Source organism: Pseudorca crassidens, chromosome 4 (genome assembly GCF_039906515.1).
Source record: "Pseudorca crassidens isolate mPseCra1 chromosome 4, mPseCra1.hap1, whole genome shotgun sequence".
In the NCBI taxonomy this organism is placed as follows: Eukaryota; Metazoa; Chordata; class Mammalia; order Artiodactyla; family Delphinidae; genus Pseudorca; species Pseudorca crassidens.
In genome coordinates, this window is record NC_090299.1 from 136,765,168 (window position 1) to 137,053,525 (window position 288,358).

A 288,358-nucleotide genomic window follows, 5' to 3' on the forward strand; every position below is an offset into this window, starting at 1 on the left:
GTAGAGAACAAATGTATGGACACCAAGTGGGGAAAGCCGCAGTGGGGGTTGGGGATGGGGGTGTGCTGAACTGGGCGATTGGGATTGACATGTATACACTGATATGTATAAAACTGATGACTAATAAGAACCTGCTGTATAAAAAAATTAAATTAAAAAAAAGAATTCTAAACTTTCTTTGGGTTATTTATATGGAAATATGTTAATATAAATGTTTCAGACATTACATGAAATTCCTAAATATCTTATATGTTCTTGTATAATGTTATAAGGCATAATTCTAGTTGTTACTTTAAAATATATATCTCAGAAATAACTAAATTTCCTTGTCAATTGCATTATTATGAACTTTTCATCAAATCTTTAACCGTGGTCATTTTTAAGTCTTTTGTCATTTACAGACAGTTCTGGGTGTACTCTGATGCTTTTGCAAAAATGCTCCTATAAAAGGGTTTCATCTTCAAGGAATTCATGGAAAAGGCTCTGACAAGTACAGGTTTCTGGTAACTGACTATACTGCTGAACTGAATGAATAAACATTTTCAGAACTCTAATGGAAAACTGATGAACTCGTAAAAGTGGTAAGAAAAGATCAAGATAAAAAAATTAATTACATGAGACTGAGTGAACTGATGAGGATGATTATAATTTTTATGACTTTCTGTTTGAATAAAAAAAAATGTTAAAAAAATGCATTCCAATATGCATCAGGTGCAGACAAATACTGGTTGAGTCCACTTATATGAGGTACCTAGAATAGTCAGTTATAGGTCAAAAAGTACAGTGGTAGATGCCAAGGGGGGGTGGGGTGGAATGGGGAGTTAGTGTTTAAAGGGGACAGAGTTTCACTCTGGGAAGGTGAAAAAGTCAGGTGATGAATGATGGTGAGAGTTGCACAACAATGTGAATGTACCTAATGCCGCTGAACTGTACAGTTAAATATGGTTAAATAGTATGTTTTATATTATGTGACTTTTACCATAATACAAAAATTTAAAAAGAAACCACGTTTTCCTTGTGATGAGAACTGATGATTTACTCTCAACAACTTTCATATATAACATACAGCAGTGTTAATTATATTTATCATGTTGCACATTACATCCCTAGTACTTACTTATAACTGGAAGTTTGTACCTTTTGACTACCTTCATCCAATCCCCCCTCCCCCAATCCTTCGCCTCTGGCAACCACAAATCTGGTCTCTTTTTCTATAAATTCGTTTGTTTGTTTTTGAAGTATAATTGACCTACAACACTATGTTAGTTTTTGGTACACAACATAGTGATTCAATATTTCTATACATTTCAAAAAGGTCACCACAATATGTCTAGTTATCATCTGTTACCATACAATATTACATTATTATTGACTATACCCCCCACACTCTACATTTCATACCTGTGACTCATTTATTTTGTAACTGAAAATTTATACCTCTTAATCTCCCTCACCTATTTCTTTCTTAGAAATATCTCTCATAGGAAATATCTGTTTACTTATTGAGAAATAGCCATTGGCTCTAAATTCCAATTTATAATGTTTACTTCTTTGAACATAATCTTAATTGAAACATTAAAACATATTTTGCTTTTCTCTTCATTTTTATTCTTGAAGAGAAAATGATGAAAACCTGTGGGCATCATCTTATAGTCAACTTTTAAAACACTTTTCAAAGGCCTGACTCTGTTGCTAATTGTTCTTTAGCATTTATGTCACATGTTGACTTTTGAAATCTTGGTTATGCTATCAAAAATTTGTTCAATAAATCATTTTAGTTATGTGAATACTAATTTTAAATAGGACCACTTTTTTACATTTAAATACTATAGCTTTAATATTATAATAATATTTATTTTACCTTGACATTCATTTGTCCAGGTTTCTGGAGTAAGTCCTCTGTGCTAATTAGATTTTTCCATTTTCTATAGTCCGAAATTGAAGAATTTAAAGAATTTGCATGTGGAGTCACAGGCACTATATTTTTATAATCTTAGTTAACATTTCATTATTCCTACTCACTATTAATAAAGAAGGAAAACAAGCCAGTGAAATTTACACAGTGATCTCCACCGTGAATTAAAGCAGAAGAGAGAATAAATGTGGAGTGAATGCTGAAATACACTTGGAATATCACCTTCCTACGCTGCCCATTAAAGGTGACATAGGCCCAGAAGAATGAGCTCCTCCTGATCAGAGGAAAAAGGAGACAAGATTAGTGTCTGGGTAGATAGTGATTGAATTTTTCAGTCTTCTGGAAAATTAAAGCCTGACCCAAACATACACTTCTGTTTTGTTTCCTTTGAGACAGCCAAGAGTATGAGATAATAATTCCAAGCATTTCAACTACCAAGAGATGCCAAGACTGATGCACTGTTTCCTATTTCATGAGCTCAGGACAGGATGCTCAGCTCATAAACACATTTAGGGAGCTTCATGGGACACAAAATCACTTACACAGCACTATGAGTCGCCATGTTTAATTCCCCTCCAAATTAATTTTTATGACTTCTCAGGGAGTCTTTTCAATTCCCTACACAGGTCATGAAATTTTGATTAAACATTTAATGAGATTCTTTGCATAGATCTTATTTCCCAAGCTTCTTCATTCTACCATGTCTATTCAATTCAGTGGCCCATCACTAAAATAAACTATTAAAAGAAACTCATTATCCCTTCATAGTTTTAGAGCATACAATTTTGCAGTCTCGGCCTCCATAGTTGTAAGTTTTTTAAAAATATGTTTTTATCTAACGTTCGTTGGGAGCCTACTATGTGCTAGTCACTGTGCTGGAGGGTAAAAAAGAGATAAATAAAAATGGTGCTTTTTTTTTTCTCTCAAATAATTCACAATATATTTGGAGATGTCAAGAAAGGTATTTGCAGTGTGAAGGTGAGATGAACACAAATTGCTATGAAATATCTGGTGCACTGGTACTTTCTGGCACATAATTTTTTTTCAGTATGGTGTGGATACAAATTCACTCAGAAGTTAATCTAGATTTAGCTGTTCAAGGCAAACAATAAAATTAGTCACTGCATCTTGACTCTTCTACCAATAAACATGCAGCATATCACATATACAAATATTAAAAAAAACCTTTATATTATTATTATGGTGATAGTTATTAATGTGTGTCTGGTGTCCAATATTTCAAGCGTATACTATAGATTTTGATGTTAAAATAAGGTAAAATAATGATAGAAGAAGAAATTAAAGCATTGTTGATGTAAGAATAGTAAGAACAGAGAACAGAGAATAATGAGGAAGAAGCTACTAACTCTGCCTGAGGCTGAGGAATTAGGCAAGGCTTGACGAGAGAATCACATTTATATTGAGATTCAAAGAGTAGACATATAGATAGACACATAGCTAGCTCGTTAGCTAGATGATTAGATGGATAGATAGATCGATTGATCGATAGATAAAGAGTTTGTGGTCAGGAAGAGATGGGAGAGAGAACACCTTAGTCAGTAAGAAAAGTAAATGTATGATTAAATTTGTTATTAAATATCTTACCATAAAGAAATTCAGATCCAGATGATTTAATTGGTATTTCATACCACACATTTAACGAAGAAATAAAGCAATGTTATCCAAACTCTTTTGGAAAATATAGAAGGGAACATATCCAAACTTGTTTAATGAGGCATGCTTAGCTCTATTACCAAAACTTGACAAATACACTAGAAAAACTAGAGTCCATTAAACCTCCATGAACATAGTGACAAAAATCCTTAACAGTAGCAAAAAAAAATTCAGCAATATACAAAATAAATAATTCACTATTGAGGGATGCAAGTCAAAAGCAGTCAATGTAATTCACCATATTAAAGAGAATAAAGGGGAAAATACCTAAAAAATGCAGAAAAAGCATTGGACACAATTTAAAACATACTCATCAAAGTTGGAATCAAAGAGAATCTCCTCAATCTGATATAGAGCATCTACAAAAAATACCTGTAACACATATTTAATAGTAAAAAAAAAGAACGTTTTCCCATGAAGATTGAAAAAAAAGAGAAAAGTGTCTGCTCTCATCGTTTCATTCAACTTTCTATCGGAGGTCCTAATCAATGCAATAAGTTAAGATAAAGAAACAATAGCCATAACGTTTAAAAGAAAGAGTTAAAACTCTCTTTAACAGGTGCCAAAATTGTTACATACAAAATGTTTAAAACTTTAAAAAAATAAGCTTATAGAACTCAGAAATAATTTTAACAAAGTCACAGGATATAAAGTCAATATACAAAATCAACTGTATTTTTTAAAGCTAGAGGCAATAAATTGGAAAGGAAATTTTAAAAACCCATTCACAGTAACGTAAAAAATATAAAATACTTAGGATTAAATTTAATGAAAGATGATAAACCACTGCACACTGAAAACTATCAAACGTTTATGAGGAAAAGTGGAGAGATGAACCATGGTCAGGAGTTGAAAAACGGTTGTTAAGATAGTAATTCTCTCCATTGATCTACAGATGCAACTCAATCCCAATCAACTCTTTTGTAGAAATTTAACAACTGATTTTAAATTTATGAAAACACAAAGGATCTGGGATAACCAAAATAATTTTTAATAAGAACCAAATCTGGCTTCAAGACTTTCTATCAGGCCACTTTAATCATGCTAGCATGAAAACAAAGTCACCAGTGGAACAGAGTCATTTGTTTTTTTAAAAAGGTGCCCAGGTAATTCAATTGGGATAGAAAAAATCTTTTTAGCAAATTTTGCTGAAACAGCTAGCTAATATATAGAAACACAAACTTAAACACTTGTCTCACACCACACACATACATGCAAATGCAATTCAGATGGATCTTAGACTTAAATGTAAAAGTTAAAACTACTAAGCTTCTTGAAAACAATAAAACGTTATGAACCTGGAGTACGCACAGTTTCTTTCAAGATGACAAAGAAAGCACTACTGGTAAAAGAAAAAAAATAAATCGTACTACGTTAAAATTAAAACCTTCTGCTTCACCAACCAGCATTAAGAGAAAGAAAAGGGAAGTCCTAGACGGGGAAAAGATATTTTTAGTACATATATCTGATAAAGTCTTGTATCCTGAGTATATAAAAACTTCTATAAACCAACTTGTAAAACAAGTAATTCAATTAAAAAATGAGCAAAATACTTTGTTCCAGTTTTCTATCACTGAGTAATGAGCCACCCCAAGATTAATGACTTGAAACAAAAACTATCATTTATTTTGCTCACAAATCTGCAATTGGAGCACGACTCAGAAGGGATAGCGTATGACTGCTTTATACGGTGAGAGCTCAAATGGCATGAAGACCGAGGGTAACTCAGTGCCTGGCGGTTGGAATGAATTATCTGAAGGCTTACTTATTTGCATATCTGGAAGTTGTTTTTGGATGAAGATTGGTACCTCATCAGGGACTGTTGTGCGTAACACACTGCACGTGTCCTGCCCATGTGGCTGCTTGGCTTCCTCGTAGTGGAGCAGTTGGGTTCCAAGAGTAAGCATCCCAAGAGAATGTGGAAGCTTCAGGTTATTAAGGTCTACTCAGAAACTGGCACTGTTGAGTAAGTGGCATCTGTTGCCTATTATCAGGAGTAGAAGTCTGAACACTTCTGCCCATCGCATCTTGGTATTGAAGTTGCCAAGGAAAATACAAGACAGTCAAACACGTGTATAGAGAAGAGACAGAGCTTGCTTCAGTAGTGGGTGTCTGTTTCCTATAGCCTGTGGGTTCCTCCTTGCATCCTATGCAGGGCAGTGAGCCTGCACACATCCTTCCTGTGCTGCAGCAGAAGGATCCTATACCCTTCTTACAGGTGACAGATATTGCAATGGGGCTGGTCAGGTGCTGTGTGACATGTTTAAGCAGAACAGAGGAGTACACATTGAGTGTCAAACAGGGAAAGATATTTTCACACAAGTTGAAAAGTCCAGCACTGGCTATGAGGAAGAAAGTGTTTGGTGAGGAAGTGTTTTGGTCGCAAGGCCCATTCTTATGTGACTAAGTAGGGGTTGGAAGACTGCAGGCACAAGACTCTTTCCCAAATGTCCCAATGCTTTTTCTGCCATATAAGATTAGTCAAACTGTCACAGAGCCTAGAACAATGAAAGGAGCTATAGAACCTAATGAAAGAAGTGTCAGTGAACCTTGGGACCATGTTTTAAAACTGCCACAGTCTACCTTCTAGCCACAAATTACTAGTATTCCTTTCACAATGGAAATACACTCACCCCCTTCAAAAAACCCTTAAGTACATATCTCATCCATTACTTCATCAGCCTCAATTTTAAAGTCCAGGATTTTGTCATCTAAATGAGATATTGGTGAAGACAAGGTGAATTTGTTTTAACTTCTAAATGTGGTTCATTTCAATATGAAGATCTGTGAACTAAAGAAACAAGTTATCCATCCTGTCCCCCCATTCCCCCGCCATCCAACATATACTGGTGAAAGAGGCAAAGAGTAACTGAGTAACTGCTACAGACACATTCAAAAGGAGGGAAAATTGGAGACACATATCAGTTACCAGTCAGTAGCAAGTTAGAGATCCAGCCGGGCATACGTCATCACTTTCTTGATTAGGGTCAAGTAATGCTCCCTGAAAATGATTTTCTGTAGCTCATGGCTTCATACTTTTTTTTCTACTTAGAAGATTTTATGAAGCATCGCCTTAGATCTTCCTGAGCTCTTAACAATGGATCTTAAGGTATCCCCCTAGATTGAATTTTTTTCTCTGAAATTTTTTCTTACTTTGAGAATTTTCTGCCATCTGGAAAGGCTGGGAATGAGGAACAGTTTTATTTTCAAATCCAGAAAGTACGGGCTTCTTTATATTTAACCAGTCATCCTTAAACTCATCTCTCTCCTCTTGCATTTTATCACAAACAAGAATACATAAGGTGGACCTTTCAGTATTCTACCTGGGTATCTCTTTAACTGTATGAGGGCAGACTATGTCCTGCGATATGATGTCTATTTCTGTAAACAAAGTTTTACTATAATACAGACGTGCACATTCATTTATGTATTTTCCATGCTTGTTTTCACACAACAATGGCATAGTTCAGTAGTTTTGACAGAGATTGTACAGCCAGATAGCCTGAAATATTTACTTTCTGGCCCTTTAAGAAAAAGTTTGCTGACCCCTGATAAACTTATCATGGAGTTCGTTTGATAAATTTGGCAAATTTCCTATTTTGCATGTAACCTCAGATGCCAGTATCACCACATATCTCACCAATAAATTACGAGGGTCCCCTTTCCTTCTGCTTCCAGTATTTTCTTCACATAACTTTAAACCTTCACTGCCAGCCTTCTCTTAAGCTTCTGCTTGATGTCTTTAGGATTTTACTAACATCCTTTGGTTTTCTCTCACCATTTAATCACAAAGCCATTGTCACATGCTTTAGTTGTTGTTATAAAGCAACCGAAGTATATTCTAACGTTGCATAGCAAACCATTCTACAGCTAAGTCTCAAAACAAAAACAATCATTTGTTTTGCTCATCAGTCTGCAATCTGAGTAAATCTCAGTGGAGACAGTTTGACTCTGTTCCACTTGGTATCAGCTAAGGCAATTCAAATGGGGCTAGAGGACCCACTTGCAAGATGGTGCACTCACATGATACAAGATGGTGCACTCACATGATACAAGTTGGTGCTGGCTGTCTCTTCTTATCCACGGGGATCTCTCCACAAGGCGGCATGGGTTTTCAAACTGTGTGATGGCTGGGTTTCAAGAGAGAGCATCCCCAGAAAACCAGGTAAGGTAGGCACTGTCTCACTTGTTTTTAAGATGCAGTGACATACACCCCTAGTGGCAGGAATGTCAAGAAAGCATTGTATGAGAAACATACGTTATGGGCAATATTATTGTGGCTATTTTTATTATCATTATTTTGGAAAATGTATCTGCAACAGATTTCAACAGATCCTTCACAAAAGAAGATAGATAGATGAGGGGTGAGCACACACAAAAAGAAGTGCTCAACGTCACTTGTCAACAGGGAAATGCATTTCCAGGGTTTCCAGGGAAACCCCAACAAGGCACTATTTCACAGCTACAACCATTTCATGTGACTAAAATTGAAAAGACTGGTAACACCACACTAAACACTTGCAAAGATGTGGAGCGATTGGAACTTTCATATGTTGCTGGTGAGGACATAATATGGTACAACCACTTTGGAAAACTGGCAGTTCCTTAGAAAGTTAATAGCAATTCCACACCTACGTATTCACTCAATAGAAAGAAAACATTGTCCGCAAAAGCCTTGTATAAGCATTTTTATAGCTGCCTTATTTATAAAAGCCAGAATACAAGATACAACCCAACTGTCCATCAGTAGGAGAATGGATGAGTGAGTGCGGTATGTTTGTACAGAGATGAATAAATAAAAAGTAGTTAATTATTGATATGTGCAACAAAGTGAGGTGACTCTCAAAAGCATTATGTTGAGGCAAAGTGTCTAGATACAAAAAAGTACATAATAATACTTAATATATACTATGTAATTAAGAACAAGTAAAACTATCTGTGGTGATAGAAATTAGAGCAGTAGTTGCCTTTGGGGATGAAAATTAATTTGGTATGATGAATATGATATATATCCTGGTCAGAGTGGTAATTGCCTGGGTATATACATTTGTCAAAAGTTATCATGGATTTTTTTGCATGTAAATACCTCATTAAAATAGTTTTAAAACTCCTTGAGTTGTACACATGATTTGTGCATTTTTTCTTTTATGTTCTATTATAGTAAAAAAAACATTTGAAGAAAAATTGAGATAAATCTGTGTTTTTAGGAAAAATGTGTGAAAGGTATGTGTCCTGCCTGTGACCCTCATCACCTCTGCCCCCTCTTTAAGAGCTATGTGGATGCCCCTGAGTTATTCTTGGCAGTTTTATATAATTTGAATTTGCTTTTGAATTCCCAGTCTCTGTGTGATTCCGAACTCTGAACTCTCACATTTTCAACATCAACTACATCTCTTGACATTGAAATCCCAGCTCTCACTAGTGTAGCACTTTTCAAACTTTACGGTGCCCAGGAATCTTGTCAAACTGCAGATTCTGACTCAGGAGGTCTGGAGTGGGATTTGAGGGTCTGTACTTCTAACAAGCTCCTAGGTGATGTTGCAGCTGCTGGTTCAGAGGCTGTCCTTAGAGTGACAAAGCTCTAGTGCACACTGGTGTGGCTTTCCTCCCTGACTCTCACTGCCCTGAGTGGTCTCAGGCAGGAATCCTCCCCAGTTTCTGGCACCATAAATACAAATTATGACACTACTCGCCAGACCACTTCCTAAGCCAGGCTAGCCCCAGGTCCAATACAAGGGAATTATTTAACCACTAACCACATGGAAAGTATGTTAAGTATCTCATTTATCTGGGGATGAATTTTTCCACTTCTGTTAATTTTCCAAATAACTGAAATTTACTCTAATCTACATTAATATTATTTTTGTGCATCTAACTCTTTGTAAAACTCATTACACTTCCCAGAAGTCATATTTGGAGAATACTAAAAATGATTGAATCTTTCATTAGTAACTCAGGGACATTACCAGTCTGAAATTCAGTGATACCGTCTGGAGCTATTGAGATCTGTTTATCCCTACTTAAAAAGGTCCTAGACTGCCATTCTTTCTGGGCTTTTATTTCCAAAAAACTTTTGGAAATAGTTTTTGTTTTCCTCATTCCCCAACCGACTCTCAGCTGTTAGTTCTTAGTATTAGACTTCAGCTTGCCTGCCTCTAGCAGGCATCTTTCTCTCTTCTAATTGCTGTTTTGATTCAATTATAAAAATTAAAATAAATGATCAAGCATTATTCATTTGTTTAAAACAAAATTTAAAAAAGCTCTTAATGAGGCCATAGAATTTCCTCCTGTTGGAAGACGCTGGAGCTTTAGTGTCTAACTTTCACCAATTTGGTAACTTAGAAGCTAATTTTGCCTTCTTTTTATTATGGACTATGTTCTACAACAGTGTTTGTTTGTATTTGGTTTATAGACAATGTACAATAGGATCAGCTGTGGGACTGACATAAAATTAAGACTCTAGGGCCCAGCGTTAGAGGTACTCACACTTAGATCCTGAGTTGGACCCAGGAGTCTGCGTTGAGCAAACACTTTGGAGGCTTCCTGTCTCAAGCAAATTTGAAACCCACCGTTCCTGTGCAAGTGTCACTACTCATCTGAGGATCATTGTGCCTTCTTTAAATTCTCTTTACAGTATCTCTTTTATCTCCCATCTTCTCGATTATAGCTGAGACACTCTTCATGCTGCATTAGAAGACTCGTTTGTCACAATTAGGAAGCTTCTTATCACTTAATGACTCAATCCTTTCCATTTCTTGGGGGCAGAAAATCAGAAGGGAATGTACTAACTTACATATCAGTCCTCCACACCTGATCTGTGACCCTTCAAACTTAAACACTGACTGGGTAGAGCATCTAAGCTGCAAATTCACAGATCTGCCAACAAATACACGTTTTTCCTAGATGAAAAAAACGGATGTAGAACTTAAGGTTTAAACTGAAGCTCCTCTTGTGGATGTGGAAACAATTTCCTCTATTTGAAATACGTATCATGTATCCAACAATTAATAACTCTTGTCTGAATTTTAAGAAGTCCTCCAAAAGTGACTCATCCTTCATTCTTTTCTGTCTAAAGTTGCATGAGACATAAAAGGAAATCCAAGATTTTGTCTAAGGTAGAAAACCAGAGAGAAAAGACATCTCTGAGACCCAATTCTGGTGGAAGAAAAGCCCTCTCCTTCTCTGTCTCTGGTGGAAGAAAAGCCCTCTCTTTCTCTGTCTCCCTGTGCCTGTCTCCCAGCAATTGACAGCTGTGGAAGGAAATCACATACTCATGGTCACCACTCTCAACTTTGTTCCTGTATTACCTTAGCACGTTTTAATAAGCACCTGACTCTCCACTCTCTATAACAATTCATTTATTCCACAAATATTTATTGAGCATCTATGAGGCAGGAACTGTGCTAGTTGCTAGGGATACAGGAGCAAAAAAGGAGATTAAAAAGCTCTGCTTTCCTTACTTTTACATCCTAGTGGGAAAGGTAGACAATAAACAAGACAAAAAATTAAGTGTATAGTATGATAGGTAATTATAAGTGCTAAGGAGAAAATAATAAAAAAGGGATGGAGATAAGAAATGTTGGTAGGACAGTTGACATCTTAGTGTGGCCAGGAAAGTCTTCTCTGAGAGGCAAGTTTGGGGTAAATCCTGAAAGATGTGAAGAAACTAGCCACTTGGACATCCAGAGAAAGGGAATCCCAGGCTGAGGAAGTGGTGAGTGCAAAGGTCTTGCACTGAGATCATGGCTGGTGTTTTCATGGAAGGCTGAAGCTGAGTGAACAAGGGAGAGAGGAGTAGGGGAAGATCTCAGACAGGAGACTAGGAGGGACAGAGGCGAATGATATGATGCACAACAGGTCTTAATTCTTGCCCGGTTCTTCATCTGAACCAGACAAGTCATTGGTGGGCTTGAACAGAATGATATGATGTGAATTGAGTTTTAACAGGATCATGCTGCTGCTACGTTGAGAACAGATTGGAGAGAGATGAAGATAGAAGCAGTATGAATGGACTAGACGTTATTGCAATAACCTAGGCTAGAGATGAAATGATTTCTACTTTTCTATACTGTTATCAAGTTCCCAACATACTTTTTCTGCTCACTCTTAGATGATGGTACCATCCACCGGGAAATGTGGAGCAATCCCACGAGAAGTCCCTCACCTTCCCACCATGAACTTATTCATATCTGCAACTGTGGCGAACCTCTCTTCCTTTCTTCTAACCACAGTGGAGGAAATCATCTTCTTCTAATAAAAGGTACGTAGTAAAATACACTGAGTGAATACTGGCTCTGGAACTAGATGCTTGAAATATAATTTTGTCTCCTCCACTTCAATTCTCTGTGACTTGGGAAAATTCCCTGTAGTTCTACGCCTCAGTTTCTTCATCTGCAATATGAGGACAATGGTGAAAATCACTTCAACACATCGCGTGAGAACTAGAAAAATAATAATAGTATATTCCTGTCATTGAGAAGGGAGCCTGGCACATAATTAGAGCTCAGTAAAACTTGGTTTCACTTTCCACGCATGCTCTGGAGCCCCTCTTGCCTCTGTCCTTGAAAACGACACCCCAGTGATGAGTCTCCCTTTCTCCTGCAGTTTCAACAGTTTCTTCCCGACAAGATCCTTTTCTTCAGTGATTAAATGTGCTCAGGTCTCCCCTATCTTTAAAAAAAAAAAGGGTCCCTGGACTCTTTTATTAGCTCAGGTTTACTATTAACTAGGAAGCCTGTTACAAAAACTGAAGCACGAATGCCATATTTGAAAGGAAAAGAAAAGTGAGGCAGGGAAGGCGTAAAGCAACATAAAATGAGGTGTTATCAAACAGCTACCCCTTCGTTATTAGCTCTCAAGTATGCAGAGGGTTATTCAACAGATAGGACTGCTTGACTCTTGCACTTTCTCCGGAAAGGCTGCAAGAAGAAAATGTGCCCCTAGGAATACCGGGAGGAAGAAAGGTGAGGGAATCGATTTGCCTAACTCTTGTGTAGCTCTTGTTTTCCAGAGGGCTATGCATGGCCTTTGAGGAGTGAATTTCTCTGCCCTTTGGAGTTTGTGGTCTGAGTCTCTGGGATGCCAGAATCCATACTGGAATACGTCAGTCTGGCTGTGGTTGCGATTCATCCAAGTTTAGAAGTGACAGGAGAAGCCAGAAGATCCTGTGGTGCAACTGGTCAGCTTGGCCACCTAAAGGAGCCGAGAGAGAGCCTATTGCGCTTAGGGGCAAGTGACGGGTCAGGCCCAGACAAGGAACCTGTGTTGGTCAGAGCTGTTTAGCTGCCACTGAGGCTGAGCATCTGAGAGGCGGGTGGTGCCAAAGGAATATGAGTCACAAAGTACGTATGGCTGATGCAGCCTCATAGCAGCTCACATTTACCCCTGTTTCTTCAACTCTTTACCAATTTCTTGAAATAGCAGTCTATACACTCTGTCTCTTCTTTACATCCTATTAGCTCTGAAGTTGTTTTCACACTAACCCTAACCGTGTATTCAAATGGCTCCCAGTACAGTCATCAGCGACCTCTATGAGCCAAAATCCAAGTAACGTTTTTCAATCCTTATCTTATTTGACTTGTCAGCATCATTTGCTGCAAATTGATAATCTTCTTCTCTATTCATTCTCTGCCCTTGCCTGCCAAGACAGGGACTTCTAGATTTCCTCCTATCTTTCGGCTTGCTGCTTTCCTTCTCCTCTACCACGATTCCTTTAGGTGGTAGAGTTCCTCAGGGTTGCATTCCAGATTGTCTTCTCTCCTTTCTCTACTTGCTCTCCCTTGATATCGCATTCATTGCATGGCTTTAATTACCACATATAATCCAGAGCTGCCTCCTATGAAACTATACCTTTGACCCAATCTTCTCTTCTGAGGCCCAACCTAACTTCTGTTTATTTTTATTTGGTGTTTTTATAGACACCTCAAACTTAATCCATACTCAAAATTTAATGCTCAACGTGGGAATCATCCTTGACTCCTATGTCTGTCTGTCTCTCTCTCTGTGTACATATAATCACCATGTCTTGCATATTTTACTTTCAAAATCTTTCTTGAATTCATCTAGCTCAAGCCATTTCTTTCCTAGGTCAAGCCATCTTTTGCCTGTATGAAAACAATGACCTTATCTTTAGTTTCTTCTCATGGGCCACTCCAATCTATTTGCCACACTGCAGTATAAGTGATCTTTCAAAACTATTTCCTAGGCCCTATACCCACCTCCCAGTAGTAACTTCCCTCTCCTCTCTTCTCAGCTGAGCAGAAAAATCTCTAATATGTACTTGCAATCAACATTTCCGGTTTCCCATCTCCTAATCATAATTGGCCCACTCCAAATGAGTTTCCACCTCCCAGTAATTCCCTCTCTTCTCCAATTCTTCCCAGTTAAACTAAAAAAAATTAAAATTGCTGATATAATTGCAGTCTACATTTTCTCAGGATAGTTCCCAATCTTCTAATCATGCATTAAACCATTCCAAGATGGCTTCCATCCACATTGCCTGCTGAGATATTGCTAAATCCACAGGGGCACTTTAAAGTCCTCATCTTATTTAACCTCATAGCAGCATTCCAGAGTGTGGGTCTCTCCACTTTTCTTGAGATACTCTTCTTTTTTCTCTGTCAAGAGGTTTTAATCTTATATTTTAGAAGTTCCTTTTGTCTTCATAGACTCCTCATCTTTCATCCAACAATCACGTGTTAGAATTACCATAGACCCTTTCTTCCTTTTCAATTTTATCCATTGCATTTATTTTAAAGGACAGTGTATGTATAACATACACTAAATTCACATCTCTAGCTCATGCTTTTTCTCTTATCTTCAGATAGATATATGCATGTGGCTACTTATATCTCATCTTGAATAGCTCAAGAGAACCTAAAACTCAACATCTTCAAAACCAAACTTAGGAGCTCACTCCTGAAACCTTGTGTATTTTTATTGTTCTTTGTCAGTGAATGGCACCACTAGTCTTTGAAGTTTACAAGTCAGAATCTTAGCAACATTTTACTGTCCTCAATTGTTAATTCAGTCCTGCATCAGGTCAGCTCAATATAACCTTCTGCATATCTCCTTAAATAATATTTTCTTTCGCAAGGCATCAGCAGCTCACTCCCCTGCCTAGAATAATTCCCTGAAAACTTTTGACCCTTATGATAAATTTCAATATCCTTATCACGGCAGGCTTTTGCATGACCTGGGTCCTGACGATCTTTCTGATCTCATATTGTATTACCCCCTTCTTGCTCATTTCTCTCTAACCACAATGACCTCTTTTCCTCTGCCTTGAATGCAATAAGGTTTTCAGTTTCTGGGCTTTCACAATTTCCCAACGAGGTCTCTCTTTGCATATCTAAGACTCACTCATCTTCTAGGTCTTGAGTTAATGTCTAGTCCTCAGAGAATTCTAAACGACTAGAATAGAGTTTCTTTGTTATATATTTTCACTGCATAATTTACATTTCTTTTGTAACTCTCATTACATCTTTAATTAAATGATTTTAATAGTTAAATATTTATAATTATGTTTTTATATTTTTTATTAAGTAAGTGCTATGGACTGAATCCCACCCCCACCCCACCCCCCCACCCCCCCCACCCCCGCTCCAATTCATTTGTTTAAGTCTTAAGCCCCAGTGTGATGGTATTTGGAGATAGGGCCTTTGGGAAATAATTAGGTTTAGATAAGGTCATGAGGTTGGGCCCTCATGATGAGATTCATGCCCTTAGAAAAGAGACACCAGAGAGCTGGCTCTTTCTCTCCCACCATGTGAGGACATAGTGAGAAGGAGACCCTCTGCAAGCCAGGAAGAGGGTTCTCACCAGAAACTGAATCAGCAGCATCTTGATTCAGTCTCAAGAACTTCCAGCCTCCACAACTGTGAGAAATAAATTTCTATTGTTTAAACCACCAGTCTGTGGTATTTTATTATGGCCGTTTGAGCAAACTAATACAATAAATCATTAAATATTATTAATTAAATGATTTAAAAATAAGATTTGCATTCACATCTTAGATATCATGAGAGCAGGGACTATATCTGTCTTATTGTTTTATACCTGTTCCCTACACCAGGGATGAGCTCATAATAGGTACTCAATAGATATTTGCTGAACAAATGATGATTTAATCTTTATAAACTGCTGTATCTTATTTGCTTGATTCCAGTTATTCTGAGAATTCCAAAATTGTCCACAAGTCTTGAACTCTAACTAGGTTTTAAGCCCTGGGTTTATTTTTTATTTTATTTTATTTTTTGCGGTACGCGGGCCTCTCACTGTTGTGGCCTCTCCCATCGCGGAGCACAGGCTCCAGACACACAGGCTCAGCAGCCATGGCTCACAGGCCCAGCCGCTCCGCGGCATGTGGGATCCTCCCGGACCAGGGCACGAACCCGTGTCCCCTGCATCGGCAGGCGGACTCTCAACCACTGCGCCACCAGGGAAGCCCCCTGGGTTTATTTTGTGATGCTGAACCTTAATCCATTGCTATTTTAGCCCTACCATCTCTTGCTGGAGTTCTGGACAGAGAATAGGAGTATAACCAGAAAAGCACTGGACCAAGAGCAGGGAGGCTTGTTCAGAGCCTGACACTGACCTAGTTAGCTTCTGAGACTTTACTATGAGTGTTATACCAAATGAGGACCTCGCAAGTTTATTAGCATAAACTCATCCAGCTAAATGTTTTTCCTTTACTTCAAAGACTTTGTACAAAAAAATAAATCCAGTCAGTAGTTTTGTAGATTTAGTTATATATGATCTATTCATCTGATCAAGGAATATCTTCCTTCTGGTTTTCTCAGAGAGAACAGAGCCTTTCTTCCACATGATTTTGAGTTGTGTTCTTAGTTAGCATCTGCAGCATAAGTAATCAAGGACAACTGCTCAGAAATATAAGAGGAGTTTAAAGATTTTCTCTCAGGAACCCAGAGCAGGTAAACATTGTTTAGAGACATAAAGGCTTGAGAAGAGTGATCTTTCCAAGTAGATTTGGAGTCAATAGAGGGGAAGTATTATTTGGTCTTTTGGGGAAACAAGAAAACAAAGTTACTGTAGAATTCCCTCACTGAGGCTTAGTGATTATCTATGCAAATTACAATGCTGAATGTAGAGAATGTCTGTTCTGTTCTCTAAAGTATGAAAAGCCAAGACAGCCTCTGTGTGTGTGTGTGTGTGTGTGTGTGTGTGTGTGTGTGTGTTAGAGAGAAAGAGAGAGAGAGAGAATGAAAATGAAAAACAGAGAACTGGTACAGTTTCATGCTACCTGTACAGATTTAGAGACATTTTTCCAGAACCATATTATTTTTTAGTTGAATATTTTAGACATTTTAACGTCCTCCATTTAGCTCCTCCAGGAAGGACAAGAAAAAGATTTTGTGGGAACTGAAGCTTATAAAAAGTGATAGTTATTTTTAAGGAAAAGATATAAGGTATGAAGGCAATTATTCATTTAGAATGAGAGGAAAAAAGCACAACTGATGATGTATTTTAAAAGCCAACAAGTATCACAAAAGTCACAAAAAACACAGTTCTGTAATACTTATTTTCTACATATTTTGGCTTTGTAATATTTGATCACTTCCTCATATGACAAAAATTTTGTAAAATCATTTTCTACAGGGAGAAGAGAAAGATAATCATTCTTTCTCTAGCTGGGTTGAACAAAATTTGTTCTAGGTTACTTATAGTTGAGATGTCTAAACCTGTGACTGCACACATATATACTTGCTACTTCTGCTACTAATCTAAGAAATACTGGCAACGTGATAAATTCTATTTCTCATGATTCTTATCAAAAAAGAAAAAAATTACATTGCGTTTTTATGTGACTATGTGGCATTTGTTGTTTTCCTGACAGAAGGTAACAAAAGGAACCACATGTTCAGCATGTACTTTGATGCATCTCATGAGTAGAATTATTCACAAACTACCATTTGACTCCATACATTTCAAATATTATTTTGCTTCCACAGTCCACAAAATTCCAGTTCCAAGAGCTATCACATGCATTCATATCATAATCAGACACATGCCTATCCACGTACAGCGCAAGGCCTGTCAGTGCAGTGACCAGTGAAGACATTCCTGAAAGGCAGTAGTGCGTTGAAGCAACTAGCAACTTAATAATACATAGAAGTGACTGTAAACCACAAAAAATACCTGTCACCAAATCCTAACTAAATTCCCAACTCAATTTCCCCTAAGCCATATCCTCATAATATCCATTCCAATGCTACCCAGCAGAAGAGGAAGGGAGACAAGGGAGAGAGAGACAATAATCCTAACTGATTTCAGCTAAAGCATCTTCCTTTTATAAAGTTTATAGCAAAGACATATAACTACATGAAAACTTTGCTAAGTCCCACCTAGATAACCTTGATATTAGTATATGCAAGTGAAAGTCTCTGAAACATAAGTTTCATTAGCTTTGTGATAAATCTGCTTTTGCCCCGAGGTCTGTCTCTGGTGGAAGTTTCATTCATCAGTGTATGGCGTTTCATGCAGAATGAAGCCTGTGGAAAGGACAGTAGGTGGAGAGGAAGCCTGGCCTCCTGCAGAGTAGAGGTTCCACATGGCCTCTTAAAGGGCCATTAGTCCTGAGCCTCATATTTTGTCTTCTACATCTTTGTCTCTTGGAACATCAAAGGGGAAAAATATGTTTAGTATAGCAGGAGCTTCCATCTTTCATTATTTTCATCATGAAGAAAATCAACCAAAGGAATAGGCACTGCTTTTCCAGTGATGCCCAGGGAGGGCTGTCATAGAGGGAATACATGGTTGGGCCACAATGGATCAGTATCTAGCGTTCAGTTTTGTAGCCCCAGAAACTCAAACTTGTTGAATCTGGAGAATTAAACCAAGCTAGTTACACTCAAAGAAGCTGGTTGGAGAAAAACACAAATGCTAATTTAGTAATTTAATAGAACATAATTACTGCTAAGGAGCTGAGACATTTGCCCTATCGGTCAATATGTTTTTTGGTTGTTTTTGTTTTCTGTTTTTTCCCAAGAGAATTCTACTTGGGTTGCGAAGGTGTTATTAGAAGATTATTTTGGCAGCACAAAACAAAACATGGTATTATAAACTGATTAGATAGAATGCCCTTCTAATAGAATCACACCTTGGTCACCATGTCTCAAATTTGAGTGTTCACAAAAACACCTCGGCCAAATAGAAAGGAAAAAATCAAAACCACTTTGAATATAACCATTATTTCACAAGTTGGCAGTATTTTACTCTTGTTCTATGAATCAGGATGCAAATATAATGAGATTTAAAAGGGGTTCATGAACAATTATTCAAGGCAGTTTGGAATGTTTGGGATTTAAGAGCTCAGAATCATAAAAACTAAATATGTCTTTCCACATGGCCACTTGAAAAGATCATGACAGGCTTAATTAGCTGTGAGGCTGACAATTAATGGAATTTATATTTTAATTTAAAGCAATAAAAATTCTGTAAAAGTGAGTTTCTGAGATATTGTTGCTGCTTTTTTATTTTTTATTTTTGCAGTATGCGGGCCTCTCACTGTTGTGGCTTCTCCCGTTGCAGAGCACAGGCTCCCGACGCGCAGGCTCAGCGGCCATGGCTCACGGGCCCAGCCGCTCCGCGGCATGTGGGATCTTCCCGGACCGGGGCACGAATCCGTGTCCCCTGCATCGACAGGGGGACTCTCAACCGCTGCACCACCAGGGAAGCCTGTCAGCCAGTTTTGACAAGAGTCAGGGTGGGGTGTATGGAACATCATAATCTGGGAAATCTCTCCACAGGTTAGTAAAATGTTGATCTGGGATACAGCATCCAAGGGGAAACCAAACTGAAACACCAGTAGGTAGAGGCCATTATGAAGGGCATCAACTGGATCCTGGGAGGGAATGACCAAAGAAGATTGGGAACAAAATAGACACAGAGAGCACACAGCAGTTTCTTGAATCCCCGGGGGAGTAGCCCAGGAGCCATTAGTAAGGTAACTCTTTCACTGAGTTATGTGTGAAGAGTGGTTTATTAAGAGGAATGAACCAGTACAGACACTCCGTTTCTAACTTTAAGTTTATATGTTTCTATGAATACCAGAAAGCTGTGCCTGCAGTTGGCTTTCTTTATTTGGAAAAAAAGAGAAAAAACAACCCAGTTTCTAGAGAATTAACTTCAACTTCCATTTGTCTGGAAGTTTGGAAGGGAGAAGTAAATAAATCCCTCATCATGCTTTTAAATTGTTTCAGATCTAGTCCTGTGAAAGATTCCTCTGAGTATTACGAAATGGCCACAGAGATGAACAATGCAAAAAGGGATTGGGGAAACAGAATGAGAACTAAAATGGGTAGAAAAAAGGAGGAAAATCCGAATAGGTAAATTAGTTAACCTGGATGGAGTATATATGAAGTGACAGCACTTAGATGCCATGCAGTTATGTCACACTTTTGTATGAACATACCTGTAAAAAATCCCTGGCATAGACTACTCACTCAATTTTTATTAGGTATCATTTGACATAAGAAAAGAATATTTCCCTAAGATACTATTTCTAGCACACCAAAACTAAGACATCGGAGCAGAAATCTTGGACATAGGGTATGTGGTAACAGCTGAGCTAAATGGAAAGTTGAGTAAATAATGAAGTACTTTATATTTGCTTATTTATCAATATTTCTGAGTTCATTTACATATTACAGAATGCCAAGGAAGTAATCATACCTGTGCTTCATTAGATATAATTAAATGAATTATATTCTATCTTATTCCCCAAAAGTGCTTGTAAAAATCTCATTTCCTTATTAATAGGATTAATGGAAAAAACCCTTAAGCTCAGTTTTGTACACAAAAAAACCAATTTATGACAATGATTTCCAAAGCTTCTTAAGGCAGATAAGGATGAGACATGGTGATTGAACTTTTTAACAAGAAGCATAGCCCAACAGGAGAACTGCGTCACAGAGTAATGAGCCCCAGTCATTTCTACGTTTGACATGCAAGCTCATTCACCATTTGTCAAGGGGATTCCTGACAAATGATGATGCTACTAAGAATTTTGTACTAAAGTAACTTTTTTGAATATCTTATCCATGAGCGACTGTGCTTTTACAATTTTCCCATATTTATGCCCTTATATATCGAGACTTAGAGACTGAACCCTATAAGGTTAGGGAGTTAGTGTGAGGTGAGAGCCTTGTCTTTATATGTTGAGGTGTAAAATTATAATGGACCATTGCAGAATGTAAAAGACAGGCTCTTCGGAAACTTCAAAAATCAGCTTACCGTGTCTTCTTTTAACTTGAGCAATAATGAAATAGCACTGGCCCTTGGCCACTGGGAGTTGATTATTAGTAAGTGAGGAAGATATTTTACTGACATAAGTTTGGCCAAATGACTGGGCCCGCCCACTATTGATCCTCGCATCCATTTTGGCTTTGCAGGAGGGGGACTTAATATCTCTAGGACCATGAGCCTGTTTGTCTTCAGCTCTGTTCCCAGTACCTTCAGGAGATTCCCCAATTGCCATTTCAGATAGACAAGTAACAAAAGGAATCTGTTAGGTTCTATCTCCACTGAAGAAAGGACCTGATATTTAAAGAAACTTAAATGTGGAACATGGAATAAATTCCTAAAAATAAGATTTGGGAGTCTGTTTAATCTGCTGTCAACAATATTTTGGGACTCTCATCATCGGAATACTTCTTAGGAAACTGGTCAATCACTTTGGAATAATATGGTTTATTTAAAATCTGAACAACCTGAAAGCATACCATGGAACGAAGACAATCTATTTTAGCCTAAACTACAAGGTTAAGGTTTGTCTGTTTTAATATACAATTTTAGAAGACTTTCTGGAATCTCACTTAATTCTCTACACACATTTGAAGTTTCCATGGTGATTATCCCCTTTTTTTCATGGGGAGACCAAGGCATAAAGAGGCCAAGTAATTCAGTTGAGCCATGAAGGACCAAAAGAAAGAGCCAGGATTGAACACAGAGCTCATGCTCTTTGCTAGTTCATGATCCCTTTTTTTTTTTTTGCGGTACACGGGCCTCTCACTGTTGTGGCCTCTCCCGTTGCGGAGCACAGGCTTCGGACGCGCAGGCCCAGCGGCCCGCGCGCGGCATGTGGAATCGTCCCGGACCGGGGCACGAACACGTGTCCCCCGCATCGGCAGGCGGACTCGCAACCACTGCGCCACCAGGGAAGCCCCATGATCACCTTTTGGCCTTCCTACCATTTTAGGTGATTTTATTCAGTGACGCGCTAGGAGAGAGGAAGGAGGCAAGGATGGAAAGGAAGTTTAATTTGGGGCTCAGTAATGGTGCCGGCTGAATAATCTTCTCAGCACCACACAAGTTAAAGTATGCCCATCAGTGTTGGAGTCTTCACTACACAATTTCTTCAGTGTCAAAGATGTCAATTGCAAACCTTGAGATGTGCTGGGAAAGAATTCTGAGATTGCTCTTGCATGACCTCACAACAGCTTATCTCTCAGATTCAACAAGAATACAGAGGACGAATTGTGAAAAAAACAAAAGCAAAAACCTCTTTTCATTTCTCAGATTAGAGTGGTTTAGTTCTCTTCACAGGTTTTCTTTTAATAAAGTGCTCTTAAATCACACACTTCCAAATAATGAAAACATTCAAGTAGGTTAGAATAAAAAATGTTTGTATAAATATTCCCTCAAAATATTAAATTAAACAAAAAGTATCAGGTCAAACAAAAGTTTTGTTTTGTTTTGTTTTATGATAGAGATAATACGTTTTACTCTGAAAATCTTTTTAAGAAAAATAAAAAAATACAAGATAAAAACCATCCACAATTCGCTGCCAGAATATAAGCACTGTTAACATTTTCTATTTTAAATACATGTGTATATTCACACATATGTATATATGCATATGTACATACAAATGCATAGATACATGCAATAAAATATCATGAAGGTGTTTCCACATCCATAAAAAATTTTTTAATACTATTTTGTGGCAGAATATTCCATCTTATTCCCCAATAATTAATGTCCTTGACAAGTGTTCATAATAACATAAACTTTAATGAGCATCTTCCTTTTTAGAATAAGTTCCTAAACATATCGTTGCAAGTTCAAAGAGTATGGTTCTTTAACATAGATGTATATTGTTTTAGTGTATCAATAACCTTGATGTATATTGTCAGGTCACATCCCCCTGAAAGGTCATACCCCAAGAATAAGACAGTAACTTTCCTTGAACATTAATTAAAACTGGGTATTGTCAGAAAATATACCTAATTATATTGGAAAGGCAAAAAAAAAAATCTGTTATCTCAGTTCTTGAATATCCATGTGTTTAATTTCTACTGAGATAAATATACTTTTCCATTTTGTTGGCCTTCTGTTTCTTCTATGATGTTGTTATTTTCAGGTGCAAAGTCATTGTTTTATTATTGATTAGCAAAAGGTCTTTTCATATGAAGGATATCAAATCTGTATTATGTATTATTTTTTCATGAACTTTTACATTTGCCTTTTCATCTTGTGTGTTGAGCCAAAAATCTTTTAATTCCTATGTAAGAAAAAAGATCAAGTCTTTCTTTTATGTATTCTGCTTTTGGAGTTATGCATAAAATGTCCTCTCTACCCCAGTTATATGCAAATAGTCACCCATGTTATCTTTTAGAATGTTATAATTTTGTTTTTTATGTTTAAATCTTTAACATATAAGAAATTTATTTTGGTATTTGAAGTAGATACCTAACTTTAATTTTTTTTAAGATGGTTAAAAACCTGTCAAAAATCACCTATTAAATAATACATTCTACTCATCACATTTGCTGTATATTAAATTCATCTATATCTAAGCTCGCCACACACACATATGGGCAAATATACCTATGTATATATGTAGATAGCTATATATATTTCTGTGTCTGTACTTTCTATTTTATACCATTGATCTGTCTCTTCTTGCAGTCGCCACTGTTTCAATGAATTCTTTTACCTTAAAGATACCCCTGATCTATTAAGATAAAGCTGACCTACTGTATTACTCCTATTTTTCCTTTTTTTTTTTTTTTGCCTAACCATTTAAAAATGCATTTCTCAGATTTTGTTTTTATTTTCTTCATCTACAGGTCTTATCTTTTAAATAGACATAATATTCTATTATCAAGCATTCTTGGAATAGGCATCTAATGTTTTTCACGGAAATGCCTAGCAGTCAGGCATCAGAATCAAAGAAATCAAAATGCTATTGAATTCCTGCAACAATGATTGTGACCAACATCAGGACTGACCATGTGTGCTGAAAACTCCCTAGTTAAAGCAGAGGAAGGAGCAGGAAGTGAGGTAATGTGAGTGGCTCCACTGTGAGTTCATGGCCACACCCCAATTTATTTCTGGAAAGTGCATGTGACATCTATTCACATACATTGCTATCTTTATACTCTCCAGGATATGACAAATAAAGTAACAGCTCCAAAGACAGTCTGTTTTAGAAAATTACTTAGAAGAAAGGGTAAAATTAGGTTTTATACACAAAATAGACACTTAGAGGCTCTTCTGAGACTTGGTATAACTTAGGATAAAACAACCTAGTTTTTGGGGTGTTTTGATCAATCAACTTGCTCTATCCACTCTCGGAATAAGTCCTTCCCTGCACCGCGCAGCAGTGAAATGTATGTCCTCCTTATAAACAGATAAAGGTGTACTTTTGGAATAGTTTTCTTGGCGGAACAGATGAATTAATATTGACCCACTGACACTCTTTTGTCCAGGGGCTTCATGCCTAAAGGTATATAAAGGACGATTGGCTGAGTTTAGACGTGTAGCCTGTGGCTGGGGAGAAGTGTAGAATTACTTGGCGCACACACACAGGGATTTTAGTCAGGGCTGAGCCTGCGTTAGCACCATGTTTTAATCAATTGCTATTAACATCAAAGAGATCCTTAATACACAGAGTATCTTGCCTGATTGACATTCTGGTCCAAGACTCCATCTCTCCCTACTTCATTGACTTGTTACAAGGGCATTCCATCCCAGTGCCATTCCCATCACATTTCCTAGAGAAGAGTATCCACAGGGTATTATAAGTATTTTTTCCTTTTCCTTCAACGAATTCCAACAATAAGACCAGGAATGAGCCGTGAGCACTCACGGGTCTTTACTTAATTCTATTAGAAATATCCTGAAAAACCTCCCTGGCCATCAGATAAGAAGTCTTTTCACTTACTCAAGTCAGAGCATGATCTACTTAATAAAGTTTTGCACTTATCTCCAGAAGGTGGTCTTTACTGATCTGGCTTTCAAGTTGGAAAGAGAGAAGAAAAGTTGATTCTTTGTGGATTCTGCTCTCAAATTTAACCCTCAGGCAATTAAAGCCTCTTTATCCAAACCAAGTCGTTGTTTAATAAGGCCCCTTTATAAACACTCCAAAACATGCTTTCAAAACAAAAGTTAGAAAGCCTGTAAGATCCATTCTCAAGAAAGATCTCTTTCTGTTCAAAACCCGTCCTGACCTTTTTGTTGAAGAAGAACAAAATAATGTAGTAACAAAAACACAAGTGGCTGCCAAAGGAAGAGAAAAAAAAAAGTTCCTGTAAGGGACTGAAACAATAAATCTCCTCTCTGCTGAACTCCCAAAGGGAGTGTGTGCATTTCCTCCTGTTCTTTATCAGAGCCCCCGAAATAAGTAGGCATGGGCAGTGGCTGTTCAAGTCCAGCACACCTTTTCCATTTGCTGAGAAGGCCCTGCCAGGCTGGGAGGGAGTTGTCCCTGCCTGACTCTGGAGAGAAGAGCCACTGTGACGAGCCACAGGCACCATGAAACTGCTTCAAGGGACCATACTTTGTCTTCTTCTGTCCAGTCTTTGTAGCGGTTTGGACGACGCAGGTACCCTTTTCCCTTATTGTTCTGACGGTGTGGATCAGAAATCACTAGTGGGCGGCTCTGAGCCTCAGTTTACCTTCAGGGAGCCTCCCCTGAGAAGTAGACGCAGCAGTGCGTTTGCTGAGTTGAGTGTGTGTGCGTGGACGGGGGGATGCGTGGAGAAGGCTCCGCAGAGAGGATGTTTGTTTTCACGGAAGGAAAGTGTTTGCTGCTGCAGCGGCCTTGAAGTGTGTTCCATGGCATCGTAAAGGTACCGGGAATATACAATAGCCTTTTCAGAGAGTAACAATCTGGGGATCAAATGCTGGCTAAAAATGGACTATTTCTCAAAAATGTGCTCTTTTCAGACGTAAGTCTAGAAATAACAAGATTGTCATGTACCGGTGAAAGGCTGTAATCAGAAACATTGCTCTGCAGACGCTGGCCTATATTTGTCCCAACTATCTTTTGGCTCTGATAAATTGAGAGGTTGGATAAAACTGCCTGGGCAAGTGAATCTTAATATCTTGAGGGTGAGGGTGAGAATGGAGGAGAGTCACTTGATTAAAGTTTATGGATGCTTGCTCTAGAAATTAACACAGATCTACACACATACGTACAATATTTTGCATAACATTTCAGGGAATTTATAGACATAAAAACCCTACCCATTGACTGCAGGTTCTGAAACTTAGATAAAGGATATATATGCACCTACATAAGCCCTGACTATATTAATGACCAGTTGCAAGAAATTATTACATTTGACTTTTAACCCTTCCGGAGGGATTTACTGTAAGCAATTAGATTTAATCAATATTTATTAGGCTCTCACCATGTATTCAGCAGTGCAAGGAATACAAAAATGAGTTAAGACATTGTCCTTGCCCACAGTGGCAAATGCACTATTGGGAGAAATAAGCATGTAAATCTAACATAAGACAGATTTAATAGGTGCGAAAACTAAAGTACAAACTATCATAACACGGTTGGGACACATTGATTCTGGCTCTGAGGAGCCCTGGAAAAACCTCAATTCTAATTTTATTGTGCATGTGCTCTTTTCAAACTTCACTGCTTACAAAATTCCATTTGCAGTGATTAGGTAGGAAAAAATAAACACACTCCTTCTTGAACAATATTTATCATTAATTTCTCAAAATATGTTATATAAATTTAGTACAAATGCCCAAACACTGCAAAATCACATACGATTGATTACAATCCATCTGGGACTTTCCAGGGTTAAGCTGAAGTGGGTATAAGACCAGAAAATTTCACTTAGATGAGTTACAAAGTTCTGATTTTTTTTTAATAAAGAATATTTATGAGATGACACAGAAATCAATGCACTAGCTTATAAGTAACTCTTCAGTTTGCATGGGAGAGATAGATAGGAATGGATTACATGTACCTCAGAAAGCAAAGTGGAATAGAATCAATAGAAGTAGCCTACAAAACCTGACCGTAAGGAAGCTGGAAAGGTGAAGGATAACCCAGAGATGACCTGGAAGATTTTTCTATTATGATCATTGTAGGAATAAAACCAGCGTCCTTTAGCTCATTGGTAATGAGCCCAACCTCTCTATTAATAGTGTCTTCTTTCTAATGAACTATTAACCAAAGTAAGATAATTTCTTTTTTTAATTTAATTTTGTTTATATTTTTATACAGCAGGTTCTTATTAGTTACCCATTTTATACATATTAGTGTATATATGTCAATAGTAAGATAATTTCTTATTTGAGCAGAGACAGCGGTTACATAACGACTATCTCTTTCAACCTCTGCCAGGGAGCCTTTGTTAATTTTAAGGCAAGTGTCTGTAAAATCTACCCCATTTATCCTAGAAAAAGAAGTGCTGGTTCAGGAGCATAAATTGACCATCGGAGTGAGGCCTACAAGGAACTGGAAGAGATTTTCCCATCCACGTGTATGATTTTTTTTGCACCTGGTTCTGCCTGTTTTATGTTTTCCTTCCCAGATACGGTTCAGGAAATGAAGCATTTCCTAAGCTGATTTATTAAGTTCTTTTCCTAACCCCCTGTACCGGAAACACATTGATTTCAAAGCTTTATATGTTCCCCAAGCTTAGAATGCTTAACATATTTCATCAGCAGAGTTGATTATAGGAGTACAGAAGGAGGCATTTCATCTGCCTTAAATTCACAAGTTGTCAAGAAGATCCATGCTTTTTTGCATAGTAATTTATTCCTAAATAATGATCTTTTAGAGAAATTGACTACTTTTCTTTTTCTTTCTGTCTTTTTTGTCAGTTTCAGATTTAAATAAATACAATATAGTTTTTTGTGCTCTTCGTGAAAACCAAGGAAATCTTTCTGCATGGCAGTGAGTGACTTTATTACTTGGTGAGCAGTACAATATTTTACAGTTTCCAATTTGGAAAGCTGTTCTATTGAAATATGTATGGGAGGTTCTTGAAAAGGAACTGTCATTCTTTCCCAAGGTTTTCTAAATTGTATTTAAAACTGAACAGACCCTTGCGTGGCTTTTAAGCTCCTTTGGCTTTTAAGTCTAGACTGATGAGCTTTAGACTGTCAGGACTGAGAAAAGTTAAATGAAGAAGGATTCCAAGAAAAAGGAGGCCCTGGAAGCAATTTACTTTTCAAGTGCCATTTGCTTTTTGAACTTTACATTAATTTAGGAAAGATTAAAATGTTTTAGCCATCTGCAAGCAGGAACACACGTCACTTTATTGGTGTCTGAAGAAGAATTTAATTGCTTGTTGAAATTCATTTGTTAGGGATTGAACATTCAGTGTCATGGAAAAAAAAAAATGGATTGAACACCCTCTAAGACAAACACTATGCTAGACGCTGTAGGTTTATAGCGATCACTGTGACTCAGCCCTTGTCCTAGAAGTGGTGGGGAGAGAGGAGCGCCAAATAATTACAAGTTTGATTCTATCGTAAGTCTTAAGTGGTAAATAAAGAATGCTGTGGAGAATTCACAACTAGCTTAGTTTTGGGTGTAGGAACATCAGAAAAGCCTTCATATAAAAGTGGAAATTATGATAAACTTTGAAACTTGAGAAACAGGTTGGATGGATGGAATTTCTTGAATAGGAACTTTAAAACATCAGTATGTTCCAGTCTAGAAATGTAAGGAGGTCACAGATTGGACAGAGTTTAAGTGTTGGAAATATAGCCTCAGGATATGTTGAATACCAGGATGAGTAATATTGACTCAGGTAGTTAATTACATTGGATTCTCTAAATGTGTTTGAGCATGGGAATTATCTGATTGGGACCATAAACTGAGAAGATTAATCTGTCAACAGGGTATACATTAGACTATTGCAGTCAGGAGAGAGAAAAGCTAAAGAAAATGGTTCAAGTGTTATTCCAAGTCTGAAAGTCTGTCAATAAAATGAAAAGAAGGGTCTAGGGAAGAGCTTTAAAGAAGTAGGAAGTTTGTGATGCCGTATTATTGACTGGCTATGAGAGAGATAGTGACTGAGGTGTAGCGTGTTATTTGAATAACAGAAGTAGGGAAATGGATTGGGACCAGACGTATGGAAAGATAGGAGGAGATGGTTTCGGGAGAAAGTGATGAACTTGATTTTGGACATGGTGAGTTCGAAGTCTTAATAAGATATTCAAATAGAGATGTCCAATGGTAGGTTAAAATCGTCTGGTTGGTAGGTGGAATGCCCCTGGAGGTGATGGTGGGGGATGAGTGTTCTTTACACTTGTCTGCCAAGAGATTTTAGTCCTGTCCTACTCACTGGAAGATTAGTAACATAGCGAGGCAATTTATTTCTCTGCTGGACGCCCATATTTGTAACTCTCTTATGGCCCTTATTTTCCAACTTTATCTTAGTTATTTGTGTGCATATCTTATCCCCTGTACCAGACTATAAGCACCATGAAAGTAAGGGTCATATTTATTATAGTCTGGATAGTAACAGTTCTAAACACATAATAAGGATATAATAAGCTGAATGAATGCATAAATGAATGATATAGTTGCCTATCCATTTTTAATTTCTTCCTCTGATAATCACTTTTTGTTTACTACCTTATCCTTGTGAAAGAGTTGTGGACAGGTATGAATCACAGAACATAACATGAAAACAAGTGGAGTATTTTGATCCCTGGCTATGAAAGCGCGAGCCAAATACATGGAAAGGGGCTTCTTATCAAAGTAAGTCAATTCCCAAACTCCAGCAGAGGAGAAGATGTTAGGGGTAGGTGGACAACCTAGTACCAGGTGACAGTAATTTACAGCAAACCTGGACGAATAAACTACTCTGACTATAATCATTGGGAGGAAGAATATCTAAATAAAATTGATTCTACTTCTCCTTTTTTGGGTATCAAATACTTTATGTAATATCTTCTATGGCTATAAATATTCAAGGAGAAACCTTATTACCAACCAATTTCTCAAAAATACAAAATGCCTTTTTTTCTAAAAGCAAAGTTCACATAAGAGAAGTTGGAAAAAAATTAAATAAATATCGTACATCATTAACTCATGTGTTATTTTAAGTAACATATGTGTTGCTTCAGAGCAGATTATCTTACTTGTTACTTCCTCTTAGCTTAGTCACTATCAATAGATCTTACCTGAAGTGGGTGATCTATTATAGAAAGAGTGAATGAGTGTGGAAACAAATTCAATGGGAAAAGTTTCCAAGCCTTTTATTTGGCATACTTTCCTTACTACTCTTTTTTTCTTCAATGATCTTTAAAAGTAGAAGTGATCATTCTAGAATTCTTATTTTTAAGAGACTCATAACAGTTGTCACTGGCAAATTGGCAATTTTATCTTGCTGATTGTAATTATTCAGATGTTGAGAAAAAAAGATGAACGTCTGAACGTTTCAAAAAGCTTCTAATTTACTGGATAGTTGCCCATCCTTTCCTTTTCATTGATGACATTATATTTCAAGCTTCAGGTAAATATTTTAACTTGTAAATAATTATCTAGTCCAAGTTCCTTATATTCTTTTTTTCTTAGTCATCACTTTCCAACTTCCTCTTTACCTCTGAGAACAATCTGAGATGTGTTTTTCTAAACCTTGAATGTCAAAGCAGGAATTGACTCTAAACGACATTCCATTCCATTCCCATGTAGTAAATGTCTCCATTCCTGTTAGTGAATTCCTGTGGGTCATTATAGCTCTGTCAGGTTAGGCTAATAATGCCTGTTGAGTGTTAAAAGAAGTTCTTTTAGTTAACAAGTAAGATCCTTTTTCCTTTTCTACTGTTGCACACAATATCAACAGTAGCATGGGAAAGATTAGTGGTGTCGATCACATCTAGAAGGGCCACTATATGATTCCCAAAGTTTGGCAACCATAAAAAAAATAGTTTTCTAAACTTGAATAGAGGTTTTGTGTCTTGTAGAATGACATATCAGTAGAGGTAATCATAACTAGTCTCTATATAGGAGCAGCCACCTACATCCTCTCTGGATGCCTTTAATCTAACCATTGCTATGGCAACCTCTCAGGTGTAGCTTGACAGTATCTTGTCTCACGTGAATGAGTATCTCTTGCTTTCCTGTCTCCTGTTGTTCTCATACTAAGGCATGCTTCACCTACAGAAACCCACCTGGCACTGTTGTGTATCTGAGCTAGAAGTGCAGGAGCCTTAGCACTCTATGAGACAGGCTTTGCCCAAAAGAAGAAAGGGGCCAGTGAATAAACGCTTTCCTCTTCTATTGCTGCTCCATTTTCACTATTTTAGTTCTCTACTCCTTTTCTTGACATCACTTTCCTTTACAAACTGCATACAAACCCTTGTCTCAGGCTCTGCTTTTTGGAGAAATTCAGGATTGATTATTTTCTGATGGGAACATTTTGGTTTGGATGATAATATATACATTATACCAGAGTTTCTCTGATATTCTAATTGATATTCACTACCTTTCTTCCTCTTCATTTCAAGAAAAAATTCGATAAAGCTTTTGTTGAATAAGTTAAACAATATTCTAAGCAGGTCCTTTCCTAAGGCAATCATTTGTCTGTATAGAGTCAATAAGGAACTATATTGTGAGGTTGGTAGTCAAAAATGTCAATGTCATTGATTCTATTCTTAGTGTGCTGCTCATCTGAAATGTAAACTGATTTTTATTCTGTTTAATCAGTCATATTCTGGCCTAAACCTAAATTAGTTGTGTCAAAAAACAGAGAATGGAGACTTCCCTGGTGGTCCAGTGGTTAAGACTTCCACTGCACTTCCACTGCAGGGAGTGTGTGTTCTATCCCCGGCTGGGGAACTAAGATCCTGCAAGCTGCAAGATGCGGCCAAAAAAAAAGAAAAAAAGAAAAATGGAGATCACAACTAGGTCTGGTCCAAGTTAACCAAGATATGTATTGTTACAACATCTACTGACATCTACCATTTGTTGTACCTGGCACTTTACACACATTACTTCCATCACAACATTTCAAGGCCAGCTTTGTCATTCCCATTTTACTGATTAGGATACCAAGGCTTGGAGATAGTGTAAAGTTATCCTAGAGTGATAGTGCTTAAAATCAAATCAGAGAATATTATTCTTCAAAATCTTCCCTTCTAGCTTGCTATCTTCCAATGCAGTACAACTGCAATAAGTTGAGTTTTTCTGATCAAAAGAATAAGGGTAGAGACGTTCCACTTGAGTCGTTTGGAAGCACTGCTGCCTCTCATAGCCCCTTCAGCACCTCTAAACTGCAAACTAAGACCACAGTGCTATAAATGAATTTCTACTTAGTGCTAATTAGCCACTTAATATCCTGGATTCAATTAATTATTAGGGGATGGGTTAAAGGAGTTGTAGGCATTTCCCTACCTACTCACTGTTATGTTGGTTGGAAAAAAATAATGTTCTTGGCTCTGATACAAATGTCAGTGCAGCTAATATGGGACTTAGAAGAGAAGGAAAGAAGCAAAGAGGAAATAACTATTAGTGAAATAATTACTTAGTGTCACATCTATAATTCTTCTGGAGCCAGACTGTCTGGGTTCAAATTCCAGCTCTGCCACTTACTATCTATGTGAACTCGGGCAAGTTACTTAACCTTCAGCTTTCTCAGCTATAAAATAGGGATAAGTACAGTCTCACCTCATAGGGATATTGGGAGGATCGTGTGAGGTAATACACAAAAACACTGAGAATAGTGTCCAGTATACAATGACTCTATGTTTTGCTGAGTTTGGGAACTCAGAATCCTACAGATTATAATATCCAATTCCTTAGACAAACTACTTTATTGCCAAGTTGATTCCAATCTGGAATCAGCAAATATTTAAATAATTACAATGTTCATTCTCACAAAGAGAAAAACCAGCACATAATTTTTCACAATAGAATTGAAGTAGGAATGAAATACGATTGCCAGTTATGTTCTTAATCATAATATATACAGGCACAATTTGACATATACAGACTGGTATATTATCTAAGATGCTTTTCAGATTTGTAAGTTATTTAACTCACCGTATAAACTACTCACTCAAATTAATAAGCAAAATTGTACTTGTGTTTAACGAAAATTCTAACTTTTTAGTCTGAGAATAGTCAACATCCTCAAATATTATTTCTTATCTTAAAGTATTGAGCATTGCTTACTCTTAGAGGTGGGATAGGTTAGTGGAAGGAACTTTGTTCTTAATGTGAGAACCAACCAACTGTGGATCCAGCTTCTTAGTATGCTGAAGCCAGCCAAGACACTAAATGCTTGTTACCCTCAGTTTCTTTATCTAAAAATGAGAAAAATGATAATTGTTGACACAATATTGGTATTAAATAATTGGAAAACCTATTTTAGATGCTCTGTAAGTCATAAATCACTATTAAAATTTAGTTATTAATATGCAACCTAACATTTAACTCACGGAATCAACAGATGAAGAGGAATGTACTTCATAATTTGAGAATTTTTCTTTACTGTCTGGGCCTTTAACTGCCAATCCATCATTGCTCTTTTAGCCATGTACCTTTACATATTTTTTTATGGCTGCTACACACTCAAATTGCTATGTGTTGAAATTATGCCCAAGTTAAAAAAAACACACACACAAAACACAGAATATCATTTGTATCACACATTGAACTTATTTTTTTTCCCCACATCTTTATTGGAGTATAAATGCTTTACAATGTTGTGTTAGTTTCTGCTGTACAAAAAAGTGAATCAGCTGTATGTATATATATATATCCCCATATCCCCTCCCTCTTGAGCCTCCCTCCCACCCTCCCTATCCCACCCCCCTAGGTCTTCACAAAGCATCGAGTTGATCTCCTTGTGTTACGCAGCAGCTTCCCACTAGCTATCTATTTCACGTTTGATAGTGTATATATGTCCATGCCACTCTCTCACTTCATCCCAGCTTCCCCTTCCCCCCAAACTTATTTTTAACTGAAGTGGGAAAAGGAACGATTTGTGTGTGTGTGTGTGTGTGTGTATGTGTGGTATGAACTGTGAAATTGTCCTCCTAGGGCATTCAGCAAGTATGAGGACATAAATGCTGAACTCTCACACACTTTCCCTAGGGAAGAGAGGCCACTCCTGCATTTGTCAGCTCAAGGCTATTCTGACAACTCCTCTGTCCAACAGTGAGACATCCCCCAGTTATCTCTCCCCTGCAAATCCAATTTTAAAAAGTGAGAATCACCTTTTTAAATGCACGTAATTAACTAATTTAAAGGTTTATTAATGGTAATTGCATTATTGGGATTAAGATATTTAAATTATGTGAATCTATAAACTTTTTTTTTTCTTTTTCATTTTCTGAAGGCCTCATTTGTTGGGTGCAAATTTTATATCAATTAATGTTTAAAACTCTATAGATTTGCAAAGTAGAAGAAAAATGACAATGTTGTCAATCATTTAAAAAACCCTTATTAGAGTCCATTACAACCTAACTAAACATAAATCTCTTGGAAGCAAGGACAATGTCTAATTGATCATTGTTTTCCCCATGACCTATCTTTGAACACATAGGTGATGCTTACCAACTGGCTCTTGCTTTAATTTGGAGAACTGTATTTCTTCAAAAGTCAGCAGAGTTGAAAATACCCAAGGCATTCCTGGCTTTGTTTTCAGTGACTTGAGGACCATATATATATATATATATAATTTATTTATTTATTTATTTATTTAGCTAGCAGTACATGGGCCTTTCACTGTTGTGGCCTCTCCCGCTGCGGAGCACAGGCTCCGGATGCGCAGGCTCAGCGGCCATGGCTTATGGGCCCAGCCGCTCCGCGGCACGTGGGATCTTCCCGGACCGGGGCACGAACCCGTGTCCCCTGCATCGGCAGGCGGACTCTCGACCACTGTGCCACCAGGGAAGCCCACAATAGTTATTTTTATCCTTGGCCTGGGTTGTGGAGAAGCTGTGAGTGTCATTTTAGGATACTCTCTTCATTGGCTGAACTTATTTGATTTCCTTTATGAAGTTGACCTACTGTCTTATATTTGTATGAATAACAGAAAATGCCTGCCTTTCGTTTACATCAACTGTCCAAATCACACCAGAATGGTGTGATTATCTGAAGGCAAGTATTGAATCATTCCTGTGTCTTGCTCACAAGAAAAAAATTGGTATCCTTTTATTCTAGGCACCATTCATCAGGTAATCCTGAATCATTTAGCTCAGAATAATCCTTACCGCCACTAGAACAAAATGTAAAATTATGGAAATTCAAGACACGCTGATTACAGAAGTCACCTCTCTGTTTCTGAAGTCTTGGTTCAGAAGGTCAAATAAATAACTTTATCCTATCTAATCCTGTTCAGAAGTAAAGGTATCCAATAATTCAATTATTCCCAGATTTTTAAATTGTCACTGATCAATAAATAATCAAAATGCCATCTGGGCAGTTGACATGGGACGAACAGCTTTTTCCTTTGTCAAATAAAAACACAAAAGTCCTACAACGCATATACCATTTTACGATCGTATTACATAAAAGAAAACCTGCTGTAGCTCCTTCCACATATTTGGAATATAAGATGTTCTCTTCCCTCCTTTTCTCATTGAGCTCTGGCTGGTGTCACAGACCAACGCTGTGCACCTGTGCGGGGCGCGCCGTCCTCTGAGCCAAGACCCTTTGGCTTTCGTCACCAGCAGCCGCAAGCTTGCTGTGTGACTGAGCTAAGCACTTTTTTTTTTAACCTCTCAAGACTTTCAGTTCTCCATCTATAACATGATGTGGTTTGACTAATCGATATTGACGTTTTCTCCTGGATCTACAATTGTACGATCTTCCTGTAGTGAGCAATTTATGTACATTTCGCCTCAAGTTATCTTGCTTCATTTTCATTCTGTGATTCCTAAATATGTTCATTCTGGAGCAAGATGTTCAATTCTGTTCCCTAATGTTTACCTCCTTTGGGAATTTTCAGATAGGGCTGTTAGAACGGATCTTCTTTGCATGTGAAAAACCCAATTCTCTGCCGTGAGCAACATTTCTCAGAGTACGTACCAATGAAAGATCTTTTTTCCATTTTTCTACATGGCATTATTTGTATTTGGCTTGGCTGAGGGAGGGGTAGAAAAAAGGACTGAGAGAGAGAGAAGGAAATTTTCTGACGTCAGAAAAAGATTGAGAGGAAAAATGAGGTTAAAAGAGATGGAGAAAGTGATGGAGGCTGATAGAGAGGCAGAGGCTCTCTGAAGGGGCTGGGATGGAGAAAGGTCAAGAATGAGAAGTGGAGGAAGGCTGATAGAGAGATGGGGAGACATTCTTTTTTTTAACATCTTTATTGGAGTATAATTGCTTTACAATGGTGTGTTATTTTCTGCTGTATAACAAAGTGAATGAGCTATACGTATACATATGTTCCTATATCTCTTCCCTCTTGCTCTCCCTCCCACCCTCCCTATCCCAGCTCTCTAGGTGGTCTCAAAGCACCAAGCTGATCTCCCTGTGCTATGCGGCTGCTTCCCACTAGCTATCTATTTTACATTTGGTAGTGTATATATGTCCATGCCACTCTCTCACTTCGTCCCAGCTTACCCTTCCCCCTCCTGTGTCCTCAAGTCCATTCTCTACTTCTGGGTCTTTATTACTGTCCTGCCCCTAGGTTCTTCAGAGCCAATTTTTTTTTTTTTTTTTAGATTCCATATATATGTGTTAGCATACGGTATTTGTCTTTCTCTTTCTGACTTACTGCAGTCTGTGTAACAGAATCTAGGTCCATCCACCTCACTACAAATAGATGGGGAGACATTCTAAATGCTCTAATGATTTGAGAGGAGCTTTCCCCATCGGCCCTCTAGCCACTTTTACAGATCCAATACCTTGTAGATTTCTTTCTTATCATTAAATCTCTTGCCAGTTCATTCCTCCATCCATTGCTTTGGCTGAATGCTGAATTTTTCAAAGCACTTTCACTGATCAAATATCTCATTTAATCCTTGACATTAGCCAGGGGATTGGCCAAGCTGGTGTTATCTGTGCTCATTATCAGAGGAGGAAAGCCCAAGGACTCGCACTTAGTGACTCAAAGCAGTAGCCCTCAGTGTTAAAATATCTATTAAAATATTTTTTCCCAGTGATCTCCAGGCCACTCCCTTTCAGTAAAACACAGAAAACTATTTTTCCAGCAGTTACTGCAGATAATTTTTATACACTTGTACATTGAAATACCCTCTGAGAAATCCTAGACTAGACTCAAGTTTGTGACTAGTCCTCTGAGCTCTTTTCACTGTCCCATACCTGCAAGATAACCAGAGGTGTCTGGAGATGTTTATCTTTCAGAAAAGTGCTAGAGTGTAGTGCCTTCAGGGAAAATTTTGGTATTAATTCAGTATAACCTAATTTCTTCTTTTCTTTTTTACTTACACTAGTTTAGGATAATAGGAAACTTGATTTGGTCAAGACAAATATTAGTGGAAACGTTGAAATCTTCCTAGTCACATAGGCTTAAATTCCAGCTTTTTTTGACCATCTCTTTATAAAGGAGAGTCTTTACTCCCTACTCATTGTAAGATCTTATGGACTGCTTTCCATTCTGCTATTAGCCTCCCTTCTGTTTTCATAAATACCAAAAGACCAGGAGCCTCTGCTGTGTAGGCTGCTCAAGAAAATTAGCCACCTTGAATAAAGGATTGATTAGGGAAACAGCTATAGTAGTCCTATCAAAGTTTCAAGTGGGGTCAGGATGTGTTTGATAATCCAAACACAAGTATTTCTGGTTCCCAGAGAACTGTTAAGAGCCAGAGGAATTTGAGAAGGTAGGGAGGATTAAATGATTAGCATTTGAGCATGAAGAGAAATGGAGAAGCGGTGAAGTTATGAATCTGGGCAATATATACAGGAAAACCTCCAGTATTAGAAAATGACAAACAAATCTGTAAACTGGTCATTACCCTGCTATTTCTTAATAAACCAGGATAAGATAAGTTTTAGAAAGAAGTCAACAGCCTCTCTTCCAGAGTTTTACAAACTAGAAACCTCTGATATCTAACTGGCAGAAGTGTGTTGTTTGGCCACACAATGTTTTATGACTACAAGCTACTATTTAAAAATCAGCAAGTTTCACAAAACAACAACGGCGACAGAGAAAGAAAGAGAAAATCTTATTTTCAGCTCTTTTGGCAACTCTGGGTTTCATATTTCCTCACAGCAGCACTCGGTTAAACCTGAGTAATAAGTGCCCCCTTTAAATTGGGGATGCTCTCATTCCTACAAAAGTATGTGCACTTCCACCCAATCTGACTCTCTCATTTGCTGCTTTGCAGATGTGGGCATAGGGTTAATCCCTTCACCTGTAGGATTTCATCTAAGCATTACGTGTGCAATTTGCAAAGCTATCACCATGTGCATGGTGGTTCAATAGATTTTTGAAAGGACAGGGTTCTGGGACAATTTTCTACAACTAACTAGGCTTGCCAGCTCAATCTCAGAATTTTAAAGACATTCCAGTCACCATTTTCTTTTTTATTTTTCTTAAAGATTAATGCTTTTATTACAATATGCTATAAATAATTAACTTAGCCCTGATTAGTACTCTTGTTTCACAGTCTTGAGAAAGCATAAAACTTAGAAAATAATTTAAAGAATTTAGAAACAACAAATCATAGCACACGATTAAAATGTTACTTTATTTTTCTTTCCCATCACCTCTTTACAATTTATTTGGTGAACATAAACTTCCTGCCCTTAATAAAAATATTGAAGCTCCATGACTTTTTTGCTTACTCTTAAGAAATGGACAGTTCTGTGGACAACAAAATTTGCAGAGGCTATCAATTTAAAATTAGAATATATGTAGTGGGAAGCAGCCGCATAGCACAGGGAGATCAGCTCGGTGCTTTGTGACCGCCTGGAGGGGTGGGATAGGGAGGGTGGGAGGGAGGGAGACGCAAGCGGGAAGAGATATGGGAACATATGTATATATATAACTGATTCATTTTGTTGTGAAGCTGAAACTAACATACCATTGTAAAGCAATTATACTCCAATAAAGATGTTAAAAAAATAAAATAAAATAAAATTAGAATATATGATACAAAAATCATAACTGAAAATTCTCTCCTGTAGCTCATGCCTGTGTCAGATGGAATTCTACAAGTGGCTTCTTTACAAGCTCTCTATTTTCTGGTTCCCTATTCCCTCTCCAGCCCCTTTCTGACCACTCCACATTGGAAGCAGGGTAAGAGAGGAATGAGACAGTTGAATGAAACTTATTACTTGACCTGGCACCATACGTAGTGCCCAGAGCCTGGAAGATGGTTAAAACCAATAACCAAATGGTGCATTTTCATGGGTTCCACAAAGGTGTGCTTTTGGACCTGTCTCCCCATGCAGCAACTTGGTTCATGAGGATGGATCCTAGTCTGGGAGTTCAGTGGTTACTCCTTCCAAAGCACCGGTAATCCTGTGTTATCTCAGAGCTTCTTGATGCTAAAGTGTCCAACTCTCCACACAGTCCCAAGGAACAGGACTCAAAACAGCCCACTCTTTCATTCTCACTCTTCATTTGGTCCACAGGAAACAGTCTTATATCCCTATCTCTAACACTCCTTGCTCAGGTAGGCTTATTCTCAACACAGTAATAACCTTCCTGGTCCTACACCAAAGCAGCTAGGCAGCAATCCTTCATTCTTTTGATTTCCCTGGGGTAAATCAGATCCAAGGCCTCTATGCCTTTCAGCTGTAGGGACCACATAGTAAGGTAGGTTTGAATTGCAGGGGGACAGACGAGCCTGGCTCCTTAGGGGTGAAGGAAGTTGGAATGGGATTCAAAAGAGGTATTTGGCAAAGACGACCTCTACTCAAATAATATCTATATATCTCTCCACACTTTTATTCTTTTTATGTTATACAGTGGGTAAAGAGATTCAAGGGTCCACAGACAGGTTTTGGATATTTTATCTGAAATTCTGCATACAATGATTTATCCCACCCCTTTGTAATTTTACCTATTTTGGTACCTGATTAAAACTTTAATGTTCACATATTGTGCCAGATGTCTTACACCAACATTTCCTTTGAAACAGCTAAAGACCTGGATGTGTATTTTCTCTGAATTTATTGTAATCATGCTATAAACCAATATTATAATTAGAACAGTGAAATTTCTGTATGCTTAGAAATGAAGATATTCATTTATAAAAAACCTATGGATATAGAAAAAAGAATCATGATAGAAATTAGAACAATATTTTGAAGATGAAGGGAAATAAAATATTTTATAAGAGCATATGTATGATACAGCTAAACCAGTAATTAGAAGAAACTTTATAGTCTTAAATGCACACATTAGAAAGAAAATAATTTTTAAAAGGCTAAAGTAAACCCACATAAAGTATAAGGGAGAAAATAATAATAAAAGCAAAGTTAATGAAATAGAAAAGAAATATATAATGCAAAGAATTCGTGTGTATATTAATAAGATTGCTAAACCTCTGCCAATACTAATCAAGCAAAAGGAGAAAAGAAGCAAATCAATAAAAATGAAAAATACAGGATCATCTGAACACATGCAGGGAACACACTTTTAAGAATTCAACATTTCTTCTTGATAAAAACATTTAGGAAACAAGACTATAGGGGATTTTCTTAATCTGATAGGGTACCTTCAAAAACTACAGCAATCATTATACATAATGGAGAAATGTTAGCTTTCGCTTGACAATGAGAATGAAACAATCTTGCCCAGCAATGCTACTTTTATAAAACACTGTACTAAATATGCTAGCTAGTTCAGTAAAACAAGAAAAATAGATAAAAAGTAATTAGAAAGGAAAAATAAAAGCTGCTTATATCTGAATCACTTTGCTGTATACCTGAAACTAATATAACGTTGTAAATCAACTGTATTTCAATACATAAATAAATAACTCTCTTTTGTAAATCATCCTTTCAAGTAAAAATGGTATTCTGCAGAAAAAAACAGAAAGTTCACTTTGTAACTCAAGCTGCATAGGTGCTTTTCCTCGAGACACCATTGTACTTGTTATGCTGCAGAAGTGTCTCATGAATACTTCTTGTTTTGTCACAGATAACAATAAAAAAAGTACATTCAAATAATATTTAATAACTTTTACTGTCATTAAAGAGATCCTAAGTGAAAAAAGAGAAAACCTTAAGAAATACCACGAAAAGTCATGGAGAGAAATGTCGACAGCCTTCAGAAGCATTTTGTGACAAGAACAATCTTGTTTTAGCAAATAAATCTCTATTGTCATTAATCATACACTATTTGCAAGTTCCCCATTTCCCTCACATCTCTGGAACAAATCCCTTATGAATAGGGAAGATACTGTGTACTTTTTAAAGTTTTAATTTAGCTATTATTGATTTCCTCCCAGTCTCATTCTGTTATTCTCTTACTGCAGGTTGTCATTCACCTTTACTTTCTTAGGGTCAGAAGCCTTTCATGTAAGACTTGCCTTTGCTCAGGTTTGTCCTCTTGCATTGAGGTAGCCTTTTGTAAGATGTTTCTACCTGGGATTATCTAGTAGTCAGAGGCATTCATCATATTTAATTTGAGTAGTTGATTTGTAAATCTGCCCCACTAGACTGAAGGCTGATCCTTATGTTAGTGTACCTCAAGATCTCTGGTCTCCACCAGGTCCTTACTGTGAGGCTAGGACCTGTCTTCTGAAGTCTAGATTGAAGCTTGCTTTGTATGCTTCTTGGTGTTTCAGATAGGCTGTCATGAGAAGGAGCCGTGTTTAATCCTCCTTAGGACTTTAATTTCATTCAGATTCGACTTTCTCCTATCTCCATCTAACTCAGGGTAAGAGAAGTACTTTAAAAAATTTTTACCATTTTTAAAAACTGTTAAAACATTTATTAAAAGTACTTATAAGCAAAGCCATGTGCTTTGTTTTCTATAAAATCGTTTCAACAAAGTGGCACATCTGACTTTATAATTTAACAATAATGCCATATTTGCTTATTAATTGAGATTTTACAAAGTACTTTTACATACATTATCTCTACAAAACCCTAAAATGCAGGCAAACTGGTATATGTTAACTATTTTCAATTTATAAATAGAGTTTTAAATACTTAAGGGAGTTTAATTAACCAAATATATAAATGGGATTAAATGTTAAAGAGACCCTAAGTGATTGCTAAACTTTCTACATTAATAAGTAGAATAATAACATTTGTAAATTGAACTTAAAAACTTGAGAGAAATAGACTTTTTATTACATGAATTTAAAAAAAACCTGAATATTAACTTCAAAACTAAATTAATCTCTATAAAACCTTTTCTGCACACAAAATATTTACTTGGGGACATTAAAAAAAAAGTAAAAACACATTTAACAACTTGAAGAATATACTTGCAAAACATATATTAAATATCAGTATCATAAATATAAGATATATAAGTGAATTATTTGGACTCGTAAGGGAAATAAATAATTAATTTTATGCCATCACCTAGCACAGTCCTAGAACATAGTAGGCATTCAGTTATCATCTGTGTTAGTTGAATGAAAAGGGACTCATTAAATGTTCAATTCTGTGATTTAAGAATTGCATATTTAGAAATTCTAAGGAGAGGATAGTCACTGTAGATGCAACTAATAAATAAGGATTCATGCAGATAGTACAGCTTCAGTTGAACTTTAAAGACAAAAATTATCCATGTTCTATAAAAGTTTTATTAAATAAAGAAGAGGGAGGAACAACACGAACAAAGCTACAGAGTAGGAAATAAAAACGCCATGTTTAAGGGATAGAAAACCAGATTATCTATTGGGGAGCAATGGGAAATTTGAGTGGGTAGATTCAGATTTTAAACAAAACTTTGAAGTTTCTTCCAGAATACAAAAATTTATTTTTTAAAATTGAATAATCTTTGTACTTGAAAGTAATCTAACAAATTGTAAGTAATGTGGTAGCCAGTCTCCAAGATGGCCTCCAATGATCCTTTCCTCTTGGTATTTAAGCACTTGGGTGGGCCATTCTCACACTTACTTAGGACTGAATTGTGTGAGTCCTGGAAGTCAGTGGAAGTGATGTGTGATTTCCAAACCTAGGTAGTAAGACACATGGCTTCTACTGAGGTCTCTCAGATTGCTCTCTCTGAGGGAAGCCAGCCATCGTGTTATGTTGTGAGAACAGTCAGGCAGAGAGACCCAGTGGAAAATAACTGAGACCTTCCACTGACAGCCAGCACCAACTTGCCAGCAAGGGGAGTGAGCCACCTTGTAAATGGATTTTCCAGACCCATCAAGCCCTGAGCTGACTGCAGAAACTGTGAGAGACAATAAATGATTATTGTTTTAAGACACATGCTTAGGAATAATTTGTTGTGCAGCAATAGATAGCTAATGCAAGTGTCATCACATAAAATTTGAAATACATTTGAGTTTTTGACACTCAGATGAACAGAACGAACATCCTGTATCAAGGGAATTTTTCTAGATTGCAAGGTAAATTCTTTTCTCTTAAACTATATCCACAGTAAATATTCGATTAATATTGGCAACATCCTTGCCTATTAAATTCATAAAGTTGAGAGCTTTAATTTACCATTGAAGAACTGGTGTAGATAGAACTAGAATGATGCTTTATTACCTTTTTTGTGATACTATATTACTACTACCAACACTAATAAATTTTATAAGCATATAGTTTTTTCTGTTCTTCCAACATAGATAATTAAAAAGTTACACATTCTAATTATGGAAGTTATCATGTTATTTTCATGGCAGATATATTTTACTAATTAATTTGGTTTATAGTTATCATTTGCATTTCATGATGTGCTTACATGAGAATTAATTTGTTAGTGAACTGTATTTGTCCATTTATTTTCTCTGCACATTAGTAAAATAATTACCGAATTTTTTCATCTAATGAAACAAAAAGGTGCAATTTTAGGGTGAAATTTTTAACTTTCATTCACGTATTGGGAAATTAAGTTAAGGAGACAAACAATATTAAAGAAACAAATTTGGAAAGGATTAAATTAGTTTCAGATATTATTTCCTCAGATTAAAGAGTAAGTCATTCCAACTCCTTTTTCTTCTCCTCCTGGAATTCAATTTACCTCTTTACTCATGTAAGTTTCTGTTCTTTGACAATTTTGCTCCTATTTGTTTAAACTGCAGAGATGTAAGTTGAATTCATGTTCTAATAAAAATCTAACCACTACTGAGCAAAATAACAATAGTTACTTCTTAGTTGTATAGCACGATCTCGTCACACAGTTCCATTTGCAAGTATAATTTTATAAAATATATTTCATAATATGATAAGTATCATATTAATTATTCATTTCTTGCTTGGGGTTTCCTTTGCCTTTACACCTTTTTCTGATGTATTTATTTTTACCCTGTTTTACTAAGTTTGCACATTTTTTGCATTTGCTCTTTTGTTGTTTATATTTATTCCTACTAAACTTCGTCCTGTAAATGAATAATAATTTAATTATTTTTATATTGCAAATTTCCTTACTATTATCCAAGACATTAAAAATGCAGCTCAACACACTCTCCTTTAAAAACCTGATTTAGATTCTAACTGGATTATTGTAGGTCATATGGCCCCTTTTTTTTATACAGTTGATCCTTGAACAACATGGGTTTGAACTGTGTGGGTCCACTTATATGTGGATTTTTTTAAATAGTAAATACTACAGTACTATGCAATTGGAGGTTGGTTGAATCCATGGATGCAAAACCTCAAATACAGAGGATAAGGAAGAATTGTGGAGAAGGAGGGCAGACTATAAATTATGTGTAGACTGCACAGAGGGTCAGCACCCCTAGCCCCCATGTTGTTCAAGGATCAACTGTATAACATTTTCTCCACATAGGTATTTGAGACATTAGATAATTATTGATCACCTATTCAGCCCTTAGTTTCTACCTGTATTATCAGTCCCTTAAACAATACTAAGCTTTGGGCTGCTTTGACCCTGATTGTTAAAGAAAGATGGGAATAACGCATAGTGGTATGAGATGAAAAGGGAAGGATAAAAATGGAGTTTGGGCTGACGTTCTGTCATATGGAGAAGCTAAAATTTAGGACATTACAAGGTACTTTAAAACTTACTGAGTGGGGACTTCCCTGGTGGTGTAGTGGTTAAGAAACCGCCAGCCAATGCAGGGGACATGGGTTCAAGCCCTGGTCCAGGAAGATCCCACATGCCACGGAGTAACTAAACCCATGTGCCACAACTACCTAGCCTGTGCCCTAGAGCCTGTGAGCCACAACTACTGAGCCCACAAGCCACAACAACTGAAGCCCACGCACCTAGAGCTCCATGAGAAGAGAAGCCACTGCAACAAGAGAAGCCACTGCAATGAGAAGCCCGCAGACTGCAATGAAGAGTAGCCCCTGCTCGCCACAACTAGAGAAAGCCCATGCGCAGCAACAAAGACCCAACACAGCCAAAAATAAATAAATATTTTTTTTTAAAAAAAGACTTACTGAGTGGCCTTAAAAGGCCCTCACCTAAAGCAGTATTTCCAGGGTGTGTAATGGGTACAACTGGTTGTACTTGAGATAATTTTAGGCATAAATGGAATTAAACAACATTGACTCAAATCTCTATGATTCTTACAGTTATACAAGTGTATGTTTGGTGTTATGTCTTACTGTGCTGTAACACTCATTAATTTCACTTTTCAACATAGGGAGAGCAGGACTCTAGCATGGAACCATCATAGTCAATGATATCTTTATAGAATATGAATTTTGTCGTAGTATTTATTTATTTGCAGTACGCGGGCCTCTCACTGTTGTGGCCTCTCCCGTTTCGGAGCACAGGCTCCGGACGCGCAGGCTCAGCGGCCATGGCTCACGGGCCCAGCCGCTCCGCGGCATGTGGGATCTTCCCAGACCAGGGCACGAACCCATGTCCCCTGCATCGGCAGGCGGACTCTCAACCACTGCGCCACCAGGGAAGCCCCCATAGTATTTATTTTTATAGTTAATTTTTTAAGTGAGTTGATTTTAAGAAAAAGAGTAAGGAACCAATGGCAGATAGAGAATATGAATAAGCTCATAAAACTTGTACAGGAGTGAATGAAATTTTGGACACACTTTACTAGAGATTAAACCTTAGGAGGCTGCTATAACCAAATATGGTGTTTCCTTTTGCCAGCTTTTCTTTTCTCACTAGGAAGTTGCTAAAATGCACAAGAGTTTTAAAGACACTTTTATAGTTGGTAAGTGACTCTTCTGAATTTTAACAAACATATTTCACTTCAACCTTTATCACCCAGGAGAATAGGAAGTGTAATGCTTTCAAATGTTACAGAAGTCTCACTAGAAATAAGAAAAATGCCCAAAACATAGAAAATTCCCCATAAATTCTTCCCAGATTTTAAAATGACCCATATATCAGAAAAAAATCATAAATCCAAGTTTATGCAGCATTCAACACTGTTGAGTTCACAAAAAAAGCAGAGAAATGTTTACAAGTAGTAGTAAAGCATAAAGGAATAATGATTCAGCAACAAATTTAAACTCAGAAATTTTATTTCAGTATGAAGTTTCAATAGTAGATCATACGTTCAATATAAATTCAACCCAAGTTTGTATTTTCTATTTTTAGTTTAAAGTGATAGATTAATTAAAATAGTTTGAAGATTCTGGCTATTCCGGTAAAACTTATATTTAGCATATAATAAACAGTTAATAAACACCTATTGTCAAGGACTAGTAATGGGAGATACACAGATACATGTTAATGCTATCAGAATTGCTTGAAAATTGATTATTCTGGTATATTTTACATAATGATTCTAAACTAATAAAAATGTTTAGTTATCACTAATCAGTAGAGAAATGCAAACCAAAACTACAATGAGGTATCACCTCACACCGGTCAGAATGGCCATCGTAAAAAATCTACAAACAATAAATGCTGGAGAGGGTGTGTGGAGAAAAGGGAACCCTCTTGCACTGTTGGTAGGAATGTAAATTGATACAGCCACTATGGAGAACAGTATGGAGGTTCCTTAAAAACCTAAAAATAGGGGCTTCCCTGGTGGCGCAGTGGTTGAGAGTCCGCCTGCCGATGCAGGGGACACAGGTTCATGCCCCGGTCTGGGAAGATCCCACATGACGCGGAGTGGCTGGACCCGTGAGCCATGGCCACTGAGCCTGCGCGTCCGGACCCTGTGTCCCGCAACGGGAGAGGCCACAACAGTGAGAGGCCCGCGTACCGCAAAAAACAACAACAACAAAAAACTAAAAATAGAACTACCACACGACTCAGCAATCCCACTATTGGGCATATACCCTGAGAAAACCATAATTCAAAAAGAGTCATGTACCACAATGATCATTGAAGCACTATTTACAATAGCCAGGACGTGGAAGCAGCCTAAGTGTCCATTGACAGATGAATGGATAAAGAAGATGTGGCACATATATACAATGGAATATTACTCAGCCATAAAAGGAAACGAAATTGAGTTATTTGTAGTGAGGTGGATGGACCTAGAGTCTGTCCTACAGAGTGAAGTAAGTCAGAAAGAGAAAAACAAATACCCTCTGCTAACACATATATATGGAATCTAAAAGAAAAAAAAAAAAGGTCCTCATGAACCTAGGGGCGGGAAGGGAATAAAGACCCAGACATAGAGAATGGACTTGAGGCCACGGAAGGGGGAAGGGTAAGCTGGGATGAAATGAGAGAGTAGCATTGACATATATACACTACCAAATGTAAAACAGATAGCTAGTGGGAAGCAGCCGCATAGCACAGGGAGATCAGCTAGGTGCTTTGTGACCACCTAGAGGGGTGGGATAGGGAGGGTGGGAGGATACGCAAGAGGGAGGGGTTATGAGGATATATGTATATGTATAGCTGATTCACTTTGTTATAAAGCAGAAACTAACACACCATTGTAAAGCAATTATACTCCAATAAAGACGTTAAAAAAAATGTTTAGTTATACAGAGCACCATGCTTCTTAGGCATACTGGATAAAAGAAACTAAGTATGTATCAATAATAATGTAAGATTACATCTATTGGTTTTCTCTCATTAATATTGCTGTTAGGAAAGTAAATTTAATTGTTCTGGCATGAATTCATCTTCAAAACCAGAAAAAACAGTTTACAAATAAATGTCAACTGCGATCTAATGGTAACCTTCACACTTAGAAAACAACTTTATTACTTAATAATGGTGGTATCTCAGATTTAAGTAATTATCGCTGCTGCATTGAAGTGCTTGTCCTATAGCTCCGTAGTCTATTTGTTCTGATTACCCATCCTGCCATATTTGTGAAGCAAACAATTTATAGCCAACTCTGGAATAATTTGCTATAGAGCAAATTTACAATTTCTTCTGCAGCAAGCACATAACTGTGACTCAGCCAATTTGATTCTGAGTCTGGTAAACAGCATTTAATAAAATAAAAATAATTTTATAGAATTCAGATAGCTCCTGGCTATCTCCAACTTTAATGTAAAAACATGTTCAGATTATAGACTTACTTGCTGCTCTGGGAAAAAGCCCAGTGCAGCCCATTTCTTCAAATCTTTCGTGGTGGAGGGAGGATTGAGTTCTCATGTTCACCTTTCTTTCCACCTTCTTGCATCCTTCAAATTTTGTACTCCACTTGGCTTCTTGTGACATTTTCTTTAACTTTGCACTGGCAACAACCAAAATGTAGTTCTCCTTTCTTTCCTGCATGCCCAGAAAGATCCACTTAACTGAAGTCTTGCTGGGTATTTGCGGACTGCATGTGGAATAGGTGACTTTACCGAAGGAAGGGAGGTTTTACAACAGAGTGGTGCAAAGTTAAGAATGTGTTTTAGATATCTCCGTTCTTGAAAGTCTTTTGGATGCTTTACCTTCTTTCTTGGTCTATTCTCTCTCCTCCTCCCCCATATCTTCTCCTCTCTTACCCTCAAGGGTAAAAAATAACAGATCATTTCCATTTTCTTGGGCAGAACAATTCAGTTCTCTCTAGCTCTTTCTTTTACATTTCTTATAGTTTTGGACATCCTTTTGAATTTCCAAAATCACTCTGACAAGTGTACACCTGACTGTTTGCTCTTAGATAAGAACAAATTTTCCATCCTAGTCATCATCTTGGCATTTGGGAAGGGATTTTGGAATGGTTCTTTCTTCTAGTTAAATTTGAATGATATTATGCGAGAGGGCACTACTTTTAAATGATGAGGCAAATTTGAGTTGATTGAGAAATAAAAGTATACAGTCATCCTTCTCTTTAAATATGGATTTCCTGATTTCTTCCATTGTCAGCAGAGCTGAATGTATCAGAAAGATACTTTCCAACCAGGCTTTGAAAACATATTCTGTAAACATGTCTGTTGCCTACTATTAAATAACAAAAATCTGTTGCAATGTTCAGTGTAAGCGCTTTCTTTTTCCAAAGGCTGCATCTGTCCCACAACACGCAGAGTTATTTTTAAATGTGTTAGATTTAATTAACCCATCACAAGTGACTCTTCAATGGCATCCTAAAGGTATGTTCAAAATATTTTTAATTTGGAAAATATACCATATAAAAAGCTAGTCTCCAGAATCAGAAAGTAGACACCATGACTTCTTCTCTGTTCTTATATAAATACATGATAGGCTTCTACTGGGCATGTGGTTCCATCTGAGCAAAACTGAGCAGTTTTTCCATCTCCAGTGTGGAGAAACCGATTCACAGAAAGAAAAAGTATGCTTTTATGCTAGCACTTAGAGCCAGCACATATTGGAAACAAAGAGCTATAAATCCCCTTCTCTGTAAGTCGCTGCTTGTTTGTTTCTAATTAAAAAGTATGAGTCATGGGTGTTTAAAGACTGACCCTAATTATTTGCAGGGAATGGATAAGACAAGATATCAAATTCCGGCTCAGTTTGTGATGCTATATAAAGTCATCAGCCAAATAAACAAAATTGTACTGTTATTGACATACTAAGATGCACAAAGGAGTGGTCCCCCAATGTTTTGAAGATAAGTACCTCATTTACATGGAAACTGTGAACCCCTTTCCAGTAAGATAATAATTGCACCCACTAATTGAGAAGACAGAATGCTGCTAAATATTTAGCAATTTTTAAACATTTGTATTTCATTAATCACAATAGAAACTATATAAATTTTAAAATGGTAGCGTATATGTGTGAATCATTTTTTTTCAATATGCAGACAATATTTACTTTGAATATAGATTCAGCGATCCCTGGTTGAAACTCTGTAGATCCCAATTGTACCATGCCCACCACATGGTAGCAACCATGGACCTATGGAACAGCAACATGGAAAACCTCTTTCTTCTACTACATGAAACTGACTTTCATGTTTTCTTTATTCTATCCTGGAATCTTTCTGTTCCATTATTATAATCACAGTTTCTTAAAAGAAATGGTATAAGGATATCAGAAAAAGATAATACTAAAAATAATTTATAAAATCTGGCAAAGTTGTTGTCAAATTTAGGATGTAATTGGAAGAATCAGGTTTTGATTTAGGGAGGAGCTTACGTTTTATTTAGAAAGACTTTACTAGCTTGAACTTACTGACTGTGTTGGACATGGCTCTGTAAATAGTTAATCAAGTATTTAGGGACAGTATAAGCAAGAAACATCAATTTGTCTGACCTATTGGTAGAGCTCTAAAATGTATCTCATGTCATCAGCTTTTTTTTTTTTTTTTTTTTTTGGTACGCGGGACTCTCACTGTTGTGGCCTCTCCCGTTGCGGAGCACAGGCTCCGGACGCGCAGGCTCAGCGGCCATGGCTCACGGGCCCAGCCGCTCCGCGGCATGTGGGATCTTCCCAGACTGGGGCCCAAACCCATGTCCCCTGCATCGGCAGGCGGACTCTCAACCACTGCGCCACCAAGGAAGCCCGTCATCGACTTTTTAATCAGGATAAATTCAAGTGTAACCTAGATGTTAGCTGCATCTCTCAAGCTTTTATATATATTAATGTTTTGCTCTGCACAGAAACCCTATGTTTCTATAATTTTAAAAACAGAGGCTAAAGAGATTAAGTAATTTGCATAAGGTCACATAGCTGGTAAATTGTGGAGACCTGCAGTCACCTACGTCCTACACTACACTGCCCCTTTTTTTATTCTGTGCTAAGATATTTTTTCATTTATTTAGTGTCTTTTCTTGCATTCACAGGAGACCCTGAATATATATGCTAAAAATAATTTGATGCAAATGAAATAAAGAAGGCAAAATAGTTCTTTGATGTGATCAATGTAAATTAATTGGTGATTTTGCTGTAAAAGTGAGACTGAACAATAATATATTCACTATATCACTGTTGCTTTACCCCAAAACAAGAAAGGAAAAAAAAAAATTTTTTATCATTTCCCTAAATCCAGAACTAACAAATAAAGGACACTGAGAAAAATCATGTCTTAGAAAGCCCTTCATAAATTTTCTGAGTCATATGATATTACAATAAAAGTTGACTTTCTTACTTTAAAATTTTTTAATAAAGTTGTTTCACACTAATATTCTATTGATGAACAAGATAAGATATAACTTTGAGTGAAGAGATTTTGCTCTGTTTTATTTAATAATCCCTGATGGATGATGTGACTGGTCAACAAAAACAAAAAAAACGGAGGTACTACTGATGACAAATGCTTTTTACTTTCACTAATTTACCTTAATTAGTTTCATTTGTTTTCATAATTATTAGCAACAATATGAGAAAACAATTGTGCTCTAAAGTACTCTAAATAATACCGAATAGTAGCACAGAAATACTGCAACCACAAACGTGACATTGCAGTTCTAAGACTAGCCAATGTAGAGGAAAATCACATGAAAGATGGGATTAGAACATCTGAGTGTAAACAAGGCTCTAACATCTTCCGCTGCTGCAGAAGATAATTGTAACTGTGACTCTTGGCAAGTCACAATCAGACCTCAGTTTCTTCATCTATGAAATGAAGATAACAGTATTGTCTGTTCTACTGTTCTATGAAATTGTTAAAATCAAATGATGTCAGTGAAAGCAATTATTGTTACACATGTTTGCATTCTTGGAATGTCTGTCATTTATAAAGTTTTTTGTCACTTCAAATAATTCTTTTTAGGGCAAGAAAAGATTGTCTTTGACTTTTCAGAAGATAGAAATAACATTTTGTCCTTTTATTTTACCCCTTAATAACTGAAATTACCATCTTTCAACAGATACAAATTAAAAAGCATTTAAAATCAGAGAGTTTTTCTTTACACTTAGAGAAGACAAAAATAGAGTAGATGAGGTGATAAATATGACATCTCAAAGTCAGCCAAATATCATTTTCTACCTTCAAATGCAATACTGTAGACTTTTGTACAAACTCAGCTGTCACTCATTAAGTGTAGACATGAACACACACACACACAGACCTACACATACACATTGCTGAGAAGGAGCTATCTAGCTTATTGTATATGAGCTCTATTCATTCAGGTAGCTGCTAGTTTACCTATAATAAAATATTTCATCATTTGTTCTGCTATGTAAAAGAAAAGTTTCGGGCTTCCCTGGTGGCGCAGTGGTTGAGAGTCCGCCTGCCGATGCAAGGGACACGGGTTCGTGCCCCGGTCCAGGAGGATCCCACATGCCACGGAGCGGCTGGGCCTGTGAGCCATGGCCACTGAGCCTGCGCGTCCGGAGCCTGTGCCCCGCAGCGGGAGAGGCCACAACAGTGAGAGGCCCGCGTACCGCAAAAAAAAAAAAAAAAAAAGTTTCAACACAAAGTATTCCAAATACCTATTCCAAACTTTGTCTTTCACATTTTCTCTATTTCTGGGTAGACTAACACCCTAAAGGGAAATACATTTTGTCCAAGTAACATTATCAGATTGCAAATAAACATAATCATTTTCTCCCTTGTAATACAGAATGCCTTTTGGGGCTTAGATTTCTCCCAGGTGATGAGTTTATAACTCTATAAAGCCTTTGTATATAACTGCTAAAGTACAAGCCTCCTTCTTGGTATGTAGAAATGCAACTTATGCTCAATTATTTGCCATAATGGATATTTACATTGTAATTTAATCTTACAGGTAATATAATTTTACAGTTGAAGAGATTTTGTTCAACAGACACTTTTCATAGAGAGGAAACTGAGGCCCAAAGTGGTGAAGTGGCTCACACAGTTACATAATTAGTTGATGTCACAATTGCCAAGGCTGTGTGTCCTTCCACCTCCCGTGGTGTCATTTCATGTGTGTCAATCACTCTTCTAATGTCACTGCTGGTGGAAAGTGTCTAGTGAGACCTTCCCTGTTCCTGAAGAAATGCCAGGAGAGCCTGTAGTGAAGACCCAGGATTTCAAGTGGCGACATTCTAAGCTCAGAGGAAAGCTGGGGGCGCCATTAGAGAGAGAAGAGGACCACCTCCTCCTCCGTTATCACTGCCCCTGTGTGGAGCCCAGACAAGGGACAGAGCAGTGCTGTTCCTCCCAGGACTGAGAGGGCCCTTGATTGATCCCCTTCCTGAGACAAGCCCAAGAGACTTGCTTGTAAGGTTTGCTGGTGCCGACAAGAACCTGCAAAGCCTAAGCATCTTGTTTCCTGGGAAGATGCTTTTTGAGCCACAGAATCACAGCTCCTCTCTGGGGTCAGAGCAGAGCATGGTAGGAGGGGTATGGGGATGGTTGATCTAAGAGCCCAGGAGTATGGCCAGGTCACTCCTCTCCCCTAATACTCTCACTCCTATAAATATTAAATATAACCTTTGCTTTTCTATACCTCAAAGAGCTGAAACTTTCCAAACCTGATACAGTATACAAAAAGTCCCCTTATAATAGAGTCCACAATCTCAAATATCTTATTATGCAACCTGAGTTTTAAAGAATCACAATTATTTTGTGAAGGAAAAATACCTGCATTGCCCCATAATTTCAAACCTGACACGTGGGTGAGTGGAGGAAACTTGCCTTGGGAGGCTCCACCTGTGTGTCAGCCAGAACACCTTGGATTCTCAGGTCCATTTTGCAGATATTGTTGTTTTCTGTTTAAGAAACTCGCCAATGTACTGCTGCCTTCCCATTCTCCCCAGAGGGGCCAGGTGGCTGAGACACCTGTCCATGCTTGAGCCTGCCAGGCCTGGCACTCCTTCCCCACCTCACAGATGGCTGGCAACCCGAGGAGATTCGTCTTTAAGGCATAGCTCTCTCCCACTTACCTGCAGATTTTCCTCTCTGTGAGAGATGAGATCTCCTTCTTTTTATTTTTTTAACATCTTTATTGGAGTATAATTGCTTTACAATGTTGCATTAGTTTCTGCTGTATAACGAAGTGAATCAGCTATACGTATACATATATCCCCATATCCCTTCCCTCTTGCATCTCCCTCCCACCCTCCCTATCCCACCCCTCTAGGTGGTCACAAAACACCAAGCTGATCTCCCTGTGCTATGCGGCTGCTTCCCACTAGCTATCTATTTTACATTTGGTAGTGTATATATGTCCATGCCACTCTCTCACTTCGTCCCAGCTTACCCTTCCCCCTCCCCGTGTCCTCAAGTCCATTCTCTACATCTTTGTCTTTATTCTAACTTATCCCCCAAATTCATTCCACCTAGGAAAGGTAAGCATTCTAAAACCGTTTGTGCTCACTACAGTATTTTGTTAGCCTTAATCGAAAAAGTAAACTTCAAATCCTTTTTTTTTTTTTTGAGTTGCCACTAGCTCTGATGTTTTCATTGAAAATTAAATTTTTCTGTTTTCCTCTCCCCAAAGATTCTATTTTTAAGTGTCTAATATCCCCAAGGCCCCATTTCAGGCCTTATGTTATATAGCCTCTGTTTTATTTGGCACTATTGTCTTTGCCCTTCTCTTTGAATATCCTTTCTTCTTTTTCTACCATGAAGCATGATTTTTCTTTCCTTCTTGTGCTCATTTATCTGATTCCTTTTGAAATCTGTTCCACGGAGAAAATGATTCTCATTATCCTAGACACATAGAGAGACATCACCTTACTTTGATTTCACTCGTATAGGATGAGCTATGCATAGCATTAATTATACAGCACCATTTTCATATGGCACCTTAGCATAACCTTATAGGTGTTTCATGCATGTAGAGCTTGAGTATCAAAATAAAGTCTAAGATCCTCTAGGAAAAACATATTTTTAATTTTTGCTTAGGTCTTATTGAAATAGATGCTTAGTAAACGTTTATTGAGGTAGGTTACTCATTGGCTAGTAGTTTACTTATACATTTCATATAAGGTATCATGAAATTTTTAGATCAATGCAAGTAGAAGTCATCAGGAATACATCATCACGTAATAATTGTTGTTTCCTTTGAATTGAGGAAAAAAATTAACTTCATTTAATTTGGTTGGCAATGAACCAAAGTGGCCTGTGCTGTATAAAAGAGCAAGGATCACCAATAATGGAAAAGCGTGTTGCTATGACACTGATAGTCAAAAGGAGTTGGTGCCTGGTCTTTCACAAAGGCTCTCTTTTGATGGGAATATAGAAAGGGTATCCTATTTCCTTTATTTATTTTTATTATATTACTATAGAAATATATTTTACTTATATATAAATTTTGTATATTATACTATGTAATTAACATTTTAATATATTTTTAATGGGTGAGGGAAAATTGAAATTTTCCACTTAAACTTTGCTAATTCTTTGCTACTTCTTTTCTGACAAAGAAGATATAGGGTATATGTTGAACAAAAATTATAATGCTAGCAACTACTGATAAAGTACTACGAAAAAGGACCTTCTCACTATTTATAATACCCCAATTTGTGCATTGCCATCACATACAAACGTTAAGAAGTGGATCTCTATTCACTATAAGCCATGATACATAGGGGAGAAGCAACCACAAATGACAACTGAAAATTGACAATTACTTTATTTCAAGATAAAATCTGTATAAAGTTCCTAAAAGCCTAAGGGGTGGCATATATGGGAGGTGGCACTGCATGAAGACAATATGAAATAGTAGAAATAGTATGTTGTAAGCTATTGAAATATAAAATTAGCTACTTTACCATCAATTCCATACAGCAGTTATCTAGGTGATGAGATTATTACCTAATAATGGTACTTTGAAGGTTTATAAGACCATTTAGTAGTTAGCATTTTGAATTTACTGTAATTATATATTTCTAAAGAAACCGTTCTTCTGTTTCCTTAAAGAACTTAAAACCTTCTTCTGAAATTGTGTTTATGGTTAAAACTAGCAAAGTAAATATTTTCAAAGGGAAACTTCAGCACTGTCTCTGCCACAATTGCATTCCACATACCCAAATGGTAGAATTAGAAAAAAAAAAATCAACTTTTTACTAATTGGTGCTATGATCTTTTGAAACTACCTTAAACTCATACATTTTCTGAGCTATAAAATGTAGGACTTCTATTACATTAAGATCTTTTTGAAAAGTTCTTTCCAGATCTCAAGTTCTAGAATTCTAAGTTACTGTCATTCGGTGTTTGTGTTGATCTAGAAGAAGCAAGATCAATCTTCTTTAGTAGTGGATTTTCAGTGGACTTTAGAAACAGAATTGGTAGGGAAAAAGAAAGCTAGAGAAGCAATTGCTCCTTATGAGGATGGATGAAATTCTAACTCTTAGAGACTATTCGTGAGTTACCTCTAAATGTAATTACAAAGCATGTCTGAGAAGATTGGAGTCGATGACTTGATCATTTGAAAACAGGAGAAAGTATGAATCTTGGTTTCTAGCCATAAACTGAATTCTCAAAGTTCTTATGATTTTTATAACTAAAATAGTTATTTTATTAAAATCCCAATAATGCTTCATCCTTTCATAGCGTAGGAAACTGGTGCTATGGCATCCCTTGTGCTCTCTCAGTTGGAGTGTATGGATATAGGGTAGAGTCAGGATGAAAGGCCATCTGTTTCTCCCCAAAGCAGCACTATCTGGTTTGGCACAAGCAAAGCTGTGAGGCACAGGTCTCCTTGTTAAATTATTCTTTAATCACTTTGGAGATAAAGAGAGGGGAAATGCTACCTCACAGTGTCCTATGAAAACACTTCAGAATTAACCATTTTCCTCAATGGTTTATTATGAGATCAAATCAGACCTATAAGAGATTTACAGAGAATACAGTAAAAGCATAATTGATGGTTACTTGAATCCTGGTCAATAAAACCTTCAACAGTGGTAGTTACAGGGAATAATTCTTTTCCACCGTATGAGGAGAGAAAGTTTCTATTTGCAGCATTTTTTTAAACTCAGTAAATCTCTATTTTTATTTTTCAATTATAAATAGTTTTAAAAGATTGGAAATATTTTAAAGCTTTCAGTCTACTATGGAAAAATTTTATATGTGTGTTTATGTATAGGTACACGACAGTATGAATGCTTGTTATTAAAAAAGAAAAAAACAGTGAGGTGTTTTGTCTGTTTCCTCATCCTAGGCACGTAGAGGTAAAACATCGGTGCATCTAGTCACTTCCACATTTTTGATATCACACTCCGTCAAAGGCAGAAAGCAGGTGGGGCAGGGGTATGTGGCTTGGCATGGAGCCACCTTCCCATGGCCAGATGTGTGACGCTTCAGGGTATCTTCTCCGGAGTCAAAGGTGTCTGGATTCAAATTCCAACTGTATTACTTCCTATAATATGGACAAGTTGCTTACCATTTTTGATCCTCTTCTGTAAAATGGTGATCTAAGCGTATAAACATTGTAGGGTCTTAGAATTAAATGATATAATCCATGGGAAGTATTCACATACTATCTGGAGCAGAGTGACGCTCAGTATTCTTAGGGGTTGTTTGTCAGTCCTTGCCAAAAGAGGGAATACTCTCTGCTGAACAATCTGAAGAACTAGTAATGGAGACATTGAGGAGTGCTAATGGATTAAGGTTTTACTCAGGGAAATCCGTGGCCAAATGTGTAGAAGGGCGGTAAGAAGGAGAAGCCTTACAGCACATTTCAACCTGACCACATAAGGAGCTAGAAATGTGTCTTGTTGTAGTTTGCCTCAAGTCATTGTATGGATGAGAACTCACTGATCTCACATGATGACTTCAAGAGGGCCGACCACATTGGTAAACATAAAAATGGCGGCTTTCAATTCTGTTCCACTGGTATCTTCTCATTCTCTGCCCCACTTATTTCCCCATTGTGTTTCCTACGGTTGAATTTCCATTTGGTCACTTCCTATGGCTCCCCACAGACTCGTAGATAAAGTCCTAAGTCTCTGGCTTGGTGTTCAAAGTCCTTTACAATCTGGTCTCCAGAATTTTACCAGACACATCCACCATGTCCTGTCGTAGTACACAGCAATCCAGCCAAACAGAGCTCTTTGCAGTGCCCTCAGATATGTCTCACTCTCCCACTTCAGACATTTACTCATGCTCTTTCCTCTTCCTGTGTCACCGTATTACTCACTCTTCAAGCTCCAGCTCCTATGTCAACTCTCTCATGAAGTATTCCTTGCTCATGCCAGCAGGGTGGTCATTTTTTTTTTTTTTTTTAATTTTGCTGTACGTGGGCCTCTCACTGTTGTGGCCTCTCCCGTTGCGGAGCACAGGCTCCGGACGCGCAGGCTCAGCGGCCACGGCTCACGGGCCCAGCCACTCGGCGACATGTGGGATCTTTCCGGACCGGGGCACGAACCCATGTCCCCTGCATCGGCAGGCGGACTCCCAACCACTGCGCCACCAGGGAAGCCCAGGGTGATCATTTTTTATCTTATAAATTCTTGCCCTAACTTTTTCTTGTCTCACAGTTTTCACATTTTTAGCTGGAATCACAGTAAGAGATACATTTTGCATTAACACACATTTCATTCTCAAACACACACACACACACACACAATGCTAAACAAAAGCTTCATGAAACAATACTTACCCTCATTATTTGCAGTATTAATCTAATATTGCCTCTTTTCTCTTTCATTTGGGAAAAAAAAAGCTCTGGCTGCAATGTATTAAATAGACTTAAATTACTCTTTAATTGTATCATAACCTGAAGTTTGAAAAACACTGGTCTACACAACTCATAAAGAATATTCTTTATTATTTACTGTGTATAGGCATTATGTTCCCTACCAGATTAAAAGCTACTCAAGGGTGATACGATGTGGTGCAGTATCTAATCATGCTTTTCATATTAGTTCCCCAATAAGTATGTGTGGAAGCAAAAAAGGAAAGAAAAAAGTAAGGGAGGGAGGAAAGAAATATGAAAAATATCTCTGGAGTTGTTGATTATACTCAGAAATTAAGGTTGTTGCTATTTAGCAAGTCAACAGAGAGAGATCATTCAAGTTATTTACTGGTGAAATTTCCAGTCCATGGGGTATATGCCTCTTCAAATAACTTCTTCAATCTCAGTTTAAACTTAGAAATTAATGTTACCTCATGGACTCTAGGACAGAAAGAAAAATAGTGAGAACAAAATGACTAATAGAGAAAAGGTAACCTCATACACGCTGTGCTCCTTTTCTCTGCTGAGTATTGAGGGGAAGGAGAGGATGGGAGTAAGACCAAGGGTGTGAAGTGTTTCTCCAGAGGTGAAAAAAGCTTTTGACTTGATTTCGGTAAAGCCCTTGAAAAAGCTGTTCTGTCATTCCTGTATGTGCGGAACACATCGGTATGTGCTGCATACATCAAGCAATTTCTGTGAGCTGTCTGTAAACAAAGTCAGCGCTAAGCATAAACACTCCCAAGGCCCTCAAGTCTATAAAATAAAACAGGAAGTACACTCTATCTCATGACATCTCAAATATTGCTTTTCAATGACTTGAAAGATTTTTGGGTTTTTTCTCAGATTCAAAGAGGAAAATTTTGGATGAAATTTAAATTTGAGAAGTCATACAAATGACATACAATTACTGTAATGACATACTCAGTTTGACTGGGATCTGAACATGAGTCTTTGTTATTCAAAGTCCATTCTCTCAACTACCTGTTGTACTGATTCTGTATACAACTGACCCTTAAATAGCATGAGTTTGTACTGCGTGGGTCCACTTATACACAGATTTTTTTCAATAGTAAATACTACAGTGCTAAAATCTGAAGTTGTTTGAATCTTTGGATGCAGAGAAACCTCGGATAGGAAGGGCCACATATAAGTTATACTTGGATTTTTCTATCGCATGGAAGGTAGACGCCCCTAACCCCCAAGTTGTTAAAGGGTCAACTGTTCTGTATACAAAGTAACAACATAAAAATAGTGCTTTCCATGAACAGGAATATTTTTTCCACATCCTTTGTAAACATTTGTTTGCTGTTTTTTGATCTGCAACATAACAGTAAGTATACAGAGACAAGTCCAACAAATGCAGGATTAAAAAAGTATATAAATGCCAATAAGTTACAATAATATTATATGAAACAAATCTTTCCATAGATCACTGAGAATTAAATCCTACATACTTCACTTTTAAAAAATAATATTGCAATGGAAGTTTTAAGAATTATTGTAAGATATTGGCTTTCTATTGCCAAAAAATAATTATTAAAAATAAACATAGGGCTTCCCTGGTGGCACAGTGGTTGAGAACCCGCCTGCCGATGCAGGGGACACGGGTTCGTACCCCGGTCCGGGAAGATCCCACATGCCGCGGAGCGGCTGGGCCCGTGAGCCATGGCCGCTGAGCCTGCGCGTCTGGAGCCTGTGCTCCGCAACGGGAGATGCCACAACAGTGACAGGCCCGCGTACTGAAAAAATATATATATACATATATATATGTATATATATATATATAAATATATACATAACAATGTATTGTCTTCACTTCTGTGCCTTTGAGAGAAATAAGTCATTTGAAAAGGCAGATTTATGGTGGCTCTATTCCCAAGAATGTAGGCTTGTTGCAATTGTTGAATTTCTTTAAAATTTATTTTCTCTTTAGAATATATATGTAGTATATGGAGAGAGAGAGAGAGAGAAATGCTATGTACCAAAAAGAGATGCACTAATACTGAGATTTTAGTATTTAGTAACTTTAACATGCTCTAAAACATTCAGTAAAATACCCACTGCCCAGAGAGTGCCTATTTAATTATTTCATCGGACAATGTTAGTTTAGTTGGATTAAAAATATTGTTAAGCTTCAAACTCATACATTTATTCCTCACTAGTTTTGTCAGATATTATTTTGTTTCAGAACCACAGACTGATTCTGCCAACCATCTTAAAAATTCACGCCATTGGTGAGAAGCAGATGGAGTTAGTGAATGAATACAGAAATCAAGGCTGAATTCATTACAATTAGAAAATTAATTCCAAAACCATACCCGATGCAGTAGTATACATACAGTTTACTTTGTTTAAATATACTAGGCTGTTGATTGGCAAAATAAATGTAAATTTTAATGCAACTGCTTTAACACAATTTACTTTTTTCCGAAGTCAAAGATACAGCCACTCCTGTATTATCATCAACTTCTGCAACAAAAACATCTGTACCAACATCAAACACAACGTCATCACCAAATGTTCCAGAGAAATCAACAGTTGAAATATCTGCTAAAGGTAGGATTAACTCTTCATGACACTTACTTTAACAAATTAAATTAGTAGCACCCATATAAATTAATCATAGGAAAATAATTTGGGAATCTCATATCTGTGTTATGAAGGTCTAGGTTATTTCACTATTTTGAAACTCATGTGTTATTTTGGGTTGAATACAGAACCGTGAGATCACAGTGGGCTTCTTCGATGATATCGCTTTGGGTCACTTCCTGTTTGGGAATGATCCTATTGTGATGGTTACATATACAAAGTTTATTTTTAGAGAAGAAAAAATTGTCATTTCTCAGTCATAAAAATATCTGTCTAAATATTCCAGTTCCCCACTTAAGCAGCACAGCTCACAAGGTGAAACTGTATTAATAACAGAGCTGCTTGTATATTTTGGAGATTAATCCTTTGTCAGTTGCTTCCTTTGTCAGTTGCTTTGTTTGCATAGCACAGGGAGATCAGCTGGATGCTTTGTGACAATTTAGAGGAGTGGGATAGCAAGGGTGGGAGGGAGGCTCACGAGGGAGAGGATATGGGGATGTATGTATACATATAGCTGATTCACTTTGTTGTACAGCAGAAACTAAACACAACATTGTAAATCAATTATACTCCAATAAAGATATAAAAAAAATAAAGTACTAGGTAAACTGTGCAGAGCCAAATATCTCCTCCCCCAAACACAGCATGTGTATATATAAGAACCAAGATTTTATGAATGTCACATAGTAAAAATAGAACCCTTGCCCTAATCACAAAAGGACATTCTAACATGTTTTAAGAGAAAAGGGAATGCTACCATGAGTAGCAAATCAGTAAGTTGTGTTCACTACTTAAAGCAGATCTTTATCCTTTTGTTGGTCCCCCTGTCCTGTATGAGTGCCATCTTATCTGAAACAACATTTACTACACGCTCACTCTATGCCAGGAATTATTCTTCATACGACGAAGATTAAAAAGATGACTAAGGGCCAGTCGGAGCATGCGGCAACTGCGGGGAGTGGGGGGAGGGGCATGGGAAAACAGGTGACTAAGGGTTAGGTACTGCCCTCAGAAGCCTAGGAGAGGGCTTTGTACAGAGTGGGAAATCAATGAATTGTATCATAAATGAAAAAAATTAATTAATTACAGGAGTTTGCAAGTTCCTTTAGTATTTATGTTTATTGGAAGTTTCAAAGCCACAACTAAATCAACAAAATGAAATCTTATTTTGGGGAAAAAAGGCACATTACTCCTAGGTCCTATTGACCAGGTAATTTTTCCCACTGGGAAAAATAAAATGATTTTAAATAATTCACTTTTAAAGAGACCTAAGTAACAATCTGCAGTAGAAATTTGCTTTTGGGACCTCTCATACAAAAGTGTGTGTGTGTGTGTGTGTGTGTGTGTGTGTGTGTGTGTGTGTGTGTATTTATCGGGCCACCCAAGCATTCAGTACTTACATTCCTCACCTTGGACAAAAGAAGCTGGAAAATGGAAAAATAAAGATAGACAAAGGTTTACCCAGTACCTATAGAAGGATTTTCATTCACCTTCAGATTTGACTTACTTTTCTTTACTCCATGACAGGTGAGATGAAATTGTAATTAATAATAATGTCATCTATCTAGGAGCTACCAGCAAGGAACCCTTAGAAACATCTCTGCTGTCAACACTGTCTTCAGTAACCACAGCAGTTAATGGTGAGTAATGTATCTGCTTTGCCACCATTTTTCTTTTATGTATGTCGTCACATACCATACCATAATAGTCACCCTTCTAAAGTATTCAATGAAGTGGGCTTTAGCATATTCACAAGCTTCTGCACACATCTGGGACATTTTCATCACCCCCAAAAGAAACCCTACATCTATTACCAATCACTCCCCCACCCTTCCTCTAACCCCTGGCAACCACTACTTTCTGTTTCTATAAATTTACCTATTCTAGAAATTTCATATAAATGGAATCATATGATATATGATCTTTTGTGTCTGGCTTCTTTCACTTAGCATAATGTTCTTAGATTCATCCATGCTATAACATGTATCTGTAGTTTATTTTTTTCTATTACTGAATGATATTTCATTGTGTAGACAGACCACATTTTGTTTATCTGTTTATTAGTTGATGGACATTTGGGTTGTTTCTACTTTTTTGCCTATTGTAAATAATGATGCTAAGAGCAATTATGTACATGTTTTTGTGTGGCCATGTGTTTTCATTTCTCTTGGGTATTCTCAAAAATTAATGAACAGAAACCTCAGTATTTTAAATAGAGTTGATGGGCCAGAAGAGGGAGCTCTCACACCCTGAGACAATAGCAGAGCCCAACAGGAAGCAGAGACTCTCCTTTCCTGGCAAGGACTCAATCAATGAAAAGTCAGGGACTCTTTGTTTACTATCGCCCTCCCCACTTCCTTTTCCCCTCTATAAAAATTTCTTCTTCCCTTGCCATGTGGGAACTTACACATGACTTGCCATGGTTGCAGACCCTGAATTGCAATTCTCTTCTGATCCCAAGTAAGTGCATCTTGGCTGGAGAAATATCTGTCAGTCCGTCGGCTTCAGGTCAACAGTGAATACCTTGAAGTGGAATTGTGGAGTCACATGGTAACTCTATGTTTAACTTTTTGAGGAACTGATTTCCAAAGCAGCTTCACTATATTACATTCCCACCAGAAAGGTATAAGGGTACCTTCTCTGCACTGATGAGTCTGTCTCCAGTAAAAGGAAAATTTATATCCTGCCTTTAGGCAGAAAAGGGAGGCATTTTTATGCATTTGCTACTTCTTAATTGCATTCAGTTTAAAATAATTTTATATCAAAGATGCATATTTTGGGGTGACATATTCTGGTTTCCTTTAGTAGTTTATGCTGTGGATCAAATCAGAGAAATACTTGCTCAACTCAAGATCACAAAGATTTAGACCAACGTTTTCTTCTAAGAAGTTGACACTTTCAGCTTTTAAAGTCTTTGATATAGTGTGAGTTAGATGTCCAGCTTCATTCTTTTGCATGTAGTCATCCAGTTGTCCTAACACCATTTGTTGAAAAGACTATTCTTTTCCCATTTGAATTATGGTAGAACCCTTGATAAAAGTCAGTTGGCCATAAAGGTATGTTTTTACTCCTGGACTTTCAATTCTAATCCATTTATCTATATATCTATTCTTATGCCAGAATCATACAGTCTTGGTTATCATAGCTTTGCATTAAGTTTTGAAATTGGGAAATGTGAATCCTCCAACTTTTTCTTCTTTTTCTAGATTGTTTTGACTATTCTGGGTCACTTGAATTTCCATGTGAATTTTAGGATAAACTTGTCCTAACTTTCTGCAAAAAGTCAGCTGGGATTGTGATAGGGATTGCATTGAATCTATAGATCAGTTTGGGAAGTACTGCCATCTTCACAGCTGTAAGTCTTCCAAATCATGAATACAGGATGCCTTTATTTAGGTCTTCTTTAATATCCTTTGATAATGTTTATAGTTTTCAGTGCAGAAGACATTCACTTCTTTTGTTCAATTTATTCCTAATATTTTATTCACTTTATTGCTACTGTAAATGGAATCATTTTCCTCAATTTTGTTTTTGGATTGTTCATTCCTACTGTATAGAAATACAATTTATTTTCATATACTGATATTATATCCTTCCACCTTGTTGAACTCATTTATTGGTTCAAGTTGTGTGTGTGTGTGGTGTGTGTATTCCTTAGTATTTTCTATATATAAGATTCATCTGCAAGTGGAGACAGTTTTACTTCCTCCTTTCCAATATGGATGTCTTTTATTTTCTTGCCTATTTGCCCTGACTAGAACTTCCAGTTCAATATTGAATAGAAGTGGTGAGAGAGGGCTCCTTTTCTTGTTCCCAATCTTAGGGGAATGCTTTCAGTATGTCACCATTAAGTATGATATTATTGTAGGTTTTTCAGAGATGCCCTTAATCAGGTTGAGGAAGTCCTCTTATATTACTAGTTTGCTGAGTGTTTTCATCATGCAAAAGTGTTAGATTTTGTTAAATACCGTTCTTAGTATATTAAGATTATTCTGTGGTTTTTAATCCCTTATTTTATTAATATGGTATATGACATTGATTTTCATATGTGGGACCCATCTTGCATTCCTGTGGTAAATCCCACCTGGTGATGGTATATCATGCCTTTTATATGTTGCTAGATTTGTTATCAATTATTTTGTTAAGAATTTTCATGTCTGTATTCGTAAGAGATATAAGTTTGTAGTTTTCTTCTGTTGTCTTCGTCTGATTTTGGTATCGGGTTAATAATAGCCCCATAGGATGCACTGTGAAGTGTTTTCGTCTCTACTAATTTTTGGAAAAATTTGTAAACAACTGATGGTAAATATTCTTTAAATGTTTGGTAGAAGGTACCAGTGAAAATCTGGGATTTTCTCTGTGGAAAGCTTTTGATTACTAATTCAATCTCTTTACTTGGTATAGGCCTTTTCAGATTTTCTAGTTCTTCTTGACTCAGTTTTGGTAGTTGATGCAACTGGGGTGTTAAAGTCTTCTATTATTATTGTGTTATTGTCAATTCTCCCTTTATTTTTGTTAATATTTGCCTTATATATGTAGGTGCTGCTATGTTGGATGCATGTATATTTACAATTATTTGATCTTGTGGGTTGATCCCTTGATCATTAGATAATGTCTTTCTTCATCTCTTGTTGCAGTCTTATTTTAAAGTCTATTTTGAGTAACTCAAAGTGGAGTAAATACTGCCAGAAGTTTACGTTCAAGAGTTCAGAATGCTACTCCCACTGGAAGGGCTGGGTCCTGGCAAGCTGCCCTCTGCCTGACTTCCTAGAATGCTCTGGATGGTGCATTTTTCTGACCAACAGTCAGAATTAATTACTTTTTCAATTGCTAAAATGTGGGGGCCAGAGCTGTGTAGACTTAGATGAAAGGGAGGAAAATATTTCGATTTTGCAACTCCAGCCTGAATGGGCAATATTGCACATTGCTCAGCTTGATTTGTTTGTTAATTCAGTTAAGCTCAACAGCCCACCTACAGGGGTTTGGTTAAATAAATTATAATACATGGATTTAAAAAGAAGTAAGTAGCTCTAAAATATACCATCATAAAAATGTGTCTAAGGTATGAAGTGTTTAATGCACTTTGAGCAATCATACCCCAATAAAGTGGTTTTTTAAAAATAAATTTAAAAAAAAGTCTAAATTGTCTGTTATGAGTACTGCTACCCCAGCTTTCTTTTCATTTTCATTTGCATGGAATACCTTTTTCCATCCTCTCACATTCAGTCTATGTGTGTCTTTAGATCTGAAGTGAGTCTCCTGTAGGCAGTGTATATATGGGTCTTGTTTCTCGTTTTGTTTTGTTTTTTTAATCCGTTCAGCCACTCTATGTCTTTTGACTGGAACAGTTAATTCACTTACATTTAAGGTAATTATTGATAGGTATATATTTATTTTCATTTTGTTAATTGTTTTCTGGTTGTTTTGTACTTCTTTTCTGTTCCTTTCTTCTTTTGCTCTATTCCCTTATGATTTGATGACAATCTTTAGTGTTATGTTTGGATTTCTTTCTCTTTTTTGTGTGTCTCTATTATAGATTTTTGGTTTGTGATTATCATGAGATTTATATATAATTCTCTCTCTCTTTCTCTCTCTCTATATATGTTTAATGTTTTTGACATCAACTTTTACATCTTTTTGTTTTCGGTATCCCTTAAAATACTTATTGTTGATCTAGATGATTTTACTGCCTTGTCTTTTAACTTTCCTACTAGTTTTACGTGGTTGATCTACTACATTTACTGTATGTTTGCTTTTACCAATGAGATTTCTACTTTCATATTTCTAGTTGTGGTCTTTTCTACTTCACTTAGGGAAATCCCTTTAACATTTCTTGTAGAGCTGGTTTAGTGGTGCTGAACTCTTTTAGCCTTTGCTTGACTGTAAAACTCTTTATCTCTTCTTCAAATCTGAATGATATGTTTTCCAGTTAGATTATTCTTGGTTGTAGGTTTTTTCCTTTCATTACCTTGAATATATCATGCCACTCCCTTCCGGCTTACAAAGATTCTGCTGAAAATGCAGCTCATAGTCTTATGGGAGTTCTCTTGTATGTAACTAGTTGCTTTTCTCTTGGTGCTTTTAAGATTCTCTTCTTATCTTTAATATTTGTCATTTTAATTATGTTTCTTGCTGTAAACAACTTTAGGTTCATCTTGTCTGGAACTCTCTGTACTTTCCAGAAATAGATGCATGTTTCCTTTCCCAGCTTCGGGGAGTTTTCAGCTATTATTTCTTCAAATATGTTCTCTGCTTCTTTCTCTCTTTCTTCTCCTTCTAGGACCCCTTATAATGTGAATGTTAGTATGCTTGATCTTATCCCAGAGGTCTCTTAAACTGTCCCCATCTTTCAAAATTCTTTTTTTCTTTTTTGTTCAGCTTGGGTGATTTTTCACTCCTCAGTCTCCAGTTCACTGATCGTTCCTCTGTATCATCTAATCTCCTGTTGATTCCTTCTACTGTATTTTTTATTTCAGTTATTGTATTCTTCAGCTCCATTTGATTCTTTTTATATTTTCTAACTCTTTATTAACTTCTCAACGTGATCATTCATTCTTCTCCCAAGTTCACTGAGCATTTTCATGATCATTACCTTGACCTCTTCATCATGTAGATTACTTATCTCCACCTCACTTAGTTCTTCTTCTTGGGTTTTGTCTTGTTCCTTCATTTGGAACATATTCTTTTGTCTCTTCATTTTGCCTATCTCTGTACATTTATTTCTATGTCTTAGGTAGGTTGGTTATGTTTTCCAATCTTTGAGAAGTGGCCTTATGTAGGAGACATCCCATGGGGCTCAGCAGCCCACATCTTTCTGGTCACCAGAGCTGTATGCTCTAGGGGTGCCCCCTGTGCTGACTGTGTGGGCCCTTCTGTTGTGGTGGAACCAACTACTGCGGGCACACTGGTAGGCAGGGCTGGCCCCAGGCCAGTTGGCTGCCAAGCTGTGACTCATACGGTGACTGCCAGCCCACGGGTAGGTAGGGCCAGGATCTGTAATGGCTGGCTGTGTGACCCAGTAGGTCCCGGAGCTGGTGCCTTCCTGCTGGTAGATAGGACCAGGTCCCAGTGTGGCTGCTGTGCAACCTGGGGAGTCCTAGGGCTGGTGACAGCCTGTTGGCAGGTGGGGTGGGGACCCGGAGCAGCTGGTTGCAGAGCCCCAGATCTCTAGGGAGTGGTGCCTGCCTGCTGGTGGGTGGGTAAGTCCCTGGCACTTCAAGGCTGGAGGGAGGTTTCCAAAATTGTGCTTGTCATCGCCAGCATCCTCACGGTAGAACAAGCTCCCCAGAATGTTTGCTGCCAGCATCTATGTTCCTAAGGGGAATCCGCGTGGCTTCCTCTCTCTCTGTGAGGCTCTCCAAGATCAGCAAATGAATCTGACGCAGGCTCCTTTCAAATTACTGCCTCTGGACTGGAACTCGGAGCATGTGAAACTTTGCGTGAGCCCTTTAAGAGTGGGGTCTCTGTTTCCTATAGCCCTCTGGCTCTCCCATTACACAAGCCCTGCAGGCCTTCAAAGCCAGGTGTTCTGGGCACTCATTTTCCTGGGAGTGTAGGACATGCAGGTAGCGGGTCCCAATGTAGAATTCAGACCCCTCGCTCCTTGGGGAGAGCCTCTGGAATTGTGATAATCCTCCCGTTTGTGTGTCACCTATCTGTGGGTGTGGGTCTTCACGATACTACATCTCTACCCCTCCTACCTGTCCTGTTGTGGTTCCTTCTTTGTATCTTTAGTTGTGGAAAATCTTTTCTGCTAGTCTTCAGGTGACTTTCATAGACAGTTTTCCTGTAAATAGTTGTAATTTTGCTGTACCTGTGGGCAGAGTTAGCTCAGCGTCTTCCTACCCCATCATCTTGCCCACACCTCAGGATATATTATCATTTTTTAAAGATTATTTTAAAATTGTTTAAAAACCGAAAAACTGAGTTTCAGAGAGCTTACATGACTTAACAAAAAAGCACAAAATTCATAATAACAATTTGGAATTTGAAAGTTGGCTCTTTAATTTTAAATTTTTCTCTCTATTGAACTAATTCATAATCAACTATTACTTAATGAGTATTACTATTTTAATCTCAACTATTTAGACTTCACTATTTAATAGTGAGCCCCTCAGGTTTTAACAGTGCTTATATAGCACTTTTCTTTCCTACACAAAATAGTCACAGAATTCTGTAACTTTTTGCCTTTCTTTTCCCTTTTCGGTGCATGTTCTGGTTCTTTCCCTGCTTTTAGGCTATATTTTGGGTGAGACTGCCAGCCTGCTATGAATGGTTATTTCTTTTAGGTTGCTCCTTTAAGTGGAAAACACATACACACATACATAAACACACACAACCAACTTGTTAGCATTGTGTTTTAAAAAGAGTAAATAAGTCCAAGTGAAAGGTGATATTCTTGAGCATAGTATAGAAACATTATTAGCACATGAATTTCACAATAACACAAGATCTTGTTATTTCTGCCTACTGTGTTGTTCATCTTACTTTCAGTGTGGTCAGACAATGTCTGATTTTAGGACCCTCATAATTAATGCAATTAGTTGTTGTCTAAAATTGTTTGTAATTAGCAGAAACGTTTCTCATAAAATCTTTTGCCACAGTCCAAAATGTGAATATATCAGACAAACAGAAGTTGAACCGCCCAGTTTGAAGCAGTGTGGTGGTATGTGCAGGGTGGACGGCCAGCCATTTCTCTCTCTTACCGCCAAGCCTGTGAGGCTTCTCTACTGGACCCTTAGGACTTTAATAGTACAGTTAAAATTTACTGAAATAAGTCATTATTCTGTTTAGTTAAATTCTATTCATAGTAAAATAAGTAATGAATGTGTTCTACAACTGGAAAACAAACAAAGCAATTCTTTTGCACCCTCCATCTAAGCTGGGAATAACCTCATCTGTAATGGTTAATTACAGTTTTTCCAAAGGGGCAGTTCAAATGTTTGAGAAGCTTTTAATGTCCCCATAAGCACTGTTGCTGATTTTTCCTATGTAAGAATTTATGGGTAAATAGGATCAACTGATATGAGAAAATAAAGAAGAAGCTCCTACCAATATTTGCTCTGGCTCCAAGAAACACTGTTAAAATAGATCTTAAGGAAATAGAAAGTCAACATCTATTTGTTAGTGAAGTCTCCAAGAAAGAACGAAGGGATTAAAACATTACTACATTGCTCCGAGGGCACCAAATACCTCAACCCACTTGATTTGGGGGGTATATAATGCAAAAAGCCACTCTAAGTACAGATGTAAGTTTATTCATGACCTAGGATCAGTCCCAAGTTCCTATATGAGCTTACCTTGGTAAATTGGGTTAGAGAATTGATAAATCTGGAGACACCTAAACACCTTATTAGGCCAGGCCTCAACAGCAGGGAGCTCTCAGCAGTCTGCTGGGGCCTACTTTCCTGGGGTCATACTACACGGTACTTGATGGTTTTGCAAGAGGTAGGATATTGCTAAACACCCAATTCCAAGGGACCCTTAATGCCTACCTTAATCTACCCTCTAAATAATATGGAAAAGAAAAAGGAAATTTAAATCTATATAGAAATAAAACTTTCCCCTCTTCTTGTCTCCCACTGAAAGCTATAGTCCTACTTTACGTACATTCCTTCACCAGCACCATTTTGTGCTTCTCCAGAATCTCTGGGGACACTGGGATGGTCTGGTTGCATGATCTGAGCTCCTCTTCCTCAGGAGTGAGTACTGGAGAGAACGACGTCTTATGTTCTCTTTGAATTGTTCAGGTATTTGGCCGACATTCCTTCACATCTTTTTCCCTTGGGTTTAGCATTTTAACTTATTTACATTCTGAGGTATTGCTTTTCACTCCAATGGAGGCGTTCAGAAGAATCTGAGCAAAACCTCAAGCAGCTTCTTTTCTGTTCTTTGCCCCTGCTTTGACACATCTTCCTAGGTTCGTTGGTATAAACATTTAGGCCCTTCACAGTGTTTCTGTGGGCTCTTTAATATTACCTCAGAAGTCACTTAGATGAATCAGGATATTAAATAATTTTACCCCAGACTACCCTCATTGCTATGGGTACATAATTTCTATGAAGCACTAGCCCATAGAATGATGCCTGAAAATGGAGCTACTTGGGCAATTGTTTTAGAAAATACTACCCTCAGAGGGTTTTACAATGCACAATAACATCTGTAACAATTTTCAGTAATCCTAACACAAAGACATTCATTTGATGTTTTTTCAGAAACTATGTGGCTCCAAATAATTTGACTATCAAAGTGTTTTTTAACATAAACAAAGTAACATACCAAAGTACTAGTATTCTATAGCATATGTTTTAGTAAATGTTGATTTCGTCAAAAAGTCACTTATCCCATATTCTATTTCTGAAGACAAAGTGACCACACAAGAAGCTTTTGTTACGCATATTGGACAAAACAATACTGTAAGTCAAATTATGTAATTTCAAAGGAATAAAGCTGCTTAATCCCCTTTGCTTCGCAATTTAACTCCATAAATCCTCCCTTCCAAGTCAGTCCATTGTAAACACACCTTAAATTCCTAATATAATTAAAGTTCACATTTGTTGCTTACTTCCAAAAATTTAACCTCCCAAAACATACAACATGAATCTCACATTGATAATACCAAGACAAATTATAAAACAGCCCATATTCCTCATTCTGCTTAGTTCTAGCCAATGGTTCTAACTTAGGGCTCTGGTTGGAGTCAAAGTCTCTTCTCTGCATTTACACTGTGGTATCGATGAGACTTTCTCAAGCATCTCTTGTGTTTGATTCTTTATTTCAAGTTCAATATGGTTTAAAAATTCCTCATATTTTGTCTTTCATACATTCCACCTGTATCAAATTCTAAGACTTAAAAGAACATAAATTTCAAAAACACAAGTCCTAAAGGTAAAGCCACTATTATCTTGATGCTGTGATTTAAATTAGTATTGCTCAAGCAAAATAATGTTTGTCAAATCTAATACATATATTATTACCTAGACTTAACAGTGTGAGTCACACCTGTAGACCACTGCTGATATATAGTGTTTTCTGGGGGAAAATGGCCAGACAGAAAAACTGAAAGAGAGCAAACCGTATAAGTTTAAAGAACAGCTTTGAGATTGGTTTCCTTTTGCTCTGAGGTGTCAATCACTTCTTGGCAGAAGTCCAGAATCTACTACCTGTGAACCTGAAGTGCAATTGGGAACATTTTCCCAAGAAGACGTTAATATAAGACTATGATTCTCATATTTTAATAAATGTAGGTTACTCATTGTCTTTTCTTCTGAGATTAGGATTTGAAATATTTAGTACACCAGTAAAGTTTGAAAGTTTATGCCTGTGGCAGCATTAGTCTCCACATTTTTCATTCTTTTCACTTTTCATTCAATACATCTTTCATTCTATTCTATTTTCATAGTCCACCATGAATATTTCTAAATATTTGGATCACTTTCAAAACATTCCTGTCTCCTTCCATGGCCTAATTGACATGTGTAATTGACAACCTGTCCTGAATTGAGTGTGGGCTCTAATTCTATTCTCATTTGTGAAGTATATTCCACATTAATAATAAGCAATTCTCTAAATAAAATTTTGGGGGTTGTACCCCCAGCTACTCCATTATTCTCCTTTTCTCTTTGTATTTTCGTAAACTGGCAGCTCCTCGCATCTTCCTTAGCTATACATTCTATTTTTTCCCATCACCGAGACTGTTGAGTCTGCTTTATACAAGGGAATTCTTTAGCCCATCAGGATAGCTTTTTCATGGTTTCCAATTTTAGCTCAGAAGAATTCTTCTCTGAAGATTTCTGAAGAAGAACTCCTGTTCTGATGTTTTCAAAGCATATGTTCTTGGAGTTCCAGTGAGAAGCAAGATCTTTATCCCCACGTTCCTTCATCCTCAAGTGTTGAGTTTCTGTAACTTTCCCACTTCCATACTATTAGAAAGATCAATTTCTGCTTTCCTTACATAATAAGACATTTCTTTTCTTCCTCAAGTATTTCCCTCTCAATTTAATCAAGATTCCTCTGAAGTTGGTGACCATTTTCATTCATTCTTTCTCATATGCAGTGTTAATCCTATAGCCTCTATTCAAATTTATTCACTTTCTTTAGCATATCAATTTCTAAAGCCTTTTTGCCTGAAGACATATTTACCCACTGTCTATGAGGTCTTCCTGCAAACTATAAACTTCTCCAGCATGAATCTCTCAAGTGCACTAAGAATTTGCATTGCACTATAGATGCTTATTGCCATAGAATGAAAGCTGATTGGCACTTCTGGAAGGCACCAGCAGTTCAGGCTTCCAGACCTCTTTGTGGGAGGAGTCTATTAAACTGTCTTCCCCCCATCTCCAGCCAACATCATATCTAGCTAACACTAAGCGTGCACTAACCAGCATGCCTATCTTTTCTTTACTAACTCAATGTTCCCCATGCTAGACTTCGAAAAGACTGAAGGTCATCAATCATTTTGTTTTATAATATTTGTGCAAATATAGACTATTTAAAGTAATCTTATTCCAATGCTATTTTTGAAAACTCAGCTTATTTTTTCTTTGTTGCTGAATTTCCTTTTTGCCCCCCCCCCAAATGAACTAAATATAATTAAAAGTTTATTCTGTTTACTTCTTGTTATCTCTCTCCTCCCTGCTATTCCACCTACCTGAAAATTCTCTCCTAGACAGCATGGGAATCATACTACCACTTTCAACTACTACTGCTGCCTTACCACCCCCTTTCTAGGGTAGCTGAGCAACAAAGTTTTACATCAGAAACGTTTGGCTCTCTGTGACTGTGGGGAAATTATATAACTTTTCAGAATCATACGTAAAATTATGATCATAATTACTACTTAATTCATAGAATTACTGTTATGATCAAGTGAAATAACCTATATCAGACATGTAGGAGAGTCTAATGTCCCTCCACTTTTAAAAATGTAGTTAACTGACTCACCAAAAGACAGACATCAAAACACTGGATTTCTAGATCTTGATCAGAAGACTTTAAGTAACTAATCTTCAAGTTGTAACTGGATGTTTATATTAATATTAATGATATGATCTAGTGATTGTTTACACCCCTGATGGCTACTCATTCTTTTTTACATAATTAGGATCTACAGCCAAAGGTGTCACGAAGACTGCGTTCATCACTACAAGAACAACAGTGATAAATCTTCCACTTCCAAATGCTACTTCAACATTACAAAGTCCCCAATCCAAGAGTAAGTACAAGAATTTGTGCTGAAATGTTAAACTAGTATATTGGATAGAACTAAACTCAGAATGTTTTCCAGCCCACAGCTACCAAAGAACAATGCCTTACTTATATTCTCTCCTAGTCTCTACCAAATGGGACAACCATTTAGCGACTTTGCTTTGTACAGTGATACTCTATCCCTCCATAGCCACAAATGAGTGGATGCCAAGGAGGATCAGTCCAAGCCTGAGCAATAATCTATGATATCACCTGGCACAAAAAGGTGAGCTTGGCCAAAAAATTAGACAACTTTGATGAAATAGAAACAAATTGCTAAAACTGCCTCAAGAAGATAGGAAGACTGAAAAGACCTAAAGCAATTTAAGATTCTGCATTAGAAAGTTAAAAATGGGCCCATGGAGAAAACTCCAAGCAGGATGGCATCAAGTGTGGATTCTATCAAAATATTCACAAAAGAAGTAATACTAATTCTTCTCAAACTCTTTCATGATGTAGAGGAAACATCGCACAGATAATTATCTGAGACCAGTATTACCCTAACACCAAAGATAGAAAAGAATGAAAAGAAAACACAAATAAAGAAAGCTACAGACCAATATCCATCATGAACACAGATACAAATATCCTTAATAAAATATTACAAAAAAATCTGTAACATATGAAAAGTGATATAAAGAATGAACAAATGGAATTTATCCAGGAATGCAAGGTTGGTTTAACATATGAAAATCAAGTAATGTAATACACCATATTAGTAGACTCAGTAAATGCAGAAAAAGTATTTGACAAAATATAACACCCACTCATAATTAAAACTCAATTAAATATAAATAAAATGGAACTTCCTCAAACTGGTAAAGGATATCTATGAAAAATATACAGCAAACATCATACTTAATAGTGAAAGACTTAATACTTTACTCTTAAGATCTGGAACAAAACAAAGATTCCACTCTCCCCAATTCTATTCAAAATTATAACTAGAGGTTCTAGACAGTGCAATAAGCTGATAGATAGGTAGATAGATAGATAGATAGATAGATAGAAAGGGACAGATAGAATCATTCATCCAGATTGGAAAGGAGGAAATAAATGTGTTTTTCTCAGTAGACTGCATCATTATCTATGTAGAAAACCCAAAGATTTCACAGTAAAGCTACTAGAACTAATAAAGAGTATTCTATACCAGAGGATCCAAGATATGCACAAATAAATCATATTTCTTTACGTTAGCAATGGCAATCCAAAAAATAAGGAAACAATTCCATTCATAATAGCATCAGAAAGAATAAAGTATTTAAGAGTAAATTTAACGATAGAAATGTAAGATTTGTACACTGAACTATAAAACACTTCTGTGAGAAATTAAATATATAAATGGAAATTTCTGATTTGGTGAACATGTGAAGATTTGAGGAGAGTGGTACACTAGGAGAGGACATGGAAGCTCCACATCCTTTCTCCATACCTTGTCCTGTGCATCTCTTCCATCTGGCTGTCCCTGAGTTATATCCTTTTATCATAAGCCAGTGATCTAATGAGGTAATGGAGTGAATTATCAAGAAAGATTTGTCCCCATCAGTAGGGCTAGTGAGTACCAGAATTAACAACTGGGCATATCTGATTCCTTGCCCTGTGTTCTCTTCTTTATTGCACACTGCCACCTCCCTGAGTTTTTTGTCTTAAGGCAGATAGTCATATGAGTATAACTGAACTAAGTAAGACTAGTCAGTGGTACCTGGCACATCAGCTGGAGGGGCTCTAGTGGGTGTCTGGGACCCTAAAAAGGACACATCGTGGGGTCAGTTTCCAGGCAAGAGGAGCAAAAGAACTAAGGGACCCCCAAAGCCAAAGCAGAGCTGAGCCTATTCTGATCACATGCTCTGGACATTCACATTGTGGAGCCTGGTATCAGAGCACATATGGGAGATGTGGCAGGTGTGAGCCAGCAGGCCAGACACAGCAGAGCAGGGAGCAAAAGGCAATATATGCATTTTTAATGTAATGCACACACAATTTAAATAATAGATTTATTTTAGTATTATGTGAAAAGACCACTTGTTAGTTTTAGTGATTCAGACAAGCCCACTAAGGATCAAAAAAGAAAATTTTTCATTAGTACAATTACATCTGGTACTTGAGCAAAGAAATCAGATTTTAAAACATTACTGCCAGTGGGAAAGTGCTAGTGAGATGCAAAAATGACATCATTTTGATTCTGACTTTAGCCACACAAAGCCATTTCAAGGGTTCACAAGAAAGATGGAATCGCGGGGGAAAGAAAAGTAGAATGTGAGTGTGTTGCTTCTGTATGTTTAAAATTTTTTTAAAGCCAATGATGAATGTTTTGAACATTTGCTTCCTTAGGTTTTATACTGTAATAACCTACCGTCAATTTTCGTAACAAATATATTTGTTTCTAAGTATATAACCATCAACAAAGACAGAAATAGAAAAAATTAAATGCAAACAGAAATACTTTACCTAACCATATATAAAATTGTTAAAAAAGCACACAAAAAGAATCCAAGTACTTTAAACAACATAGTCTTAACTGCATACCCTCCTCAGTAGAACAGATAAAGGGGGGGAGAGAAAAGGAAAACACTGCAGAGAAATCCTGAAATTCACTTGATGAGTTTGTTTTATTGAAATGAATATAGCGAATCTAAATACTTGGTACTACAAGATTGAAAAAACATATAGATGTGTTCTCAATGTGAAAAGGGGAGACACAAATACAGAATGGGGGAAGGAAAAAAACCACTGCATTATCATATTGAAACCAAAGGCATCAGCATAACCTCACGATTAAAATTCAAATACGTATTTAACATTGCAAAGAATAAATAAATAAATAAACAAACAAACATTACATGTTTATGGATTGGAAGACTTGATATTTTAAGACGGCGGTTGCTTCCAAGTTGATCAATAATTGATAAATTAGTCAGTGCAATTCCTATTAGAATACCAGCAGGTTTTTTGCATAGAAATTGATAAATCAATCCTAAAATATATATGGAAATGAAAAGGACCTTGAATAGTCAAAACACTTTTGAAAAAGAACAACAAGATTGGAAGACTCAAACACAGCCAATTTCAAAATTTACTCTAAAGCTATAGTAATCAAAACAGGGTGTGATTAATGTGTTAAGAATAGCATGATTCATAATGGTCAAACACTGAAAATAATCCAAATGTCCATTAAGTGGCGAAATAGAATATCTCATTTGATTTTCCATTTGGAATTCATCTGTAATATTCCAAAACATGGGATATCCATATAATAGAATACTATTCAGCAATTTAAAGGAACAAAATCCTGATACATTCTGTAATAGCATGAATCTGAAAAACATCATACAGTGAAAGAAGTCTTTCTCAAAATACAACGTATATGATTCCGTTTCTGTGAAATATCCAGAAAGGATATTTTTATAGGGACAGAAAGCAGATAAGTGGCTGTCTACACCTGGAGATGGGCCTGGGGATTGACTGCAGAAAGACCCAAGGAAGTTTTTTGTGTTGAAGAAAAGGTTCTAAAACTGTAGCATAGTGATGGTCACACAACCCTATACATTTACTAAATATTATTGGGTTGTGTACTTAAAATGAGTGCATTAAGTGGTGAGTTTCCAAATAAAGATTTGTTTAAAAAGAAAGAGAATGTTGATCTAGGCCAATAAAATTCCCTTCTGGGTAATCTGAACTAGAAAACCCAAAGAAACCAAAAAGTCAGAGGAACTGTAGTAGCAAGGTTTTAGTAGAGTGAGTCTGAGACAGCCACGGTGATTGGTGTGTATGCCTGCGGCATAAGGAAGCAGGTATTATGAGTAAGCAGAGTTGGTAGAAGAAGAATGGAGAGAGACTATGTGCGGAAATAGAGAGACCCCGTGAGCAAAATTAAGTTGTTCAGGCGAGACAGAGAGAGTAGCAGTTCTGAGAGATCCCCTGATTCCTGACAGTTTTCCAGTTCCAGTCCACATGTATCTTCACAACAAGGACTTCCCTTACTCTGGCCTCTGTGACTGGAAGTATTGAGTCAAACTATCCTGAGTAGAAAAGCTAGCAATCTTCTGTAAGAGCCTTATCAGATCCCGTTCATTATAAACACAGGATGCACTGTTGGCATACCCATAGTCCTTAAGAAAAAGCAGCTACAGGTGACTCACAGTCTCCAAGTCTCTTCTTGGGAGACCTCTAGGGTAGAATGACACAGCAAGTGGGGACTGTGGACGCCCAAGGCCCAATGTTGTCTACAAACACATCGAGAACCTCCATTTCCCCCCTTTTTTATTGTAATCATCTTAGGCACGACATAAAAAAGGTTATCTAGAAAAAGTTGAATTTCACACCATAATTGTAAACTAATCATTCTATTTAATTAGTCACCACATAAAGGAACTTAAAGAAGAGGGTAATTTTTCCTTCATAAGAAGAACATTTTTTTGTGGTAGTGTTTTGGGCTCTGATGAGTAGAACCTATTTTGTAGGCAATATATGTCTAAAAAGTACGTTTGGCAAACCAAAACCTCATCCATCTCATAATATGACTGCACCCAAGACAAACAAGAGTAAAAGTGAATACACATCTGCAAAATGTGTAGCAGTTGAGGATTAAACTCAAATAATTTGTACTTTGCCCTGACACCCACCCAGGCAGTGCCTGATGTGGAAAATGTCATTCAAGAACCATGGTTTATTAAAATTAGCACTTAGAAGTCTGTGGTCAATCCCATGGGTCACTTGAGGTTCCTAATTCTGCCTTGATTCATGCAATAAAATGCCCTCTGCATCTCAGTTCTGGAGACTCCTGTATTTACTTAGCTTCTAAACACAGTCTGAAGTGGCTTTCTTCCAAGTAGTTTAAAAAATACACCCACAAAATCATTTCTTGAAAAATGAAACACCCTGGAAAGCAAGGTAATGAAAGAAGGGTACTTACTGCTTCCCGTTGCATTTGCCATTTGATTAACCAGTTCTATGCTAAGTCCTTTAGAAATTTTGTTATAAAACTCATTCTTTGGGCAGCCATCCTCCCTAGATCTCTCTCATTCCTCAAGGTGCTCCCTGCTAAGCATGGACTCCACTTGATATAGTGAGTTTGCACACATTTCCATCGGCGCCTGACGAGACCAGGAGTCTGCCCAGATTCCTGGTTAGCAGGGCAATGCTCCCTTTCCATCTCCACCCCTCACACACACAAGCATTCAAAATTAGTGGAACCAAAACAGAGAAACAGAAGGAGAACAAAACAATCTATAGGCACGGGAAGGTTGAACACCTCTTAAACATATGGGCAATGGGTCCTCGCAGAGTGACTCTCAGATAAAGGCACTGTGGGTACATTATCTCAAATGCAGGCTTGTTTTAGAGTAGAGAAGAGCTATTGAGGTCTGTTGCTTTACCCCCTAGAAAGGTGGAATGTAGATCAAAAAAGCATGTTCTCCAAACATTTCTAATCGTTTCCCATTCTCTTAAAGTTGTGTGTATTTCTCCTGTTTTATTCTTTTATTCTGCCTGTAGAAGACAAATTTCTAGACTACTAGGATTTTTAAGATAGAAATCCTTATTAATTCAGTGATCTGACTTTATTAAGAAACGCGGGCCCTTTGGATTAATTAGTAAATTAATTTATTCACTAAAAATCTTTTGGAGAGCATCGGTGACCTGACATGCCCCCTAGCTTCTGGAAATTGCTAGTAATTCTCTGCATTCCTTGGCTTAGAGATACATCACTCTAATCTCTGCTTCTGTCTTCACATTGTCTTTTTTCCCTGTGTGCCTACATACGGCCTTCCCTTCTCTGTCTCCTCTTCTGTCTGTGTCTTCTTTTTTTTTTTTTTTGCAGTACGCGGGCCTCTCACTGTTGTGGCCTCTCCCGTTGCGGAGCGCAGGCTCCGGACGCGCAGGCTCAGCGGCCATGGCCCACGGGCCCAGCCGCTCCGCGGCATGTGGGATCCTCCCGGACCGGGGCGCGAACCCGTGTCCCCTGCATCGGCAGGCGGACTCCCAACCACTGCGCCACCAGGGAAGCCCTGTGTCTTCTTTTTTTATAGAGACAATTTCTTGGGATTTTGGGCCCACCCCAATCTGGAATGATTTCATCTCAAGATCCATAATTACACTGGCAAAGATCCTTTTTCTAATAAGGCTGTATTCACCGGTTCTAGGTACACATATCTTTCCAAGGAAGTCAGGGGGAGGGGGATGTCACCATTTAACCTACTCCAGACCATGTCCTGAATTTACCCTTGTTACGCCTAGATTTCAACATCCATGCATTTGTCACTGTCCATTGGTAGGGCTACCTCACTGGGCACTGAGGAGTGATTCAAAGAAATGTCAATCACAGGAGTCCCCATCCTCCAGTATCTAAACTGTGGGAAAATTGGACGTAAAACTCTGTTGTAAAATTACAAATCTTCTCTTCCTGAGTTCCCTGTTTCTGCCAGTGGCTTAAAAATGTGGCACCCTCTCTGACTCTTTTCATTTCCTTTGCATACCTGATGGTTTCTGAAGAGAGAAGAGAAAAGTAAAAGGAGGATGGAGGGGAGAAAGCAAAATAGATGCTTTTCTTGCTGGAAACTTAGTCATTCAGATATCTATAACCAGATTTGAAAGCAGGTATAGTTCACACTGTAAGAGATTGACAGGGAAGGAGAGACCATTGCTCTTTCTCCCTTTGGTGGATTTTATCTCAGCTGAGGAGAGAATGTGGAATAAGGTTATAGGTAGAAGACAAATTGAGATGGGCGAATGTCAGGACATAACTCTACTAAGGCAAGTGCGTGGATAAAAATACTTCTCAGGCTTTTGCCACTTAGAGCTTCTGCTACCACAGCATATACAATATTACAGACTGGAAATCTGAAGGGAAAAATCTGACTTTTGTTAAGTAAAAACGAGTAACATTTCTAAGTAATCAGTAGGTTATTTAGTCAGAGTTAATAACATTTATATGTAACAAATAGTTTATCGTATATGTTTCCTTTTTGCATAATTTATCCTAGTTTAGTATGGAGTTTGTTTAACACAAAAATCACATATAATTGTAGTAATCAAGTAGCCTCTTCAGATATACTACTGGTTGAACATGAGGATGGCCTCTGCCCCAGCCTGTGCTTTCCAAGGCACCACAACCTTCTTAAAATAAAAAAAAAAAGGGATCTACAATCATGCCAAGAGGAAGTTAGCTTATGGGTTACAAACAATGATTCTGAAATCAGATAGCTTAGGTTCCAATAAAAGCACAACCATTTATTTGGACTGTGGCCTTTGGTAAGCTCCTTAACTTCTCAGTTTCCTCATCTGTAAAGTGGTTGTAATAAGACTACACCCTTACAGGATTCATGTGAAGATTAAAAGAGGTAAAATTATATAAAGCTTAAAACAGTGTCTGGAAAGTAAATAATACATTTTAGCTATTCTTTTATTAATGATAATCCTTATAAAAGCCAGGCAAAGTTGGTGTTTATGATACCAGTTTCACAAATAAGGAAGCAGGTTCAGAAAGACTAAATGACTTGGCCAAGGTTAAATTAAAAGATGAAATTCAGACCCTGTTTTTCTCGCCTCAAATCCCATAAAAGTCACTATACCACACTTGTTCTCATTACAACTGTTTCACACAAGGTAGCTAAAGGAATGAGACAACAACTAGCTTTTAATTGGGTGCATCATATGCTTGACAAGTAGAAGTTCAATCAATATGAGAGACTGACGGACTGATAGGCTGGTTGAATATAAACCTGTGATTCTCACCAGGGTGGTTCTCTTGCTGTCACCAGATTTATTCCCGACTGTGGTATTTGTTCATGCTGCCCTCCTCATCTGTATGGTCCTTCTTTCATCCCCTTGTCCTGCCTTCACTTGCTTATTCAAATTCTACACAACTATCAAGAGCCTCTGCAAGATGCTACCTCAATACTTCCCACAACTTAATGAGTGTTGCCAGATATGCGTACCATCTGCACTATTATTTAGTACTTTCTTTCAATTGATGCACTTTTTATTCTTAAATTTGTTTGAAAAGTAAACCATCATAAATGAAAAACCAGTTTGACTTGGCATAAACAGAAGCTAGAAAGTCACTATGATGTAAGCAAAATAAAACAAAATTCTAGTTAGATTTTGTTGCTTGCCAAAGGCTCTGAGTTTGAGGCTTGCTTGTCCTTGTTTAAGAAAATAAATCAAATCCTTACCTGGAAGGGGAGATACCAGGATCATGAAGGTGGTTTTCCCCCGTCAAGGCTTATCCATAGCACTCTGGATGTGCTGTGCTGACCCCTGTGATTTTTCCAAATGTGGAAAACTCCACTGAATAATTTGTGATTGTTGGGGACTGCATTCTTCCCGCTGTGGGGTGAAAAAAAAATGATATAAGTACATGCTACATATTAATGACATATTTGCATCAAATTGAAATTTTGAAACTTCGTCATTGAAACAAACAAAAAAGCTGAAAAGAAAATAACTTTCTCATTTAGTGTTTCAATCTTATTTAATGTCACTTTCCAGTACTGCCTCATAGAATCTCTCTTACAATGCTATGCATCTCATGCTTTGGAAAACACTAATTTATCTGATCACCTATCCTCATTAGTTCTCTTGTGAATGTCACCATTTATCTATGACATTTATTTGGGAACTTAATTACAATGTTTCTTACATGATATTTAATAAGTTTGTATCATTTCATGTGGGCTGATAAAGGAGGAATACTCAGGATAACAAGGTCTTAGTCACAAGTCACAGATTAGCCAAACCAGAACTCATCTCATGTACAGTGGCTCAGTCAATACTTTGTTTGGAAGGGCGGCGTGGAAATAAGAAGGAAAATCTGAATTGGTCCTAGTAAATTATTTTTAAGCAAATCAGAAAAGAATTATGTATGGGAATGGCTGTATATATTTTTTCTCCTGGGCCTGTTAATGATAAATCATGTTCTGTGTGTAATTATATACAGCTATATATAGCTGTAAATATAATGGCCTTCATAAGATAAGAATATTTAGCAAAGTTACTTGTTGTAGTATTGCTTATTATTTCTGTTTTAAAAGCTGATAGTTTAAGCAAAGTTTAGCTTTGGATTAAATTGTGGATTAAAGTTTAGCATTTCAACGTTCATTTGCATTTCATAAGACTTCAGTTTCATATTAGAGACAAACTCAACCAAGAAATTTTAAGTTGCCAGCCACCCTGATTAAGGATTTGGTTTTTACTAAACATCTAAGTTTGAGACTAGGTTACACACTTATTTGCTATTTGACTTCACCTACTTCCTTTTCTTAAAAACACATTTGCATTATGAAATTTATAAATAAAAAAAAAACAAGAATAATACTTTAGCCATATTCCTCTCTATTAAGATTTTATATCCACAGAACTGAATCCAAATTTGAAAATAGTATGCCATATGAAAACACTTTATTATCTTCAGAATAATACATCCTTTATTTTAGGATAAAAAGCTATATATATTCCAGTATTGATTAAATATTTAAGATTTACAGAATTTTGTCCTCCGAATAATAACATATTCATTCATATATAAAATTCTGGACCTATTAAGATTCAGTAAAAGGATTTTGAATTTTTTTTAAATAAATTTATTTATTTTCTCTTTGGCCGCGTTTGGGTCTTTGTTGCTGCGTGCGGGCTTTTCTCTGTTTGCAGCGAGCAGGGTCTACTCTTCGTTGCTGGGAGTGGGCTTCTCTTGTTGCGGAGCACCGGCTCTAGGTGTGTGGGCTTCAGTAGTTGTGGCACACAGGCTCCGTAGTTGTGGCTCGCAGGCTCTAGAGAGCAGGCTCAGTGGTGCACCGGCTTAGTTACTCTGCAGCATGTGGGATCTTCCTGGACCAGGGTTTGAACCCATGTCCCCTGCATTGGCAGGCGGATTCTTAACCACTGCACCACCAGGGAAGCCCAGATTTTGAATTGTTATATGTTATTTTTTTAATATTCAGCTACATCTTTAAGGCATAGTTATTTTTCTTTTGTGTAATATGTCCCTCTAAAATCATTATGCATTTTTTAAAACATCTTTATTGGAGTATAATTGCTTTACAATGGCGAGTTAGTTTCTGCTGTATAACAAAGTGAATCAGCTATACGTATACATATATCCCCATATCCCCTCCCTCTTGCGTCTCCCTCCCAGCCTCCCTATCCCACCCCTCTAGGTGGTCACAAAGCACTGAACTGATCTCCCTGTGCTATGCAGCTGCTTCCCATTAGCTATCTATTTTACAACCAGTACTGTATATATGTCCATGCCACTCTCTCACTTGGTCCCAGCTTACCATTCCCCCTCCCTGTGTCCCCAAGTCCATTCTCTCATTATGCATTTTTGAAGGATGAAAAAAATGCAAAAAAGGATAGTCAGAAGGTTTTGTCTGATATGAGTTTAAAAATTTTTCATTCTCTGTAAAGTCTATCAGCAAGAAGGTTATGACCTGATATTAAAAGCAGGAGGAACAAAAGGTTTGGATTTCATTTGTATTCTAATCCTCTGGCAGCTGATAAATATTTTAACTGCAACTTTCAAGTACAACATTATGCCATGTTCAAAAGTATTTTAACTAGTTATCAAAAGTAGGAATTAATTACATAAGCTTTCCACTCAGAACAGTTTAGTGGAAGGAAAAGCTGTCTCTTTGAGTAAAAGAGAATGGACCTTAGAGCCAACAGACCTGAATTATAATCACGGTCCTCCCTTTGAGAAAGCAGTTTCACTGCTTTCAACAATATTTGCAGATCTGCAAAATGGAAATAATAACGTCTTTCTTGTAGACATCAGAAATTAATATATGGAACTGATCATAAGAGTTGCTTGAAAAATAGTAGCTATAATTATCCAAGCAGGAATATTAAGTAAGGCATTCATTTTCTCTTAAAAATTGAATTCAAAGAGGTAGAACTAGGTTTATTATTATTACTTTCTACTGTTATTCGTTCATTCCTTATATTTTTACCAGAGACCTGGTAGTAGGCTCTGCAATTACGGCTCTGAGTAAAACAAGAAATCTTTTTCCTCCTGGAGTTACATTCTAACTAACAACAAGCATATTTTTAAAGAATCAATGTCCCTGGAGTGATAAAAGTACTGTTGAGCAGATGAGGCAGAGTGGTGGACTAGAGTGGAGGGAAATGAGGCTTGTGCCCCTGGGAGACAATTGTACCATGCTTTGATCTAAGATGGTGAGGGCGGAGGTGGGTTTGAGGATGCTAGTCAAGAGTTATGAATGCATAAAGAAGATGTGGTATATAGATACGATGGAATATTACTCAGCCATAAAAAAGAATGAAATAATGCCATTTGCAGCAACATGGATGGACCTAGAGATTATCATGCTAAGTGAAGTAAGTGAGACAGGGAAAGTCTAATATTATACTATTGCTTATATGTGGAATCTAAAACAAAAAGATACAGATGAACTTATTTACAGGAATAGACCCACAGACGTAGAGAACAAACTTATGGCTACCAAAGGGGAAGTGAGGGAGATAAATTAGGAGTTTGGGATTAACATATACATATTACTGTATGTAAAATAGACAACCAACAGGGACTTACTATATAGCACAGGGAATTATACTCAATATTTTGTAATAACATATAAGGGGAAAAAATCTGAAAAAGAATAAAAAGAATATATATATATATAAAAAATATATATATATATAAACTGAATTACTATCACTGTGCTGTACATCTGATATTAACACAACATTATAAATCAACTATACTTCAGTAAAAAAGAGTTCTGTTTCAGGCATGTTAAATTTGAGATGATGATGAGACAGTCAAGTGAAAATACAAAGGAAGCAAGTGAATATTTTTAAACTATCATTATTGGGCTTCTATTTGTTTCAATTTTTTTCTATATTTTTTCATTTGGCAAATCTTGGTTCATGGTGCAAACACTCCAAGTTGTTGAAGTGATCTTTGATTATAATTCTCAGGTGATTTTATTTGTAGAAGCTCTTCTGAGCTATATTTACTTTAGAGGAATTCCCTAAGTTTCAGAGGAATCTGTCTGAACCATTCTGAATCTTCCTCAGGTCAGGAGATGCACAATAGCTTAGTAGGAATACGACACATGGCAGTGCCACTCATGAAGTACCTACCAAAGTTTTGTAGTTGTCTGGGTTATCTAGGCATATTCAAGATGTGGGGTTGTACTAGGTGCTCCAAAAGAGGATTCAGCAAAATACAGCTCACAGGCCAATCCAGACCCACACCTGTTTTTGTAAATAAGGTTTAATGGGAATACAGCCATACATATTCTTTAGGTATTATGTATAGCTGCATTCACACTACAATGGCAAAGCTGAATAGTCACTAGAGACTTATGACCCACAAAGCTTAAAATACTATTTGGCCCTTTAAGAAAAAGTTGGCTGACCCCTGCTCTGAAGTTTCTTCTAATCAGGAAGCCTCTTGATTTTATGATTTGATGAAAGTAAATCGGAAATGAGCTAAGATCTATATCTATTTACCACCTGAAATAATTGTGAGAGTACATTTGATATTCAACATTTAATTTTAGCAATTTTCTTTTCTTTCCTCTAAAGCTGAGATTCAGAGTTCAATCAAAGCCACAGAAACAACAGGTAAGTTAATTTTCTTTCTCTGAAAATATTCCCGGGTAAAATCCCAAGAAAGAGACAAAGTAGATCAATCAGTCTGAGGACAGAGTGAAATAGCACAAAGGAAAACATTACATGGCAACTAAAATATTTAGGAAATCTTGTGTTAAAAAAATGCAGTCCCGGAGAATATACAATGATGTGCCTCAGTGCTCTGGGGCTGGGATGAGTGGAACCAGTTCTGGTAAATGCATAAAGCCTGTGGAATTTTCCTCTGCTCAGAACCTACTGTTCCTGGTCTGTTTCTGTGGTCAGCTTGCCCTCTCTCAGAAGTATAGAGTGTGTGTTTGCTGTCTTCTCTACTTTCTAACAAAGCCTGGTCCTGGCATCCGAAGAGATGATGTTATAAACCACAGTTAACAGCCTAAAATGTTATCACTTAAAGAAGTGCTCATGCTTTGCCATCCTTAGTTTTAAACTGAATAAATTCTGGATGATGGAGCAACAGAAATTGAAAAAGATTATTGGGCAGAGGAAAATGATGATGTTGAATCTTCCTATTGTTTTGAAATTATAATTTTTTGGGGGATTTTTACCTTCCTACATCCTACCTGGTACTTATATACATGACAAATCTCTTAGGTTCTCAATAATAACCACCTTTGGTATATATAAAATGAGAAATACATGAAGTAAACTTGTAAGATCATGTAACTTTTTAAAAAATTGGAAAAATAAAGGCTTGAAAATTATGAGCGACTCTGATAACATTTTCACAGCAAATGTCCTAAATAATCATCATAGTTTACCTTCAAAGAATTAGAAATGAAAATTATTATGCTTTTAACTTTTCATCATTTATCTTCTACATAATACATCAAATGAATAAAGAAGTTATTTTTATATTGTTAACTCTATTTCACCTTATCGCCATATTTATTTATTCTTATTTCCATCTACATAGTCTAGAAATGCAACAGAAAAAACATTGGGAAAAGCAAAGCAAAACAAAGCATAAATATAGTACATCCAGGCAAAGAGGGTAGCTTTACATCGGCTGATGCTTTGCACTGTTCTGGAGAAGTCCTGTCCGCCCGCTTCATGGATTGGTTATCAAGGAGAAGTTACAGATGAAAGACAATTGGGAAGCTGACAAAGTGTCAGCTCGTTTTAAGGGGAGACTGAAGCATCTTTTATTTTGTTTAAAATAATGGTATCAACACAATGCCAACTTTAGCTATAATTGATTTTTAAATGTAATAAAAAGCCCATTTAGACTTTAATTTTGAATTATAGAAACTAATGCTCCTAAAACAATTAATAGACAAACCACTGATTTGAATAGCAGACTAGAAGGAAATGAGGCTGATTCTATCAGCTGTAGAAAAGTCAGTCTGAAACTTCAGATGTATGTTTGGGCTGAAGACTAAATCCAGATACACTCAAAAAATTCACAAATATTCACCCAAATGATCAAGGAGAGGCATCCTCCTTAAAATAATTAGCATTTCTCTTTTAGGTAAAGTTGAGGTAGACTTCTTGACCACAGAATTATTAGTACTGCTTCCTTCCATAAATATGAGTTAAATATACATTTAATGTTTGACTAGAACATACTGAGTTCTCATGTTTGATATTTTCTTTCAGATTATGCATCTGACTTTAATTTTCTTGAAAAATTATGTTTTTACCACTCTCTTCAAAAACTATTTTTAAGGATCTAGAAATTGTTGATTGTTTTATGTAGGATCTTTTTTTGGAATTCAGGATAAGTAAGGCAACTATATATAAAATGTGAATTATAAGCAACTATACATAGATATGACATTCAATTTTATGTAATAAAGATTAAAGAAAGATAGTCATAGTTAGATGGAAATGATCAGTCAAAGTCAGAAGACATGTCCATTCATTCCACTCAACAGAGCAAAGGTAGTATGAATGGACAACTGAGTTTAACAATGCTAAGCATGAGGAATTCATGCCCAATATCTAAAGCATGTGGGAAAGTCAAACTTCACCTGACCACTGAAACATACCTGGAGAGACTCCAAATTTTGTATAATCCCCTGTCAAATATACAGAATGGTATATTCAACCAATCACCACTAACTGAGGCATTCAATAAATATTTGTTCTGTTCCATCACACATAGCACTAGCTAAGAGTTTGAGTGTTACATGGAGCCTGCCATTAAGGGTTACTAAAGACTAGTCAATATTATAAATAACTATAATCACTCCAGCAGTCATGTAGGTATAAAGTGATGTGTCATAGATGAGCCTCAGATAACCTTATGCTAAGATCAGAGAAGGAAGAGAGTTTTTTCCCTTTAGCTGTTGTTGTGGTATACATTGGGTGGGAAAAAGCAGTCTAAGAAAGATGAGGAAGGGGTTCATGAAAAAAGCGACCTTCTAGCTGCCAGATTTTTCTACCTACTCATTTTTTTAGCTCTGAATTCAGAGCTAATGAGGAGATAGAAAGACCCACTAAAAAGTGATGAAAAACTGTTTATTCCCCAGAGAAAGATGCAGCCATCATGTGGCCATTACAACAATTTAAAGCAATGATAGAATTCACTTTTCTTTAGCCTTATCATTTTCTCACAGACAGGCAGAGCTAATAATTTGTCCTTGAAAATGAACCTCTTGATTTCTTTGATAAGAGACCTCAGCTCCAGAGAAAAATGGAACAATATGCCTCAGAGTATTGGGAAAGGAATAAACCATCTGCCCTTAACTTTCTGAAAATATAACTATATTTGTCAGGGTTTTCCAGAGAAACAGAACAAAAAGAATATATATATATATATATATATATATATATATGTATGTATTTGTATATATGCATGGAAATCTCTAAAGAGGTTGATTATGAAGAATTGGCTCATGCATTACAGAGTCTGAGAAGTCCTAAGATCTCAGTTGGCAAACTAGAGGCCTGGAAAGGTAGGAGAATGGATGGTATAGTTCTAGTCCGTCCAAAGGGCTGAGGGCCAGGAGAGCAAATGGTGTAAGTTCCAGTCTGAAAGCTGGCAAGCTCAAGACCCAAGAAGAGTCGATATCTCAGTTCAAAGGCAAAGGAAACACTGATATCCCAGCTCAAGGCAATCCGGCAGAAAGAGTTCTTCTTACTCCATGGAGCCTTTCTGTTCTATACAGACCTTCAACTGATTGGATCAGAGCCACCCTAATGGAGGGTAATCTATTTCACTCAGTCTACTGATCTGAATGTTAATCTCATCCAAAAACACATTCACAGGCACACCCAGAATAATGCTTGACCAAATATCTGAGAACCCCATGGCCAAGTCTAGTTGACACATAAAACTACTCACCACAACAACATTCTCATAGTCACCAGCACAGCTTGTGAAAGTTCTCATTGTACCCATCTTCTTGACTTTCTCAACTGTGTTTCAGGACCTCAATTGTATTGTAGACATTAATTTTGATGGAAAATCAGAAGCCAGTACAGGCAAAAGTCCCATCAAAACTGACTACTGGCCTTTGGAAAGGAGGATGCTCTGTCTTGGTTCATTCATTATGCTTGACATCTTATGTAATGCCTGGGATTGGTTACTCATCTCTCAGAATTCATATAATGTGAAGCATGAATTATTTTTATACAGAGGATTACTTACCTGAATGTTTGAACTTTGAATGACAGAATCTTTGTTCAGGTAGAACTTTGTTCGGGTAGAACTATTGACAGATACTATTGTTCAGGTAGAACGCACTCAAACTAGAAATATACCCATAGCGAAGTGATATCCAGAGTTGTTTTTGTTAACTTGGAAATTTTATGCTGTTTGAAAATTAGTTGAGAATAAAATAACTCGGTTATGGAATGAAAAATATACCAATATTTATGTGATAGGGTCTGGCATAAACTTCCACTTAGGAAATTGTATGAATCTATAAATCTAGGTATGGCTATGTGGGTTCTTCTCTAGTTCAGGGATCTGATAACGCTCTAAGAAGTGCTCGGCCCTGTTCTTGTGGCTCTCTAGTCTACACTGAAAGGTCATAAAAACTCACAGTCTCAACTGATTAGCTAGCCAACACTCACTTTAAGAACCAACACATTTCAATGATATTGCTAAGGGTGTGAGCTCTTCCAATGAGCTCTACAATGTGTTTTATTTAATACACTAGGAATAATTCTGTCTGCTTGTATGTATATGCAGAGTCTGGTTTGGCCTATTGAAGGAAGGAGGTGTTTAGTTTACCTTGGTAGGAAGAATACCTTCTCAATTGGAGCCGAAATTGAAATAGATAACATTTCATGTAACAAAAATAAGAGGCATGCACTTATAACTCATTCCGACTGAGGAGCAGAAGCTTAGGCAGCACAGAATTGTGGTTGACAGAACAGAGTCTAGAGTTTGCATTCAAACCCCAGCTCTGTGTGACTTTGAGCAAATTATTTACACTCTCTGGGCTTCAGTTTCCACTTTATGAAATGAAAATATTATGAATACAATAGTGAGTGTAAAACTCTTAGAACAATGCCTGGCATGCAGTGTCCCATAACTTGAAAATAAAGTCCTTTTTAACATCTTCATGTCCGTGTTTTGGATTGCTTACGCTCACATTCTCAGAAAGCATATGGCACAGGAAGAGTTACACGTTGAAAAGCTTCTCAGTGTTTTCAGGTCGTACTATCCAAATTGTGAATTTCAGGTAAGATGATGTATATATTTTGGGAGAGAGATGAGAACATTCTAAAACTTTCAGAATGCTGAGAAAAAAATTTCACTGGTCTCATTGATAATGATACCATTAACAAGTAAGATGAACTCAACTCACTTGAAACCTGTTGGTTGCACGGCATAATGGAAAGGAAACAGATAGGGTTTTGAGTCATACTTGGCTTATGTCTTAGCCCTTCTGCTTATTGCAAGACATGTTACCTTATCTCTCTGAGCCACAGTATCTCTCATCTTTAAAGCACATAATAAAAATGTTTAAGAATAAGGTGAGTTAGCACATATGGAAGTAATTAGCAGTGCCCCATTCATTCTTTCTGCATTGTATATAATTTTCTGGAAATTAATAACTATTTATATTAAGTCACAAAAGAAAAATATGCCCCCCTTCTTCAACGTATATTTCTACAGAGTTACCTAAAGTAAACAAATCTCTAGTCACAGTTATTACTGGGTTAGAGGATGCTATTACTTCTGGTTAGTTATGCTGATGGCCCAAAGCAAAGTGAAAGCACTTTGAGATAAAAATTGTTTTTGCAGAGCTTGAAGTGTACAACTAGGTCAGAAAGTTCAGGTCTGATGAGAGCAGAAATTAATTTTTCTCATGTGAAGGCAGAAAAGTTTCCTTTTGTCATTTTGCTCATTAAGTAGATGAGGGGATCCCGTTAAAAGTGAAAATGCAGACTAGCTATGACAAAATCTGAATTGAAAGGAACCCTGACAAGAATCTAAATCTTAAAGCTAGAAGAGACCTCAGGGATCATACCAGCATATTCCCCTCCCAAAACAGAGAATGGGACCAACCATACTCATAGCATTTACTGACTGGGCCGCTGATGTGCCACTTACGTATATAATAGACCATTTTCCACTCTGATAATGAAAGCCTAGAGTAAACCATGCTCCCTTTCCCTGAGTGTCAGGATGCTCAGAACCAATTCTTATGGCCAACGCCAGCAACCGTATTGATGCTTGGTATTAACTCTTAGAAGGAGCTTATTTGTTTCTTCCAGTTTCCTTTGTTCTGATTTCTCATTTTTATTTTATTCATCTTATGGCCTATATCATTGCTTAAGCACCTCTAATTCTTTCTGTTGAGAATTAATTTATAAGTAAAATTCAATTAACAATAACATGGTATCTCTTATTTTAATCCTTGACGTACTGTTTGTTTTTTTCACATCAATCAACTTTGTGCTGTTCACCTTCCCTGTGGGAGCTCCTTAAATGAAATAACTCTCTCATGTACTCTGTTGTATTTCCTTCAGCATCTACTGTTGGACCCAGAGTAGGTGTCTATTTTTTTCTATTACTTCAGAATGAATGAAAAAAATTAATGAGAATGATTTTAAATAAGTACCCATCCTAATATTAAGGCAAAAAAGGAAAACACATGAATTCACTTCCTCCTCAACAATAGTTGCGTCTGCTGCCAAAAAATTTGTTTGTCCATTCAGCAAAACTTATGGTCGCTACTTGTACACACTGCTCTAGCGCTTGGGAAATATCAGTAAGCAAAATAAAGATTCTTGCCCTCGAGGATCTTATATTCTAGTATAAGTATAGACAAACTATAATCAATACACGTATTAATTAACCAAATTATAAAGCAAGGTGGGAGGTGGTAAGTGCTATGAGAAAGAGAAGATGTAGAACAGTGTAGAAGGGAGGGATTATGGGTGCCAGAGAGGTGGGGACCATTTTCAGTATTGAAAAAGTGGTCAAGATAAGTCATAAAAAAGGTTTGAGAAAATACAAGAAGGAAGTGAGCCACCTAATACGTGGGGGAAGAGCATCTAAACAGAGCTACAACTTGAGGAGAGGACTGGTGTGTTAAATAAACAGGGCAGGGAGAAAGGCAGGGGATATACCAGGCAGATTACCTAAGATTTGGTGGGTTATTTCAAGGACTGTGATTTTTTTCTGTAAGTGGAATGGAAAAACACTGAGGATTTTAAACAGAGGGGTGACATGATCTGACTCATGTTTTATAAGTATAACTCTGATTGCTGAGGAGAGACTGTCAAATGAAGCAAGATTATCTTTTGCAAATTTTCGAGGCGAGAAATGATGGTAGCTTGGACCAGTGTGGTCACAGGATCATAGGGTGGCATGCAATCTCCAAATTCCAAATATATTTTGGAGGTGGAGCCTATAGACATTCTTGACGATTGCATTTGGAATAGTATAGAAAGAGATGAATCAAAAATAACTCTGAGGCTTTTGGCCTGAGCAACTGGAAGGAATATCTGCCATCAGCTAAGATAGAAAGGCTGCAGATAGAGCAGAAATTCAAGTTTGGACATGTTGAGTTTCAGATTTTTATTATTTGCCATGATTATGAATCTGAAATTTAGGAAAGAGGTCTAGGCTGGAAGCATAAATTAGGAGATCATTTGCACTGATATTCTATTTAAACCTTGAAATTGACTGAAATCACCAATGAAACTAGTGTAGTTAGACGTGAGGACAAAGGACTGCATTCTGGGGCCCTCCAAGACTGAGTCAGAAAGAAGAGACAAAACCAGCCAAGGAGACTGAGAAGAATAAGACATAAGGTAGGAGAAAACCCAGCAGTGTGTGCTCTGCTGGAGCCACATGGAGAAAAGGTGTTAAGGAGGAGGGAATGAGTTATTGTGACAAGTGCTGGAAAGTTCTTTTTAAAAGTGAGACATGAATCCATCAAATTGCAGTTAGAGACCAGTTCCAATTATTTATAAATAATGAGAAAAATGAATAAGCATTCCGTTCAATTGAATTTAGTCCCTCAAACACATATCAAATGCGTACATATCAAAAAGAAGAATAGGAAACATGGTGAAATGAAAACAGAACACACAGTTTTATTTTCTTTCTCACACTAGAATATTTTATCCTCTACTGCCTCTCACACTTTTTCTCCTGTTAATATCTGTGTATGGTATGCCTTAAGGAAGGTTTGAGAAGGCCATCAGGGACTCCTCCAGCTCAAGTCCCTCCTCAGGGAAACCCATGGTTCCCAGGAGCAGACCTGCTTTCATATACTTGCCAGGCTCAATCACTGGCTGGGAGCAGCCCGCAGGAGGTATGGCATCAGCACAAACACAGTGATGGAATTCAGAGAGCAGATGGGGAACCTCGGTCAATTACACTGTAGTTCGCCTTCCATGAGGTGCATTCTCATAACCACCAGAGGTACCCTGGGACATCAATAAGGTCTTCTGTCTTTAAAACTTCCAATGATTTACCTAGTAATTGGTTTACAGCAAGAGCCAAATGTGTTCCACTGTCAGATGGCAATAGGGTAAATTTGGTTTTTTTTTTAACATTTTACTTTATATTGGAGTATAGCCAATTAACAATGTTGTGATAGTTTCAGGTGCACAGCAAAGGGACTCAGCCATACATATACATGTATCCATTCTCTCCCAAACTCCCCTCCCATCCAGGCTGCCACATAACATTGAGCAGAGTTCCCTGTGCCATACAGTAGGCCCTTGCTGGTTATCCATCTTAAATATAGCGGTGTGTACATGTCAATCCCAAACTCACTGACTATCCCTTTCCCCCATTTTCCCCCCGGTAACCATAAGTTCGTTCTCTAAGTCTGTGAATCTGTTTCTGTTTTGTAAATAAGTTCATTTGTATCATTTCTTTTTAGATTCCGCATATAAGGGATATCACAATATTTCTCTTTCTCTGTCTGACTTACCTCACTCAGTATGAGAATCTCTAGGTCCCTCCATGTTGCTGTGAATGGCGTTGTTTTCATTCTTTTTAATGGCTGAGTAATATTCTTTTGTGTGTGTGTGTGTGTGTGTGTGTGTGTGTGTGTGTGTGTGTGTATATATATATATATATATATATATATACACCCCACATCTTCTTTATGTATTCCTCTATCGAGGGGGATTTAGGTTTCTTCCATGTCTTGGCTATTGTAAACAGTGCTGCAATGAACACTGGGGTGCATGTATCCTTTTGGACCATGTTTTTCTCCAGATATATGCCCAAGAGTGGGATTGCATGGTCACATAGTAGCTCTATTTTTAGTTTTTTAAGAAACCTCCATACTGTTCTCCATAGTGGCTGCACCAATTTACACTCCCACCATCAGTGTAGGAGGGTTCCCTTCTCTCCACACCCTCTCCAGCATTTATTGTTTGTGGATTTTTTGATGATAGTCATTCTAACTGGTGTGAAGTGATACTTCATTGTAGTTTTGATTTGCATTTCTCTAATAATTAGTGGTGTTGACCATCTTTTCATGTGCCTTTTGGCCATCTGTATGTCTTCTTTGGAGAACTGTCTGTTTAGGTCTGCCCACTTTTTGATTGGGTTGTTTGTTTTGAGGATATTAAGCCTCATGAGCTGTTTGTAAATTTTGGAGACTAATCCATCGGGTAAATTTGGGTACACATTATTACAATAGACTTGGTTCTTCAAGTCTCTTTATTACAACAGACTTTATTCTGAGGTCTCTGCCTCAAACAGCCTGCTCCAATTTCTGGCCTGAAGTTTGCAAACTAAATTTAAGTCATAACATACCATATTTGCAATTCAATAATCATTACAATCACCAAAAGTCAAGGTCTAAGAGCAAACTGATGTCATCTAAGAACACCATATACTCCAGTTTCTCCAGTTCCTGACTAGAGCAAGGAAGCTTCTGAAAACATGTAAGTGTCTGAAGAGTCATATAGCTTTACACTTAGAATACCTGAGAAAATTAGATAAATTGACTTTGGTGAAAGACACAACTCTGTAGGTGCCTATCACAATATAACAATAGGATATTATTATAAAATAATATATTAATATAATATAAATTAACATAATTTTATAGTAATTATATATATTATAAACATATCAGTATCAACACTTCTAAGCAATTTAAATTTATTTTTACTCATTTAATTTTCACAACACTATGATGTAGAAAAATTATAATCACCATTTGTAGATGTGGAAACTCAGACACAAAGAGTTTAAGTGCCTTGCCTAAGATTCCACAGCAAATAAGTGCTAGAGTCAGATTTGAGCCCGCGTACTCAGCCTTCAGAATCATGCTCTCAACCATCCACTGTACCTCTCCTGTACCTCCTCTGCGGATGCCGCTTTAGTAGAACGTGGCATAATACAGTCTCAGTGAAATCCACAGAAATCATAAGCTCTGAACGTACCATGGCTCCATCTTAATTGCAGGAAGAATTACATTAAACTCACAATTTATGAATTCAGCCAAGACCTGTAATTTCATCAATATGATCATGCTAATGGACAGGGTTTCTCAAACTGTAAGTTAATTCCCATTAGCGGGTCATGACTACTATTTTTTAAAATGAAGTAAAACACCAGAAATCATTCAATGTAATAGAGGTGAAGTGTGTGTATGTGTGTGCATGTGTGTGTGTGTGTGTGTGCTGGTTTCAGAAATGATTTATTAACTAAAGTTTGTGGTTAAAAGAAAAAAAAATAAGTCTTTGTTCAAGGAGCCAACAAATCCTCTTTTAAGAAGGGTTAATTCTATTGCCTCCCTGTGGATCACTAGCAATAATGGCACTGGACAGTCAACACGTTTTAACCTTTTAAGGAGGAAAGCTTGGAGTTTCATCTGAACCAGATAGATTATACTCAGAACTGTAGCCGCCACTTAGCCTGTCTATGAGAAGGTAATAAGGTAGAACGTGGAGTCTTGAAAATTAACCCTTGGGAAATCCCAGGGGAATTAATGCCATTGGTTATTTAATCAGCCATCTCATTCTCTACCAACACAACCAAAAGACCATTCATCCTCACTAGAACACTTGACACTGGAAAAAGCAACTAAGTACCGAGGTTTGAGCTAGTTCCCACTCTTGTATTTAAGATTCCTTTTTCTGCCTGCTCAGTGCACGAGCCTGACATTTTTCTTTGTTCTTACGGGCATATATCTAGCTTCCTCCCACAGATCTCTTGCCTGGCAAGAACAGAGTCTTAACATTATTCTCCCCCCACAAATGTCAAAAATGCATAAGCATGCAGCGCGTGCTGGGCTGTGGGTGACAAAGAGAGAAAGATACAAGGCAGTCATAGGCAATATCAATTTCTTTCATGCAATTATGCATGGGCTTCACACTCCTAAGGGGGCCATAATTGTAAGAGGTGCCTCTTAGTTTATCCAAGCAGTCAGCTACATCTTACTGCATACCCACTGTGGTGAGAGCTTCGTGTGGTGGATGGTGGGAATTACAGCCCTCACACTCCAGGAGCTTGCAATTCAGTGTAGAGACAAGGCAAACAGGTGTGATTAAAAGATATTACTTCATATTTCAAGAAAAAGAGAATTATTTTTCAAAAAATGTTCAAAATACAAATTACATTTTATTACAGATTCACAAGAATAAACGTTGTACACTTATAAAACATATAATTATCTATGTTTCCTTGAAATTTATTGAGATTTATGAGTTTTGAATAATAAATTTTTATTTATTATTTTTTTGTTTTAGTCCTTCTGACTAAAGATGGCAAATGTTGACTTATGCAAACAAATAATAATAATCAATTTAAAATTAACATTTGCCGTGGTAAAAAGAGCATGGACAGTGGTCGAAATGCATCCAAGCAGCAGTTACTCTAGAAAAGGCCTACAACTGTAAACCACTGCTGAGATAAAAATGAAGGGATCTTCTATTATTTTTTTCCCCAGTTCTTCCAACCAAAGTCTCAACTGCAATCTTTCCCTTTGACCACTAAGAAACATTATAAAATCTGAAGTCCTGTGTATTTATGTCCATTTTAAGTATTTATAGTGAAAAGAATCACTATCACTCAAAGTTGTAATATCTAGACTGTGATTAATGCTTCTGCATTGATTTGCATTCTTATGGGATGCAGAACTTCATGCAGTAGGTGATACAGTCTGTAGCCTAAGATGAGAAACTTGCTCACGTTTTTTTGGCCAGTTCTTGAAGGTATACTACTAACACCCAAGTTTTCTCATTCCAAATTTAATCATCTCTACAGGAGGAGATAGAATGAACTCATGATTTAATGTATAACTGTATGCATCCCATTATTCAACAATAAGCAGTTTTTTACAGATCATCAGAAATGCAAATTGTTTGAATCTGCAAAGAAATCCAGTAAGAAGAGCAAATACTATCATCTGACGCTACATTTATCATTTTCCTACAGTTAACACTCTACAACCAGATGCGTCACCTACCAGAATCCCTACATTATCCTCAATATCAGTAACAATTCTGGAAAACATCTCCCAGTCTCAAGGTATGACTTGTGTGTGTATGAGTGGAAGCTTGCTTCGCCTGACCCCTCCTCACCAAGAAAACCTCACCCATTTAAAAAACAGCTTATTGAGGTATAAGTTATACACAACAAAACTACACATCCTCAAACAAGGGAGGGGACACGAGGAAACTTTTGGAGGTGATGACTCTGTCTAGTACCTTGATTGTGGGGATGGTTTCATGGGTATATGCATGTGTCCAAACTCATCAGATTATATACATTAACTCCCTACCAATCTTGAGTCATGAAACAGAACTCTTTCAGAATGAGATAAAATGTTTTCACTCCAAGACTCATACCTATAAATCACAGAGGCTTACCTAAACGGGGAGTGGGGGAGGTGGGGGGAGGATTGTGAGAATTGGCACACATTAACCAAAGGTGACCTTTTTTCTTTCTTAAAATAATAGGCACTGAGAACGCAAAAAATGCAAGCTCTTCTTCAACCAGCCCCTCTTATTCCAGTGAGTAATACGTGCATCTTCATTCAAGGCAGTAGAACTGCAGAAAGTTTGAATGTTACCCATAAGGGAAGGGATTCAACTATAGACAGCCTTTTCTCAACTTTACTGAACCTGCAATCCCATTATAATCCTATATAATTGCTACCTGCTTTGAAAGTTTCCTCCCATTGAGTCTGGTTTTAATAAATACACTTTGGGGATTTTTTTTTTTTCTTACCTTAGTGCTAAGCAGCTACCACCAGGGGTCAAGGTGAATTGATGGGACTAATCTCTGATAAGCCAAAGTGCATGGGCAGAGATTCCATAAAAGTGAATTTTCACCTTTACAAAACTTTATCTTAATGTTAAAAATGGCCTTTTCAGAAAAGTTCCATTTTAGCAAAAACATATATATGTCAGCCACTGTTTATGCTAGGACTGAATAGAGAATATTCATTAATTTCCCTGAAAATTAAGAATAAGATGAATATATATGAAGCTGTAATAATAAAAGATTATCTTAGGTTTAGGTAAAGTCATTCCATTCAATAAGTCAGTATTGCATTTATTGAGCTGCTGATTCATGCCATCTTCATTTTGGGAGGCACTAATGATCTCATGTAAGGTCTAATATGAACCCAGCAGAACTTACTTAAAACAAATATTTAACCATAACAGTGAAGTGTAACCCACCCTACAAATGAATCTCCTAGCTATTCTCAATCCCCCGGTAAATATAAGGAGTACATATGCCAGCAGATGAGAACACCTAACTAAATAGTAACTATAACATCTATATCTCTACTTATATCCCTATGACAGCTTTTTCCTTTCTTCACTCTTGTTTTAACCTGGGAAATGACTGTCAGAAAAGAAGGCAGATGCTAAAACAAACAAACAAACAGCAAAGACCTTCTTTTAATGAGAACAGCAAAAACTCACCCTAGTTTACTGTAGCAACACCACTCCCCCAAGCAGACATTCACAAATACACACATGCTTATCTTTCTTGGACCATATTGTTCCACCATGATATCCATCTATATCCACTTATGTTATTGTATGCCTTTTTAGTCCTAAGGTATTTTTACAGAAAGATATTAGTGATTTTTTTTTTAAGAAGCCAGCTTTATGACTAGAGCATTTCCACTAGAACCAGTAGAGGATATATATTTCTTTTTCTTCCAGTTTTATTGAGATATAATTGACATACAGCACTGCATAAGTTTTAGGTGTACAGCATAATGATTTGACTTACATACATCATGAAACTTATCACAATAAGTTAGTGAACATCCATCACCTCATATGGATACAAAATTAAAGAAATAGAAAAATGTTTTTTCTTGTGATGAGAACTCTGGGGACTTGCTCTCTTAACAACTTTCATATGTAACATACAACAGAGTTAATTCTATTTATCATGTTATACATTAAAACCCTAGTGCTTATTTATCTTATAATTGTAAGTTTGTGCCTTCTGAATGCCTTCATCCAAGCTATGTATTAGTAACTTCACTATAAACTAGTAAAGAATATAAAGTGTGAATATGGTTCTGACCATAGGGGACAGCTTCTTCCTGGCCAGTCTCCCACCTCCTCATTCCTTCAGTCACCAGGAAAGTGGGAACTGTCTTCCTTAGGTTTGGAGTTTTATTTCAGAAAGGCTACAAGACTGACATCAAGTGGATACATCAGAAATGACAACTAGGGCAAAACCCAGGAATCAGATAATTATCTTCTTTGCTTAAAAAAAAAATCTTCTTTTAAATAAAATGATGTTTAAAGAAGAAAGGAAGCATACATGCTTTTCCTCAGTTCATGAATGATTTGTTGTGAAATTCAATAGCCACTCTAACTGACAATGTCTCCAATACTTTTTAGGTATCATTTTGCCTGTGGTTATTGCTTTGATTGCAATAACACTTTCAGTCTTTGCTTTGGTGGGTTTGTATCGAATGTGCTGGAAGACAGACCCAGGTAGGTAACAGTGTTTTGTTTCATTTTGTTTTCCTAAAAGGAGAATAAACATGCTTAGTCTAAACTTGAACTTAAACTCTTAAGAGGAGAGAGGCATTATACACAGAAACGAACTGCTGTATTGCTTGATCACAGAGGTAGAGGGAAAGGGGCAGAGAAATCCACTGAATGCCGGTGAAGGTAAGGAGTAGAAATTAGCTACTGATGGCAGATAATATCGAATATGGACACATTTTTTTTAAATGAAAAAGCCCTGGTTTTGTGGGTGGTCAGGGGAATACGGTAGTAAAGAAGGCATAAAGTGACATGCGTTAACTATAGCGAAGATTTGTTCCATTTCCGTATAACAGAGAATAAAGGGAAGTATCGCTAAGAATTTCACTTTGGGACCCATAATTTCAAGAAGAGTGTCTTGTGACTTACTTCCCTCCTGGGAGGCACAGCTGCCTTCCTATGAAGGTGTCTTCCACAACTGTGTGTTCTGCTAACTGAATCAGTTCCTCAGGATTGGACACTATTGCAATTTTTCGAGGGATTCTAGTCCAACAATTCTTTATTATCCTCCTTAATCTCTCCATTAGCTTTGGAAAGTCTTTCTTCTTTCATTGAAAATGACGCTGCCTTCTTTTACATCCTCACTCTTTTTCTTCTTTTTGCTGCTTCATCTTCTTCTCCCTGCCTCTTGAATATTTATGATTCCCATAATGGCATTACATTTTAAAGTCTTTTTTTAAATAAACTTTTAAACCTTAGGATAGATTTAGATTTACAGAAAAGTTGTGAAGATAGGTAGAGAGTTCCCATCTACCCTTATGATTAATATCTTACGTTAGTATGGTATATTTGTCACAATTAATTGACCAAAATTGATACATTATTAACTAAAGTCCCGATTTTGTTGAGATTTCTTTTGGTCTTTATTCAGTCTTTTTTCTGTTCCAGGAACTTGAGGTCTCTTTTTATTTCATGCTTCCTCTGAATCCCCCTCCAGTTCCTGGGAACTCACCTATGTTATCTTAAACTTCAATCTATCTTTCCATTTCAGACACCTTCCTGGTTGTATAATGCAGTGCCATGTATTCTGCTTCATCCATGTTATTCCTTCTCTTGGAATGTTCAGCCCACTGCTTAACTTTTATAACACACCTAATCTCCATCTTATCCATTAGAATCGAGCTTAAAAACAAACTTAATCCATATTTTTTCGACACCCCATCTCTTTAAGCAGAGTGGAGTGTTCTATTACTTCTAATTCCACAGAATTTAATGATAGTATTCATCACACTATAATATAGTTACTTCTCTATAAGCCTGCTTCCTCTGAAAGTCAAACATCTTATTCTGTCTAGGCTGCTGTAACAAAAATGCCATAGATTGGGTGGCTTAAACAACAAACATCTATTTCTCACAGCTCCCGAGGCTGACAAGTTCAACCAACACACCATCAGATTTGACGTCTGATGAGCGCACTCTTCCTGGTTTTCAGATCTGCCTGTGTCTTCTTGTGGCAGAGGGAACAAGAGAATTCTCTGGGGTCTCTTTTATAAGGGCACTAAGCCATTCCTAAGGACTCTGCCCTCATGACCTAATCACTTTCCAAAGGCCCAGCATCCTAATACCATCACATTGGGCATTAAGATTTAACATATGAATTTTGAGGGGACACAAACATTCAGTCCATAACTTCAGGCAACCCCTCCAAGTCACAAACTACGTATGACTCACATGGCATTGTGCATAATAAATAGCAGAGAGAGCCTTATGATACGCTTGTTGAGTTAAATTTTGTAATTTTCAGTAAAATAGAACCTTCCCTTTCCTCACTTTAATTCTAAACAGTTCACTAACAGAACTCTACCTAAGTCTCATATACTGTTAAAAAGTAAAAATGAATCATTTTTATAAGCCACACTCTTCTTTGTTTACCCCATGGACAATGTGCCCCCAGGACACTAATGAATGCTGTTCCTGAGGCCAATCGCTGACTGTGCAGGGCGCGGACAGTTTGGCGCCTGAGCAAGACAGTGCAAGGGAAAGTAATGATATGAAAACAGCAGTGTTCATTTTAGCTCTTGCTGTAAAATAAGAAGAAAACAAATCAACGTCTTTCCCTCTGGGAGTTAGTGAATAAACTTCTTAATAAAGTCTGAAATATGTTTCTTCACTCAGTTTCCAGAGGGGAAATAGCATTTTTATAAATCAGTTTAATTTCTCTAAGTTTCTAAACCACCAATCCTATCTTTTATGGGAACTCAACCAATCTAGTTGAAGCCAGTGGGTGTTGAGTATACAGGATAGGGGAAAAAAACTGTGGGCTAAATCCATCAGTAAAAAGACCCTGTAGTGAAAAACTGCTTTGCATAGGAAGATTTGCAAATAAGTTATTTGAAAAGTTGACACTTTCTATTAAAGGGGACTTTATAGGTGAACTGGATTGTTGTTAAAACCCTACTGATGGTAGGGAAGATGAAGTTAGAGCTAGTTGGTGAGCAGCATACCGTGCCATGAATTAAATTCTAGGGATTAAGATTCATGTTGGAGTAACTTAGCCAAGGTGACAGAAATAGCAGTAGCCAAAATTTTCGTGGAGATCAACGTCTTTATAAAACAATGATGGTCAAAGTCAAGAGAATGATATTCAAAAGGCATATCCTGATATGAGCTACCTTAGAGATGAAAAGAAATCCAAGAGATGGGAGCCGAGCCATGGAATAAAATCACAGCAAAATCCGGAATAAAGCAAGGCCCTTAAGTGATTACATTAAATATTCTGCCTAATAGGCCACAGACCAATGCAAGGTTTGACCAGCATGATCTGCTCCCGAGAGGCCATGCTCTTGTGCAGAATGAATCACTCTGCGTTCTCACGAGCCCGGCTTGCTTTCTACCGACCCTCGTGGAACAGCCCGGCAAAGCGGACAGAAGATGAGTTACAGTTAGTAGGCTCAGTGACGTTTTGTAGGGCACTTCTGAGAAGCTGAATCCGTGGGCTTCAGATGCAATTAGAAGCAATAGCAGCATCGTGGCTCACCACAAATACAGAGATTTAGGTCCCCAGAGAGAGTAACATACAAAGAAAAGCCAAAAATTCAATTCTTTGTTTTAAGAAGGTAATTCAATACTCTGAGAAGCATTTGTTTCCAGAGATACTGAAACCTTTTTTGGTGTCTGTGGGATGTACAATAATGGATAATAGTTCCACACAGTGATACGAAACTATAAGATTAAAATTAGTCCAGAGCTAAGTTCAGTGGAGTTGACCTAGTTGAGACTATACCATGAATGGATTAGCTGTGACTGAGGAATGAGTAGTCACCACGTCTGAGGAAATGGTCAGTGGGGCAGGGAATGGGGCGAGAGACTGAAAAGTTAAAAATTGGCTTTAGAGACATCTTTGAGCAGAAAGTGGCAGGGGTCTCAGGTTTTTTGCAGCTAAGCTCCTCACAGCTCTAATAACAATTCCCTCCTCTCCTAGGCACACCTGAAAATGGAAATGACCAGTAAGTAATGCTGCATCATTGTTTTCTTCTAGAAGCTCTGACCCTGTCATTTATATAGAGGAAAGTATTGATCCTCTACTCATACTTCTTCGGGTTTTTCAAGCATTTTGCAGAAGGCATAGTATATGGGGTTTGGCTACCTATTTGTCAGAGAGCTCTCAAGTATGAGAAATTCCAACAACTGGCTCTTAAGCTTGGGTAAAGTGGTAAAATCAGAAATCAAAAGTTGCCAAAAAAATCATAGAAAAACATAGCTAGAGTTTTAAAATAGTTTTCCCATTGAAATTTTCAATATGCTTCTCACAATTAGGGAAAAATCATGCCTGCACCTTAAGACAGCTCTGAGTGGCTTTACTTTAACAACAGATGGTTATTTTGCTTCGACTTTACTAAAACAAACAAAGCAGTTGTTAGCAATCCTACCAACTGTTACAATCAAGGTGCTGCAAAGAGACAAACTATTTTAATGTCAAAACCAAATTCTGTGGTTAAGTTTTCTGTGTTGACCTGACTTTGTAGCCCTTTTTGTGGGTGTTTTTGTATATTCATTGGGAATGTGAACTTTAAGAATAATGTCCCAGGCTTCCCTGGTGGCGCAGCGGTTGAGAGTCCACCTGCCAATGGGGACACGGGTTCGTGCCCTGGTCCGGGAAGATCCCACATGCCGCAGAGTGGCTGGGCCCGTGAGCCATGGCCGCTGAGCCTGTGCATCTGGAGCCTGTGCTCCGCAACGGCAGAGGCCACAACAGTGAGAGGCCCACGTACTGGAAAAAAAGAATAATGTCCCTACACCACCTACCATTCTTAATTAAAAGTAGAGGTTCTTGAGATATCCAAGGAGAGGAATTGGGGTTTGAAACTATTTTGAGTCTGAGAAGGGATAGGTGGGAACTCTTGTTGAAATAGACAGTTCAGACACTATACTGCAGTATCCACGACCTCATGAAAAGGAATTACCCAGAACTCAGATCAGTCCAAAAGGTTTGGAAACATTTCTATGTCTTCCCCTCACAATTAGGAAGTGTAAGCATGTGCAACATGGACCTCATGACAGGTGGGGTTTTTTTTTTTTTTTTTTCGGCTGTGCCGTTCGGCATGAGGGATGTTAGTTCTCCCACCAGGGATCGAACCTGTGCCCCCTGCATTGGGATCGCAGAGTCTTAACCACTGGACTGCCGGGGAAGTCCCTACGTGACCCATCTTGATGTTTAATTTAGCTGATGATCATCACCATAACAGAATAACAGAGATTTATTGGCTTGATTCCAGAAATGAAAGTGCTATAAAAGTATATGTGTCTGTACATGAAGAAACACAAGTTTTGCCGTAGAAACACACAAAAATATATATGCACGTGTATATTCTTCTTTCTGTTTGTATCATGTTTCCTTTCCTTCACAGATATGTAATGCTAATTACTGTGGCGCTAACTTAATGTTTTCTGTTTCCAAATAGACCTCAGTCCGATAAAGAGAGTGTGAAGCTTCTCACCGTTAAGACAATTTCTCATGAGTCTGGTAAGCTCCCAGATTGTCGATTAGATGAAAAATGGTTATTTCAAAATCTAACTTGGATTTTGTTCATGTGAACATAACCAAAAAGCATAACTTCTCTAGAAAAACTCAATCATTAACTCCCAAGAAATACAAAATTCTCCTATGAAGAAAAGATGAGCCCTAGAAATATCATTTTTGGTAAGATTATTAGACTCTCTGGCTTTTGGAGGTTGCATGCAGATGTGTTCTCAAGAATGGGTGGTGACTAGAGGCATTTTCTATTCTGCAGTACTGGCAGAAAAAACACTAAGTATGCCGCAGGGTTTTTTTAAAAGTATTGCTGTTGTTTTGTTTCATTTTTGGTAATGGCTGTGTACAGTCAACTGGAACTAGGATTCATCAGTTAAAATGTATATCATATTTTATATCACTTCAAATACTTTAATTGAGCTTCTCAGTAAGGACAAAACACAGTTTCCTACTGATAAAATTTACATTTCTTTTTTCTAGTCTCTTAGGTTTTGATTTTGTTTGGTTTGCAATCTAAAAAGATTTTCAAAATACAGATATGATTTGTATGAATTATATTTGTATCGAAAGCAATGAAAAATGAGATGCTAGATAGTTTTTAAAAATTAAAAAAACACAGATTACATTTTTGTTTTGAGTAAACAAAATATTTAAAACATCAATATGACCAAAAAAATAAAAAGTATATAAATAAAAAGTAATTATGAGTTTTATGAAACAACCTATGTGGCTCTAATTTAAATATCAAGTTACATCAAGACATTTACTATATTCAGTCCCCCCAATTTTACCTATACAAAATACTCCCACAATACATATGTTATGTGAAGTGAGAGCTATCAGATGATAAACATTATAAATATGTTGCAAAAACGATTTTGTAAAACAAAAGGCTATAAATATAGTCCCAATTGAAGAGCAAGATATCAAAGGCTGAATAAGGTCCCCATTTCAGGTAGGAGATTCTAACTAGAACAAATTACAACAGATAAACAAAAGAGGTTGAAAAGCAAGGGCACCCAAAATCTGCAGCGACATGGCCAAATCCCTCATGGGAGCCATTTTCTCTTAAGAGAGACTTTCATTCTTGTATCTCTTACACATTTCTTTATTCCCACACTGTTCTCTTGAAGGTAACCATATGAATGAATGAAAGAGTAAAATTCCTCCACAGGATAATTGGAAACCACTCACCAGTTTCTCCTGGCTGTTTACCAGCCTTGACTAAGTAGCTGAGCCTATTCTACTTGGTCAAGGAAAACCTCCAGGCAAGGAGACTAAACGTGGACCAGTCCTGAGTAAGGTTATGAAGGACCCGGAGTGCGACTACACCATTTATCAAGAAAAGCTCTCAGAATCTGCCTGTGACTTGTGAGCAGCATGACAACCTGTAATTTCATGCGCGCTCCTTTATCCCCTCGGGATTTAAACCGAACACTCGGCAGCTTCTGGGGGTCTCCAAGCTGTGGACCAGAAGCCTCCGTATAGGAGCCCTTGGCTCTCCTGGTGAGGAGGGGCCTGAGATCAGGACCACCTGCTCTGCTACCTGTGTCTACCAGGGAAATGACAAGTGACACCAGAATCGCGGCTTTCAGGAGGGGAAATCCACAGAGAAACCTTGTGTTTCTTGGTTGCTAATTTGCTTTCTGATTCTTCTTCAAGGCCCAAGCATAATTCTGTGTAGGCTACTATCTCCCACCGTCATACTAACTGCAATAATAAGTGGGTAGATCACGGTGGGATAGTTAAGAAGACCCTGAACTACCCAAAGTTCCTTTTCTTCATAAGTAGCTTTTCAGGTCATAGGTCTAAGGAGGAAATATTACTATGGAAATAATAAGATCTAGTCTCTGGTACTTTTATTTCTGCCAACCTCAAGTTAGGAAGCACACTTCTTTTAAGAAAATAATCTCTCAAAAGTCAACCTAGCTGATTATAGAAAATATTTGGTAATAGGGGAAAACTAAAACGGGTGACTCTGAGTTGATTTCAGTAGCCTAGAACTGATAATCTAAAACAATGCCCTCCAAATTCTCTTTGTACTACCACAGTTTTTATTAAAGTCTGTCCACCATTAACAGGATTTGATGGTTCCTGAAACACCTGCAAACAAATCTCTTTCTACCTTCTTTCAAAACTTATTCAAACATGCTTTCGTTATAAAATTATGCTCACCACACTCAATAGAAATTACATTATTATAATTATTTTCACTTAAATCTCTCTTCCCTAATAGTGACATCATTCTAAAATATAACTAGAATAGTCTGAAATGATTAGGTTTTATATAAGTTCACAGGTTTAGCCTAAATTTCCACTATCTCCTATATAAAAATTTTTAAATAGTTAAAAAATACAGAAAAAGAATTTGATAGAATATGTGACTATTCACCACTCAGAACTGATGATTGTTATATATTTCATATTATGTGCTACATGGCCTAAGGGACATAGTATTAATTAATGCACCAATGTGGGTAACAACATGAAATTTGAGATTCAATGGTCTTAAGAATTCATTGGATTGGTCAGTATGTCAATTTATAAACTCTGGTCTTATATCTCAAAATCAATTTTGCCATTTTAGAGGTCAATATATCATGTTTCCAAGGAAACAGAGCTCTGCAGCAACTCACCTTCAGGGGAATGCCAGTGGATGCTAAATTTTCTGGGTTTCTACAAGCCTCTATGTGTAATGGTTATTGTTCTGAGTATTTTCTCTGGATAAGACAGTTCCTTGCCTCAAGTCCTCCTCCTCTAATTGGCCATGGTGTTCATCCATCCACACTTCCTGCTTCTTCTAAATATGTTCTTTGTCAAGCAGGGTTCTTCCGTTGAAAATGTGGCCCATAATGTTTAAAATTTGATTATTTCAATTGGGAGCTTTCTTTAATGTAAAAGAGAAAGCCTACTAGGGTATACACAAGAACGTGCTTTCAGAAAAAAATGAGCACCAAACATAGCAGATCACGGAGTCCTTTATGAGAACATATAAGATGCCACTCAGGTTTAGTAAGAAGTCTTGCCAAGTTAAACATCCTCATGATTTACTACAAAATATACATGTGACATGATGCATTTTCAAGATGATTCCCACTTACACCACTCCTCAGAAAGTTAATGTACATTATCTCATTTTTAACATGTAAGGCTATACAAATATGAAGAAAATTGCCTAAATTAAGGAATACATGATTCCACAAAAGAAAGAAAATACTGTATCACTGAATTTAATTTCAAAGCATCACTTGGTTTTGAACTATTTGGAGGAAGAAAAAGCAGATCTGAATCCATTTATAATTTATAATTTATAATTTTCCTTTGCTTAGAAAACTCTGGTAAGTTTTAATTACTTAAGATTAAGTTCCAACACTTTAGCACGTCTACAAGGCCTTTCATGATGTGCCAGATTTCACTTGCTCAAATTTTGAACCACTTAATAACATGTACTTCCCAGATGTCACTCATCTCCTATCCTCTGTGTTCCTCACTGAGCTCAAGCTCTTTTGAAGGGGGAGACAGCACCTTGGTCTCCTTTGTCACTCCCACCTCCCCTCCTACGCATTGTTGTTACTTGAATCTACATGAAAGACACAGGTAATGTGAAATGCTTTGAACACAAATCCAAGAGCAAGTAAAAATGCTTGGGGGCTTCCCTGGTGACGCAGTGGTTAAGAATCCGCCTGCCAATGCAGGGGACACGGGTTCGAGCCCTGGGCCGGGAAGATCCCACATGCCGCGGAGCAACTAAGCCCATGTGCCACAACTACTGAGCCTGCGCACCTACAGCCCGTGCTCTGCAACAAGAGAAGCCACCGCAGTGAGAAGCCTGAGCACCACAATGAAGAGTAGCCCCTGCTCGCTGCAACTAGAGAAAGCCCCCGTGCAGCAACGAAGACCCAATGCAGCCAAAAATAAATTAAATAAATAAATTTAAAAAAAAATGCTTGGAGCCTCTCAGCTCCCCATCATCCTAAGTTAATATTTATCTTTATATTGATGATGGAATAACATGGTTATTTTGAGCAATGTTCCCTGTGCTGCTTTGTACGTCACCAAAGTATTCATGTTGGCCTATAAATTCATTTTCACAAAACTCTCACTGAATTATTTAAACAAAGGACCCTAGAATGTTTTCCTGATAAAATGGCATTTTAAATATATGATGTAGTTTTGCTCAGGCACAGCCAGCTTATGGAACAAGCAAAATTCAATAACTTATTCCCTAGGGCGCCTCTCTTGCTATCACCTCCCAACTCACACCCCCTATCTGCAGGGAGTGAGTTAGCATTGCTCTTCTAGGGTAAAAATAAACAATGGCCTAATAAAGCTCATAAATCTTGGTGAACAATTTCCAGGCAATACCAAGAGGTAAGTTGTGGCTCTAATGACGTTCTTGAAGGGAAATTGGACTTTCCTTGAAAAACAGAAAACAAGCCAAGAAACTTGTATTTTCATCGTTATTCACTCTCTGAACTTATAGATCAAAGCATATCTTCTGCTTTTAGGTGAGCACTCTGCACAAGGAAAAACCAAGAACTGACAGCTTGATGAATCCTCTCCACACCTGGGCAATAAATATGTAAGTTCCCTAATTCCACTCACTGAGATACTCATTAATATCTGTTTTGTTAGCCTGCTGCAGCTCAGATTATCTTTAAAGACTTTTATAACCTGAAAAGTTAATAGCTTGTGTCAGTTAAACCATCATTTTCTATTTGTCTAAAAACAAACTCTAAGAACATTTGCCAGAGAAATAAATGTCTTGGGGGCTGTAGAAGATTCTTCCAGTTGCCCTGCCTACCTCAGGAATGATACAATTCCTCCTTTCTGCCTGTTGGTAATGTTTCCTCGTAGATGCAGTTTGCCTCTGCCTGGGTCAGCATATATATACTTAACAGTGGCAGTTACACAGGGTTCTATTGCTAAGGAAGATTTGCAGGACCCAAAATGACAGTAAAAAAAAAAAAAATAGTATATGACATAGGAGCTGCATTAAGGTAAGAATGCGCATCACAGCCAAAGGTTGGCTCAGGGAGAGGGGTCCAGAGATGCCAGGTGGGAGGTCCAATTGTCCTCCCTCAGTAAGAACCATACCCAGGTGTACTTTCTCTCTGGAGCCAGGAACCATGGCACAAAGTACCTCGAACAAGGTGATCCAAAATGCACTCTCAGCTGGGGTTTCTCATACAGTAAGTCCCCTACATATGAACCTTCAAGTTGCGAACTTTCAAAGATGCGAACGTGCATTCCATCAACGTCAGGCATGAGTGCAATTGCACTCTGTCTCCTATTGCTAACGACCCTTCAGCTCTACCATCTCCCACCTCCTCTCCCTCCTCCAGTCAGTAACTCTTCTTGCCTGTTGACTCGATGCCAGCCCCTGGATGCCAGCTGTTGTACTACTGTACTTTTCAAAGTACCATACTGTAAGAGTAAAAAGGTTTCCTTCATTTTTTGTTTTTTTAATGTATTATTTGTGTGAAAAGTATTATAAACCTATGACAGTACAGTACTATACAGCTGATTGTGTTAGTTGGGTACCTAGGCTAACTTTGTTGGACTTACGAACAAATTGGACTTACGAGCACACTCTTGGAACAGAACTCGTTAGTATACAGGGAACTTACAGAACCCAGATGGTCATGTAGGCACATTCTTGCTGTATAACTAGATGAGCGACAGAGCCCTCCATGTGTCTCAATGAGACCAGATGCAAGGTGATCAATCTCATTACATTAATTGTTAATCAATGAATAGCTGAAGCCTCTCAAAACTATGATTACAAGCAACTGCTATTCTGTGCGTTCCATTCTTTGACCAGGAGTCAGTGCAATGCAGGTACATGTCTTATTTCAGTAAAACAACTCAGCCCGATTTCAGGCCTGCTGGAATTAACCTTTCCAGCTTAGCATGGGACCGTCTTTTGCTTTTCTAGAATTGGGTAAGAAAAGTTTCTTTTGACTTATTTTTCACAAGCAGCATTGATTAAGTGCCCTCACAATTAGGGTTTGATCATTTTTAGAACCTGCAGAGAAATTTACCCTTTAGCAACTAATAGTAAAAAAGCAAAAGAACAGATAAATAGGTGTATGCCCAGAATTGGCCTAAACACAATGGTAGTCACTCTGGGTAGCGTCCGGGGGGAATATCATTGTTATGCCCACTACCTATGTCTACTTCCCAGCACAAAGACAGTGCTGTTATGGATACTCAGCCAGTGTTTATTGAATAAATGATGCCAGCCATGCTTCTCTGGCCAGGAGCAGGAGATGTAAACAAAGGAGTGTCATCCAGACATGCATCAGTGTCAGAATTTCATCCTTCTCTAGCCAGCAAGGGGTGGGTTAGGATGAGAGGAATCTGGGCCTTTGCCTATCCTTTTGCAATGCACTCTTTCAGATGCAAGATTCAAGAACCTGAGAAGTGTGAGAAATTTGTGGAGACGTGGTCCAGCCCTCTCTAGTATATGGCAAGCTTCCTTCCGTACAAGCTATGGTTTCTTTGCAATCCTGTGGCTAGTAAAAGGATGCCTTCCAGATTGTTAAAATGCTCAAATCTTAGTGACTAATTGTCCAGTTTGGAGGAAGAAGAAGTCTTCTGTTCAGTTGGGAAGAGAAAGAAAGAAGAGTCTCTATGCAGGAGACAGTCTCTATACAGAAGAAAAGGAAGAGTACTGACCCAAACAAGCTCAACAAAATGAATTATTATCCAACTCCCATTCCTTTCAATTTTTGTACTTGAAAAAATGTTCCTAGCCTCTAATCTCATGTCTTTTGATTTGCAGAGGTAAATAGCTTCTGTTGCCTTTCTGAGTAATTGTGGAATTACATAACAATGTTCTGAAGAGTAAAGATGAAAGTAATGGGAAGAAACATATTTGAAATTGGTCAGTTCTATTGTCTATTTGTCTTACTCTTTTTCAATATATTTCTATTAGCAACCATTGTACTTTAAATGTAGTAACCGCTGAGTAATTGCTTCCTCCTAGAAATCAGATATCACCTAGAAATAAGATATCAACTCAGAAATTCAGGATAAATAAGAATGCATTTATCAGAACTAGAAGTTGAGAAAAGAAATTGAGAAGTCTTTGGATTGGTATGCAACCGCAAACACTGATACGGACACATTCACTCATGTTAAAATTTTTCACCTCAGGATAAATTTCTAGATGTATTTAATGCCTGCTGCTTCGTATAACGATCATCTATTTTGTGCTGAATGTTACATTTAATGGAATTCCAAAATACCTTTAATCTATGACCCTTGCCCTCTCTGCAAAGCTTTGTCTAGTGAGAAAATGAAATCGCACATAAGAAATAAGAAAATAGAGAAAAAAGTTAAAAAGCTATATGGGCATGATTGATACAACTGATCAATTCAATCTAGTTCTAAAATCTCTTAAGACTTTTATGTCAACAAGCGGAAGGTTGATAGGAGTTTCAAAAAATATCCTTCACTGCAGATTTACTGCTATATTTAGGGACCATAATTTATTTAGAATAAGAAAATGATTATTTTAGTTTAAGCTTTCCCTGTATAATTCATTTTCCTCCCAGCGACTAGCTGATACCTCCCTCAAAATGGCTGTTAGTGCAAAAGTAACTTGTGGTAAGTTTTGAAGGCCGCTGGAATCAATGATTAGAGATACATTAGCTGTATGTACTTCTACACATATTTGTGCTCACTTATAATGCAAATATGCTCTGTTATCTTCTTCTGAGATTAATTATTTTATGACAAAGTGACAAGGAATTGATCTGCTGTTACATAGGACTTCTGCTAAGGCCAGAATTTTTATGCCAAAATGTAGAGCAGGAAAGCACATCCTTTTCTTACTGATGCCAACAAATGGTCTGAACAAATTGGTTAATAACGAGTGTGAAGGGACATTAGCTAATAATATCTATATGGGGAAAATATATAAAAAGCTAAATGTAAAAAAAAGTAGAAGAAAAATTTGTTAGGTTGTATTATGTGTCTGATTAAGCATTTTCAGACCAGGAAACAATATAACACAATGGAAATAATAGGAATTCTGCTATATCATGACTTAAAATTTCCAAACATAAAAATTATGTTTGTCATAAATGTGAGACCAATTCATTAATATTTTAAATATACAAAGACAGTTATACAAATCATAAATTTTTTAAATGAGCAAAGGCCAGGAACAGGCAATTCACAGAGGAGGAAATAAAAATGGTAATATAAAATTATAGAAGAGTTCCTGTACTATTACTAATCAAAAATGGAATTAAGACCAAAAAAATTATAACCTTCAAGTACTTGAGTTTTTCTTTTCCTAATTTCTAAAAATCATACTGGTGAAGCAAATAGTATCATATGCTGCATTTGACAGTATAAATTGGATTAACTGGATTAATCTTTCCAAAGAGCAGTTTGGTAATATTCACTAAGAGACTTAAAATATTCACATTTGTCACCTAGTAACTTCACTTTTAGGAAATTTCCAAAAGGAAATTATTTGAAATGTGATTAATATACAAAGAATGGTAGCAAACATTTAGAAACAGCATGTCCAGTGGTATGGAAATTTCAGATAAATTAGGTATGATCCAATCAATGACATTATACAACTAGCAAAAGTGATTATCAAGACAATTTTTAAATTGCATGTAGACATGTCCAAGATATATCTTAAATGAGGGAAAAAACAATTTTAGAACTGAAAAGAAAGTCTTTTGATTGTTCTGAGAGCAATCCTGTGCTTTAGAAGGGAGGAGACCTACTGCCACCTGGCCGCTCCCTCTCCAGTAGGTCTCCTGTCCGTTCTGTTCCAAGCCACCTGCCAGTTTAAGAAGTGAGGGGAGTTTCAGATCAACGAAGAACCAAGGGGCAGCAAGACCAATAACTTGTATGAAAGTCTCATCCCACAGATCCTCAACAAAGTGGAATGTTACCCATTTCTATTTTTCTTGCAGATGCAATTCACTGTACTTCTGTAATTTTCTAAATGATATCCTTGATAATCTAAAAGCATCTTTGTGAACTTCCAGAAAAGCTTAACATGTTCTTCAATTATTTTTCTTACATTTTAAAATGAAGAATGAGGGCTAAAAAGAAAACATCACAAGTAAAGCAAGATTTATTTTCTGATCCTAGTCTATGGCCTTCAACAAATTTCTTTATAATGCTTTGCAGTAGGTTCCACATCTATAAAACCAGGATAGAATGACCTTTTCTCCTAGAACCATTGTGCTTCTTTGCTTATAAAGTGTTGTCAATATGATTAAAGAATCTATCATGGGGGCTTCCCTGGTGGCGCAGTGGTTGAGAGTCCGCCTGCCGATGCAGGGGACACGGGTTCGTGCCCCGGTCCGGGAAGATCCCACTTGCCGCGGAGCGGCTGGGCCCGTGAGACATGGCCGCTGAGCCTGCGCGTCCGGAGCCTGTGCTCCGCAACGGGAGAGACCACAGCAGTGAGAGGCCCGCGTACCAAAAAAAAAAAAAAAAAGAAAGAAAAGCCCTGCTTTACAGTCCTTTCCACAGACTAAGACTTGACCTGGATCCTGTGTCCACTCTCTGGTCTTCCAACTGTCCCGCAAGACACAGTAACCAGTGTCCGGCTCCCGCACTGCAAGGCAGCAATGCAACCATCCCTAGCAAAGGTCCTGCCTCACCGATCATGCCATTAGGGAGCAAGATGCAGGTCTCCACGCTGGTCCACTGCCCACCCTCACCCCCACCATATCATCCTCCTCCCAGACTCCAGCAAACCACCAGCACTGCCATCAGCAGCACGACAGCACCTACCCTGCCATGCCGGACATGTGCCCCTTTCCCAATTAAAGCACAGAAGCTTCCATCTCCTGCTGTTTTGGGGCGCCAATACAGAAAGTTCTTTCTGTACCGCAAACAAGAAAACCCAAAGTAATAAACCAAAGCCCTGACTCTCCTTTCTGTGAAGGAGAAGTGCAGAGTTGCCTGTTCACTCTTCTCCCTGATAAGTACACGGAAGCAAAGCATGAAAGTTGCCAATCAATTTCTTAATTACTCACATTGTTACCCCAAGCAACAGACCTCGAACGATGTCGCGTTAGTGATAGGGTGCGGTGAAGTGCTTTAATCAGAAGAGGAATACGATGAGATTTGTGCTTGAGACACATCACTGAGTGTTCAGTGTGGAAGATTAATTCAACAGGAGTAAGACTGGCAGCGGAGAGGTCAGAGGGCTATTTCAGTATTCCCTGGGAAAAGAACAAGGGCTTCACCAGGTCTGCAGATACAGTAGGGATACAGAGGAAGAGGCAGAATAGAAAAGAATTGTCTGGAAGGTGACATTCTCCAGAGGTAGGGATTGTGTGAATGTAGGCATTGGGGAAGGAGAACTATTAGGGGTATAGATTATGCCCACACATCAAGCATGAGTGCCTGGATGGATCATGAAGGTAAGAGCAAAGATTGGAATTACGGAGCGAGAGGGAATAGGTTTGGGAGGCAGTCTAGTGGGTTTCCTTTCAGACTTGTTGAGGTTGAAGTGCTTATGAGACATTCCAGTGACTCTACTGGGTGGAAAAATTCAGCTGGTCGCTAACATTTCTTACCAAGAGATGGTGTCCCCCAGCATCTCTACGTCTTCACTTTCTTAGAATCTGACCTTTTTTGTTTCCCCCTTTCCCACCCCACAGGCTTACTCTTCAGCTTCTGTGCTCCACGGTTAGAAAGGGAGAAAGCCCTGTGGATTCAATCCTGACCTCCAATCCTGCTCGCCAGTGTGCACCTGTCCCAATAAAGTGATGTCCAGATGACACGCAATAATCTAAGAGAATCGGAAACCATCCTGGGCCTTTCCTGTCCTTTAAGATGTGAAAAAACACATTACCACATTTTATAGGAACATTCCTAGGGGAGGGAATTTTAGGAGGGGCATCTGTGAGCAGGTAACCTGACAGCCCAGGCAGGTGCCTTCACTGATGAAATGACTGTCCCTTGAGTTTAAAGTTTTCAGAACTAACATTTCTTATCCACAGAGACTTTCCTACTTTCTCAGTGTTCTTTTATTACCTAACGTTTGTATTTATTGTTTTCTACTATGTTAATGCAGGGAAAATTTGCAAGTGTATTATTAAATATTGGGTCAAAATCCTGCCATGCCACTTTGTACATAAAGATATTTTATTCATACTTACATGTGTTACTTTTCATGAATAATTGCTGTACTCAACACACTAAAAATATGATAATATGACTGTGAAAATGGCAATGATATTGTCTTCCCATAATTATGAGTATTTTTGGATTGATTATTAGACTATGAGAACTCACTAATGAAAGGCATCTAATAAGTGAGAAAGGGACAAAGGATTCACGTATCAGACCCTGTTCAAGGGAAGTCAATTTACCATTTCTTTGGTCTTTCTCTTTGTAATTCACACTATGTGACAAGGATGTAAGGGCATTTATGACACTGTACTGCATTCATTATGAAGATAACAGTACTGTGATTTTTCATAATCGATTTGATGACACTATCTCTGTGCATTTTTATTTTCTTTTAGAAATGTACTGATTTGTTCTAGCAATCATTCTTAAATCTCCAGTTTGTAGAAACCAACATTTCATAAATACATAATTGTGACATTATTTTTCAGTGTATCACTTTCCTAAAAATACCATATGATTATAGCTGCTGCTCCATCAGGGTCAAATTCTTCTGTTGAAGGCTGAATGATAAACCTTGACCACTCCTTGGACACAAGGGATCAAGACATCATGATGGCTGAAGTTCTGTGGAAAGTTCTGGAACAAAAACGCTGCCAGGGGCAGCTCTTTAACTTTTATGATTGCCTAAGCTGATTTCGGTGCTAAATTATCCTAGTGATACAAGGACAATGTAGTAGAGACAGAGGGTACATTTAAAACTACCTTTTACAATTTATTTTGTTGCAGTGTATTTTAAAATGTTCAGCGTTGAGGATTATGTGAATAATCACTTTGGTTTTTGCTCCCTGATGTCTGCACGACTTCTAATCAAGGACACCAAACAAGAATACTTATATTTTTTTACTGGTGCCTCTTTATGTTTCTTTGAGAAGAAAAATGGGGAATAAAAAAGAAAAAGAACAACAGGGTATAGAAAAAGGCTAGGATCTCCAGTACCTACACTTTCCCTTGAGGGATGCTTTGCCCATGCTTAACTCTAACCTAGAAGTCTTTAAATGGGTGCAGCAGTGGCTAGAGCATGCCAACCATGGAGCATTTGTCTTCAAAAGAAAAATATTCCAACACCCCCAGAATGCTTTACAGAGCAAAAGCATTGTTACACAGAATGTAGTAAAGATACAAACTCTTCTGCAATTTAAATTACTACAAGTGATATGCTATTTTGACTCCTAGAAAAACCATTTTCTTGACCTTAATAAATACTGTTCGAAGGGAGTTTATAAGGATCAGGAAGAAGGAAAGCTTTTTAAACATAATGAAAGAATGAAATTCACTCTAGTTCAAGAATTATACATAAGGAATATGCTTTATACTTACAACTATAGCATTAAATCTTTAAAAAGTCAAAGTGATAAGAGGATTGAGATATTTGCAGAGATATTCATGGCATTTTGTAAAGTCAATCTCAAAGGTAATGTCTGCATTTTTATAAGTCAACTTGAATGTCTGTTGAAATAAGGCACTTGGTTTTCAAGCCAAAATTATCATTAATCAGATGTTTTTTTAATTATCTGATTTAGATGATTTACTTTTTTTTGAAGCCCCCCCACCCCACCCTCGCCCCTACTATTTTTATGCCTGATTTCTTATAAGTTTTTTATTCTGATATACAGTTCAAATGTCACTGCAGCCAAGGAAAAAATGTATTTAGATCAAAGGCAAACCTTTCTGTGTGTTTGTTCTGCATGACAATATGAATATAATTTAAGTCTATCAATAGTCAAAACATAAACAAGAGCTAATTAACTGTTGTCATCTAAGAATAATCGGATGTTGTTGTCTGACACACTGGCTGTGATCAGTCAGCAGAGAAAGACTTCTAAATTCCCCTTGCTGAGCTGAAATATTCCCTTACATATCTGACAAATCTGTATCTTATTTCTTGTCTACCTGCCAAACTTAAGTTCTTGAGGATCAACTTAGGACACCGACAAACCTTCAACAATGAGCAGGCTAGCTCTTCCGCCTGATTTTTCTCCATCGAGAATTTATGGGGTTTTAAAAAGAAAAGTCCTTTAAAAGCTGTTTTTTGAGTGGTAGTCTCAAGACTGTGAATTTGTTAATTATTGCCTAATATTGAAGATATCCGTCATTGTGATTAATTAACTAATAAGTACCTTGAACTGAGAATATGTCATGGATTATCTACAGAACTTCTGGTCAAAATTTCCCCACAAACACAAACAAGACTTCTCATGTTCCTTTAAATGAGTATACTTTGTCTTTTCTTCAAGGGGATTTATCCTATGGGCCTGAACACCTTTTTCTTGTTCTGGATACTTTTTAAAGGAAAAACAGTTTTGATAAATAATGAAAAAACCTCTATCTTGTTCATCAATATTACATTCCTGAACTTAAAGTCAGAATTCTACCAAAGTGATTACGGATAATATCATTGGTTAGTGACACTGTGTCTGAGGCACTGTTTCCAGGCACTGTGCTAAAACCTTCACATCTGTCATCTCAGTTAATAAGAAAACAATGATAAGATACAACTTCTAATATTACATTATATTTGTTTTATTATTTTTCTCAGCAGCAGCATATTCATTTTAGATATATGGAAACCAAGACAGAAAATTAAATAACTTACCCAAGGTGGTACAACTAGTAAGCAGTAAAAATTTGGATTCCAACCTAAACCCCAAATCCCTGCTCTTCATCACTATATTACTTAGTCTTTCTAATCTCAGTTTACCTATATATAAAAACGGGCTAACAATTATGCTCCTGGCTATAGTTAGTGGTAAAAGGACCACTTTACCATCCCATTATAAACAAAGGTGACAAAGTCATGCATTAATCCTATGAAATCTCCAAAAAACCTACCAAAATTAATAAATTAATTTGTAATAGTTGAAGAATATAAGATCAATATACAGAATCAACTGGTTTCTTTTATTTAGTAACCAAAAAATGAAAATTAAAAAAATATATATACCATTTACAATTATGCCAGTATATATAAAATTCTGAGGGATAAATTTTACAAGATATGTTCACTCCCTGTACACTTAAAAACTGTCAAACTTCTAAGAGAAATTAAAGAATACTAAATCATGCATTAAAAGACTCAGTATTATTAAGATGTCAGTTCTATTCGAATTGATCTACAGATTTATTACATTTTCAGGCCAAATTTAATTTTCTTCTCTGTAGAAATTGTTAAGATGATTCCAATGTTTATATGGAAATAGAATGAACTTAGAATAGCTAAAACATTTTCTTAAAAGCCTAAATTTGGAGGACTCACAATACTGGATTTAAAAACTTACTTTAAATCAAGACAGTTCAGAACTGACCTAAGAATAGAATTTAATCAATGAAATAAAATAGCGATTACAGAAAGAATCAAATGTATGCTTTTCTCCTATAGACACATGAATATATGGTCAACTGATTTTTGACAAGGGTGCCACAATAATTCAATGGGGAAAGGACAGTCCTCTCAACAAATTGTTCTGGAACTCACGTGATGAAAAAGCAAAGCTCAACGCTTACCTCATACCACACACAAAACTGACTCTAAAGTGTCATAACCTTAAACGTTAAATCCAGATCTATAACATTTGCCTTCTTTAATGTCAGTAAAGATTTCCTAGATAAGGCCCCAAAGGCCAAAATTAAAGACAACATCAGTCGAACTTTAAACTAAAAATTCTGCTCTCCAAATGAGCGTTAATAAACTGAAAATGCAAAGCCAAAGGATAGGAGAAAATATTTACATTATATATATCTGACATGGCTTAGATCTAGGACATGTAAGGAGCTCAAAAAGCTTAAAAATAAGAAGTCAGTCCACTGAAAAACAGAAAAAAATTAGAAAAGACAATTCACTAAAGGGGATATATGATTTTCTGATAAGCACATGAAAAGACACTCAATATCAGTTATTCATCAGGAAAATGCAAATTTAAAACTACAATGAGATACCACTACATATCCACAGGAGTGGCTAAAATTATAAAGGCCAACAATGCCAAGTGTTGATGGAAATATGGAGAAACTAGAACTCTCATACATTGCTAGTGGGAATGTAAAATCATCCAACAATTTGAAAAACAATTTAGCAGATTCTTCCTGGGATAAAATTTAAAAAGTTAAATATATACTTCTTATATGACACACCATCTCCACTCATATGTGTTTACCCAAGACAAATGAAAACACATGTCATGGCTATACAAAGACCTGTAACCAAAGGTTCATATTAGCTTTATTCATAATAGCCAAATGTTACTAAACAAATTGTGGTATAGTCACACAATGGAATACCACTCAGAAATAAAATAGAAAAAAACTACTAATACACCCAACAAAATGAATCTAAAAAACATTATGCATTATGCTGCAAAAAAGAAGCCACACATAGTGGAATGCATATTTTATGACTTCATTTATATGAAGCACTAGGAAAGAAATCAGCCCAGTGGCTGTCTTGAGCCAGGATATAAGGGGAATGCCAAGAGAGAGGGAATTTTTTGAGTTGATAGAAATTTCTGTAGTTTGATTATGGCATTGATTACAGAGGTGTACATATTTGCCAAAACTCATGCTGTAGACTTAAAATGGGTATATTTTTATATGTAAAATATACCTTAATAAAATTGACTTTAAAGGTATTTTTAATAATTAGTGATGTTGAGCATCTTTTCATGTGCTTTTTGGCCATCTGTATGTCTTCTTTGGAGAAATGTCTGTTTAGATCTTCTGCCCATTTATAGATTGGGTTGTTTTTGTTTTTTTTGATATTGAGCTGCATGACCTGTTTGTATATTTTGGAGATTAGCCCATTGTCAGTTGCATCGTTTGCAAATATTTTCTCCCATTCTGTGAGTTGTTTATGATTTCCTTTGCTGTGCAAAAGCTTTTACATTTGATTAGATTTTGAGCACCCTTCTCTAGTATCAGGTGTTTGTGATATCTGTGTATGCCCTTGCTCACAAACATAAACCAAGCCTGTGTGTGTGTGTGTGTGTGTGTGTGTGTGTGATAAACTCTGATAAAGGACAGAGTGTCTTTGGCATGCTGGCAACATATTATTAGAGAGCTTCTCCTGCTGCTGTTACAGTACAGTATAATAATGCTGTGTGCATTTAAATTATAAATGTAAGTACAGTACATTATTTATAGCATTTTGCTTGGAACTAAAACTAAAGCAAATGAAAGCATTTAAAACAAAAACTGTCAGCCACTACATTGCTGTTCCCATTGGATTGCCATTTAATGATCTCAAAGAGCTTACATGAGTTGATAGATTGGAGGAGGCACAGATGAGGTTTTCGCGGGATTTGCAGTGAAACCCACTTATTTGCTGAGTGCGGTACCACTGTTTGTGATATGTGTGCTACAAGAGGCAGGTTTTAACTAATTAGTTTTAATAATTAGTTCTATTAGTTAAGAACCATGATTCAGAAAAGTACTGAACTTCACTTTGACATCCGCGACAGATGAGCCCAGTCTCAACTCTGTCTTCTTGTTGGGATATGGCCACTCCCTGGGATTGCCATGAATTTTTATTTCAAAAGAAGACTAGTTCCTCTAAAATTCTGCTAGCTGAGCTTCCCACTCTGTGGAGGTTCAGAATGTGGAGTACAGAAATGAAGTTGAACTGTCTGGATAGAGAAATGTGGGAAGTTTTCAAAGGTTGAAGTTTTTAAAAATGTGTGTGGGAAGGGAATAGAAATTGAAATCATCTATTAATACCACATTCTAATAGTTATCAACATCATCATCATCATTCTCAATAAAGTTTTATTACCTCCTACTAGCCCAGGGTATTGTTTTAGACACAGCAGTAACCAAAAGACACCATAAGTGATAATTCCCTCTAGGAGCTTATTATATAGAAGATAATACATATAGTTTAAGAGGAGGGCTCTTTGTGACTTACTGCTAACATGGGCAAGTGAGGTGAAGTGATTAAATGGAAAACTAAATGTTATAGGGCATTGCTTGTTCTCCAAGCTGTGTGCACTGGGCACAGAGCACAGGCATGGAATAAACGATGAGCTCTGAGTTAGCGATGAGCTAGGTTCCATCAGTTTTCCTCTCAATTCTGAGATGGTGATATTAAGGTTTTGAGAAGATTAAGTAAAATAATGCATGCAAATCATTTAGCACAATGACTAGCATATAAACCAAGCATGAAAAACAATGACTTCAAAACAAAACCAAATTAAATGTAGCAGAGGGCTGATACAGACAGTTAAGTATACAAGTTTCGAGCATAAATAGAAGCCACATCCTGGAAAAGTTCTGCCTCTCTTTCTATAGGTGCTAAAGAAACTCTACATGTATTTCAGCCAAGTAGAAGCTTATGGAGGCAAGAAATAGTTAAAGGATGATGCCGCAGCAGATCTTTTTTGTTTTGCTTTTAAATTAATGTTAATGCAGAAAGGAAGGAAAAGGGCAGAGTCAAAAATATTTCCAAAAGAATATGTGTGATTTTGATGCTGAGAATAGCTCCTTTGAGTGGCACAATTTAATGCCACGGGATTATATTTCCTTCTCTCAGTCTATTTTAGGGGATAGTTTGGGCCAAAGATCAAGAAAGACTCCCTTCTCCTTGCTGAACCCAATTAATTAATAAGGTACTTTACTAAAGCAGTGAAAGGGTCACACTCTTAAGATACAAACATTCATCTAAAGATTTCCAGAAAAGATCCCTTTATTTGCTACTCAACTCAGTATTAATTAATAATCAACAATTACCCACACTGGATTTTCAGACTTCAGCCACAAGAGTCTCTCTCCTGAATTGTTTCAAAGGCCTGAGATTTTCTGTGACTCACCCCACTCTATCCCCATTTTAAAAGGCATGGATTTTTAAAAATTGATTCATCCAGGATCAAGGTCAACAGATCACTGGATCTGTCCTTTGAGGTAACCTGCCAGCTTCTTTTATCCCAAGATGATGAACAGCAATAATAACCAATTACAATTTATACTGTCCAATTATGGGCATTGGGAAGCAGGTTTCCATTATTCTGTAAAAGACATTGCAAAGTTTCATGTAGGCAAAAATCCTCATGAAAGTGCAAGCTATGACAACTTAAGCACATCTTGTACTGTGTCATCTTATACATAAACTTGCCATAATAACCTTGTGGGTGGGTTGGGTTGCTATTATCAATTTTCCCCTTTTTATATATACGGAAACATATGGTTGGCTCCCAGCAAAATAATTTATTACTAACGAATATGCAGACTGTTTATAAGTGGCCAAGAAAGCTTTGGCTTTAATCCAGGTCTTCTGACTTCTAGTTCAAAGCCATTTCCATCAGAGAAGCTGAAACTTATCTTTCCCTAGACTTGAAAGATCAGTTAGCCTACTGACCTTGCCCGGAATGTAATCGTGACTGCTAGATTACCAAAACTGTCATTATTGTCAACAAGAAGTTATTCAGCCAAAGACTTAAAAAGAAAATTCTCTTAACACCTTAGCTTCATGAAGAAAAAAAAGAATTTAATAGGTACTTATTTGGAGACACTTATTATCAGAATGTTTTGGGCTAACAGAATGATTAAAGCTTACATATTCACTGATATCTAAGCAAATTATATCACTAGACTCACAATCCTATGACAACTTTTCTATAGTCTAAAGCAATGCTATTCAACAGAAATGTAATGTGAGCCACATATGTAATTTAAAATTTTCTAGTAGTCACATCAAAAATAGAAACAGATGAAATTAATTATTTCAGTATATGTATACATTAACTATGAAAGAAATACGTTCTTTTTTCAAAACTAAGTCTTTGAAATCAGTTGTGCATTTTACACTTACAGCCCATCTCAATTCAGACTTGCCCACATTTCAAATGTTCAATAGCTACCATGTTTCAAGACTACCATATTGGACAGCATACGTCCACGGAGTCTAGGACCCCCAATCCTGATATCTAGTAACTCTAATACCCAAAACTAAAAAGAGGGAGCAGGAAGACAGAAAAATGCTTTAAAATATCAAATAGTTCAGAACCAGTGCTTAGTGATAGAATCAAATACTTGTCAAGCTATACAATTAATTCTTCAAAATAAAGTGTTGTCTATATGATTTTTATAAAGGAAAACTGTGTTAAATTATAAATCAGTTGTCCTACTAGATACTCCCATTCTCCAGTTTTCTTCTCAAAAAAGACTACAACTAGGTTTTTAAATCTAATATATTGCACGTGGACCCAGCAGATATTTCCGCTTGGTATCAATAGTGAGATAACTATTAGGAATATAGTTAGAGATAAGGTAAGATCATTTTCAATTTTATCAACCACTCAGCATGTTGCAAATTGGTAAAGAGGAACCACCTGTGAACCAACAGGGGCTTATCATTCTCTATCTCTTACACTATAATGTTTCCTTGAGGCATTCACTCATCTGCGTATTCTGTATTCGATTAGTTGTATCTACCTTGAATCTGTGACTCTTTTGTCAGGACATAAACACGATTAGGCAAAGCAAAAAATCTTCCCCAGTCATTATCACTTTGGTTTATGGTCCACCACCCTTCTGAATCTAGTACTGTCCATGAATTCTAGGTGAAAGTTATCCTCAGTGATCCATGGGTAACTGCATTTTCAAAACCCTTCCAGTTATTTTCCACCCTCTTATTTCGATCACAATTAACTACACGCAAATCCCTGACTATTCCAGACTCTAGGTATTACTACCTTCCCCAGAAATGCTCTTCCTCTTAGACCGCCATCCTCCATAACTCTTAGACTTTATAGCTTTCTCTAAAGACCCACAACAGAATTCACTGTCACTCCTTCTGTGTCTCATTGTACATTTTATATAACTCTATTATATCTCACAATTGATTGCAATGATTTTAATATAAAAATATATTTGTATATTTAACCTGTGTTCTTTGTATTTACATAGCCACTTCCAAATCCTCATTCCCATGGGGCTGGAAAGAATTCTACCACGGCATAGAGCCAACCTTAATAGGCACTCAGTGCATGCATGTGGAATGAACGAGTGATCTTAGTACAATTTCTGGCATATCAAAGTTTCCAAATCAAGTCATTAGCCTATGTTATAGCTATAGCCACATTACTAGGTGGGAAGGAAATAAAATTGGCCCCGAAATTTTAACAAAACCTACCTTAATAGGAAAGCCTAGTTTAAAATTTCTTCTGGCTAATTGTCCTTGATACATTTTTTCCTAATACCCTAGTAATATAACAATGGTGACATACATCAATTTATTAGATGAATTATTTATTGGGAACCTAGGTTGTTCCAAACACTGTCACTATGTCAGAAGTAAAATGGCAAGACAGACATAGCTATTGCCCACTTAGAGGTCAGAGAAAAAGATGAAAACTCATACATTTGCCTAAAACTAAAATTAAAATGATGAAATGCAACTGGAAAAGGCCCCACAAATACTTTGCTTCTGAAAAGAGAGCAAACCTGCTTTTCTGAAAAGCAAGATAATGGAAAGGAACATGTCTTTTTATTTCCTCACTGTTTGCCCACTCAAAAAGAGGATATGACCTAACTAAAACATTGAGCATGAATCCTGTGGCTGCGGGGATTCTATTTTTTGAGGAGAGCAAGATGATATTCTCATGCTTCTTCATCCCCAAGACACCCTACCTCTCTTTCTATAATACCTCTCTATTCTCCATGTAGAGACTGCAACACTCAGAAAACAACAGGCTAGAAAATAGGAACAGGTCTTAAGCGCATGCACAAAAAGAGTCCTAGGAATAGAATATTCGGAGTATTCTTCTTTTTCATCTAGCGTGCTGATTCGAATTGTTACAGAAGGAAGTCGGGGACGGGGAGCTGAAGGAGGGGTGTCACATGATTGAATCTCAACAGGGTTTATCAGGTGAAAGGCTGCCAAACTCCAGAAATGGAAATGGAAACTGTGTAGCAATTTGTTCTCTTGTCATGCATATGATATTGAACAAACACTCAAGTGGATGGTGAGTGAGATCAAGGCAATCTATATAGTGTGTGTTTATAAACACCAGGTCTAGATCCATTTCCTTCAAGGAAGAGTAAACAAGCTAGTAAAATACAGCCTATGAAGAAAAGCTGCAGTACAGGAGAACAGAACAAGATAAGGAAGACTCAGAAGGAGAGCATAGGTCTGAAACCAATTTATCATGAGAATCGTCGCATAAGCTTGGAAAAGAGCGTGACCCCATGACACAAAGAAACCAACATTAAGAGTACAGGTTAAGAGGCAATGGCAGCATGTGAGCACAAGTGTTTTGAAGATTCCAAGGGAACCAGATATAGTAGAATTAAAATTCTCTTTTGAAACTAAAAATAGAACTACCATATGACCCAGCAATCCCACTACTGGGCATATACCCTGAGAAAACCAGAATTCAAAAAGAGTCATGTACCACAATGTTCATTGCAGCTCTATTTACAATAGCCAGGACATGGAAGCAACCTAAGTGTCCGTCAACAGATGAATGGATAAAGAAGATGTGGCACATATATACAATGGAATATTACTCAGCCATAAAAAGAAACAAAATTGAGTTATTTGTAGTGAGATGGATGGACCTAGAGTCTGTCCTACAGAGTGAAGTAAGTCAGAAAGAGAAAAACAAATACCCTATGCTAACATATATATATGGAATCTAAAAAAAAAAGAAACGAAAATGTTCTGAAGAACCTAGGGGCAGGACAGGAGTAAAGATGCAGATGTACAGAATGGACTTGAAGACACGGGGAGGGGGAATGGTAAGCTGGGACAAAGTGAGAGAGTGGCATGGACATATATACACTACCAAATGTAAAATACATAGCTAGTGGGAAGAAGCTGCATAGCACAGGGAGATCAGCTCAGTGTTTTGTGACCACCTAGAGGGGTGGGATAGGGAGGGTGGGAGGGAGGGAGATGCAAGAGGGAAGAGATATGGGGATATATGTATATGTATAGCTGATTCACTTTGTTATAAAGCAGAAACTAACACACTGTTGTAAAGCAATTATACTCCAATAACGATGTTTAAAAAAAAATTCTCTTTTGAGGCAATAAAGAGTAGGGAAGAAAAAGGAGGGAAAAGACAAACAAAACAAGGAATGAGAAAAGGTATGTAATAAATACAGAAAAGGTATTTTTTATTAGAAAAGAAAAATCTGTACAATTTTGTACTAATACATTTAAAAATTTTAATGAAATTGATGACTTTATGGGGAAATATAAATAGCACAGATTTACTCAACAATAAATTTAAAAAGCTGAAACTGCCGAGAACGGCATTTTCTTCTCTTCTGTGTACATTCCTCCTGCATAACCAACTGGAGGCTAAAACTGGTGTGAAGTCAGGGTACAGAGAGAAGGCCACTTTCTGTTCCCCAGCCCAGCAAACCAGAGCTCTCTAATGGAATTCGACACCTACCCTTGCTCACCACAAAGTGCGGCAGTCCTGCCTTTGATCCACGTCCTCCATATTTTCCTTGAGTGCCTTGGGAAGAAGAGTGCTGTGATATGATGGAAGATTTAGTTTCTCCTGGGACTCCCTGGACAACACTCTCTAATAGCCCAATCTTGCTGTAAGTTATTAAAACATTTGCGTGCACTCCTCCCTCATTTGTAATAATCTTTCTGAATCCCCTCTTCTCTTCCCTCATTAAGATGTTGTATTAGTTTGCTAGGGCTGTCATAACAAAATACCACACACAGGAAGGTTTAAACAACAGGAGTTTCTTTTCTCACAGTTCTGGAGGCTAGACGTCTAAGATGAAGTTGTCAGCAGGGTTAGTTTCCTCTGAAGCTTCTCTACTTGGCTTGTAGATGGTTGCCTTCTTGCTGCATCCCTGGTGTCTCTTTCTGTATGTCTTAACTTCTGCCTTATAAAGACACCACACTGCTGTTTTTTAAATAGATAACCAACAAGGACCTACTGTAAAATAATAATAATAAATAAATTTAAAAAGGCACCCATCAGATTAAACTAGGGTCCACCTAACAGCCTCATTTTAACCATAATTACCTCTTTAAAGACCCTATCTCCAAATACAGTTACATTCTGACGTACTAGGTGTTAGGACTTCAACATATGAATTTTGAAGGAACACAACTTAGCCCATAACAGATGCTTTCAAACAATGTAAGTATTATGAGTTTAGGCTTCGCAGGCACTTAGCCTATGACCTTTCACTGGAGCATCTACTCAATTTTCTCTGATCTATATTTGTCCACACGTAAGTATGAACAATTTTCCTCTTACCCCTATGGATATCAGATTTCCTCTTCTATAAAATAAAGGGATTTCACCAGATACAATTTATGGTGTCCTCAAACCTTAACAAAATCAGGATCCTAAGTCACTGTGTATAAATTCAGTCAGAGAATGAGAAGGCAAGAGGCTGGTGGGAAAAGGACCAAAGCTCAAAAGAAAGATATAGCCAAGTTTCCTCCTTGTGAGTGAAAGCTCCAGCCCTCTCCTCCCTCCAGCCCTACAGAGGCAGGAAGCAGGAGAAAGATGAGGGAGCAACTCTCCTGCCTTGACCTCTAAACCTCTCAAGGAGGCCTGTCTATACCCAATCAGATGTGGCCTCCTCATTTTTTACAGACATACTGAGCACAAAATGTCATTGCTACCTACCAACCTACACATATACATGCATAGAACTTCTTACATACGTTTGTAGACTTTACAGTATTTATTTGGCAAATGCCATGTTTGTTGTTTCACTTTTTTTTCACTTTCAACAACTCCAGAAATAGGATGCATCTTAAAATCACTTTGGCCTAGCAGCAGTCATGACGGAGGTGTCATTGCCTGGACATGTGTATATGAATTCTTGAGGTATGGGTGTGAAATTTACAAGAAATTCTCAGAGACAATAGTTGGTCATCTTTTTAAGAAGTGTGATCGCCAACGTGCTTGATGACACAGAGGATATTTTGAGGGTGGGGGGATGGGGCAGAGGAGAAAAGAACACCTAAACGAGGTGTTAAAAAATAAATCTCACAACAATGGGGACGTACTTAATGCCACTGAACTGCGCATTTAAAATGGTTAAGATGTTAAATTTTATGTGATGTGTAGTTAACCGCAATAAAAAATAAAATGATCGGAAGAGTCAGGTTCCGAATATGAAGATGTTTAGGACACGCGCTTACAAATTTATTCTCCTCTTTCCTTTCATATAAGTACGAGTGATAAGTGATAAAAATCTATACCCACACAAGACTAAACAATGTCTTCTATTAAATACAGAATAAAAATGCTAAATGGTGGGACTTCCCTGGTGGTCCAGTGGTTAAGACTTCGCCTTCCAATACAGGCAGTGCAGGTTCGATCCCTGGTTGGGAAGCTAAGATCCCACATGCCTTGCGGCCAAAAAACAGAAGAAATATTGTAACAAATTCAATAAAGACTTTAAAAATGGTTCACATCAAAAACAAATCTTTAAAAAAATGCTAAATGGTAAAAAAAGTATGATGTCATAGTTCAATTGGAAGTTGTTTTCTTCCTATAGGTAGATGAAATACTGGTGTGTCTTACAATCAATGCATCTTAGATTCAACCAAAGATAGTATTTAATGAGGTCCTACTATGTGTCAGGCACTGTGGTAAGAATGGAGAATATGGAATGAACGCAGGCCCTGCCCTTCAGGAGTTTACATGGTCTCAGTACATATAGTCACTAAAATATGACGTAAGAAAAATAATTAAGGGAGATGGGTGCTATAACACTGGAAAATAGTGCTCTTGGAGCGTACATCAGAGAGGTTTAATCTTGCCTGGGGGATCGTGGAAACCCCCTTGGAAAAATGATAGCTAAACTAGGACAGAAAAATGAGAAGGAGTTAGGCAGGAGTGAGGACATAATATTCTTCACAGAAAGGAGTAGCAGGTGCAAAGTCCTGAAAGCGAGCACAAGCACAGCTAACTATGGAACTAAGAAAAGTCGAACGTAAGTGAAGGAGAGAAAGGGGGAGGAGACATAGATAGAGCTGGAGAGGTAGGCAGGGGCTGTATCACACACAGGCCCAGGTCTTCCCGGGTTACACAGGCTGAGGCTCTACGTGTTCATAGGGGCAGCTTGAGGGGAGTTATGTTCTGCACCTGCCGCTTTGCTCATAGGTTGTAAGAATTTCCTCTGGGTCTTTTTTAGTAAACCATCTGTGACATTTCACAAATTCCCCTCACAGGCAAAGGTGCCTTGTCTGGCAAGAACTCTGCCTTAATTTCGCAGTTTTAAAAGTCTGCTGTCCAATCGATGCCTTAAAATTCCAACACTTAAGGAAGGTCCTAATTATTTTTATACAGTGGTCAGTTTTGAGTCTACTGTCTTTAAAATCAGCCCATTATTCTTAAGTTGTCTGATGCCTGAACAAGATGTTTCTCTATAAGAAGAAATGTCCTTAAAATGTAGTTGAAATTATTTTGCCAGCCAAGCAGATTAATCTTTGAGTAACGTGTGTGTGCTCCTACGAAATTTAAAATATTATGCACATCACCCACATTAGCCATGTATACTTGTCTATATTTCAATGTCGACGTGGTTGATCATTCTGCATAGATTTCAGCCCCACAAAAGAAGCTAATACAATAACAATAAAAATAACCATATTAGCTTGGATGGTTAATTGTATGCAGCAACTTGACTGGGCCACTGGGTGCCCAGATATCTGGTTAAACATTGTCTTCGTCCATTTGGGCTGTTATAACAAAATAGCATAAACTGAGCGGCTTATGGACAACAGAAATGTACTTCTCACAGTTCTGGAGGCTGCAGTCCAAGATAAAAACACCAGGAGATTCAGTGTCTGTTGGGGGCCCACTTCCCAGACAGCTGTCTTTTCCCTGTTACCTCACATGGTCAAAGGAGGAAGGGATCTTTCTAGGGTCTCCCTTATAAAGGGCACTAAACTCTTCCATAAGGGCTTTACCCTCACGACCCTATCACATTTCAAAGACTCCCACCTCCTAATACTATTTCCTAGAGGTTTGGGATTTCAACGTATAAATTTTAGAGGGACACAAACATTCAGTCCATTACAAACATTATTTCTGAGTGTGTCTGGGAGGGTGTTTCTGAATGAGATTAACACTTGAACTGGTAGCCTGAATAAAACAGATCACCCTCCCCAATGTGGATGGGGTTCATTGAAGACCTGAATAGCATAAAAGGCTGATAAAGAACAAATGCTTTCTGCTTGACTGTCTTTGAGCTGGGACCTTGATCTTCTGCCTTTAGACTCAGATTCAGATTGAGATTCACACCACTGTCTCCCCTGGGTATCCAGGTGGCTGCCTGCAGATCATGGACTTACTTCTCAGCCTCCACAGCTGTATAAGGCAACTCCTTATAGTTTAAAATATATTATATTATATTATATTATATTATATTATATTATATTATATTATATATTTATATAATTTGTTCTGTTTCTCTAGAGAACTCAGACTAGTTCAATAGCTAACAAAAATAGAGCCCTTAATAGTCCCAGATACTGTAATGAGGTACTTACGTTAAGTCCAATTAGGCTTGTAAATAACTGTAAGGTAGAAACCATTATTATCTCCATTTTGCGGATAAATAGAAATTGAGGCTTAGAGAGGTCAGGTAGATCTCCTAATGTCAGCTAACTTATTCAAATTCTCAGAACGAGTGTGGTATCACTATTTATTTTACAAACACTAATAATAGTAAGTATGCTGAACGTGGTTCTAAGTATTATCCAAACACTACTCAGTTAATCCTCCTAACAGCCTTGCGGGGCAGACACAGAGGTTGAGTAACTTACTATGAACCAGCAGAACCAGAATTCGAACCCAGATCATCTGACTTCGAAGTTCTGAGCCTAACCATTTTCTCAGTCGTTAGAGGCCAGACTAGCCAAAAATGTCCACTTTATGAATTACCAGCTTTATGCCCTTGGTAGAATCGTTTAATCAGAATTAAACTCCCAGCCTAAATTTTCTAATCTTTAAAATGCCAACTACACGAGATGATGTATACATCAAATGAGATGACACACATTTCATTATGATTTTAGTAGTCATTGTGATCCTGCTTAGTCTATCACTTTACAACTATTATTATTGTCACTAATGATTTATATTAATTATATGTTATCATTAATTAAATGATTAATCCTCACAACTATGGGTGCTTCATTACAAGTATTGCAGACTGTTACCATTGTTTTTTTGTTTGTTTGTTCTTGTTTTTTTTTTTGCGGTACGCGGGCCTCTCACTGTTGTGGCCTCTCCCGTTGCGGAGCACAGGCTCCAGATGCGCAGGCTCAGCGGCCACGGCTCACGGGCCCAGCCGCTCCGCGGCACGTGGGATCTTCCCGGACCGGGGCACAAACCCGTGACCCCTGCATCGGCAGGGGGACTCTCAACCACTGCGCCACCAGGGAAGCCCCAGACTGTTACCATTTTTAAGAGGCTCTGTGTAAATGAAGTTTTATCGTCTATTACTTATTGCTGGCTGGGCTCTGTCTCAGTCCTCAACAAGAACAAAGAGGGAGGGAAAGACAAGGGATCAGGGTGAAGTGCCAAGAGACAAAAGGATATGGCTTGGAAACCCATTCTGAGTCACGGATCTCTCTCAAGAGGGAGAGTCAATGTTTATATTGCCACCATCCCAGTTCTTTTTCCAAGTATTGAGGCCATTTTCTGCCATTCTGTCTTGAAGTTTGGAACAACAAGTGCCAAAGACAATCCAAATGGTTCCAGTGCCCTTTGCTACATCCTTTCTTCGAGAATAGTAAATTCCAAGTATAATATCTGAGCAAGGATATGAATAAAGTGACTTCAAGCATACAAAATATGAATGACAAAATATCAAAATTCACCACCAATGAAGCATAATCAGGGAAGTAAAACCTTCCCATCTCACTTGCAGCTGCAGAATACCTGGCCACTTGATTGACTCACCTCCTACCTGGCTTTGTGCTCAGCCATGGGACCTTCCTCAGCTCTACTTCCTTTTTCCCAATCCCTACACATCTGGGGAGACTTCAAGGTATTTTTTCTAGCTAAAGTCAAAACCTCAGTTGGCTGCATGCAACATTTTCTTTTCCTCATCAGCTCCCACTCCAAAATGCCTTAATCCAAAAACATTTGTGTTGCCATGGTGACTCCTATTGTAGTTGCTAGAAGCTTTTGTAAGACGCAGTCAGTGTCTTGTTATATTTCAGTTTTAAAATTTCCAGCAACAAGAAAAATGAAGTTTCCTTTGTTAGAATAGGAAGTGGAGTGTTTAGCAAGTTTATAAGCAAATGACAGAGATCTGGGAGCACATAAGACACCGGATCCCCAGGAAAGAGGGCCTTGAATGCTGAGTACAGGGTGAGGTATCTCTAAGGGAGAAGATACCAATGCAAAACACAGAGCCTCCTGTTCTTTTTAGCTTTAAATGGTCTTCTCAGTTTCTAGGGGCCTAAATAAGTGATTGAATAATTCAGCCAAAGGAAATTTCCAATATGAACTTGAAAGACCAGGGGTCCACAAACTACGGCCCACAGGCCAAACATGCCCTACCACCTGTTTTTTTCTTAAATAAAGTTTTACTGGAACACAGCCATGTCCACTCTTTTATGTGTTGCCTCTGGGTACTTTTACTCTACAATAGCAGAGTTTTGTAGTTGCAGCAGACACCACGTCACCCATAAGCATAAAACATTTACTATCTTGCCCTTTACCGAAATGTTGACCAACGCCTGCTATGGGCTGGGAAGAAACAAAACAGTTAAAGGAGAGAGAGGGTGACCAAGTACAGTTTGGGATTTCATTAGAATATCTGCCTTTTGTCCCTTAGTTTTTCCCTAATACATTATTCACATCAAATTTAGAGCTCTAAAGTGTGGGAGAAAATCTCTTTCCCTTTTGTTTCAGCTCAAGTCCTTTGAGGAGCAGTTGCCTACACAGTATTAGACCTGCAAGGGATTCATTGGAACAAGTATGTGAGTCCTGCCCTCACAGGAGCAGTCCTGCCCAAAGCAAGCCCCGTACAAACACAAGGGAGGACTTGGAAGGCATCACTGGGACCACCCATCAATTACGTTCCCCACGTTAGATCCAAGTGGAGCATTTTCACGGCCCTCACTCTGCCCCATCCTATTATTTCAAATTTATCATATTTCCAACCTGCCCACAATTGTTGAGAGGCCGATGTGCATACAGAGCACTACATTAAGTATTGTGATGGGGAAGAAGAATACAAAGGATAAAAAAATTCACTAAGCTCTGAGCAGCGGAAAGATCACTTCAGAACTGCTGGACAAGGCAATGATCTCTGACTTTCCCTGGCAGTTGTTTGTTAGGTTCTCAGAGCATCTGAAAAACTCTCTTCCTGACTTTGTTCCGAGCCCTCTGACACTCTGGACCACAGAACAAAGGGTCTGTATTATGCTGATTCTCTGATGGCTGTGCTCTGGGCTTCTCTTCTCTGTTGTCTAGATAGAGTGCATGCTGGTGGAAGAGAGATATTAGACACATGAAGTGGAACAGATGTCAAACTGCTTTCAAGTTCCCGATTATTATTCCTGCTTTACAATGGAAACAAGCAGAGATGAGAAAGGGATTTCAAAAAGATGAATCCCTGTAATGTTATTTCACAAGGCAAATGCTTGGCAGTCTTCATGTCTTTTCTTGCTTTCTCTGCCCAACCTCCTTTTGTCAAAATCTGACTGAAGAGTCGCTATGACCACCAGTTGAACACTGAAAATGATGCAGTCCGGAATCACTCCAAGAGTGCCAAGCTATTGTTAAATAAATATATTAGTGGACTGGGATTGATAGTTACAGTGTATTATTGCTCTCTCTTCAAGCAACTTAAAAGGATGACCTGGAGTCTCAAGAACTTGTTAACTATTGTTTTAAAAAGCAGAATCCTTCTAGAATGCACTTTAGTTTCAGAATTAAATGACACCTTTCTTCCATGAAGGAAAGTCGGCAAGTCAGCCCTCTTTCATTGTTTTCTTACCGATACCTTGGAAATCAAGCCAACAGACACAGATATTTGTTCATCTCAAACCTCTGTCACCCTTCTCACTGCCATTTCACAGAGCCCTGTCACCTTTCATCCTTCTCCCTCCAATTCTAATTGGGATAAGGAAGAAAATAGAGAAAAGGACAGAGAGCTTTCTGTTCCCTGAAAGTTAAAAGCCTGGTAGCTTTCAAAGGCTCCTATCTCTGCTTTATGATTTTCTTGCCTTGACAACAACTTTCCTCATAATAAGTTGCTGGTAGAAATTCATGCTAATTCTGTAATAGAAAGGAAGAGACCTAAGTGTCCAGACTCTAGTTTATCAACCATTATACAAAAAGTAGTAAGAACTACTTTAATGAGATTCATATTAGCAGATATATTTTTAAGGTCAATCACTCATACCTTAAGACCCAGAACTTACTGATGAGAGTAATTTGGTAAAAATGCATTCTAAATTTGGGTCCCCACAGTCTTATCACCCACATCACCCATCCTGGGCAGAGTAAGGGTGTGGAATTCAAATTTACTGAAGGTAATAAAACATGAATAATTTTAGAAGATCATAATTAAAATTAATAATGGTTACAGCTGTCAATATATAGAGAACTCTCTCCTTAATTAATAGGTTTGATGTTCCTTCTTCTGTCCTATTTTAGAACAATATACATATCTGTGCCCATATATACATATAGATGCTGCTATTAATAAGTTACTGATTAAAGGGAAATCAACAGACACTTCTCCTGTGCTGAATTCTATCTCATTTGAGGTCAATGGTTGCCAAAACGTTGAGTTGCCACAGGCCCTTGGAATTATTTTTCTTCTATGTGTTCCATGTTTTGAAACAGTCTACCGATCAAATGACCAGACTTAAATAGAAATTAATTAATTTTTTCCATTTCTATTCACCAAGGAATATGTAAGTATTCATCAGAGCTTGCACAGAGCTTGGGATATTTCGCTTATCACCATGAGTTGATATAATTTTAGCCCATAGAGGAGAGACAAGGTTTTATCCAGCAGCTGAAGCAGCTTTATTGTCAGTACGTTTACAGTTTCCACAAGGTTGTTTTAAAAAATAATGAACACTGCCTGCAGGTCTCCGTTATTAACTTCGTAAATCCCCAAAGAGCTTGGGACACTGTCGTTAAGCATTGTCCCAAGACAGAAGAGCTTCTTCTCAACATTTGTCCCACTCCAATATCCAGAAGCCACAGCCCATTCTTACAAGTAACTATTGATCACAGTGACAGATTACAGCCATGCTGCCCAGGGGTAGGGATTCCCTAGAATCTTAGGGAGAAATGGAGTCTGTCGAGAGGAGAGAATATATGAGTTGAAAGAGTGTCACAAGTGACTCTGATACAACCTTCACGTCCCCTCCTTAGCTGAAAACGACTTCTAGAAGTGATGTAATTCCTCAATAGAAAGGGCATTTGTATATTCAGTTATGAAAATTAAACCCTTTTCTATGAATCCTGGATGTAGCTAGATTACTGGGGAAATTCTCATGATCTGAAATACTTTTATTAGTTTCTCTGTGTTTTCGAACCGGGAAGTAATATCTTTTGTCACTCCTGAAGACTGATCACTCTGAGAAGAAAACAGTGCGGCTCCAGAATCCCTAGAGGCCGAGTTTGGTGCGTAGAACATCTATCCCATTATAAGCACTCAAATATTACTCAACACTCTTTTAAAAACACAGGAAAGGGGGCTTTCGGGGACTGCAGCCAAATTTCACCACAAATTCCTCCACACGCTCCTCTCATTCCAGCTCCTGGGTGGCCTTCTGCTTTGGAGGAAGCTACTTTGAACTTCAGATGCTAAGAGACAACAGCATCAGGACACACACTGAAGGTGGGGGGCAAAGCTCTTGTCCCCTTCCCTGTGATTATGAAAAATGCCTCCCGTGCTCCCAAAGTTAACATTCCAAATGAAACGGTAAACCTGCAATCCAGCAATCTATTTTGGAAACGGTAGTCTCGGATGTGCATGAAGTTGATTCTGTTGAACTTTGATAATCTGCCAATGTCTTCATCATATTTTCCAGGGAGCTTATTATTAGCTGTACTCACAGTCCATGTACACCTTGAATACATTAGAGTAATCCCCATAGCTTTATCTTTCAAAAGATTTTGAACTAGAGCTTTGGCTACTTTTATTCTCCAGTGGAAGTCTAAACCTGCCAAGGACTCACAAGTGGAAGTATGCCCAAAACCGAGCCTATTTCTTTTCAATATATTATCTTTCTCAGCAGAGCTTTGACAAACATAAGAATTGTGCAAGGTTTTAAGCTTGTAGCTTATTAATTAAGTTTCAGGTAGTCAATACTTTGCATTCATGGGGATGGGGATAAGAGAGATATAGCACAGAAGAAGCTAAAGACATAAAGAGAAGGTAGCATAAACAAACTGACTTCCAAATTGAACAAGTAGGTAAGTTTACATCTAAATAACAAAAGGGCTATTATGGAAATATCCTATGTCCACTGGACATTTTTGTTTACATTGAAATTCCCTGCATAGACAACATAGTTATACAGAAATGTATTAGAATAATAGACTCAGCAAACAGGATACATAGGGCACTGAAGCTTCATTAATCTGAAACTCTGATTTCACACAGGAGGAAACTGCTAAGACACTGCATGTTTACATGCATATTTCGGGTCACGCAATGGCAGATCCAGACCGTTTGGGTTTGATTTTTTCCATTACAATATCTAATTACACATGAAGTTCCAAAATGCATTTGATTTTTGATCAAAAAGTATAAGAGTGGAATTAGGAGTAGTAAATCTGGGCTGTGGAGAACACTGAATAACATAGAAAGTAATGATATAGTCGAGATGAACTATTTATTGTATGCGCTGTGGTTGTGCTATTGTGTGACTTCTCAGACTCCTCAGTCTGGGAGAACTTGTTGAACTAAATCTCATTAAAACAAAATATCAATTATTAGTTGTCAATAAAAGACTGACTCCATGTGTTATGTTACGGAATGAAAAATGACATTGGCCACTCTGAGTCTGCCTGACGTTCTTCCTCCACTTTGGAAAGACAGAATTGAGAAGAATTTTCTTTAAAATCTCAGACATTTTTGATGCAATGCCAAGTTCTCGATATGGTTACATTTTAGAAATTTACTAAAATCTTATAAAGTTTATTTCATTTTTTGGCATGTGACATAAATCAACTTAATTCAAATGTCAGCACAATTGTGATAATTTGTGACAATTAATCCTCCAATGAATGATGCTTCATTAAAATATAAAAAAGGGTAAACCTCTGATACTCTTAAAGGAGGCTAGCACTTACTGCATTGTACTGAAATTGGGTTTTATTAGAACATCTTCTCTATGTATTCCCTGAAGAGCCTAACAATATCTTATTTACTATTAATATTCACAGACTCTACAGTTGCCCTGCAACAATCTTAGATCCCTATAGTATTTAGTACAAAAATTTGTGTTACATTGAACTGAATAGAATCCTTTTTATTTCTAAATGAAGGCAGAGAACTAGACTAGATCAGATGTGTGCATTCCAATGCAGAAATGATCAGAAAAAACACATCAAAAGGGGATCTGTTGCTATTTTCTGATGGCACACGTGGAGGAGAGTTAACTGCCCACTAAAATCTGCCAAAGTACAAAGGTGACATTGAGAAGTGGCTTCATAGGCACAGCTTACATTTCCCAGCCTCCGCTGCAGGTAGGTGGGAGCATATGATTAATCCTCACTGGATTTCTGTACGTGTGAGAAATAACTTCCCTTGTGTTGAGCGACTGAATTTTGGTGCTTTCAATTATTGCAGCAGCTACTCCGAACCTAACAGAAACCACAAAATATCCCTATGCCTACCAGTCCCTTTTATGAAACTTTATACACAAATATCGTTTTCTCCTGGATGCGCTGAGCTGGTGAGGTTAACAGTATGTTATTCAGGAGTTGCGACACTGCTTTTGAAGTACTGTATTATGCAACAGGATTTGCTACTTTCAGCTGAATTCATTATCAAAGCGACCCCGCTGACTTTTCTGCTGGTGGCAGATTTTTGAGGAGCTTATTCCAATCTTTAGCAAATCATCATTATTTTTCTCTTCAATCAAGCACAGGTAGATATTTCCTCACTTTCCTCTCTTCCTCCTCTTTCATTCTCCTTCTGTCACCCACGCCTACTTAGATTCACTAAATACTTACACAAATTTCTTTTTCTAACCAAAAGGCCTAATTTTAACTGCATTTTTTATAATCATAAAATCATTATTTTCCATATCTGATGAATAATTAACAATTGAAGAAGTAGGTATTTGCTTGGATTTTACTTACGACTATGTTGAATTCTCCACTGAATTTGAAATAAGGAAATGCAGACCTGTCAACGATATCGCCTATTGGAAAATATTACTGTGGTGCTAATCCTTTAATGAGACAGTAAGTAGGCCGCCTTTGGAAACTGGAGTCTTTTATGTTATAAAGATGTACAAATCAAATTTACTTTGCACATATTCAGCACACGTTCAGATTTATGCCTTTAATAAAGCACAGCAGTGATCTGGCTGCATAGATGAACACTGACATTGTGCAGTAGAATTTTCCCAGTGGGTGCTATTTGCCCGCAAGCCATACGAGGAGAAGGCTGCATGGTCCCCATAGGGTAAAAACATTTTCCAAAATCCTGCTGGGTAAGTCAACAGTGAAATGGACTTCTAATGAGAAATTGGGTAGTTAGAAATTCTGTAATCATTTAGTGATCATTTGATCTGCAAACATTTGTGGTTGGCTAAGTGCTCTCACACTTCAAGAAATGATACTATCTTTATTATCTGAAGGAAATCTGGCTCCCTTTATACTCTTGAATTCTATCCAGTAAAGAGTTCCCACCTCGCTCTTCTAATTAGTGAGCTGTGCCTAGCACCCACAGCTATAGTACTAGTAGTGGGATCTAAGGTCCCAAACATCTCAAGGTGGATTATAAGACCCTGTGTAATTTAGGTAAAGTTTGCCTTTCCAGTTCTATCTCTCATAACACATGCTTCCCCAGCATCCCTCTACTTTAGCACACGGACATGTGCAAACACCTACCCTCCAACCTTGTGAGCTGTTGGTACCCACTGTATATATTCTTAAACAGAATTACTTTAGTTCCAGGCTGAATGTCCTTTCCTCCAGAAAGCCTTATCTCATAGGTTTCATTCTCTGAGAAGAATAACACAGAGGTTACTCTGCCAGAAGATTTTTAAAGAGTTCTCTTAGGATCAATATCTGATGGAAGAAAGGGAAGAAAACAAGATTGGACAGAAGGGGAAGTATAGCTGTGATGAAATATCAGAAGAAACCTGAGCTGACTCCAGAGGGAGTTTTGAAGCTGACCCTTAAGTGCTGTCCTAAGTTGGGAGACAGGGTGGGGAGTTTGTAGCCCAGATCAACCAGGCACTGGGTGCAGAGTACCCGAGGCAGGAGGCATAACCTTGAGTGAGGCAGCTCTCATCAGTCAAGGCAGTACGTGAATGGTGCCTAGAGCAGAAGGCTTTCTGCCTGGAGGATTCTCAGTAATTGATGGGATCCGCTATTCCCTTATGAAGGGTGATAAGGAAGCACATCACAGCACTCAACACACACCTCCTCGCGCTCCACTCAGATCCACTTCTTTAAATGAAAATACTTCATACCAAAATTCATGGGATGCAACTAAACCACCAAGTAGAGAAAACTGTATAGTCTTAAATAAATGAGATAAGAATACAGGACAAGAATTTGGAAGACAAATAATATCAAAGAAAGAGGAGTGAAGAGAAGTTAATCAGAAAAATGGAAAACAAATACACAGTGGAGAGGTTCGACAAAGTCACAATTGGCTGAAAAGACCATTAGGACTTTGCTGGTGGTCCAGTGGTTAAGACTCTGCACTTCCACTGCAGGGGGCACAGGTTCGATCTCTGGATGGGGAACGAAGATCCCACATACTGCGTGGCACAGCTAAGAATTTTTAAAAAATAAAAAGTTCAAAAAAGATTATTAAAATGAATAGGCTGATGGAGAGAGAGAGAAATAACCAGTTTAGTCGTGAAAAAGCTGATATCATTACAGATTTTACAGACAAAAATGCTTTGATTTGTAAGAGAGAAATAAATTCTTAAAACATTTTAATATTGAATTACTCAGGTCAATAATTTAAAATTTTCTACCTCAAAAACTCCAGGTCCAGATTGTTTCACTGCTGAGTTCTACTAAACATTAAGGGTGAATAATTCTAATGTACACAGACTCTTCCAAAGGATTAAAAATAAGTTTCAATTCTCAACTGATTTTAAGAATTAGCATTGTCTGGATAGCAAATCCCAGTAATGTCAGTAAAAGAGAAGAAAGTGACAGGCAATCTCACTCATAAACAATGATACAAAAAATCCTAAAGTTTTCACAACTCAGAAACAGCAATATATGAAAAGAAAACTACATCATGACAAAAGTGGATTTATGTTAATCCTAAATTTGGTTTAACATTGGAAAATCAGTCAATGTAAGTTTGTTAAGATAAGTAACCAGCAAAGATACAATTCATAACTTCTAAACTAGCTGAAGCAAATAAGAGAATTTTTAAAATCTTGATAAATTGAAGATGACAGAAAAGGACGGAGTAAGGGATAAGCATTGGACTAAAAGAAACACAAAGTAAGATTGTGGAAATCATTTCAAATACACCAGTAATCATTCCATATACAAAAGCACTAACTTGCCAGGTAAAATAGAGAGTCTGTCAGATTAGAAACACTGATAAATAAAGAAATAGTAGTACCAGCACATTATTTAAGTATATAGAATAACAATAAGAACGGAAAATAAAAGCAATACTAGTTGTTGCTTCTGAGCAGCTGACTAAGGAGCAGTGGAGTAAGGAATTGCCTTCCAATTTAAATTTTCTTATAAAATGTTTAGAAATAGCTACATATCAATACTATTCTTTATCAATACTTAGGTATCATCTACTTCCAGGTATTCCAAATATTTTCTCATTTTAAAAGATGCTTAAACGTTTTTATTTGTCTTCTTTTTTTTTTTCATTATTATTATTATTTTTTTGCAGTATGCGAGCCTATCACCACTGTGGCCCCTCCCGTTGCGGAGCACAGGCTCCTGACGCACAGGCCCAGCGGCCACGGCTCACGGGCCCAACCACTCCGTGGCACGCGGGATCCTCCCGGACTAGGGCACAAACCCGTGTCCCCTGCATCAGCAGGCGGACTCTCAACCACTGTGCCACCAGGGAAGCCCTTATTTTGAGTTTTTTAAGGAACCTTCATATGGTTCTCCATAGTGGCTGTATCACTTTACATTCCCAACAACAGTGTAAGAGGGTTCCCTTTCCTCCACACCCTCTCCAGCATTTATTGTTTGTAGATTTTTTGATGATGGCCATTCTGACTGGTGTGAGGTGATACCTCATTGTAGTTTTGACTTGCATTTCTCTAATGATTAGTGATGCTGAGCATCCTTTCAAGTGTTTGTTGGCAATCTGTACATCTTCTTTGGAGAAATGTCTATTTAGGTCTTCTGCTCATTTTTGGATGGGGTGTTTTCTTTTTTGATATTGAGCTGCATGAGCTGCTTGTAAATTTTGGAGATTAATTCTTTGTCAGTTGCTTCATTTGAAAATATTTTATCCCATGCTGAGGGTTGTCTTTTCATCTTGTTTATGATTTCCTTTGCTGTGCAAAAGCTTTTAAGTTTCATTAGGTCCCATTTTTTAATTTCTGTTTTTACTTCCATTTCTCTAGGAGGTGGGTCAAAAAGGATCTTACTGTGATTTATGTCATAGAATGTTCTGCCTATATTTTCCTCTAAGTGTTTTACAGTGTCTGGCCTTACATTTAGGTCTTTAATCCATTTTGAGTTTATTTCTGTGTATGGTGTTAGGGAGTGTTCTAATATCATTCTTTTACATGTAGCTGTCTAGTTTTCCCAGCACCACTTATTGAAGAGGCTGTCTTTTCTCCATTGTATATTCTTGGCTCTTTTATCAAAAATAAGGTGACCATGTGTGCGTGGGTTTATCTCTGGGCTTCCTATCCTGTTCCATTGATCTGTATTTCTGTTTTTGTGCCAGTACCATACTGCCTTGATTACTGTAGCTTTGTAGTAGAGTCTGAAGTCTGGGATCCTGATTCCTCCAGCTCCGTTTTTCTTTCTCAAGATTGCTTTGGCTATTCGGGGTCTTTTGTGTTTCCATACAAATTGTGAAATTTTTTGTTCTAATTCTGTGAAAAATGCCATTGGTAGTTTGATAGGGATTGCATTGAATCTGTAGATTGCTTTGGGTAGTAGAGTCATTTCCACGATGTTAATTCTTCTAATCCAAGAACATGGTATATCTCTCCAGCTGTTTGGATCATCTTTAATTTCCTTCAACAGTGTCTTATAGTTTTCTGCATACAGGTCTTTTGTCTTCTTAGGTAGGTTTATTCCTAGGTATTTTATTCTTTTTGTTGCAATGGTAAATGGGAGTGTTTCCTTAATTTCTCTTTCAGATTTTTCATCATTAGTGTATAGGAATGCAAGAGATTTCTGTGCATTACCTGTGTATCCTGCTACTTTACCCAATTCATTGATTAGCTCTAGTACTTTTCTGGTAGCATCATTAGGATTCTCTAGGTATAGTATCATGTCATCTGCAAACAGTGACAGTTTTGTTTCTTCTTTTCCTATTTGAATTCTTTTCTTTTTCTTCTCTGATTGCTGTGGCTAAAACTTCCCAAACTATGTTGAATAATAGTGGTGAGAGTGGACAACCTTGTCTTATTCCTGATCTAGGAGGAAATCGTTTCAGTTTTTCCACCATTGAGAATAATGTTGACTGTGGGTTTGTCATATATGGCCTTTATTATGTTGAGGAAAGTTCCCTTTATATCTACTTTCTGGAGGGCTTTTATCATAAATGGGTGTTGAATTTTGTCAAAAGCTTTTCCTGCATCTATTGAGATGATCATATGGTTTTACACATTCAATTTGTTAATATGATTAATCACATTGATTGATTTGCATGTATTGAAGAGTCCCTGCATTCCTGGGATAAACCCCGCTTAATTATGGTGTAGGATCCTTTTAATGTGCTGTTGGATTCTGTTTGCTGGTATTTTGTTGAGGATTTTTGCATCTATGTTCATCAATGATATTGGCCTGTAGTTTTCTTTCTTTGTGACATCTTTGTCTGGTTTTGGTATCAGGGTGATGGTGACCTCATAGAATGAGTTTGGGAGTGTTCCTCCCTCTGCTATATTTTGGAAGAGTTTGAGAAGAATAGGTGTTAGCTCTTCTCTAAATGTTTGATAGAATTCACTTGTGAAGTCATCTGGTCCTCGGCTTTTGTTTGTTGGAAGATTTTAAATCACAGTTTCAATTTCAGTGCTTGTGATTGGTCCGTTTAAATTTTCTATTTCTTCCTGGTTCAGTCTCAGAAGGTTGTGCTTCTCTAAGAATTTGTCCTTTTCTTCCAGGTTGTCCATTTTATTGGCATACGGTTGCTTGTAGTAATCTTTCATGATCCTTTGTATTTCTGCAGTGTCAGTTGTTCCTTCTTTTTCATTTCTAAATCTATTGATTTGAGTCTTCTCCCTTTTTTTCTTGATGAGTCTGGCTAATGTTTTATCAATTCAGTTTATCTTCTCAAAGAAACAGGTTTGAGTTTTATTGATCTTTGCTATTGTTTCCTTCATTTCTTTTTCATTTATTTCTGATATGATCTTTATGATTTCTTGCCTTCTGCTAACTTTGGGGTTTTTTTGTTCTTTCTCTAATTGCTTTAGGTGTAAGGTTAGGTTGTTTATTTGAGATGTTTCTTGTTTCTTGAGATAGGATTGTATTGCTATAAACTTCCCCCTTAGAACTGCTTTTGCTTCATCCCATAGGCTTTAGGTCATCGTGTTTTCATGTCATTTGTTTCTAGGTATTTTTAGGTTTCCTCTTTGATTTCTTCAGTGATCTCTTGGTTACTAAGCAATGTATTGTTTAGCCTCCATGTGTTTGTATTTTTTACAGATATTTTTCCTGTAATTGATATCTAGTCTCATAGCGTTGTGGTCAGAAAAGTTACTTGATATGATTTCAATTTTATTAAATTTACCAAGGCTTGATTTGTGACCCAAGATATGATCTATCCTGGAGAATGTACCATGAGCGCTTGAGAAGAAAGTGTATTCTGTTGTTTTTGGATGGAATGTCTTATAAATATCAATTAAGTCAATCTTGCTTAATGTATAATTTAAATCTTGCGTTTCATTATTTATTTTCATTTTGGATGATCTCTCCATTGGTGAAAGTCGGGTGTTAAAGTCCCCTACTGTGATTCTATTACTGTCGATATCCCCTTTTGTGGTTGTTAGCATTTGCCTTATGTATCGAGGTGCTTCTATGTTGGGGGCATAAATATTTACAATTGTATCTTCTTCTTGGATTGATCCTTTGATCATTATGTAGGGTCCTTCTTTGTCTCCTGTAATAGCCTTTATTTTAAAGTCTATTTTGTCTGATATGAGAATTGCTACTCCAGCTTTCTTTTGATTTCCATTTGCATGCATTATCTTTTTCCATCCCCTCACTTTCAGTCTGTATGTGTCCCTAGGTCTGAAGTGGGTCTCTTGTAGACAGCGTATGTATGGGTCTTGTTTTTGCATCCATTCAGCCAGTCTATGTCTTTTGGTTGGAGCACTTAATTCATTTACATTTAAGGTAATTATCAATATGTATGTTCCTATTACCGTTTTATTAATTGTTTTGAGTTTGTTTTTGTAGGTCTTTTCCTTCTCTTGTGTTTCCGGCCTAGAGAAGTTCCTTTAGCACTTGTTGTAAAGCTGTACTGGTGGTGCAGAATTCTATTAACTTTTGCTTATCTGTAAAGTTTTTAATTTCTCTGTGGAATCTGAATGAGATTCTTGCTGGGTAGAGTAATCTTGTTTGTAGGTTTTTCCTTTTCATCACTTTAAATATGTCCTGCCACTCCCTTCTGGCTTGCAGAGTTTCTGCTGAAAGATCAGCTGTTAACCTTATGGGGATTCCCTTGTGTGTTATTTGTTGTTTTCCCTTGCTGCTTTTCATGTTTTTTCTTTGTATTAATTTTTGATAGTTTGATTAATATGTGTCTTGGCATGTTTCTTCTTGGGTTTATCCTGTATGGGACCCTCTGTGCTTCTTGGACTTGATTGACTATTTCCTTTCCCATATTAGGGAATTTTTCAACTATAATCTCTTCAAATATTTTCTCAGTCCCTTTCTTTTTCTCTTCTTCTTCTGGGACCCCTATAATTCAAATGTTGGTGCATGTAATGTTGTCCCAGAGGTCTCTGAGACTGTCCTCAATTCTTTTCATTCTTTTATCTTTATTCTGCTCTGTGGTAGTTATTTCCAATATTTTATCTTCCAGGTCACTTGTCCATTCTTCTGCCTCAGTTATTCTGCTATTGATTCCTTTTAGAGAATTCTTAATTTCATTTATTGTGTTGTTCATCATTGTTTGTTTGCTCTTTAGTTCTTCTAGGTCCTTGTTAAACGTTTCTTGTAGTTTCTCCATTCTATTTCCAAGATTTTGCGTCATCTCTACTATCATTACTCTGAATTCTTTTTCAGGTAGGCTGCCTATTTCCTCCTCATTTGTTTGGTTTGATGGGTTTTTATCTTGCTCCTCCATCTGCTGTGTGTTTCTCTTCTCATTTTGCTTAACTTACTGTGTTTGGGGTCTCCTTTTCACAGGCTGCAGGTTCATAATTCCCACTGTTTTTGGTGTCTGCCCGCAGTGGCTAAGGGTGGTTCAGTGAGTTGTGTAGGCTTCCTGGTGGAGGGGACTGGTTCCTGTGTTCTGGTGGTGAGGCTAGATCTTGTCTTTCTGGTATGCAGGACCACATCTGGTGGTGTGTTTTGGGGTGCCTGTGACCTTATTATGACTTCAGGCAGCCTCTCTGCTAATGGGTGGGGTTGTGTTCCTGTCTTGCTAGTTGCTTGGCATAGGGTGTCCAGCACTGTAGCTTGATGATCGTTGAGTGGAGCTGAGTCTTCGTGTTGAGATGGAGATCTCTAGGATAGCTTTCGCTGTTTGATATTACGTGGAGCCAGGAGGTCTCTGGTGAACCAATGTCCTGACCTCTGCTCTCCCACCTCAGGGCACAGGCCTGACTCCCGACTGGAGCACCAAGACCCTGTCAGCCACACAGCTCAGAAGGAAAGGGAGAAAGAAAGAAAAGAAGGAAAGGAAAGGAAAGGAAAGGAAAGGAAAGGAAAGGAAAGGAAGAAAGAGTTATTAAAATAAAAATTTTTTTAATTTATTAAAAAGAAAAAAAATTAAAAGTAATAAAAAAAAGAAAGAAGAGAGCAACCAAACCAAGAAAATCTACCAATGATAACAAGCTCTAAAAAGTATACAAAAACAAGAAACAAAAACAGACAGACAGAACCCTAGGACCAATGGTAAAAGCAAAGCTATACAGACAAAAATCACACAAAGAAGCATACACATACATACTCACTAAAAGAGAAAAAGGAAAAACATATATATATATATATATATATAAAGGAAGACAGCAACCAAATCAATAAGCAAATCTACCAATGATAATAAACTCTAAATACTAAAAACTAAGATAAACATAAAACCAGAGACAAATTAGATACTGAAAGCAAACCCCAAGTCTACAGTTGCTCCCAAAGTCCACCTCCTTAATTTGGGATGATTCATTGTCTATTCATGTATTCCACAGATGCAGGTACGTTAAGTTGATTGTGGAGCTTTAATCCACTGCTTCTGAGGCTGCTGGGAGAGACTTCCCTTTCTCTTCTTTGTTCTCACAGCTCCTAGGGGCTCAGCTTTGGATTTGGCCCCGCCTCTGAGTGTAGGTCGCCGGAGGGCGTCTGTTCTTCGCTCAGACAGGACGGGGTTAAAGGAGCCGCTGATTCGGGGGCTCTGGCTCTCTCAGGCCGGGGGTAGGGAGGGGCACGGAGTGCGGGGCGAGCCTGTGGCGGCAGAGACCGGCATGACGTTGCACAGGCCTGAGGCGCGCCATGCGTTCTCCCGGGTAAGTTGTCTCTGGATCCCGGGACCCTGGCCGTGGCGGGCTGCACAGGCTCCCCGGAAGGGGGGTGTGGATTGTGACCTGTGCTCGCACACAGGCTTCTTGGTGGTGGCAGCAGCAGCCTTAGCGTCTCATGCCCGTCTCTGGGGTCCGCGCTTTTAGCCACGGCTCGCGCCCGTCTCTGGAGCTCTTTTAAGCATCGCTCTTAATCCCCTCTCCTCGCGCACCAGGAAACAAAGAGGGAAGAAAAAGTCTCTTGTCTCTTCGTCAGGTCCAGACTTTTCCCCGGACTCCGTCCCGGCTGGCTGCGGTGCACCAACCCCTTCAGGCTGTGTTCACACCACCAACCCCAGTCCTCTCCCCTGGATCCGACCGAAGCCCGAGCCTCAGCTCCCAGCCCCGCCCACCCTGACGGGTGAGCAGACAAGCCTCTCGGGCTGGTGAGTGCCGGTCGGCACCAATCCTCTGGGCGGGAATCTCTCCGCTTTGCCCTCCGCACCCCTGTTGCTGTGCTCTCCTCCGCAGTTCCGAAGTTTCCCCCTCTGCCACCCGCAGTCTCCGCCGGCGAAGGGGCTTCCTAGTGTGTGGAAACCTTTCCTCCTTCACAGCTCCCTCCCACTGGCGATGGCCCGTCCCTATTCCTTTGTCTCTGTTTATTCTTTTTTCTTTTGCCCTACCCAGGTACGTGGGGAGTTTCTTGCCTTTTGGGAGGTCTGAGGTCTTCTGCCAGCGTTCAGTAGGTGTTCTGTAGGGGGTGTTCCACATATAGATGTATTTCTGATGTATTTGTGGGGAGGAAGATGATCGCCACGTCTTGCTCCCCTGACATCTTGAAGGTCTCCCCAAGAAATGAACTTTTATACTCATTAAATTTAGAAAGAAAATCTGGATATTTCTATCAATAGATATCAATATTATAGATGAAACAAGACACATTATTTTCAACAATGATAAATGGCAAACACTTACATAAAGCTTGCCAGATGCCATATCCTCTGATCTAAGAGATTTTATATGTAATTCATTAAATCTTGACAACCTATGAAGAAGTCGCTAAAATTATACCCATTTTATAAATGAGCAAACTGACAGGAGGGGTTAATAACTTTTTCAAATTCACCCAGGTGTTGAGAAGCGGAGCCAGGTTTGAACACAGGCATATGGCTGCAAAGTTTGTACTCTTAGCCCCTGTGATATAAAGGTAACACATAAACATTATGGAAAGTAAGAATAGTAAAGGGAAAAGGCACCCATAATCCTTATATAACTATTGTAAATTGTATAGTCTCTTTCTATTCTACGTCGTGATTTTGTATCATGATTATTATAGTACATATTGTGAACTTGGGTTTCATCAGTTAACATATTAAAACTATTTTTCAATGTTTTTGTATAATTATTATAATTTGGTTTACGTCTTCATATTATTCAATCCTATGGATGAAATAATTCACTTAACTGCTCTATTATTGGACATCAGGCTGCATCCAGTATTTTCCTATTGTATGTGTATATAAACCTACTTCAATGTCTTCATGAATGCAGTTTTTACCATGCTTCTAATGGTTTCTTTAGGAAATATATCCAGATGTGGAATTATTGAGTAATTAAGAGTGAGTTCTATAATCTACTTTTTAAAAAAAATCTAAAATGTTTCTAATTTTTCTCCAATCACTGTGTTACTAGGTTGTTAATCCTTAATATCAGTGATAAACTAAATCCCACCTTTTTAATTCTCCCTTGCCATAAGTTACTGTCAAATACCCAACAGCCATATGGAGCTAACAGATTAGAAGTTCCAGTTTGTACCCTTATTAAAAATCACTAATCTTATTTTTTTGAATCTGGCAATAATGTTATCAAGTTACTTTATTTGTCACATAGACTATTTTACAGAAGAACAAAATTTCTACCAGCACAACAGAGTCCTTTTGTTTTGCCAAGGAAGTCTGAAACTCATGATTTTTATCATTTCAAGTAGATTCTGTGGAGAGGTTTCCTAGCCACAGCTGGATCAAGCAAAGCCACTATGGAACTATACCCATTTTAATTGCATTTGTTCTGTCCTAAAAGCTGAAAAGCTAAAACTCCAGAAAGCTAGGCATTTTAACTACTTTTTCTTTAATGTACTGAATTATTGAACCAACATATAATCACAGAATAAATATCTTTTTGCTCTGGGTCTGGTATATCACAAAATTATAGAGAAGACAATTTTAGAACTGGAAAAGAACTTAGAAATATTCATTTTGTCCAACTCCTTATTTTATAGATGAAGAAAATGAGGCTCAATAAGTTTAAAATGAGATTTTTTAGATTTACACAGAGAATTAATGGCAAAGTGAGATTAGAACTAAGTCTCCTCACTCCTATTTCCCCTCTATGACTATTTTTGCAATTTGAGAAATGGTACAATGAAGTCCAGAAAGACTAAATCCAGAAAAACGAAGGACCTTTAATCATAGGAATCAGGCCCCATTTATATCAAGAATATATGATATTAAACAAAAATTTCAGTAAAGGAGAAAATGTAGGCTAATAAACTTGTTGATATGTCCTGGTCATCATATGGCCAAGATGATATGGCCATGATGCTAATTTAGGTCACAGAATATATGGTGAGGATGACCTAGTATACAGTTAGTGATAATTGGTCTTTCTCAAATATGTAAGATAGAGCCTATGATTAAACTGTTTTTAAGTAATATTTTCTTCTCAAAAGAACAATTCATTAATGTAGGCATAGGATGAATCTAAGTTTTTTTGGGTTTTTTTTTGCTGTACGTGGGCCTCTCACTGTTGTGGCCTCTCCCGTTGCGGAGCACAGGCTCCGGACGCGCAGGCTCAGCGGCCATGGCTCACAGGCCTAGCCGCTCCGCGGCATGTGGGATCTTCCCGGACTGGGGCACGAACCCATGTCCCCTGCATCGGCAGGCGGACTCTCAACCACTGCACCACCAGGGACGCCCTGAATCTAAGTTTTTAATTACTAAAATTAGGTGATATTATCAGAGGTGAAGACCTGTCTGAAAGTTTAGAGAGGCTGTACCATCACCATAATACAGTTTAACTGACCACGGACCAATGACATCAGCTTCACCTGGGAGCTTGTTAAAAACACAAAAATCAGCCCCACCTAGACGTATCTGCAAGTAGAGCCAAAGAATTCATACTTTAGCAAGCTCTCCAGGTGATTCCCATGCATCCTGAAGTTTAAGAAGCATTGCTCTAACAGCATCATCTTCAACCTTTTGCACATTGGGATGATGTAGGAACCTTTAAAAATACTTATGCCTGGGCTTCCCTGGTGGCGCAGTGGTTGAGAGTCCGCCTGCCGATGCAGGGGACACGAGTTTGTGCCCTGGTCCGTGGAAGATCCCACATGCCGCGGAGGGGCTAGGCCCGTGAGCCATGGCCGCTGAGCCTGTGCGTCTGGAGCCTGTGCTCCACAACGAGAGAGACCACAATAGTGAGAGACCCGCGTACTACAAAAAAAAAAAAAAAAAAACAAAAAACTTATGCCTGAGTCCCATCCTAGATTCATATTTAATTAGGCTGGGTATTATCATGGTTGAGAATCAACACTCCAATAATTTATTTGGAGCATTTGTGTTAGTTCTTTTATATAAAATTATTGAAAATAGACCTCAGCCAACCCAGCTCCCCCAAGGTTTAGAACAGGGGTCTGCAAAGTGAGTGGATACAAATGACCATTGGAAGATAGGTATAAAATATTAGAACCTCCATTTTAATTTATTTTAAATTTCAATGCTTTAACATCTATTTTGCCTATGTTTATCATCTCTGTAAGATTTTAATATAGTGACACACTTGTAAAATTTATAAATATCATTATAAATAAGAGGATGCATGCTAAATAGCTTTAGTTATCAAAGTTCATGATACAGAATGATGGTTTTCAAACTTAAGTGTGCACAAAAACTACCTAGAGAGCTTGTCAAAATACAGATAAATTCAATTATCCTGAATCTGGGTTCAGGAATCTACACTACAAGATATACCCCAGATGATTCTTATGGAAATGCTCCATAGACTACTCTTTAAGAAACATTCATTTAAAGCCAGACTTCGTTTTTCAGTTAGAGCAAAAATGGAGAGAGTTATCTGGAAAGGCAGAACACCCATTCAGGGCCTCGAAGGGTGGTAGGACCTCAGTGGGATCATCATGTTTAAAGGCATGAACCTCAGTTCTGAAAGGATATCAGCACACTCAAAAGGAATAGTTTCCTGGGGCCAACCCTGGTTACAAAGACAGCTGTGTAACCAGGAATATCAATGAATGGATTGACAATTAGAAATATAACTCTCAGGCAGACTACAGTGGTTCTTACTGGTTGCATTATTATAGTCCTGCAGAAAACCAATGGAATGAAAAATTCTAAGTATAAATTTGCCTCTGTAGCCTAGAATCAGAGTAAGGAGAAATAATCATAATGTGAAGTTTTAATAATTGCTGCCTTCAAAATATGATAGGTGATATACTGCCAAGAAGAGGGGAAGAATTAGACCAAATATAAATGATATAAAAGCAACAATTAAAAGATAGAGATTGTCAAATTATACATAAACAAAACCAACTATATGCTTCCTACAGGAAACACACTTACAAATAAGAAAAAGACATAATAAGATGTACATATTAATACTAATCAAAAGAAAGCTGGAGTTGGATGGTGTTGGAACACTAGATTGCTATAAGCAAAACGATGAACGTGTATCTTTATCATACATCATATACATATAACTCAAAATGGGTTACAGATGTAAACATAATGGATAAAATTTTTAAACTTCCAAAATAAAATATAGAAAACAAATCTTTGTGACCTGGAAGTAGGAAAAGATTTGATAGAATATAAAAAGTATGAAATGTTTTTTTAAATGATAACTTATATCATTAAATTAAATATTTTTCCTCTTCAAGAAGTATCATTAAGATGAAAAGACAAACCACAGACTTGGAGAAAATATGTGCAAAACCTCTATCTGATAAAGAGTTTGCATTCTGAATATAGAGAGAATACTTAAAAGTTAATAACTGAAAGACATATGACACAATCTTTAAAAGAAGAAAAGATTTAAAAGGAAATTTCACCAAATAAATACATTATAAGATGCTTAGCATCACTAGTCATTAGGGAAATGCGATGAGAACCACAGCTAGATATAGAACACACAGTACAATAGCTGAAATTTAAAAGACTGACAATACCAAGTACTATGGGCAAAGATGTGCAGCAACTGAAATTCTCATATATCACTGGTTAGAAGGAAAAAAATAGTACAACTCTGGAAAACAGTCCAGCAGTTTCACATAAAATTAAATACATATTACATGACCCAGAAGTCCCACTCCTAGAAAAGGGAACCCTCTTATACTGTTGGTGGGAATGTAAATTGATACAGCCACTGTGGAGAACAGTATGGAGGTTCCTTAAAAAACTACAAATAGAACTACCATATGACCCAGCAATCCCACCACTGGGCATATACCCTGAGAAAACCAAAATTCAAAAAGAGTCATGTACCAAAATGTTCATTGCAGCTCTATTTACAATAGCCCAGAGATGGAAACAACCTAAGTGTCCATCATCGGATGAATGGATAAAGAAGATGTGGCACATATATACAATGGAATATTACTCAGCCATAAAAAGAAACGAAATTGAGCTATTTGTAATGAGGTGGATAGACCTAGAGTCTGTCATACAGAGTGAAGTAAGTCAGAAAGAGAGAGACAAATACCGTATGCTAACACATATATATGGAATTTAAGAAAAAAAAATGTCATGAAAAACCTAGGGGTGAAACAGGAATAAAGACACAGACTTACTAGAGAATGGACTTGAGGCTATGGGGAGGGGGAAGGGTAAACTGTGACAAAGCGAGAGAGAGGCATGGACATATATACACTACCAAACGTAAGGTAGATAGCTAGTGGGAAGCAGCCGCATAGCACAGGGAGATCAGCTCGGTGCTTTATGACCACCTGGAGGGGTGGGATAGGGAGGGTGGGAGGGAGGGAGACACAAGCGGGAAGAGATATGGGAACATATATATATGTATAACTGATTCATTTTGTTGTGAAGCTGAAACTAACATACCATTGTAAAGCAATTATACTCCAATAAAGATGTTAAAATGAAAAAACAAAAAAAAAGTCGTCCCACTCCTAGGTTTTCCCCCCCTGCCAAAAAAAAAAAAACCATACATCTATATCAAGACTTGTCATAGACATTCATACCAGCTTTATTCATAGTAGCTAAACACTGGAAACAACCCAAATTGGTCAAATAGTGATGGAAAAGCAAATAGTGCCATATCCATAGAATGGATTACCACCCAGATGTGAAAAGAAAGAAATGACTTACATAGGCAGCAGTATGGATTAACCTGAAAAGCATTTAGAATGCTAAATGAAAGAAAGGAGACATAAAAAACTGTTTGATTCAATTCATCAGAAATCACGAAATAATCGAATTCATGAAATTATCTAATTCATGAAATTCTAGAAAATGATAAAACAATAGTGACAAAAAATACATCATTGATGGACAGGAGCTGGGGCTAGGGACTTGACTATAAGAGGCACAGAGGAACTTGTTGCGATGATGAAAATGTTTTATACCTTGATCTGGTGGTGGGCAGTTCCACAATAGTATACATTTATCAAAACTCATCAAATGGTATGATAGAATGGGTGAATTTTATCACATGTAGATTATACTTCAGTGCAGCTTAAAAGAAAAAAAAACTGAAAAAAAAATAGTTGGCCTGAGACTCACCATTTCATATATGCCTTTCTTCTGGCCATAGAGATTGGACTTTAACCTGTTATCTGAGACAATCAAATGAATATTGGTCCTTTGCCTTTTGTAGCCCTCTTTTTTATAGTTATTTAACCAGTCAGATGTAAGTCTGGAGCTGCTTCTAGCCATCTCGCCACTATGATGAGTAGCCAGCCTGAGAAGGAAGCCATATTCTATGATCTCACATTTAATCCTAATAACCACACTAAGAGATAGGTATTATTACCCTACTTTATAAATAGGAAAACTGAGGGTTAGAAAGACTCATTTCCCCAAATTCAAACAAATAGCAGATAGCAAAGCAAGTGGCCTGGGTCTATATGATGCCAAATTTCATGCTCATAACTATCATTCAAGAGAAAAAAAGAATACAACAAAAATCTATAATTTTAGATTTTTCCATATACCATTGAAAAACACGACATTGTGGTAGCCAGGACAATATCTGTATTCTCAATATATCTAATTAAAATGAAAATTTTGAAATCACATGACACTTATTCTAAAACCATTGTATACACTGACACAAATTGCTGTTGTTACTGGTCATATATGCATATTTACTAAGCTTTTAAAAATCATTTAAATGCATCAATAAGAATACAGATTGAGACAAAACTACAGTGAGGTGTCACCTCACACCAATGAGAATGGGCATCATCAGAAAATCTACAAACAACAAATGCTGGAGAGGGTGTGGAGAAAAGGGAACCCTCCTGCACTGTTGTTGGGAATGTAAATTGATACAGCCACTATGGAGAACTGTATGGAGGTTCCTTAAAAAACTCAAAACAGAATTACCATATGACCCAGCAATCCCACTACTGGGCATATACCCTGAGAAAAACCAGAATTCAAAAAGAGTCATGTACCACAATGTTCATTGCAGCTCTATTTACAATAGCCAGGTCATGGAAGCAACCTAAATGCCCATCAACAGATGAATGGGTAAAGAAGATGTGATACATATATACAATGCAATATTACTCAGCCATAAAAAGGAACGAAACTGGGTAATTTGTAGAGAGGTGGATGGACCTAGAGACTGTCATACAGAGTGAAGTAAGTCAGAAAGAAAAAAACAAATATCATATATTAACATATATATGTGGAACCTAGAAAAATGGTACAGATGAACCAGTTTGCAAGACAGAAATAGGGACACAGATGTAGAGAACAAACGTATGGACACCAAGGGGGGAAAGCATCGGGGGGAGGGGGTGGTGGTGGGATGAATTGGGAGATTGGGATTGACATGTATACACTAATATGTATAAAATAGATAACTAATAAGAACCTGCTGTATAAAAATAAATTAATTAAATTAAAATTTTCAAAAAGAATACAGATTGAGAAAATAATTGCAATAGAAATAAAAACAAATCAGGAAAACAAAGTATTCTGTTTCAAACAAGACTCTCCTATACACAAACTAGCACACACACACACATGATCATTTGAAATGCCCTATGTGGACTGTGACATGAAAAACTGGAAAAACAGAATACTCATTAGGTATGTTGAGGGAGAAAAGGACCACAGTGTGTTATATTAAACTAGGACACCTGACTGGGTTAGTTTACTGCTATTTTCTGAGCAGCATAATGATTTGAATGTCATTGTTATACAAAGGAAAATGCTTTAAGTTTAGCTGTACTGTGGCCATTATGCAAATATGATCCCTCTGTGTCTAGCCTAGTCTGGTTTGCAAAATTAGATATGCCCAGCCATGTTTCAGAAGCTCACTAAATCATTCTACAATAAATACAAACCCAGAAAAACTGAGAGAGAAAAGCTAGCAAAAATTCTATTGTCTGAAACTGAGAAAGCAAAATATCCAATGTAGAAATACATTTTCTTTAAGAGAATGGCAAGACTGAAAATAATTACAAGCAAAAGACAATGTTTACTTAGAATACAATATGTGGGTTTATTCGTGGACATCTCTGACCTAAAGAAACAAAACCATTATGTTCCCAAAACAAAGAGCTTTTGTTCTTTCACATTTAGGATATTAGTACCTTCTATTAGAAATTCCTTATTTCAGATTGTAAAAGAATTTGCGCTTGCCAAAGTCACCCATCTTTGATATACTCAATAAAGTATCGCATTTTATGCATACCCAAATAGTAAGAACAGCTATCATTTCCTGAGCACATGGCATGTTTCTGAGGTTATTCTAAATGCTGTATTAATTCAAGTAATCCTCATGATTTTCCTCATGAGTTAAATCGTGTTATCCTTGTTTCACAGATGAAGAAACTGAAGCCCAGAGAGGTTAAGTCGTCTAGGGACATACAGCTGTCAGATGCTAGAGGCAGTATTTGAGCCCAGGCAGCCTGATTATAGACTGGTCTGCCCACGTTACCACTACTCAGAGCTAACTCTTCCATAGGTGTGATAGTGTGTGTGTGTGTGTGTGTGTGTGTGGGTGGGTGGGTGCGCACACGCACACGTGCATGTGCACATGTGTGACTCCAGTGTCTTTTGGATGTGTGTGGGGTATTTTGCCATTTCAAAAATTTTTTACATAAAATTTATCATCTTAACTATTTTCAGGCGCATAGTTCAGTGGCATTAACTACATTCACATTGTTGTTCAACCATCACCACCATCCATCTCCAGAAATCTTTTCATCTTGTGAAGGTGAAATTCTGCATCTGTTAAATAATAGCTCTTCATTCTTCTCCCCTTCCACCAGACCCTGGAAGCCACCATCCTACTATCTCTGTCTATGAATCTGACTACTGTAGGTAGCTCACAGAAGTGCAATGGTACAGTACTGTCCTTTTGCGACTGGCTTATTTCACTTAGCATAATATCCTCAAGTTTCATCCATGTTGTAGCATGTGTCAGAACTTCCTTTAGTTTTGAGGCTGAATAATATTCTATTGCTTATCTACTCAGCCATTGATGAACACTTGGGTTTCTTCCACCTTTTAGTGGAAGTGCATAGTTTAATAGTGCTGCTATGAAAATGAGTGCACAGATATCTCTGAGCTTCTGTTTTCAGTTCTCTTGTATATATACCCAGAAGTGGAATTGCTGAATTGTATGGCAGTTCTAGTTTTAATTTTTTGAGGAACCACCACATTGTTTTCCACAGGAGCTGCACCATTTTACATTCCCAACAACAGTGCACAATGGTTCCAGTTTCTCCACATCCTTGCCAACACTTGTTATTTTCTGGTTTTTTAATAGCAGTCATCTAATGGGTGTGAAGAAGGGTATGTGTTTTAAGTTCTTGGAATTTCTAGATTCTGCATTTTGAGTTACGACATACACTGAAGAGGACTTTATCTTGCTTCGAACATTTGCCATGACCATGTCCTTTGCTAAGAAAGAGGTAATAGGCATAAGACACCATAAGTTGTACCAGATGGCCCTTCAGGCATGTGATCTCATGCCTTATGTACGTAATCCTGCTCTTCTGGCCACAGCTGATTGGACCAAAGAATGGTACCTGAGCCACAGGTGAACCAGGTTTTTTGATGCAGAAGAGGTGTTCACAAAGGGCATCAAACCATATCTCCTCTTGCAGTTTCCATCCCACAGTCTGTCTTCACAGGATTAAACTCACAAAGTTTGAGTTTCACAGGGTCAGTTGGTCCTTAATGGCAGGAGAAGGAGAAGTAATAGAAATAGAGGTGGAGTATCTGAGACACCATAGTGATGGAAGATTTACAGGCACCAGTTCCTGAAATCTGACCAAGAATCAGGTCACAAGAACTCTAGTGATTTTGCGTTCGCTTCGACATCTTTTCCCCATAAACACTGTGACCTTTGATACCCTGAGCATGCCTCTCTTCCCTGCAACCTGAAAATGTCCAGCATGGAGGTTTTAAACAAAGACATAAAAGTATTAATTAAAATCAAAAAATGTTCTGAGTTTTAAAAGGTCATTATTCATTTTTAAGTAACTTAAAAAACAACAATATAATTTTAATGAGGCCCTTCTGCTCTACATACCTGTGTCCCTGTTTGGTGTTGCTCTTATGCACATCTCAAGATTTCTCTTTTATGTACCTAGGAAAATCAGAAAGAAGTTGTAAGTACAAAGTAACTGAGAAGAAAATGAAAGCAGGATACATAGTTCTGAATTAGAAAGAGCAAAAAGCAAACAGATAATTTCCGAAATGGATAATCCATGAACAGCAGCCACCATATACTTTCTCTGATTAAAAAATGATCAAGAAAAGCATTTTCTTATATTCGATTCTAAGTTCCAACTTTCAAAATGTGATTTCAATAAGTCAAATTTTAAACTGAAAAACTATCTTGAGATACCAATAGCAAAGGGGGAAACAATTTGCTGTAACCATGTTTTAAAGAGTGTGCATGAAAGTTAAAAAAAGAGACACTTTCCCCTAACTCAGAAGTTTTCTCCTGCCGGCACACTTGTGTAACCAGTTGCTATAGCACCATCCTCCTAGCTAACTCACTCCATTAAAATAAGGGCACAAATATGCCATTTAAATGTGCCCCTCTCATCTGCTAATGTAACAACAGCAACAGCAATAAACAACAAGTTCTGCACCAGTGGCTTATCTGGTGGCAAAATGAGGGGAGATCCAAGAGGTTAAGCTACACTGACATTTAAATACACAATGAAAATATTGAGCTATTGGGATGAATAGGAACACACCCATGCTGGCAACCAGAAATTTCACACTACAGCTATTTTCCTTAGCAGAGGTAGTCTATGTCTCCTCTGGTGAAGGCTGTGAGCCAGATTGACAGACAAAGTATATACCACCTTTTGATCCCAATGGGGGATTAAGCTACACCACGGAGAAGCCACAAACTCCTTTCCCAAAAGGCTACGAAAGTAAAAAGTGTTGAACCTTAACAGGCTCAGTTTGTTCAAATAATTTATGGTTGTGGGGAAAGAGAAGTGGGAATAAACATTGATATACATGGCAACAAACTATGATGCCATTCTGGTTCTAACAGTTCCTTTTTCATTAAGGAATCAGTAATACTATCAACAACCATTTGTTGAGTGATTATTGTACCAACCACTTGGTATGCACTATCTAATTTAATATCCACAGCAATCCTATGAGGTAGCAATTGTGTTCTGCCTTTAACACAGGAAGTTCAGATATTTGGCCAAAAGCACAAAGCTAGTAAGTGACAGAATAGGTATTTAAAACCCATCCTACCAGACACCAAAACCCATATTTTTCTATTGTATTATTACACTACCTGTCCTAGTAGCTACTAAATACATAGTAGTCAATAAAGAATTTAACAAAAATCTGTTGAGTAAAGGATGCTAAAAGCTCCAGTCACAAAATGTTATATGTTCTACGAAAGATGCAATGTGTCTTTCTATAGGACTTTGATTCCTGGCTTGATGTGTGCAAACAAGAATTTAAGAGGCAAATGAGTTCTGTCTACTATTTCTTAGCACATATTATTTTGTTTGCAGCAGAGAGCAATTTCTTTACCTCTCTGTCTTACTTTCTCTCCAATAAACTGTTTATTCCCATGTCTAGACCCCCCAGCACTCCTTTCTTGGACAGTAATAACCTCTTTCCTGCCAGTCTCTTAACACCATGGCCAAAGCTATTTTCCATGCCTGCCACTCTCACGTTGTACTTTAATAAGAAACCCCCAAGGTTTTCCATGGCTCTACTAATTACGTTAATGGGGACTCTTCCCTTCAGGAGCTCACTCCATCCTACCTGTCTGTTCCCTTTGTTGCTATAATCCAGCTGTGTTATCTATTCTGTATTACAGAGGGTGGAGTACATGCTCCATCCTAGACAAGGTTTGCTCCCTTCCAGTTCCCTTCACCCCAAGAGCTCACACAAACTGCTCCAAGTCATATCTGCAGAAAGAAGAAACGCAACATTGCCAAAAGGTTTTTTTTGCCTTTTATAAAGTCCTTAGAACAAATCTACGTCACTGTTTACCCAAGGGAATCCCTCTTTACAATACTATTGAACTTGGCAATCAGATGGAGGCTGAGAGGCCATTCCAAATGGATTTGCTGAATCAGCTTTTCTTCTGAGGCAGACAAGTGATGCCACATTCTAGCAAGAAGAGCATTCCAGTCAAAACAGAAGCTGGCCGTTAGTTTGCCCTAGTCACTCTATTATCAGCATCCTTCCTTATTTTCAAGTCTATACTACTTCAAAGAGAATGAGCTCTAATTGAGGATTGAGAGATGGTACTCCTCTGAGTCAGGCAATGTTCTTTTCTATTTACAGCCACTCCTCGGTCAAACTGCAGTGGTTCTGTTCATTTATTCATATGTGACTGCCAATGAGACAGCCAGGGAAGCAACCTCAGCGACACCCAGCAGTTCACCATTGGAATCACATCATGACAGGCGTTAGGACACTTGCACTATCTCTCATGCTCTTTTTCCTGGGACCGCAACCTGTGAAGCCACTATAAACCAGAACTGCCAGTGTCCATATTTGTCACTTTGTGGAAAGGACTTGCTTAAAAAGGAACAAAAAGTAGAGCCAAGAGGAGAGAGCCCTGTCAACATCATGTGAGCTCTTGGATTCAACCGTGCCTGGAGACAGAACTGCTATCCCTTGGGCTTTCTAGTGATGCAAGCTAATAACTTCCTATGCTTTTTAGCTTAAGCAAGGTTAGCTGGAATATTTTTGTCACTTGCAAACGCATGAGCTCTAAATAGTAAACAGTGTGTAGCTGAGAGGAAAGATGACTGCATGAGGTGTATTTCCCAATAGGAAACAGATGGTACTCTCAAATTGGAAAATTTTAGAGGATTTTTTAAAACGAAGATTCTATTTACAAAGGTGTAGGTAGGATGGATCGGAACACGAGGGTGGTGTGTTAACTCAGAGTTGGATAGAACAGTACTGTAATCACCCATAGGCCTAAAAGGACAAGGGAGGGACTAGTTACCAGATCATGAAAGGGGAGAATCATGTAGAAATAGTTACCTTGAAATAAAGAGTGATGTTGAGTCAAGAGACACAGCTAGTTTAAAGTGAACTCATGAGAAAAGAGCCATGGGAATCAACACATTGACCTCCCCCTAGTTCTGATCTGCCTGTGGTCCCTACTGGCCTTACTCAGCTGAATGTTGGAGAAGCTTGTGACATAACCACACTAATCAGTCTCCCTGGGCAGAGATGGAAATTCAGAAGGGGAAAAGTTGATCTGCAGTTTCATATGAGAGATATTCAGCACAGCCTATGTGCTTTGTCCCTCACCACTCATTCTTGTCCTTCATTAGTTGAAAAATACATATTCTTATCTCAGGAGACATATGAAGTCCCATCAGCTGTTGTATTATCATGGAGTGGTAATAACTCCATCATACTGTCTTTCAGGGTCACCACTGAGTGTGATTGTTTTGCAAAGTCCATCCTTCTTCAGCTGATGCCAGCAGAGCACGCAGATCTATCCCTAAATCAGGTCCATGCTTTTGCTTCCACAATTAACTAGTCATTTTGAACTCTCCGTGAAGCCATAGATGTGAATGAGGGAAAGATGGCAAAGCAGTAGAAGCAGGTACAATACTGAGTCTGAGCTCCTGCAGTTGATTGAATATGCTTAGGACTGGACTTGTGTATGCTACTTCAATTATAGTATAAAATTGTTGTTTATGTCCAGTGTTAATTTCTGTGGCTGAAATAGTACTTCAGATATAATGGGAAGTTCAGATTGCATAGTCATTTTACTTTCCATGGTCAAGTATTTAGTGTCTGGTAACAAGCCAGGAGCTGCTTTTCAAATGGAAAATAGTTGTCAGTAAAGAAGGACGTGGCCTTATTCCAGAAACCTGGGTATCTATGCTGTTGATTTTCCTATTGAATTTGCCAGAGGCTCAAAGAGCATCTCTGTCTGCCACAAATACTTCCTTTATTCATGTGTCCTGTATCAAGAGGCCCAGATATCAGAACAGCCTGTATTTGCAATCTAGACTTGCTACAGAGCCCATTCTTGCTATAGTTTTCCCTCTCAAAACCTGTAACCTTATAAATTACCAATACATAGGTAGTAGGATCATACTCAAATATATGCATTGCCTGCAAAATCCTAACTGGTCCTAGGTATATACCTTTTTCTAAGTGATGAGTTTTGTGTAAGGTGTAGCAACTTGCCCCTTACTTCAGAAAGGAGGTCACATTATGCCTACTGGACCACTCGTGTTTCAGATCCTGAAATTTTATAGTTTTCATTCCTGCTTTCTACAATGCATATGTCTTATTAAGATATCTAGAGTGCTTGCTGCTTCCTACTTACCAGACACAGTTAGCAACGTCACCTTTATGTAGTAGGCGAGTAAGATGTTTAGTGAAATAAGGTGATCAAGGTCCATCTGGATTATATTATAACGTAGAGTAGGGGAGTTGTCATAGCACCTGGACCAAACAGTAACTGTATACTGTAATCCCTGCCATGTAAATGCGAACTGCTTCTGATTTTCCTCACTGATTGAAATGGAATGATAATACAGCTGCAAATATAATCACCACATGATTAAGTTTGCTATAGTTTACTGTTATTCTCCATGATACATCCGGCTTTTGTACCAACCAAATAGGCATGTTCAGTAATATGTGGTAAGCACAGCCATGATTTCATTTCTTAAAATTTTGATAGTGACACTAATCTTTAGAATATCCTCAGAAATGAGATATTGTTTTGGTTCATCATCTTATTGGTGGAGCAGGGGAGCCCATTTCAGGGGTTTCTATTGATCTTTTCTATCATAACGTCCCCCACTTCATAGGTCAGTGTACCAATATGGGAACTTTGTCTCTTCTTAAACAAATTAATTCTCCTAAACTTTCTAGATAAGGAATTAATTGTAGTATTTATCCCCAGTCTTCTGAGAACTACTATTAGATGTGAGCCAAGATTTCATCTCTTCTTGGTTTCTGTGAGCCCCTGCTTATTAGGACAAAAGGAATTTTTAGTCTTAGGGGATTCACTTCAGTTCATAGACAAAAATAACCCCCAGGAAGTGTGGGCATTCATCATTTTCTCAGTGCACAGTCACCATAATAAATTATTTCAGAGCTCCCAGGGAAGTCTTGGGACGAGATTTACAGGATTGATAAGTCCATATTACAATGTCTTTCCTCAAAGGGATGTGGACTACCCCTCAGTTAAGAGACTTCAGGTATATGAATCAATTTGGATTTAGAAAATGGATAGAAGGCATGAAGTTCACCTCAAAGATTCAAGTTAGGTTTCTGTACTGTGGGCCAATAATTTTTCCACTTACATATGTCAAACAGCCCATTAGTAGGCTGCCATCTATTTCATTACTAGGGACTTCCTCATCAAATCAGCATTGTCACAGACCCCTCAGATCCAAATTTATGATTATCATTCAAACCCTGTGGCTTATTATAGCACCCACCCTGTCTCTGACAGTTAATTGCTACTAAACATCCTCTACAAATCTAAGGTTTCCACTATTCTCATTGAGGTCAGTGAACCCATTACACTGCATCATCCCCTCCATCATCTCTTTCCTAAAAGGAGCCATCACAGAACTTTTCAAGCATGCAGCTGTCCCCACACCAATACATTTCTTAATCCTTTGGTGAATGGTGCGCCCTTTGGGTCCTCCCAAAGGTTTTGACTAAACAGGCATCTGCTGATAGAGATTGGTTGATTCTTCTTTCCTTTTCTACATGCTCTTTCCTCATGGAGTCAGGTCTTGAATTTCTTAAACTGTGCTAGGTTAGAAAATAACTATCATTATAGGTCTAGAAAGAATAAGAGTTGATGATGTTGGGTCCTAAGGGAAATCAGCACCAGGTTACGAGGTAACTGCCTTAGGTTCAGTCATTGAAAACCCTTTATGCAGAAGAAGACTATTCAGAGGGAGGGGATGGAGCAGAGACTACCTCCCCAGGCAAGAGGATTTCAAGAGAATTTGGAGGATCAAAGTTCTCATCCCAATGTCTGCTCAAATGTCCAAATCCCCTGCCTCAGAGTACAACTCATTTTCTACCAGCTTTTTTTTTTAATTGAGAAACAACATACTGGAGAATTTGAGCGATGCTGCAGTCTCCCACTTCTTACAATCACATCCTGGGCTTGTGCCTTGGACAAATAGGTCCTGCAACAGTAGAAGATGAATAACTCCTTCAAAGTTTCTTGTTCTCCATATGTGTTATATAAATTTGTATCTCCTAATTTCTTTTTCCCCTAAGTAAGCCCTTGAGTGAAAAACGAAGTCAGCTTATTCCACATGCTTTATAATCTCTATTGCTGCCATAGTGATCTCCCACTTCTATCCCCTCCAACTGCACATCATTCTCTACCACCATCAGTGATGATAAATTGGGTAATAGAAATACCTCTGTATCCACTTTCCCTTAGCAGGATGATTATCTCTGTGTTCCATGAATTTAGGAGAAACTCAATATCACAGTCCCATTTGGAAGGCCTATTTCCTGTGGCCACTTCCAGTATCAATAAATACAAAATGTAATACTAATTATTGCATCACTCAGGGTCACAACAGGAAAGAGCACATTCAAATTAGAATAATTCAAAGGAGGCGTATAACAAAAGGACAATTTACTAAAATGAGATTTAGGAAGAATCACAAGTGATAATGTATTATTCCAGACTCTTTGCTACCACCCCTAGTCCAAAGGTGGCAATGAAAGGAGGAAGCAGTTAGCAGAATCTGAAAGTTGAAAGACAAATATAGAAGGTCACCTTGTGACAATCTGGTGAAGGAGCATTTCAGGAAAAGGGAACAAAAAATACAGAGACCTTGAAACTACAGTGTGCCTGGCATTGTGGAGGAAGAGCAAGTAGCCCAGTACCTGGAACAGAGCAAGAGAAAGACTATTAGAAAATGAGGATAGAGAGGTAGGAAGGTTGTACGTATCATAGGGGTTTGTAGGTTATTTTAAGGGTTTTGTTTTAACCTCCATATGTTGGGAAGATTCCAGAAGGTTTGATTCTGATTTACATTTTTAAAGGATCACACAGGAAACTCCATGGTGACAACAGACATGGAGACCAGTTAGAATATTATTACAATAATTCAGATGAAGGACAATGTTGTCCTGGACCAGCTTGGTAGTGGTGTTGGCACAAAGGGATCAGATTTCGGAAACATTTTTTAAAGTAAATCTGATAGGAATTGCTGAGGAGTTGAATAAGGGTTGTGAAAGAAGGAAAAAAGAATAATCCCAAGTTTTTGGACTGAGTAACTTAAGAATGAAGTTGCCATTCATGGAGTTGGAGATGACTTCGAAAAAAACAGGTTTGGTGGGAAAAACAGGAATTTCTGTTTGGACATGTTAGGTGTGAGATGTTTTTAGACACCAAGTGGAGGTGTGAAGTAGGTGATTGGAAATCCAATCTGGAGTTCAGAGGAAAGGTCCAGGCCAGAGATATAAATATGGGAGTGTCAGCACATAGATGGTACTTAAAGTCTCGATACTAGATGAGATCGCCTTAGGAGTGAATATCAATAAAGAACAGCACCATAAATCTGAAATATGAATCAGTCCCTGAGCAAATTTTATTCTAAAATGATTGTTCTAAGGAACTTGAAAATTGTGGAAGGTCAAGAAGAGACTATTGGTGTCTGCACCAATTGACTGGAAAAGGACAGATTCTGATTTGGCTCAAGTCCAACAGGAAATTGCAGGGCAGATTCCTGGGGGGCAAAGGAGAGGCAGATGCCTGTGGACAGAGGGGCACCCAAGGACCCACTCCAGGCACTTAAGGCTCAGAGGAGCAGAATATTTTCTGTTTCAGAAGAAGAAATTTCCTTATACTCCTGCCAAACTTTGTGCTTATTGGTGCAGGGTGAGCCTACAGCTTTCAGTACTACCGGCCAATGTGCTGAACTGCGGCCACCAGAACTAACCATAAGTATACTTTAATTGGGTAAAGAAATATACCCAAGAGCAGAAAAATAAGATTGGAAATACAGGTGATATGCAGATTCTAAAAAGTCTTGTTGACGAGCCTTAGGAGCTTAGATCATCTTTTCCATAGGCAAATGGAAGTTCATTTGTCACCGACATTTCAACAAAATCCAGAACAAAGGGCCCTGGACTGAAGATTCTACTAACAATTCTAGTCCAAGAAATGTAGTTTAGGCACATCTTACTTCCTTCGGCCAAGCATACATAAAGCTGAATTTTTCATTAAAAAAAAACAGGAGAATTCGTATGTTTCACGAGCACTTTCACTATAGGATTTCTTTACCTTGCAAACTGTATCACCACTGTCACCTGCTTGATTTGCAAGCATCAGCTTAGGTGCCATTTTGTAGGAACAGAGCTGGAGCATGGAGGATGGGACCCTGTGCTCAGGCTTCTCCATTTTGTAGGCAAGAAAAATACCATTTTCACCTTAAATCTCAGGGTTATTTTAAATGAAAGGCAATAAAAAATCGAGTGCCTTGAATTCCTCAATAGAAATGTGCTACGCAAGTGTGAAGTCCATAAATTTTATGAGCGTCTCCTTTTCTGCAGCCTAACAGCTGGCCCATAAGGGAAAAGGATTGGTTTAGACCCAAGTTAGAGTTACGAAGGGCAGCAGTGTGATCATCTGACGGGAGGTGTCAGAAATCCTTGTTAAAAGGGTAAGAAGGCCGCACTGTCCCCGTTCATGTAGATACCAGGATAACAACAGAAAACGGCAGCCATGCAAGTTTTGCTGGACTCCTACTGGAATGCTGCTGGAGAATAAGATGATGCTGTAAAAGCCTTATGATCCTGTGGTGAAGGGGGGCGTCCTAAGTGATGGGCCATAACCAGTAACTAGCTCACAGGATTGTTATAACATATGCAAAAAAAACATAAGCACTTTAATTATTTATATACTTATATAAATAATCACGTGTTTAGAAGCTTAATCTCTACCTTTCTGCAAGAATGTAATCTACATGAGAGCAGGACTCAAGTTCAATATCGTAAGTATTATACCCTACTTTTCAGTATAATACCTGGTACATAATAGGCTGTCGGTGAATATTGGTTCAACCATATCCTGGTGTCCTGCAATATTATCACATCCTCCTTCAAGAATGAAAAAATGAACAAAATCACTGACTTTTGTAAACTTAAGTATTAAATTGTGTTAAGCACTAGATCCCATTCTGGGCCCAGGTAATACCTGAAACATAACAGGCACCGGGACTAACTTAACGGTTTGTCTTCTCCACTTGACTATAAACACCATGAGATCAGGGATCATCTTTTGCTTGCAACACTGAGCATGGCTCCCAGAATATGGTAAGTGCTTTCTACCTCTCCTGCCAACTCAGTCAAATTTGGTGGACCTCTGAAAGATTCAGGGGCAGTGGAGTTTGTAAGAAGTAACACCAAAGTAAGAATCACAAGCCCTGGTTTAAATTTCAACTCTGGCGCCGTCAACATAGGCATGTATTTAGACCTTCTGCACTTCATTTTTCCTCATCAGCCTAGAATATAATCTCTAAATTTCCCTTCTCTCTATGGCTTCCTGAAATGCCCCTACTCATCAGAATTTGTTTAGGTATCTAGTCAGAGAGACAGAGAGAGAGAAAAAGAGATTACATATGTGCGTTATGTATGTACTTTGCTTCATATTGCAAACTTTCTCTATGTTTCAGAAAAATGATGGACTTCCTCAGAAATGTATGTCATATTAAATGTTATATTATAAAGATTGCTCAGCCTAAATGCTACCCTCTCTGACCTTCTCATTTAAAGGAAGCCTCCTAGTTTGTTCACTGCTCTACCACAAGACCTAGAACAGTGTCTGGCCAGTAACTACACTCAATAAATACATGGTAAATGAGAGGAAAAAAGAAAAACATGGAGGAGAGAGTGAGAGAAAAAGAGAGAAGTGTTTTTTATTCAGATCAGAAAACCAGCAGAGAAGGAAATGAAGTATATAAGGGGAACTCAAATTATATACTGGTAGTATTGTTTGGGTTAAAAAAAAAAAAGAAAAAGAAAGCCTCTGATACACCGTTCACTTGCTTTGCTGACAGTTAATTTTTAAGAAGGCTGAGGCTGTGCTAAAAAGTATGAAGGAAACCATTGGTAGATATCATTTAAAGCCAAATTTATTAAGTGATCGTTAAATTGCACAGTTGTACCCAGTGAATTCTTACTTCAAGTCCAAAGGAAAAAAATAAATAGTACCCCAAGCCTAGGAGAACTAAAAACTCTCCCATCGCTTAATAGAAAATCATTCATCCCATTCATCCCATTTCTTAAGTGTGTCCTGTGGGCTAGATTGTATTTAGCTCTAATCTTAGGAAGTAATTATTACTGTCCTCAATTTACAGGTAAAAAACTGAGGCTCAAAGAGGCCAAATGACTTGTCTAAGGTCATTCAGCTAAGGGCGGGATGAGATTAAAGTCCAAAGCTACCAAATTTAAAGTCTAGACATCTTCCTTCATGAAATATGTAGAAGTATTCTGTCTCTAAGGAATACAGACTTTTCTCTCAAACCTATAAACCACCTCATGAGATAGAAAAAGCCTAAAAACCGTATCAAGATCTTAGACGTAGTATTATTGAAAAGTTGCTTTCAGAACGAAATGCTTTCATTTTAATCCTGTTTGCCAATAGACTTCCATTATAACATTTGAAAGCACATTTCCATAGAAAAACGAGGTCTCGGGCATAATAGAAACATCCTTACTCAAACAGAACTCTTTAAAAAATCATGCTCCAGATCAAGTTAATGTATAATAACAAAATATTCACATCAACCAAGTCCCCCAATTCAAACAAAACACAGAAATCACGTCTGACAATGGTTCAATGGTCTAAAAAGGAAAACAAAGGACAGAAGCTCACTGCCTTAACAGTTACTGTTTTATGAAATCCCCTTACTGAAATTCCACATGTAGCTCTCAGTAGCTGATAGAGCTTGGTTTCAAAACACATAGAGAAGCTTCTGGCTTCTAGAAATAAACAACTTGAGCTGGACTGCAGTGGAAAGGAGACAGAAGAAATACAGAGACTGAATTTCAAAACAACTTGAAAGAGGACTAATGAGGAAGTTGATTTCTAGAAATACACAGCCAAGAGCATCTGAAATGTAACTGCTATAGGAGTCCTCAGGCAACAGGCCAAGTTTACTTTTTTACCTTATAAATTCATAAAACTGTTGCATTTTAATGCCCAGGGGCAAGTGAAAGTCTCCACTCCTTATTTTTGATGCAGAATACATGTCTGGAAAGGTCTAGCAACTCATGCAGTGGAGCACAGCTAGTTAGAAAGAGAGTCTTTTGAGCCATTCCACGAAGGTAAGTATCTTTTGATAATTAAAAACTATTAAAACTATTAAAAACGATTTCAACTCGCCTAAGCACATTGGGCAACATTAACAAATTAGCAAACCACTATAGATTTTTAAAAATAATTACCTTTCAAATTGTTAAAATAAAATGTCATTCAATAAAAACAACTTTTTGCAAACATGTGAACTCTTTGGAGTCAGGGTGTTTGGTGAATCTCTCGATCAACAGGTTGAACAGAAAGCTAAGCGGTCGAGCGTGTATTAGCAAGGTTAAACAGTGGGATTTAGAACAATCAGCGTTATACGCAGATAGGATGAAAGAGGCTGCAGAGAATTCAGAACAGCTAGGATATTATTAGCAAAATATTTCTCTAATATTAGTGTGCCGGTTGACACAGGATACACAGGGATCAATTTGGAGTGGAAATGAGAAAGGATCAAAGTGCCATGGAAAATAGGAGCGAATGAGGAGGGACTGAGGGATGAATCCACTCAGCATGACATGTCTCCCCGCCTGGCAGCTCTGCCGGACCAGCAGAACACGGTTCTGTCAACAGACTTGTCCAGAAAGGGTTCAAGAAATAAAACACTTCTACAGCTCTGCCAAGCTACATTTAAAAAAAAATTTTTTTTAAACCACTCTGACAATACTCTTGGGAACGCGAGGCTCCAAGAGTCAAGAAAGCACAGAGCTGAGGTTTCTGCTTCATACCTTCTTGTCTTCGCTGTTTCCTGTACAGACCAGGCACAGAGATACAGCTGAGAGATCACAGAGTAAACCAATATGCTTTACACGTTGTTCCTTGCATTTTGAAAGGTTTTTTTCTAAATACCGTTGGCAGCATTTTTTATTATTATTTTAATCGTTTGCAATTTCATGTTGGACTTTAACATAAGGCTGTTTTCCACGTTTGTTGCCAGCAGCAGAACTTGGTCAGCTGCCACTCCGAACGAGTTCCACACTATCTCTCCCCACTATCTGTAATGTGACCCACTTTTGGTGAGAGAAAAGAGTTCCTGATCCTTAATTACTGCAGCTTGAGGGAAGCTGTTTGCCAGACATGGGAAGTTTCTGACCCTCACGGAGCCTCACAATGTGCAGGTCAAGTGTCTGGTCCTTAGAGTGAGTAGCAGGGTGTTGGACACAGGGGAAGGTCTCTTGGAAGGTCAAATTAAAAGAAGGCCAGCACTGCATCTGCTGATTAGCGCACCAGACTGGGACTCCACGCAGCCCAGATGGGGCTTCCTGTGCCATTGGGGGGTAATTAGGAGGTGGCAGTCAACACAATGGGACTGCACTGGGGCCCAGCAGCACCACTCACTTGCCTCGTGAATGTGAGGGAGTGAATCTCACTGAGCCTGAATTATAGCATCTAAATGTGGGGATAAACATTACTAAGTTAACTAGTAAACATTAACCATGTTTGATAGGAAAGTGTCTGCACAAAAGTCCTTTGTGAACCATACTATGACTTATGGAGATTAGTTATTAATGTTACCAAGCAAAATAATTTCCTTTCTGAGTACACGCACACACGCAAGATACAGAGGGAATCATTTCAGTTAATTCATTATTTCAATACATTTTGCTTTCCTTAACTTACATAACTTAAAACTATTCTTTATATGAGTGTGATATATTCTATCGGCCTGATAAGATGCAAAATGAACGTCTTTGACGAAGTGAATTGAGGTACGGCCTTACCGGGGCTAATGGGTAGTGGCTCTCCCGCCATACTCCATGGGCTGGTGACGGAACTGGAAACTGAAGGTAAGTGGAGAAGCAATCTAGGGAGTCCAAGTCATCTCCTTAAAGCTGTAAAATCCATTTTAAAAGGGAAAATTTACATCAAAGGACAAATACCTTATGATTCCACTTATATTATGTACCCAGAAGAGTCAAATTCATAGGGATAGAAAGTAAAATAATGGTTACCAGGGGCTGGGCAGATGGGGAATTATTGTTTAATGGGTACACAGTTTCAGTTTGGAGTGATAGGAAAGTTCTGGAGATGAATGGTAGTAATGATTGCACAACAATGGGAATGTACTAATTAATACCACGGAACTGTACGTTTAAAATGGTTAAAATGGTAACTTTTATGTTACATACATTGAGATTTTTGAGGCATTGTTAAATGCATGGAACCAAAAGATGTATATCACGTTCTATCACAAGTCAGTAAGGAAAGGAAAACAATTATTAGGAGATCTTCCATGTTCACTTTTGGATTGGCATGAAGCCAAAGCAAATTTTAAAAAAGAAAGCTAGAGTGTCACACTGATTGAATTGTCCATACTTTACTAAAACATGGCATTGCTACATCTAAGTACACTCTGTCCCCTGAAAAAGAATGGGGACAACTTTATCAGCTATAATTGAGTTCCAAATACTATAAAATTCAGAGAAAAAAAGTCATGAATAGGATGAATAAAACAATATGGGACCCAGAGCAAAAAGAATACTTATATTTCACGGCTTACAACCAAGATAAATATATACACAAGAAACACCAGACTGAATTCATTGCAAAAAAGTTTTATATTCACAGTAAAAAGGAAAGCAAAAGGAATTTTTAGGTAGATATAAGGACAGTAAATATGAAGGAAATTTCAAAACCATATGAAAGTGATTAACTTTGTATCATCTTTACGAGCAATCAGAAGACAGATAAAAACAGAGAAGACATCCTTTCTACTTTCAAAGAGCTATAGCAACTGAACTGAGTTAATACAATCTATTTCAAAACAGGATACTTGTGAAATCACAGTTGTGATGTTCTAACTAGAAGGGAAAAAAAAAGACAAAATTCATTTTAATTAAGTCAATTGCTTGAAAGGAAGTCACTCATTTACTATGTCCATAAAAGCAAGATCATTTCCAATTTGACAGTCATCCCAGTAGATTTTGTGAAATACTGGAAATTTCCAATGCCTTTGCTAATAAATGAAAGTGTCAGATCATTTCCTCTTGCAAAACAGAGACTCTGGCATAATTTTGATGTAAGCAGTATGTTTATTTTAATGTCCATTACTGCCTTGAAGTATTTTCTTTCTAATAGACAATACCTTCTCCAAATACCTGCATTTTTTTAATCTGCAAACTGGACAACAAGTTACAAGTGGTTTCATCTGAGCTAGCAAGCTCCTAAGGCCTCTTGATAAATTCGAAAGAGTGTGGCAAAACAGAAGAAAGAAATTGCATCTCTGAGCCCTTGGGGGCCTTAGAGAGACTTGGAGAACCAAGAATAACTAAGATGCCCCATGTCCACCAGACACACAGCCTCCTGGGGAGAAGGTGGATTTCCTCCAATTCTTTACAACATACACGACTCTGCCATCTAATTTTCATTTCACTTGTTTCTTTTTACTGTTGCTTTACAAACATGGCAGCTTGGTCTCAGAGGAGCAAAATTTCATTTCTTTCCTAATCTTTTTCCCCCTGTATCACACCTTTTTCTGCTTTGTTTTGAAAATAGTTATGCCAATTCTAGTGATTGGGTTGTTTTCTTGTTTGTTGCCTTACACTGGGAATTGGATTTATTGATCCAGTGACTACCCAAAAGCCCGACAAAAAACCTGAAAGTTTTATTGCTTTTCCATTTTCTTCTAATATAACTAGAGATTGCTTTATCTTTCATTAAGAATTTAAAATTCAAAAATTATTCCATTTATTTATTATCTTACCAGTATAACATTAAGTCTGAAATAATTTCTATGAATTTAATCATTTTACTTTTTACAATTGCTAATTATTTCACTTGGTCAAAACTAGATGTATGTTGTTATGTCCTGTCTAAGATACACACACCCTCATCCACACAATCACACACACGTTCCTGTGCACACACACTACATACCCATCTTGGCTTGAGTCCTCATCACGCTCTCAGGAAATTCTAGCAAGACTTTCCCATAAATAAAACTACGATAATTTATGCCTATCAAAAGACAATGTGTTGGGCTTTCCTGGTGGCACAGTGGTTGAGTCCGCCTGCCGATGCAGAGGACGCTGGTTCGTGCCCCGGTCCGCGAGGATCCTACATGCCGCGGAGCGGCTGGGCCCGTGAGCCACGGCCGGAGCCTAACCGTCCGGAGCCTGCGCGTCCGGAGTCTGTGCTCCGCGGAGCCTGCGCGTCCGGAGTCTGTGCTCCGCGGAGCCTGCGCGTCCGGAGTCTGTGCTCCGCAACGGGAGAGGCCACGGCAGTGCGAGACCCGCGTATCGCAAAAAAAAAAAAAAAAAAAAAAGACAATGTGTTGATGTAAATACACAACTACGAAGTGTTATGAACTCACTTACAGGGCATTCTTCATCATAAACAACCGTATTTTGTTTTAGCATTTGTTGCTGAAATATACAATGGTAGCAGACACAACACAAAAAGCCTAAAGGAATGAGAACATTTGGCCTGTGTAAAGAGTAAACAGGTTTTTCAAGTATATTATTTTTCAAAGAAACAGTCTGGAATATGAGAAATGAACGGAAAGAAGCATGGTATTAATGCATTTTCTTTTTCAAAATCCTGAAAACCAGCCATATGTTCTACATTATGAATATGCAGATGGTCTCAATGCAGTTATTTTTTCTCTAATTAAAGCCATCAGGGTAAAATAACGCAGTCGTTTAGGAAGCTGATTCAGCTGGGTCTCTTTCTTCCCTTCTCCAGAAGAGCACCAAAGCCTTTACATGTTTATATAATTTGGGAATCCTCGCTGGTAAATGAAAAAGAGAGCCGAGCGAAGCAGCAGGAAGGGTAGCTTTATTCTTTTGTGCTTTGCGGTAGATTGTGCACTTTATGAAGAAAATGCATTTCACAGATGGATTTCTCTTAGATATTTTTGTTGAGACCCTACCTTTGGCATTTTGTAAGCAATAACTTCACTGAATTCGGCACCCTTGCTGTGTCTGCCCTTGATCCAACAATGATGTTGAAATCAAGCGTATCAAGTTCACCTGTCAGCCTGCCTGCTTGTCCCCTTAATGACAGCTCTAAGCTGAGCATGTCAGCTGGGCCTGGCTGAACTGCTCAAGGCAGAGGTTTGATATTCTATTATAAGGTGCCTTGCACTCCTCTTTGATGAAGGCGGGAGTGGATGATGGATGACACGTATATGAACTATTACTATACTTGGTCTTCATTTGCAAACAGCTCTGACAAAATAATTCTGTCCCAGGCTTTGTCTCTCTCCCCTATACCTCTGGCCCTTTAGCAACCATAGACCTATCTGGCTTTCAAAGGTGTTGTTAAGAAGGCAGCACTAGAGGTGGAGAAACGAGCCTTGTGAAGGTAAGCTTAAGTTTCAATTCATATAGTTACCTTGCTTGACGTCATCATTATGATGAAACCCTTTTTCCTTAATACATACAGATGTTGCTTAAAAAAAAAAAGCTATAGGGAAAGGGATGTATGGTGAGGATGCCACTCTTATAAAGTGCTATCACAGAACCTAATTTTTTTCATGCCACCAGACCTCTAGAGCTGAACTCCTTATTGCTACAGCTTTGGTTGCCAGAGCAATTTGGGGGGCGTGGAACAGCTCAGTGAGATGGGGCAAGGAAAAATGAACACCCACTCATCTGGAGGGTGGCCATCTTTACAGGGAACTTGGAATCCTTCAATGTAAAAGTTTTTCATTTAAAATGAAATAATAATCTTTACCTTAACCGAGTAAAGAATTTTCTTAAAAAACTGTACTAGATGTAAACTTCATGTTTATCAAATTTTACCCAAGCACTGGCACAAATACAACTCCAAACTTGAGAAAAGACAAAGGGAGAAGTCTGACATCTGATGCTTACTTCAAATAAAACGTTTCCCTCCAGGAAGCACTCAGGGAAAGTCCATATTCTGCACAGTGAGGTATCCCCTCCCCTTTTCTAACGTGTGCGTTGGAACATTTCACCACCCGTCTGAACCAGAATTATGTATCACATGAAGTATCATAAGGTTCTCGGGGCAAAATGGAGCCACAAGTATTGTAAGGTCTACTCGGAAAGGTCATGTTAGCTGAGTCTTCTGAGGGTTCATGTGACGATCAGAAGGTCTGCCTAAACTGGTCCTGGCGGGGCTACTGCAAACGCTGCTGGGAGGACAGAGACTTGAGATATTTCGTCCTTCTCTCCTAGTGTCTTAGTGCTCATGAAAGCTACTAAGCTCTCTCTCCACATACACCTTTCTGGATGTCATGTGTGACTCTGGAACTAGGACTCTACAGGCCACAGTGGTGCTTTGCCAGCTGGCTGCTGGTTAAACGCTGCCCGTAGGACACAAGGGGAAGATGGGAAGGCTGGGAGAGGGAGAGGGGATTGGCTCCTTTTTTCTGCTTCCTGAATCTCTTGGACTTTGGCTTTATGAGCATCACTGAGCAATACTTCATCAAACCATCAATAGCAATCCCTTCCAGTAGTAGGAAGTCTGGAGTTCTAACATTCACAGAACCAGCCTCATGGTGCCACCTCAGAGATTCCAGAACCGGTCTTGGCGTGCTCCTTCCAAGATTCCAGCACCAGGCAGCCAGCACTCACTCTCAGAGGTCTATGCCCCAGACCCACAGGGTCCCTCCTCTGGACTCAGAGACACCAGCACCACATGGCACCCATATCTCAAAGATTTTCTGTTTGATAATCTCAACCTCTTCCCTTTGTTCCCCCATGCCTCTTCCTGCAGGTGGGACGAACCACATAATTTGCAGTTCCAGTGAAAAGTGAAAACATTATATCCCTGTTCAAAAATTACTAAGAATTTCAAGATGGCAACAGCAGAGCATTAAACCAAGCATGGGGCCCTTCCAAATGCAAGACCTTGTGGAAATGCAGGGGTCACAAACACATGAAGCCACTCTTGTGGACAGGGACCACGTCTCTGTGATACATTAATGTTCATTTGGGGCATTTTTAGTTCATTAATACCAAATTAGCAATTCTTCACTGCACTTTCTCTGTTAAAATGAGCAGTTTAGTTTTTTGTCTTGAAACTGGATCCTAGCTAAGATCCTATTCTTCTGCCCTTCGTGGTGAAAGAGTGATGAGAGTATGTCTCTGGAGTGACAGTAAGGCCTCTTTTTCTGCACTCCCTCCTAACAGGAAAGACATTCAGAATTCAAGTTCCAGCCCTCATCTTGGGGTTCTCGGGGACAGTGTTCAGAAGTCCATAGTTCAAACCATCCTGACACATTTCATTCATGTCTGCTTCCTAGCAATATATCCACCAATGTTCTGAACATTCAGAGTCCCTGAAACATGGTAGTACACACAGGCGCAAGTAACCTATCTACGTATGACACTTACTCCCCCAATCGTTAATTTAAATAGAAAAACAAATAATACATGGAAACTACTTAGAAGTTTAAATTCCTCAAAGTCCTTGGCAAGTTGAAAATCAAATCATGCAGTAGTAAGCATTACCTTCAATAATCATTTCCCAATCTGATAAAACATTGCATCTGTCTCTCTTACCTCTTCTAGGGGCAGAGACAGAAATTCCTTTGGGCAGCAGAGACTAACAGAAGGGCTATCAACTATTAACTTGAGCTCCCTCCAGGAGAGAGCCCTTTAGTCGAGCATTCTCAACTGAAGACTCTGCAAAATGGAGCATCCTCAAGTCCTAGGTACTAAAAATAAAACGTACTTTACTCAGTAATTGGAGAGAACAGCATTAAACACTCATGCCACAGCTATGGCAGGATTGGGTGCAGTTACCCTACACTACCGCAAAGCTTTGTCAATAGCCTAGGTATGTGATAGCACCCCCCGGCTACCATTATTGAACACTTATTATGTGTCAGATCCTGGACTAGGCATTTTAACACAGATTTTCTTATTTAACTTCAGAACAGCTCCAAAATTGGTATGGTTATACCTACATTACTTAGGAAGGGACCCAGGCTCAGACTGGTAAAGAAACATTCATGACCAAGCTTAAGAGTAATTCCAGGTAATACAACAAAGATTTTCCTTGATTTCTTCTAGAAACAAAACCAAATTTCTCCAGATGTTTTCATATCATTTCCAGAAGCACTGTTACCAATTATTCTCTGGGAACAACTGTTTATCTTTTGAGATGAAATTAACTTAGTAGATCACCAAGATCCATTCTTCAAGGTGGTATCATGCCAAAGTAAGTAGCTAAGTAGAGACCATCTGGTGCTAAATGCTATTAGGTCAGCCGCTAACCTTCCAATCGCTTCTTGGGTCTCACACAGAGGACAGCACTCGAGACTTCCAAGAGCTAATTTAATCATTTAGAGTCAGGTTTGCCTCTAAATAACATCACACATCAGATAAAATCTAGAAAATGCAGTCCATTATGCAGATATTTTCAAGCATCTGGCTATCTGATATTATGGAGACAGGATGCCTGAATGTTTACGTGAGGTCTTTGGTTTTTATTTAGGTATTTGGCATTAGCCTATACTTTTCCCTAGGACTACTTGCCAGGCTCCTTAGTCAAGCCATGATTTTATGGAGCAAAAAATAAATAAATAAATAAAATTACACATATACATTCCATTTCCTCTTCCTCTTCTCTTGCTTTGACAGCTCCTATGAATGAAGGATCCATCATTTTGTTTCTGTAAATATTAATATTAAAAATAAAAGTAAACATAGATTTGGACTTATATCTATGAATAAGCATGGAAAACATAACTGGAAAGTTTTGGTGGGTGCTGAATTATCTGGTTAAGGGCAGTAGATAGTCAATTCAGGAAGGCATAGAGCAGCTTCACCTCTGCAGATTCCTAAAGCTGCAAATCTATTTAAAACCCAAAGTGGAAAAACTACGTGTCCAATTAAGCACGGTGAGCACAACTTGGAGCCTTTCTCTACTAAACACATACACTTTAGAAATATGAAAAGGGTAAGGGAAAAAGAAAACCTGCAGTGTTTCAAAACTCAGGAAGAAAGTCCATGAAGTTTAGTCTTATTATACAGACCGATGGCAAGCAAAGGGATCATTAAAACCCTCTCAGGGCATGCAGGAGGCTTGTTGTTTCCCAAAGAGCTGCAAATAATATCAATCAGATGCAACTCAGTATTGGGCTGAGTCAACAAACCCTTCCCCCCATCATTCCGCCATTAATTGTATACATTTGCACTTCGTTAACATCAGCAAACCTCTCGGTCGAGAATGGCTTTTCGAGATATGCAGCTCTGCTCGTACCTTAATAATACACCAAACGTTACCTATGGTAAAGCCCATACTACGTTATCTGAACATGTCCTTAATGCGGTGACTGCATTTCTAATCACTTCTCCACATATTCTATTCTCAGTTATGAGCAGGGCCATTAACCCTTTTACAATACTCTTGGTACAAGAACTTTCTCATCTGCATTAACACCTGCCCTAGAGAAGTGTATAGGCAGAGTTCTTTGAGGTGCATAGGCCTATATTTACTCATGCTCATCTCAACCATATATCTAGTGCTCAAAACATCCCAAAGAGCATGTCAGGGGGAGGGAGGTGGGAGGGGGAAATCAAAAAGAGGGTTCTAGAATAGTAACGAGTAGCACTTATATAACTAGTGCCAGGTGCTGTTCTCAGCACTTAAAATTTTACCTCATTTAGTCTTTACAGCAACCCTAGGAGGTAAGTACTATTATTATCCCAATTTTACAGTCAAGGAAACAGAGAGTTAAAGTAACTTGCCCTCGTTCACACAATTGAGGAGTAGTGAAATTGTGATTCAAACCTAGGTAGCCTAACTCCAAAGTTCATGGTCTTAATTATAATGTCATTTGTTTTTTCTGTTACAACCGAACATATTTTGAAAGATGATTCAGGAAGGCCCAACAATGTGAGTGACTATCCTTCTACCAACGTCTATAATCAAGCAAGAACCAAAACGACGGCTTTTTAAACCTGCTCCTGACTGATAGAGATAGAAAGATAGATGATAGAATTTATAATGTATATAGTTAGATACATAAAATAAATTAACTGTCAATACCTTCATAATTCCTCGAAAAACAAAGTCAGAAAAACAGTAAATTTTGAGAAAATTTTTAAAATAAAAATGGAGAAAATTTTTTCTAAGCAAGAAATTATAGATCAACTGGAGGTGCAATGCTCCAAAAATAATTTTTTTAAAAAAAAACTGGGAGGAATTCAATAGAGAACTGAAGAAACAGGCTGACCAACTCAAGTCCTAAATACTCAAAACCTCAGGTAACATATTTTATAGGTTCCCAATTCCTTGAATATTGAATATCCCTATATTTATTTGTAAATATAAAATTCCAAAATCTCATTTTTTATAACAATCCCATAATTGGGTTGTCTCTATTCTCCATTTTGTAACTCCATTGTCACTTGTAATCAAAACAAGACAAAAAGACCATTTCTATATATTTTGTGCAATTCTATTTGATTAAGAGTTTGGGGACCTCTAGGATGGGCGGGCATTTTGCCTGATGTTATGAATATGACATGTTTCCAGAGCTCTCTTAGCAGTTCACAACTGAGAAGGCAGGAGATACATATGCACTAAATAACTCTAATAAGAGGCAATCTCTGATAAGTGCTAGTCTGGAGAACTAGCGGAAGGGATGTGAGAGCTGAGAAGGGCATCTGAAAAGCTTTGGGGAAGGGTTGAGATTTGAGATGTTAAGATATCAGTGACAAGAGACACAGGAGGAGGGCATCTGAAAAAGACAAGTCAGCCCCAGACAAGACACATGGGGTCCAGGGAGAGGGAAGAGGCCAGCACAGGATGCTGAGAAGTTGGCGTGTCAGATGGGCAAATTGTGGAGTCGTCAATAGGGCCGAATAGACAACCTAGGAACAGACTGGAAGAACTCGAGTTCTTAGCTAAGTAAGCTGGACTTTCCCCCAAAACCAGAAGAAAAGGCCAAGTTATAAAAGCATGTGGTTCCTTCTGGCCATTCAGCTGCTTCTCAAAAGTGAGAAAGATATAAACAAAAGCAATAGCAATAAGCATACAGTCCTTTCTTCACTGATTCCATGTAATTTGGGGGTGGGAAAAACTGACTCCTACTATGTGATTCAATGGACCTGGTGTCAGTAGAACCAAGTTCTAGCTGTGATTACTTATTTACAATGTGACCTGGGGCTAATCACCCCAGGGCTCCTGTGGGCCAGGAAGCTAGTTTTGGAGAATGATCCCATTGATGCTCTCCAGTTCTCTGGCAGTTAAGAAGGAAAAGCCCTTACCCCACCCTCGCACAGGAAAGCTTTACTCTATATATTGGGCTTCTGCATAAACTTTCAGTGAAAGAAAATGTCCTACAGTTTAAACACCATTTGAGGAACATCTGACTGTATCACCTGTGACGTTTCTTTAGCTTTTACGTGCACCAATCCTTAGTATCTCTCTGTCTGTATCATTTAAATAGCGTTTTTCTCATTCATATCCAAACATGCCCCATAAAATGGGTCCACATGCTTTCACGAATGTATTTGATAAGGCCTGACATGGGTTCCAGTTTTGTTCCTTTGTCACATGGGCTTTATGATATATTTTTTTATATTTGTTTACGGGCATAATGCAGAGCACAACTAGTGGTATAAAATAATGAAAACCACGTAGAACTCTATGGAAAATGAGCTTCTGGCTTAGTCATTATCCCAGCCGTTCTCCATATCCTGGGAAATGCAGAAGAATATCCAGCCCACTGGGTGCCAAATTTTTGCCAAATCCTCTGTTTTGCTCCATTTAGTTCTCCACGTCCTGAGGAGCAGGGTTCATAGCAAGTTGCCTCGTCATTAAAATGACCAGCATACAGTGAGTGAGCCGTAAACATTAACTGACAAGCATGAATAATTCTGGTTGACTTCCTGAGCATTTTAGTGACTTGGACAAGGCCTAAAGGGGGAAGAGTTGGGTTCTCCAATTAGAGCATAGATGGATTCGAGTCGAGCAGCAGAGGCGGAGGTCTCCTTTCCCAGAAGCTGAGACCACCCTCCTGGGCCCATTTTCCTTTACAAGTGCTCTATACCTTTGTACATCCCCTCTTCTCAGTGCAAAATCCACCTAGGCCAGGTCCGCTTGCTTAGGGCTGTTCTCTGCTAGCTTTCAGACAAGAAATACGGCCAATTTATCTGTGTTCATGTTTTAAGGTGTTAGTTGTAGCATATCCGGGAGGGAATTAACCTGGCTAAGACAGCATCATGTGAGAGCTTCCACCAACTGGTTCTGTCCACCTTGGAGTCAGCAGAATCTTAACTGTGACAGCCAGCAGGGCACTAATAAAATCTGGGGATTCTCTTTACCTTGTGATGTAAACTTGTAGTTACTCCTCACCACAATTTGGTGAAAATTCTTTGGTAGATATAGCTGAGAGAATGGTTTCTGTTCTGATTTGGTCTAAATTTATCTTCACCTTGTGTTGTCACATCCTGTAAATCCTCTGGCCAAGGCTGTCTGTTCCTGTTCTGCACCACTCTGCTATGGAATGGGGTGCATTTGGATATCAGTATTACCAGACATAGTCTCTATATTTGCTCAAAGTTCAGATTTCGTTTTGTTTTTTTTCATTTTTAAAAATTTTATTGACATATAGTTGATTTACAATGTTGTATTAATTCCTGCTGTACAGCAAAGTGACTCAGTTATACACATATAAATACATATTCTTTTTCATATTCTTTTCCATTATGGTTTATCAAAGTTCAGATTTTAATAGCAATATCTTAAGCAGTCTTCTTAAGCATCTTTGTTGACTTCCAATATACAATCCTTGCTGTTACCTACTTTTCCCAGGAGTGGTGTAAGTTTATTTATAGCGCATGCACACACATTTGCACATTTTATTTCCCAGCTGCACACAGCTTGCTTCCTCTGTGATCTTCCTGATTAACATTACTGCCACCCTGAGGTGGTGGTGGGAATTACAGCGTACTTGTTTTGATAAAAATTGAAACTTTCAAGTATGTCAAGGCATATTTTTGAAAAAGTGGATTCTCCTCTGGACCAGAAATGTTGAAACCATAAAACTTCTATTATGATGTTATCAAAACTCACTGTCTAGAAGCTTCTGTTTAACATCGGTGACCCCTGAGCTCCTGACTCCATATACAATTGCCTCCTTAAGACTTCAGATGGATATTTAAAAGAAACTCAAAATCACATTTCAAACAAAACTTCTTGAATTTCATCTCACTTATCAAGACTGATTCCTGCCTCAGTCCTTCCCCAACTCAGTAAAATGACACAAACGTTCAGTGACTAAGGTAAAAAATGTAGGAGTCATCCTGGTTTCCTTTCTTCCCATTTGCCACATCCAATCCAACAATAAGAGTTGTAGGCTCCACCTCCAAAATATTTCCCACCCTACTCCCTTCTCTCCATATGCCCAGCCACCATCTTGGTTCCAGCAGCTTTCACCTCTGACCAGCACTGTGCTATGGCCTCCTGACGGTTTTCCCTACTCCTATACCTACAACAACTACAAATCATCCTTATTAAAATACAGAGATGTTTATAAAGCTCCCCTGGGGAAAATTCTTCCCATGGCACTTAGAATAAATTCAAACTCTTACTGTTACATATAAAGAATGGCCTTGCCTCTTCTCTTTCCCTTGTTCAACTCTTTCCCAAGCTCCAGCCATAAGGAACAAGGTCTTCTCCATTTCCTGCCCATAGGACTTTTTTTTTTTTTTTTTTTACTTACAAGTTTATTATAAAAGTATCTAACTCAGAATCAGCCAGATGGAAGAGAAGCATAGGGCAAGGTATGGGAAAAGGGGGCAGAAATTCCATGTCCTCTATAGGGGTCTCCATAGAACTTTTGCTGGTGGTGCCTTCTCATTCTTTAAGTTTCAGACTTCCCAGCCATATTAACTAAAGTAGTCACACGCCTCCCTTGTCCTAGTCAGTCTTCGTTACATTACCATAGCTGTTTGCTTTATTGCTTTTATCATTGTCTGATTTATAATATTCATTTGTTGGCCTGTTATCCACTTCTAGAATAAAAGCTCCATGAAGACAGAAACTGTTCTGATTCATACATTGCTCTATCTCCTAGAACACAGCAGTAGAGATGGTAGACCCTGAATAAATGTCTGATGACATTGGGTGGCTACTGGTTTGGGAAAACAATGGTATCTCTCTCCTTAGGTTATTGCAAGGACTAATTAAAATAGATAAAGCACTAATCAGGTGTTTATTACTATTATGTTTATTATTATTATTAATTATTACTGGAAAAACAACTGACCCATGTCATGTAAGCTCTATTGTCAAGTAATTATTATCAGAAAACATGAAGTTTAAGAGTAATCTTCTGAAAAATCATGTTTTAACAAACAATGAAATTTAAAGAAGGGTGTTTCTGAATTCATGGCAAATGGTGGGTGAGATAAATGTTATAAGAGAGTTTTGTGAGTCCCATCAAAATCTTCTTCAGAACTTGTTCCTCTTTATAAGCATAGGTCTGAAACTAACTCTACAAGGTAGAGCACAATAAAAAAGTGAAATTCAAAGTCGAGAAATATGCAAAGTCCAGAAATATGCATTTATTAACTATGGAACCTTGGTCATTTAATCATAATCCATTCTTTCATCTGTCTGATAGTAATATAAGAATATCTAAGTTAGGGAAATGCAAATCAAAACCACAGTGAGGCTTCCCTGGTGGCGCAGTGCTTGAGAGGACTCCCCTGCCGATGCAGGGGACGCGGGTTCGTGCCCCGGTCCGGGAAGATCCCACATTCCGCGGAGCGGCTGGGCCCGTGAGCCATGGCCACTGAGCCTGTGCATCCGGAGCCTGTGCTCCGCAACGGGAGAGGCCACAGCAGTGAGAGGCCCACGTACTGCAAAAAAAACAAAAAACAAACAAACAAACAAAAACCACAATGAGATATCACCTCACACCTGTCAGAATCGTTGTCATCAAAATGTCTACAAATAACAAACATTGGCGAGGATGTGGAGAAAAGGGAATCCTTGTATACTGTTGGTGGGAATGTAAATTGGTGCAGACACTGTGAAAAACAGTATGGAGTTTTCTCAAAAAACTAAAAATAGAACTACCATATGACCCAGTAGTTCCACTCCTGGGTATATATCCAAACAAAAGAAGAACATTGATTCGAGAAGATACATGCACCACAATGTTCATAGCAGCATTATTTACAATTGCCAAGACGTGGAAACAACCTAAGTGTCCATCAACAGATGAATGAATGAAGAAGCCGTGGTATATATATATACAATGGAATACTACTCAGCCATAATAAAGAATGAAATTTTGCCATTTGCAGCAACATGGATGGACTTGGAGGGCATTATGCTAAGGGAAAGAAGTCAGACAGAGAATGATAAATAGTGCATAATATTGCTTATATGTAGAATCTAAAAAATACAACAAACTAGTGAATATAATGTAAAAGAAGCAGACTCACAGATACAGAGAACAAACTAGTGGTAACCAGTGGGGAGTGGGGGAGGGACAACAAAGGGATGGGGAAGTGGAAGGTACATACTATTGGATGTAAGATAGGCTCAAGGATGTATTGTACAACACGGGGAATACAGCCAATATTTTGTAATAACTGTAAATGGAAAGTAACCTGTAAAAAGTGTATACAAATAAAAGTTTTTAATTAAATAAATAAATGGGAAAAAGAGAGAATATCTAATTCAACCCACTTTCTACCACAAGAGCTAGATGAGATTCATAACAACCTATATAAAAATACAGAGCTCCGTAAAGACTAGCAGGGAGTTGAGTTGGCAGTGGTGTCTCTTCATTTCCACTCAATTAATTGAGTTCCTCCTAGGCTAGGTTCTAGGAAAGTACTAGATGCTGAAGGCACCAAGGGGCACTGAGAATAAAACAGAATCTTGTTCTCAAAGAGACCAGAGCATGGAGGAAAGATGACCCTGTAAACAAAGTGAGCAATGTGATGACTCCAATGAGGGAGATGAGCAAGGGCTGAAGAGGTGGCTGGGACAGGGGCAATTATAAACTCCATCTGGAGTGGGTGGGAGGTTTGGTGGGGAGGGCTTCCTGATCTCCTCATCTGCTCTGACCCAGAGACTGGTCTTGTGGTCAGGAGCATTTCCAGGAGATCAGGAGAGCTCTGAAACTAATCTAGAGTTTTGGCTCTGTTTGAGGTACACCTAAGCTGGCCTTGACACCCTCAAACCTCAAAGAAACTCAAACCCCATGTGTTATATTCCAACTTGTAAGTTGACCCTAAGTCTGCCTGTGCTTCTTGGAAGTCATCTAAATTGGAGATCTAGAGCCAGGATAAACCACTAGATTTTCTTGGAATGCCCATTATCCCTGCAATCCCCTTTTATCTGCCTGCAGAAATTTATACCTCATTCAAGGCCCAGACCAAGACTCCTCTCCCCCAAGAATCCTCCTAGTGTCCTCACACCCTGCCCCGATGCACTTTTTTAAAGTCACAAAATCCATCACATTTTTCTCATACTAATTATTTATACTGTCACATGTTTCTTACATTTGACAATATAAGCCACTATAATAGAAATATGTTCTTTTTTAAAGAAGTTTTATTCTGCTTAGTTGTTTGGTTTTTGGCTTTTGGGTTTTTTTGCATAGAGTAGGCGCTCTACTCATACTCAACCTGTACTCATATTTTGAAAAAGACCCTAAAAATGGAATGAATGCAGTGTTTAAATGCAGGTCTAGTATTTAGGAGAAAGAAGAAAGTGGGCAAAACACAGGTACGTCTCTATGGTATGATTAAATACCTGGGGGAGGATTTCTCGTGTGCCATGTCAAGTGGCCTGAGAGTCCTTGTGCTCCAGACTCTACATGAAAGGAGTAAACAGAGCTGCTGGAGCTAATAGGTTAGGCATAGGCACAAGAGGCATCAAGATGGCAAGACATACGAGCAAATGACCGCATCCTTACTGGATAATGGATACCACAAAACTGCCTATTTGAGGGATGTATACAGGTGACCTTGAGCAGCCATTTGGGCATTGAAGACCTTGAATAGACTGAGATCAAGTTACATGACCTTCATGGAGTGGAATCTAGAGATAAAAATTAGCTGCTGTATAAAAATGGAAAGTTTTACATTTGTACACCTTAGCTTGTGAACTGACATTCACATCTACTATACCTGTTTCACTACCAGTTCTTAGATGCCAGAATAGCTTTTCCATCATCTGAGTTCTTCCTGAACTCACTTATTCCAGTTTAAATTCCTGCACTTTTGTTAAGCTTCAGTATCACTGCAAAGATTTTTTTTTAAGGAAAATCAAATCACTACAAATTTTTCTCTTATTATTTTGAACCTATGTCCTGCTGTGAAGTGACCTCCATTTGATCAGCAGCAAAGAAGATTAAAAGGAAAGCAATTATGATCCTCCTCAGATGCAGAAACTGAGCTCGGGCCTCAGTGACTAGAAATCTGTATGTCCTGGTGCTGGTGGAGCTTTTAGCAGTCCTGCCTGGAGTCCCTCTTTGAAGTGCGTCCAAGTGGGACTTTGAATCACAAACACTATCCACTCCATACTCTTCAACTACAAGACTGAGAAACATACTTTCATTTGATGGCATCTCATCTAAGTTGGCTTTTAGCTTTTAAATAAGAGAGATTACTCAAGCTTCAAAGCTAGTTGTTTCTTGGCAAGGGGTAACACAATGCTTAGGGGAAGAGAAAGGATGAAAATTCAGAGTCTCTCTGGTTCCCTTCTGGCGTTCCCTTTTTAGGTTACTTTCACCAATTAGCTCCTAAAGTTCCTTGCTGACAGCAATTTATAGATGAATATCCAAACCAAATGAGCCCCAGCTGTGGGGCAAAAGCTTCCATGGTAAAGCAGGGAACAGATTAGAAGCTGGCTCAAAAAAAATTCACTAAGTGTGGGAATTTAGCTAAGGAACCCCAAGAAGATTTGGGCTCCAGAGAATAAGTTCTGAGTCACTCCAGCTGTTTCCCATCTCTATTTATTTATTTATTTATCTATCTATCTATCTATCATCTATTTATTTATTTATTTATAATACCACATGCCCCAATCCTGGACACTGGCTTCACTTTCTGCATGCTACATTGAGTCACCTTGGCCTTGAAGACTGAGTGTGGGTTTAAGAGTTAAGGCTCGTTCTAGGATCTGTTTCTACCACCCTCCCACCATCAGGAGGGGTACACTGTAATTCTGTCCTTATAAAAAGGAGATGGAGAATATTACAGGCAGAACCTGGAAGGAAAATTCAAGTAAATAGAATGATAAATGATAATAAATGAAAAGTGCTTTCAGAGTGTGTCCTAGGCAAGCTTATGCATTGTTTCGGAAGAACAGATTTTTAAGAGATAGAATGTTGTACTCTACATGTTTTTCAAAATGACTGGTTAATGCCATGATAGCCAGCTTTTTGGTTAACATAGGAGAATCACATTCTTCACATGGATTTGCCAGTACTTAATACTCATAGAAATAATACTGTGCTCAGGGTATCTGAGAGCAGACCAGAACAATTTCCCTAAATAGCAAAGGGACCAGAAGGTAACTGCAGTACCTGCAAAACGTTAGGAGAAGGGAGGGTTAGAAAAACAAAACAAATGCAATCCTTATATCCTGTCTGTATTAGTCCGCCTGGGCTGCCATAACACAATACCACAGCCTGCGTGGCTTAAATAACAGAAATTTATTTTCTCACAGTTGTGAAGACTAGAAGTCCAAGATCAAGGTGTCTACAGGCTTGGTTTCTCCTGTGGCCTCTCTCCTTGACTTAAAGAGGACCTCCTTCTCCCCGTGCCCTCACTCAGGCTTTTGTCTGTACACACATTGCTGATGTGTCTTTTTGTATCAGAATCTCCTCTTCCTATAAGGACACCAATCAGATTGGGTTAAGGCCCACTCCAATGACCGAACTTTAACTTAATCACATCTTTTTTTTTGTTTTTTTTTTTGCGGTACTCGGGCCTCTCACTGCTGTGGCCTCTCCCGTTGCGGAGCACAGGCTCTGGACGTGCAGGCTCAGCGGCCATGGCTCACGGGCCCAGCCGCTCTGCGGCATGTGGGATCTTCCCGGACTGGGGCACAAACCCGTGTCCCCTGCATCGGCAGGCGGACTCTCAACCACTGCACCACCAGGGAAGCCCTCTCAATCACATCTTTAAAGGTCTTATGTCCAAGTACAGTCACACTCCAAGGTGATGGGGGGTGATGGGGGAAAGGGAACACAACTTGGCTCATAATACACTAATATTTAATCCTGCTGAATATTGTAGCAGAAATCTGCATGTTTGAGTCTTGAAAGAAATTGGGACACATAGGTAACAGTATTCATCTAATGAATAACTATAATTTTATTGATGTTATTAAATGAAGATATTTTCCCTCGTATACCACAGAGTATACTTTTGTTCACCACCTCTCTCCCCTTCTCCCTCTCACAAAAATCTGGGGTATAAATCTGTGTTTCTTAGCCAGTAGGTTCTATCTCCCTCTGGGGAGAGCTCTCTGGTGTCTCTTCTTATGACACTAATCTTACCAGATCAGGGCCTCACCCTTATGACATCATTTAACTTTAATTACTTCCTTAGAGGCCATCTCTCCAAATATAGCCACGTTGGGGGTTAGGGCTTCAACAGATGAATTTGGAGAGGATACAAACAATCAGTTCAAAATGGAGGCCTACTAAGCAGGAGAGATTTTTTTTCCTCAGAGGCGAAAGAAAAGATACAGAGGTGGATTAAACACAATATCTTGGCAAGTCTCAGAATTGCTGCACAACCTAGCACAGTTCCTGGGACACAGCAGGAGCTCCATGAATCTTATTGAGTGAAAGGATAAATGAATTATTCTATTACTTTTAGATTGGGGTCTCAAAGTAAACAGATGCTTCTAGGACAGTTTTATGGGTAATATTATCTCTCAGGGAAGGATAATTAAACTGATTCTCTTTGAAATAGGCTACCTAAGAGTTCATCAAGGAAGTCATCTGTGATTATATGAGTGCAAAATGTATGGAAATATGTAATATGTACACTAGGCATCAATATGGAGTATTTACAGCAGGAGCAAATGGACAGTGTGAATGGAGGAAGAGGGATAAGGAGAGAAGAGAGCCAGGCAAAACAGGAAAAGAAAAATGACACTACGATCTGTATGATAAGCTTTCATATGTGCGTTTATAGAAAATAATATATTAAAATTTAAATGACAAGGACCTGTCATCCAGAAGGAGTATATGAATTGTTCCTACCAAATATGTCACAAAATAAACAAAGGTAAAATGTCACTGTGATGGAGAAGATCAAATCTTCAAATAGGAGATAGTAAGCCTGACTGTAAGACAGAATTAACAAAAGATGGTTTGTGAGTTCATATAAGGGGCTCCCCAAAAGGCTACACAGGCTTATCTAACAAAAGTATTCCAAACTGGCCTCATTTTATCTTTTGGTCAAAATGCTAGACTGGAAAATCAACAGAATCCTATAGGCATAGTACATTTAAATTTCAGCAAAGCATCTGAAAAATTATTCAGTAACAGTTTTGTGGGTAAGCTTAAGAAATAGCTGGCTTAAACCTATATATCCTGAGTATTAAATAGATCCTGTTGTTATGGAAATAAAGGTTTGTAATAGTTTGGTGTAGGTTTTCTCAAGGACTCTGTCCAGGCCAACATTTTATCAATACTTAACAATCTTTATTTTTTTTTAATTGTCAGATTTCCAAAAATGAAAAGTTGTGAGCATTTACTAAAAAACTGAACTGTGATCTTGACAGGTAAGAATAATGGATCTAAACTGAAAAGAGAAAATAAATAGAAAAAATATAAAAGTCATACACATAGGTTAAAAGAATAGAGTTAAGCAGATTTTGTTGAAGTGTGGTTTGTGTGAAAAAATAAACAAAAGTAACTTGTGGGTTTGGTTGAAAGCAGGCTCATTCTGAGTCATGTGTCATTTAACCCGGGGAAGTTAATGATCTCTTTGACTACATTACTGAACATGCAGGTTCAGACAAAGGGAGATGATGACCCATGATATAAATGGGATGCTGGTCTGAGTATATCTGGAATATTGTGTTTCATTGTGGCATCATATTTTTAAAAGGGATTCCAACAAACTAAAATGTATGCAAAGGGGAAAGTCAAAATAGTAGACATTCTGGAAGCCACAGCCTATGCAGAATTGTGAAGAAACTAGGTTTTCGGTGCTGCATGGTAACTTACATGTGTCACACCCAACTGCCACAATACAAGACAAAACCTGCCATCTTAGGTTTGTCCGTGGTCCTCATCCTGTTTCTCCAGTTTCCCTCCTCCATTTCCTAATTTTCCCAGCTTCTGACCTCATGATAGTTCTTGTCCCTGGCAACGTAAATTACTTATGCATTCATTTATTTAACATTTATTGATTATCTACTATATACCGAGCACCTTTTCTAAGCACTTTAAGCATCAGTGAACCAAACAGACAATAATCCGTGCCCTGTGTGGGGCTAACATGCTAGAAAGGGACAGACAATATCATAAATGAGTAAATTATAAGGTACGTTGAAAGGTGCTAAGTACTATGGGGAAAAAAAAGAATGGATAGAACGGTGTAAAGGGATTCAAGGGTACTGAGAATAAGGGGGAAGCAGCTACAGTTGTAAGTGGTGTTGTCAAGCGGGCCTCATTGGGAAGGTGGCATTTGAATAAATCTTGAAAGAGTGAAGGAGTAGTGAAGGAGTTAGCTACAGGGCTATATGGGAGAAAAGTGTTCTAGTGCAAAAGCCCTACGGACTGTTTGCCTAGAAGGGAGTAAGACAAGGAAGGGTAGCAGGAAATGAGCTCTGAGGGTAATGGTGCCTGGTAAGGACTTCAGTTTTTACTCCAGTTAAGATGGGAATCCATTGGAGGTTTCAAGCAGAGGAGCAACATTAGCTGATTTATGTTTCTAAAGCACTGTTCTAGCTGCCATGTGGAGGATAGATTCTAGAGGGAAAAGATGGGAGCTGAAATACCAGTTAGAAAGTTACCGCAGTCATCCAGACGAGCAATGATTCAGTCACACCAGCGTTGTGGCAGTGTAGGGGGTGAGAAGGTAGAGCAAACAAGACCTCTTGAATGTTTAGATGCGAGATATGAACAAAAGGGAGGAGTTGAGATTAACTATGGTTTTCAGCCTGAGCACCTTGAAGGATGAAGCTGCCATGGACTGAACTGGGGGAAGGTGCAGGTGGGACAAATTTTAGGAGAAAGATGAAAAGTTCAGTTTTTGGATGTATAAAGGTGGAGATGTCTATTAGACCTTCAAATGGAGATTTCCACTAGAGAATTTAATATAGGAGAGCTGGATGTCACAGAGAAATGCAGAAGTCTTTGGATGGTCGGTGACATTTTAAGCTATGAGACTGAATTATAGCATCTAGGAAGTGAACATAGACAGAGAAGAGGATCAAGGTTGAACCCTGGGGCTCTCTGACTGTGGGAGGTCAAGGACAAGAGAAAGAAGCAACAAAGCAGAAAAGGAGAGTCTAGCATGTTATAAAACCCACTAGGAGGGTGTGGTGCCTTAGAAGCCCAGTGAAGAAGGTGTTTCAGAGAGATGAGTGGCATCAACTGTATCAGCTGCTGCTGACAGGTTAAGATGAGAACTGAGAATCCATCCTGGGCTTTAGCATTAATGATCTTGGCAAGAGCAGTTTCAGTAGCGTGGTCTGGGACAAAGTCAAAGTGGAGTGGGTTGAAAAAGGAATAGGAAGAAAGGAAGTTAAAATGTTTGCTACAAAAGGGCAGTAGCTAAAAGAGGAAGTGGAGTCAAGGGAAGATTATTTTTAAAGATGGGAGCAATAACAGAAAGTGTGATTTTTGCTACGAATCAGGAGACAGTAAAAACTTGATCAGAGAGAGAAGAACGAATGGCTGGAGTGATGTCCTTTGGTAGATAGTTAATGGGATCTTGTGAAAAAGTGGAGAGATTGAGGGCACAGAAGTGTATCTATGGAAGAGGTGGGACGGCAGCCTATGGTACAGTTGCTATTCATGGTTAGATGGGGTGGTGGGAGTCTGAGAAAATTCTCTTCTGATTATTTCAATTTTCCTCAGACAGCTCTGCCTTACTCTTAGACCACGAAATAAATTCTCTCAACTTGAATGCTGTCAGCGTCATAAGAAAACACCTCACTCATCCAGCTTACCTGAGAACTTAAGGCCTCCATGTAGACCCTTTGGCCTCCATGTGGACCCTTTGGCCTCCATGTGGACCCATCCGTGCAACACCCTTGCCTAGTCCACTCCAGCCACCACAAGGGGGACCCAGAACATATGTACAGCCGAGAACAGAGAAGACACATAAGGAGAACCTCTAGCTATATTCTAGTATTTGCTGCATTGGTATTTTCTGCAATTATAACAAAACAGATTACATGTAGAAAGCCCCAGCTGTGAAGTTAAAAAATGCACTGCTCAAATACTAACTCTTCCTTCTTTCTGTGAGAATTTCAGTGAGTAAGTTAACCCATCCAATCCCCTTTTTTCGTCTGCAGATAGTAGAAGTAAACACTCCCATCTGTCCCTTCAGGCCTCCAAAATGTGGAGATTTGAGCCCCTCTCCTAGCCCATTAGATGTCCAAAGATGCACAGGGCCTGGGTATTGAAAAGATGTGTGCTCGTGGGGGAATCTCACGTGGTCTCAAAGCACAGGCAAAGGGCAGATCTCCTCCAGTAGTGAAGCAGCCAGCCACGGAGAGTCACTCCGGACTCCTGTCCAGCCCCTGCTCCTGGCATTTGTTGGATATTTTCACCGTTGCCCTTTCCCCAGTCCTTGGCTCCAGCTATTTCCTGGCCCAAGCCCCATTCTTGAACTGTTTCAGGAGGGGCATAGCCCTTTCATTTTTCTCTTCCTCATCTCCCCGAGTTTTCCCTAGTTTCATTCTAAGCGCAAGAGTGGTACATCACTCCGCCACCACCCACAGACCTGCCAAATCATCCCTACTGTTCTGCCAAGGCGGAGAAGTAGAAGCAGTGATGATCACTACGCAAATCACAAGATTAGAGACTCCACCCTCCTCACCAGGACCTGCCCTCGTGCTTCTCCTTGTCTGTCTTGATTGAGTCTTATGAATTATTCACTTTCTTCAGAAAGTGTTTATACTGTGAATGATCATGGACAAATTTGAATCTGGAAAACTGCTTAAAGCTAAATCATCTGATTACCCTTAATCAATAATTAAAATGCAACAACGTTGGGATGTCCCTGGTGGTCCAGTGGTTAAGAATCCATTTTGCCATGCAGGGGATGCTGGTTCAATCCCTGGTCGGGGAACTAAGATCCCACGTGCTGCGAGGCAACTAAGCCCACGCGCCGCAACTACTGAGCCCACATGCCACAACTACAGAGCCCACGTGCTTTGGAGCCTGCGTGCCACAACTAGAGAGGAGTCCGTGTGTTGCAACGAAAGATCCCACGTGCCGCAACTAAGACCTGACACAGCCAAAAATAAATAAATAAAATAAAATTTTAAAAATGCAACAATGTGAATCACGGGTTCTGGTTTTATCTCTGCTCAACCCACATTAAAATGGCATTCAGTTATTATTCTTTACACATACGGAGTGGAGAGGCAAAGCTGCTGATCACTAAAGTGGTATAATTAAAAGGAGTTATAAGGTTTCTCAAAAAATATCTCCCTCATTTTCCTGAACATTATTCTGCTAATGAAAGCTACTTGTGTTAACGTTCTATGTCTCCAGAAGGTCTGTATTAACAGGAAAATGCACATCCCTAGAATAAAGCACATTAAGATGGCATCTCCCAGTAATCTCTTCCAGGAATTAACTGACCGAATTAGCAGCCTGCTGCTAATGCCAAGGAACTGCCACGTACGTTACAATGTGTACAAAATTTTCAGAGGGATGTAAAGGAAAGGTCGGAAGCATGAAGCAAAATATGGGTTGCTGCAGCAGGCACGTGAGGATGCTGAACTCCTGATAAAGGTTGCATCTCGAGGACCTGGAAACATGAGGCTCCATAACTTAATTCCACAGTTCCAATTTACTGTGCCATGAGAGAGGATGTTTTACTGATGGCTATAAGATGGCTTAAGCATAGGAAATAAACGATTAAACAGCCTTCTCTAGTGTAAATTGCAAGCTCTCCAAAAGACTAGCCTGATTTAATACTTTGATAAATGCCTAAAGAGGACTATGTCCTAAACTCTCCATATCTGAGAAAGGCCCTAAACTTTTTCTTATAGTAAATACAAAATGACAGACTGCTTAGGCTGAGAAATGAAAGGAAATTATTACTCCAGATGAAATCACTCAGGTTAGTGCTGCTTTCAGAAGAAAGCAGTGCTATCTTCTCAGAGATGAGAGGTATTTAACACCAGCGTGCTTAATGCTTTCTCTCCCTAGGCAATCTCACGCATCCCGGTGACTTCTCTTAAGCAGTCTGTCTGTAATTCCTGCAGCCACCAGCAGGTTGATGATGGACCATTAAGTGAGCATTTCTCTGCCGTGATGTCCCAAGATCCTAACACACTGAAGTGTGAAGCCAGAGGAAGAGAAACAGATGGTGGTCTGACTTAGGAAACGTAGCATATCACCAACCTATTTAATCTATCGAGCTGCCTCGGCAAAACTTCAAAACTAAAGGATGCATTGCCTGTGAACCCTGGAGGGGGTGGAGAAGGGCATGGACAAGAAGTTCAGACCTTCGGTTATGGCTGTGAACATCTGCTAGTTAGGTTGCCCTGAGATGTGGAAACGGAGACGGAAGATAAATGTGTCATAATCGAATGGAGAACATTTTTACTTAAGAATACAACCGGTAAATAAACAAAAAAAAAATGCAGTAAACTCATTTCTAACTGGTAGGCATAGCAAAGACATAATAAAGCTCAAAACTTTATAAACTTCCAAGTATAAGTTAAGAATGTTTTTCAAGTAAGTGCTACTGTTATTCTGGTTTTCATTTTTACACAGAGGAAAACTTCAGACTTACATTTTTGTTATGAGTGTTTATAAATTCCTTACCTTATAACTCTGGACTACTTTTTTTTATCCAAAGCTTAACTGCTTCAGAATAATAGCAAAGGCCTTTAAGCACTTCACAGTTAACCAAGGAGTAGGCATTAAGGCATTAATTTGCCTCCTTACACCTCTGCCAGCTCCAAGCATAGCTCCTTACCAGCCAGCCACGGCAGCATTTTCTACTTACATGTCTGACATTCCTCCCAACAGGTTTATTTTTTCCCAACCCCCAACCCCCTTTTCCTTAAGTTCCACTTTCAGTTCCAGCCACTATCCCTAGATAATATTGTCCAACTTGCACCTTTACGCAAGGATGATGCCCAACTATGTAAATCTCACCACGATTCCCACTGTCCAGACCCTCACAGCCAACGCCTCTGAACAGCTCCCACTGGACAAGTCCATCTTTATCCCAAGCTCAATAAGCTCTGGATGAAATTTATCCTATCCATTCCAAAATGTGTTCTTGTGTGATACCTTTTTCCAAGATAACCACTCTCAAAATCTTGATATCATCTTTGAATCATCTTCTCATTGTCCATACTAAATAAATTTTCATGCCCACTAATTTTTTTTTCTTTCCCAATCACTCTTTCATAAGCCTCCAACTTTTCACGTACATGGACTCTGCCCATGTTCAGACTCTGGCTCCTCCCACTGGGACTACTATTATCATAGCCTAACTGATTTCCTGCCCCCCTGTATCTGAATCATCTTTCCCTCTGCTCTTGGAATTAATTTCCTTTCTCACCCCTACTAAACTTCCCACACATAAAATTAAAATCCACCCTTTTCTGTCTAGCATACCCTGGCTCCAGTCTTTTCTTCTAGGTTATTCGCCTACTATAATCCCACCTCATCCTGACCTGTTGAAATAATAACTACATCCACATTAGTCAGCAAGGACTAAGTTATGCTACAGTAACAAACGATCTCAAAACCTCACAGGCTTTCACCAAAGGTTTATGTCTTGCTTATGATTCCAGTCTTTGGAGTAGACTGCATCTTATTCCATGTTGCCTTCGTTTGAGGTCCCAGATGAAGGAGCCCCTGCCTGGAACCTGATGGTCTTATGACAGAGGGAAAAGAGAGAGGGCAAAACTACACAACGGCTCTTTACATTTCTACCCATATTTCATGGGTCAAAGCAAGTCAAATGGCCATGCCTGGTATTAATGGGGCAAGAGGTATCATTCTCCCGCACAGAAGGTCCCAATAGAGAGTGTCAGCAAATGTTTTGGACAAATAATACAATCTACCACACCATCATTAATGGTACAGCATAAATCTGACCATATTTTCAGTGATTTTCTTCTTCTAGACCGCTGTATCTCAATAGCGGTATCTCAAAAACAAATCTGGATTCATTGTAGGATTTTAGCAGCATGCCTGGCCTCAGCCTACTAGATACCAATAGTTCCAAACATGCTCACCCACCTTGCCAATCAAAAGCGGCTCCAGACCTTCAGAAATGTCCCTTGGAGGGGTAAGATCACTGCGAGTCGGCAGCCACTGCTCCAGTCTATGAGTCCTTAAAGAACAGGAACAGTACCTTAGCCGTTACTGCATCCTCATGGCACCAACTCCTATAAATAGTGTACGTTTAAACATTGTCATCAAATAGAATGGCAACTTCAGAACAAAATTTTCTTTATTGAAAAATCAAAGGCAGTATTTGCCTCTCAGGTTTCTTTGGGGAAAAAACATAAACTTTAAAAACAAAAAGACCGACGTTTGAATCCTGCCTTCAACACTCCGTAAGATTCTGGGAATGCTGCTTACCCTCAGTTTCGTCATCTTCAAAATGGGAACAGCAGCATTTCCCTTGCAATTCTGCGGTGATGAGTCAATGCAAATTGCTTGGGTTTTGGTGTCTGCTCAGTAAATGGCAGCTATCATCACCATCAGCAGCAATGTCCCTTCCTCTGTCACACCCTTGAACATGAGATGTCTAAAAAACTATTTGCCCTTTTGCAGAGAAACGCCAAATGTTACTCCCAGAAAGAGAACAGCATAGTCCCACAAAATACTGCCTATGTTTGTTTCTCCATAAATAAGACTTGTTGTCAAGAAACTTGAGCTCAGGGCTAGTGGCTCTGCCATGAAACACATAAGCTTGGATATGAGCAACAGGTTTTTTGCAGCACTTTCCTGGATGTCAGCAGACTCTCACAAATCAGGCAAGAAAAGTCCAAAACATATGCCCTCAGCAACCGGCCAAAAACCAATAAAAGGAGCTGTGAGTAGAGCCAAAATCAAGGAGGCAGGCAGGAGTATGTGGCTGCAAACCCCAATAAATTCACATGGAAATGCATTTCATCTTAGTAAGGGCCTGACTACACAGAACCATTTCAAATGCTGAAAAGAACCTTCATACAGCTGCACATCATACAGTCAGGAGCTTCAAAATGACAAATGTCTTCTGGATGTTTTAAAAATCCAACCTTTTGGAACAAGACATGTTGACAACTAGTGGTTTTGTGGATAGTAAGTGTAACTCAGCATAGAAGAACTGGCCTTTTGTAATAAAGTAGCATATTGTGATGTTATCAAAACTTGGCATTTTATGTCAAGGTGCAAAATATCTCTTTTGTTTTCTGGTTAAGAGATGAATGCATGGCACGGCAATCAGGGCGTGTTTAAAATACAGGAAAAAAAATAACAAAAGTCTCAGTTTATAAAAGATAAGCTGGGTGTTCTGTTTTCAAATGAGTATGATTCCATGGCCAGCGAAAGGAAATGTGAAGGGCTTGTGGCTTTGTGTGTTTGATTTTTCCTTTTCTTTTAACAACTGTGAGACTTTCAAGCTGGTAGAAGGATTTCAACCGAAGTCCCTGGAGACTTAAAACACTTGAATTCCCAGGTTTAGGAGCAAACACTGCAGCAGCATCAACAGTAAAAGCCCCTGTTCCATCGGAGCTAAGATTTCAATCCAGAGACTGTTGTGATTCAGCCTGTTTCTTCAGTGAAGCTGGGGTCAGCCAGCTCAAAAGATTAAGCCTGTTTTGACCCTGTACATCAACACGCCGAACCGCCCGCGCTGCTGCGGCCGCGGGGCGCGGCGTCCCAGCGAGCTGTAAGCGGATCCCGCCTGGCCGCCCGCCGCGCCGGCCCCGCACCTCCTGCTCGCCTGGGGTACCTGCCCGCCATCTGGCCCAAGGCCGCTCTCTCCTCGCGAGCAGCGTTGTAGTAAGCAAAGGACTTTTCGGCAGCAAGGGTCTCCGTTCGAAAATGTGTTTTCTTCAGTTGCAACACTCGTAACGCTGCTGGTTTAATGAGCCCCAAAGGGCAACCTCTACATCGCTTGTTGAATTCTAATTAGATAATTAAAGCAGATAGCAAAAATCTTTACTTTTGCAGCTATGAAACGTAGGCTGATGTTACATTATGTGCAACTAACACTCCACAAGCAAAGCGTTCCCAAACACTTTTCAAAATAAATCGACGTTTAGTTACAAACTCAGAAATTAAATATTTGCTTTGGTCAAGGTTCTGGGACTGTCATAACAAATTTTTTTAAAGGATTGAGAGAGAATAAATACCGAGATCTTCATTCATGCATGCATTTGGTCGGTAAATATTTATTCAGCACCCACTCTGTGCCGCCACTGTTCTGAGCACCCAAGAGTGATGAGCTTCTAAGGTCGCCTTTAAGTGGTGATTTAAATATTTGAGATAAACTAATCATAACCACAACAAACATTTATGTCTATAGCTTAAGCTAAAAAAAAAAAAAAATAGAAACCCTTCAGCCTTTATTTTCCATGTTCATTTAACTTGACCTCACCATTCCATTATGGGTCACCAGCCACACACATGCACTGCCTTGTGTGCATTTCATTTTATATATTTGATGACTCTTTCAACTGTGGACAGATTTGCAAAGTACATGAAAATTATTTTTCAGGAAGTAGTTTTGACATAAAAGTAAAAGCAAAGGCCTATCAATGTGGCTCTTTCTTCAGTGCTAATGATGCACTTGCATAAAGAAAAATGGTTTTAACTGAAAGTAAAAATCATTGACAGGAATTCATTGCAATGCTATTCTGGAAGATTCTGAAGGAGAATGGGATGATTTTCAGTTGTCAAAAAATTTTGGCAGGTGGATATTGAGACAAAAAGACTTAAAGAAAACATTTCTAAAGAGGGAAAGACTGGTTTATTCTTTTTTCTCCTTTCTTCATTCACCCTAAAAAATACATAGCTTTCTTATTTAGTTTTCCCATTTATTTTGTACGAATGTTTAAAAGATTGCTCAAATTACCCTTATTTTCTTTTTTAGTTTCCAAATCCATGTTGCTTGTTCTCTTTGGGAAAAGGACTAACAATATCTTAGGTGAGAAAGTAAGTCAGAATTAGATATTACCATTTCTTTTTCTCGTCTTAATTCTTAATTGATTTCATCAGGAAATTAGTGGACCCTATTGATATTCCCAACAGGAAACTTTGGCAAGTCAGTGCTAACCAAAAGCTAACCAAAAGTATCACAGAACAATGCTAGGCTGTTCCGCACAACGGCAGACACCAGATGGAAACGTGAAACACTCAAACATCTAGAAATTTCCCAAATAATTGTACCACCTGAAAAAATTCTATGAATTATTAGAAATGATTTTTTGCTTTTAACCAGAAAGTGTGTTTTTATAATAGTTGTAGGGCTAGAAATAAAATCTTGGTGATCCTAAAATGACTTCTTCAGTTTAGCTTTCTCCAAAAGGAAGACATAAATAAATCAAGGTTGACTGGGACAATGACATCATAACATTGACTATTTTGATGTCTTCCACTGCAGCAGGCTGGAAAGAGAAGTGGGATGCATAGACAAATGTGATCAATTCCCCTCTTTGGGCCATTCTTCCATGGTTCCTCTTCCCTAAATATCATTAGCCATTTTAGCCATTTTAGAACACACACCCGCACTTCTCAGAGATGTGCATAAGTCAATTGTCAAGAACAGAATATTACCTTATTACACTTAGTGACAATTTCTTTTTTTTAATTAATTAATTTTATTTATTTATTTTTGGCTGTGTTGGATCTTAGTTGCTGTGCGGGCTTTCTCTTGTAGCGAGCGGGGGCTACTCTTCGTTGCAGTGCACGGGCTTCTCATTGCAGTGGCTTCTCTTGTTGCAGAGCATGGGCTCTAAGAGCGTGGGCTTCAGTAGTTGTGGCTCGCGGGCTCTACAGCACAGGCTCAGTAGTTGTGGAGCACAGGGTTAGTTGCTCCGCAGCATGTGGGATCTTCCTGGACCAGGGTTCAAACCCATGTCCCCTGCATTGGCAGGAGGATCCTTAACCACTGTGCCACCAAGGAATCCTAACACTTTCCACTATAGAATTTACCAAACTATCTTTTGAACTGAATATCAGCTTAAATGGGGCAAATTTTACTTTAGAATATAAACAGTAACTATACTTCTAAAGCTTAATTTTATGGACATCAAAACTCACTCTAACGATGATGAGAATCCACAGTGGGAAGCTCTCCAAGGAAGACCCTGTATCCAACTCTTGAAATCTGAGTGGCAGAGAGAACACAACACAGCCCTGAGACAGGCAAGGGCTGAAATCTGAGCCCTGAGTCACAGATCTGCATGCTGAGTGGAGTCAATGTAAGTGATATAGGAAGCCAGGTGCAGTGCTAGGGAAAGGGACTGATAGAAACAAGACTAAGGAAAGCAGATTGCAAATTAGGGTTAGAATTTAGGCCCAGAAGGGAAGTGCGATGAGTGAGAAACCCAGGCAAAGGCAAGTAAGGCAGATGACTGTGAACACTGAATAATTAGGGTGCAACAGGAGACAAATGTCACATGGGCGGCGGGAGCTGCATTCAAACCGAACACCAGAAACGTCGGTTTCAAACTATCTCCAGACCCCACTCACTGATGAGAACGCAGCCCCTCAGGTCCTGCCAGCCTAGCTCCTCAGTGGTTCAAAGAGCAGACAAGGCTCTAATTGCAGCAGCAGACTCTCAGTGCAGCTCCACAGCCTCTTATCTAAAACCTTTGGGCTAAATGTGTTTTGGAGTTCAGAATTTTCAGATATTACAAAGCATGCAACAACTTGCGTGGATCTCCAAAGGAATTATGCTGAGTGAATAAAGCCAATCACAAAAGATCACACAATGTATAACTCTATTTAGCATTGTAGAAATGACAAAACTGTAGAGATGAAGAACGTAAAAGTGGTTGCAGGGTTTAGGGAGAGGGATGATGAGGGAGGTGGCTGCGGCTGTAATGTGGTAGCAGGAGAGATCCTTGTGATGAACAAGGATCTATTTTGCATCTGACTGTGGTAGTGGCCACACGAATCTCTATGTGACAAAATTGCAAGGAATGAAATTGAGTGCATGTAAAACTGGTGAAATCCAAAGAAAGTCCATGGATTGTATCAACGTCAATCTCCTCGTTGTGATGCTGTACTATAGTTATGCAAAATGTTACCATGGGGGTGAATTAGGTGCAGCGCCTACTACATGTATTATTTCTTACAACTGCACACAGATCTACAAGTCTCAAAATAAAAACAAATTAAGGAAACATTAAAAAGGCAATAAAGTGCATATTCAGGATATTAGGTAACACTGCAAACAATATCAAACACGTGAATATTTCTGCAGCAAAGCGTGTGACTCTTCGCACCAAGTGAAATGCAGATTATAAATAGACTTCCATCAGCTTGGGTCGGGTTTTATGACCACATGAGTTCAGGTTTAGTCAGGTATTGCTACCAAATTGGCCATGAAAACACTTTAGTTTTTCAGCTTTTTGGATTTGGAGCTACAGATAAAGAATTATAAATCCAAGTCCTACTCTGGTCACAAGGAGGAAGGCAAGGATGGATACCACTGACTAATCTGTTTAATATCTCCCGTTTCCCTTACTCATTTCATATTCTACAGAGAAGAATTGGGGCGACTGCAATTTTGAATATAATACTTCAATCACAGAAGGTTTGAGAAACACTATTTTGGTGCATGCTTTTGAGAAGGCAGCCAGCAATTCCCAGAATTGAATATGATGGCCGGAGGCTACGATGCAAAGCCAAGATCAGCATAGAAGAGTGGGGTGTTCCTGGGCCTGTCCCAGGGTTTCTCTTTAGCCCACTTTGCTGTTTGATTGGGAATAAATCTTTAAGACTTTAGAAGTTCCTAAATTCAAAAATAATAAAAAACATATATATAATCAATATGCATACATATAGAATTAACTAGTTGACATTATCTATCACTTTGTGTTATGCATTTCTCTGTTCCTTCTCCCTAGAGTGGAAAAGAGAGATTTGACCCTATCTGAAATATTTGACCACATGCAGATGTTTCATAGGTATGAAGCTTTTCAGCATTAAATAATGATAGGTGTTCAAAATTTGCAGTGGAGTTCATTCCAGTTAAATTGGAACTCCAACAGTATGGTAGGAACCTAATTCATTCACCTTTACCTGAGACTTCAGGTGTTACTCTTCTCTGTGCCAGCCTCCATACTTCGGTCAAAATTATTCTGTGGAAATATAAAGGTAACTACAGTGCTCTTTTTGGGGGCCCTTGCCACTTACAGAATAGTATCTGAGCTCGCTTAGGGTGAAAGCAGAAGCCCTTGATGACCTGGCCGCAGTGGATCACAGTCAAGAGCCCCATCTCTCTGTGCTGCTCATTCCAGACTCTGCCTCTACCACATTAAGGACTTCTCGTTTCCCAAATAAGCCACACTTCCTCACTCTTATGCTTTTGCACATGTTCCTCCCTTTTTTAAAATTATTTTTTTTATTTTTATTTTTTTTGCGGTACGCGGGCCTCTCACTGTTGTGGCCTCTCCCGTTGCGGAGCACAGGCTCTGGACGCGCAGGCTCAGCAGCCATAGCTCACGGACCCAGCCGCTCCGCGGCATGTGGGATCCTCCCGGACCGGGGCACGAACCCGCGTCCCCTGCATTGGCAGGCGGACTCTCAACCACTGCGCCACCAGGGAAGCCCTCCTCTCTTTTTTTAAAAAAACATTTTTTAATTGAAGTACAGTTAATTAACAATGTTGTGTTAGTTTCAAGTGTATAGCAAAGTGATTCAGTTATATATGTATATGTATATAAAATATATATATATATATATTCTTTTTCAGATTCTTTTCCATTACAGGTTATTACAAGATATTGAGTGTAGTTCCCTGTGCTATACAGTAGATCCTTGTTGGTTATTTAAATATTTTATATATAATAGTGTGTGTATGTTAATCCCAAGCTCCTAATTTATCCCTCCCTCCACCCTTCCCTTTGGTAACCATAAGACTGTTTTCTATGTCTGTGAGTCTGGTTCTGTTTTGTAAATAAGTTCACTTGTATCATTTTTTTAGATTCCACAAATAAGTGATATCATATGATATTTGTCTCTCTCTGGAGGTTCCTCTCTGGAACACCATTCTTCCCATTCTTTATCTGGCCAACTTTGATTGTCTTGTAAGGTGACATTTTCTCCTGGAAGCCTCTGGAATCTGCCCTTTCCTCTCTATCCAACCTCTGTATCAAGCACTCATCATGCTACATTGGACCATTATGCACCTTAATGTGGGGAACGGAATACTTTTACTTTCCCAGAGCTTAGCCAAGTGCCTGACACTGAGTAACTATTCAATTAATCAAGCAAGCAATCAACAAACAATAATTTTTGTTTGATGAATGGATAAACAAATTAGTAAAGGTACACATCACCAAAAAATATCAAATAAAGTATCATATAGCTTGTTTAGCTTTAAGACTAACAAGTTACTTAAGCTTTCTGTAACCCAGTCTCTTCAAGTATACGACGGGAATAACATGGCTCTCGACCATCAGTTAGATTAAATTTGTTAGTGCATATAAAACAATGATAACTCAGTTGATCATGTAGGAAGCACTCAGCAAATATTAAAGTTATAAAGTGCAGGAGCACCTTGTGGAAAACTTTAAATATACTTTCTATTCTCTAAGCCAGGGAGTGTGTGAAATGTTCTTAAACTATGACACATTAAAGAAACATTATTATTATAACTAAAGTATACAGATGCCAACACCAAATTTCTTACAAATTATCAAATGTCAAACTACACTGTGTTTTAACGTCAAGCATTATTTTTTTCTTATTCCACAAAACCTATAACCACATATAGTTTTGTTGGCCCTCAGGTAAGAAGAACATTCAGTTAATCACTGAGAGATTGGCTCTCTAGTAATTGTATGATTGCTAATTTTTTTTAATATTTTATGACTTGTATTTGAAGAAGGTATGTTATTATTCATTCATTCACACATCATATTTTTTGAGCCAACGTCTATGTGTCAGTCAATGTGCTAGACACTGAGGAAACCCTGGTGAGCAAAATAGTCACATTCCCTGTCCTCATGGAACTTCCAATCTGAGAGTAACATGAATGTAATAGTCCTTCCTGGGTGAAGAGTGAGGTCTCACCTGAATAAGCATACAATAAAAGAATCAGGGAGAAATCAGAGCTGAAGAACCCATATTGCTAGGAATTGCATTCAGTTGTAAATAATAGAAACCAGACTACAGTAGATTTGACATGTTAGGGTTTTATTCTTTCACGTAAAATGATGCCCGAAAGTAAGTAGTCCAGAGCTCGAAGAGTAGCCCCATCAGGTTCAGCAGGGACCCAGGCTCCAACTATCTTCCAGCTTTGCCATCATGACTTCCAGCCTCAGAGTCACAAGATGATTCCTGAAATACCAGCCATCACATCCACTTTCTAGCAAGAAAGACTGAAAGTGCAAAATGTGTGAAAATCCCCACCCAATGGCTACTTACTGGTCATCCCTGATAAGAAAGAAAGGGAAATGGATATTGAATAAACAGTTAGAAGTCTCTACCACAGCTCAAGAATTAAGGTCCAGATTATTCACTGGCCCTCAATAAGGGTCATGATTCTGTCAGTACAAATTAGATGGGAGCAAAGTCTGTCTCTCAAAAGAGAAAGCAGAAAAAAAAAAAAGGAAGAGGAATGATGGTTTACAGTTGTCTCAAGTCATGAAAATTAGGGGGTTTTAGTGAAGAAAGGGCTTTTGATTCCCTTTGTTTTTTTGCTAGACAAACAAATTTTGTTTGTCTAGCAACAAAACAAAATTCACTATTAGACCTGCTTCTGGGGTCAGGAAGTCACAGTGGTGATGGAAAGCCATGTAACAGAGGGATAAGCTTTGAGCTGACAGAGAATAATCAAGATGCTTACAGAATTGTATCTGCCCTCCATGTGTAGAGAAAGGCTAACAAGGTTGCCAACTCTCTGTACTCCCACGCCCCTAGCCAGCCCTGCTAATTACATAGCACGCACTCAGTAAGTATGTGTTCAATGAATTAATCATGGTACACTTTCCCACTGAGGCTGGCGGTGCCCTCAGAATCCCTCTTACACATGTCTCCAGGCAGCCACTACCAATGGATCAGAGATGTGATGAGAGGGGGAAAAAAATCTGCCCTCCTCAAGCTGGAGGGAACCTGGGCTCAGCAACCTAGCTGTTCCTTGGGAACTCCAGTAATTATTTCAGTTCTTCCTTATTCCTTAGACAATTCTTTTTAGGTGGAAAATATCAAAAGGCTAAGAGTAAATAAAGGAAGGGAATTTTTCCCTCTTGGCACAGAATACAAAGAAGGAGAGGGGGTAGTTAATGCCTCAGAACCAAGTATGGTAGAGGAAATAGGATTCCTTCAGTGAGAAAATCCCAAATTTAATGAAAACTGGAGGAACTATGAAAACATCTGCCTTCTCCCCATGCATTTTCCTCCTTGTAGAGTCTGTGTGTGTGTGTGTGTGTGTGTGTGTGTGTGTGTGTATTTTAAGAGAGATCAAAGTTTCTTTACAATCAGAAAACTCAGTTTGCCATTTATTCTACATGGTCTGTTGAAAATGATTCTCTAAGGAAAAAAGAATAAAGTCACCCAAAACATCAGGAATACTAGAGAGAATATTCATTCAATTAACATTTATTAAGTGCCTCATATATGCACAGTACAGCTGTGCAGTTGTTGTGATAAGCAAAACTGTCATGGCCTTTGCCCAACAAAGAAATAAGGAAGAAGCCACTAAACAAATTACCATATTTATGATTTAAACTGAATTAAGTACTCTGAAAGAGACACAGTTCTGTGAGATCCTAGAATTACAACAATAATAAAACTGATTTTATTTCAATCGGTCTTTCATTTGAATGCACATGTGTCCCAAGTAGGGAGGAAGAGATGTGAGATTCCAAATGTGGGAGTAGCATGTTCAAGGGCCCTGAGGCAGAAAGCAGTGTAGCAGCTCCCACAAACTGGAAGGCCCTTGTGGCTGGAGTGAGGACAAGAGGGCAAGTGGTTCAAAACGAGGCTGAGAAACAAGCAGAGGGCACCAGCAGGGGCTTGAAGGCCATGGAAAGATTTAAATTTTCATCTTAACTGCCATAGGAATCCATTAAATCATCTTAAGAAGTTAAGTGAAGTAATTATGGTTGTGCTGCCTGGGTACCTGTGTGGCTTGATTCTAACAGGGCGCTATAGCATCAATGTGGTAAACTGGGGTTACTAAACATACTATACAAACAAAAAAAGCAAATAAATGGCAAAGATTTTTGTCAGATAAATTACTCTGCCAACGGCATGACTGATAGGTTTGATAAGGGCAAAACTGGACACTACAGAGAGGAATTTGAACAATACAAACAGAAACGTAGAGGATAGAATGGACACAAGATGCATTTAGGCAGTGAAATGCAGAGATTGTTGGAGGAAAGGATCTTGAGTGACTCCAGGTTTCTGGTCTGGATAAGTGGATAGATGTTACTACTTGCTGTGATCAGAAACACACCATTTTTACTTTCACCTGACTAGCTCTGCCATTTTGGCCAGGTTAATAATCCTCACAAAGCCTCAGTTTTCTTCATATGTAAAATGGGACTAATAACAGAATCTACCTCATATGGGTGTTATGAGGTTTAGATAAGATAAATATACATTCTTATATATTTATAAATAAAATTATGTTATGCATAAAATTAAGTAACAGTAAAAAAGCATCTGAGTTTTGGTAATGGTAATAATGAAAACACAAAGATCAGATCATAGAAACAGAAAATTACTATATATATATGTGTGTGTGTGTTATATATATGTATACATATATATATAGCGAGACAGAGAGTTAAGTAATTTATCCTGAATCACACAATCAGAAAAAGAAAGGAAATTAGATGAATAGCAATTTGATGAATAATACTAATAATCACAGGCATTCTGCAAAATCAGATACTAGTACTGACATTGCTGTGAGAATTAACTGTGTATCTGGAGGAAAAAATCCTGGGACATAGTAAGTGCTAGTAAGGGCCTTGCTGTTGGTGGTGTTGATTCGAGTAGCAGAGCTACTGTTCAGAGTAAACTCTGGTGCCATGGTTAAGGCACTGTGGTCACATCTATTCACACACCTTAGAATATTACCTTCATGCTAGATAAATTCCAAATCTATGTTCGAGCCTCAACTTCTCTCCTAATTTATATTTCCACATGATAAGTACCTGACACTTCATTGCCATCTCAAACCCAAGTAATTTAAAATCAAAATCACATTTTTTATTCCATTTCTTTCCCCATAAACACAGATATCTATTTGGTTAATGACAGAAATCATGGGGACACACTTCTTAGCAGTTGGAAGAGAGGAAAAAAAAGTGAAAAGTAGATAAATGGAAAAAAGACTGAGAAAAGAAAAGGAGGAAAAGCAAATGTGAAGTAGAAGAGAGGAAAATGATGACGTCCTTGACAGTATCTAAAGATCATTGAATCAAACCAATGTTCTAACTTAGTAAGATTTAATGCGCTTTGCTATTTTTTACTGCGAATAGTCAAACTCTCTCAATGGACTGATTGATCCACTCATTCATCCATTCAGTAAATATTTATTGACCAACCATTATGAGAATAGCCCTTGTAGGTATCATCAGAAAGCAGGAATTGTATGAGCCACAATCCTTACCCTCAAGTTGCTATTAGCGTCTCTAAGAAAAAAAGGTAAGTCATCTAAGAAATCACCAAAGTTCAAACTACAGGGTGACACTCCCAGATTTCCTGATGGTACAAAGGTAAATAGATATACTATTCAGCAACTTACATTTGGAGTTTCTCCTTGGAGAACTCTAAACAGATTGGTACCCAATAAATGTTTACTGAATGTGGCAATGAATGAAATATGGTGGCTCAGTCCTTCCACAAATTCTACTTTGTCCACTTCCTTTTATTCAGTGTGTAGATTGCATTTACATCTTGGCCCTATGAGACCATTTTTGAGTTCTGCAAAATAAATTATATCTATTAGGAAACAAAAACTTAAAATGATATCTTTATTTTAACTTTTCTCTCCTCGCTCTAACATCAATGGAACCTGTTTGAAGTTTGAGGTTATCACAACATCTTACATTCTTTGATGCATCTAATTAGAGGCATTTCATACTTTTCCTGAGTTGGCAAAAAAATGTAACCTGAAGAGTAAGGCAAGAGCCTTCCTTTAAAATAAATCTTTAAAAAAATCTGCAGTAAAGCTAGGTTACAGAAATTGTTTATTTATTAGCCTTTGAAAGAATCTGACCACGAATAATTGAAGTAACTGAACTATCTTATTATATGTTTGGTGCAGGGTAGCATAACAGATTACATTACTTACAAGTGAAGGTTTAGGAACCAGACTGCCTACTTTCAAATTCCAGCTCTACCTCTTTCTTGCTGTATGACCTTGACAATACTCCACTTTCCATGCTTTGACTTTATCATCTTTAAAATGGGAATAGGGCTTCCCTGGTGGCGCAGTGGTTGAGAGTCCGCCTGCCGATGCAGGGGACACGGGTTCGTGCCCCGGTCCGGAGGATCCCACATGCCGCGGAGCGGCTGGGCCCGTGAGCCATGGCCACTGGGCCTGCGCGTCCGGAGCCTGCGCTCCGCAACGGGAGAGGCCACAACAGTGAGAGGCCTGCGTACCGCAAAAAAAAAAAAAAAAAAAAAAAAAGGGAATAAAAATATGCATCTTGTAGGACTGTTCAGAGGATTAAATACATGCAAAGTGCTTTGCGAAATGCCTGGTACATAGCAAGTTAGCAGTAAGTGTTAGTTATATGGATAGAGTTCTTCTCATAAAGTGCATAATCTACTGGAGAGAAAAATATGCAATGCACATTCACGATGCAATGCTCTAGGTAAGTGAGCAATGTACTCTGGGAGCAAACAAAAGAGAATGAGTCATTCTACACAGCAACTCAGAAAAACTTTCAGAGAAGAGGTGGCATTTGATTCTTCTTCTCAAGCCGTGTCCACACACGTAATTCCATATAAATAATATTTATCTAATGTTTCTATAAAGTATTATAATACTTAATTATGTTTAATTATAAACATATGGTCAGTTCAGTCAAAACGGTTAAAACCCTGGTTTAAGTACTGAAATCCGAAGTACCTTCTACATTTTCTCTTTCCTCTAATAGGTCTTACTCCTTCCTGTCCTCTTTCCCTCTTCTCACTATTCTCTCCCTTTTCCCCTCCCTACCCTCTTTCCTCCTGCATAGGACCATTTCCAACTTAGATTCTTCGGCATGGCTCTCTGATTTTATTTAAGATGTCTCCCACAAAGACAATCATAAGAAGCTGCTGCAGCAGAGAGCTGTAATTGCTTGTCTGGCTTCCGTGTTTCATTCTTGGAAGACAGAGAGGAGATAGAATGGGATTAAAATGAAGTATCTTTAATGGGTCAAATTTTATGGCGTTCTCTCCTACCACTGAGCCGATCAAATCTGGCTTTTCTCATCACTTGAGAATTGTAGGATGTGGTAAGCTAAACACATGCCCTCCCTCTCCTCAAAGAAATCCATGTCGTAATCTTTGAATTTCTAGAACCTGTGCATATTACCTTATATAGTTTTTTTTTCTTTTTTTTTAACATCTTTATTGGAGTATAATTGCATTACAATGGTGTGTTGGCTTCTGCTTTATAACAAAGTGAATCAGCTACACATAAACATATATCCCCATATCTCCTCCCTCTTGCGTCTCCCTCCCACCCTCCCTATCCTACCCCTCTAGGTGGTCACAGAGCACCGAGCCGATCTCCCTGTGCTATGCGGCTGCTTCCCACTAGCTATCTATTTTACATTTGGTAGCGTATATATGTCCATGCCACTCTCTCACTTCGTCCCAGCTTACCATTCCCCCTCCCCATGTCCTCAAGTCCATTATCTACATCTGCGTCTTTATTCCTGTCCTGCCCCTAGGTTCTTCAGAACCTTTTTTTAAAAATTCCATATATATGCATTAGCATACGGTATTTGTTTTTCTCTTTCTGACTTACTTCACTCTGTATAACAGACTCTAGGTCCATCCACCTCACTAAAATAACTCAGTTTCACTCCTTTTTACGGCTGAGTAATATTCCATTGTATATATGTGCCACACACAACTTCTTTATCCATTCATCTGTCAATAGGTTGCTTCCATGTCTTGGCTATTGTAAATAGAGCTGCAATGAACATTGTGGTACATGACTCTTTTTGAATTATGGTTTTCTCAGGGTATATGCCCAGGAGTGGGATTTATGGGTCATATGGTAGTTCTATTTTTAGTTTTTTAAGGAACCTCCATACTGTTCTCCATAGTGGTTGTATAAATTTACATTCCCACCAACAGTGCAAGAGTGTTCCCTTTTCTCCATACTCTCTCCAGAATTTATGTTTGTAGATATTTTGATGATTGCCATTCTGACTGGTGTGAGGTGATATCTCATTGTAGTTGTGATTTGCATTTCTCTAATGATAAGTGATGTTCAGCATCCTTTCATGTGTTTGTTGGCAATCTGTATATCTTCTTTGGAGAAATGTCTATTTAGGTCTTCTGCTCATTTTTAGATTGGGTTGCTTGTTTTTTTGATATTGAGCTGCATGAGCTGCTTGTAAATTTTGGAGATTAATCCTTTGTCAGTTGCTTTATTTCAAATATTTTCTCCCATTCTGAGGGTTGTCTTGTCTTCTTGTTTATGGTTTCCCTTGCTGTGCAAAAGCTTTTAAGTTTCATTAGGTCCCATTTGTTTATTTTTGGTTTTATTTCCATTTCTTTAGGAGGTGGGTCCAAAAGGATCTTGCTGTGATCTATGTCATAGAGTATTCTGCCTTTGTTTTCCTCTAAGAGTTTTATAGTGTCTGGCTTTACATTTAGGTCTTTAATCCATTTTGAGTTTATTTTTCTGTATGGTGTTAGGGAGTGTTCTAATTTCATTCTTTTACATGTAGCTGTCCAGTTTTCCCAGCACCACTTATTGAAAAGAGGCTGTCTTCTCTCCATTGTATATTCTTGCCTCCTTTATCAAAATAAAGTGAATGTGCGTGGGCTTATCTCTGGGCTTTCTATCCTGTTCCAATGATCTATATTTCTGTTTTTGTGCCAGTACCATACTGTCTTGATTACTGTAGGTTTGCAGTAGAGTCTGAAGTCTGGGAGCCTGATTCCTCCAGCTCCATTTTTCTTTCTCAAGATTGCTTTGGCTATTCGGGGTCTTTTGTGTTTCCATACAAATTGAGAAATTTTTTGTTCTACTTCTGTGAAAAATGCCATTGGTAGTTTGACAGGGATTGCATTGAATCTGTAGATTGCTTTGGGTAGTATAGTCATTTTCACAATGTTGATTATTCCAATCCAAGAACATGGTATATCTCCCCATCTGTTTGTATCATCTTTAATTTCTTTCATCAGTGTCTTACAGGTTTCTGCATACAGGTCTTTTGTCTCCTTAGGTAGGTTTATTCCTAGGTGTTTTATTCTTTTTGTTGCAATGGTAAATGGGAGTGTTTCCTTAATTTCTCTTTAAGATTTTTCATCATTAGTGTATAGGAATGCAAGAGATTTCTGTGCATTAATTTTGTATCCTGCTACTTTGCCAAATTCATTGATTAGCTCTAGTAGTTGTCTGGTAGCATCTTTAGGATTCTCTATGTATAGTATCATGTCATCTGCAAACAGTGACAGCTTAACTCCTTCTTTTCTGATTTGGATTCCTTTTATTTCTTTTTCTTATCTGACTACTGTGGCTAAAACTTCCAAAACCATGTTGAATAATAGTGGTGTGAGGGGGCATCCTTGTCTTGTTCCTGATTTTAGAGGAAACGGTTTCAGTTTTTCACCATTGAGAACGATGTTGGCTGTGAGTTTCCCACATATGGCCTTTATTATGTTGAGGTAAGTTCCCTCTATGCCTGCTTTCTGGAGGGTTTTTATCATAAATGGGTGTTGACTTTTGTAGAAAGCTCTTTCTGCATCTATTGAGATGGTCATATGGTTTTTCTCCTTCAATTTGTTAATATGGTATATCACATTGACTGATGGGCATATATTGAAGAATCCTTGCATTCCTGGGATAAACCCCACTTGATCATGGTGTATGATCCTTTTAATGTGCTGTTGGATTCTGTTTGCTAGTATTTTGTTGAGGATTTTTGCATCTATGTTCATCAGCGATACTGGCCTGTAGTTTTCTTTCTTTGAGACACCTTTGTCTGCTTTTGGTATCAGGGTGATGGTGGCCTCATAGAATGAGTTTGGGAGTGTTCCTCCCTCTGCTATATTTTGGAAGAGTTTGAGAAGGACACGTGTTAGCTCTTCTCTAAATGTTTGATAGAATTCGCCTGTGAAGCCATCTGGTCCTGGGGTTTTGTTTGTTGGAAGATTTTAAATCACAGTCTCAATTTCAGTGCTTGTGATTGGTCTGTTTATATCTTCTATTTCTTCCTGGTTCAGTCTTGGAAGGTGGTGCTTTTGTAAGAATTTGTCCATTTCTTCCAGGTTGTCCATTTTATTGGCATATAATTGCTTGTAGTAATCTCTCATGATCCTTTGTATTTCTGCAGTGTCAGTTGTTACTTCTCCTTTTTCATTTCTAATTCTATTGATTTGAGTCTTCTCCATTTTTTTCTTGATGAATCTGGCTAATCCCATAGGTTTGGGGTCATCATGTTTTCATTGTCATTTGTTTCTAGGTATTTTTTGATTTCCTCTTTGATTTCTTCAGTGATCTCTTGGTTATTTAGTAGTGTATTGTTTAGCCTCCATGTGTTTGTTTTTTTTACAGATTTTTTTCCTGTAGTTGATCTAGTCTCATAATGTTGTGGTCAGAAAAGATACTTGATATGATTTCAATTTTCTTAAATTTACCAAGGCTTGATTTGTGGCCCAAATATGATCTATCCTGGAGAATGTTCCATGAGCACTTGAGAAGAAAATATATTCTGTTGTTTTGGGATGGAATGTCCTATAAATATCAATTAAGTCCATCTTGTTTAATGTATCATTTAAAGTTTGTGTTTCCTTATTTATTTTCATTTTGGATGATCTGTCCATTGGTGTAAGTGGGGCGTTAAAGTCCCCTACTATGATTGTGTTACTGTCGATTTCCCCTTTTATGGCTGTTAGCATTTGCCTTATATATTGAGGTGCTACTATGTTGGGTGCATAAATATTTACAACTGTTATATCTTCTTCTTGGATTGATTCCTTGATCATTATGTAGTGTCCTTCTTTGTCTCTTGTGACAGTCTTTATTGTAAAGTCTATTTTGTCTGATATGAGAATTACTACTCCAGCTTTCTTTTCATTTCCTTTTGTGTGGAATATCTTTTTCCATCCCTCACTTTCAGTCTGTATGTGTCCCTAGGCCTGAAGTGGGTCTCTTGTAGACAGCATATATATGGGTCTTGTTTTTGTATCCATTCAGCCAGTCTGTCTTTTGGTTGGAGCATTTTATCCTTTTACATTTAAGGTAATTATCGATATGTATGTTCTTCTTACTATTTTCTTAATTGTTTTGGGTTTGTTATTGTAGGTCTTTTCCTTTACTTGTGTTTCCTACCTAGAGAAGTTCCTTTAGCATTTGTTGTAAAGCTGGTTTGGTGGTGCTGAATTCGCTTAGCTTTTGCTTGTCTGTAAAGGTTTTAATTTCTCTGTCGAATCTGAATGAGATCCTTGCTGGGTAGAGTAATCTTGGTTGTAGGTTTTTCCCTTTCATCACTTTAAATATGTCCTGCCACACCCTCCTGGCTTGCAGAGTTTCTGCTGAAAGATCAGCTGTTAACCTTATGGGGATTCCCTTGTATGTTATTTGTTGTTATTCCCTTGCTGCTTTGAATATTTTTTCTTTGTATTTAATTTTTGATAGATTGATTAATATGTGTCTTGGCGTGTTTCTCCTGGATTTATCCTGTATGGGACTCTCTGTGCTTCCTGGACTTGATTAAATATTTCCTTTCCTGTATTAGGAAAGTTTTCAACTATAAACTCTTCAATTATTTTCTCAGTCCCTTTTCTTTTCTCTTCTTCTGGGACCCCTATAATTCGAATGTTGGTGTGTTTAATGTTGTCTCAAAGGTCTCTGAGACTGTCCTCATTTTTTTCATTCTTTTTTCTTTATTCTGTTCTGCGGTAGTTATTTCTACTATTTTATCTTCCAGGTCACTTATTCGTTCTTCTGCCTCAGTTATTCTGCTATTGATTCCTTCTAGTGAATTTTTAATTTCTTTTATTGTGTTGTTCATCATTGTTTGCTCTTTAGTTCTCCTAGGTCCTTGTTAAATATTTCTTGTATTTTCTCCACTGTATTTCCAAGATTTTGGATCATCTTTACTATCATTACTCTGAATTCTTTTTCAGCTAGACTGCCTATTTTCTCTTCATTTGTTTGGTCTGGTGGGTTTTTACCTTGCTCCTTCATCTGCTGTGTGTTTTTATGTCTTCTCATTTTGCTTAACTTACTGTGTTTGGGGTCTCCTTTTCACAGGGTGCAGGTTTGTTGTTCCCATTGTTTTTGGTGTCCGCCCCCAGTGGCTAAGGTTGGTTCAGTGGGTTGTGTAGGCTTCCTGGTGGAGGGGACCGGTACCTGTGTTCTGGTGGATGAGGCTAGATCTTGTCTTTCTGGTAGGTAGCACCGCGTCCAGTGGTGTGTTTTGGGGTGTCTGTGGACGTTTTATGATTTTAGGCAGCCTCTCTGCTAATGTGTGGGGTTGTGTTCCTGTCTTGCTAGTTGTTTTGCATGGGATATCCAACACTGTACCTTGCTGGTCATTGAGTGGAGCTGAGTCTTAGCATTGAGATGGAGATCTCTGGGACATCTTTTGCCATTTGATATTACATGGAGCTGGGAGGTCTCTGGTGGACCAATGTCCTGAACTCGGCTCTCCCACCTCAGAGACACACGTCTGACACCTGGCCAGAGCACCAAGACCCTGTCAGTCACATGGCTAGAAGAAAAGGGGGAAGAAAAAAAGAAAGAAAGAAAGAGAAAGAAAGAACGAATGAAAGAAAGAAATTAAATTAAATTAAAAAGTTATTAAAATAAAAAAATTAAGATTAAAAAAATTTTTAAGTTATTAAAAAAAGGGGATAAAAAAAGAACGAAGAGAGCCTCCAAACCAGAAATCAAATCCAGCAATTATAACAAGCGCTAAAAACTGTACTAAATAAAACAACAACAACAGAAAACGGAGAGACAGAACCCTAGGACAAATGTGAAAGCAAAGCTATACAGAAAAAAATCACACAAAGAAGCATACACATACACACTCACAAAAAGAGAAAACTGAAATATATATATACATAGAAAAGAAGAAAAGGAAGAGAGCAACCAAATCAATAAACAAATCTCCCAACTCTAAATACCAAACTAAGATAAACATAAAACCATAAACAAATTAGATGCAGAAAGCAAACCCCAAGTCTACAGTTGCTCCCAAAGTCCACCGCCTCAATTTTGGGATGATTCTTTGTCTATTCAGGTATTCCACAGATGCAGGTACCTCAAGTTGATTGTGGACATTTAATCCGCTGCTCCTGAGGCTGCTGGGAGAGATTTCCCTTTCTCTTCTTTGTTCTCACAGCTTCTGTGGTTCAGCTTTGGATCTGGACCTGCCTCTGCCTGTAGTTCGCCTGAGGGCGTCTGTTCCCGCCCAGACAGGACGGGGTTAAAGGAGCCGCTGATTCGGGGGCTCTGGCTCACTCAGGCCGTGGGGAGGGAGGGTTATGGAGTGCCGGGCGAGCCTGCGGCGGCTGAGGCCGGCGTGATGTTGCACCAGCCTGAGGCGCGCCGTGCGTTCTCCTGGGGAAATTGTCATTGGACCACGGGACCCTGGCAGTGGCGGGCTGCACAGGCTTCCGGGAGGGGAGGTGTGGATAGTGACCTGTGCTCGCACACAGGCTTCTTGGTGGCGGCAGCAGCAGCCTTAGCGTCTCATGCCCGTCTCTGGTGTCTGCGCTGATAGCCGCGGCTCGCGCCCGTCTCTGGAGCTCCTTTAAGCAGCGCTCTGAATCCCCACTCCTCGCGCACCCCAAAACAATGGTCTCTTGACTCTTTGGCAGCTCCAGACTTTTCCCCGGACTCCCTCCCAGCTTGTGGTACACTAGCCCCTTCAGGTTGTGTTCACGCCGCCAACCCCAGTCCTCTCCCTGGGATCCGACCTCCGAAGCCCGAGCCTCAGCTCCCAGCCCCGCCCGCCCCGGCGGGTGAGCAGACAAGCCTCTCGGGCTGGTGAGTGCTGGTCGGCCCTGATCCTCTGTGCGGGAATCTCTCCGCTTTGCTCTCCGCACCCCTGTTGCTGCGCTCTCCTCCGCGGCTCCGAAGCTTCCCCCCTCCACCACCTGCAGTCTCCGCCTGCGAAGGGGCTTCCTAGTGTGTGGAAAACTTTCCTCCTTCCCCTCTCCCTCCCACTGGCGCAGGTCCCGTCCCTATCCTTTTGTCTCTGTTTTTTCTTTTTCCCTACCCAGGTACGTGGGGAGTTTCTTGCCTTTTGGGAGGTCTGAGGTCGTCTGCCAGCGTTCAATAGGTGTTCTGTAGGAGCTGTTCCACATGTAGATGTATTTGTGATGTATCTGTGGGGAGGAAGGTGATCTCCACGTCTTACTCTTCCGCCATCTTGAAGGTCTCCTCCCTTATGTAGTTTTAAAAGTGGGGAGGAGAGTGTCCTGCAGATGTGAATAAGCTAGCGTTCTTGAGGTAGGAAGATTATTCTGGACTATTTGGGTGGACCTTTAATGTAATCACACGTACCCTTATAAGAGGGAGGCAGAGGGAGATTTTACACACACAGAGAAGGCAGCAATGTGACCCAAAGGCAGAGTGGAATGATGTAGCCACAAGCCAAGGACTGCCGGCAACAACCAGAGGCCACTCTGAGCCTCCAAAGGGAGCACAGCCCTATTGACACCTTGATTTCAGCCCAGTGAAACTGACTTTGCACTTCTGGCCTTCAGTATTGTGAGAGAATAAATTTCTGTTGTTTTAAGTCTCCAAGTTTACGGTAATTTGTTATGGCAGCCACAGGAAACTAATACATAGGGTTTGCAAGGGACTTTTGCTTTGTCCTATAACATGTTTTTAAACCTCCAGGCTTTCACCTTTGAATACTAGTCTTGAATCGCTTGCCCTTACCTACTTTACACAGTGCAGATACTTCAGCTCCTAACATCATTATTCCTTTTCCCATTTGCAGCACCCCATTGTACAGCAGTATTTTCCCCATTACTGGGATTTGAATTCCCCCTTGGCTGCCTTGGCTTTGGCCTCAGGATATTCTAGTTAGCCAAACCCCTCAGGCACAACATATCAACATACCTGGAGTCCTCTCCGCCTTTGAGTGAAACCAGGCTTCTTTCAGATAATTTTGAATGATTTCCTGTTTAAAACAAAAACATGATATGATTTCAGTGTCTCTATATCTTAACTTCCGAATCATTTTCAACCTTCGGAAATTTTTCTGGGTTTAAATACCACCAAATCAAATCCTGGCTCATGCATTACCAAATCAATTAAGGCCTAGGGTGGGCTGAAAGTTCATGTACATCACATTTCCCTAACCTACCAACTTGAATCAAAGTAAATGAAAAATGAAGTCTTTTTAAAAACTGGTAAAGCACCCATGGTGGGCCATCCAGAATAATAATCGATGAACCCAGTTGTAAGAATTGTATGAAATTACTTGGTGCTTTAAGGACTGGGGGGCTCAGAGTTGATAGTATTTCATAACTTGTTGAATGAATGAAGAATCAATGAATAACTAAATTCTGACAAATAATTTACCTTACTGGATTAAGTATTTAAAAACCAGATTGTGTTTTTATTATAATTTACCTAGAAAAATAATACTTGAATTCCTACAAAGGAGAATGACTGTTCAAATAACTGGGTTTTTTGCTACTATAATAAATATCAAGAACAAAATATGTCTCTTTCGTTCCCACCAAGATTCTAAAGGCAGATCTTAAAACAGAGGAAAGAAAAAAAAAAAAATTTGTGCAAGAAAAGGCAACCTGCTTTTCTTTTCTTTTTTTTTTTTTAATATTTATTTATCTATATAGGCTGCTCTGGGTCTTCGTTGCGGCACACGGGATCTTCAGTGTGTCATGTGGGCTCTTAGTTGCGGCATGTGAACTCTTAACTTGCGGCATGCATATGCAATCTAGTTCCCCAACAAGTGATCGAACCCCGGGCCCCCTGAATAGGAAGCATGGAGTCCTACCCGCTGGACCCCCAGGGAAGTCCAAGGCAACCTGCTTTTAAAGGTTCAAATCATCTAATTCCTTTCCTATTCCCTCCTTTTCCCTACCACACATAGGCACAGTGTAAGAAATAGTTGTCATTTGCCTTTTTAATAGTCAGATTCTTAATAATGGACACACTGAAGAAATGACCACATGGTCTTCTCTATATTCAGTTAATTAAGAGAAAGTATTCTGCTGGTTTGCAATTTTGCAGAACAACCAACCAGCTGTTTGATTGCATTTTTCATTAGCAAACATTGAATCTGGAGTTGTAAAAACACACCTTGAGGCCACATTCAGTGAAGTAATTACCTAAGGCAAGATGGCTATTCAGAGGTGAAAAACAGTAATAAACCATGCTTTGAATTTGGATTTAACTCCTTAATTAATTTTTAATTAGAATTTAATAATTTCATACAGATGAAAAAAGACCTAAGGAAAAATGTTCTAGATATTAAAATTATTTGTGAAAATAAAGATGAGAAACTGAATAGGCAAAAAGGAAACTCCTTGCTTAGTGGAAAGTTACTCCAAGTTTCTCTGTAAATCAAGATTGAAAAGCAAGGTATGTTACCTATAGCAATAAATGCTAGCTAATTGCTCCTAAGGCCATATTTCCCCCAACAGAAAGGTCCTCTCAGTAAATACCAAATGTCCAAAGTTGTGGGTTTTATTTTTTTTTAACTAGCACTTATCTTTCTACAAACTAATTACAAAGAATCCAGAGTTCACTGGTTCAGTGCCGCCTCCTAAATGGAAGGCCTTATATGTTTCCTGGACCAGAATTAAGAAGCTCTACTGCCAAGATTGCTTGCTGCTTTTAAAAATGAAGAATTCCGTACTATCCATGATCCCAGCTCCTAAGAAGAAAGAGTCACCTACTTCTTATCTCCCTTGCGTTATAAGTACAAATTCTGACCTTCTGTAAACTGAATTTTCAGAAGTGACCTTCCCTAAACTGAATTTTCAAAAGTGGAATTGGAAAGACAGAAAGTCAAGCTGTGGACATTCTGTCAAAGGAGCTTCTAAACAAGCAGGACTTCAGAGTAAAGAGGAAGCCTTCTGTCTGGTGTTCTCCTTCACGTTCTGAATCTGAATATCTGAGGACTGTATATGCAAATTTTGCCTTTGACAGTTTTCCACTGAAGTTCCTAATTTTTCTTTCAAGTCACACCAGTTCTGTGTCATCCACTAATTAGAATAAATATTAACAACAACCAAAATGCCTGAGGTCTTCATTGATCATTACACTAAACTCCTTTTCAAGATAAATTACAAGTCCTGAGTCATCTAGTGAGTTTGTTGGTGACATACCCAAAACCAGACCTGGGGTTCACTAAGTGATTCTGATCACCCCTCCCAGCTCTTTCAAAAAGGATAATTTGTCCTTGCCAATGTGCTGAAAGCATAAGAGCCACCAAAGGATTTAGCACTCCGTCTCCAGAATCCTTCCAGACCAATTCAGCTGGCTGGCCCCCCGAGCCTCCTTAACCTAGCTTTTTTCCTTCCCTCACCTCCCAGTTTCCTAAGGATGCTCTCTCATCGGGGCCTTTGCATCTCTTCCAGGATGCGGTTGTTCTCTTTTTCTCCATCTGGCCCACCACCGCGCACACTGCAGCAGTGTGTCAGAGCCACACGCCCCCATCCCCCCACGGTCCCAACAGGCCTCTGTTCCAGAAGCAGGAGGACCCTTCCAACACAGGACCCTTCCTCTGTGGCCCCGACCTTGTCATGCTCCTCTTGGCTTCCTGTTAAAATACTTGTAACTGAACAAAGCCAAATATGAGGCTTTAGTTTTGCCACACGGTTTCAACAAAAATACTGGACACATTTGATACTTTCATGCCAGAAAATTCAAAGTATTAGCCATTGTGCTCACTGCCGGGCACCCTCGACTTTGCAGACATCTTGCCTATAAAATAGGAGTTCTCTCCTCGCTTCCTGGGTTTGAATTAAATGCCAATGAGATCATGATATAAGCCAGAAAGGACTTTTAGAAACTAATATCACTGCATCAATAACACCATTGCTGAAGTGAGTGGGGGAAATTTCATCAAAGCCAATAAAATAATAACTCAGATGGACCGTCATGCCTCTAAAGAGGAATGCCTAGGGGGAAAAATAATACACACAGATTCACACAAACAATCCAGGCTTAATTAAAGTTCATTGTTTGTCGGCATTGGGTCTGTAAAGTTTTCACTTCCAATAGAACAAAATGACCTGAAGTGTTTTTTCTCATTTTCATGTAATTTCTCTCAGCTATTCTGTCGATAAGCAAACTGGGTTTTCAATCTGTTTACCCTCCCACAGCCTGACCAACTAAAGTCTAAAAAAACCCAGCATGTTTTTACCACTCCCACCCCTACCATTTTCCTTCTCTGTGCAATGAACCTCACATTGGTTCTTGTCTTGCTAAATGTCCCTCTACATCCTACATATCAACCTTTAAAACAATTCAGTCATTCTGTCCTCTAGGCATCCTAAGTTATCCACACTCTGTTCATTTCTAAGTGATTCCCCAGCACATCTTCTCTCTCATCTTACCCCTTCCCCAAACTAATAACTCAAGGTTATTCCAAAAAATACACAGAATGGTATTACCATATGTGACAGCCACTCTGAATGGCCCTGGAAAGAATAGCCATGTTCATCTATGGATATAGAACACAAAATCATAATGTGTAAGTTAAATAACCTTTATTTAGTGACAGGGTAAATATTACTAATAACAATGCTTTAAGAACTATTGAAATGGCTCTAAAATTTTTATCTGTATGGACTGCTATAAGTTACAATATGCTTTTTGTTTTAGTCAACTAAAACATCATCTGTTATAGAGAATTCCCCAAACAAAATACTAAAATCTTACAAAACAATGTGGTAAATAAGCAGCTACCATTTATTTAGCTCCTGCTTTATATAAAAACCAAGCAACATAACGTTATGTTTTCCCCTTACATTCATCCTATAAAACAGGTGCTACTGTCTGTGTTTTATAAGATTCAGATAGATTAAGAGGTGTTCAAAGGCCACAAAGCTAGGAAATGACAGAAAGGAGATGTGAACCTGGTTCTTCCAGACGCTAAAGCTCAGGCTTTTCCAACTAAGCTCACTACTTCCAAAAGGTGTCTGGCATCTTCAAACAGAAGAAGAGGAAGTTTTAAAGGAGAAAGGACATTAGGTTATCTACCTCTTCCTTATAAACCACATGAAATCCTACAGCAAAGTCCTGAAACCTTAAAACTTTACAAATTCAAACATGATTTAACCTATGTGTTCACACTGCTTTAGTAATTTGCTGTGTAAAGATTTAGGGTGCATCTGTGCCACACCCAAAAATATGTGGTGCATGGTTTACAAAAAAGTTATCCTACTTCAGCTACAGTAGCGGTAAATGATCGATATAGAGCTCAAGCCATTTAGTCTAGTGGATGAACTCGGTGCATCTCAGTTAAAGCCCAAGATGTTTCAGTTCTACAGAGTCCATTTTCTTGACTGTATGTAGACATTTTTGGATAAGAAAGATGTATATGTTTATCAAACCCTGAAGAAATGCAATACTTGTTCTGGAAAATGTGTACAGGGGCATTTAGGGGGGATGGGCTGGATGGATGGAAGGAAAAGTCAGGCAACCAAAGTGCAAATTAGTGCAGTGGACTTGCCACTTTATGTATAACACTGATTTCTACGACTTAGACGAAAGAAAGTCCTCTCTGAGAGACAAGTATCGGGCCTAATAGACCATGAAGAGGAGCTGAATTGTACCTCTGGGGACTCTTTGCTTTTTGTTGACTTATCTTGCACTCACAGGAGCTAGACTACTGAATTTAAAAGACCAATTTTGCCTTCAGTCTCCAGGAGATCACTATAGGCACACTTTTTTTTTCTCCTTGAATTCTGACTTTGTATTTAGAAGTACAAATGTTACCACAGTCTTAAAGAAATGTCCCATCCAGGGAAAATAAAAACATGTTTATGCTACAGCTTCCTCTGGATCCTAAAAAATAAAAGATTATTTGATACAAAAGGGACACTGAATTCTAATCTTTAGTAAGATTAGAATTTCTCTCATGAAATCACTTACCATTTTCTTAACTGGCTGTATTCACCCTAGTATTTCAAGTCCTGTGTTTGAATGGTTTCCTGTTACCCTTCCGAGGGAATGCTCTAATAACAAGACCCTATGTGTGTCACTTTATATTTGGTGAGAGGATTGTTCTTGATCTAATTATATTATAAAGGGGACAGCTTCATTAACCAAAGTGGCAGAAATAACAAAAGTATCTAATACTTATTCCACCTGGACATTTCACAAAGCTGAATGATTCTTTCCTATTCAAAAATGCCTCTCTAGTGCATTTATTAAAATGAGCTTTCAACAAAACCATTGACTAGAGAGAGAAGAGAGCCTCAGCTGTGCTAAAACTTGATTTCCTCTGAGTACCAAATAGCTTCATAAATATTTCAGTACAGAGAGCAGGGGAAAGCATTTAGAAATTAGAAAGTATGGCAGTGTCTGCAGATTTAGGAATAGCCACAAAGGATTCATGTCAACTCAGACTTATAGAGCACCTACTGTATACTAGGCTATGGTCAATGCCAGTGATGCAAAAACAAATAAGAATAGTTTAAACCTTCAAAGAGTCCATGGGGCTTACGGGTGAAATAAACATTTAAATAAAACTTTAAAGATACGATGGCAGGTGTTCTGGTAGAAGCAGGGAAAGCAGATTTAGACGTAAAAGGAGCTTCACCATCCCTCTTTTGAGCCTCTGCCATCTGTCCCTGTGCTAAGTGCTGTCATCCATGTTATCTCATTTAATCCTCACAACTAATGATGTGATCGGGTTTTAGGAGGTGCTGTGACTTTATTCATTCAACAAGGATTTATTGAGTACTTACTTTGGGCTGAGCACTATTCTATGCACTGGATAAGCAGCGAACAAGACAAAAACCCCTACTTTCATGGAATTTCCATGGTCTTGGGAAGAAACAGAAAATAGGAAAATAACTGAATTTAAATAACATATTAAAAGGTGATAAGTTCTATGGAGAAAATTAAAATAAAATATGAAAAGGAGGGTGATGAGTACAATTATAAATGGAGCGGATATCAGGAGGCTTCACTGAGAAAAAGACATTTGAGCAAAACCCTGAAGGAAATGAGGCACCTCGCCACAGTGAGGAAGCAAAGAGGTGGCTATGCTGAGAAAGGGAGGGGGGTAGTGAGGATGTGATTCTTACTCACAGCTGAAGAAAGGGCACTGCAGACCAAGACAACCATAAGTGTAAACACTGTAAGGCAAAGCATGCCACCCAGCAGATTTAGAGAAAGCAAGGAATGGATGAAAAGATGCCATTTCTGCAAAATTGTGTGGTGTATATTCAAGGAGATATATGAAAAAATATTCACCGAGATAGCAATGGGGATTTATCTGAGTGGTAGAATGTCAGTTATTCACCTTCACATGTTTTGATTTGTGTGAATGGTTTCCAATGGAAGTATATTATTTTGTCAACAGAAAAAAAATGGTTTCTTTTTGGAAAAAAAGTGAATTGGCATACATTCACTCTTGAATTTAGTGACTCAGAAGAGATGGCTAAATCCCTCTCTACCCACTTTTCCTAAGTAATAAACATCCCAATTTCAGGGCTCATTAACAACTACTTCAGCAACAACCATTTTCCCCAGACTCTTTCCCGGCTAGCCGTGGCCACATGGGTAGGTTTACCCTATGGACTGTAAATAAAAGGAGTATGGGTGATTCTAAAGAAGTGGCCTTAAAGGAAGGGCCATGATGGGCTTCTTCAGCTCTTCCTCCTGCTGCCGGCCTGGAATCAGACATAACCTTTGGTATAGAAACACTTCCTTGGAACGTTAAGGACAAGGGTCTTGTCCTAGGGATGTCACAGACAACCTTGTAAACCACCCAACGAGCCCTTGACTCCCACCTTCAGACTTCTTTCATAGCAAGAAAAGAATCAGGAGTCTGGGATTAACATATACACACTACTATATATATAGTAGATAACCAAAAAGGACCTACTATATAGCACTGGGAACTATACTCATTATTTTATGATAATTTATAAGGGAAAAGAATCTGAAAAAGAATATATATATATATATATATATATATATATATGTAAAACTGAATCACTTTGCTGTACCTCTGAAACTAACACAATATTGTAAATCAACTATACTCCAATAAAAAAAAAAAATCTTGTGTTTAAACCGCTCTTCTTTTCATGTTTTCTGATATGTGGAGCTGAACCCAATCCTAGCTAATATGGTATATAAAGCAGTGTTCAGCTCCTGTGTTCTCAGTGTACCTTCCATGCTCATTCTATTATGCCACAGGTGTCCCTTGCACAAGGGAGGGAGATCTTGGAGGAGCAGACACTTGAGCCAAGTCTTTGGGTTGAATCAGAACTTGAGGCAGCCATATACTGTCATGTGCTAGAAGAAATCTTCAAAAGGATATGGATCAATGGGAAACAATTGGAACTAATAGAATTTAATAAGAAGCTAAATTAATATTTTTTAAAAACCCAAAGCTTTCCTTTATACCAAGAATATCCAGTAAAAAAAATCTCAATAATAAGAGGAACAAAATGTATAAAATAGCTACATAAAAGTAAATACGAGGACGTGTAAATTTATAAGAAAACTATAAAACTTTAACGAACGTAAAAGATGACCTAAACAGATGTTCTAAATAAATGCCCCTTGCTTGAAACGTAATCATGACCGAAAAGACTTGAATGTTATGAAAAATAATAATAAAAAGGCACTTCCCTACAATAACAAAAGATACATAAAGGTTACAGTACTTATTGATGCATAGTCCCGATGCAGAAATTAACAAGTAGATTCAAGGAAGAAAATACAGTACTGAAACTGATCCATAAATACATGGATATTTAGTATATGATAAAAGCAGAATTTCAAATTAGTGGAAAAAGAATGGACTATTCAATGATATTTAATGATAATAGGAAAAATATCCAAATGGAAGAAAATAAAATTAGATGCTCATCTCACTCCAAATATTCAGATAAATTTCATATCACTTAAAGTTCTAAATGTTAAAAAAAAAAAAAAAACTGAAATAACACTAGAAAAAAATACGGAAAAAATTACAACTAGAGGCCTTTCCAAGTAAAATGTCTTTCCAAACAAGACAAGAAACCATTAAGGAAGGCATTAAAGAAAAAAACTGCAAGCAAGACTATATAACTCCTAATTCTCTATGACAAAGTTGCCATAAATACAGTTAAAGGAAAAAAATCAAACTGAAGAAAATATTTTAAAACTGAAATAGACAAAAAGCTAATTTCCCTAATATATGCAGACTTTCTTTAAATCTATAAGGAAAAGACAAAGGTAAAGAATATAAATATGTAATTTTCTCAGAAAACAAAAATTCTCAAACTTACTAATAAATACACAAGACATGAAAATGAAAAATTTTGCTTATCAAATAAGCAAAACATTAAATTGTGGAGGCTCTGTTCATCCGGATTTCAGGTCCCTTTCCAAAGGAATTATTCCATGTGTAATTGTAGATTTATTGTGTCTGCGGAAAGGTGAGGTCAGGATCTGCCTCCATCTTCAACGCTCTGTTTGTTTGGTTTTTTTTACTTTGTAATCGCTAATGTTGGTGTCATATAAACTTAGTTTCAAACCAACCTAACTCTCAATGTCACTTCTAGGCATATAGCATTTATTGACTTGTTGTCCAACCACAAAGATCCCCAAAAATCGGCATTTCACTGACAGTACATAAAGATGTGGTCTGATAAAGCAATAGCAGTACAGATCCCTCTACTAGGCACTCTCAAATTCAGACTCCTCGTCATGTATGCTTGTTAAACCCTTCCCTAAAATCCATTTTCCCTTTATGTATAATAAGGATTTATTCAATCTTGACTTTTTATTTCTATAATGTTATTTTATTATTCACACTCTTGTTTTAAGCAACTTCAAATCCTTGTGGAATTATTGACAAATAAATATGTAAAGAGAGAGGCATAAAGATAGAAGTGATAAGTAAGATGTAGGGGGCAAAAAAGAAAATGGGTTTAATTCGAACTTTCTTGATTTCTTCTGAGACACTAACCGAAGGAATTAAATATTAAATGATAAATATAATCTTGTTACCAACTTATGACCTCTCCCAAAAGTGTGATTCATCTGAAGCAGGGACACACCCACAATTTAGGGCTTGCAAATAACTCCTTTCTGGGGACAAAAGGTGGAAAACCATCTAGGTCTTCTACATAAACTATGTTAATACTTCTGATTTTAAACATCTCCTATAAAAATGTTTTTGCAAAACGAATATATACATTTTCTTCCTGCTGATGCTAAGACCCTTGGCTATTTTAGGCATCAAAAACAAGAAAATATACACACATGTATAGACGCACCACATTTACCATCAATTATACTGTAGAATGTATGCATCAATAGTGAAACAGCCAAAGAACACCTCTTCTTTTTCTACTCTGAAAATACATAACCAAACTTTGGTTTTGGTTGAAATCATTTGTTCCTTGATTACGTGTTATCCGGGTTTCATCTGAGTCTATCTCAGAATCTTCTATCTTAACCTATCCAACACCTTTGGCAAAAAAAAAAAGCCTGTCCTACCATTCCTCATGCAAGTGATACGTATCTGCTTCTGTTGTGCACTGCTTGAAGTTTTACTTAAGGAAGAGAGCCCTTGTAGCTCCCCTTTTATGTAATTCATCCTGGGGATAATCCCCCAGGAAATGTCTGGATAGCTTCACTGGGTTATGGGAAATGAAAATCCTATGTTGCTTTAACTGAGTATGTCTTAGACCTTATTGTTGGAAGTGAGCCTTACTTGACATTTGATATTAATCATAGACACTGGAGAAACATCTCAGGGAGCTGGAATTGTCATCTGTGACCAATCAAGTCTCACTGGACAAAACTCACTGCTCAGTGTCGCCTTAACTTATTTTGCTGAGATGTCACACCTGTCAGCCAGCTTGCACATCTTTCCAAGAACTTGCTAGGTTTAGTTTTCTCCCTGTCTATAAATGCAACGTAAGTTAGCGACATTCATTGACAGATTTCAGCAGTATTTTTTCCCCTAGTCAAGCTGTTAGTTCAATTGTTAAGTACCGGAATTTCTTTTTAGTCTTCAAAGAATTCAGAACCACAATCAGAACTAGGGGAAGGTAGCAAAGCAGATTGACAGCATACCATCAAGGTAGTCCAGCAGTTGCTTAGCTGTTTACCGACACTGCCTGCCCTCCCCCCATCTCTCCAGCAAGTAGAATACTGAGGAAATATACCTGGACTTTTCAGATATAGACAACTGGAAGACACCAATATGAATGAAGCAGTGGTTGAATGGAAGTTAATTTTAAATTGTTCAATTAATTATTAAATTAGTAATTTTTTATGGTTTATACATAGCCTCTTCAGTGACCCCCGCATTATGCCTGGGCTCCTTCCAAGAGACCACAAAGATTGGTTGGTGAGCAGAGGCGGTATAAAACTAAGGACCAGATGGAGTTTGGAGGTGCTCCCCAAGGGGCCTTCTTCAAATTACTAAAGCAAAGGTGGAGAAAACTGTGCTTAAATGTAGATATAAAATAGAGAAGTTTGAGAGGCTGTTTTTGAAGAAAATTGTGAAAATGGAATGAGAGAAATTGGGGGTTGGGTAAAACTCAGTTGTTAAGTATCTAAAGAATGCAGGACATGAAGCTGAGTATTATTCTTAAGTGTTTCCTAAGACGTCTCCTTGAAAGAGTTTCTTCAATCTAGATGTATATAGTGTTCAAAACAATTACAGCCATGCAAAAGGAAAGGAGGTAAGTTATCCAGGGACTCCAGCAGAAATATTGTCCAAAAAGGATAATTTTTATTTCACATAAAAAATTATAAGCTCTTTGCTAAAGAGGCATTTCTCTATTTATGAGAAAATGAGACCATGTTTGGTGAAGCCAACGTCTCTAGTGTATGCAGAGCAGTGTTGGCTTCTGCAGTCCTGGCCATGACCATGACCAAATGGGAATGAGATTCAAACCCTTTGTCCATCAGGACACTTTAAAAAAAATACCACTAATCATGTTCAAGACCTTTTGAGGTCCCACCTGTGTTAAATCTAGAGCAGGGGAAGATTTAACACTTTCTTCCCCATCTCAAGCAAGCCAGAAATGCTCACTGCATTAGTAATATCACTTCAAGTCCTGCATGTGGCAGATTTATTCACAAAGTAAAATTTTGTGTATTTTTTCCTTTTTATAAAAAAAAATTAAAGTAAAAAAAGATGAGGTTAATGAAAAGCAATTGTTTACATGAGCAACATTTTTATGTGATTTACCTTTTAGGTTAAACCATGGGATGAAAACCTTGACTCAACATCATTTTAAATAGTATTGTTATTGATTCATACAATTGACAAAAAAATGGACATGAATTACATTATGCTGGGTGCTTCCAGGAGTGTGGTAACTTCATAAATCTTTGTTGGCACACTTGCCTCATGTCCTTTGTACTATTAACACCTACCTGAAATAGAAGAAGTAAAGTTGATCTCTTGGTGAATGACTGCATTGGCCCCAATTCCCTGGGATCCTATATCTGGCTGGTCCTTGAGGTCACATACCCTCAGCCTGGTCATACCTGGCAGGCTAACAGAGCATATTTCTTTTGCACAGGGCATAGCTGCAAACCCTCAAGGACAGCATGGCCAACTCCAGTTTCACCCTTACCTCTGTAATGTATCCATCGCTGGAGAATAAGAGCAGCATGACTAATGGTGATTAGGAGGCCACGTGGTGTGATGGAAAAAAACTGAACTTGGAATCAGAAGGCAAGTACTCTTGTTTCAGTGCTAACCCTTATTAGCTACACGACTTAAGGCAAATCTCTTCCGATCTCTGTCCTCAGTTTCTCCTTTGTAAATATGGGCAATGATAGTTTACTATACCAGGTTGTTTTTAAATAAAATAATATGTGAAAGCATTTTGTAAATAATATACATGTAAAAATTATATTTAATTAATCATCAAAATTTAATATTTTCTGATCACAGGATGTCAACTAATTAGCCTACTTCCACATAGTTACATTAACTGACTTCGTATAAGAGATCAATTAAACAAAGACCCTGACAGAGGAAGATGGCGGAAGAGTAAGACGCGGAGATCACCTTCCTCTCCACAGATACACCAGAAATACATCTACACGTGGAACAACTCCTACAGAACACCTACTGAAGGCTGGCAGAAGACCTCAGACCTCCCAAAAGGCAAGAAACTCCCCACGTACCTGGGTAGGGCAAAAGGAAAAAAGAATAAACAGAGACAAAAGAATAGGGACGGTACCTGCACCAGTGGGAGGGAGCTGTGAAGGAGGAAAAGTTTCCACACACTAGGAAGCCCCTTCGCGGGCGGAGACTGCGGGAGGCGGAGGGGGGAGCTTCGAAGCCGCGGAGGAGTGCACAGCAACGGGTGCGGAGGGCAAAGCGGGGAGATTCCCGCACAGAGGATCGGTGCCGACCGGCACTCACCGGCCCGAGAGGCTTGTCTGCTCACCCATCCGCTGCGAGCTGAGGCTCTGAGGCTCGGGTTTCGGTTTCGGACGGAGCGCAGGGAGAGGACTGGGCTTGGCGGCTTGAACATAGCCTGAAGGGGTTAGTGCACCACAGCTAGCCGGGAGGGAGTCCGGGGAAAAGCCTGCACCTGCCGAAGAGGCAAGAGACTTTTTCTTCCCTCTTTGTTTCCTGGTGCGTGAGGAGAGGGGTTTAAGAACGCTGCTTAAAGGAACTCCAGAGACGGGCGCGAGCCGCGGCTAAAAGCGCGAACCCCAGAGACGGGCGCGAGCCGCGGCTGAAAGCGCGGACCCCAGAGACGGGCGCGAGCCGCGGCTGGAGGCGCGGACCCCAGAGGCGGGCGGGAGACGTTGGGGCTGCTGCTGCCGCCACCAAGGGGCCTGTGTGCGAGCGCAGGTCGCTCTCCACGCCCCTCTTCCGCGGAGCCTGTGCAGCCCGCCACTGCCGGGTTCCCGGGATCCGGGGACGACTTCCCCGGGAGAGCGCACGGCGGGCCTCGGGCTGGTGCAGGGTCACGCCGGACTTTGCCGCCGCAGGCCCGCGCCGCATTCCGTGCCCCTCCCTCCCCGCCGGCCTCAGTACGCCAGAACCCCCGAATCAGCGGCTCCTTTAACCCCGTCCTGTCTGAGCAAAAAACAGACACCCTCCAGCGACCTACACGCAGAGGCAGGGCCAAATCCAAAGCTGAGCCCCTGTGAGCTGTGAGAACAAAGAAGAGAAAGGGAAATCTCTCCCAGCAGCCTCAGAAGCAGCGGATTAGAGCTCCACAATCAACTTGATGTACCCTGCATCTGTGGAATACATGAATAGACAGCCAATCATCCCAAATTAAGGAGGTGGACTTTGGGAGCAAGATCTATGATTTTTTTCCCTATTCCTCTTTTTGTGAATGTGTATGTGTATGCTTCTGTGTGAGATCTTGTCTGTATAGTCTTGCTTCCACCATTTGTCCTAGGGTTCTATCCGTCCATGGTTTTTTCTTAAAATTTTTTTCTTAATAATCAATTTTAATTTTAAGAACGTTATTATACTTTACCTTCGCCCTTTCTTTCTTTCTTTCTTTCTTTCCTTCCTTCCTTCCCTCCTTTAGACAACGAATCATCCCAAATTGAGGAGGTGGTCTCTGACAGCAAGATTTATGATTTTTCCCCCTTTACCTCTTTTTGTGAGGGTGTATGTGTACGCTTCTGTGTAAGACTTTGTCTGTATAGCTTTGCTTCCAACATTTGTCCTAAGGTTCTATCCGTCCCTTTTTTTTTTTTTCTAATTAAGAATTTTTTAATTCAATAACTTTATTATACTTTATTTTATTTTTACTGTATCTTCTTTCTTTCTGTTTCTCCTTCTTTCCCTCCTTCCTTCCTTCCTCCCTCCCTCCCTCCCTCCTTTCGTTCCTTCTTGCCTTCTTTCCCTCTTTGCTTCTTTCTTTCTTCCTTCCTTCCTTCCTTCCTTCCCTCCTTCCTTCCCTCCTTTCCTTCTTTCTTTCCTCATACTTCTACTAATTCCCTCTACTTTTTCTCCCTTTTATTCTGAGCCGTGTGGATGAAAGGCTCTCGGTGCTCCAGCCAGGAGTCAGGGCTCTGCCTCTGAGGTAGGAGAGCCAACTTCAGGACACTGGTCCACAAGAGACCTCCCAGCTCCACATAATATCAAACGGCGAAAATCTCCCAGAGACCTCCATCTTAACACCAGTACCCAGCTACACTCAACGACCAGCAAGCCACAGTGCTGGGCAACCTGTGCCAAACAACTAGAAAAACAGGAACACAACCCCACCCATTAGCAGAGAGGCTGCCTAAAATCATAATAAGGCCACAGACACCCCAAAACACACCACCAGACGTGAACCTGCCCACTAGAGAGACAAGATCCAGCCTCATCCACCACAACACAGGCACTAGTCCACTCCACCAGGAAGCCTACACAACCCACTGAACCAACCTTAGCCACTGGAGACAGACATCAAAAACAGGAGGAACTACGAACCTGCAGCCTGCAAAAAGGAGACCCCAAACACAGTAAGATAAGCAAAATGAGAAGACAGAAAAACACACAGCAGATAAAGGAGCAAGATAAAAATGCACCAGACCTAACAAATGAAGAGGAAATAGGCAGTCTACCTGAAAAAGAATTCAGAATAATGATAGTAAGGTTGATCCGAAATCTTGGAGATAGAATGGACAATAGAATGGACAAAATGCAAGAATCAGTTAACAAGGACCTAGAAGAACTAAAGATGAAACAAGCAACGATGAACAACACAATAAATGAAATTAAAAATACTCTAGATGGTATCAATAGCAGAATAACTGAGGCAGAAGAACGGATAAGTGACCTGGAAGATAAAATAGTGGAAATAACTACTGCAGAGCAGAATAAAGAAAAAAGAATGAAAAGAACTGAGGACAGTCTCAGAGACCTCTGGGACAACATTAAATGCACCAACATTCGAATTATAGGGGTTCCAGAAGAAGAAGAGAAAAAGAAAGGGACTGAGAAAATATTTGAAGAGATTATAGTTGAAAACTTCCCTAATATGGGAAAGGAAATAGTTAATCAAGTCCAGGAAGCACAGAGAGTCCCATACAGGATAAATCCAAGGAGAAATACACCAAGACACATATTAATCAAACTGTCAAAAATTAAATACAAGGAAAGCATATTAAAAGCAGCAAGGGAAAAACAACAAATAACACATAAGGGAATCCCCATAAGGTTAACAGCTGATCTCTCAGCAGAAACCCTACAAGCCAGAAGGGAGTGGCAGGACATACTGAAAGTGATGAAGGAGAAAAACCTGCAGCCAAGACTACTCTACCCAGCAAGGATCTCATTCAGATTTGATGGAGAAATTAAAACCTTTACAGACAAGCAAAAGCTGAGAGAGTTCAGCACCACCAAACCAGCTTTACAACAAATGCTAAAGGATCTTCTCTAGGCAAGAAACACAAGAGAAGGAAAAGACCTATAAAAACGAACCCAAAACAATATAGAAAATGGGAATAGGAACATACATATCGATAATTACCTTAAATGTAAATGGACTAAATGCTCCCACCAAAAGACACAGATTAGCTGAATGGATACAAAAACAAGACCCTTATATATGCTGTCTACAAGAGACCCACTTTAGACCTAGAGACACATACAGACTAAAAGTAAGGGGATGGAAAAAGATATTCCATGCAAATGGAAACCAAAAGAAAGCTGGAGTAGCAATTCTCATATCAGACAAAATAGACTTTAAAATAAGGACTATTAAAAGAGACAAAGAAGGACACTACATAATGATCAAGGGATCGATCCAAGAAGAAGATATAACAATTGTAAATATTTATGCACCCAACGAGCACCTCAATACATAAGGCAAATACTAACAGCCATAAAAGGGGAAATCGACAGTAACACATTCATAGTAGGGGACTTAAACACCCCACTTTCACCCAAGGACAGATCATCCAAAATGAAAATAAATAAGGAAACACAAGCTTTAAATGATACATTAAACAAGATGGACTTAATTGATATTTATAGGACACTCCATCCAAAAACAACAGAATACACATTTTTCTCAAGTGCTCATGGAACATTCTCCAGGATAGATCATATCTTGGGTCACAAATCAAGCCTTGGCAAATTTAAGAAAATTGAAATTGTATCAAGTATCTTTTCTGACCACAACGCCATGAGACTAGATATCAATTACAGGAAAAGATCTGTAAAAAATACAAACACATGGACTCTAAACAATACACTACTTAATAATGAAGTGATCACTGAAGAAATCAAAGAGGAAATCAAAAAATACCTAGAAACAAATGACAATGGAGACACAACGACCCAAAACCTGTGGGATGCAGCAAAAGCAGTTCTAAGGGGGAAGTTTATAGCAATACAAGCCCACCTTAAGAAGCAGGAAACATCTAGAATAAACAACCTAACCTTGCACCTCAAGCAATTAGAGAAAGAAGAACAAAAAAACCCCAAAGCTAGCAGAAGGAAAGAAATCATAAAAATCAGATCAGAAATAAATGAAAAAGAAATGAAGGAAACAATAGCAAAGATCAATAAAACTAAAAGCTGGTTCTTTGAGAAGATAAACAAAATAGATAAACCACTAGCCAGACTCATCAAGAAAAAAAGGGAGAAGACTCAAATCAATAGAATTAGAAATGAAAAAGGAGAGGTAACAACTGACACTGCAGAAATAAAAGAGATCATGAGAGATTACTACAAGCAACTCTATGCCAATAAAATGGACAACCTGGAAGAAATGGACAAATTCTTAGAAATGCACAACCTGCCAAGACTGAATCAGGAAGAAATAGAAAATATGAACAGACCAATCACAAGCACTGAAATTGAAACTGTGATTAAAAATCTTCCAACAAAGAAAAGCCCAGGACCAGATGGCTTCACAGGCGAATTCTATCAAACATTTAGAGAAGAGCTAACACCTATCCTTCTCAAAATCTTCCAACAAATAAAAGCCCAGGACCAGATGGCTTCACAGGCGAATTCTATCAAACATTTAGAGAAGAGCTAACACCTATCCTTCTCAAACTCTTCCAAAATATAGCAGAGGAAGGAACACTCCCAAACTCATTCTACGAGGCCACCATCACCTTGATACCAAAACCAGGCAAGGATGTCACAAAGAAAGAAAACTACAGACCAATATCGCTGATGAACATAGATGCAAAAATCCTCAACAAAATACTAGCAAACAGAATCCAACAGCATATTAAACGGATCATACACCATGATCAAGTGGGGTTTATTCCAGGAATGCAAGGATTCTTCAATATACGCAAATCTATCAATGTGATAAACCATATTAACAAATTGAAGGAGAAAAACCATATGATCATCTCAATAGATGCAGAGAAAGCTTTTGACAAAATTCAACACCCATTTATGATAAAAACCCTGCAGAAAGTAGGCATAGAGGGAACTTTCCTCAACATAATAAAGGCCATATACGACAAGCCCACAGCAAACATCATCCTCAATGGTGAAAAACTGAAAGCATTTCCACTAAGATCAGGAACAAGACAAGGGTGCCCACTCTCACCACTCTTATTCAACATAGTTTTGGAAGTTTTAGCCACAGCAATCAGAGAAGAGAAGGAAATAAAAGGAATCCAAATCGGAAAAGAAGAAGTAAAGCTGTCACTGTTTGCAGATGACATGATCCTATACATAGAGAATCCTAAATGTGCTACCAGAAAACTACTAGAGCTAATCAATGAATTTGGTAAAGTAGCAGGATACAAAATTAATGCACAGAAATCTCTGGCATTCCTATATACTAATGATGAAAAATCTGAAAGTGAAATCAAGAAAACACTCCCATTTACCATTGCAACAAAAAGAATAAAATATCTAGGAATAAACCTACCTAAGGAGACAAAAGACCTGTATGCAGAAAACTATAAGACACTGATGAAAGAAATTAAAGATGATACAAATAGATGGAGAGATATACCATGTTCTTGGATTGGAAGAATCAACATTGTGAAAATGACTCTACTACCCAAAGCAATCTACAGATTCAATACAATCCCTATCAAACTACCACTGGCATTTTTCACAGAACTAGAACAAAAAATTTCGCAATTTGTATGGAAACACAAAAGACCCCGAATAGCCAAAGCAATCTTGAGAACAAAAAAAGGAACTGGAGGAATCAGGCTCCCTGACTTCAGACTATACTACAAAGCTACAGTTATCAAGGCGGTATGGTACTGGCACAAAAACAGAAAGATAGATCAATGGAACAGGATAGAAAGCCCAGAGATAAACCCATGCACATATGGACACCTTATCTTTGATAAAGGTGGCAGGAATGTACAGTGGAAAAAGGACAGCCTCTTCAATAACTGGTGCTGGGAAAACTGGACAGGTACATGTAAAAGTATGAGATTAGAACACTCCCTAACACCATACACAAAAATAAGCTCAAAATGGATTAAAGACCTAAATATAAGGCCAGAAACTATCAAACTCTTAGAGGAAAACATAGGCAGAACACTGTATGACATAAATCACAGCAAGATCCTTTCTGACCCACCTCCTAGAGTAATGGAAATAAAAACAAAAATAAACAAATGGGACCTAATGAAACTTCAAAGCTTTTGCACAGCAAAGGAAACCATAAACAAGACCAAAAGACAACCCTCAGAATGGGAGAAAATATTTGCAAATGAAGCAACTGACAAAGGATTAATCTCCAAAATTTACAAGCAGCTCATGCAGCTCAATAACAAAAAAACAAACAACCCAATCCAAAACTGGGCAGAAGACCTAAATAGACATTTCTCCAAAGAAGATATACAGACTGCCAACAAACACATGAAAGAATGCTCAACATCATTAATCATTAGAGAAATGCAAATCAAAACTACAATGAGATATCATCTCACACCAGTCAGAATGGCCATCATCAAAAAATCTAGAAACAATAAATGCTGGAGAGGGTGTGGAGAAAAGGGAACCCTCTTGCACTGCTGGTGGGAATGTGAATTGGTTCAGCCACTATGGAGAACAGTATGGAGGTTCCTTAAAAAACTACAAATAGAACTACCATATGACCCAGCAATCCCACTACTGGGCATATACCCTGAGAAAACCATAATTCAAAAAGAGTCATGTACCAAAATGTTCATCGCAGCTCTATTTACAATAGCCCGGAGATGGAAACAACCTAAGTGCCCATCATCGGATGAATGGATAAAGAAGATGTGGCACATATATACAATGGAATATTACTCAGCCATAAAAAGAAACGAAATTGAGCTATTTGTAATGAGGTGGATAGACCTAGAGTCTGTCATACACAGTGAAGTAAGTCAGAAAGAAAAAGACAAATACAGTATGCTAACACATATATATGGAATTTAAGGGAAAAAAATGTCATGAAGAACCTAGGGGTAAGGCAGGAATAAAGACGCAGACCTCCTAGAGAACGGACCTGAGGTTATGGGGAGGGGGAAGGGTGAGCTGTGACGGGGCGAGAGAGAGTCATGGACATATACACACTAACAAACGTAGTAAGGTAGATAGCTAGTGGGAAGCAGCCGCATGGCACAGGGATATTGGCTCGGTGCTTTGTGACAGCCTGGAGGGGTGGGATAGGGAGGGTGGGAGGGAGGGAGACGCAAGAGGGAAGAGATATGGGAACATATGTATATGTATAACTGATTCACTTTGTTATAAAGCAGAAACTAACACACCAATGTAAAGTAATTATACCCCAATAAAGATGTTAAAAAAAAAATCAAAAAAAAAAACAATAAAAATAAACAAAGACCCTGATCTCCTTGGTCAAAAGCACTGTAGCAGAGTGTTTCTTGTTCTAACATGGTTGTAATTGCCTTAAGATTCCAGTGTACACTTCAGTCACGTAATACTGTCAAGATTTTGCCTCTACATAGATTTATCTTTATTTACATATTTCTCCTGGCCAGGTAAGAAGAATGAATAATGACAAAATTAAATGCTGCTTCCTTGACATTTTCTGGTTTCAGAGGCATCTTTCAGCCACATTTAATTGTAGGCAATGAATCTCAGAACAAAGAACTTTCACCTCACCTTCCCTTGAAAAATAAGTGAGTAATAATGATAGATAAGGCTCAAATATAAACCTGGCTGAACCTAACGTGGGAAGAATTTGGTCAAGGAGACAGAAAATTGGCGGGCTGTACTCAGCTGTGCTAAAAGCAAATGTCGTATCAACATGACACAAACCTCTATGTAATCTGTTTTTCCTTCAGTTAAGTGGAGGAAAGAGGGGGATTAGAGTTCAGTAGTTCCTCACCTTTTTGTGTGTCATGGGTCTCTTTAAGTATTTTTATATATTTTATATATTCTAATATCTAAATACTGAAAATCACAACCATCATATGAGGTGGTATTAATATTATCTTCACCTTATTATTAGGTCACTGAAGCTTAGAGTACATAATAACACAAGTAAAATTTGTATCTAAGTCTAAGGAATTCAAGGACCCACATAAACGATCTATAGAAGACTTCAGGTTAAGAGTCTCAGAATTAGAGCATACAATCTTTCTACCTATACATTCTTTTCTTAAAGGGAAGGCACATATTCTATTTGGATCACACATAAAACCAATGTGGTCTGATGTGACCCATTTCCTTCTAATAATAGATGGATAGTTACCTAAGATGGATCATTACCTACCAATGGATATGCGTCACTAGTACCCAGTGAGACAACAGCACACCAGCATCTTTTCAAATAATGCCAACGATTCTAAGTAATAAAAATGAATTGACTTTGTCCTGGTGACATCTAGAGAAGCTGCTGCCAGTAGACTCTGAATTTGTCCTCAGGCCACTTTCCTTCTAAATGCACACTAGATTGGACAGTTTTGTCAGAGACCACGGATTCTTACCATGATTCCTCCCCTGTAGAGAGCACAACTTTCTCAAATCCGAATCAATACTAATCACACATTAGAATGGAATAAACACATTTTCAGACATCCAAGCTCTCCAAAGATGTTGTTTCTATGCACCCTTTATTTTAGGAGATTGCTGGAGGTTATGCTCCATCAAAACAAAGAATTAAACCAAAAAGATCAAGACATGATATCCAAGAAGTAGAAACTGTAATGCAAGAGATCTCACTGAATGACAGCAAAGATAAGTCACAGGACTAGAGCTAAAGAGGGATGAAAATGCGTGGAAAGAGAATTGAAAGTTATTTTACAGAGCTGTTAAAGGATAAAGGAAATCTTAACCAGAAACTTGAAGAGAGCCGAGCAAAAGAAAAAAAAAGCAACAAATTCGTAGCAAAAATACAAGTTTGCGTAAGAAATACACTTAGCAGTGAATATTTACAAGTACAAAATAATGAAAACCCTGAATATGGACTTAACCATAAAGCTATTCTTCAAGTTTTCAGGAAGAACAAATATGTCTGCATGAAGAGGGGTATAAGAAAGCAAAATCTTCATCTTCTACAGTCAATGGGTAACAGCTAAGACATAAAATATGATAAAGTAGTAATAGAATCATGCCATTAGAAATATATAGGTGATTAATGGAAGCAATACCTGAAGGAGTTGAGAATGATTATACCTGGGGAGTGGAAAATGAGACGGTGAGAGGGACAGCACGCTTTAATATTATTTGAGTTTTAAAATTATGTACAAAAAATACCTCAATAAAAATTAAACATTAACAAGATAATAAAGGAGACTATAAAATAGACAACAGTCACATCTGCCTCGCTCTAGGAGGAGTTAAGTGCTGCCTCTGCTCTCCTCTTCCTATTCTGAGGAAGCTCCGCCTCCACCCAAGGTCATCTTGGCATAACATTTTTCTCAACCCCATGGTACATTCCAGAAAGTACTGAAACTAAAACTGCTTCAGGGTCTTCTTATTTGTCTTTAGTTGTGATTAAGAAGTAACATGGAAGCTTCTGGGGAAAAGATATTATCATTGTGTTTCAAGTATCATTTTGAGTAAATGATTCAATGCAATGTTACTGCAACGTTGTTGATCAAGATCAGTTGTGGGAAGCCCTGATTTTGTCTTCTCAAGTTCAAAGTGGTCAGTGCTTTCAAAAGCCATCACTCGTGGTTACACTGCTATGTTACCTGGTGAGTCACACAACTTCTGGATTTATGCACTCTAAATGAAAAGCACAATGGCATACCAGTCAGGAAATCCCGACTGGAGATACATAGAAAAGGCGGAGTATCCCCGAGGCAGTTGGTTGCTAAAAGGAAATGTCCTGAGTCACTACTGTCTACTCAAGGTTTGAATGCACCATAGATGTGCCAACACTTTCTCCTTCCACCTTCGCCAACCTGATGCATTATGTCCACCTCAGAGAGGATAAGTAAGAGCAAGCGTTCAGAGTGCGTCTCTTAGTATGAACACAGCTTTTGCCCACTCTGTCCATCCAAAAGCCACAATAGATACTGGTCTTGGGCAAGTAACAAATGAAATCAGAGTAACAGACTTTATTTTAGGAGGAATCGCTTAGGTTTCTCCAACAACAGACCCCCAACCACCATGGCAAACATCTCAAAAGTTCACACCTCTGAACACTCAGGAAACTGAGAAGACAATGCATGTGGTTTACTCTCATTGTTACTAGTAAAACAGCTCTTAGTGTAAATCCTGTTAAAATACATGAGTTTCCAGATCAATTTTCTCTAATCTACAAAGTGTGTTTATACACATATTTCACTGTTGAAAGGAATTTTTAAAAGATAGCCCATCATGCATATTTCCCACTCCATCTCTGCCAATTATGCGATACCTCTAGAGTTGGGATCTCGCTTCTTCCAAAAGCAGCTCTATTCTGTATACAACTGACAGCTAGGAAGATCTTTCTTCAATCTATGGTTCAGTGACTGCTACTCCACAATCCTTGTATTCCTTTGGAGTCATAAAAAAGAAGAAAAGAATCAAACTTCTTTTCCACATTATAACCCTTAAAATATTTGACATCAGTTTCCATTCCTCCCACCACAAGTTTTCTTCCCTCTACCCTTTCTGCCACAGCTCTCCCAACAGTTTCTAACAGCCTTTTCTCATAGACCGCAGCCCTAATTCCTTTTACCGGGCGGGTACTGTGTAGAGCAGTATCACGTGCGGCTTTGATCAGGGGCATCAGACTCAGAAAAACCAGGGTTTTAATCTTGCATCTATCCTGTGTGTATATGACTTTGACCAAGTAAAGTGTCTAAGCCTCAGTCTCCTAATCCACAAAAAATGTCAAGAACAATACTTATCTCTTAATGTCATAATATAGGTAAAGTCTGATCAAGGTGCCTAAAACATAGTAGGTCTCAAGAAAATGCTATATTTACCACTGTAGTGGTCCAGCATGCGTGTGTTGTGATTTGTCTATTCTCTGTAAAGGGACAGAGTCGCCTGAGTCTCAACAGACCATTACGAATAGGACCCAGCCAACACTGAGCAGTGTCATACTCTTGGACCACTGGGCACAGCTTTCATGATTGGCAGGTTTCTCTCATTTGTTTACTCACTCCTCCTGCCAACACAGGGGACACGGGCTCGAGTCCTGGCCCGGGAAGCTCCGACATGCCGCCAAGCAACTAAGCCCGTGCGCCACAACTACTGAGCCCACACGTGCCACAGCTACTGAAGCCCACATGCCTATAACCTGTGCTCCACAACAAGAGAAGCCACCGCAACAAGAAGCCCGCGCATCACAACGAAGAGTAGCCCCCACTCACCGCAACTAGAGAAAGCCCACACCCAGCAACAAAGATCCAATGTGGCCAAAAATAAATTAATTAATTAATTATATATTTTTAAAAGGTATCAAATTCAACTAAGACTACAGAGCCACATCATCCTCTGCAACTATCCAGGTCTAGCACTGAACAAAACTACAAGTAAACAAAATGCTGGAGTATGCTTTTCATTCCAAAGGATCTCTCCTTACAGCCCAAAGGGGAAAATGGCAGTGCATGAAGGTAGAAGGGAAAAGGAATGATAAAAACTGTCAGCATCTCTTTTGGGGGTCCAATTCTAGCAATTTAGGTTGCATCCAGATGCCAAAATAACCCTGAAAATAAGATTTTGGGTATCCAAGATGGAGCAGTTACAGACTAGACAGCAGTGCTGACGACAACTGGACTCTGCATTTATTTGGGTGTCAGAGGAAATCGGTTTAAAGGAGAATTCCTGTCTGTCTTTGGAAAAATAATCAGGTTGAATTGAGTTCAGTTCAATTTTAGGAAAAAAAAAAGTTTCAATAACAACAGGTGACCAAATAGCCAAATGAATGAATATGTCCATGGGTTCTTTTTGCATTCTACAGGTATAGCTCTCGGGGAAGAGAAATTCATGAGGTTCTTGAGTTTCGGCAATAAGAAACCACAGTAGAAAACAGCAAGGCTAAAAGCATGACAGTTTGATTAGGATAAACATTAGTGATACATAAGTTGAGTGAAATATATGCACTGGTTTTTTGTAGAACTGAGACTATTGAATTTTTAATTTTTTTTTTTTTTTTGCAGGAAAATTAGAAAACACAGGGAGGCAGAAGAACATGAAAAAGTTTCCTGTAATGCTACACCAGAGATAATCACTATTTGAAAACTGTGTATTTAAAGCATTTTTTACACCATTTTCAAAAGGAGTATTTTGAAAAACTGAATCTTATAAGTCTAGCCTCTTCTGACCATCAGTGAGGAAGTACAGACACAGCAGAAAAGTCACCTCTAGAATCTAGTAGCTGGAGCACTAAACATAGATTCCTGTACCTTTTTACTTAATTTCTCCTAATAATTGCATTTTGTCATTGACTTAGAAAAAAAAAAAAAAGAAATTTTGTCCAGATGTTTCCAGACACAACTATACTAAGTATAGCTATGTAGAAATCAGGCAAACCCATTTTAGTCTTCCCTTTGTGTTTAAATAGAAGAATCATAAGGTTAACCTGAGAGTAGAATTCTAGTTATTGAATAGTTGATGGGTTCTGAAGAAAGGAAAAAGGATGTGCCCAATGAAACCAGTTTGTTGCAAAAGAAGCTTTAGGGTAAATTCCAGTTTTTAAAATGACAAAAGGAGAGATGTGTACCCAGTGAAAAATACAATGTAAAAAATAATGGAAGTAAAATAATGTCAGAAAAGCTAAAATTCTAAAGTCAAAAGAACTAAATCAAACAAAAGGGACATTTTAAGTTAGATTTAAAGCAGGTAAAATCAGGAGGATAAAATATCCCTGATTGTAGAAGATGGTGCTATGTTAACAGATGTTTGTATGAAGACAGAAGTCTCTCTTTTACACTCTTTTTCCCCAAGGAGAGGAGAATGGTCTTTCCATTAGAAAGTGTAGATGGATCACTGAAGTCCCTTGCAACTCAAACAGAAGGGTTTTAGGGATGTTTCACTTTTCAGCAGACTGCTGGAGTTTTGGATAAATACCACCAGGCGTATGATTTCATATCCAAAAAGCTTCTTGTAAGTTTCATAACTAAGAGGCAACTTTTCATGGAATAGTGTTTTTGACGTCAAAAGATTGGAAACATTATATTAGGAATGCGGATATGTGTACCTATAATAGGACATGCATTTGTAAAGAATTACATTGCTACCTACAGCTGAAACAAAAACCTTAGACCCAGAGGGCCAATATTAAGTAATAAAACTTTTAAAAGCATTTCATCAACAGTCATTCTTGTTTCTCAAATTTCTAAAATCACAGATTGTTTAAATACATATCACTGATTTCATTTTTCAGAATATTTGCTTAGAAGTAAAGAAATTCAGATCATGTTCTGAGTTTCATCCAGAAGGGTAAGTCAAACTTCTTTTCCACTCAAAGAATTATCATGATTTTCCATATAAGTCAATGTATTATGATCACTCCTGTACTGTTTCCTTAGAATTAAATGACAAGCAAGAACTGAATTTTTGAAAGGTACCAAGATAAGTGTAAAGATAATTTAACTCATGTTATGGGGAAACACCTTATACTGTTTAAACAATATAAGTTAATACGTTATATTCATGGCTTCATGAAGTTGCTTTTAAATTGATTATTTCTTACACAGTTCTCAGAGCTGTAAATGGAATATGGTATCCACGTTCTTTTTTCATCAATCAAGTATAAAACAACTAAAAAAACTTTTAAAATAAATAATTAAAAAACTAAATATATGAGTGTGTGTCCATTTATATGTATATGTATATACACACATGCAGAGTTTATGTTCTTTTGTTTTGTGTTTTTGGCAGAGTATATTAGGCCACAGAATTTTTTCCCAAGAAATATACTTTTAACCTGAAATGCATGTCTGTCTCTAGGTAGGAACTATTACAGCTGCCTTGGTTGTACCTCAGTGCTGTTCTATTTTAACCTGAGGCACACACAGACTGAAATAAATTTATGGAAGTAACTTTACATTGGACCTGATGGGAGGGTCAGTGCCGTGCAATATATGTAATATTCTAAAAATCAATTTGCTTTCAACTTTGTCTTTCTAAGCATGTTTCCTAAAGCATCCGATTTTTTGTTGTTAAGCGGGAGGGAAGGTGTGGCTACTGATTGGAAATGCAGAGAGAAAGGTCAAATTCTGGTGTTCCAACTAGGATTCGGCAGCAAGATTCAGCTCTCGTCTTAAGAGGTGGTTTTCTTAATAATTCCAACCTCCTCTGACAAATCAGTCACCAAGCCAAGGGGAATCAGCACCCACAGTCTTTCTAAAGTATAGAGAAGAGACTTGTCCTCCAATAAGCCTTGGCTAGAATCAAGGAGGAAAATAAAATACAGAGGAAGTAAAGGAAAAATACACCCCTTCCAGGCCCAGGAATGCTGGAAAGAAGACAGCAAGGGAAAGTAAAGTAGCCTAATGCAGGTCCTGATATTCCCCATGGGGGATCTGTCCCAGATGGGGGAGAACAGCATCTTAACACTGAGGTAAACTGAGGTCAGAGACAGGCTATTGTCCCTGATCCCTGTTAGGATCCAGGTAAGAGATGACCTCTCCAACATCTATCTGGTGTGTGGCCACTTCAAACCGTGAGGAAAGTGTAGACAGTGGGAATGGAGAGACTTGAGAATTAGCCTTTCCCATATCACCCTTGGTGACCAGGGGGCACATGGAGTAGTTGAGAGTCTGGGGTGAGGGGAATGGGAGGTGCTCGGCAGTAGACTCCTCACAAAGGATTCTGTAGAAAGAGCTATAGAGCAGACCCCCAAAGTCAAGGCTGAATGTGATTTCCCACCAGATCTGAGAGGTACTGTAGCTCCAGTAAGGACCTTGGTGATATCAAGCCAGCGTCATCTCCAAGGCTGCAGGAGCCCAACCCGAAGTGAGAGTTACACTGGCCACAAACCCCGGTTGTGTATGACAGTGGGTAAACCAGGAACATCTAGTGTGAGCTTCCTGAATCTTCCCCAGCTCCACAAGACCATGGAAGTCACACTCCTTCTCCACAAACCTCAGGAAACAAAGCAGAGAGAGAGAGGAGAAGAGAATGCCTCTGTTATTAACTGGGCATTTTTAGCCAAGAAAGACTATTTTCTAAATGAACCACTCAAATTACCAGATCCAATTCAGCTTTAAACCACATAGAACATTTGAATGTTTTTCTTGGTAATTAGTAAATAGGGATTTTGGAGGAAGGTCAATTATTTATGAATATAATAAAGAAATTGCATTTTATCGTACATTCTAATTGTGAGATAAATTATATGTGTGCATCTGCCACCTCTGGTTCTGCCCACTCATGAAAATCTTAATTCAAATTGTCAGCAAGTTCCATCTCTACAATGATCCTTTATATTGGGATTTTGTGGTTACAACCTAAGAAATGCTGAAAAAGAGTAAATCCATACACTGCAAAAATAACCACAGAATTGCCTTAGGTATAAATGTATATAAACATCTACAAAGAATACAAATTCAAGTTCTCACACTTTATTTTTTCTCCTCCAAAGGAAGCAGGGAAAAACCTTTAGTTGCAGCTCCCGGGCTTGTCTCTCTTCTCTAGTCTTACTTCTTTACATGTTGTCTGAGCTTCTCCTCTGCACGATCCAGGTTTTCTTGTCTCATGTCCTAGGTATTGCTTTCTTTTATCAGGGCCCTTTGTTATTGTTTCTGCTAACATATTTGCTCTAAGTACCCCCGTGGGTGCACTGTAATGAAGTCTCTACAGAGGTTCAAATATGTACCACCACACCCTGCCTTCCTGCTTTATAATCCTGGGTTTGCCTTGTGTCACTTGCCAAGCCCTGAAGTTCTCTTTCTAGCAATAATGCTCTCTGCCCTACCCTCTGCATGAATGAATTAGGCATGAGGAACATCTTCAAGAGTTACTGAAAACAGCTCTCCCCAGAGCTCAGCCCAAGGATGCTATTAGAATTCCTCTGCAACATCATTAAACAGCCCATACCCAGTAGCATATAGATTTTACTGTTAAAAGGTATCTTAGACATCGCAACGTTACTGCACATTTTTCCTCTGGATTTACAATTACATTTTGACAGCAGTAGTTTTTGCATTTGTCACTTGCTGCTTTGAATGAATTGCTTGGATTTTTTAGTCTTATTTTACTACTCTTCTTCTGAATGTCTTAAACTTTTTGTTACATGAGTACATTGCCTTTGGTTAGTCAAATTGCAGTTTAGAACTTAAAGAAGTTATATTAATGAGATTGTAAGGAAATTTTGCTTGGGGACATTTCAGAGTCTAATAATTAAAATTTGTATTCCTCTGCGAAATCAAACTATAATTTCTCTCTAATGCAGTCAGATTGTCATAAAAAATAGAAGGAGCAGCTTCCTTTCTGTTCTGCTCATATATAATACATTTTTAAAATCCAAGTATTAAATGGAGAATAGGAAGCTAAATATTTCATTTCCATGAGATGGGCACTGAAACCAATAAACAGCACATTATGGCGATCAAAATGAACTGTCTGTGTTTTCTTGTCTCATGCCCTGCACGTGGCTTCCTTTCATCAGGGCCTTGTTGGCAAGCCTCTGGCCAGCCTAACCTAGACACAGGAGAGAGAGCTCAGAACTTGCACCTCTGTGCCACGCCTGCCACCTCTGGAACCTGGGGTGAAAGAAAGTGATGCAAACGGAAGGAATGCGATTGGCTAATGTGAGCGCAGATTCTCTAAGATACTCTCTGCACTTCAGAAATCATCCTATTTTATACCAGGTACTGAACTGTGTTCTCTAGAGTGAACAAGGATGCAGTCTCCACTTTCCAGGAGTGCACAGTCTAGTAGGGGAGATAAGATGTACACAAATTATCCTAGTAAGGAAGAGGGAATGACTGCAGTAGAAACAGTACCAACCATAATGATAGCGAAGTGCAGAGTGAGAAAGAGACTGAGGTGTCTGGGAAGTAGAAGATGGCTTTCTAGTTGAGCCTTGAAGTATGGGTATGATTTCCCAAGGTAGACATGAGAACTGTGGCTTTTAAGGGTAGATAGTAAGATTAAAATGTAGGGAGAGAGAACCCATAGGTCTATCCATGGCATAGAGGTGACCAAAATAGCAGAAATGGGGCCAGGATAGCAGTGGAAAGAACAGCCACCTAGAGAAGAAAGAGAAGATTCTGCATAAGAGGAGGAAAGGCAGGAGATTCTTAGCCTTCCCTCCAAGCCCCGCTCCAGACTCCCAAGGCGCTGTCAGGAAATCAGAACCATTTTCAAAGACAGCACAACTAAGGGAGATAGGTTTGTTCAACAAACAATAAAGTAGGCTATTTAAGAGCATAATCCCCTAGAACAGGAAAAGCTGACTGTGTTAGCAGCATCGCCTTTCTGCTGGATTATTAATTCCAGCTGGCTGATTTAAGAATCGGTGCCTCATTAGAAGTAAAAACGTAAACCAGATCAAACAAAATTTACATGAAATGTTTTATTCAGCTGAGTTTTCCCTGAAACTCAAATTGACTGGATAAAAACAAAAACAGTGGAAGACCGTTCACAAAGTCAAATTTTCGCAAGATCTCTATATATTTCAGCCATAATTTTGCAGTAAGGCCAGCAGTAGAATAAGGGACCAAACTATTCCATCTAGGACAGAGATATTCTTTGACTAATAAAACTTCTAACAGGATTATTCTAAGAAATTTGGAGAATTGCTTGTATAATCATCAGAAGTCAGTTTGTGATGAATGAGAAAGCAAAGGAAAATTTTCTGCCAAAAAAAGGGAACAATATAGAATTTTCATCTATCAAGACTGCACTCACAGTACTATCCTATTTTATGTCTGAAAAGGCAACTTCCAAAGAGACAATTGAAGGCATTAGACCTGCAGTTTCAAACTGCCCAATGAATAACGTGTGTGACTGTTGTTTATGTTCATTACTCACTAACCAGTTATTTGTTAATGTGTCCTTTAATTTGGGGAAGGAGCCAACTAACATGACGATTTTAGAATCATCACCATGTAACATGAATTAAGGGGTTTTCAATGAAAGACACTCCTATATGAAAAAAAGTGAATCACATACAGCCCTGGTCCAATAAGACCTTGGTATCCAAAGGAAAAGGGCAGAATCAAAGACACCAAAGGGGAGAAAGAGGCAGCATAGCATAAGCTGGACTTTGCAAATTTTCCTCATTGTTGTGTGCTATATGATTTAATGCAAGACTGAACCAACCACTTTCCTCAATAAATCTAGTTTAAACAGTTGCTTAGAAAGAAAAAGTAACTAGGTCAGTGCACGTTAAAAGGATGACCTAAATTTTCTTCCTAATGTTTTAATAAATGCTTGACTAGAAACAGGAAAAAAAAAGATTTTAAGGGAAAAGATGAAGTAGCGGCTTATCATACTTCAGCAAATTTACACTCTGAGGGAAAATGTCCTTCTTATTTTCTATGGAAGTGCTTAGTCAAGTACAAAATTACTGTATATACAATCTAAGTATAGATTGGGAAATGAATATTTTACAGTAATGATGCCACTTTTTTAAAAACCCTCATTTCCACCTACCTTTAGAAAAAAAATAACTTATTTAAAAGGGGCTCTCACCATTAATCCTTCATACTGACCTAAAATTACACAGGTCAGCATGGAGCAACAGAAGGAGAAGGAATCTCTGTCCATGACTTTAGGTGAGGCTACGACTGTAAAATGTAAAGTTCGCTAATAATTCAACTGCCAAAAAATTTGCAAATTTGGGAGGCCTGGGAAATCTGTTCTTTTTATTTTAAGATTTTATTTTTTTTTAAGTCTTTATTGAATTTGTTACAATATTGCTTCTGTTCTGTGTTTTGGTTTTTTGGCTACGAGATGTGGGATCTTAGCTCCCCGACCAGGGATCAAACCCACACCCCCTGCATTGGAAGGCGAAGTCTTAACCACTGGACCACCAGGGAAGTCCCCAAATCTGTTCTTTCTAAAAAACAAAGCACACAACCAATCAGGTCAACCATCAGTTCTTGGGGTGTTAATTGAACGCTTATGACTTCCCAGACATTGTCTGGACCACGTGGAGTCTGGTGACACAAAACTGAGGAAGACATAGTCCCTATCCTTAAGAAACTCACTGCCTAGAGGTAAGGGGAAGGAGTCCCACATAAACTGAAAACTTACAATACAACATGGCAAGTGCTATTAAAAAAACGTGTGGAGTAAGTGCTGGTAAGATCTAGATGTCCAGAAACCTAGTTCTGCTTCTTTTTTCTCGCCTCCTTACATCAAAACCTTTAAAATTCTTCTCTCATCCATCACCCCTCAAGGATGACCTAAATGTAATCCTGGGTATTCTGAAAAACACCAACCAACATGAAAAGCAAAGCTTTTCACTTAAAAGAAAGAAGCTACCTCTCTGCAGACCGGAGCATCCCACTTCTATGTAGGGATGCAAGAATACGATTCTTTGCTAACATTGTCTCAGCTTCCCACAGGGTAAGCAAGAAGGTCATATTCTTCCAAAGTATCTTTTCCAAGAAACAGGGCTTCAAAGAGCCTGCATCCATTCCTTCACTACGCCCATAGACAGGTTACTTAACCATTCTGAGCCTCAGTTTCTCCATCTGTAACATGGTCACAATTGTAATCCCTACCTCACATAGTTGCTGCCAGAATTAAAGAAGGTAGCAATGCTTTAAAAAGGGGGGGGGGGCAAGTAAAGTGCCTGAAATCTCAATAAATAGTCACTCTGATTAAATAACTCAATCCCTGAAGATGAGGTCTATTGTGATACGCATGACTTCCCAAAAGGCTTATTTACAGCTATGGGGCAGGCAGGGTAATGGATTCCATTTGGACAGGGGGGCATATATTTTGCTTCATGTATAGTGTCTTGAATACTACATTGCCAAAATTAGGTTACCAAACTTTCAAAATATTGCCTCATTGGACCTTAGTTCATGGTCTTTTAAGTTAATATATAATTTCCTCTTTAAACAGTTACTGTAAATCTTAACACTGAAAAGATAGACAAGATCAACACAGTTGTATGGTAAAATAGTGATGATATTGATAATGAACAATATCCAGGAGGAGAAATTTTGAGCAGAAAATTTTTAAATGGGGACGGTTCACTGAAATACAGCTTTACTGACTTCGTAATAAACACAAGTGCCTTGGAATGGGGGCTTCAGGCTGGTGAAGTCTTTCAATTGGACAAGGATTTTCAAGTGAAAATTTTAAATACAAATTAGAAAAATATTATGAAGAAAATCTAGCCCTTCCAAAGTAGTACCATCACCTTATCGATGTGCTGCCCCACATTTCAGAACTGAGACGAGGGTGAGAGAACTTAGTTGTTCGGGATCTATGGTCCGAATACATTTAGCTCTTAACAGCTTTAAGCAATCCTTTTTGCAAAGACCTGCTTGTGATCAAAGAATGCACACTTACTCTATAGCTTCCTAAACACTTTTTGTCAGCCTCCCAGCCCTGCTGCTTTGTTCTTACTCATCCTAGTTCTGGGGGTGTCCGTCCCCACCTTTCCACTTTCTGTCTATGTCAATCATACTCGACCAGTAAGACTTACTCACATGCTGTCTTCTGGGAGCCCCCTCTGCACCTTTGGTTGTGATTTCTTTTTCTTGGTCATCTGTGTATTTATGACATTTGATTTTTGTCTTGATCACACCTAACTACACACTAGAAAGAAGTGTGACCCAAGTCCACCTCTTCTAGATGTGAGATCTCTAAGTTTCAGGACTCCGCCTTCCACATCTTTGTACACAGCGCACTACCCTTTATAGGTATTTGAAAATCTCTCTGAACTGAGTGACTTAACGAAGGATACATGGCGTACAGTTACAAAGTGTGCTATTTATGACTGCATAGCAAGAGTGATAGCAGATACTGTGCTGGCGAATAACCGTCTTTTTTTGGAAAGCAGCCTTCATTCACTATCAGTAACATCGTGGAGGCCTCAAGAAATTATTGAACCATAACTCAACTCCTGGGCTTCCAGATGACCTACATTTTAAGCTTAAGGCCACTGAACCAGTTCATAAATTGGATTGGCAAAATTTCTAAAAACTTGCTGCTGGATTCAGTCTTCCTTGGAAGAACCTTTGCTGGTTGCACTCAGGATTATTGGACTTGTCACTGCGTTTGGAGCTCCTTTTACCAAAGGTGAGCATTTGGAAGGAAAACAAGAATGCCCGTGACCAGTCCCTCCCTGCCTACCCTCTGCACCCACTGGCACTTTGCCGATGAGGTCTTCCCTCCCTGTGCCGGCCAATACCACACACAGCTGGCCCTACCTTCACCGCCTTACCTTCTTCTTTTCTTTCTTTTAACAAAATGCTTAACAATTTTTAACATATTATCTCTTCTCTATTACTTACTGACTGTTTATTGTCTGTCTTCCTTGCTAGAAGGTAACCTCCACAAGCAGCCTTGGTTTGTTCACTGATGTACTGATGTATGCAAAGAATCTATAAGGATGCTTTGTACACAGCAGGCCCTCAATAAATTCGTTGGAGAAACGAACAAATAAGTGATTAAAGGAGAACCTCCTAACGAGTATTTCTCTGCTGATGAGATAGGCAAAGGGCCAGAGGTGGAAGTGCTGAAGGTACAATATAACAAAGGAAGATTGAAGAGATTTAACATGCCGAGGGGAGAAGGGAATATATGTATATGCTAACAGATAAGAGTCTCAGTTAGGTAAGGAATGGTGGGGGAGGAACCCTAATGTGAACCCTCAGCTATGCCCACAATATGTCATCAGGAAGAAGCAACCTGCTGTCAGACAGTCATGCACGGATGTGCAGGGGGTGCTGCAAAACGGCACTCTTCCCACTGAGTCCCTTCTCATGGTTTAGGGCAGGTTTCTCAGCCACAGCACCATTTTGGGCTGGATGAGTCTCTGCTGGGGGCCTGTCCCATATGTCATAGGGTGGTTAGCAGCATCTGGTTTTACTCACTAGACACCAGTATTACCTAGCCCCAAGCTGCAGTAGCCAAATGTGACTCCAGAAATGGCCGAATGTTTACCAAATGAAAGTAGGGTAAAACTGCCCGTTCTAAAGCACTGGGGTAAGTCCTACAGTGCTCTCCTCTCTGGTCTCCCTCCCTCTTCTTTTCTCCCTCCTTATTCCACATCAGCCTTTTCAACCCCTGATCTCTCCCCAAGGTCTCAGCTTCATCCTGGATGCTTCTCAATTTCACACTGGCCACCATTCCTGGATTTGTCCTGAAAACCTGGTGATCTTTACTGGTCATTGCAGAAGTTTAGATCGTCATTCTTCATAACAAATCATCTACAAAAAACAGATGTAAAGAAAGGAAACAAGTTCATCTTGCTAACATTGATCACCTTTCAGAACATAATTTCTGAGCACTGTTAGCAAAAGCACTATTATACCTCCACCGGAGGAAATAGAAGGAAAGAGGAGGAAAAAGAACAGAGAAGCTCCTTTGTTACACAACCATTCTCACGCCCTGTTTATCTCAGAAGTGAGGGTAAAGGGGCTCCCCAATGACGAGCACCCGAAAACTATACAATCCTTCAATAATAGATTTAAATTAGACCCACTTTCACTTCCGATCACTCTAAGAAAGAGGCTAAAATTTACACCCTGAGCTAGCGATATGGGAGTGAGATGCTGTATCCCATTCGTTCTGATGTTTTTTCAAATAGTTCATAGGCATCAAAATTCTCTGTCCGAGTCCAGCAGAAACAAGGAGGGGTAGAGAGAGGTATTAAGAAATGGTTTAGCCTTCAATCTTGATTCGTGCCTAAAAGAATGTTTTTTAAAAGGCTGCTGTAGCCTTTAAATAGTTTTTCAAGTCACATTTCATGACAACACTGTCTAGAAAAAATGCACTGTGAGCTCAAGGCACCAGCGCAAAATCAAAACATCCACTATAAATATCGTGGTGAATCAGATTCCACCAGGGAGAAATAAACTCCCAAGGAGCAAGTTTGAGATTTTCCAGGAAGGCTTCATTCTTTCAGGGCATTATAGGGATCATTTAAAGTGCAAAAATTTATGAGATCTCTAAACACTCAGCTCCACAGGCTCACACCCACAGCACAATTAAACCGGGAGCTCATTTTCCTGAATTCACATCAAGGATACAAAAAGCAGAGACAGGAGGTTGATCTAAATTGGATACTGTTTCCTCCATACTTTTAAAAATCTTGTGCTTTTTTTCCCCTTACAACCAGCTTTCCGTACCTCCAGACTATTTGCTTACAGATTTTTGGCTTTGAATATGCTATAAGTAAAAAGATACCAGTCTCCCTTAGGCCACATCCTCCAAAAGACCAGCTGAAGTTGCTTTCAATTGCAGTCAGCCCTGAGAATGTTTGGCTTAATCTCCACTACACCTTCTGCTTCCAGACTACAGTGGCTCAGAAGAAAGAAGGCAGAGGAAACAGGATGGGAAAAGGAGAGAAATCAAAAGTACTGGCATCAGCATTTCAGAGCATTCTTTGGGTGCTATGGAGTGAAAAAAGTAAATGCTTATTTATGGGGAAAATCAAACAAACAAACTAGACACAGTAGCTTTCTTTTTAAATAAATGAATGCATGCTAAAGTTAAACATACTGAAAATATTTTCCTAAAGGCTGATGAAATGTCAAGTACAATAAGTTTGGAGTAAGATAATCACATGCATTTTTTTTCCAGGAAGGTGAATTTGAGTTAGATTTAAAAGGAAATTAGAGATGTAGCTTAGGAGGAGGAATGGGAGGGAATGATATTGAAAAAAATTATCTTTATAATATAGGACATATAAAGTCCCAATGTTTATAATAAATATTTAAAGCTATTGATCTTTATTGAAATAAAATATATCACATCGATTATACTAAAACTTGGGTTCTGGGCTTTCCTGGTGGCGCAGTGGTTGAGAGTCCACCTGCCGATGCAGTGGACACGGGTTCGTGCCCCGGTCCGGGAGGATCCCACATGCCGCTGAGCCTGCGCGTCTGGAGCCTGTGCTCCACAGCGGGAGAGGCCGCAACAGTGAGAGGGCCGTGTACCGCAAAACAACAACAACAACAAAAAACTTGGGTTCTGGTTCCCATTCTGCCAGGAATCAATCTCTGTGACCTTATAAATACTTCCTTTCCCTTTATCTCTGTTCCCAGCTTTTTAAGTCAGACAATTAGACTAGATTATGTCTTAATGGCTACTAAGATGAATAGACAAAATGTATGTAGTTTCTGGGACTCTTCCAGTCCTGAAGACTTATTTGGAATACATGTAAAGGTAATACATTTTTTTCCTTTATTCTTTATTTTGAACACTTCCAGACTGCTTAAGTTATAGCTGCTGAAAACTGTCTTGAAGAAAAAAGAAACATAAACATATCCACAAAATGAATTCTAGGCATTTGTGGAGTAAGCAATTATTGAAAGAATGTGGAATAAATGGCCTGTAAAGGCCCTTCCCACTCGTCTGCTGAAATGTTCTAATTTTTTACCTTTTTAACTAGAATGAGACATCCTATTATCCAAGAGAGATAAAAATATAAGCAATCTAATGTATTAAAAGGAATTACAGAATATCCCATGGGTGGTGACCATCCATTATTGCCTAAAAATCAGAGCACTTAGTGATTAGAACTAATCCAGGTAGTTTTTGAAGGGGGATTAAAGGACATGGGAAAGGCCTGGAGCATGAGGCATCACAGAGGAGGGCAAATCTGACCTACAATGAAGAAGCCAGGGCTTTCGGCTAAGCATCTAGGAAAGCCCAACTGTGCTGTGGGAGCTGGGTGGAAATGAATAAAATGTGGTCAGGCTGCATGGAGAGGAAGGGTCACTGAAGATAAAATCCCCTACTTTACAGTCTTACCAAGGGCTCTCCTTGTCCAGATACAAGGTATTTGTTTGAGAATGTCGCCATATGCAAAGATATGATTGGCCAGGTCTCTTTATCCCACAATGAAGAAGTACCAGCCAATAGTATTGGCCAACTCTTCCGCTTCTCATGGACTTCAAGGTATGTGTGAGGAGACCAGTCGTGCTATGTCAGACCAAGGCTCCCCTGCTAGAAGAGGAACCAAAGTCCAAGGGGACTGACCTACTTTTACCAATTCAATTTCTAGAAAAACTCTAATTATCAAGCACTGGATTGCTTCCAGAAATGAGGCAAATTGGTGACCTAGTTGCTGAGTCAACTAGTCCTGTTAGACTGTCAATCATTGATTTTTTTTTTTGACTTTTTGCTTTTAATGTTTTTAAATGGCAACTGTAGTGCATAAGGGAATGCATGTGTCAGCTCAACTGGTATCATGCTGCCTTGACTTTCGCGGCCCCTTCACAAGCCCTGGAACTAAATGAAAGCCTAATGCATAAAAGGAGCTTCCTTCTTTTTCTCCTTGTCCAAAGTGAAGTCACTTTACAGGATTCCATAAAGTACATTTTCTTCTCCTTTTTTTCCAGATTTAAGGGGGTTGACAATTACAATGGGACTATAAGAGATTTTTTTTTTCTTACCCCTGAATCAGCAAACCAAAAATTAGAATTTACTGCATTCCCAGGACAAAGGTCAGGACTTCAGAGCAGGGACTCAAGCCAACACAAAGACAAGAATTCCATTTCCTTCCAGAGGGGCCTACTGCAATAATTCTTTGAAGTAGTCTAAAGAAGCTTTCATTCCATGAAAAATCTCCATCTGAAGTATGTTTATTTTTTAAAAGGTAGATATACAAAGTCATCTTTTAAGACACATTTTATAAGCAATGCATAATCTAAAATGTTATTAATGAGAGGCAGTAGAGTCATGCAAATCTAATAATCATGCAGGTCTATAAAATCTCTGATCTGCTGCTGAAAAAGCAAGAAAAGGATTGGAGTTTAGGTTATCCTGCTGGTCAGTAAACATTCCCAGTTCCACTCAGAAAAATGTTGAGCTATGAGCCCAATGTTCTGAAAATATGTTGATGTAGAAATAAATTCGGAGCAAGATCTTCCTAATAAGGAGCTCTAAGTCTTTATCTACATGCCTTTCTAATGTTTTTAAAGTGTTCACAATTGACCCACCATCGAAGACACGTGTGCTTACTCTGTTTTCCCTACAGCAGTCATATATTGATGTTGAGCAACTCCACTGTCTTTCCTGGCTCCTTTGGTGTAAGATGGTTGGCTAGGATTAAGAACACAGCATCCCGTGGCCACTAGATCGTGCCTGAGTTAAAGGAGAGACTCCGAAGACCGCCATGCTTCCTGCCAATTGATTATCCACATTGATATGCTCAACAGATGTCATTTACATACACAAAACCCCTCCTTACACAATGGATGCATGATAAAAATAACCCTCCTTCCTCTCCCACTCATAAAGAAGAATTGTAATGTATGGTTATATGTAAGAAAAATTTTGAATCGGAGTTAATTGATTATTTTTTAACATCTTTATTGGGGTGTAATTGCTTTACAATGGTGTGTTAGTTTCTGCTTTATAACAAAGTGAATCAGTTATACATATGTTCCCATATGTCTTCCCTCTTGCGTCTCCCTCCCTCCCACCCTCCCTATCCCACCCCTCCAGGCTGTCACAAAGCACCGAGCCAATATCCCTGTGCCATGCGGCTGCTTCCCACTAGCTATCTACCTTACTACGTTTGTTAGTGTGTATATGTCCATGACTCTCTCTCGCCCCGTCACAGCTCACCCTTCCCCCTCCCCATAACCTCAGGTCCGTTCTCTAGGAGGTCTGCGTCTTTATTCCTGCCTTACCCCTAGGTTCTTCATGACATTTTTTTCCCTTAAATTCCATATATGTGTGTTAGCATACGGTATTTGTCTTTTTCTTTCTGACTTACTTCACTGTGTATGACAGACTCTAGGTCTATCCACCTCATTACAAATAGCTCAATTTCGTTTCTTTTTATGGCTGAGTAATATTCCATTGTATATATGTGCCACATCTTCTTTATCCATTCATCCGATGATGGACACTTAGGTTGTTTCCATCTCTGGGCTATTGTAAATAGAGCTGCGATGAACATTTTGGTTTATGACTCTTTTTGAATTTTGGTTTTCTCAGGGTATATGCCCAGTAGTGGGATTGCTGGGTCATATGGTAGTTCTATTTGTAGTTTTTTAAGGAACCTCCATACTGTTCTCCATAGTGGCTGAACCAATTCACATTCCCACCAGCAGTGCAAGAGGGTTCCCTTTTCTCCACACCCTCTCCAGCATTTATTGTTTCTAGATTTTTTGAGGATGGCCATTCTGACTGGTGTGAGATGATATCTCATTGTAGTTTTGATTTGCTTTTCTCTAATGATTAATGATGTTGAGCATTCTTTCATGTGTTTGTTGGCAGTCTGTATATCTTCTTTGGAGAAATGTCTATTTAGATCTTCTGCCCAGTTTTGGATTGGGTTGTTTGTTTTTTTGTTATTGAGCTGCATGAGCTGCTTGTAAATTTTGGAGATTAATCCTTTGTCAGTTGCTTCATTTGCAAATATTTTCTCCCATTCTGAGGGTTGTCTTTTGGTCTTGTTTATGGTTTCCTTTGCTGTGCAAAAGCTTTGAAGTTTCATTAGGTCCCATTTGTTTATTTTTGTTTTTATTTCCATTACTCTAGGAGGTGGGTCAGAAAGGATCTTGCTGTGATTTATGTCATACAGTGTTCTGCCTATGTTTTCCTCTAAGAGTTTGATAGTTTCTGGCCTTACATTTAGGTCTTTAATCCATTTTGAGCTTATTTTTGTGTATGGTGTTAGGGAGTGATCTAATCTCATACTTTTACATGTAGCTGTCCAGTTTTCCCAGCACCACTTATTGAAAAGAGGCTGTCCTTTCTCCACTGTACATTCCTGCCACCTTTATCAAAGATAAGGTGTCCATATGTGCGTGGGTTTATCTCTGGGCTTTCTATCCTGTTCCACTGATCTTTCTTTTTTTGTGCCAGTACCATACTGTCTTGATTACTGTAGCTTTGTAGTATGGTCTGAAGTCAGGGAGCCTGAGTCCTCCAGCTCCTTTTTTCGTTCTCAAGATTGCTTTGGCTATTCGGGGTCTTTTGTGTTTCCATACAAATTGCGAAATGTTTTATTCTAGTTCTGTGAAAAATGCCAGTGGTAGTTTGATAGGGATTGCATTGAATCTATAGATTGCTTTGGGTAGTAGAGTCATTTTCACAATGTTGATTCTTCCAATCCAAGAACACGGTATATCTCTCCATCTATTTGTATCATCTTTAATTTCTTTCATCAGTGTCTTATAATTTTCTGCATACAGGTCTTTTGTCTCCTTAGGTATTATTTAATTAAAATGTTCATAAAATGTAATACTTGAGATTTCATAACAAATCATTTGTGATATACCCTTACAATAGAATAGGGCACTTCACTGTGTCATAGCAGCATATAAAGTAATAATTCTTAATAAATTATTCTGACCCAAAGACAAAAATAAATGTATTTCAGTAAAAAAAAAAAAAAAAACACACAAAAAAACTACAGACAATGAACAGTTTGTTAGGAAGCTGTAAATTCACGTAAGGAAGCTTTCCCTGATTATTTGGCTCAGGGGTGGAAAAATCCTCCTCAAGCAAAATGATTTTCCACTAGAATATAGTCTTTGTCATGTTTAAGTCATGTCACCTGAGTCAGGACCATATTCTTCACTACACCAAGTAAGGTGAAAGAGCTCAGGTAGGAATGTAAATTGTGGGAGAAAACGGCTAACACTGAAGTGATACTCAATTTGTTCCTTTACGTGGCTTGCAAGACCCTTCCTCAGAACCAGACCCTTACCTCCATCCTTCCCAGTCTCACTCCTGACACCACTTATTCTCCCACTTCCCCCACCTACAACCTCCCTCCATCAGTGTTACATACTCCAGTTATTCTTGCAACCAATCATACACAGAGTAACACTGTACAAATCCTAGCTCTATCACTTACTACCTGTGTAACTTAAGGCAAGTTTCTAGACTCTCTGTGTCCCTCATTCCTCATCCTTAGCCCTAAATTGGGAATAACACCATCCAATTCATAGGGTCATTGTAAAGATCACAAGAAATTGTTCATGTGGAACACTCAGGAAGTGCCCACTAAATACTGGTTGTTTTCAATAGTATTAATTCCTCTGCCTAGAACACTTATTCCACTCCTCATTCCCTTTCATATACTTAGTTCCTACATATCTTTCAAATATCAGTTCAAACAGGAAATCAAATAACTGCATCCCTAACTAGGTTAATATTCCTCCTGTTTGTACCATGTCCCTTATCAAAGGACTTCACATCACCTGCTGCTATTTCCTATGTACTGTCTGGATTCTCCCACTAAACTGTAAGCTCCATGAAAAGTTCTATATCTACGCTGCTCCCCATATTACCCCCATCCCCCATCAAGCAAAGAAAGAATTAATGAATGAAAGTGGACTGGCAAGGGAAACTCACAGCTGCTTGAATTTAAATTGTGTTTTTGGTTTTATTTTGAACATATTTATGGTTTCTTCTACATGTTTAATTGGCTGCTCAGAGGCATCACTTCTCTTCCACCCCCCAAAACTACTATTGCTGCTGGAAGAAATAGATTTATAGCAGTTGTTTAACTGGGAACAAATTGAAAAATTAGTTAAAATGGAAGTCACTAGAATTGTAAACGCTTCCTTGAACTTTTTCCTCTGTAAACCTCAGCAGATAAGGCTGCTTCTATACCCCAGTATCTGGACCATATGCTCTGCATGTAGCTTACTGCTCTAACTTCCTATTTGCTTACCAAAGTATATTTAGCTGATTTTACTTTAAAAAAAAGGAAAATATATAACATTGAATTCTTTATTTAAATTTATTATATTTAATCTGTAAAAGCTAAGTAAAATACCATTTTGTTTTTACTAAAATCTCTTTGTTTCATGCTAAGGCTAGGTAAGTTCTAACTTTTCTCAAAATTTTAGTTTGTTCATTCACATTATAAGGTTATTTATGGAAATATTAACTCCACATTGTAAGTCATTATGTTTGCAATTATCTAATTCTGTTAAATACTATGTTTTTTAATACCCATTAAGAGGTGTCTGAAGTGTTTTCCTGTTCATTGTAGGAAATTTGCACAAACACATAGTAAGTGATTATAGGTATAATGCTCACAACTGTATGATGAATAATGAATAATGACATTCATTAAATCCTAGGGATTCATGTGTTTATTCAGCCAATATTTATTAAATATCTATTAGGTGTCAGGCACCATGCTAAACAATGGGCATGTAACGGTGAACAGCACACAGACATGAGCCTGGCCTCTCAGAAGAGAATGCTGGCATTAAAGAAATAAACCTCCAATAAATGTATAATTATAAATTATGATAAAATCTATAAAGGAAAAAGACACCAACGGAGTTAATAACAGAGGGGGACCTAATTTAGATGCAAGTGTTAGGAAAGTCTTCTCCAAGGATGTGATATTTAAAATAAAACTAAAAAAGAACACCAGTTCTACACAAACTCTTCCAGAAAATACAAGAGGAGAAAGCACTACATGAATCATTTAATAAGGCCAATATTATCCTGATACTCAAACTGGACAAAGATAGTACAAAAAAGAAAAAAATAAAACTCCAGAAAACATCCCTCATGAAATTGAAGCAAAATCTTAGTAAAATACTAGCAAATTGAATCCAAGAACAGGAGAACGATAATACATCGTAAGGAAAGGTAAGACTGGCTCAACATTCTGAAATACATAGACATAATTCACCATATCAACAGATGAAAGCAGCAAATCATATAACCATCCCAAAAGACACAGAAAAGATATTTGACAAAATTTAACATCCATTCATGATCAAAGCTTTTAGCAAACAAGGAATAGTAGAGAATTTCCTCAGTCTGATAGAGAGCAGCTCTGAAATGTCTACAGCTAACCTCACAGTTAATAATGAAAGACTGAATGCTTCCCTCTGAGAGTGAGAGGACGGCAAGGATATCCTCTCTCACCACTCACATTCAACATCTTACCTGCGGTTCTTGTCAGTGCAATAAAGGAAAAATAAAGAAATAAAATAAAAGCATATAGATTGGAATGAATGCAATAAAACTGTCTTTATTTGCAGACAGCATGACTGCCTGTGGAGAAAATCCCAAAGAATTTATTTAAAAGTTAGTAGAACGAATAAGTAATTTCAGCAACAGTTAAAGAACAGATCAATTTTCTCGTATTTCTGTATTTTTTATAGCATTTCTGTATTTCTATATGCTAGCAAAGAACAACTGGAACTTGAAATTTTTAAATAGCATAAAAAATGTAATAGGTATAAATCTAACAAAATATATGCAGTTTCTATATGCTGAAAACTACAAACGTCTAAAAAAAGAAATCAAAAACCTAATTAAATGGAGAGTTTATATTATGTTTATTACTGGAAAACTCAATAAAGTTGAGATACAAATTTCTCCAAACTGAGCTGGATTCAATGTATTTCTAATCAAATCCCAGAAGACAGTTTCTTTTGAAATTAATAAGCTGATTCTAAATTCATATGAAGACAGAAAGAAACTAGAAAGCCAAAATAATTTTGAAAGAGAACAAATTTAGAACACTCACACTACCTGATTTCGAGACTTCTGATATTGGTGAAAGGACAGACATATAGATTAATAGAATACAATAAATACCAAAAATAAAGTGACATGTATATTGTCAATTGATTTTTCATAAAGATGCAAAGGCAAAGCGTTGAGAAACTGTAATTTTTCAACAAATGGCATTAGAACAATTGGACATCTAAATGCGAAAAAGTAAGAAAGAATTTCAACCCACACCTTATATCATATACAAAAAGTAGCTCGAAGTAGATCATATATGTAAATGTAAAACTATAAAATTTCTAGAAGAAAACATGAGAAAAATATTTGTAATCTTGAGTTATGCAGAAATTTTTAGATATGACACAAAAAAACATGACTCATAAAAATATTGACAAATTGGACATTATCATAATTTAAAACTTTTCTTCAAAACACACTGTTAAGAAAATAAAAACACAGACCTCAGACTGGTAGAAAATGTTTGCAAAACATCTGATAGTGGACTCATATCTGGAATTCAGAAAGAACTCTCAATTCTCAATAATAAGAACACTCAAGTTCTCAATAATAATAAAGAACTCTCAAGCCTGAAAAAATCCAATAAAAATACATGGGCAAAAGGTTTAAATATATATTTCACCAAATAAGATATACAGATGGCAAATAAGATTATGAAAAGATGTTGAACAAAATGAGTCATGGAGGAAATAAAAATTAACACCACAATGAGATACTATTACACTCCTATTAGAAGGACTAAAATTAAAAAAAAAAAAAGCAGAGGGATGACAGTATCACATTCTGGCAAAGATGTGGCACATATGGAATACTCATACACTGCTGGGGGCGAAATGCACAATGGAACCATTTGGGGAAACATTTTGGCAACTTCTTATAAAATTAAACAAACAGTTACCATATGGCTCAGCAACTCCATTCTCTTGGTACTTATCCATCTGTGTATGAATGTATGTTCATACACAAATCGGTAAAGCAAATATACTCACTGGGTTTATTCATAATCATCAAAAACTGGAAACAACCCAAATGTTCTTCACCTGGCAATTGGGTAGACAAAGTATGGTACATCTATGCTATAGGATAGTACTCAGAAATGGAAAGGAAAGAACTACCAATACAACAACTTGGATGAATCTCAAATGCATTATGCTAAGTGAAAGAAACAAGACTCAAAAGTCTACAGACTGTGTGACCCCTTTTGTATAACATGTTCGCCTAGGGCTGGGGCTAAGGGAAGAGGCTGATTACAAATACGCACAAGGTAATATTCTGTGGTGCTGTAACTGCTGTGTGTGTTGACTGTGGTGGTAATAGCAGTTACATGACTGTAAGAGCTGTTTAAAATTCAAAGAACTCTACACTAAAAAGTGTGGATCTTAATGTATTTAAAGTATACCTCAATAAACCTGACCCCCAAAATTAATAGTTACCATTTACTTAGTACACTTTTAAGAATTTTCAAACCCTCAAAAAAAAGAATAAAAACATAAACATATGTATAACCGAATCACTTTGCTGTACACCTGAAACTAACACAATATTGTAAATCAACTATACTTCAATTTAAAAAAGAATTTTCAAAGCCTCATTTATAGGCAAAGAAGCTACTAGGCTTCCTTTTTTAAGGTGAAGTGACAAAGATTTAGAACAGCATCATCCTATATTACTTAAGGTGAGCCAAGACGGCAAGCCACATACAACATTTTAAATTTTCTAGTAGCCATGTTAAAAAAATTCTAGGAAGAAGTAGGTGAAATTAATTTTAGTACTATATTTTCTTTAACCCAATATATCAAAATCTTACCATTTCAACATGTAACCAATATAATTATTAACGAGATGTTTTGCATTCTTTACATTCTATTAAGTCTTTGAAATCTGATGTGTATTTTATACGTCTCCCTTTGGACTAGTCACATTTTAAAGTGCTCGACAGCAACATATGTGCAGTGGCTATCAAATTAGACAAGCAGACCTAGAACCTTCTCAAAGCTGCACTTGAACCTGTGTTCTCTTCTGTACTTAATAGTAACATCCATAGACATCTGATGTACTGAATTGTATTTAACTGAATATTCTGCTATGAGCTGTAATAAAGTTATGACTTTGCAGTGGTTAAAAGGGAAATTTTATTGAATTATTTGAACATTAAAGTAAAGTTACAGGTGATTTGTAAGTTTTATGTTTAAAAAGACGTTTTTCTCTTCTCTGATGCAGATTCTCTCCTTAAGAGAAATAAAGGGCCTTTGGCCTCAATAAACACAGCAATGTCCTCACATAACCAAAAAACATCTGATTGACAATTTAATACAAATAGAGTTGTGGAAAAAAAAATAATACTTTTGTTGAGTGAACTGATCAATTAGTGAAGTTATAATAATCATTGTAGATATAGCCCCAATGCTTTTTCCAGAAGTGGGAATCAGGAAAACTATGATATACCTCTAGTTTTTCCTGAGAATTATGATTAATACTTTCCATTTACAGTTTCTCCCGTTTCAAAATTAGGATAATATCTTTCCTACCTTGAATGAGAGATATTACAACTCCTAGCCAATAGGTTTCCAGAGCGTGTTAAAACTGTATAAAAAGGCATACTAAATGCTTAAAATAGTTATGAAATGAATGAACAAATGTTGGAGAGACTATGAGGAAACAGGAACTCTCATACTTTATTGGTGGGTACCCAAACCTCTACGAGCCCTGACAAGGATGATCAAGATCTTTCAAAACTATACTTTGCACATTTGTCCTTGGCTTCAGAAGTCCCTCCTCTGAGAATTTAATCTTAATCTTTCCCACCTTCGTCTTGCTACCTCCTAGACACTGCCAAAAAACCAGACCTTAGTTTCTGTTGCTCTGAAATCCATAGATAAGTCTCTCCTCCTCCAGCCTGGGTGAATGTCTTTTTAGTTTCTCAATACTTCCAGGAGATTCTGCTGACTCATCCTGTCCCCAAGTCAGAGACCAAGGCAGTGTAAAAGCTGTATGTGGGGCAGGTCTCCTTATTCTCTAGCTAGTGTACTCTTTATTATCCACTACGTGCAAAGTAAAATCTACATCCTGAAAAACCCAACACAGCACGTGACAAATTATTTACTGCAATAGAATGTGCATTTAGATGAACAAACTTGTATAAACCATGTGTGTTTAAAATGGCCACCTTTGACTGAGCTCTTCATATATACAAGTTGTGTTGCCAGAAACTTAACATACGTTGTTTCATTGAATCTTCTATACTACAGGTGAGGAAGCTGAGATTCAAAGGATTTAAGTTAAATTCACGATGCCTACTTGGGGCAGAGCCAGAATTTGAAGGCTAGTCTGATTGAGTCACAGCCTTTAGTCAAATCATTTAGGTATTCTTCTCCACTCTGTATACGGAGGTAAGCACTGTTTTGCCTTTAGCATATGGACATCTAAACCTACTTCCAAGGTAATTATGTATTGCTATAAATAATTTGCTAAGTGCCATTTGTTGCTCAACTTGATACGATGCATCAGTAATGTCACACAACTGAATGCACTTCAGTGTGTATACAGCTATATTGACATCTCCTGAAAGGCTGCTTCAGCAATTTATGGTTTGGAGCCTCTATTACTATATATCACTTATTAAAATAGTTCTCAATCACAGCACGATATTCCAGAAAGCCAAGTCAATGTTTTAAAATATATTTTATGATATGATTATAGAACAAGAGATGACTTCTTGCATAATTGTATTTATCCTCTCCAGTACATTCGGAAGTAATAAGACATATATCTTTCTGTACTACTCCCTTCCTTCCAAATTTTTTGTTTCCAAATACAACATTCCACAGACCAATCATTTTAAATACGTTTTGCAATGTAAGCCCATTCTTTATGTTACATTAACTGGCTTCCATTTCATCAAGGTTAAAAACAACTTACAGTTTGATAGTGTCTCAAGTTTATTAAACACGATTTTATTTTTCTATAATAGTCTTCTCAGGAAGCCAGACTGTTTTCACATAGCTCTGCATGGTTTTATGAGCCAAGCCCAAGGCCATGATGGCTGATGGGAGCTATGGAGAATCCACAGACACTTGCCCAGCTGGGAACCAACTTTCATCAAGACTAGGCCCTATATATAGTAGGAACTCAATAAATATTTTTTATTAATTGGCCCAGAAAAGGTTTTACAAATGCCTAAATGGTCTTATTGCTTTGTTTATTCTCTTTAATTAAAAGCAGGGCTTCTCATACAATATGAATCACCTAGGGATCTTTTTTTTTTTTACTTTTTTAAATTAATTTTTATTGGGGTATAGTTGCTTTACAATGTTGTGTTAGTTTCTACTGTACAGCAAAATGAATCATCTATACATACACATATATCCCCTTTTTAAATTAATTTTTATTGGAGTATGGTTGCTTTACAATGTTGTGTTAGCCTTCACTGTACAACAAAATGAATCAGCCATATACACAGATATCCCCTCCCTTTTGGACTCCCTTCCCACCTAGGCTACCACAGTGCATTAGGTAGAGTTCCCTGTGCTATACAGCATGTTCCCATCAGTTTTCCATTTTATATGTAGTATCAATAATGTATATCTGTCAATCCCAGTCTCCTAATTCCTCCCACTTCACCCCTTTCCCCCTTGGTATCCATACATTTATTCTCTATATCTGTGTCTCTATTTCTGCTTTGCAAATAAGGTCATCTATACCATTTTTCTAGATTCCACATATATGTGTTACTCTACTATATTTGCTTTTCTCTTTCTGATTTACTTCACTCTGTATGACACCCTCTAGGACCATCCACATCTCTACAAATGACCCAATTTCGTTCCTTTTTATGGCTGAGTAATATTCCATTGTATATATGTACCACATCTTCTTTACCCATTCCTCTTTTGTTGGACATATAGGTTGCTTCCATGTCCTGGCTATTGTAAATAGTGCTGCAATGAACACTGGGGTGAATGTGTTTTTTGAATTATGGTTTTCTTATCTCCTCTTTTTTGGATTTCCTTCCTATTTAGGTCACCACAGTGCATTAAGTAGAGTTCTGTACTGTGATATACAGTATGTTGTCATTAGTCATCTATTTTATACATAGTATCAATAGTGTATATATGTCAATCCCAATCTCCCAATTCCTCCCACCCCCACTTTCCCCCTTGAATCACCTAGGAATCTTTTTAAAAAGCAGATTCTGTTTCAGTTGGATTGAGGACTGAAGTTCTGAATTTCTTACAATCTCCTAAATGATGTTCATGCTACTGGTCCTTGAAACACCGTGAGTAGCAAGGCTGTAAATCCTCCTTCAGAATGTATTAGTGCTTATATCATTGTGCCACCATAGCACCATGCAGCTCCCCTAACTTAGCTTACTAATTGTAACCTTGTATTTATTTGTCTACGTTTCTTTCTAAACTACAAACTCTCTGGGTACAGAGACTCTGATGCATTTCCCACGCCTAGCAGATAATTAATATTCAATAAATACTTCTGATGTCAACTAACCAATGAATGAATGTGTACCAAAGATACACTTTTATACACACCTTGAATGCACGTAACGCTCCCCAAGCTACTTTTTCATAACACTATCACCAGGGCGTTGGGATTTTTCAAAATCAGAGCAAAAATAAAATCCTTTATAATCATTCCAAAAAAAAAAAAAAATCAGAGCAAAATTCACCATTATAATCACGGCTGATATTTATTGAGTACATTGTGTATTAACTCATTTAATCCCCCAAAAAGATCTTCAAAAGGTAAAGTTATTACAATTCCCATTTTAAAGACAGAAATGGATTCACAGAGATATTAAGGACCTTATCAAAGTCTATACAGCTAGTTCGTGTCATCACTGGGGTATGCACCTAGGCTCCACAGTCCACAGATCTCACTACTACCCCATAAAGATTAAAAAATGGAATCTCTCTGTGACTTTGTCAAGCTTTTCAATCTTAATACGCTTGACATCTGCAGAATGGGGATCAGACCCATTCTAAAGACTACGCTGCAGAATCCCCCATCTAGTCCACAGTGGGCATGCTTGGATTTAATTCTCTTCTGGCACCACCCCACAAATTTATGTCGTGAAGCAAGCTGTAATTTTTCTGGGACACAAGTGTGAATGACAAAAGCTGTGCAAAGCTCCTCCACCAGAATAAGACACCAGGCTGCCACAGGAAGGGGGAACAATGAAGGAGCAGCACCTATATGAACACATAGCTTTATTTTCCTCTTATCTTCATGCACATAAGAATTCCAGAGAAATGGTGTGTCATTATGGTATTCTCAAATTTGGGGCTTGCAAAATGGATCCCTAGAAAAATGTTAAGGGCCTACTCCACGTTCTTGGCTGACACTCTCTTATGCAGGCACCTGAATTAGAAACCTTTGCGTAATTAAGGAAAAGCAGACTGTGTGCATTTACACTTATCAGCTTTCTTCATTTAAAAGGAGATAACACATAGTATTGTTTATAAAGAGAAAACATCATACAACTATTTTAAGAGATAAGTCACCATGGTAACCATTTCTCTGCTTGAATTTAGAGAGGCAATGCCTTCTGCTACTGGAAAATTCTCTCAGTTTTTAGCCAGCAGCAGATAGTACATATTATTTTATACTGGACTTTTTTTGGTCTTATACTAAATAAGTCTCCACGTTCTTTATGTAATGGAAAATCCCTTAACATTCCATAGAATAACTCGTATTGCATACTTAATGACTAAATGGAAATTGTATTGGGTGGAACATCTTCAAAGACAAATAAAAATAATGATGAAGTATCTCATCCAGAATGTCATACCTATCTTGACACAATTGGGTGGTTCTACAGTCAATGATTTTACATGTCTGTAAATTTTACTTTTTTCCAGAAAATCATTTTCTAGATTAACAAAGATTAACCAAGATAACTTTTTACCCACATTATTTTCTTACATATAATTGGGAGCTCTCCTTCCTGCTCCCAACACACTTATGCATATTCTAATAAAAACGTCTTTCCTAACCAGTGGCAAATAGTTTCCAGATTTCCTGCAAACAGGAAAGACCATAAATTGTGTTCTACTTTAGCAATACTTCTCTAACTCCATGTAGCCCCTCTAGCTTTCATTGAACCAGAAAACTACAATACCAGAACAATTATCACTCATTAAGTACTTGCTAGGTACCAGGCCCTGTTCTAAGACTCACATGAGTATTAGATTTACAAATTTTGCACAACCAAGGAAAGCCAAAGACAGTGTGCACTCAAAGATCTCAGATTTGTTTATTAAAAAAGAGGTAATATTTAGCATTGATTATAAGGGTTTCTCTTTTAATCCTCACAACAACCCTATAAGCTTGCTAAGGGACCTTGGATATTGTACAGATCAACTTCCATATCCTGTAAATCCTCCCTGAATCCACTGTACAGATTAAGAAACCCAGTCATTTTTTTCCTCTGGTGTCATAGTTTATGAAATGAAATAAGCAATGCACTGAATGTAAATGTATTAATAAGAGCTCAGGAACAATAGCACGTACTGGATAAAGAGAGAAAAATGCCTGGCAAAACATGTAATAAATATTCAACACTCTAAATCACAAATGCAGAAGACACAAGTATTTCTTATAACAGTATACCAAAGCATCATACTGTCTTTTGTTTTTTGCAAAATCCCTGGTATTCTGAATTTGTACTTATGTAAGCAATGATATTATAAACACTATATTTATACATGAGGGAGCATGGAACTTATTTGTGTGTACATCAGATGAACATACTGTTGCCATTTGTTACTGCTATTCCCCTTTTTTGTATGAAGGTGGATGAGTAAATCATAGTATAGAAAAGCAAGCATGCTTAAGTTAAAGTCCTTGCTCATGGTTTTGGTAGTTTGTTATAGTACATTGGTGTATGAAAGGCAATAAAATTATTTAATCAATTAGATTTTCCCTTCATATACAACTATTATTTCCAGTAAGCAGCCTTACAAACTATCTTTACAGTATTAATTAGAGAGGATACTTAGAGGGGTACAGCAATGAAACATACTTCATCCCTGCACCTGATAAACACCTGGGGTACACCAATGTGATGAACTTTCGGTTACAAGTAATTAACTGTATCCACAACATTAAAAACTCTAGGGGCTTCCCTGGTGGCGCAGTGGTTGAGAGTCCGCCTGCCAATGCAGGGGACACGGGTTCGTGCCCCGGTCTGGGAAGATCCCACATGCCGCGGAGCGGCTGGGCCCGTGAGCCATGGCTGCTGAGCCTGCGCGTCCGAAGCCTGTGCTCCGCAAAGGGAGAGGTCACAGCAGTGAGAGGCCCGCGTACCGCAAAACAAAACAAAACAAAACAAAAAAAACTCTAATAGACCAAGTGTGTCATCTTTTGACAAGTTTATTATGGCACTTAGTTTTTCCTAATTCTGTCCTATAGCTCCTTTTGAAAAATCAGCTCTGTTTATTTAACCCTGCAAAGATGCAAACCAATGACAGAAAGGATTTTGTAACCCTTTTAAGAAGATAAAAAAGGACAATCTCCACTAATTATCCCAGGTACATTTTCTATATTAGTCATTACTTATGCCCTGTAATTCCTCAGAGCAAGGCCCATTCAGTCAAAGAGAATGATATTATTCAAAGTCTTTCATAATAAGTAAATTATTTTCTGCAGTAAAATCCCCAAGGGCTTTGCAAAATTTCAGTTACTCAGGTGAGCCGAGAGAAACTGCTACTTTCTAGAAGTTACAATAATCTTTCTGGCCCTTTGGGAGTACTTAGTTTATGAGTTATGCCTAAATACCCTAAGGAAATTGAAATGGGTAATTCCCTCACTGGTATAGGTTCAGATCACTTACTATATTAATCCTAATAACTCTCCTTAGATGCAGGTAAGAGGCAGTCTCACAAGCACTGCCACCCAAATAAGGAGGCTCTGTGGCCTGTCCCCCGCCCCCAGCTGCCATACCCGACTGACCATCCACTGGTCCTGAACACATTTGCCACTGAAATTGCTTTTTAATTGGCTTAAAAGGGCTTATTTTACCCTTTTCTATTGTTGAAGTAGAGGTGGAAATCTGCTTTCAAAGACTAGCCTATCACATCTCCTTCTTTGGCTCCCCTGACCTTCAGGCAGCGCAGCTGCCTGAGTTGAGTTAAAAATGGACTGTCAAGCTGCTTTTAATTTCTGCTGCTCTGCCTCCCAGTGTCCTCCCACTGATCTGTTTATCACAGCTTCCTTACCCCTTCTGTTGTTGTTTTTCTTACTAAGAGTTTTTAGCCTGGACCGCTGAAACTGCTTCTCAAGGCCCTAACCGACAGATCCTTGTACACAGAATCCTAAAGGATTGGGAGCCAACACCAGAACCTCCTGCTTGTAGAAACTCTTCTCCCTCCAGGCATCCCCTTCCTCTCCTCTGCTGACCCACCACCGTCTTTGGGAAAGCTCACTCTGACCAGATCACCTCTACTGGCACACCAAAGCGGGAACAGGGTGGCTTAGGCACCGTGGATGAACACATAATGTTTGGCTTCTTGCCACACATGGGTTGGGCGAGCCTGTTGACCCTGAGCCGCTCCTCTGTCCCTCTGTGGGCTCAGGTTCAGGACTGCGCATCAAGCTTCACAGGGATTATATCCCTAGCAGGACATAAATCACTGTACTTGTATCTTCATTGCCCCGAGACCCTTCAAGACCGCCCAAGACCAAGTTCCTCCCGCTAACGGGGCTTGCCAGGAACTGCTGCCTTTGCGAATGACAACTGCTCCCAGAGCCCGGGAGGGTGGTGGAAGCAGCTAAAATCCCACTAATGGTTTTTTTTAGTTTCTTGGCAAACTCCCCTTCATTCAAGCTGCCGGCGCTCTGGAGCCAGGTCTAATTAGAAGAGTACCAGGCTCACCCTTTCTCGCGGTGAGAACGCATTAGTCATAGATGAAGCAGTACGAAGGGTGCTGGGGGTGCAGTGAAGACCCGAGGCTGCAGAGCCTCGGATGCGGGAAGGCAAGCTAGAGCTGACCGCGTGCGGGAGAGGAGAATACAGAGACGCTGGGACGGGACGCGGAGTAGAGTTGACTCGGTGAGAGGCCAGAACTAAGCGCAGAAATGATGCCCATTGAACATCTACACAGATTTAAGCAAAGTGGTCAGTCTGACAGAGCAAAGCCTCAGGTCACGGTAATAGACAAAAGGCCGAAAGCTTCCCGCTGCGCGGGACAGAAAGTCAACAAGGGCATCAGGAGTGTGAGTGTGTGCGCGCACGCTAGGGGAGGGGTCGCACCAAAGAATCCTGGTTGGTGGCGGAGGGGAGCGGTCAGTTTTGGGCGAGTCGTGCACCCGGAATTGCACTCACGGGGACCCGCGGCCCACCCAGGAAACAGCAGGTTGCAACCCTACCGCAAACTTAGCCTAAACTCCCAGCGGCTAGCCTAGGGTTGCTGGAACTATCGGGGTTGGGTTGCAACCGGACCCTGGAGAGGCGGGGCCCGGGGCCGGGGCGGGGCGGCGCAGGTGGGCGGGCCGGGGCAGGGTGAGGAGGCTGGGCCTATAAAACGCCCGCCGCCCCAGAGGCGAGGCAGCTTAGTGGTGCTGGGGCGGGGTGGGGTGGGGGCGAGCGGGGTGCCGATTGCCGCTTGGGTCCGCAGGTCCCTAAGCCCCCGAGGGAGGGGCCTCCTGAAGACGGTGCCTGCCTCGGTTTACCCGCAGCTTTTTGGCCAGCGAGCGCGTCGGCCCCGGCGAACTCCCAGCAAGTGAGCCTGGGTGGGAGGAGCGGGGCCTGGGGGCTCCGGTGCTCCGGGCGCAGTGGTGAGCTCCGCGGGGCAAGCCGGCTCCAAGTTTTGCTAACTTTGAATTAGTTTCAGGTTGTGACTGTAGGCGTCTCCGCTCCCGGAGTTTTGTTAACCTGAGTTGCAGAGGCCGGTTCCTCCCCTTTGGAAAAGGAATGCTTCGGCTTGTTCGCTCCGGGGACTCTGGGCATTTTAGGAGCCTCTGCACGTCTTACTTGCTTTTGCAAATCTGTCCTTCTTGCCTCCTTTTTCTAGCGCCCCGGAAAGGCCGTTCCGCCCCGCGAGGGAAACAGAGCCGTTGACCATGGTTGCAACGGGCAGTTTGAGCAGTAAGAACCCGGCTAGCATTTCGGAGTTGCTGGACCGTGGCTTCCACCCGGGGAACCTACTAAATGGTGAGTTGTCTCAACCGCCTACCTCTCTTCCCTCCAAAGGTCGCAGCCCCTGGATAGAGGGGATTGGCGGGCGTGCAGTGTCGACCCCCTCCTTGAATGTTGGAAGTGCCACAAAATCCATCTGAGAGAGACTCCTTTCCAAACTTTTAGCATCTTCTGTCCATGATGGTGAGAAACAAAAGAAGCAAAAGATAAAACCCCAAGGGCTGCATCCATCTAGTCTGCGGCTAATAGACTCTTTGGGGCTAAAAACTGTACAGGTCCCTACCCTACATGGTTGTGAAGTTATGTTGAATTTTAAGTGTACAATTATGTGTGTTTTAACAAATGTATTCACCTGTGTAACCACTACCATCACCTTCTGCCCCCAAAGTCCCATGTACCCCTTTGCCATCAATTCCCCACTCTACCTCTCCCGTCCCCAGGGAAACATTGATCTGCTTTTTGTCCCTATAGATTACTTTCACCTCTAGGGCTGCATGCAGATGGAGCATGTAATATGTACTCTTTTGTATCTGGTTCCTTTCCCACAGCCTAATGATTTTGAGAGCCACGCTGTTGCTTCTATCAGTATGTGTTCCTTTTTGTTTCTGAGTAGTATTCTATTTGTGGATATACCCATTATTTCATTTTTTAAGGCCAAAAGGAAACTTTAAAACAGCAGTGATGCTGGACATATTGTCATTTGCAATTTTAAACAGGAGTTTCTAAAGTAACACACTGCTCTGCCACTCAGGAGCTGTGGGCATAGACCAATTGCTTAAGATCTTTGGGCCTTCCTCATTTAGAAGGCAAAGTGGTTGATGATCTAATTTTATAGGCCAAAGCTCTAAAATTCTCTATTTTCAACGCAGATAAAATAGGGAGCCTTATAATTTGGAGTGCATTTGTTTCAATTAGTTTAAAAAAAAGCAATGATCTAAGTTTATACGTGATGTGGAGAGAGGAAAATGCAGTAGCCAATGAAGTGCAGTATGCTTAGGGTGGGGAGCCCACAGGGCATCTGCCTGTGCCTGCTTAGTTGACTGTGTGTGGTGAGGCATCCTGCCAAGTGGTAGGATTAATTTGGAACGTAGGTGACCAAATGCAGAGCTATCTCCTTTCCTTTGAGCAAATCTAATTTTGTTTTCCTAGGAGTATTTTGTTTTGTTTGGCTACAAAAAACTACCCAGCCAGTTATAAATATCCATGTGAACCTCAGAGGTCTTCTCTTTGAGCAATTTTTAATCGAAGAGGTTGAAGCTAAAATTGGGATCTACAGGTCATTCCAGTAAAGACTTACAAAGAAAACACAAATTTAATTGATGTTTAATATAACTCATCAAAGTTCATTTTAAGTTCATCACTAAAGGACAATACCAAAAAATCTGTTTTTTACAATAATAAATGAATGTATTCTTAGAGTTAGAAGGTAATAATCCTTAGTCAAGAAAAAATATTAACATTTTTATTCCAGAACTAATGCATAGTCTCTGTAAAAGAAAATAAGAAAACCCCCATAAGCAAATCAGGGAGCAAGAAAGAAAAGAAAATCACTAGTATTCTAAGATAACCATAAATAGATTTGTGATACGTAGTCAGATTGTGTGTGTGTGTACACATATAAATTTTTTAAAAAATGGTTATAGCCTACCCACCTTATTTATCAAAACCTTTATTTCATAGGTGAACTTTCAGTCTCAGGTTAAATGATTTGCTTTATTATCCAGCGAGTTAACAGCAGAGTGAGATCAGCTGACTTCCAAACAAATATTAGAACAAGTAGCTGTAACAGATAGAAGAAATAAACAATGTTGCTATATCCCAGTGTGTTTTTTTCTGCTCCTGGATTTTTTTTTTTTTAATCTTAAACTTCCATTTTCCACAGATTTTGACTACTGGGATTATGTTGTTCCTGAACCCAACCTCAACGAGGTGGTATTTGAGGAGACGACTTGCCAGAGCTTGGTTAAAATGCTGGAGAACTGTCTGTCCGAATCAAAGCACACCAAACTCGGTTGCTCGAAAGTCCTTGTTCCTGAGAAACTGACCCAGAGGATTGCTCAAGACGTCCTGCGGCTTTCCTCCACCGAGCCCTGCGGCCTGCGGGGCTGCATTATGCACGTGAACTTGGAAATTGAAAATGTATGTAAAAAGCTGGATAGGATTGTGTGTGATTCTAGCGTGGTGCCCACCTTTGAGCTTACCCTGGTGTTTAAGCAGGAGAACTGCTCATGGACGAGCTTCAGGGATTTTTTCTTTAGTCGAGGTCGCTTCTCTTCTGGCCTCAGGCGAACTCTGATCCTGAGCTCAGGATTCCGACTTGTTAAGAAAAAGCTTTACTCCTTGATTGGTACAACAGTCATTGAAGAGTGCTGAAAGGGAAGCACTGGAAAGGGTCCTTTTTATGACTGGGTAATAAAACTTCGCAGCGCTCCATTAAAGTCATTGTAGTTTGCCGTGCCTGCTCTTGGTAGGAAACCCCAAACTGAGTTCATCTTCTTTCTATTTCATATTCATGGCCACCCCAACTCAAGGGCTTATCTGGGGACTTTTGAAAAATGACCCACAAGAGAGTACATTGTCTACATTTATCACAGTTTTTACAAAATGGAATGGAATGGAATAAGGAAAAAAAAGAAGCAATCCACTTTAGTTTTTTATTTGACTCCACAAGTTTTCCAGGTAGTCTTGCTACTAGACTGTCTGAACCCACTTTGCCTAGTCTGATTTTCATACGGCTTTTTTTCTGTAAGTTTTCAGAGTGATCCTTTCAATCACAGAATCTTAACTGAATGATGCTTAGCCCATCAAAACTTGCAAAAGCTCATACCACCCATTTCCTGCCCCTACTCACATGTTCTTATACAGGAGGATAGAATTAAGTAGGTGAGCTTAATTAAAACTTAACCCCACGCAAATGTGAGTAAGGAATGTCACAGTAAGAACAGAGTTTTGTACTTCTCTGTCTCTCTGCATCCTCTCCGCTCTTCTGTTTCAAAGAGGTGGCAAAAGCTTGAGCTACCATTTCAGTAACCACAGTATTGTTTTAAATAACTTTATGGTACAATATAAGCTCAGTTTTTCTAGTTCTTAAGTATTGAATTTTACCTTTAAACTAGAAAAATGGAAAATGCTGATTTTTTTGCATGAAGTTGATTACTTTTCCATTGAGTGAATGGTGAATGTGTATAAGGACGGGAAGTGAGTTCCATTTCCTTTCTCATTCACTTGATAATCTAGCTTCTTTCTGCTTTTACACTTGATCTCAGATGGACCATCTCATCATGTCAGTGTCATCTCATCTTTGGCCTTTCCTGAAAACTAATGTAACTCGCCTTAACCTGAATCTTCAAAGGAGATAGCTGCACACTACCACTTTTAATTATTAAGATGGGTCTATTTACAAAGTCTCCTTTGACCATGGGTATCTGGTTTATAGTACAGACTAGAGAATGAAAGTCATGATCTAGATAACCAGTGCACACACCCAGCTTTCTTCATCCTTGGATACCTGTCCCTAGGGAACAATAAAGGCCTTATTTTTCTCTTGTTTCAACTAGCTAGATCTTTATCTTTTTTTATGTTAATGAGAGAACATAGCCAACATATTATAATGTTCATCTAGGAAGACCTTCACATCCTTGCTGTAGGTCCTGGATAAGGAGCTTGTTCAGGTCTCCTTAGCACCACTTTACATACCTGAGGCCAGGGTTGTAGAGACCATGCCTTCATCCTGGTGTAATTCAAAAGCAGGTGTGATCCTATTCCCATAAATGCCCTAAAATTTCCCTATTCAAATCAGTAAGTGTTCTAGCAAATTGAACTCTTCAAATGCTTGGAAAGATACCACAACGCCAATCTTACAGGACTGGGCCAGGATAAGTCAAGCTTGTTTTGCATGTCTATTATTGTCCAGGGCTCTGAAGGTCACTGTAATTCTGTGGGCGAGGAGTCTCTGGCATGGATGTAAAACTGTTGTCCTTTTTCTACTAACAGTTGTCTTTGACTCTCTTGTCTTTTACACTCACAAAATAGTGGTGACTTATAGAGATTCTTAAGTTAATATTCCTGTTAAAGGAAATTAAAGTTTGTCTATTTTTGACAATAAAGCATCATATATTTTTAATTCTCTTGTCCTCTTTGTCTTTTGTGAGTTTATGCAATGATCACCCTAAAATAGATTTGACAATATTTGAGGGAAGGTGACAGAACAATTATTTATCTCCTTTTTGACAAAGGCTATTTGTACCCTTCATTATAATATTCCAATTGTATATTGCATGTGCTTATGTATCAATAAAGAGTCATTTGCTTCATAATTTTTCAAATACAATAATATTTTTCACTGGAAGACAATAATTTGAGTTCCTTTAGCAACTGCCTTTGAAAAAATTACTCATTGTGTAAAGGCTTTTTCTGTAGTTTTCCTAATGGCCAAGTGCAGATATATCAGATTGTAAGATCAGTATACATTTTAATTTTTACCAGAATATTCTATCAGAGCAACATATCTTTATAATTCCACAATCATTCATCAATTTGAATTTTTAACCTTGTCCACCTATCTTTTCTGTCTCCTCAAATTTGTCACTAGCTCAGATTTCTCACACTACCTAACCCACATTTAATAAGACTTATTACGTCTAGGCACTGTTCTAGGTGCTTTACATAAACCATCTCATGTACTCCTCATAACAGTCCCATGCAATGAGACCACTGTCATCTCCAGAGAGAGGTTAAGTAACTTGCCCAACGTCACTAAGTTATGCAGGAGATCCAGAGTATAAAACAGAGCCAGCTCCAGGAGCTGTGCTCACTATGCTTTCTCCAAATGCATGAAGGCAGCACAGACATCTTACCCACATCACCAAAGGACTGTAAAAGTGATGTCAAACATTCGCCCTTAAATTCAAAGAAAAAATTCTTAATGTGATTTCTTTCCAGGTAGAAAAAAAGTAGGCAACTATTGACAGTATTCACCATTCATTGGAGCAGAGCTGTGCTTAGAATTTTTAAAGTTCTCAAATATTTAAAAAATATGCATTTCAATCCTGGCACCTTCACACCTATCTTTTGTAGTTGACCTAGTTACTTTCTCATGTACCTTCAAAAAAAGGTGTGATCTCTCCCTTATCTATTTCAATGGGGAATAAACTGTTAGCTAGAGTGTCTGATGGCCTCCTGAAAGATCAGATGTCTTATTTTCCTCTTATTAATAGAAAGATAGTATAATTTTATGGAAATGGATTCAATATCCTGATTCTATCTTGCCAGTGATGTGATCTATACCCTCATGGAGTCAGCATCATGTCGCACTATTCACAGTTCTCCCACGTGCATACCGGAAGGATGTACAAGTATAAAAATCTTAAGTCTATTGCACTCAGGTCTCAACTACCTATATCGGTTTAAACAAGTGAGAATAAAAACAAAAGTCCAAGGCACATCGGTGGCAGATGAGGAGGGACAGATACACGGTGACAAGCTGGGAGGAGAATCATGCAGATTTTCAGAACCCCGGACTCCTGCCTAGACTCTGCCATTGATTATAGACTCGCAATACTCCATTGGGTCCTCCACACCTGCCACAGGCAAGAGATGAGAGAGACTATGAAGGATCTCATGGGAAGCTTGGGGGCTAGTTGTGGAAGTGATGTACATAACTTCTGTCTACATCCCCTGTAGAACTCAGTCACATGGTCGCATTCAATTGTAAGAGGGGCTGGGAAATATGGTAGCACAGTGCGCCCAGAAGTAAATGGGCTTGATGAACTGAAAACACAGTTTCTGCTACACGGGGAGTGACAAGTTATTCTATAAAACAATAGACAGCCCAGACACAGGCCTATACATATGTAAATGGAAAGCTGATTTATAGCAGAGTTGGCACTTTAGAGCAATGAGCAAATAAATGATGGCGGGGACTTCCCTGGTGGTGCAGTGGTTAAGAATTCACCTGCCAATGCAGGGGACATGGGTTCTATCCCTGGTCCAGGAAGATCCCACATGCTGCAGAGCAACTAAGCCCATGCGCCACAACTACTGAGTGTGCGGTCTAGAGCACATGAGCCACAACTACTGAGTCCACATGCCACAACTACTGAAGCCCGCATGCCTAGAGTTCGTGCTCCACAGCAAGAGAAGCCACCGCAATGAGAAGCCCGTGCACCGCAAAGAAGAGTAGCTCCCGCTCACCACAACTAGAGAAAGCCCGTGCAGCAACGAAGACCCAATGCAGCCAAAAAATAAATAAATAAAAAATAAATAAATGATGGTGTTTTCCAATAATTGGAGCTATAATAATTATCTACATAAAAAAATGAAATTGAATGCATACAATTCCAGATTGATTAAAGAATTAAATGTGAAAGGGAAAGTTTTAGCTGACAATATAATTTTTATGATTTTGAAGTAGAAAAATTTCTTAAGATACAAAGAAATCACTCAAACTTTTTGTCTATCACATAACACTATAAAGAATAAAAATACAACTCATGAACTGAAAGTATCTTCTATACATATAACTGAAGAAGAGTTAGTAACCAGAATATGTTAAGAATTATTTCAAAGCAATTAGAAAAACACAAACTACTCAAAGGAAAAAAAATGGGCAAAAGCTTGAATAGGCACCTACAGAAAAGGAAACCCATATGGTGATAAACATATGAAAAGATGCTCAGTCTATTTATTAACCAGGGAAATCCAAATTAAAAGCACAATGAGAAACCAGTGGCTATACATCCACATGGGTTTAAGAAAACGAAGGGGGGGGTGTGTTAAAATCTGAAAATTCCAAATCCTGGTGAGGATACAGGAAAAAAAGAATTATTCCAACATGCCGATATGTGTATCTATGCAGCCTGGCATTATTTTGTAAAGTTGAAGATAAGCATATTTTATGAAATTAGACCAGTGTTCTTCAAACTTTTTTGCTTGTTGCACATCTAAGAGAATTTTGTAAAAGTACACCCTCTGCCATATTTTTTAAATTGCCATCCAAAATTTTCAGCCTAAGTTTAAAAAGTTGAAAATAATATCTGTTCAGTATGTGGTGAATATGATCTTTTTAAATGAAATGATTACATCATCTCGTTAAATGTTTCCAATGGAATGTAAATAGCATGGTAATTTAAAACTCACCAACTACTTAGAAAACGCTAAATTAGGTACATCAACAGAATAAAATTTTTCAGTGTTACTTTTTCTTTTTTCCTGTATCTTCTTAAAGTCTACTTTTTAAACTGAATTTTACCTTCATATATTTTAGACTTAAAAGTCTTTTATTAATATTTCTTCTCATAGTAAAAACAAGATTGTAAATTTAAATGACAATTTTTTAAATTTCCTGTGATCATGACTTTGTTAATTTTTTATTGAGTTAAACTTATAAATAGTACACAATAATCAAAGCAACATTAAATATATTTTTGAATTATCTAAATACTAATAAGCAAAAAATAATCTCTCTCAGTGAAATAATTCTTTTTTTTTACCTTGAACTTGGAATTTTTATTGTTTTGGTACTGAGTCTTTTATTATAAACATTTTCCTTGTTAGAATGAATGATCATTGTATAATGACCATTTTTGATAACTAAGTAATATTCCATCTAGTTGAATTACCATAATTAGCCTAATCGTTCCCTATTGTTGGATTTCTAGATATATATATATTACATCTTTCTTATCCATTCATCTGTTGATGGACACTTAGGTTGCTTTCACGTCTTGGCTATTGTAAATAATGCTGCTATGAACACTGGGGTGCATGTACCTTGTATCTTTTTGAATCAATGTTTTTGTTTTGTTTGGATATCTACTCAGAAGTGGAACTACTAGGTCATATGGTAGTTTTAAGTTTTTTGAGAAACTTCCATACTGTTTTCCACAGTGGATACACCAATTTACATTCCCACCAACGGTGCACGAAGTGGGAACACTTGTTACTGCATCCTCACCACATTCGTTATTTGTGTTCTTTTTGAAGATGGCCATTCTGACGGGTGTGAGGTGGTATCCCATTGTGGTTTTGATTTACAAGTGAAATGATTCTTTTAAAGTCGTGAATTAATTTATAGGTATTGTTTTTGCTAGAATTAGAGGATTAAGCATCATTTCCTATGTTTTGTCTCTATAAATGTAAGCTCTGAGAAAATATATTAGCATCAATAAGTAGATGGGAATACAGAAAATTTGCCTATTACAAAACCAAATTGTAATCAATATTTGAGCTACTTATGCTGAGGTACAGGGCATCAGGACTTCAACATATGGATTTGGGGGGTACACAATTTCACTCGTAATGGCAGACGTTCAAATAATGAGCTTTCTCAACACTATCCTAGAGCAATAGTTCAAACAGTCCTGTTGTTTGGTACCCTAGAGGTTATTATACCCCTGAATAAAGCATTACAGTAAGATGGGCCAATAGTGAAAGGCATGTCCTTCGTGAAGTGAGGGAAAAGGACTGTTACAGGGGAAGTGAGCAAGTTAGACCTGCATTTCAGGTAAGTTCTCAGGGAGATCAATTTTAGGAAAGAGTATACATAGAAGCAAAGGGTTTGGAAATTGGTCCCCCTAAAACTGTGTGCTGCACATACCTCAGGGAAAACATTTGTTTACCCCTGTACTAATTTCCCAGTTTTAAGACTACTGCCTTGGATTCTTCCACCCATGTGCCAGGAGACTGACAGTTCAGCATCACACTGTTTAGAAGACTGGTATGGAAACAACACAAATGTCCATCAGCTGTAGAATGGATAAATGAATTGTGCTATGGCCATAAATGGAATGCTAAACAACAATGAAAATGAATGGAATCTAAATTATAAAAGACCTGGATGAATCTTTAGGATACAATACAGAATGCAAAAAGAAGTCATAAAAGAATAAATAAGCTATTTTTTACATTTATGTAATGATTAAAAACAGAAAACTAAAATATTTACAGATACAAATATATGCGGCTTATCTATTTAAAAAATCCAGGGATTTATAAGCACAAATTTCAAGCAAGTGGATACATCTGAAGGGACAAGAAAATAGGTGGAAATAATGAGGCACTCACAAAAAACATCAAAGGTGATAGTAGCGATCATTATCTTTTAAATTTGGAGGTAGGCATGCATATATTGTTGAATCCTGGCTCCTTACGCTTTACATGCATTTCATACATCTCTTTTTGTACTTACTTAATAGTAAATAAAATTTCTTAAAATTTTAAAAGGCTATGGGGCAGTTTAAAAATTTAAGCAAAGTTCAAACTATATCTCTACTTAAGAACTTCCTATACTTACAACAAGTAAATATTCACTAAATCAGCTCTAAGAGACAGGAAAATCTGAGGATTTATCTGGGCCATTAATTTTTCCTAATTTGAGCAAACTGCAACAGTTATCACAGCCAGCATTCAATTATTCTCACCACAGAGGGCAACCATGGAGTAATTCATGAAAAACAGCATAAAATGCAAAAAACATTACCATTTGGCCATGGGCTACATATTATTAATCTTGCAACACATTTACTTTTGCAGAGAATAATATAAAATGATGTTTATTGCTTGAACACACAACATGTGAAAAATTATGACAGAGCATGCCGAAGAATGCAGACTATTTGAAAGAGGCTGCTGAGGAACCTGACCATCTGGATAAGTAAGTTTTGATCTTATTTCCAGAACTGATAACTAGGTCAAGTTATTTACGTAATAATATTAGTTAATGATTTGCAAATATTAAAAAAGTCTTTAATCCACTCAAATCATGCTGAAGGAAATGCAAAGGCACACAGATCAAATCTCAAATCAAAACCCAAATTATAGCTCAAGTTTGACTTTGCTGGGAAAGAATGAAGGAAGTTTTTTCAACCTTTTTCAGGGCTAAAATCCAGACTAAAACCATTTGGAGGGAGTTAAAACACCATTTTGCAATGTTCTATCAGCAACAGCATAAACAACTGTTACTGTGTTTCAGAGAATTCTCTAGGCAGCTACCACATAAATCAAATAGAACTTGCTATAATAGGCACTGTGGAGTGTGAAGGAAGTAATAGCAGCAGCAATACAGACAAGTTGTAAAATGAAGTGAAGAACTCTAAAGGGTCTAAGATTTACCCTACTTTAGAGGTAACATACTAGCCTGCCACAGTTTCATGGATACTTGTAGAAGACCCCTGGGATAAAGACAAAGGATTTTATCATATTAGCCTGCCACAGTTTCATGGATACTCGTAGAAGAGCCCTGGGATAAAGACAAAGGATTTTATCATATTAGCCTGCCACAGTTTCATGGATACTCGTAGAAAACCCCTGGGATAAAGACAAAGAATTTTATCATACTAGCCTGCCACAGTTTCATGGATACTTGTAGAAAACCCCTGGGATAAAGACAAAGAATTTTATCATACTAGCCGGCCACAGTTTCATGGATACTTGTAGAAGCCTTCTGGGAAAGAGACAAAGGATTTTATTACTCAAGAAGCATGAGCATCAGCATGTTTGCATCAGTCCCCTCATCCCTGCCAAGGCCCATAGGAGCAATGGTGTTGGACCCAATGGATGCCTATGGGTTGTGTTACAGGCGTGGAACCCTGAGCTTAGGGAACCCCAGTCTTTTATAATGGGTATGCCTGCCCTTTGCTCCAGAGGAATATACTACCTATCTTCCACTGTTGATCACTATACAAACATCCTTGAAAAGATAGTTCAGACCAAAGGGCAATCACTGCCTCACTTGTAAGAGATGCAGAGACATGAGCAACTCACAGAGAATTGCCTCCCAACAGCCAGTGTTAAGACCTGAGCCTGCCATTTGTTGTTAAAAATCAAGCACGATAAACAAATGACTTTCCTTCCCTGATTACAACATATGTACCCAATGACAGAGCCTCAAAATATTAAGTGCAAATTCATAAAATTAGAAAGTTGAGCGATTTATAATCATAGTGAATGATGTTATTATACTTCTCTCAATAATTGAGAGATCAATCCAAAAGAGAATTAAAGAAGTGAAAGATTGAATGACACCATACATACTGTATTTAGTAACCATGCATAGAACTATAAACCCCCAACTTATAAATACATATTACTTCAAAATCTACAGTAAACATATCCCTAAATTTATCACATTTTATAACACATAGAAAACATTAAATTAACAAAGACTATTCTAAATAAATAATAAAAACGTGAAAACAACCACAAAACTTCCATATATTTGGAAATTTAAGTACAAATATAATTCATAGGTCAAAATAATTTTTAAAACTTAAAATTTAATGATAAGGAAATTGTTACATAGTAAAACATCTAGGATGCAGTTAAGACAGTATATAAAAAGAAATGTATAGCCTTAAATATTTATATGAGGAAAGGAAAAAAAATGAAAAAACATTTTTGGAAATGAATGAGATCTTAAAAAGCTATACAGGAGCATCTCAAATGAATTATTGATCAAAAAACTAAAGATAAATTAAATAAGCTTGAAAACTGTTAAAACCTAGTACCCAGTTACTTTATAATTCTCTGTATTTTTCACTGTGCTTGAATATTTTATATTCTTAAAAGAATCAGTATTTGTGAGAGAATTTACTCAAGGGATAGTGTTGCACATAGAATGTGGCAGCAGCAGAAGTTCTGAAATCATTCCGAGCAACTTTAAGGCAGACTTGCATGTTTATCTTTGTCAATATTCAGTAACTATTTATAAAACAGATTAGGAAAAGGTCAGTATGGCCCAAGGCACAGGCCTGTGGGACGTCACACGAAGAAGTACAGTTTCTACGTAATTGAGCTAGTTCATCTTTATAAGCAGTGAGGTACTATTATAATGTAGAATTCGGGGGAAATCAACCAGAAAACATTGTATATAATGAATGGTTTAGGATTGATGAAGAGGCAGGAGGCAAGAGATCAGTGAAGAACCAATTGAAATACCTACATGGGAGGGGAGAAGAGTCTAAACTAGATAAGAAACAACTTACGTACATTAAATATAGTAATAATGATGATGATAATTAGCTCAAGAGCCATTACCAAGAAAAATGAACAGGTTTTGGTGGCTGAGATAAGGAAGAAGAAAAGAAGGGCATCAGTAAACTTTGGATATTCAGGGGTTTCTGCTGCTTGTTTAATGCAGAAGTTCACCCAGGAAGGGGAATGAGAGAACTTAGAGAAGCTTCCATGAGATAAGATGACCACACATCTTACATCTGGCATCATTTCTGCTTTAATAACTGCTTTAGGTGGAGTTCCCTGGAATAGATTCTGAGATGGAGACCTGCAAGCAGGAAGTTGATGCCCTTTGATTAACGCCCCCTGGCAGAGAGAAGGAAGTAAAACTGACTGAGCAAAGGAGATGGTTGAACCATTGATGCAGTCTCACAAAAAGGCCTCACCTGACCTGTCAGGGAGCTCCAGAGTTAGGATGCCCTTCAGAGTTATTTCCCCGGAGGCAACAGGGTTTGCCTGTATCCTCACCCTCACTGACCAGGCATTAGAAACAGGCTGCTGAGGACAGGTGTGTGTGACTTTGGACCAGGCAGCACTAGTCAGCTGAGGCAATTCTTGACGTGGTAACGTTCCCAGTGGTTTGGAAGATGCCGGCCTCAGATGTGAAGAGGGGATCTGAGTGGCACATTGCAGCATCTACCACCTGCCCTCATGCCACTCAGATTCATGTGTGTCATATAATAAATTCTGGGTCCAGCTCTTGCAGGATTCTGTTTGGTCTGTTTTCCTAGGGAAACTGACAAAGCTGAGTGGAACAAAACTACAGCCCTACCACTGCAGGTGGTCTCAAAGCCACAGTGGAGTATCATTTCCTTGTCTGCCACCATTCTAGATTCCCCGCTTTCTCT

At 38.3% G+C, this 288,358-nt stretch overlaps 2 protein-coding genes, 1 long non-coding RNA gene and 1 other non-coding gene across 11 annotated transcripts; 3 read left to right on the plus strand and 1 right to left on the minus strand.

The window, feature by feature from the left end:
• Positions 1-25,226: 25,226 nt before the first annotated feature.
• Positions 25,227-117,693, plus strand: EMCN (endomucin). Of its 3 annotated transcripts, XR_010943174.1 has the most exons (13): positions 25,227-25,436; positions 61,149-61,271; positions 62,873-62,944; positions 74,407-74,517; positions 87,096-87,134; positions 98,980-99,072; positions 99,504-99,557; positions 101,421-101,516; positions 104,992-105,016; positions 106,472-106,533; positions 111,051-111,124; positions 113,330-113,431; positions 117,198-117,693. XR_010943174.1 is itself a non-coding variant. In XM_067736870.1 (12 exons), the coding sequence occupies exons 1-11, from the start codon at positions 25,367-25,369 to the stop codon at positions 111,083-111,085; spliced, it is 780 nt and encodes a 259-aa protein (XP_067592971.1). In that variant the 5' UTR covers positions 25,227-25,366; the 3' UTR covers positions 111,086-111,124; positions 112,945-113,299. The 3 variants fall into 3 exon arrangements, 2 of the variants coding, with proteins under 2 accessions (XP_067592971.1, XP_067592970.1); XM_067736870.1 differs by lacking the exons at positions 113,330-113,431; positions 117,198-117,693 and adding an exon at positions 112,945-113,299; XM_067736869.1 differs by lacking the exon at positions 113,330-113,431 and having other exon boundaries at positions 25,228-25,436.
• LOC137224002 (uncharacterized) lies at positions 82,616-199,658 on the minus strand. Of its 4 annotated transcripts, none has more exons than XR_010943177.1 (4): positions 199,488-199,658; positions 199,143-199,291; positions 173,497-173,607; positions 82,616-82,874 (listed from the first exon to the last, which is right to left on the minus strand). It is a non-coding gene; the product is annotated as an uncharacterized lncRNA (long non-coding RNA). The 4 variants fall into 4 exon arrangements; XR_010943176.1 differs by lacking the exon at positions 199,488-199,658 and adding an exon at positions 160,532-160,588 and having other exon boundaries at positions 199,143-199,461; XR_010943178.1 differs by lacking the exons at positions 82,616-82,874; positions 199,488-199,658 and adding exons at positions 167,255-167,352; positions 169,497-169,569 and having other exon boundaries at positions 199,143-199,461.
• On the plus strand, positions 82,713-82,875 carry LOC137224200 (U1 spliceosomal RNA). Its single transcript, XR_010943294.1, has one exon. It is a non-coding gene; the product is annotated as a U1 spliceosomal RNA (small nuclear RNA).
• Positions 199,659-274,288: 74,630 nt separating the features above from the next.
• On the plus strand, positions 274,289-279,624 carry DDIT4L (DNA damage inducible transcript 4 like). Of its 3 annotated transcripts, none has more exons than XM_067736871.1 (3): positions 274,289-274,415; positions 275,377-275,516; positions 277,384-279,624. In XM_067736871.1, exons 1-3 carry the CDS (start codon positions 274,330-274,332, stop codon positions 277,872-277,874), a joined length of 717 nt encoding a protein of 238 aa, XP_067592972.1. In that variant the 5' UTR covers positions 274,289-274,329; the 3' UTR covers positions 277,875-279,624. The 3 variants fall into 3 exon arrangements, with proteins under 3 accessions (XP_067592972.1, XP_067592974.1, XP_067592973.1); XM_067736873.1 differs by lacking the exon at positions 274,289-274,415 and adding an exon at positions 274,910-275,140; XM_067736872.1 differs by lacking the exon at positions 274,289-274,415 and adding an exon at positions 274,910-275,085.
• The last annotated feature ends 8,734 nt before the right edge of the window (positions 279,625-288,358 follow it).

Bases quoted from the DNA above. Each gene is read 5' to 3' on its own strand.
- DDIT4L (XM_067736871.1), top strand. From the start codon at position 274,330: ATGCGGGAAGGCAAGCTAGAGCTGACCGCGTGCGGGAGAGGAGAATAC. The intron at 274,416-275,376 runs GTGAGAGGCCAG...TCCTTTTTCTAG, and splicing joins CGCGGAGTAGAGTTGACTCG to CGCCCCGGAAAGGCCGTTCC. The intron at 275,517-277,383 runs GTGAGTTGTCTC...CATTTTCCACAG, and splicing joins CCCGGGGAACCTACTAAATG to ATTTTGACTACTGGGATTAT.
- EMCN (XM_067736870.1), top strand. From the start codon at position 25,367: ATGAAACTGCTTCAAGGGACCATACTTTGTCTTCTTCTGTCCAGTCTT. The intron at 62,945-74,406 runs GTGAGTAATGTA...TTACATAATTAG, and splicing joins AGTAACCACAGCAGTTAATG to GATCTACAGCCAAAGGTGTC. The intron at 74,518-87,095 runs GTAAGTACAAGA...TTTCCTCTAAAG, and splicing joins ACAAAGTCCCCAATCCAAGA to CTGAGATTCAGAGTTCAATC.